Below are 240557 nucleotides of genomic sequence, written 5' to 3'. Positions count from 1 at the left end.
TAGCCCCATTCATTCCTTAGGATCCAAACAGGGATTCATTTAGAAGCACTTTAGAACACTTCCATATTTTCCCTATTTAAAGACTCTTACATGGTAGTTACACAAGTAAGCATGGTGGCACAAAATTATTTTTATCCGCTTAAATTTTTTTAAGCGGATAAAAATGAGAACTATATTGTATGGCGGAAGAGCACTTAGTTTGCAGCACTTCGACCTTTGTGCACAGTAACAATGCGCAGTACAAAGATTAAGTGCACGCATTGAAAGTAATGAAAAGTATTGAGGTAAGAACATAGTAAAATATTGAAAAATGGTGATTTAAAAGGACATAGCATTTTCTTAATTTGATGAAATTTGGTGCCACCTAGAGGACACACCAGGAAGTGCAAATAAATAAAATTTCATTGAACTGGATTTAAAGGGGACATACACCGTCAAAAATAAAGGTACAAAGCTGTCACTGGGGCAGTGCCCTTTAAAAGAAGGTCCTAATATATACCATTTGGGTACAAATATGTAATTTTGAACTGCCAATATGTACCTTTGAAGTACTAATATGCACTCTTTGGGTACAAAGGTGTACCTTTTTGAAAGGGTACTGTCCCAGTGACAACTTTTGTACCCCCATTTCTGAGAGTGTAACATGAAAATCTGACTTTTTCATGTTTAAGTGTTATAATTGGGTCCCCAGTGCGTCTATCAACCTAGAAAATGTGAAAAGATCAACCCAGTAACTTAGTTCTCTGCAAGCATGTGAAAAAATAGATAATTGAAATATGTTTCCCCCTTGTGATGTCAGAAGGGGATAATACCACCCCTTAATCTGCACTATCCAACCACGGCACTGCCATTTAGTGCAGAGATAAACTCATTTGCATTTTAAAGGACACACCCAAAACGGCACATTTTTGCTCACACTTACAAAGTGGCAATTTTAACATGTATAATAAATTATCTTTCGCGTATTTTGAGATAAAACTTCACATACATACTCTGGGGATACCAAAGATTTATTTGACATCTTAAAAAAGTCTTGTGAAATGTCCCCTTTAAAGTTTACTAATAAAAGAATAACAAATCAATAAATCCATTTTATTTCTGGGATTGATAGCTGGACAGTTTTAATATGACATAGCAGTTTCTTAATTTAATGGAATTTGGTTCCACCTAGAGGGCAAATGAGGAAGTGCAAATAATCAGATTAAAGTAACCTAATAAAATAGAAATAAATCGATACCCTTTTTGATAGCTGACAATTTTAATATGACAACATTTTCTTCACAGTGTATTATTGAAACAACAAATACTGAATATAGCACAAATAATAAAGAGACGAACGTGTCCGTATGTTTAATAACCTGTTTTAATGTTGTCCAGTTCAGATACACAACATACAGTGTGTAGTAGCCTGTATAGGAAATAGAAATATGAATTCTTTAGACCCGTCACGGTCGTACAGTCCCCTGACCTCAAGCCTTTAAACGTTGCTGAAATTCAACAAAATAAAACTCAACAGGTGCAAGTCTTTTTTGGCGACCAAGCATTAATACTGAACAGTTGTTTTTTTCTCTTTTTAAATCCTCTATAATACACAGGCAAACCAGACAAAAAATATCACCATATGCGTCTGGCGAAAATGTGCTTTATATGTCTGTTAGTTGCCAGTAGAATCCTCTCCTGTTATTTTGTAGAAAAATATGAACTGTTTAAATTCTCTACTTTGAAATATATGCAGCTCAAATTCACAACAAAGAGATAAACCAGAACTCCCACCCCGGCCAATCTCGAATGGTGCGGGTAACGCTAAATTTCTAAGAACTTAGAGAAACGACAACAATCCCACGGTGTCATCTCGTTCACTGAAGCGCTATAAAGAAAACCCAGGAGAGAAACGCCAACAGCAGGGCCCTCGAAAAAACCGTGCTGACTCGTTTTATATCTTAAAGCCTCTTATGAGGAAATCAAATCTTGTACATATACGTGTATAACCGATGATGGCTAGCTTTCAGCCAATATTGTCTTGTTTTGGCCCCGGTTCTTTCATCTAGCCTGACGTATCGTCCCTGGAGACTAAAGCACATCGGGTTTTGCAGCAAATTTCCAAATGCACCCATCAACCACGCTTATTCTTAAATATATATGTGTTTTATTCCCGATTCCCTCAACATTCACTACAACTGAATGTCATTTCAGTGCACACTCCCTAAAAGCATCTTTAAAATCAAGCAAACTGACATCTAATAAAGTTATTCAGGATTGTGAGTGAAGAAGAGTGGCGATTGGCTGAATGAGCTTGCACCTGTTTTTACAGTGGATACGATTGGCCCAACAAGAAACAAAATATTTACAAAGACCATCTCTTACATTTATAAAAAATGTACATTTTGCATCTTGTGTTTGTTTTTTTTCCGTCAAGATTGAGATTCGGGCGTGACAGAAAGTGTGTTCAGTGGTTTTCATCTTTCCGCTGACAGAAACAAGACGAAACAAATCAAACCAAACAGACGGTGAAAATGAGATCAATGTGCACAGTTGCTTTCACGTACGGATATTAAATGTATATTCAAGTGGCCCGAGGGAAGACACCTCTACCACCTGTGAGTTCATCCGTGTTATGCATGAACCGCTTCCAAAAGCTTTTCAGTACCCAGGCCTCTTCTCTGTCCCGTTTCAAGCACTCGGACTTCATCCGCTCGCCCGAGCACCATGAAAGAGAGACTTCCAGAGGTTGAATCAGGTCGAGTGAGTTCAAACTGGGACAATCGCTCAAAGGTTAGTGTCAAGGAATATTCTGGATAGGGCTCCGGATTAAAGATTCCAGCTGGTGCCGAGTCCGAGTTTTTACGGAGAGAGAGCGTAGCACAGTGACCGTTCCTTAAGTTATCGTGATGCAGAGAGAAACGTGGAGGTATACAGTAAAGAGGAGGGGAGAGGTGGATCTGCTTTGTGGTACGGCTTTCGTAATTATAAACGGAAAAAAAAGGGAACCATTTATCCCGTTTGCTATCGTCAAGAATCAGTTTTCATTTCCGGATATGATCACGTACCTACAGAGAGAAAAGAATCTCCAAATTAAGAGCTGATGTAAAAAAGAGATAGACGGAGAAAAAAGAAAGAAGAGTCTTGTGGAATAAACGCCGTTGTTCAGGTGTCCATTTTCTCCTCTTAAAAAATAAATCATGCAAATTTCCCAAAACGCGGTCAAGAGATAATACTTTTTTCAGTGATAGTGCAAAAAACAAAAAGCTAAAATAAACATAAAAGAACACAGAAAAGAAAAAAAAAACGAAATAAATTTGGCACTTTTCTCAATTCTGCAAATTCCTCGATTAGATCCAGTTCAGGCGATCCTTTCCGTGTCTGTCCACGAGCCTGCGTCTGATTGGACGACGGTCACAGTACTTGGCACAAGAATGCTGGTAAAAATTAGATAGTAGAATCGTATTTCATTCATAGCCTTATAATCAGTAATACATATTATACACGTATGCTTTCTTCATTTATAAAACAGTCCGAAGTAGGAAAAAATGTTCTTTTTTGGGGGGACTAGAAACGGCTACAGCAAAGAAGTTGGGAAGATGGCATGGAAAAACGGGGGAACAAAAATTAAGGAGCTCAGTGATGTTCTCCACTGCTCAATCCAAGAAAGACAACAGCACGAAAATAAGAAAGAGAGAGAGAGTGTGCTATAGGTAGGGATTCGAGTTAAAAAGGATGCCAGTGGTGCATTGGGACAGTATCCAATAAAGCACCACTTTTAGTACTCAAGGTCCTATGGTTGCTCATCTCAAACGGAGACCACTACTATACCCGTGTGGTGGAGTGTTGATGGGGCAGGGCGTTGTTGCTGTGCCCAGCACTCGGTGCAGGCGCGGGTGGATATGTGTTGAAGGCATGCAGTGGTTGCATGCCAGTAATGGTGCTAGGGATCATAGAAAGGGCATTAGCCGTCATGAGAGGCACATCCTCGGGCGCCCGTCTCAACGCCAGTGTGTAATCCGGCGGGCACACGGGCGGTCTCAGGGGCTCCAGGTCACCGTGTAGACCACGTGGGGTGCCGTGATCGAGCTCCACCCTCTGTTGCTTCATTTGCAAGGACATTAGTTCCTCCTCCTGGCTAAGTGCCAGGTCATTATGGGGCGGGGCTCCAACGATGCCCACGCCTGGCCCCGCCCCACGCTGGGGCGAGAGGCGCCGGTGACGGCGTTGAAGCAGCTCGTGGCGCTTGTCGCGTTTGTAGTACAAGGCGGCAAACGCCAGCACGTTGAGGAAGAGCAGAGACGCCCCGACCGCCACCGTCACGCTCAACTCGGTCGAATAGTCCCGTGTCTCTTCCGGGAAGGGCGAGAAGCGAGGGCGTTCAGAACCCTCCAGGTCAGAATTGGGAGGGTAGGTGGAGACCGTGGGGTGACGCGTGGAGCGCGTGCCAGGGCTCTGGGCCGGACCCTTCCAGCCAGGGCGTTCGCGTCCTCCGGGGGGCAGTCCTGTGGTTGAATATGTGATCGTTAGAGTGTGAAGATGAGGAACCAGTTCGAGCCAGAAAGCCACCTTGTTGGCACGGTAATTGTCACGGATGCGAGGCTTCAATCCGATGTGCAGGTACTGCTTGTCCTTAGGGCTGAACTTGGTCCAGATCACTTCCTCGAAGCGATTTGGCTTGGTGTGGATGAATTTTGTATCCTGCGGTACGGGAACGTTCGGATCACTAGAAATAAAAAAATTAAACAAAGTGAGACGATGTTTTTTCTTAAGTGCAAAATCGGTGGTGTTGCTTTTATTACGTGATGTGTAAGTTACTGTACCCCATCTTTAACTTTTCTCATATGACAAAAACAATCGGATATCTCTTATCGAAGAAAATGTGAGCGCAGCGTGGTTGCCAGGTCGTTGCTATGCGGTTTAGTGAGTGATTAAAGGTGCAGTGTGTAAATTTTAGCAGCATCTAGTGGTGAGGTTACGAATTGCAACCAACTGCTTAGTCCACTGCTCACCCCTCGCTTTTGAAATGCATAGAGAAGCTACAGTAGCCATCACCCAAAAAAACATGTAATTGTCGGAGACAACTTAGTAAAAAAGTTCGTCCATTAAGGGCTTTTGTAGAAACATGGCGGCACAAAATGGCGACTTACATGTAAAGGGACCTTCGTGTATAAAAATGAGATAAAAACGTCTCATTCTACGGTAATAAACACATAACGTTTATTATAAAAAGGTCTTTATACACCCATGATAATATAGTTTTGTATATTATTTTGCATTTATGTCAAGAGATCCTTTTAAAAACTACACACTGCACCTTTAAATGTGTCGCTGTGTGCTTCAGGTAGTGTATGAGACTTTTAAGTCTGTATGGCAGTTGTTTAGAAATAGTAAAAGGAAAGCTCTTCCAAACATGATTTAAGACTTATTTACAACTGTAGGATGAGTTACACGCCGAAGTGAGGTACTGAGGGCAAAGGGTTTAAAAACTATTTCTGTAAAGCTTTTAGCAAGCACCACAAATCAAGTAAAACAGTTTTAGATTTTCTTATTAGGACTGTCAGACTTAAATAACACGGAAAGCTAAAAAGGTCACTTTTACCCGCTCTTGGCGAAGTTTGTCCAGTATGTCATAACCACGGCACTGAGCATGACATCGTTCTTGGAAAAGTTGCAGGGAAACAGATCTGTGGCCCCCACCATGGGAACGCCGAATACGTATGGGATCTCATCGCCGTGCGCCGCATCTGCCCACTCGGGTCGTGCCTCCGTCTGGCAGTGGTGATGGAAGGTGTAAAAATAAACGGGTGACTGGAACTCAGCGTGCAGCTTCGCCGTGGCCACTGCCGGCGCCACCCACTGGTGGTCGGTAAAAAGCGCGAGGAGAGTTTTACGCCGCATGTCACCGTTATCACGGTCAGCCCAATCTGTGTACATAAACTTTATAGTCTCCCGAAGTATGTCTTTACCTTACAAAGGAGATAGAAAGAGATAGAGAGGGAGAGAGAAAATGAGAGGGATGTTTTAGATCTGGTTGTAACATTAAGCAGGACACCATGTCCCAATACAGGATAAGAAGGTGAGCACACAAGGTGAGGGGTAAAATTAGACCGATTACCTTGAACAACTGGTATAAAAGAATGTGGATGGGTATTTTGTGTGCCCCTGTCTATATCCCTAAACATAGGTTAACTCTTTTCCCACCAGCATTGACATTTTTTTATGATTTTCACAAAAGTTTAATATTTTCTTTAAAGGCGGGGTGTGTGATTTTCTAAAAACGCTTTGGGAAAGGGAGTTGGGCCAACTACCAAAACTCACTTGTAGCCAATCAGCAGTAAGGGGTGTGTCTATTAAACAACATTGTTGCCTGGGTTGTGTATGTGTGGGGCGGGTCTATCAACAGAAGGTCCAGATTCTATTGGGGTAGAGGCGTGTTTGTTTAGGTGATTTTAAATATCAACATTGGCTTTCAGAGATGATGCACCCCGCCTTTAAATATATAAACATCCACTATATCAAATGAAAAAACAAACCCTCTGCTTAAAAAAACATTTCATCCTATCTTCATTTCCCCTATAATCACCTCTTAAATATGGGTAGGTTTCTCTTAAAAAATACAAAATTTTTGAACAAAAATCTGAGATAATTGCATTTTTTGTACAATACTTTTGTTAGAGATCAGATTCAGAACGATGATCAAAACATACATGGCGTATTTACTGCTTCTGTAGATGATTTAGTGTTTAATAAGTTGGGTAAGAGTGCCACCTAGTGGATGATAGCGGAAATATGGATTGCCGTAAAAACTCGTATTTGGCAGGGAAGTTTTCTCTTAATTGACGAGATTACTCATCAATGGCTGGAAAAGAGTTAAACATCTCAAATTGGTCTTAACTTGATATGAACTTGGTAACAAGTTTAAATGTTTTACACTTTTATTGTTATTTGTTTAAAAACTAGCAGACTTAATCTAGATTAATCGCATACAAAATAAAAGTGAGTTTTTGCATAAAATATGTGTGTTTACTGTGTGTAATTATTATGTATATTTTAACACACATACATGTATACATTTCAGAATTTTTTTATTTATATATCAATTTTTATTTATATAAATAAATATATATACACTTGTAGATGGGTAACACTTTATTTTAAATGTTTTTTTAATATTTATTTAGTATACTTTATTTTAAAGTATTTTAAGGTGTCTTTGTTACACATGCTACATCTAATTATTATAGTAATAAGAAATTATTATGCATAATTGCATGCATCTAACCCTAAACCAAACCCTTAACCTAACCCCAACCCTATAGTAACTACATGTTGTTGGTTATTACTAAATACTTAAATGTATAATTACACTGTAACAGTGATAATCGTAAAATAAAGTGTGACCTGTAGATGTTTCTTGAATACATACATGAATAATTACACACAGCACACTCTCATATATTATACAAAAACTCACTTTTATTTTGTATGCATTTAATCTAGATTAATCTTTGCCCAGCACTAATTGAAACAAAAGCTTCTGAGTCTTTTTCAGTGATTCACTTTAAAGATCTGAAACATAAGAATCATTTGTTTTTAAATCACAAAGACCTAGAAAAAACTAGCCAATAACACATTCATCACATTCGATCCACACTGCAAGCTTATAACTTGCGTACACAATATTGTTTTTTCTGTTGGAGTGTGTATGTGTGTCTTGTAAACTCACCGACTGGATATTCGTATAGGTTGTCCACAAAGTTGGATATGGTGTAATCGAACGAGGCAGCAGAAATCCCATCCTCGCCCTCGCTGTCATCCACAAATTTCAGTCCTTCGCCCTGGTTCACCCCCAGCAGGATGTCGTAGTTTAGAAACTCCCCCTGCGGACATTACATAAATGTCACCCACGATATTCTCTCCCATTTATGAACTGTCATGATAGAGTCTAAAAGTTCAGAGTACCTCTGAACATTATAAATCAGGCTGTATGCAACATCTCACCTGCTGCATGAGAATCTCAGGGTCGTCGGGGACCACATCTCCATCCAGCACCGGTCCAAATGCAATGTGGTAGCGCGCAGGTTGGATGTCCTGTTCCACAAGCTCCCTGAAGCTCTTTCTCCTCAGACAGTCCACCAGATCGGCAGTGTCGCTGTAGCTGCAGCCCACCTTCTTGGCCAGGATCTTGGTGTACGTCAGCGGACGGTAGTTCACCGACCAGCTGGATATGGCTGTGCCGCTCTGAGCTATAGCCCTCTGGAACAGACCTAAAATCATACACAATAACTTTAAAAGTCATAGAGGATCTTTGGTTGGTAACAGTGTATCTATTCTGTGGCTACCTTATAATTTGAGGGAAATTGGAGGTTAATGATGAATCTCAGGATATGAGTGTATATATTATATTAACATATATAAATAGCAATTTCAGCTACAGTAGCTCGTCTGTTGGATTGCCACACGGGCCAGGATTCGCTCCCCACAAGCATCAATGAGCCTTGGCCGCCCATGAGCCTGTCGCCGGTTCACCGCTTTTCCACTTTTGATAGGTACTGACCACCGCAGACCAGGAACACCCCACAAGAGATCCAGATTTGGAGATGCTCTGACACAGTCGTCTAGCCATCCCAATTTGGCCCTTGCTCAGATCCTTACACGTGCCCATTTTTCCTGCTTTTAACAAATCAACTTTAAAGACAAGTGTAGTTGATGTGTTAGAAGCAGGAAAAATGGGCACACGTTCTCCTGAACTACAAACTGAATGTCAGAATGAGAAAAAAAGGTGATTTAAGCAATTTTGAGCGTGGGATGATTGTTGGTGCCAGACGGGCCGGTCTGAGTATTTCACAATCTGCTCAGTTATTGGGATTTTCACGCACAACCATTTCTAGGGTTTACAAAGAATGGTGTGAAAAGGGAAAAACATCCAGTATGCGGCAGTCATGTGGGCAAAAATGTCTTGTTGATGCTAGAGGTCAGAGGAGAATGGGCCGACTGATTCAAGCTGATAGAAGACTGAAAAAAAAAACACTTGTTACAACCGAGGTATGCAGCAAAGCATTTGTGAAGCCACAACACGCACAACCTTGAGGTGGATGGGCTACAACAGCAGAAGACCCCAACGGGTACCACTCATCTCCACTACAAATAGGTAAAAGAGGCTACAGTTTGCAAGAGCTCACCAAAATTGGACAGTTGAAGACTGAAAAAATGTTGCCTGGTCTGATGAGTCTCGCTTTCTGTTGAGACATTCAGATGGTAGACTCAGAATTTGGCATAAACAGAATGAGAACATGGATCTATCATTCCTTGTTACCACTGTGGTGGTGTAATGGTGTGGGGGATGTTTTCTTGGCACACTTTAGGCCCCTTAGTGCTAATTGGGCATCGTTTAAATGCCACAGCCTACCTGAGCATTGTTTCTGACCATGTCCATGACCATAATGCACCACAAAGCTCGAATCATTTCAATGAGTTCACTGTACTAAAATGGCCCCCACAGTCACCAGATCTCAACCCAATAGATCATCTTTGGGATGTGGTGGAACGGAAGCTTCGTGCCCTGGATGTGCATCCCACAAATCTCCATCAATTACAAGATGCTATCCTATCAATATGGGGTAACATTTCTAAATAATGCTTTCAGCACCTTGTTGAATCAATGCCACGTAGAGTTAAGCAGAATATTGTTGGCAGAACATGATAAATGGCAAGTCCTCTAAGTGGGTTTTGCATCATTTGTAAATAAAATCTCACATACGCTATTAATTATGCACATTTATATTGAATTTATGTGTTAGTATTAAACTGCACCTGTCGAGATGACTCGCAGTACCCAGACAATCATTCATTAGTTTTGAATAATTGACCTTGAAATGTTTATGCTGGTGTTCAGTAAGGTAACCCATACCAGGACGAGCCAGCAGTCAGACGCTTGGTTTAATAAGTGCAGTTAATAGGACAGGCAGGTTGAAACTCTAAAAAATCGGATTCATTACTTGAACAAAAGTGATTCAATGTTACCTCAGCCGTGCACAGACCCGCTCTCAATAACCGTGTGGAAACCATCTTGGCTTTCTGCGCCCTGCTGCACTGTTATGTAAAGTGTCCCACTATTTCATCTGCAAATTATTAATTATTAAAATGTTGCCCCCTTCTCTCAAGACGAGCGCACACACCACACAAACTCCCCAGCTTTAGTTCCCTATGAAATCAATTAAGAATCAGCTCCAGTTCAAAACTTCTGCATCACACGCTACCGTAGTGCTACATGTTGCTCATTACGAATTTGTCTCACATCCTTCTATTTTTATCCCACACTTCTCATTATAAACCAGCATTGTATGTGTGATCTTATGATAGCGGTGTAAGTCTGACACCCATTCACATAAACATGTGTGGTGCCAAAACTTTGCAAGGTAAAAATAAAACGTTGGTTTAGTTACCTATTCCTTTAAAGGGACATTCCACTTTTTCGAAAATATGCTCATTTTCCAGCCCCCCTAGAGTTAAAGGATTAGTCTATTTTCTTAAAAAAAAAATCAAAAAAATTTACTCACCACCATGTCATCCAAAATGTTGATGTCTTTCTTTGTTCAGTCGAGAAAAAAATATGTTTTTTGAGGAAAACAGTCCAGGATTTTTCTCATTTTAATGGACTTTAATGGACACCAACACGTAACAATTTTAATGCAGTTTAAAATTGCAGTTTCAAAAGGACTCTAAACAATACCAAACGAGGCATAAGGGTCTTATCTAGCTAAACGATTGTCATTTTTGAAAATAAAAATAAAAAATATGCACTTTTAAACCACAACTTCTCATCTATCTCCGGTCGTGTGACGCGCCAGTGCGACCTCACGTAATTGCTAAATGCTGTGGAAAGGTCACGTGTTACATATATGAAACGCACATTTGTGGATCATTTTAAACAATAAACTGACACAAAGACATTAATTAGTATCATTCCACATACAACAACGTCGGAACGGTCCTCTTTCTTCACACTTGGGGCGTAGTTTCGCATACGTCCTCCGTGACCTCTTGACGTGATGACATATTGCGTGAGGTTGTGGTGGTGCGTCACATGACCGGAGATAGACGAGAAGTTTAAAAGTGCATATGTTTTATTTTTCTTGTCAAAAATGACAATCGTTTCGCTAGAGAAGACTCTTATGCTTTGTTTGGGATCGTTTAGAGTCCTTTGAAACGGCAATTTTAAACTGCATTAAAACTGTTAAGTGTTGGGGTCCATTAAAATGAGAAAAATCCTGAAATGTTTTCCTCAAAAAACAATTTATTCTCATCTGAACAAAGACAGACATCATTTTGGATGACATTGTGGTGAGTAAATTATTTGGATTTTTTAAGAAAATGGAGGTAAACATTTAAATCTAACTATTTTGGAATCCATTCAGCTAATCTCCGGGTCTGCCGCTAGCACTTTTAGCATAGCTTAGCACAATCCATTGAATCTGATTAGACCATTAGCATCGCGCTAAAATAGTCCCGAAAATAGTCCCCTGTTATTGAAAGTAACCAAGGAGACTATTTTCGGGCAGTGCGTAATATCACTACGCCTGCTGCAGCCATTTTATAGCCGCAAATTCCTTGATTATTACGCCAGAATGAGAGCATAGTCCCAACTATATCTGCCTAGAAAATCGCAACTTTTAATTTCCGTCGGTACATGATGTAACTACAGAAGAGTCAAGTTTTAAATAGAAAAAATATCAAAACTCTTTGTTTATATTTTAGCGTGATGCTAATGGTCCAATCAGACTCAATGGATTGTGCTAAGCTATGCTAAAAGTGCTAGCGCCAGACCCGGAGATCAGCTGAATGGATTCCAAAACGGTAAGATTTAAATGTTTAAGCTGGAAAAAAGCATATTATTTCCAAAAATGTGGAATGTCCCTTTAAGTGATCCATTTTTAATGACAGTAATAATAATGACATCATAGGCTCAGACCTTCAGAGTGATGGGACAGGATGAGAAGGTTGACGCATGATGCTCCGGCCCCGGATCCAAATATGGTGATTCTCTCTGGGTCTCCTCCAAAGTGTCCGATGTTCTCATTAAGCCAGCGAAGAGCCTGAATCTGGTCCAACAGCCCATAATTCCCCTTCGCCGACTGATCTCCAGTGCTCAGAAAACCTGCAAAGAGCAAAAGAGTTAGACCGGAGATAAGATAACAGACAGTGTGGACCAAAGGTATAAAAAGACCGATCGATATGTTGACCAAGATGAAGCGCTCTCAGGCCGAGAAGAGCAAAGTACATTTGTAAAATGAAAGAAAGAAGTGAGGCAAAGGATTAATGCTTTAATTAGACATCTTACAGACTTCCTGTTCCTATTAGGATTGGCTCTTATTAAAGGTTTCAAACAAACGTTCTCATCTGATATCTAAAACAAATGATAAAATGTATACCTCCAAATCATTTCAAATAGATAAAAATGGCTATCATAGGTGACATACCACTCGTATTATTTGTGTTTAGTACAGTGCGTTTTTAGAAAAAGCTTTTGATACAATGAATAAATCCTTTGAGCTAATAGTACTGATCGTGACTCATATATCACTCACTTGTAAATTGATGTAGCCTACAGTAAGAGACACTGAATCATTCAAAAAGTGATGAATCAAAGTCCCCACTTTCATAAATCTATTCATAACAGCCCAAAAACATATGTGCCTTTAATAGCAGTACAATAAAAGCTTCAGTCCAACATATTTTGCTTCTGTAACACTCAACACTGTGAACCTCAGGGGTGTTGGGGTGAATGCATTAACTGTTATTATTGCTTGCTAGAGGGGCTTTGTTATCGTCTTGTCATCCTGTCTTAACATCGAGTTCAGGTGATAAGCTAGTTAAAGCCATTCTTCTCCAGGCAGCGAAAGCCAAGTTAAAAAAAAAAGTTCACCCAAAGATTCTGTCAAAGTAAAAGGTACTGTAGCAGTGGCAAGGCCAGACATTTTAAACTTGGTGGACCTCAAATTATTACATCATTTTACAATATAGTAATAGTTTTAAAGGTTTTTGTGTCATGGATTCGGGTAATTTTCAGATCAACAAAAAAGGGAAATAAGAAAAATACAATAAGAACAAATCAAGAAATTAAAAGGAAAGTTACAAAAAAGTATAGCATTTAGGAACAGAAATAGAATCAAATTAATAATACTGTCTTCTTCATTAAATATAATTAATCTTTTTAAAGCTACAGAAGTGATTTTCTTTTGTCTTCTGTTGTGTGATTAACATAATTACACAAACATAAGCAGATTTATTGAGGGTATCACAGAATAAGCACTGATCTATATAGTGACACACATCTGATTTCTTTCTGAACTGTTTGTGTTCACTTTACTGACTGAGTTAATGGGGATTCTTGGCAAGACTGTGGTATTTTGAGACAATTTTGTGTGTATGTGTCCTGTCAAGCGCATTGAGTTTCTGTGTTTGCATCTGTGTGTGTGTGCTTATGAGAGTGTGTCCATTTGAGTATGTATGTGCATCTGTGCGCTTTAACATCTAAATGCACTCAAATTGTTTAAAATGGGTTGAATGATAACATTTGCAAGGTTTAGAAACACATGCAAAAGATAAACGTTCTATATAAACAGTTATTTCTGAATGATGCGTACTTGAGAGATTATTATTATAATTTATGTGTGATTTCTGCTTTTCCACAAAAATATTTGGTAACACTTTACTTGAAGGGGTGTTCATAAGACTGACATGACACCTTCATAATCATGACATGACATTTAATTTAAAGATGACATTGTTTGAGATGTCTTTGTTATGACAACCTGACATTAACCAATAGATCGTAACTTGTCATGACAACTTGACATTACCAAGACAACATAACTGACCACTTTTTACCAGTGATACAAATCGAATATGTTATTAAAATGTCATTAAGTGTTAATACTCTGCCATATAGTTTTATAACAGTGTCATGAATATTTTTCTTGACCTCAACTAGAGTGGTACAAATATCATTTTTCATTTAAATGTCATTAAGAGTTAATACTCTGTCATAAAGTTTTATAACAGCGTCATGAATATTCTTCAGTTTATAATGTTTTAGGTGTGTTAGTGAAATAAAATCAATCATCCAATAATACTACTACTATTATAAAATGATATTTTATTGCATTTGAAGACCGTAATTTAAATGAAAAACAGTACAATACCCATTATTAAGTCATGCAGCGTTAGGTCCATATCGCTGCAAAAACAGTTAATTACTTTAAAATAATTAAATAAAATATTAGTTGTTAGTTGTCAGTTTTTTATGTATTGTGCACATACATAAAGTTAAGTATAATCTTTTGATTATACTTAAGTCTGTTGCATTTTGCTAAGGTATTTTTTTAATTATTTGACTTGATTTTTATTTGACAGTTTTAACACTTATTGACATTTTAATGACAAGTTCAATTCGTACCACTGTAGTTGAGGTCAAGAAAAATATTCATGATGCAGTTATAAAGCTATTTGACAGACTATTAACAATGACATTTAAATAACAGTTTAATGTAAAGCTAGGTAGTTTCTTAAGTTTGATCATTATTCTGCTATGTCATGTTTATAACAGATTTATAACAAGTTATGATGTATTGGTTTATGTCAAGTTGTCATAACAAAGAATCTCAAACAATGTCATCTTTGCATTAAAAATGACATAATTGAACAAATGACAATTAATGAGAGTTGTCATAAACGTGCATAAAATCTCCTTCATGTTCATTACACGTGTCATGTCATGATTATAAAAGTGTCATGTCAATCTTATGCACACCCCTTCAAGTAAAATGTTACCAAATATTTTGTGTCTCTTCTAACTGGGTGGGCCAGCCGTCAATCTAAGTGGGCCAGTTCCACCCTGGCCCTTATGTAGCCTCGCCACTGCTGTACAGTATACTCTCAGATAACATTACATTTTCCACTGACCACAAAACGTTAAGCATAAATTTCTCCCTGCTCTTCTATTACATGAAAAGTAAATGATGACCGGATGCTATCATGATTTACTTTCACTAAAGTAGAAGAAAAAAGCATTAAAGGTGCAGTGTGTGGATTTTTAGCGGCATTTAGCGGTAAGACAATAAGTCAATTGCAACCAAAAGTAACCACCACAAGAAAAACACATCATTGCGCGAGACAACGAAAGGACGAAATGCACTCTGTAAAACAGTTTGTCCATTTAAGGCTACTGTAAAACATGGCGGCGACTTCCATGTGAGGAAACCTACGGTGTATGTAGATAAAAACGGCTCATTTTAAGTTAATAAAAACAATACAGTTCATTATGTAAGGTCTTTATACACCCCTGATAATATAGTTATGTATATTATATTGCATTTCTGTCAAGTGACACTTGTAAAAGTTACACAATGCACCTTTAGCATAATGTAAATTATCTCCTTTTGTGTTTGACATGAAAAAAAAACACAGCTTTTGCAATGAGTACATTTTCATTTTTCGGTGAACTTGCACACACGCATTCTAAATTTTGAACCTATACACCATTACAGACCTGTATGAATAATATGTGGTAGTGCTCATTAAAACAGGGGGCGTATAAAGCTGTGGAGTTACAGTGTAAAGGATAACTAAAGAGCTTATGTAAGTCTATTTTACAATTCTTACTGATGGCTCAGCACAGAAAACATTCAAATGTAAAAGGAACTTTCAAACATATTTTGCATGTCTAAGTAGGCACTCTTAGGGCGGTGAAACATACAATACACTTCCTATTGAATATTAAAAGAAAATGAGGAAAAAGGTGACATTTATAAAAATAGACCCCATGTCCTCAGACCCGATATCTGAGCAGTATGTGTGTGCGTGTGTGTAGCAGAAAGAGGCCATGTCAAAGGAACTAAGAGGGATGAATCGAATAAAAGACAAACTGCCATGTTTTTTTCAGGAGTAAGGCCTGTGAGGCACTCGACAAGTGACAACATACAGCACATCATATTACAAACAACCCACAATACAAAAGAGATCAGGCACTCATCGCGTTACATGGAAAAGCCTCTCACTGTGTCATACACTGAAATAGAGTTCTTTAAATATGTTTGTTACAAATGTTAAAACAGGCATCTTTCACTTACACAGGCCGATAATGACATTATTTAAAGGGGCCATGGCATGAAAATCTGACTTTTTCCATGTTCCATAAGTGCTATAATTGGGTCCCCAGTGCTTCTATCAACCTAGAAAATGTGAGAAAGATCAACCCAGTAACTTAGTTTTGGTAAACCATTCTCTACAAGCACATGAAAAAATAGGTTGTTGAAATTTGGCTCTCCTTATGATGTCATAAGGAGCTCTTATTATAATAATACTACCCCTTAATCTGCACTATCCAACCACATCACTACCATTTAGTGCAGAGAGAAAGCACGATTGAGTTTTAATTGCAACAAACCAACATCATTGTGATCAGTGTTTGAATTTCATCAGCTCATTTGCATTTTAAAGGACACACCCAAAATGGCACATTTTTGCACACACCTACACAGTGGCAATTTTAAAATGCTATAATAAATTATTCATATGGTATTTTGAGCTAAAACTTCACATATGTACTCTGGGGACACCAAAGATTTATTTGACATCTTAAAAAAGTCTCGTGCCATGGCCCCTTTAAAGGGTATAGAGAAAGAGCTGCCTCTGCTTATTTATAATCTACGTAAAACAGAAACATATTTTCATAACTGAGGGCATCATAACTCCTCTGCTTCAAATGTAGACAGCATTTCAATGTATCTTCTAAAAGGTAGCTATTTTATTTATGCAAAATTTTATTATTATAGGATTGCTCGACCTGCTTAGCAACATGCTAACATTAAACCATTTAGGTCCCTTTAAGAAAGTCGCACCACTAGGCTGCCATGTTTGATCGCCTCTGGGTGGGTATTTCAGTCATGCAAGACTTAAGTCCTATCTATTTGAAAGGGGAAAGACAGATATCTCTATAATCGCATGATGAAATGAACATATTTTTGACCAATTATTAAACCTCACATCAACCGTACCATATCTTTTGTTTCTCAATGGCTCGTCACATGTTGGCCTGCGCCTTTTGCTACGTTCGTTGTATAGACCCCCTGCCCCAGAGAATCATCAGTCTTTATCAATTGCTGATTGGTTCTTTTATATGGAAGCCAGGACTTTTCAACAAAGCGGCCATATTGAGCATTGTATGTCTCCTGTTTATAGTAATAGTGCTCTATCTTGATATATCCAATATATTTGATTAAACTGTTAAAATGAAATACAAGTGGAGTCTCCTACTGTATATGCAGGAGTATTTGTGTGCCACAGGAAGTTGCTGACCATGCAGCCCCGTCTAAATAGGTCATTTATGAGGTGCCCAATATTTTTTGTGCGTATGAAAACTAAAATATGGTCAAACCCAAGCAATGAGTTTAAATCTACCTATGCTGGGCTGTTTCAACCTATGGTTGTGTCAAATATCCTAGGTAAAAAAAGTAGTATACTTTAGTGTATTAGAAATATGATTGAAGTACATAAAACAAGTATGCTTTGCTTCAACTTATTGTGCTTTATTTAAAGAGTATTTAATATGTACTTTTAAAAGTATACTTTTAGTATATGCACAAAATGTACTTAAACACAACTATAATTTGCAATGCCGTTTTAAGTGTATTTCCATTAAAATGGCGATACAATGCAATTATACTGTAAGGGTGCTAAATTGCTAATGAATTTTGATTTTCAGTAGTGCATTTTAGTGCACTTAAAGTTTAAAAAAAAGTTGTTCCATTTTAGTATATTATTTACAATTGAAGTTGAAGTAAATACATAATTGAATAGACTTAAAGGGACCATGGCACAAGACTTTTTTAAGATGTCAAATAAATCTTTGGTGTCCCCAGAGCACATATGTGAAGTTTTATCCCAAAATACCATATAAATAATTTATTACAGTATGTTAAAATTGCCACTTTGTAGTTGTGTGCAAAAATGTGCCATTTTGGGTGTATCCTTTAAAATGCAAATGAGCTGATGAAATTCAAACATTGATCACAATGATGGTGGTTTGTTGCAATTAAAACTCAATTGTGCTTTTCTCTCAATGTCAGTGCTGTGGTTGTATAGTGCAGATTAAGGGGTGGTATTATTATAATAAGAGCTCCTTATGACATCATAAAGAGAGCCAAATTTCAACTACCTATTTTTTCATGTGCTTGTAGAGAATGGTTTACCAAACCTAAGTTACTGGGTTGATCTTTTTCACATTTTCTAGATTGAAAGAAGCACTGGGGACCCAATCATAGCACTTAAACATGGAAAAAGTCAGATTTTCATGCCATGGCCCCTTTAACTATACTTGGATTTGACGAATATAGTACAAAATTTAGAAAATATACTTAGTACCCTCTTTTTAAAAGTATATTTTTAATAGAATTATTTTTCACCTGTGATGGATTAATTTAACAGTTAGGTTTGTCCATATTTTACCCAACCATGGTAAAACAAACTTATAAAAACGCTACATATTGCCTAAATGGAATGAACCAGGGCAGGTACTAATAATACGTGACAAGTCACATTGTAAGCTTGGGCTTTAGAAGTCAAGGACAACCCCTAGAAAACTACATACATTATATATTCATCAAAATGCTAGATCAGGCCACAGGCAAGTCCCCAAAGAGGAGTGAAGTCATTGAGTGAATTACAAATACAACTGTAGTGCAAATTAGCGGAGAAGTGTGGACGTGAGGTCTTTTTCTAATACTTTCATATCGGGTATATCCTCGAGAACCTTAAAACTATGGCCTGTTAAAAAAACAAGTAACCTATCGTGGTTTTCAAACTATTTTGCCATGCAGTTGGATAATAGGGGTGTAACAATACATTGATATGGGTCGATGCATTGATAAAATTTCTAACAATACAATGCATCAATGGCACACATAAAATGTCGATATGAGGTAGCTTTATTTTATCTTCATTAGCCTTGATGTAACGTTCATCTACGCATTTCGGCCAAAGCGGGCATTTTCAGTTATTTTCGCGTGCAAGTGTCAGCAAGTGAATGCAATGCAGTTGTAGCAGCGAAAACACAACAAAGGGGCAGAAGACATTGTGACTGCTATAGTACGCAAATCCTGCGTTTGGAAAAATTTTGTATTTGGAAAATGGATTGGACAAACAGATTGGGAGAAAACCTTTGGCAGCACCAGCTGAAACACTAAAGACTTTGACTGATGCCATCAAAAGCTTGATTTTATGTGACATTTGTCCCTCATTAGTTTTCTTCATTTAAAAAGTGTATTTTTTCTTGGTTTGTTGTTGTAAATGTCCCAATTGGAACAGAGATTGTGTCTTTTTTAAAGAGTTTAATTAAACGTTCATGCCGTATATTTTGGTTGCATTCGTGAGTCAAGATAATCTCACAAAGTTCTGTGGTATAGTCAGGGAATATTTTGCTCATTTATTCGTGTCATTGTTACGGATCTCCGCATTTTTCCACGTCCGTACCACAAACTTTTTTTTCCGTGTCAGTTTCAGGTATAGGTTACTCAATTTTTAAACCATTTTCGCGTGGGTTTACGCAATTCTTTTAGCCTTGCATACTGTTTCCCATACTGTTTTTAGAAAACAGTATCCAGTATCAAAAATCCAGTGAACTAAACGACTACTGCTGTCCTTTGCTGCATATTAGTTGAATGAAAGAGTGATTAATGTGAGAACAATGTTGAGGATTTGGTTGCAGTGACTGTGAGGGCAGGTCTGTGGATCTGACTGCTTTCATATTAACCTTCTTCTGTAGAGCTGTTTGCTGCTGTTGCCTGGCAACCAGCCATTTCTTCTTTCGGAGGGATGTGTTTTGCGACCGTAAAGACGCAACACCGAACGTTGTGAAAATGCAGTGATTATCTTAAACAACGGGTTGCGTCCGCATGTGCTGCGAAATATCATATTACAATTTAGGAAAATGATCAGTCAAATGTCGAAGCCTGTTCACTACTCAAATCCCCTCTCTGGGTTTCTCAGTGAGCTGTCTGCTAAGTTGAATCTCCTGCAGACTTTGGTGCTGAGACTAGCAGTTTGGGGCTGGACTCATGCATATGCACCACTTCAGCGAACGACAGAGAAAAAAAGAGAGTGAGAGAGATGCATGAAATTAAAAAAGGGTGGGATGCTGTAAGCCAGGGTTAGATCGATAGATAGACAGATTTATAGATCGATAGATAGATAGATAGATAGACAGACAGACACAAGGCAGACAGACAGACAGATAGATAACAGAGGTCAAACGTTTCCTGTAGTTTTTCACCAGGTTTGCACACACTGCAGGAGGGATTTTGGCCCACTCCTTCACACAGATCTTCTCTAGATCAGTCAGATTTCTGGCCTGTTGCTGAGAAACATGGAGCTCCCTACAAAGAATCTCTATTGGGTTTAGGTCAGGAGACTGGCTAGGCCATGCCAGAACCTTGATATGCTTCTTACAGAGCCACTCCTTGGTTATCCTGGCTGTGTGCTTCAGGTCATTGTCATGTCGCCTTGTCCCATGTGCAGAAAAACACCCCCAAAGCAAAATTTTTCTTCCCCCAAAGACGTTTAGTGGAATTATGACCAAAAAGTTTTATTTTGGTCTCATCTGACCACTTGACTTTCTCCCATGACTCCTCTGGATCATCCAAATGGTCATTGGCAAACTAAAGACGGGCCTGGACATGTGCTGGTTTAAGCAGGGGAACCTTCCGTGCCATGCATGATTTCAAACCATGATATCTTAGTGTATTACCAACAGTAACCTTGGAAACGGTGGTCCCAGCTCTTTTCAGGTCATTGACCAGCTCCTCCCATGTAGTTCTGGGCTGATTTCTCACCTTTCTTAGAATCATTAAGACCCCACGAGGTGAGATCTTGCTTGGAGCCCCAGTCCGAGGGAGATTGACAGTCATGTTTAGTTTCTTCCATTTTCTAATGATTGCTCCAACAGTGGACCTTTTTTCCACCAAGCTGCTTGGCAATTTCCCCGTAGCCCTTTCCAGCCTTGTGAAGGTGTATAATTTTGTCTCTACTGTCTTTGTACAGCTCTTTGGTCTTGGCCATGTTAGTAGTTGGATTCTTACTGATTGTATGGGGTGGACAGGTGTCTTTATGCAGCTAATGACCTCAAACAAGTGCATGTAATTAGGGATATTAAATGCAGTGGAGGTGGACATTTTAAAGGCAGACTAACAGGTCTTTGAGGGTCAGAATTCTAGCTGATAGACAGGTGTTCAAATACTTATTTGCAGCTGTATCATACAAATAAATAGTTACAAAAATATACATATATTGTGATTTCTGGATTTTTTTTAGATTATGTCTCTCACAGTGGACATGCACTACGATGACACTTTCAGACCCCTCCATGATTTCTAAGTGGGAGAACTTGCAAAATAGCAGGGTGTTCAAATACTTATTTTCCTCACTGTAGATAGATAGATAGATAGTCAGATAGCCAGATGGACGGATAAACGGATAGACAGATAGTGAGAGAGATGCATGAAATGAATAAGGGGTGGGATGCTAGCCTAGCTAGATGGATGGATGGATGGATGGATAGATAGTCCGATAGATAGTCCGATAGACAGACGGATCAATATAATTGGTGCTGTAAAGAATATATCATATAAACACTTTCACAACAGTCTTCAGATTTTTGGCCCCTACTGTATCAGTGTCAGAAATGACCCAGAAAGATTTTATTCAGGGCAATATTTGCCTCAGGGATTGAAATGATTGAATAAAATGAAAGAAAAAGATTTGATTAATTCACTCAGATGACCCCACTTGCTAAATATTTGGGGCATTGTGTCACTTTCTGTGGCATTTGCGCCAAGCCCTGGTTCATGTCTAATCCTGCACTGTGGATGGATTTAAGCAGAAGATGCAGATGAAGTAAAAAAGGGGCAAGAGATAGAGAGCGGGCAAGAGCGAGAGAAAGAGAGAGAGAGGAGGAAGAAAGGGAGAGAGAGAGAGAGTGCAAGAGAAGGCACATCCAGTAGTTTAATTGCCTACATGAATGCTTTATTCATGAGCCACAGATTTGAAAATAGATTTCAACAATATTTCCATGCTCCACTTATTAATGGAAAATAATAGTCTTGTGTGATCTAGATACGGACCATATAGAGAACTTCATCTCTCTGCATGGTCTCCTCTAAAGTCCTGTAAGCTCAGAGTGAAGCGTGGATCATTCATACCAGGGGCATAGCGGGGGTCTGAATTTACACTGCTATGCCTAGTGGCCATGACATAAAGGCACAAAAAGAATGATGGATAGAAAAATAACATCTGAACGGAAGACATTTTGAAATTAAAATCATTTTCATCACAATTAAGCTAACAAGCTAAAATTTTCAGGATGAATCAACTTATAATTAATATGGTTTAAGTGCCTGGCCAGAGCATACTTCTGAAAGTCTGGTGTATACTAAAGTTACCCTTTCAATGCACATTATGCTTTCCTTTCCCCCTTCTATCCATCACTGTTTTTCTGTCTTCATTTCATGGCCACTAGGCATAACAGTATAAATTCAGATACCCGCTATGCCTCCAGTATGAATGATCTACGCTCCACTGTGAGCTTACAGTACTTTTAGATGAACCAAGCAGAGAGATGAAACTGTCCTATGGTCTGTACTGTATGTCAGGCCTTGTGCTACCATAAAGAACCTTCACAGAACTTTTCACTAAACGCCATTGCTGTAAAGAACCCTTCGGAAACTTTATCTTTAAGGCCGAATACCTTTTAATAGAAATACTTCTTTAAATAAAACAAGGCATATTAATTTTTTAAAGTCAGGGAGTGCAAAAGGTACCGCATAACAGGAATAGCTGAGCTGCCAGCTATAGCTGCTTTCTGTCGGCACAGAGAGCAATGACCTCGCAGACCTACTTGTCCTTTCTGTTCTTTTAGAAGAGAGCGAGTGATTTCCTCACTAAAATTAATTGGCGTCTACAACCAAGTCTATTGGTTAAAGTAAAAAAGTTAATCAGCTGTGCAATACGGGTCCACGCTGTCGGGCTTCATCAATAATCCCCTTTTGTTTTATCGGAGGAAACACAAAGAGATGAAAAGAAAAATGGGGTAGAGGGGCCGTCTGTATGGCAGTGATGAATTTATAATTTTGTAAAAAAAACATGGCTGCCTGGCTTATGCATTGATTAACCATTTTGATCTGTCATGTTAAAATGTGAATTTACCTGTAGAGAACTAAAGATGGCACTCCAAACCCATTTGACTTTCTTTCAAACACAAAATGTTACCTGTGCTGGCAAAATAAGTCAGAATGACTCAAAAATGAGTTATTTATAGTTGACATTCTCTATAAAAAAACTTTAAAACAATGTATGATTTGTTTGAATCTGACAAAAAATGATGGCTACACCTGTTTAAAGTTGAACCGAATGCAAGTGCACAGCCAGGGTTGCCAGATTTGGGCATCAAAACCATTCCTATGTACATTCAAAACTAGCCCAAAAGCATCTCAATGAATATTTACAGCCCAAATAATAACTAATGAACGAATGAGTCATCAATATGATTACAAACGGATTATTTGGTTGCATGTAAACGTACCTATTAAGACAGACAGCTTTAAGATCTACTGTGATGCAAGGATCTAATATAACGCATCAGATATTTTTTCCAACAGTTAACCAAACATTCACTTAAAGGGATAGTTCACTTTAAAATGAAAATTCTGTCATCATTTACTCATCCTCATGTTGTTCTAAACCTGTGTGAATTTTTTTTCTCTGATGAACACAAAAGAAGATATTTTGAGAAATGATGGTACACACACAGCAGATAGTGACCATTGACCTCCATAATAGGAATAAAAATATGATGGAATTTAATGGGTATACCGTCAACTGTGTGCTTGTTTGGAAATATTTTGGAGGTATTGTGATAAATGATGAAGAAAATATTTTGATAAATGATGGAAAGCATACAGTTGACGGTACCCATTAAATTCCATCATATTTTTTTATTCCTACTATTGAAGTCAATGGACACCATCTGGTGTGTGTTTACCATCATCCGTCAGAATATCTTCTTTTGTGTTCATCAGAAACGAGAAATTCATACAGGTTTAAAACAACATGAGGATGAGTAAATGATGACAGAATTTAAATTTTTGGGTGACCTATCCCTTAACAGATTATATCTGCATGAATTGATATTTTGAAAACCTGTGTGCACGAGGATCTGTAAGTCAGTGCGAGGAAGATCGTTTTCATATCTTATGGCTCTTAATAACTCTTTAAACATCAAGCAAGTCCTGCACTTTATTTTTTTATTCCTGCATGTCTTAAAATCGAAACCAAAACGTCACGCGCGCCCATGTGGATGGACACGTATCTTTGAATAGGTTAAGCATTTAGGACAGTACACCTTTATACTGAGTATAATGAGAATTAGCCCTCAACATGTTGCCAATGAATATTAATTTGTTCACTGGACATGAATACTCAAGAAAGTTAAAAAATAAAACTTAATCTGTTAAATTGGGTGGACTGATGTCCCTAGTTGAGTAAACTCAGAAAGTTGTTGATTGACTAGTTATTTTAAGTTGGCTCAACTAATTTTTCGTTTTTATTGTATTGAAGTTGGCATAACTCACTTAATTAAGTTGGGTAAACAACTTGGCCCAAACATTTAGTAAACAAGAAAAAGCTAGGGAAAATTAGTACTAAGATTTTTTCATTGTGCTGACAGTGTAACAACATTAGGGTGACTAAATAATTTTTGGGGGTGAACTGTCCCTTTAAGCTGTAATTTTCCACCAAATAATGCCATCAACTGCCATCCACTCTTGCTGAGTGTAAACGTAATCTTTTTCTTAAATAGAAATAAACAGTTGATCACACTAAATCTCTGCAATGCCCTCCCTCATTTTGTGCTCTCCGTTGACATTTACATTTGCAAAGTAATCTTCACAGGTTCCAGCACTGCAAACATTTATTGTTACACCTTAAATTACAATTTATAATTAGCAATTATCGTCCACAAAATGTGAAGCGCATTTCGGAAACATAAATAGCTCAAAGCAAACAACCTTCAGAGGTGCACGGTGGCACGTGAATCATAATTCGGGGCTTCTGTGTAGTGAATGACTAAAAGTGCAAACCATTAAAATAAAGACGTGTGAAGTTAATAAGGAAAATCTGTTTATTCAAACAAGATACATTTCAATAAAGGGTTAGAAGATGCTGAATAGAACGAGCAAGCGATGGGAGAAGGTAACCAGACGGGAGAAACAGGAAGCGGATAGACTTGCTAAGGGAACCGTACTAACCCACGGGGTCTATATACAGTGCATTTTCCCCTCAGAGTTCATTCATTAGTTAATTAGTTAATTAGTCAGAGCAGATGGCTGTGGTTCACATATCAGGAGCTCTCAGGGGCAGCTGGGTGGAGGTAGAGATGAGGGAGGGTGTCAAAAACGCACACGTTAAGACCACAGCATGAGCACAACTAATGCTGCTCGACTGATGCCGTACACTGTACACATGAAAGCATTCACAGCTCACCAGGGCCCTTTCATCAGAATATGTGAAGAGTTTCAGATAGCCATCGGCAGGGCGTATGAATATACAGTACTGTACTGTAGATATCAATAGGGGATTACATAAACTGCTCCAGGATAATGATAACTACAACTGCAGGTCTAAGATCATTTTTCCAGCTCACAACTAAAACTTATTTACTAGCCACATAGAAAAAAAAGAGATCAGCAGATTTTTATACTAACTTTAAGATTTAATGCATGTTTGCACTGAATAAAGTCCTAAAATCACAATGTAAAACACAAATATTTTTGCTCTTACATTTTCAATTGAATCAACTAGGACTTTCAAGGACTTGTAGTTGTAAATCCAAGAAAAAGTAAAAAAAAAGTTTTTTTGACAGTGCATTTTACATTTTAAAAGTACTCATACGAAGGTGACTTTAGTTTGTTTGCATATTTATTAGTGGCGGCTCGTGACAGCTCATCTGAAGGGCGCAAATTCAAAATAAGTGTTCGGAGTGTCATGTGTGTTGCTTGCGTTTTCATAATATGTGTTTGTTGCGTCATGTGAACTTGTTTTGTCAAATAAAGTGCCTGCTGCACATGCGTCAAAACTGTTTATGATAAAAGAGACGCTCACGTTCAAAAAGTACAAGCAAGACAGCTTAACAGTAAACTTTGATTACGCATGAGATTATGCGAGTATCTGGCAAACGCGAGCGTCTCTTTTATCATGAACCCTTTGGACGCGTCTGCGGCGGGCACTTGTTTTGACAAGACAGTTGATGCACATAGGATCACTCGACATATTTTGAAATGAGGAACCACACACATGACAGGCTACATACATGTTGTGGCGAACTTCGCATCGAGCGCCATTTATTTATTAACACCATTCCACCCTTTATGACTATATTCATGGTGAGAAATGGGTTATCTGTACACAAATTGATCTATATACAAGTTGTGGAAGGACAATATAGCATCTCCAATTTACCTAACCTGCATGTTTTTGGACTGGGAGAAATCTAGTACGCAAACCGTAGACTCAGGAGGTGGACCTGCTTGCTAAGAGCCAACAGTGTTTGAAACCACTGAGCCACTTTGAAACCTGAAATGACTTTAGTATATCAATTTGTCATACATAAGTTTTTCTTTAGGTTACCATTTTACTTGACTTTTTCCAAACTTCCAAAAAATTATGAAAACCAAAATTACATTGTCATTGTCGGTAAAGACAATGCTTAAAGGTGCAGTGTGTAATGTTTAGAAGGATCTCTTGACAGAAATGCAAAATAATAAACAAAACTATATTATCAGAGGTGTATAAAGACCTTGTTATAATGAACTGTTATGTGTTTATTGCCTTAGAATGAGACGTTTTATCTAAATACACAGAGGGTCCGATTACATGGAAGCCACCATTTTGTGCAGCCATGTTTCTACAGAAGCCCCTAACGGACAAACTTTTTTACTAAGTTGTCTCCAACAATGACATGTTTGTCCGGTGGCGGCTACCGTAGCTTCTCTATGTGTTTCAAAAGCAAGAGGTGAGCAGTGGACTGAGCCGTTGGTTACAATTCACAACCTCACCACTAGATGCTGCTAAAATTTACACACTGCACCTTTAAATGCTACAATTTTGCTGCACTGAGTGTTTACTGGTAAGAGACCATCAGTGTAAAAAATAACACATTATTTAGTAGGAGGGTTTTACATGAAATGTGAATATTGTATAGTAAGATGTACAACCAGCAACTTGAAGATCTAGAATGTATAGCTCCAGATGGCACGAAATCTGTTTTAAATATGTGCTTTTTAACATTCATTTACTACCTTCATGTCATTCAAAACCTGTATGGCATCTTCAGATCACCAAAGAAATCATTGATACCCTATGACTTCAATTGTATAGATATAAAATCACTTTTTTAAGACATTCTCAAAATGTTCCACAGAAAAACATACAGGTTTTGAATGTCAATGAGGATGAAGAAATGTTATTCTGGGTAAACCATTGTTTAAAGGGGACATTTCACAAGACTTTTTTAGGATGTCAAATAAATCTTTGGTGTCCCCGGACAGGGTTCCCACACCTTAGTAAACTTCAAATTCAAGGACCTTTCAAGGACTTTCCAGGTCCAATACCCTCAAATTCAAGGACTAAATGTGGGGACACATATTTCAAGTAAGAGCAAGGTTACATTGTGTTACCTTTTAAGATACATTGTTACAGTTCCCTTTTGAGGGAACTCGCGTTGCGTCACTACGGTGACACTTTGGGGATGCAGGGGTAGGTTCGTCTGAATGTGTATATCAAATTCAACCAACAGTGAGGCTTAACGACAAAGACAGGGTGACGCGGGAGCCAGGAAGTATATCGCTATCTGAAATATTGCCAAAGACGGCGTTACAGGGACGCAAGAAGTATGGCAAAGACGACGCAGCGTCTTGTTCCCTTCTCAGGGGACAACAGTTACATACGTAACCCAAGACATTTTCATGTGTCAAACACAACTATGCAAAACAGCATTTTAGTATGAATTAACATTCGCATACAGAAGATATAAGCATTTAAAGCGAACAGTTTAGCACGTGTGCTTAAAATGCTAAATTTTTAAAAAATATTATCCTACACTATACTATACATGGAATAATATGGATTTTTTTTCCAGAAAACTACTTGCATTAAATAGATTCGAGTCATTCTATGAAACGGGTGCCATTTGGGTCCGCAACATTTGATGAGATGCATAAGGCACAAAAATGTCCTAAAATGTTCTAACAAAGCTTAAAGTTATTCATTCAAGGGTTCTTGTTAACATGATATATGATAAAAACACTATTGTTAAAGAATAACATACTATTTTTAATAATTTTGCATTAGTACATAGCCATTTTCACATGTCCGTGTTGACCAACATGACATTTGCATCCAAAATATCACCAAATAAGTCATGTATTTTTTAAAAAAATATATTGTTTTCATGATTATATTTGTGTCCCTTTTCACATAAGATACATTTTATTCAAAATAAACCTTATTTTTTTGTAAATATTTGATGATTTGTGTGCGTCCCTCAATTTGACTTACCACCCCGTCACACTAACTTGTTTTATCTATAAATAATGTACTGTTGCTTTAAATGACATCACAAAGCACAAGTGACATCATTGGAGCCTTGTTGCCACCAAGAACAAAAACAGGCAAGTACTTACATTCCTCTATATTCTTTATTTGTTGATTTTTTGTGTTAGACAGGCTCTGTCAAGCTCAAAGCAACCACCCCGTCACGCAATATAGAGAGGGAAAACTAATTTCGATATATTTTTTACATTATTAATGCAAATAAAATTATATTTCAGATAGATTGCATGTATGCTAGGTGAGGAACTTGACCACATGGGAGATCTGCGGCCATTTTGGGATGATATTTACCATCCCGTCACATACCACCCCGTCACAAGTTTTATTGTGACGTGGTGGTAAGGGATGTGGGGGGGTGGTTCTGGTATAGACTAATAAATTGTTTCTGTTAACTTAACATGGTTTGTTTATTCATTCACTCACTATGTCACTCAATCACTAGGTCACTCAATCACTATGTCACTCACTCACTATGTCACTCACTCACTATGTCACTCACTCACTATGTCACTCACTCACTATGTCACTCACTCACTATGTCACTCACTCACTATGTCACTCACTCACTATGTCACTCACTCACTATGTCACTCACTCACTATGTCACTCACTCACTATGTCACTCACTCACTATGTCACTCACTCATTCACTCACTCACTGTGCCACTAACTCACTGTGACACTCACTCACTGTGACACTCACTCACTGTGTCACTCACTGTGCCACTCACTCACTGTGTAACTCACTCACTCACTCACTCACTCACTCACTCACTCACTCACTCACTCACTCACTGTGTCACTGACTCACTCACTCACTCACTCAATCACTCACTCACTCTGTCACTCACTCACTGTGTCACTGACTCACTGTGTCACTGACTCACTCACTCACTCACTCACTCAATCATTCACTCTGTCACTCACTCACTGTGTCACTCACTCACTGTGTCACTCACTCACTGTGTCACTCACTCACTGTGTCACTCACTCACTGTGTCACTCACTCACTCACTCACTCACTCACTCAATCACTCACTCACTCACTCACTCACTCACTCTGTCACTCACTCACTGTGTCACTCAATCACTCACTCTGTCACTCACTCACTGTGTCACTCACTCACTGTGTCACTCACTCACTGTGTCACTCACTCACTGTGTCACTCACTCACTCACTCACTCACTGACTCACTCACTCACTCACTCACTCACTCTCTCACTCACTGACTCACTGACTCACTCACTCACTCACTCAATCACTCACTCACTCACTCACTCACTCACTGTGTCACTGACTCACTGTGTCACTGACTCACTCACTCACTCACTCACTCACTCAATCATTCACTCTGTCACTCACTCACTGTGTCACTCACTCACTGTGTCACTCACTCACTGTGTCACTCACTCACTGTGTCACTCACTCACTGTGTCACTCACTCACTCACTCACTCACTCACTCACTCACTCACTCACCCACTCACCCACTCACCCACTCACCCACTCAGTCACTCACTCACTGTGTCACTCACTCACTCACCCACTCAGTCACTCACTCACTGTGTCACTCACTCACTCACTCACTCACTGTGTCACTCACTCACTCACTCACTCACTGTGCCACTCACTCACTCACTCACTGTGTCACTCACTCACTGTGTCACTCACTCACTGTGTCACTCACTCACTGTGTCACTCACTCACTCTGTAACTCAATCACTGTGTCTGTCACTCACTATGTCACCCACTCACTGTGTCACTCACTCATTCACTCACTGTGTCACTCACTCACTCACTGTGTCACTCACTCACTCACTGTGTCACTCACTCACTCACTGTGTCACTCACTCACTCACTGTGTCACTCACTCACTCACTGTGTCACTCACTCACTCACTGTGTCACTCACTCACTCACTGTGTCACTCACTCACTCACTGTGTCACTCACTCACTCACTGTGTCACTCACTCACTCACTGTGTCACTCACTCACTCACTGTGTCACTCACTCACTCACTGTGTCACTCACTCACTCACTGTGTCACTCACTCACTCACTGTGTCACTCACTCACTCACTGTGTCACTCACTCACTCACTGTGTCACTCACTTACTCACTGTGTCACTCACTCACTCACTGTGTCACTCACTCACTCACTGTGTCACTCACTCACTCACTGTGCCACTCACTCACTCACTGTGCCACTCACTCACTCACTCACTCACTGTGCCACTCACTCACTGTGTCACTCACTCACTCACTGTGTCACTCACTCACTCACTCACTCACTCACTCACTCACTCACTCACTCACTCACTCACTCACTCACTCACTCACTCACTCACTCACTGTGTCACTCACTCACTCACCCACTCAGTCACTCACTCACTGTGTCACTCACTCACTCACTCACTCACTGTGCCACTCACTCACTCACTGTGCCACTCACTCACTCACTCACTGTGCCACTCACTCACTCACTCACTGTGCCACTCACTCACAGTGTCACTCACTCACTCACTCACTCACTCATTCACTGTGTCACTCACTCACTCACTCACTCACTCACTCACTCACTGTGTCACTCGCTCACTCACTCACTCACTCACTCACACACTCACTCACTGTAATGATGCTCTTATTTTAGTTTTTCACAGCATGACCAAAGTTTCCAATGTTAATGTTTCCCCTCCCCCAGTTTTATAAAGATTAAAACAAGCATACCATATATAGATACACACTTTGTCCATACCACCTTGTCACGGTGAACCTATCTGTGACATCAGTTACCACCCCGTCACGGGGTCATTTTGTTAAAAACTTATGTAATAGAAAATACATTTTAAATAAATTAATGTTGAATGATGTTCTTGTTGTGTGGACTAATCAAATAAATGTAAGTTTATTTGTATTTTTTAAGTGTATTCGTATGTTTTTGTTCAAACAATGAGGCCATTGAAATGTCGAATTCATATTTCAAGATTAAAAAACGAATAATAATTATTTAAATTAAATTATAGACTTTCTATTGATGGTTTCCAAGAAAGGGACATTTTACTATTAGGAAAACATTAGATTTTATAAATATATTTCTTGTTTTACTACACAGATGGCATACATATTGTCCGTGACGGGGTGGTAAAAGAAAGACTTCTGTGCCAGAATAAAACTGATAATATTATTAACAATTTTGTACCTGAGCTGGGAAAATATGTTTTTTGGGAGGATTAACAATATATTTAAAGTTGTAAGTAAAAAAAATAAAGTTTGTTCTTAATGAAAATTTGGAAAATTGCAAAGTGGAAATGGCACCCGTTTCGTAGAATGACTCATTCAAGCCCTTTCAATGACCTGTATCTATATAGTTTTAAAGTTTTAGCTCAAAATACCATATAAATAATTTATTATAGCATGTTAATATTGCCTTTGTAGGTGTGAGCAAAAAATGTGCCGTTTCTGGGTGTGTCCTTTTAAATGCAAATGAGCTAATCTCTGCATTAAATAGCAGTGCCGTGGTTTGCTAGTGCAGATTAAGGGGCGGTATTATCCCCTTCTGACATCACAGGGGGAGCCACATTTCAATGATCTATTTTCTCACATGCTTGCAGAGAATGGTTTACCAAAACTAAGTTACTGGGTTGATCTTTATCACATTTTTTAAGTTGATAGAAGCACTGAGGACCCAATTATAGCACTTAAACATGAAAAAAGTCAGATTTTCATGATATGTCCCCTTTAAGGCCCGTTCCCAAGGACATTTACAACTGTACAGCACAGTCCTTAAACTACAATGATAAAGATAAAGAAGAATGAAATCGATTAAAATAAATATTTTTCAGCTGGTGAACAATAAACATTAACCGTCAATCAAACTCCTTTCAAATGAGCACATTTAGTACAGTGCGTGAACTTTATGTGAATAATCATAAAGTAATCATCTGTTTGTCTGGATGCTAATAGAGTTATTGCTATAGTGCAGTTATCTTAAGCTACATTGGTGTGAACAGGCCTTCAGGCTTAACTCTGCAGTTAGCTCACCCTTATATACCCTCATATCCTTTATGCAGATATCCATCACCGACTGCCTTCAGATACACACACTAGAACCAGGGGGAACGCTGTATGTAATCCAGCATGGATTAGGATGCAAACCCAAATGGGGTATGACTGTGTATCTGAGCATTCTGCATTATCATTGGTTTGAATGAATTTCTCTGCTTCACTGCGGATTCAAAAAAGCACTTCTGATGGTTATTTTTAGCTTGTTCACATATCTCCCTTCTGTCTCCACACTAACTCATTCTCTCTCTCCCCCCTTTTTTCTTTGCCCGTTTTCTCTTTTATCAGTTTCTATTCTCTCTCTCTCTCTCTCCCTTTAAAGGTGCAGAGGCATATAGCTCACACAGTGAGCTGGTGTGTGTGACTGTGGCTACTGGATAAAGAGTCCGGTTTTGTGCTAAACCTGCTTTTTTGATGCAGAACACCTTTGTGCTATTTTGCTTCCTTTGTGCATTTTTTGCTTGTTTGAAAATGCTTCATCCAATCCAATCATGCAATGGGGCTGGAATGGCAAGACACAAATACATAATCCTCTTCACCGCTGTAGAAAAACCTCTTCAAAGCAGAATAGACACACACAGAGAGAGATTTGAGAGAGAGAGAGAGAGATGCACCAAAAAGTTGGCCTTGTTCGCCCATTTACCAAAACACCTCACCTGCTTCAGCATTCGTATTTTCTCTATGTTTTTGTACAGTATTTGTGTGTAGTTATGTTTCTGAAGTGTGATACAAAATGGACTGCACAACATAGGGTTTGATTTGAACTGAACACTAGTTTACTGCCATAATAATCCATGATACACATTGGAATCTCCCTATAATGTAAAGATTAGCTTTACCTTCATGCTAGCTTGCGCTGTCTCAAGTAAACCTGTTGTCATCTGTGCTTTGCTGTAAGTTCCCAAACTCATTTTAGCAATGAAAAACATCCACAGGGTGTGAATCAGGAACACCATAACATTTTTTACCAGACTTGCAGTTTGTGGCGGCACATTCGCGACGCGCACGTCTGCATATATGCTTCATGCAACTTAAATAAGAGCTCAGTCGTCCGACGCCACGGGTATTTGTACAGAAACTGTCATTTGAGACAAAGGTAGTGATTAATGCGATGTGCAAACATCTATTTGTGGGTCAATTTTAATTTTGTGGCAGACTGAGAAATAAATGAATGTATGGGAATGTACAACGATGCTGTCACATGTATGATGTCACAGCAGTAGGCAGCGCAAATATAACGACACGCCCATAATCCCTCCCACTTCGAAGTGTTTCTAAACTCAATGGAAAAGCTAACCAAGCCAAAGTGAGGTGAGCTGACCCAACCTGACCCAAACCAAACTGTGGGATACTATGCAATGGAAAAGCACCATTTGTTTACATGAGTAAATGCTTAAGTTAACATGCACTAACAATGAAAAATATAGTTTTTCAGCATTTACTAACCTTTGATAATGTTAGTAAATGCCTATACAATTATTCATGTTAGTTACATTTTTTTATTTGAATAATATATTAGTAAATGCTGAAAATAACATAAGATTAATGTTGTCGATGTATTGTTAGTTGTTAGTTAAGCAATATCGCTCAAGTAGGAGTGTGATATAGCTCTATATAATCACGGCTGTGATTAGGCCAGATGCACGGCCGCAGGCCGAGTGCCGTAGGCAATCACAGCCGTGATGATATAGAGCTATATCACACGACTCCGAGAGCGTTATTGCTTTTATACAACAGTTCGACGGCACACGTTTGAAAAACGAAAACTAGAAAACAACAACGGAGTAATTTTAAAAGCCTCTTTGTTTGAGAACTACTTCTTCCGCCACGGATTTGAGGGCGGCCAGAATGACAGGTAACACTTTCGGCTGCTTTGAATCTCATATTAACTCAATGGACGGATTCCCTGTGTTTAAATATTACAATTTCTTGGTCACAAAGTGTAGTTTTAAGATTAGTTCAGTCGAGAATATATATGTATTATATTTAAATCTACAGTCGATTAGTAAAGATAGCGCCTGTTTGAACGTTTTCTTAGTGAGATTCGGTACGTATAAGAACCAAAGCATGAGCGGACGTCAGTGTTCACTCGCCCCGCTGACCACCGCCCTTCTCTGGGCTATATCTCTGACAGGGATTCCCTGGCTCTCATGCTGGCCTGATGGTCAAAAATAAGATCAAATCAGCAGTATTTGGTGTCATGATGAAACTATTACTTGTTTTTTAATTCATATTTAGTGTCTTTTGTGTTGTTATTGTTTTGGCGCGAGGTAAAAGTTAATAAAACTATACTTATATAATGTTACTATTGGTTTACCATTTCATCTTAACGCGATACGAGCACTCGATTATTATTAGGCTTCGTTCTTGTCAGTACTATATAAAACAGTTGTTTATAAGTGTCAGAGAGATGTTTTTGCATGCTGCTTATAAATATACCAGTGGCGATATCTCATAACATGTTTTAATAGTCACGTCGCGATTAAATAAATGATCAATGTCCACATTTAAAAGCTGCGGTGCTTACCTGCAGTTCCACAGTGTTTTCGCATTCTGATAAGAGATATAGCTCCAGAAAAAAACGAGTGTTTACATTCCTCTTTCCAAGTGTTAATCGTCCACACGATGTGGCAAGACATAACTCCCATTAAGTTTAACGTAACATCCAAGAGCGCTGATCTTTGACGGAATAATAACTTCCTATTGGGGATTCACAGACTGATTTATGAGCTAGTGAACGAATGAGACACACGGAGAGTGTTTAAAAACAGGGCGTCTGTGTTTTTCCATTCAGAGATGAGCCTGTTTAGGACCTCCATTCACTAGGTGGCGGAATGATACGAAAGGTGAAGCGGTTACTGTGCCGTTATCAGTACAATATCGCATAGCTCTTAGCCAATCAGATTCGAGAATCAGAAAGAACTGTTGTATAATTCATGTTAGCTGATGCATTTACAGTACAACTGTGTACTAAGTGTTTTCATTTAAACATAATAACATTTGATTTGATTAGCGTGTTGAACAAGATTAAGGCATTTACTGTATATTTAGGTAAATGTAAAGTAATCTAGGTATTTTATTTACATTTGCATACTGTGCACTACATACTACTGTATGTACAGTAGCAATAGTAAGAGAGTCATGCTATTGCAAACATACTGTACACTGTAATGATGCTTTGAGCGTACCACCCCAGCGACAGAAAAGGTACAGTTTTGCATATATTTTTTTCTGACAGTGTGTTTCCAATGTGACAAATTAGCCAGAAGAAATGTTTGAACCAAACTGCAAAGCATTAAAGCATTTTTATACGAAAGTGGATTACATTTTAAAATAAGGCAGATGTATTCATTCACATCATCTTACAGTGCATTCAAGTTTTACATTTATCTGTGTGTGTGTGTGTGTGTGTGTGTGTGTGTGTGTGTATGTGTGTGTGTTGATTAAGAATAAAACTCATGATGACCTTGGCATTGCTAGCGCTCTGCTCTACAAGTTCAGCTACAAGAACGTCATTATTTTAAAGATGTATGCGTTAATCCAAAGTGACTTACAGGATATTCAAGATATACATTTTATAATTTTTGTATTCAGACACATGACATAGCTAGCCGTCGTAATTTTATTAACCATTTTAATTTCCGAGATGTCTAATTGAATTGATCGTCGTCTGTTTCATAAACTAGGTATGCCGTACTCAGTGTATTCTGCATAGTAGGCAGAAATCAGTACGCTGGTATTTTATATGAAACACTAATGCTCTGCTTAGCCTACTTGGTATGCAGACATCTAATAAAAGAGCTTTTGAGCAGTGTATTAAATAAAAACACAGCTGAGAACACACACAGTCCAAAACTACCCCACAACTGTGGCTGTGATCCACTCAGATCATCTCATCTCTACAGGGAAATGTTTCATTTACAATCTTACTCTGTTCAGATTTATATCCAATCTGCCACTTTAAACTCACCCTGCGCTTCTGCATAATCACACTTTCGTGTGAAGAAGATGTGGTTTCAATATGCCGGGAAACCCGTAATTGTGCTGATTCGCCCCGCACCCGGTTCACTCCACAGCATGTCTCCAAACTTTCATGTGACACCTAAACCGAGCTTAAAAACTTAAGCGAGCCTTAATATCATTACTAACAGCTTGGAAATGTATCCATAATTGGGTCTTTTTACATTTTAGAGCCTTGGAAAGCGTGAAGAAGGCTTTTACGTCTTTCTGATTGGGTTGCTGAAATTCTTATGTCCACGCTAAAATCACTTTTCGGTATCTTTAAATTGACGTACAGCGTAACACTTCTTCTAGAGTTTCGGCTGTGTCTGCTTCCTGATTGAATTACTGTAATTCTTCAGTCTTAGATGAGGGTCACTTACTAATGTGTTAAAGTTGAAATCGAAAAGAACGCCTCATTTTTGTGGTGCAATGGTTGTAAAATAGTCTCATGACTCAAAAATGTTGGGAATACAGAGCATTTCTCATAAGGTTCTCAGACAGGACCGTGTGTGTGGTGTTTTATAGCCAGAAGCATTGACTATCAATGTCACTGGGGCAGTACCCTGTTTAAAAGATTAAAAATTAACCGCATTAGGCTAAATTAAATTATTATGGAGTTAAATCATATTTTACATATTTTTTTAGCATTATAATTTAACCAAAAAATCTTATGAAGTCACATGATAGCTCTCAAATCTTATTGATGCTTCATGATTCATGCATAATTTCTAAAACAACATATGAAGAGGCATCACGCCAGGTTCGACATGCAAGAACTGATGATGTTTACTTTCAATGACGTCAAAACAGGTGCAGAGCTACAGTACTTGGCACAATTCTGTGATACTTGTTGTATGTTTATTTTTTGTCATTTCTGCAGCTTGACAGCATTCATCACAATTGACTTTCATGATATGAAAAATAGCAGTTTGGACTTTAAATCATGAAAATCAGACGTATTTCTATGTTTAAGTGCTATAATTGGGTCCCCAGTGCTTCTATCAACCTAGAAAATGTCATAAAGAACAACCCAGTAACTTAGTTTTGGTAAACCATTCTCTGCAAGCATGTGAAAAAATAGGTGATTGAAATTTGGCTCCCCATGTGATGTCAGAAGGGGATAATACCGTCCCTTAACCTGCACTATCTAACCATGGCACTGCCATTTAGTGTAGAGATCAACTCATTTGCATTTAAAAGGACACGCCCCCAAAAAAATAGCTTACACCTACAAAGTGGCAATTTTAACATGCTATAATAAATGATCTAGATGGTATTTTGAGCTAAAACTTCACATATGTACTCCAGGGACACCAAATATTTATTTTACATCTTTAAAAAACTCCCCCTTTAAACAAACAAACAAAAAATGTATACAAAAACTGTACAGGTAAAACCCACAAATGATGGCGTCTAATTTCAGATTATTTTTGGTAAACTGTATCTTTAAATAACAAATACAGAACAACACATAGCACAGGAGAACACCAAATGCTGAAAAAGTTTTCTTTTCACTAAACCAAATCTGATTTCATTTTTTATTTTCACCAGGGGTGCACTAAAGTGGTTAGACAGATGAAAAGGGCAATGAAAGACTATCATGTTGCACTTACCCAAAACTCCCAATCTGTAGTTCATAGTGACGACAATCACGTTTCCATAGGCGGCAAGAACGCTGGCGTCAAACATGTTTCCCGTTCCCTCCATGTATGAGCCTCCGTGGATAAACAACATCACAGGCTTCTTCCGACGATCTCTAATATCTGTGTGAAGCATGATGGGAAACAAACAAACAAACACAGCTGATAACATAATACGCAATGAATGATTCACTTTAAAATATACAAAAATAATTAGTTGTATATTTTGCTTAGTTAATACAATTTTATTTAAATTATCCTTTTTTATTACACTCGTTGGAATACTTGATTCTGATTGGCCAGTCGCAACATTTGCAGGTTTGTTATTCCCAGATAACAACCACTGAAAACTAACAACACACGGTAACCTGGATGCTGCAAACCATTTTGTCAGGTAAAGTTTAATATCACACAAAAATTAAATATAAATATGTCTGTTAATAACATATATGACATTATATTTAATCAAATAGTGTGTTCATGACATTTGAACGTCTTGTCTTAAATGAAAGTAAGCGCGTTTTCACTAATTAGCTAATAAAATATTTAAAACCAATATTTAATATTTCTTACCTTACTTAAGAGGTAAATAGCAGAATTTCTAACATTATAGATACACTCACCTAAAGGGTTATTAGGAACACTTGTTCAATTTCTCATTAATGCATTTATCTAATCAACCAATCACATGGCAGTTGCTTCAATGCTATTAAGGGTGTAGTCCTGATCTGCTGAACTCCAAACTGAGTGTCAGAATGGGAAAAAAAAGGTGATTTAAGCAATTTTGAGCGTGGCATGGTTGTTGGTTCCAGACGGGCCGGTCTGAGTATTTCAAAATCTGCTAAGTTACTGGGATTTTCGCACACAACCATTTCTAGGGTTTACAAAGAATGGCGTGAAAAGGGAAAAACATCCAGTATGCGCCAGCAACTTTGACTGAAATAACCACTTGTTACAACCGAGGTATGCAGCAAAGCATTTGTGAAGCCACAACACGCACAACCTTGAGGCGAATGGGCTACAACAGCAGAAGACTCCACCGTCATCTCCACTACAAATAGGGAAATGGTATTCCTAATAATCCTTTAGGTGAGTGTATTTTAACCAAATAGTGTGTTCATGACATTTTAATGTCTTATCTTAAAACTAAAAGTAAATGTGTTTTCCTTGCGGAAGGTCTGCATTCGCTAATAACATATTCAATATTTAATATTCCCATACCTTACTTATGAGGTAAATAGCAGGGTAATATGCGGGTTAATGTCTAACATTATAGACATCAGATTTTAGATATACATTTAACTTTGTTAAAATAGTTAAAATATATAAATACTCAGAATATTTTAGAGCAGTAATGATATAATGGATTTTTTGCCTTGTTCCAATATTTTGCGTATTAATGTCGCAGCTGCCCTGTGTATTAGAGCATATACAGTAGGTCATCTGTGAATTTGCATTTGCACAGTGGAGATATATAAATAGTATGTTAATTCAAATGTAGCCAGTGTTTCCATCTTTAATCCTCCTCTCACCCTCTGAAATCATTTGGGACGGTCTGCCCAGACTAGCTTTTCATTTCTGTCCTCTGCTGGCATGGTCTGACTATTCATCCTCCAATATTCTGTTGCATCTCTGTACCTGTGCTGCATAGTTTAGTTTCATACATAGCCCTTAAATTTAACAATTTCAACACCTCACTTCTAGGACCTCTCTAATTTTCATATCCCATTTGGCACTTCTCTGTCCTTCGACCTTTGATAAACCCCCCCTACTCCTCAGATTGGTACGTTCTGTCTCTTTTAGATTCACATCTATCTGTATGGTTTGTTGGTTCAGATTGTCCCTCTTTGCCCTCACTTGCAGTACAACCGTACAGGTATGTGTGTGTTTTGGCTACACATATACATACGTTTGACACTGTGTGTATGCGAGTTCAGTAGTGAAATGTCCAGTTAGCCAATGATTCTGTGGTGTGCAATCTCTGTAGATAATTCATATGAAAACCAGACCATGCAGAAACATAAATAACTACCACGACATCTGTTTACCACGAGAAAGGGGAGGGGGTGAGAGAAAATAAAAGGGTGAGTGTGACAGAATAAGAGACACCCAGAGAGAGAGAGAGAGAGAGAGAGAGAGAGAGAGAGAGAAAGATGGAGATGTGAAAAGGAAATGACACACAAAGAGAATAAAATACAAGTTATACAGACCAAGGTCCTTTCACGGACACACAAAATAACGTGAAATTGCACACACACTCTCGCTCTTTCTCTCTCTCACACACACATAGGCAGCTGTGATGCTGAGTCGCTATGGAAACTGCCTCATCTCGCTCTCTGTCTAATAGAAGCTCACCAGCACTGACTCACTCATGCCTGTTGCCACGGAAACAAATTCTACGCACGTATTTGCACGCCCGCCTGCATCACCACCTGAATCTCGGGTTACAAATGCATTACAGCGACTGCACAATCTCTCCCCTTTACACACACACTTCCTTTTCTTAATCTTTGCACTCACATAAGCATCTTTTAGGCGAACGCATCTTTTACCGACATGCACACAAACAACGCTACAACATCATCATCTGCTTAGACAGACCTGTGCGATCACCCTTGAACATGCTCACACGCAAGTCACAAACTGACAGCACTCTTTAGCAACACATTTATGAACACATAGGTTAGGTCTCTTTCTCACTTGAATACTGATTTCCCAGTGGAAATCTAAACAAGTTCAATTATCCCAGAGTACCGCTCAAACACACACACATACATGCACACACAGACACACACACATATTAGACTAATAATTAAATTTACTCTGCTTTGCGTTGTTTTTACTCTTAATGGAGTTTAATGTTAAAGAGTCACTCGCACCTTTAAAGCAATGACACCTCAGATTTTGGGATTTAGTGAGATTGGATTGGATGGATTAGATGCCCAATAGGTCAGCCAATCAGATGTCAAGAAATCTTTATTAGGAAAAATATATATATTTAATTATATCACATTTTATGAGATAACATGGATGAAAAAGTTCACAAATGAAAATTTATATCTCAGATATTTCTCCTAGATGGTAAAAAGACCAAATAGAGACAGAAATTTCTTTCCTGCTCTTCAAATATTTTTCCTATATTGCGGCATTAGTAACTTTTATACAAAATCTTAATGTCAGACTTACCAAAATGCTCCGATCAATTCTTCCAACATCACATAATCTGAGCTATGCTTTTACACACATTTTTATAGATTGTACACTGAAAGTATTTCAGCTACAGTTTCATCAGCTTTATCTTTTTTAAAAGATATTTTGGCAGCAAAGGAAAGCTGAAACAAGAATTACTGCAGTGTAAAAAATCTAACTTGTGTTTTTTAAAGAAACTCTTTATTTATAACTTTTTATTTCACTGAACTATAAGACAAGAAAAGTTGAGATAACTCCAAAAAAAGATTAAAGTGAAATTTAAAAACAATTAGTATGGCCAACTTAATATTTCAAGCTGAGAGAACTAAAAAGTGTGTTAAAGGCGGAATGCACAATGTTTAAAAGCCAATGTTGACATTTAAAATCACCTAAAAATACACACCCCTACCCCAATAGAATCTGGACCTTTTGATAGACCCGCCCCACACATACGCAACCCCAGCAAGGATGTCGGTTAGTAGTTTTGGTAGTCGGCCCGACTCCCTTTTCCGAAGCGTTTTTCAAACATTGTGCACTTCGCCTTTAAAGGTGCAGTGTGTAAATTTTAGCGGCATCTAGTGGTGAGGTTGCGAATTGCTCACCCCTCGCTTTTGAAATACATAGAGAAGCTACGGTAGCCGCCACTGAACAAACATGTCATCGTCGGAGACAACTTGGTAAAAAAAATTCCGTTAAGGGCTTCTGTAGAAAAATGGCGACCCTCTGTGTATGTAGATAAAAAGGTCTCGTTCTAAGTTAATAAACACATAACAATTCATTATGTAAGGTCTTTATACACCCCTGATCATATAGTTTTGTATATTATTTTGCATTTCTGTCAAGAGATCCTTCTAAAAATTACACACTGCACCTTTAATAAAATAGCGAGCACTGGATTATGAGCATGCTCAGTTTGAAGTTATTTAGTATGATGCCATTTTTTTGCATTTCTTCCACATTACACTAAAGGGTTGCCCTACTCTGGGATTGATTTTAATGGCTGGTTCTAACGTGTACATTTTACTAAATGCAATAGCTGAGAGGATTTTGTCTAAGTGGAATACAGGAAAATCATATTTCAAATTTAGTTATGTTTGCATTCTGCCCTGTCGCGATAATGATTATCTTGACTTGTCGCTTAAATACATATCGTTTGAAACATTAAATCCGACAGGAATTGGTTACAAAGCTAAAAAAAACTGCATCTCCGATGTGAATGAGATGTGAGGACAGGAAATAATGTAAACGAGCCGACATGTCTACTCCGTTTAAAACAGAAGCAATGAAATGAGCTATATAAATAAAACCTCATCTATATTAATCTATCTTCATCTGTATATTTTTTCCGACATTCCAATTATATATTAATATTTCATATTTTTTATTTTAATATTCTTAAGATGAAATATATATAACTCTTTTCCTGCCATTGACAAGTTATTTTGTCAATTAAGAGAAAACATTTGCATAAAAAAATGTGTTCCTCATCAGGTTTTATATTAATCTGTAATACCGCGATTATCCAGTAGACGGCGCATCTACCCAATTTCTAAAAAAACTAAAGCAAAAAATTATTTACTAATTTTAAACTCTGTGTATGTTTTGATAATCGTTCTGAATCTGATCTATAACAAATTTTCTTTTAAAAAATGCAAGCTTTTTTTGCTAATTTTCTTTTTTTTTAAGAAAAATACCCATATTTAAGAGTTTAATATATAGATATACAGAAAAATATATAGATCACTGTAAAAAAATTCAGTAGAAATTACAGTGTTACTTGCAGCTGGTTGCCGGTAAGTTACCGTAAATTTACATTTCTGTTATTACCTGGCAACATTTTGTTTAAAATTAAATGAACATTAAAGGAGCATTTCACCCTTAGAAACATTAATCTTTATTGAAAGTGCGTCATATTTATAGTCGAAATGTAACATACATTTCGAATTTGGTGCCTATTTGACCGAGAAAAGGGGTGTTTGTAGTCTCACCTCCTCAACAAAGATATTGGACTTCCTTCTTTCAATGATGCAAAATGATGATTTTTACACCATTGAAAGAAGGAAGTGCAACACTGAAATCTGTATATCTCCTGTCTCAGCGGAAACTGAGGAAATGATGCACGACCATTCAAAAACATGACTGGGGTTCTAACTATACAAAGCTTAGTGTCCCTTTAAACATTTACAAGTCTTTGGCTGAATCCCAAACCGCTTACTTCCATACTATATAGTACGCAAAGTAGCACTTTTTACATACTATATAGTATGGAAGTAGGCGGTTTGGGATTCAGCTTTTGTCTTTACAGAGTAAAACTAAAATAACAGCATCAAGCAAAGCATTCTGGGAAACAAAATCTAAAGCAAAAAGAGAAAAAGGTTGATGATGATTTCTGGTTCCCAGAATGCTTTGCATTAGGCTGTTATTGTATAGTTTTATCCTGTAAAGATAAAGACTTGTTAATATTTTTTAATTTATTTAACTTTGAACCAACTCTTGCCAGTAAATTACATAAATTTAAATCTACAATAAGTTATCGGCAACCAGCTGCAAGTAACACTGTAATTTCTACACTGTAATTTTTTTACAGTAGGATGAAACTTTTTAACCGTTTTGTTTGTTTGTTTGTTTGTTTGTTTGAAAGCAGAGGGTCTGTTCTTTCATTTGATATATTTATATATTTATATATTTTTAAAAGAAAATTTTCCTGAAAGGCATTTTGTGAAAATTAAAAAAAAGTGCTGGCGGGTAACTTTTCAAAAAATGTTCTTGCATTTTTATGCTATTGTCATATATAATCAGTGACACAAAATGGTTTTAAAAAGACAATATCGACTATCACCATTTTTTGGGGGGGCGTGACAGGCCTATTGGAATGCATTAATCAAAAGACTTAGTTAATGTAACTTTTTGACATACAAAATCCATACACATAATCTTTCAAGTTTACTGAACTTAAAAACGTAAGTTCAGAATGGGAATACCCATAATAATAATCCATTGTGTCTCAAAATGCAATTTTTTAAGCTCTTTTTAGCTTTACTGATGTTATTTTGTTGTAAATTATAGTTTTCTGTGAAATTACCATTTAGATAATCAGTGTTTGCTTTGGTGGACCATTTAAAGACATTGTATTTCTCTCCACAATAATGATGAAGATGCATGTCAGCAATGCAGTTTCATGTGTATTTTTGTGGAGAATCAAGTTTATTCAATGATTGTCAGAGTCGGTCATGAATTTATTGCATTTTCTGAGTTATAAAAGTATTTAATACGCTATATGAACACCAAAGTATTCATAAAGTAAATAATTCATAAGCACAACGTTAAGTGACTTTATTTTGTACAGTGTGGGTAGCAAAGCTGTGTTTACTAAAATGGCCCTCAAGAGTGCTATGCTTAATTGTCCTATGGGACAGTGACTCCTCACAGGACAGAACTGCTAAAACTGTGATCTCTTTTATTGCCTCAAAAACAAATGTATTGTGTCATCTGCTGAAAAAGCCTCTGCCGAAGATTATAAGGAGTCTTTATGAAAGGTTTTGAATGTTGAGTGAAATACCATTTACCACACTCCAAAAAAATAAATAAAAAGATGGATTGTTTTGAGTAAAAAATTGCTTATTTAAACTAATTTAATGGTGCTTCTCTCTTATTTAGAGTTTAAAGAGATGTAAAAATAAAAATTCTCTCATCATTTACTCACTCTAATGTTGTTACAAACCTGTATATATTTCTTTGTTCTGATGAACAAAAAGCAAAAATTTTAAGAAATGTTTGTACCCAAACCTGTTTTGAGCCCCATTCACTTTCTTAGTATTATTTTTTCCTACTGTGAAAGTGAATGGGGCTCATAATCAGTTTGGTTACAAACATTCCTTAAAATTCCCTGCTGAAAAAAACAGCATCAAACCAGCATGGAAATTATGCTGGTTTGATGCTGGTTTAGCTGGTGGTCACCAGCATACCAGCACCAAAACACAACATATGCTGGTCTTGCTGTTATGCCGTTTTTTTCAGCAGGGTTATTGCTTTGTGTTCATCAGAACAAAGAAATGTATACAGGTTTGTAACAACATGAGATGGAGTAAATAATGACAGAATTTTCATTTTTGGGTGAACTATCCCTTTAATAACTCCTGGTCTAGATCCACGTTAATAATGCAGAAAAGACCAACGATCTCCAAAACATCTGCTTTACTGCTCCCCAGAGGAAATTCATATAGATTTGACAAAAGGTTTAAAAGAGCTTTCATTCTGCATATTAACATTTTTAATGTATAATTTAAAAGACAATTAACCCTTTAATGCATAACAACAGTAAAACATTTTGATATCTCTAAAAACTGCAACATTGAGATCTTTTCTGTGTGTGATGCATTGAAGAAGCAAACAAACACCTTATCTGGGACAGCCCCGTTTATGAATCCATGAGTATAATCTTTGTGTGTATGAGTGAGAGAAATAATGGGGAGACACAAGGAGAGAGAGAGAGAGAATCACCAAGATCTTTTCAACAGAGGCCTTAGTATCCCATTCGCTTCAAAACATCCTCAAAACACAAGAACGCTATTCTATCTCCCAACTCTCTCCCATGTTGCACATCCCCCTATCCCTTTCTCTCTGATCTCCTGCTTTTCCTTCAATTCTCACTCTCTCCTCAACACTTTGCCTTCATCTCTGCCTCTCTCCTTTTTATGTTAGGGCACTTTTAGGCCTTTAATTCACAGGAATGAAATCAAGACACGATTCAAGCTGGATTCAGCCATCACGTTACATGTCGTAGGTAAATGCATACCTTTTGCGCTGCGTCTCAGACTATCCCTCCCTATTTGTTCTTGTTTTCCACCCCCGCGTCCTCTCTCACTCACTTTTTCAAAGCTCATTTCATCACATACAGTACTCGTCTTTATCACCACTGTTTTGGTATCAATCTCTCCCTCATCTATGCTCCCAAATTGGCGATCTGAGCTTTCCTCTTTCCTCCTCTCTTTCATGTCCGCTCTGTCATTCTCTTCCTCTCCTCTGTTGCTGCTCTCTCCTTCTTTCCCGCGTTCAGAGACGCAAAATTGGATTAGCTGGCAGTGTCTCTATTTAAACCTCTGCAATTAGAGACGCCTGCAATCCGAGAACTCAACGCGTCAAGCGTGTGTTAGTTCGAGCACTTGACACACATGCATGCATACACACGCACGATATATTTAATGGAAACTGTTCTGTGACAGACACCATGAGTATTGCAACATGCACACATACAGCACACACACACAAATGTACACATACAATATGCAATATGTATATGCAATATATTATGCATATACAAATTTAAGCAGATTTATTGCATCGCTACAGTATATAATTTTATTTGAGAATGTGGAGAAATTTGATAAAGTAAACTATTCTTCTTTAATCTTTTTTTTAAACTTTATTTAAACCTATACAATGTTTGATTGAGAATAAATTAATTTATGTATATTTTACAAGCAAATACATTTTTTATACACTACCTATTGTGGGAATATGGTTTATACACTGTCAGAAAAATATTCAAAAATCGTTCCTTCGCTTTTATTGGTGTGGTAACCTTTGATCCCCTTATATATGATCAAATTAGGACCTCGGAAGTACATATTTCTCATAAATAGTTCCTATAAGTATATCAAACTTAGATATTGGTACAAAACGTACACCGAAAAAAAAAAATGATTCATTCAATTTATTCAATTTTTTTAAGGTAAGTGGTTGCAATCAATTTATTTAAGCTACATTTAAAAAAAATAAATAGAAATGCAAAACAAAACAAAACAAAAAACTTTTGTATAAATGTAGCATAAATAAATTGATTGTGACCACTTACCTTGAAAAATTGAGTAAATTGAATGAATCATTTTTTTCAGTGTATACATATCTGTATCTTAAAGGTGTAGTGTGTAACTTTTATAAGGATCTCTTGACAGAATTGCAATATAAAATACATAACTATATTATCAGTGGTGTATAAAGACCTTTCATAATGAAGTGTTATATTTTATTACCTTAGAATGAGACGTTTTTATCTACATACACAGAGGGTCCCCTTACGTGGAAGTCGCTATTTTGTTTCTACAAAAGCTCTTAATGGACAAACTTCTTTTACTAAGTTGTCCTCAACAATGACATGGTTGTCCGGTGGCGGCTACCATAGCTTCTCTATGCGTTTTGATGAACGGTGGACTGAAACTTTTGTTGCAATTTGCAACCTCAGCACTAGATGTACTGAAATTTACACACTGCACCTTTAAAGGTACATATCAGGACCTTTATAAAGGGAACTGCCCCAGTGACAGCTTGGGACCATTTTTGACATTTTTTTCTGACAGTGTATATTTCCATTTAAATGTATTGTTGGCATTTTGGTTGTTGTTTGTTTTAAATATTTTAGTTGGGGTTCAGTTCAGAAAATTGAGGTTAAAACCAATAAACACACACAAAATGGTTTTCTCTGAAGCACCGGTTCAAAATATGGGCAATGTTAGTTTTATATAATTTTTATGCGTTTTTATTCAGCTTTTTTCACCAACATCTAGCATCCAGTACTTTTTACTGCATTACCTAACATTGTCAGCTGGATGCATACAGACCAATGATATTGCCCTAAATCACAGAGGGCTGATGGGATATGTGGTTTAATTTACTATTATTATTTTGATCCGAAAGGATTAAATGTAACCTTAATAACCATCAACATGAGATTATTCTAAAATGTTATAATGAGATGATGAAAGTATTAAAAATATATATATATATATACAGCACAAACACTTCAAGCATGTATAAATTTGAGTGTGTGTGTATGTTTAGGTAACGTGTTACGTGTGTATATGTGTGTGGCTAGTTCAGCTAAAAGCAAACTGCAAAAACATACAAGACAAAATAAGCAAGAGTAAATATTGCTCATATTATAACCACCCCCAAAAAAGAGTCTAAAAAACAAGACAAAAAGGGGAAAACATGCAAGAAAAATACCTTCGTCCCTCGGCCTGTTCATCGAAGACTCATCGTGTTTTTTTGTGAGCGGACCTGGGGTTAAGACAAAAAGGGGGGGAAAGAGAAAAGACAAAATTCAAAAAAGATTTCACTGCGCTTAAATAAAAAGAGCAAAAAACTCCAGCAAAACAAGAAAAATGACAAACTAGACCATGTGTCCCAATTTAAAAGAAGAATCAAAAACAGCAGCCAAAGCAAAAGAGCCAAACAGACAACAAACTCAGACAGAGACAAAGAGAGAGACTATGAGGGAGACACAGATAGAGATGAGACTGATGCTATAATGCTGTGACACTTAAATGATCAACCGACAATGTTGTTATCCTATTCACTCGCTGTATGACAAGCTTCCGATGATAAATGTCCGGCCATCTCGCTTTTGAGTTCAGGGAAAGAAAGTGATGAGGCGTGTGGAAACTGGGTAGCAAAGCTGTGTTTACTTAAACGGCCCTCAAGAGTGCTATGCTTTAATGTCCTATGGGACCGTGACTTCTCCTCACAGGACAGAAGTGCTGAAACTGTGATCTCTTTTATTGCCTCAAAAACAAATGTATTGTGTCATCTGCTCAAAAAGCATCTGCCGAAGACATAAATGCACAGGTTTTATCTATTCAAAATGCGCAGGGCAATGTCAGCATCTGAGGTCGAGATTAAATTTGCATGTAAAAAGACAAAAGCCTGACTTTTACTCAATTTACATCTATGTATGTTGCAGACGCTTTTATCCAAAGCGACTTACAGTGCATTACAAGGAATACATTTTTATCAGTATGTGTGTTCCCAACCCTTGACCATTACATTTTTATCAGTATGTGTGTTCCCAACCCTTGACCATTGCACTGTTGTATCTGTAAAAAATACCAACAGATTTTAACCAAAAACTGTACTTTATGCTACAGTATCATGGCAATACCATGGTATTCTTAAATATTCTTAATATGTAAATACCTTGGTACACCAATGTGGTAAACATTTATTATCATCTCCTAAAACTTTTAAATTTTTCCCGGCCATTGAGGAGTTAACTCGTCAATTACACTGAAAAAAAATGATTCATTCAATTTACTCAATTCTTTTAGGTACAATAAGTGGTTGCAATCAATTTATTTAAGCTACATTTAAACAAAAGTTTATTTATTTTTTTTTTTTTGTTATTTATTTTTTTTTATTTTACTAATATTTTTGTTTAAATGTAGCTTAAATAAATTGATTGCAACCACCTACCTTAAAAAAAGTAAATTGAATGAATAACTTTTTTCCGTGTATGAGAAAACGATTCCCTACCATTGACGAGTTTTTCCGGCTTTCCGCAATACCGCTAATATCCACTCTTCCGCAACTTATGCAACCTGGAAGTAACGCCTCACGTGAAAGAGTAAGAACTCCATGTATGTTTGAGGATCGCTCTGCATCTGGGGTCTCATTTATAAAGCATGCGTACGCACAGATTTGATCATAAAGTGTGCGTACGCAAAAATCCACGGCAAAGTACATATTTGACGTGGAAAAGTGCTTAGCACCACGCCAGGGTCTGAGCAGACGTACGCACATTTGCTTGTCTGATTGCTGCAGGTTTTTGGAAATATAAACCATTCTTGCTGTTTAAATTGGGTTTAAACATGGATAAGTGCACTTTAATATGTCTGACATTAATTATGCATCGTTTAAAGGCGGAGATTTGAAACTGCTCGGGTGCGCGCACAAGTTCAAGTTCATTTGCGATTTATAGATTTGAAAGGGGTATGGGCGTTTTCTGCGCCTACGTTCGGTTTATGAATCACACGTACGCATTTTTGATAAATGATCGTAAGATCAAATTTAGGATGTTTTTTATGCAGCATTTTATAAATGAGGCCCCTGATCTCTACACTGAAAAAAATTATTCATTCAATTTCCTCAATTTTTTTTAAGGTAAGTGGTCGCAATCAATTTATTTAAGCTACATTTAAACATACGTTTTTTGTTTTGTATTTCAATTTTTTTTTGTTTAAATGTAGCTTAAATAAATTGATTGCGACCACTTAAAAAAATTGAGTTAATTGAATGAATAAATTTTTTCAGTGTATCAAAAGTCCTTCACAAAAACGAAATTATCTCAGCTTTTTGCTCAAAATTTTGTGTTTTTAAAGAAACCTACACTGAAAAAATGTATTCATTCAATTTACTCAATTATTTTTAAGTGGTCGCAATCAATTTATTTAAGCTACATTTAAACAAAAATATTAGAAAAACAAAACAAAACACTTTTGTTAAATGTAGCTTAAAAAAAATTGATTGCAACCACTTACCTTAAAAAAAAAACAGTAAATTGAATATCTTTTTTTCAGTGTAACCGTATTTGAGAGGTGATTACAAGAGAACTAAATTATTATTTTTTTTAAATCATTGAGTCCGTTCTTTCATTTGATATATTAGTGTTAATATATTTAAAGAAGAATATTTTCTGGAAAGCATTAAACTTTTGTGAAAATCATGAAAAATGCTGGGGCTGGCAACTTTAAAAAAAAATGCTGGTGGGGAAAGAGTTAATTAAGTTATAGTCCATCTACATTTTGTAAGCATATGAAAGTACAATTTATAAATTGCATTTTATAAAATGTACACGGTTAAAAGACATGCTGATTAAAAATGTATACCTTGTAATTTCATTCTCATGCTTTCCTATGATAAATCACTTTGCTGTTTTTCTCATCTTTGTAAGCCGAGCGTCTGCTGAATGCCTAAATGTAAATGTAAAGCACTGTAGCTAAAAGCATCTTTTAAATGCTTAAATTGTATAATGTAAAAATAAATGAAGCTTTCTAGACCGTATTATCATCTGGTGTTAAAGTTTAATTCTACAGTGCAGCTCAGCTTAAGCAACTAGCAAACTTACCCCAAAGATTCTTGTTAAAATGTATTTGTGTATTTATTACTAAACACTGCAAACCAGAATCCTTTTGTCTCTGGGTCTTTCAGAACAGGAACTGAGAGCGCCCGGTGTAGCGAAACGCATTAGCATCTCTCGCTACCTCGGGTTAAATGCTAAATGTTTGTGTGGCGACAGCCATTAATGGGTATTATCAGTGTGACCCCCCTCCCCCTGGCGGTGGGCCTGTAAGAGACGAGATAGAAATCGTCTCCATTTATTTACCGTTTATCTGCTACATGGCCTCTCCACACCAGCAGACCACACATACACACACACCCCTATTTGTCATTGTTGTGTGTACAATTCTAGTCTGTGAGTATCTAACACAAGCAAAGTTACATAAACACATATACAACTATTTTTTAGGCCTTAAATACTTACAATGTCATTCACACACACATAACAAATACACTGAAAAAATGTTTTATTCAATTTACTCAATTTTTTTAAGGTAAGTGGTTGCAATCAATTTATCTACATTTATCTACAAGCTACATTTTAACAAAAAAATTAGAAGGGCAAAACAAAACAAAAAACTTTTGTTTAAATGTAGCTTAAATAAATTGATTGCAGCCACTTACCTTAAAAAATGTAGTAAATTTAATGAATAATTTTTTTCAGTGTACTTATGGCATGTAGTCAACATTTTTTGGCAAAGATTCATTAATAAATAAAACTGAAGTAGTCACCAATTGCGCTATTAAAGGTGCAACACCAAACCAATTTGGGCTGTCCATAAAGAACCTTCCCATCTGAAAAACGATTTATTTCGTTTCAATAAAGGTTCTTTAGGTTATAAAAAGGTAAGAAAGAAATAATTATTTTATGAAACTTTAGCTGAATGGCTCTTGGTGAAATGGCATCGCTTTGAAGAACCTTTTGTAGCACCTTTCTTTATTACTGTAAAAGGAATACGGCTGAAGTTAAGTTGTGGGATTGTGTAACCATTTTTGATGTGATGAACTAGTCAAGTTGCAAACACGCTACACTTTTAAAAAATAAAGACGCTTAAAAAGTGTCTTTTAATAACTTTAATTTCCCTCTCTGGAAAATTCACTCGTACTGTATGTTCGATGCCAAAAATCTTTTCTCCATGTGCCGACATGCACAAGCATTTAATACCACTTTCATGAGGACTATATATGCACTTATAGAAAAATATTGATAGATAAAACAATTCTGCAAAATACACTTCCATGGCTATCTATTGCGAATTAATTTTCGCAATTCACTCACTATTGGCACTAAGTTAATTTTGGGCCTTGGTATGAGTGTGTGTTGCTCTGAGCGGACTCTCTCGAGTTGTACTTAGGCTTGGAGACTCGATCAATGCTGACGTGATTTTCAGTTCAATTCACCATCTCAGGTCGGTTCTTCCAGTAAAGGCCGGAGACCATGAGACAGGTTGATAGGAGCCCGTGCGTGCGCATGTGATTAAGCCCCAGCCACATCAGCACTTTATCGACGCTTGAAAGCATTGCGAGATCAAGCTTTCACAATTTTACTGGTTGCCGCTTCCGTCTATACGGTCTACAGCCTCCATTAGGACTCAAGCACTTCCCAGAAACCTAATCCTGCTGCTCTTTGAGGATGATGCACTGGCTTTAAAACTAAGACCCAGAATGGAGAGACGGAGAGATATGCGGACAACTGGAACCATGATAATGAAGACTTAAAATGGAGGAAGGATCATTTACGTGGGAGAAGTTGGGGAGCGTCTGGTGACAACTAGAAACAGAAAACCTGGTTTTGTGAATGTGGCTTTACTCCCAGCCTGAAAGATGTTGCAGGCTTTGAGTTTTTGTGTGTGTGCTGAATGGTTTGTGCTGTAAACACTTTCTTTTTGAGGTGTGTGAGAGAGATTGTGTGCGTGTGCATTTGGTACGTTTTGACAGGGCGGCATGACAGGGAAACCGGCAATACGCCATCCCAGTGTAACCAGCAGGTTTGTCCTCTGTGACAGGCTTACCGTGTAGAGATGTCTTTAGGTTGCTTTTTCTCTCTCACTCTCTCCCTTTCTGCATTTTTACTGTACATCTCTCTGTCTCCTTATTATTTTTTGCAAAATACCTAGAAAAACACTACGCAAAAGCCTAGACAAATGTCTATATAATAGTTAGAAATAGAATAGATAGGAAAGAGAGGTAGGAAAGAGAGGTAGGAGAGAGAGGTAGGATAGAGAGGTAGGAAAGGGAGGTAGGATAGAGAGGTAGAAAAGAGAGGTAGGAAAGAGAGGTAGGATAGAGAGGTAGGAAAGAGAGGTAGGAAAGAGAGGTAGGAAAGAGAGGTAGCATAGATATATACTGTGGATGGATGGTTGGATGGATGGATAGATAGATACCGTAGACAGATGTAGATGGATAGATATGGTAAGTACGGTAGATAGATATGATAGAACGATAGAACAATAGAACGATAGACAATAGATAGATAGATGGATGGATACGACACATCTTAATACCAAGTGTAAACAGCCCCATAGATAGAGATAAGTACAATAGATAGATACGATAGATGGATAGATACAGTAGATGGAGGGATAGATAGATAGATAGACAGACAGACAGACAGACAGACAGACAGATAGATAGATACAGATAAGTACAATAGATAGATACGGTAGATGGATAGATACAGATAAGTACAATAGATAGATACGGTAGATAAATAGATACGATGGATGGATGGATAGATGGATAGAGAGATAGAGAGATAGAGAGATAAGTACGATAGATGGATAAATACGGTAGATGGATAGATACAGATAAGTACAATAGATAGATACGGTAGATAAATAGATACAATGGATGGATGGATGGATGAATTGATAGATAGATAGATAGATAGATAGATAGATAGATAGATAGATAGATAGATAGATAGATAGATAGATAGATAGATAGATAGATAGATAGATAGATAGATAGATAGATAGATAGATAGAGAGAGATAAGTACGATAGATAGATATGATAGATGGATAGATATGGTAGATGGATAAATGGATAGTAGATAGATACTGTAGATAGATAGATAGATAGATAGATAGATAGATAGATAGATAGATAGATAGATAGATAGATAGATAGATAGATAGATAGATAGATAGATAGATAGATAGATAGATAGATAGATAGATAGATAGATGGTTAGATAGATACCATAGATAGATACTGTAGATGGATAGATGGATGGATGGATGGATAGATAGTATAGATACCGTAGATAGATAATGTAGATAGATATGGTAAATACGGTAGATAGATAGATAGATAGATAGATAGATAGATAGATAGATAGATAGATAAGTACGGTAGCGAAGTACGGTAGATAGATGGATAGATACAGAAGATGGTTGGATAGATAGATAGATACAGTAGATAGATACTGTAGATAGATAATGTAGATAGATAGATATGGTAAATACGGTAGAGAGATATGATAGAACGATAGATAGATGAATAGATGGATAGATAGATACCTTAGATAGATACTGTAGATGGATAGATGGATGGATGAATGGATGAATGGATGAATGGATGGATGGATGGATAGATGATAGATAGATAGGATAGATACGTAGATAGAAACTGTAGATAGATAGATAGATAGATAGATAGATAGATAGATAGATAGATAGATAGATAGATAGATAGATAGATAGATAGATAGATAGATAGATAGATAGATATAGATAGATAGAAAGATAGATACTGTAGATTGATAGATAACTGTGCCCTGGGCGGGGCAACATAATATTAACCAGTAATTTAGTCCCTCACCTTTCAATAAATTCAATCAGGCCCCTACATTACTTTCCACCTATTCTGTTTGACTTAAAACTGGTGAGTTAAATGTCTTGCGAATGCCATTTCAGGTTATTTATAAAAGTCGCCCTATACAGAGGTAAACACAGCCTGGGGTGACATGATGTAATGGGCAGTTTTTCTGTGAAATTTCGGGAAGGGACGAATCACCGGTGTAATCGTTTCCGAGCGCTCTGAGTAAATGAGGTCATCTCGCACGCGCATGTGTGCGCGCCATTCTGCGCCCGTGGGCCGTGCGAGAGGAAGACTGTTCGTATCTCTGTGACATAAACCTTCAGTTACTGCTAGCAATCTTCCAGCTGCTCCCGCTCAAACGAGTGTCATCTTTCTCTCGTCCTCTCTCTCTCCTGTCGCATTCTATATATCTCTCTCTCTCTCTCTCTCTGCCAGGCTATCTATGTCCCCTGCATCGTGCTGCGCTATAAAATATAGCTTTTAATAAAGCACATGGATGCTAAACGCTTGTTGAACCAGTAATAAAAATGGAGGATTCTGGTGGCTTGGCGGAGGCAGAACTGTGGCAGAGGCTAGACAAGAACACAGCTGCCATCCCATACAGAGCACAGCTGGAGTTAAAAGATATGTGTTTGTGTGTTCATGTAGAGATGACACTAATAGACCTTTCATTGTGAAAGAGGGTCTGCTGTGTGTCAGTGATGCTTGCTACAGTAATCTCTATTACTATTGCACAAACTTATGGTTTGAGGTTTAAATATAGCGCAGTTTGTGTTATATAAATGATACTTTGATTCAGAGTTTTGTTGAGGAAACTTTACACATACAGACTTGGTGCTTTTGGGACGATAACTTACAGTATAAGAAAATCCCAGATGAGATCTTAGTTATTTCTTCTAGATATCAAAGGAGAGCAAATGGAAACTTTTGCTTAAAGGGATAGTTCAGTGAAAAAAAAAAATCTGTCATCCTTTACTCGCCCTCAATTTGTTACAGACCTGTATACATTTCTTTGTTCATCGGAATACAATTTATTTAAAAGATATTTTAAAGAATACCTGTAACCAAGCAGATCTGGGGCACTACTGACTTCCATAGTAGTAGAAAAAAATAATACTATGGAAGTGAACGGTGCCCCAGATCTGTTTGGTTTAGGGCTGTCAAAAGATTAATCGCGATTAATCACATACAAAATAAAAGTTTGTGTTTGCATAATATATGTGTGTGAGTACCATGTGTATATATTATGTATATATAATACACACATATATTTATGAATTTAAGAAAAAAATTTAATTAGGTGTATTTTTTATTTTTATTTATAATATAAATATACCAATATATATATATATATATATATATATATATATATATATATATATATATATATATATAAACATGTAATGTTTCTTAAATACTATGTAAATGTATTTATATAAATAATTACACAGTGCAAACACACAAATTATGCACAAAAAATATTTTGTATGCAAAATCGCAATTTATATTTTGGCAGCACGTTTGGTTATTAAACTTTTTTTTAAATATCTTCATTTGAAATTTATACAGGTCTGTAACAGCTTTAGGGTGAGTAAATGATGACAGAATTTTCATTTTTCGGTGAGCTATCCCCTTAAGTCTCCTGCGTCTTGGATATAAAGGAAAAAAGAAAATTCACAAATGTCTCCATTGGTGTTTCAGAAGAGATCTTAACAATGTCACAAACTGAGCTCAGATTTACCAAATCTGCAATCAAATTAAAGATTTCAAATAACTTCAAAACTTAACCAAATCTAGACTACTTATACAATCTAGATTTATTTTACAGCCCCATACTCTTAATGTATTTTTGTCTCTTTTGTTTGATTATTTTCTCCCAACTAGTTTTAGGTGAAACACCTGAGACTAAGTTAATTAACTTAAATGAAAGACAACTGAGTGATCTATCAAATCTCTTGAGCTATAAAAGAGCAACCACTAAGAAATAAGGGATGCACAGCAGGGTTTCACAAAATGAATTCCCCTGGGAAGCAAGTACCTTAAAGGGACACTCCACTTTTTTGAAAATAGGCGCATTTTTTCAGCTCCCACAAAGTTAAACATTTCCGTTTTATTGTTTTGGAATCCATTCAGCCAATCTCCAAGGCTGGCGGTACCACTTTTAGCATAGCTTAGCATCATTCATTGAATCTGATTAGACCATTAGCATTGCGCTAAAAATGACCAAATACCATTTTTCCTATTTAAAACTTGGCCCTTCTGTAGTTTCATGGTGTGCTCAGGCCAATGGAAAAATAAAAGTTGCGATTTTCTAGGCTAATATTTCTAGGAACTATACTCTCATCAGGCGAAATAATCAAGGTTCTTTGTACCATAGGTGCAGTAGGGGCAAAGATATTACGCAATGCTCGAAAATAGTCCCCAGCTAGCTAACTTTCAATGTGAACTGCACTAAGTTTGTGTAGTTGCAGAGTTGCAATCGGGACTATTTTGGGGCACTGCGTAATATCCTTGCGCATGCTGCACCCATGATACAGCAGCAAAGATCCTTGGTTATAACGCCAGGATGAGAGTATAGTTCCTAGCCATTTCAGCCTAGAAAATTGCAACTTTAAATTTTCCGTCCCTCTTATTACACAATGTAAATACAGCAATTTTGCATTTAAAAGACATTTAAAATCTGTCCAAACACAGTTTAGATGTCTAGGCTAAAACAACACTGTTAGACTTAACTGTAATTTTTACAGTTACTAACCACAAAATGCCCAGTAAAATACCATCATTTTCTTTTCCAATTAATTACTGTAATATGCATTGCATTATGGGTATTAACATTTAATTTACAGTGATTTACTGTATGTTTTGAATTTGCGGTAGACTGCTGTAAAACAACAGCAGTAGTGCTACTGTAGTTGAATAAAACAGTGTTATAAAAGCATATAAAATGGAAAAATAAAATAAGGATCCATGAAATGAAATACATTTTATTTGTTATGCTTTTAGCAGTGAAGCAAATTTCAAAATGTGAATTGTTTTTCAGCAGTGTAAATAATTTATTGAGAATTGTAGATAGAAACAAGAAAAGGATTATGGATAAATGATTGACCGTCATATTTGAATTTGACCTCAAGACTCCAAAACACCAAGATTTCGCTCCTCGGAGTGTCAGGAGAGTAAGTTTCATCAAGTGACTTTTTTAAACTAGGTTACAGTAAGGGTGTTATACTGTAAAAGGGAACTGCGGCAAAGGCATCATACTGTAAAAAAAATGTACAGTAATGGTACTGTAATGGGGCAGTGAGTTACCGCATATATACAATAAAAAGTCTAACAGTGAAGGCAAAATTTAGGCGGTCAGTAATAATCAAATAGACCAAACATAGCCAAAAAATTAATAAATAAAGCCAAACACTTTGTCATCACTATTGACTTTGCTTACATGATGGGATATTATACATCTCACAAGTTATTTTGGCAAAAACGATATATAACATATAACAATATATTCCATTTTATTTTGGCTAGCAGTGGGATACTCATAGTTGGACTATATCGAGTCTATAACCTAGAAGGTGGCTTGCTGGGTGCACAGCAATAGCCTGACAACCACCCAAAAGACCTCAGTAATGCTCACATTTTCTTCAGAAGTCAAGCTGTTTAAAGTGATCTGAATACAAGCCAACAAGACAAACTGTCCTATGCAGCTGAACTGTACTTCACAGATGTAATTTTAAGGGAAAGCAAAATATGGGAAAGAGAGAGAGTATAAAGTGAGATTTGCCTGCAGGGGCTTTTCATGATCCACAGCACTGGTTGCAACCCTTGGCGAAGGAAGAATCGCATGCATATCTCTCGACATGATATTAGGGTAATGAGGCTTTGGGTGAAACTATACAGTGGGATACGAAAGTCTTACATCACTAATGCTTTTTCTAATTTAATACATTTTGTTGTTTACAAATTAATTTAGATTTTTATAGATTTATCAAAGCCTTTAACAGCAGGCTTTTGGTTTGGACGATGCAAGTACGTGCAAAACCTGATGATTCATGTAATCCCAGCTCATGATTCGAGAACGTTCTTGTGTATTTCAATAAAAAGAAGGAAATTTGACTTTTAAAAAGAAGTTGACAAGATCACTATAACAAATGTACTTTTTGAAATAAATTCTTAAATTGTGAGATCAGATGTAAATATGAATGCCAGATTATCCCCACCATACACCTGTGATTGGATTTATATCATGTTTGCGCTGAGATGCAGATGTTTTCCTGATATGCACATAGCAGAGGTGGTTGTCCATCTGTCGTGCTCTGTGGTAAGCTGAATGGTGTCAGCGCTCAAAAACCACCACACACAACATGGCTGCGGCCAAACACATCAATATAACTGATATCTGATCTTCCTTGGGCTTGGGTTCAACTATTGCACTGACTAGACAAATACAAACATATTTGATCCTGTCACCTCTTTTAAGTACCCAGTCTACACACGCACACACTCACAGAAGCTGTATTGAATGATGCTCATTTTTGTGCTAAAAATGAATTAAAAGCAAATTATTCTGGTTTCTTACTTTGTCAATGCAGCGTTTTGGATTAAGATGCGTTCAGCAGTGTGCTCTGAACAGCTGTGCTATTGTGACACTGTATTTATTGGTGAACAGCATGTGAAGAGTTCACAGTTCATCACAGCGGTGATGCAGTCTGATCCACAGCTATCATAACATTCAAATGACATTTAAAGATCATTTAGAGTTTTGGGGCTTTTGCATACTATTCGCTTTGAGATCATGCATTAGTGCAAAAACGTTGACAGATGTTGACAAAAGTAACTTATTTGACATTCTCAAAAAAAATTCCCGGAAACAGATCGAACGCACTTGATGACGCATCGTGCACTTGTGGAATATTTGTCCAATCAAATGCTTCCTGGAATACAGATGGCCTCTCTCCTTAATACCACATGCAATTAACTAGCAATAACAAGTAGGACATCTACAGTAGGTTCAAAGCAGTGATGTAAACTACAAGTTGTTGTCTATTTAAAAAAGAGACAAGCACAATTTCCTGTTTTAATAGCAACATCAGGACGTGAAGGATCACTGTTTGTTTATTAATCTTTTCATAAGGTCCGTAATGAAAAGTTTTAAAACACATATCAGAGCATTTTTTTTGTTACTTTTTTAAGAAGTTGCTTTCTTATAGTTCAGGAGATTTAATGGAATTCCTAGTTCTTATTTAATAACTTTGTCTCATGTAAAATAAATTTTTCATTAAGCCATTGGGTCTTGTTCACTAATAATTCACATTTTATGCACACTTAAACTTCTCTAGAAAACTTTGTCATTAACTCTTTCCCTGCCATTGACAAGTTATCGCATCAATTAAGAGAAAACATTTGCATAAAAGTGTGTTCCTGATGAGTTTTTATGTTAATCTGTAATACCGCGATTATCCACTTATCCAATTAATAAAAAACTGAAGAAAAATTTTTTTACTACTTTTAAACTCTGTGTATGTTTTGATACTCGTTCTTAACTGATCTCTATCAAATTCCTTCACAAAATGCAATTATTTCAGCTTTTTACTAAAAAAAAATGTTTTTTTAAAGAAAAATACCCATATTTAAGAGTTTAAAAAGATATAGATATATGAAACGGATTTTGTCCCCCATTTTGTTTGTTTATTATTTGTTTAAAAGCAGAGGGTCTGTTCTTTCATTTGATATATTTTTATGTTTATATATTTTTAAAAGAAAATTTTCCTTGAAGGCATTTTGTGAAACTTTTGTGAAAATCACAAAAAATACTGGCAGGCAACTTTAAAAAAAAAATAAACGGCTGGCAGGGAATGAGTTAAATTGGCATTTTGGCATGAAGATTTGTCATTACGTGCATCTTCTTTTTATGTGTAGAAAAAATAAGTAGGCTATAATAATGTATAATACAATGTATATAATAATAATAATAATAATAATATAGATCATGTATAATAATATATAATACAGATAATATTACAATATAAAATATAATCATGTAACTTTTATATATCAACATTATTATAATCATAATTATAGCCTAGTATTTGATTATAGAGTACGTGATTATTGCGCATGAGTGGTTTTAGGTTTTCTTGAAGTTTTGCATACATTTAGAAGAAATTTTGATCCGAAAGTTTTTGTTGAATAACGATTTGTTCGTGAAAACATCCGTACGCAATGTTACCTTAACAAACAAACGTAGAAGTAAATGACACAGTTGTTGGGAGTATATAACATAAACATTTCAGTAAGCATATAAAACTATAATAAATGTGTACAGCATTTGCTAACATTGTTTTTATCACATGCGTTATCCTGGCAAATGTACTAAAGTCGAAACATTACTGATATCTCTGAAACAGAATACACATGAGACATACAGTACAGAGTTCCCACACCTTAGTTAACTTCAAATTTAAGGACCTTTCAAGGACTTTCCAGGTCCAATACTCTCAAATTCAAGGACTAAATGTGGAGACACATTTCAAGTGAGAGCAAGGTTACATTGTGTTACCTTTAAAGATACATTGTTACAGTTCCCTTTTGAGGGAACTTGCGCTGCGTCACTGCGGTGACACTTTGGGGACGTCTCCAGGGGTAAGTGCATCTGAATGTGTATATCAAATTCAACCAATGGTGAGGCTTAACGACAAAGACAGGGTGACACGGGAGCCAGGAAGTATATCGCTTTCTCAAATATTGCCAAAGACGGCGTTACAGGGATGCATGAAGTATGGCAAGGGAGATGCAGCGCCTCATACGTAACCCTAGACGTTTTCATGTGTCAAACACAACTATGCAAAAAAGCATTTTGGTATGAATCAACATTCACATACAGAAGATACTGTATAATCATTTAAAACTAACAGTTTAGCATGTATGCCTAAAAAGTCTATAGATTCAAGCACTTTCAATGACCTGTATCTATGTATGTTTATTTTCAAAAGCCTTTCAAGGATTTCAAGGACCTGTGGGTCTCCATTTGCTCTCAGTATAATCTCACAGATGTCCAGATTTTTATTTTTTATTTAAAGAGATCTTATTTGGGATTTTTCTGTAAAATAGGACATCATTGTACAAAAAATGCTATCTGCATGCTATCTTGCCACTTATTGCTTATATTTACTTGGAAATGTCTAGATGTGTTGGGCATTCTAAGCAAAAAACTATATTACAGAGCTGTAAATAACAATGAGGGGAGTGAGTAACATGATCGGTGTGAGTGAGTGTGTGTGTCATGGCCAGGTCATCAATCAGCAGGCCCATTGATTTAATATTGATCAGCGTGGGTCATAATTCAGTGTCTCTATCACACGCAGTCTTATCATCAGATCCACAACAACCGTAACCTCTGCTTTTAAATACAGAATAGATCTTCAGTATATCAGTATATATTACACTGCACGTGCCAATTAGACACCAACAAATAAGAGGGAACAGGCACAGAATGTATGATATAAACGCTCCCTTACTGTCTCTCGTTCTCCCAATGAATAATCCCAATCCAATTTTCACCCAATCAACTCTGATGGCAGGAATACCAGTGTTTGTTCTTTCACCGAAAGCGATACCATATTTCATTTGCAACTTCGACCAACTGGTTATTTATTTATTAACATTTGCATACGCTCCCCCGAACGCAACTTTCTTGCGCCACTAAACGAATCTACATTATATACTGGTGTCAGGCTTCAAATGACTATTGAACTGTTACCATCCTTTTGTTTTGCTGAGCACCTTATTGATCGTATTATAGGGATTTTAATTCACAGTACAGCCTTGAATAAAAAGAGAGCTACGCTCCAATCCGAACCCCCATGACGTGACCAAGAAATGGCCCCACCTTTGCATCTGAATGGATCATCAAGGTTATTTCAGAGTCGAACAACCTCATGGGAAAACCAGCAAATCCACGTCACACTTCTTATACACGCACAACTGCATTTGATAATGCAAATACAGATGGCATATGGCAGCAACAGAAGTGTGTTAAAGTTTAGGTAAGCTTGTGTAAATAAAACCGCATCACAGATCCTATAAAATTAGTCTTTGTCTATTAGCGAGACCATTTATATTCCAGTGTACTGCACAAAATAAATGGACCAAAATATGGATGACTCACGATGCACTACAATTTTTTTTTAGTATCAAATGCTCTCTAGAATGAGAATGTGCCGCCCCCTGCAAGCACCAAAGCACGGTTCATGGGTTTGACGTAAATAAAGCCTATTTTTTAAATTTTTTAAAGTTTAAGCGATATTAGTAGTGTTGTTCTGCGCACACACCGTAATATCTATTAAACAACTACTACTGCATATGCTGTGTGCATACTATAACATTGCCATTAGTATTCACACTCAGCATTGGCTAAAGTCACTTTGGCTGATTTGTTTAATTAATCCAATTTGAAATTCGTAGACAGATGGAGAACCTTTATGTACCAATACAGGGGATAATTAAAGGTGCAACTGATGCTTGTCAAAGGAAACCTTTCCGATTAGCTTCAATAACTTGGAGACAGCGAGCGAGCGAGACAGATAAGATAATTACACTTTCTTCCAATCCTTTGGCTCTAAACCACCTTTACACATCCTCAGACGTGTCCAAAAGTCCCACACTAAACACCCACCAAATGTTGCACTGAACTGTGGTAGAGGGGCCAAATCCCGATCCAATAAATCCCTCCCAACCTGTGAATGATTTTCATCGCTTCGGTTGGTGTTGGAATCCCCATCAGTGAGCGTGTGCTGGACGATGCTCTGATGAGATTCCCCGGCGACGCATCGGCACTTGGCACGCATTTACGCTGGAAGCGATGAGTGCGGGGAGCGTGTATACCTCCACAATGCTGTCGGATGCATTACTCACTGCATTGGAGACACTGTTTCCCTGGGTTGTTGTGGACAAATGGGATTTGTCTGTGATTTTTGTCATCTGGACCCGTCTTTAGAGCGCAAAGGCGGAACAGAAGTAGGATCTCAATCAGCATGATGCAAAAATGTGCGTTTAATGTGGCAGAAACAATCTGTTTACAGAGGAATCTGGTGATATCCAAAAGAATTCTCATTCATCTCAATAGAAATTGCTTGGTTGGCGTGTGATTCCTATAGGACAAATGTGTCCTGTCAGCTGTTTTTATATAATTTTTTGGCTTTTTTAAAGAGCACCTATTATCCAAATCACAATTTTACATTTATTTTGGTGTGTAAGTGTGTGTTAGTACATGTTAACAATGTGCGAAGTTACAAATCCCACAGTATATGATGATGTGAGTTATCGTCTCCAACTGAAATTTCTTTTCTTGGACTACACAAGGATTGTAGACAACAGTTTACTTCCTCAGCTTGTTGACATGGACACGATGGGCATTATCATAATTCCGCCCACTTCTGACTCACAGCCTGTGGTACATTCACACGGGGCGTAAGCGTTGACGCTTCCCATTCACTTTTAATGGGTGATGTAATGCGTTGTGGATCTGTCGGCGCATCACTGTCATTGCTCACGGCAGAACTTGAACATTTCTTAACTTTTCAAGCGTTCAACGTGTGCGTCAGCCAATCAGATCGCCTCATGCAAATAACCTAGGCAGAGCCAGCCAATTACGTTTAAGGAAGACCGGAGCATGTGTAGCGGCCACTGTGATTGGCTGTTGGCTTCAGACAAGCCTTCCGTCAAGCGTTAACGCTTCTGTCCTGTGTGAATGTACCGTTAAGTAGCCTCTGATTACATATTTAAAGAATTTAGTAACTATTTAAACTATGATTCAAACGTAAGTTTTGAGCAGTGTAGAGCAGTGTTGAGGGTAACGCATTACAAGTAACGGGCATTATGTAATATTATTACTTTTCTGAAGTAACGAGTAAAGTAACGCATTACTTTATGAATCTACACATTAATATTTGAGTTACTTTAAAAAAAAGTAATGCAAGTTACTTTTCAGTTTAATTAATTCAATTTAAAAATAAAATAATCTACTGAATTAAACTGAACATATTAACGTAGAATTAAGCACTCTGTGCACCTGAGCGGGAACAGTCTGAGTCAGAAACAGAGTATCAGGCCAGAGCTTGACATTTTTGCGATCATAAAAAACACCTGCAAGGCCTGAAAGAGATCAAGCCTCAGCCAGGTAAGAAAAAGTAACGCAAAAGTAACTTAAAGATAACGAAAGCATTACTTTCCATGAAAAGTAACTAAGTAACGCAATTAGTTACTTTTTTTGGGGAGTAACTAAATATTGTAGTGCATTACTTTTAAAAGTAACTTTCCCCAAAGTAGCGCTTGTTTATCATTTCTACGATCACAAATGCAAACGTGGTTTTATGTGTTAGTATCCTTACGTTATCAATCTGTCGTTTCCATTCTGCTCAAGCCACGCTGGCAGAGTTGATCAATCAGCTTGGTCATCTGCATTTTCTGGATCAGATTTAGGCTCATATTGATAATTAAAGACAATATAAACTCTTGTCAGTATTGCTTCGAGAGCTGATCTTCCAAAAATGGTAAGGAGCGTCACATTTCCGAGGTATTCAGGCCAATCACATCGTACAGGATAGCTGGCCAATCAAAGCACACCGTGCCTTTCGGAACAATGATTTCAAAATCAATCAGAGGCAGGGCACAGAGGAGCAACAATAATGTACGGTATGTGGAAAATAATTTGTTTTTGAACCATAAACCACGCAAACACATTACATTACACCAAATAAACAAAATGAACGTTATTTTAAGCAAAGTACTAGGAGCTCTTAAGCACCTTTATTCTTATTGTGCGTTCACACCAGACGCAGTAGAGGCTGCAAAAACGCGCCATTTGCACGTAATTGGACGCTTTAGCATTTTGAGTTTACTCACTTTATTTGCAGGTGGAAGCCGCGCTTGAAATTCTAGTCATTCACGCGGAAATTCGCGTCATGGGAGGGGCTTCTGCGACTCCGCTAACTTCCTGCAATCATGTCACTACTAGAGCAAGCTTCTGAAGTTCAGATTTTTCAACTCATGCCTTCCGCGCGTACCGCACCGCCGGATGCTTATTAGAATCTTCGCATTGACTTAACATCTAAATCACTCGCGCTTGACTTAACATCTAAATCACTCGCGCTTGCCGCCTCCGCGTCTGGTGTAAAGCACAGTTAAGAGTGTATTGTTGCAAGCAGACTGCGAATCCAGTGAATTTTTGTTGACAAAGGTGAATAAAAGATCCCACTGCACGTATACAACTCTATACACACAAAACACATGCACACATATACAGCCTTCTTGTGCATGCAACCCATTCTCTAAAATTACAAAAACATGTTCTCTTTATTTTCTTGGTGTCCCAGATTTGCTCATTATTTCCTATTAGGGCAAAAATGTAATTCTGCTTTCAGAATCTGAATCTCTCAAAGTTCGCATGATCACATCTAGATCTTTGAATATTTTTATGTGTTCGGAACTGCTTGTTAAAGCATGCAGGTGACAAAAAAAGAAAGTAATAAAAATGAGATCTTGTTTCTTCATCAGCAGATCATTCTCCTAAAAAATACTGAATAAAAAGTAACCTGAGATTTCTTAAAAGATTCCTGAGAAATGTCAGAGATTTCAATACAAACACTTCACAAAAAATCGGAGTAATCTAAGCTTTTGCTATCTACGTTACTGGTATATCTCCATAATACATAAACAATTTTCTCATCTATTTAAATTTCTCCCAAGGAAACATCAGAGACAAAGTTTATAATTTAATGAAGCATAACTGAGAACTCAGTTGTGCTGAGTGCTAAGCAATAAGAGAAAACACCAATGGATGTATCATCCCACTTCAATCTATAGCACTTAAGAAAGACTGATTTATTATCTCACTATAATGGACAAACAGACACATTAACACAGAACGAGCCACTATAATGCAAAATTGCTATTAGTATTAGGAGACCGACTGTGTATATGATTTCATCATTAAAGAGCTCTCATCTCTGGAACAAACACACTTATACACATTGCATGTCATCCTCCCCTGACTATAATAACCCATTCTGAGAGCTGGCACAGTGAGACATTACCCAGCAGTCTCTGCACAACCCATTTACAAACTGCAGTGAGCACCATCTATCAGAGACTTTAGCACATGCTCAGATTGTTGCCTGTGCAGTTTCAATAAGAATCACTGACTGTGGCGTGTTAAATATTTCTTGCGCTCACAGGGGGCTGTAGCGTGTTCCTTTTAGATGTTTTGTATGCACTAAACGTGCGTAATATACCCTAAACTGAAAAGCATATCACTATCAACAGATTATCTCCTTTATTAGAAGATAAAAAGAGAGAAGGATCCCAAGGTAAACCGGAGAACAGGTTACATAAAAAGAGCATCTTATTTGGTTGTACTGCACATTTACTTCATACTTTTAGCTTCATATGACCCTGCACAACTACGTAAGATAGATACAGGTGATTAATTTCAGTTAGCCAGGCTTAAGATACTTGGGGGAGCGCTAGTAAAGTATTTTGTTTTTGTGTACTTAAAAAATATGTTTAGTAAGTAAGGGAGGATGAAATGAATGAAACACAGATTTACAAAAAAAACTTACCGTCCTCTGTGGGGACGTAAATGTTGAGGTAAAGACAGTCTTCACTCTGGTTCTGCACATATGCTGCGGCTGCATCCAGGTTGTCCGTGAACCATACAGGAAGCATGATCTCAGGCAACACCCCATGGATATTCTGAGGGCACACTGGTGCAAACTGGGTAGCGTTACGAATCTCCTGCCAGGACCCTGGTGCCTCCGGAGGCTGGAAACGTCTTTCGCCTATTGGGGGAGTGGCGTAGGGGACGCCCAAGTACTGCTCGACCGGGCCTAGGATCTCGTTGTTCAACTCTTTGCGTATGCCTCGAAGTTTCCCGTAGCCCGTGGTGACCATGGGGTGCTTGGCGGCGGTGAGGTCTGCCCGTTGGCAGGAGGAGAGCGTCAGACGCAGCGCCAGTCCCAACAGCCACACTATGCAAGCGTCAGATACGCGGCGCGGGCAGGAGCGTCCCGACTCCCGACGCGATGGTGCCACGCCCACCAATGACATGATTCAACTGGGGTCAGTTACGCCCCAGCGATGGGTGTAAGATGCGAAACAGACGAGTGTGAGGAAGTTTTTAGGCCGCCCTGATGACAACAACGTTGGGGTGCAGTGTATGAAGAAGTGAAGGAGGGAGATGGTATCTCCTCAGTGGAGCGAACAAAAAGCCTGCTGACTCAGAAGGCTAAAGAACTTCATGGTGATGTTACTTCAACGCGCTTTCTGTCGCGACTTGCTTATTAGTTTCCTGCAGAGAGACAGAGACAGAGGCAGAAAGACAGATATCATTAAAACATGCATACCAGAACTATCAAACACAATGAAAGGTAATTACAGTATTGCCCAAGGTTTAAAAATCATATCAACCACAAACATGCGAAACACGAATCGAATTAAATATCATTTGTTTCTGCGTGCATATCATCTTTTTTAATGTTTGTTTAATATCTTTGCATTTCTTCTACCCCTGAAGTCTTTCTGGAGTATTCTCCAAGGCGTACAATTACAGATGCGTATCTGGACCATGGGCCGCGCTGTAATGTTGTAGCAAGGTGCGCCACAGCGACACGCGTTTACGCTCGGGCACCGGGAGTGTGAAACATTGAGCGAGCGTACTGCCTAATTGACTTCCTCCGAGGAGACGACTGTACCAAGCGTATTCATGCCGCTGGTCTAGATTCTTGGTTCCACTTGACTTATCTGTGCTAGTTTCGGTAGATGGAGACATTTGGGTGTAATAACTGTCTGCCGTAACAGTCTATGACACAAATACAGACGTCTACAGGCAGGAATTAACTACATGACAATGATCAATGAGACAACATTCAACTCAAGGGGCAGCGTTTACCTCCATTTTGGCACAAATGAAGACATTATGAATAAGGCATGGCGGCACAGACACAGGCAAATGTATAATCAATTTTATAACAAGATTCTTTTGTGTGTTCTTCCGCGGTCATGGAAAGGATGGGAATCAGTTATTCGGGAATATGGAAACTGTACTGGCACTTACTGACAAATAAAAAAGTACTGCATCCTTAAAGCTGTAATCCGTAACTTTTTTCTGGGTAAAAATACATGGAAATTAGTTATTGAGCAAGAATACAAAAAATAAGGTTCAAAACGCTGCCTTCTCACCTGATTTGCAATGGTAAGCATATAATAATGATTTATAATTTGACCCGTAGGGTACGATTTGGTGGGAAATCATCTTAACATCATTTGACTTCAACCCACGTAAAAATAAGTATGTAAAGCAACCAGAGATGGTGATATAGGGGCACAAGTTGCATATTTCAGCTTTAACTTGAAATGACTGCTAGAGGCAACTGTGAGGAACAGTGTGTCTAACCACAACATAAAAGATACACGATACATAAAACGTGTGACTGCAGAGAATTGCATGCAAACTGGTCCGTAAAGGAACAGACTGTATGCACTTACTGTAGGCTCATAAAAAGTAAGCTGGAACACTGAGTTTTCCTGTGTAGATTTTACACACTTGTTCATGTGCCAATTTTGGAAAAGTTTGAGGAATTCTGTGCCATGATATAAAGGGATAGTTCACCCAAAAATGATCATTTACTTTTGTTGTTTGTAAACTGTCTAAGTTTCTTCATTTTTATAAACACAAATGAAGATATTTTGATGAATGATTGTAACCACTGACTTCCATAGTAGGAAAAAAATACTATGGAAGTCAGTGGGTACAGTCAACTGCAAGCTTACCATCATTTATCAAAATATCTTTTTTTTTTGTGTTAATCAGAATTTTTGGATTAACTATCACTTTAACCCTTTGTGCATTGTTCAAATTTCCTACTCTTTCGTGTTGTTAGTGGACAAAAAAGTCGGTAACACTTTATTTCGTGGTGTCTTTGTTACACATTTTACATGTAATTATTATAGTAATAACAGTTAATTATGCATAATTACATGCAACTAATCCTAAACCAAACCTTATTCCTAACCCCAACCCTACAGTAAGTACATGTTGTTGATGATTATTACTTGGTACTTAAATATGTAATTACAATGTAACAGTGACGCCTTAAAATAAAGTGTAACCAAAAAGTCTCAATTAAAATCTAAATTAAAGGTATAGCGGACGATTTTCTTTTTCCGGGTGGATCATCAAGACTACTGGTCATCCCAGTTGTCAATGATTCTGGTGATATGTTGATGTAAGGCAGTCGTACGTGCTCGTCCCTAGGTTCACTTTCTGCACATGCGCACTTTGGTGTATATGCATGGTGGGCTACGGTTTCAACCATTCATTGAAGCTCGCGTTCTCATCATGTTTTTTTTCAAAATGTCTGAGGGTCGCAAGAGAAAAAGTGTCTATGCATTGTATGACAAGAAGAGAAAGGCATCTGAAGAAAGAAACAAGACCAGAGTGTTTTTGGGAGACTATTTCACACACTGGTATGCGCTAAAAGCACAGGTTGGGCTTCCCACGTGAAGTTTCTACTCGACAGGTAAAGTTTGGAGAAATCCATTGAAAATCACTGCTAGTAAAAGTTGATGTAAGTTATGATTAGCGATGCTAGCCCTGGCACAAGTCACGAACCGCACAGACACTGTAAACATGCCGACAGCAACTTGTAAACAGAATGAAGAGAAGAAGGCTCGTGCATGCTCTGTCTCGTGCACGCGTTTAATAGGCTTTCCATCTCAGGAGCAGGTAGAGTGTTGCGCATGTGCATTTTTTTTTAAAGTGGAGGGCGGTTCTTTTTAAAAAATCTGAAAAATCTTCCACTTTACTTTTAACACTAAATTAAACTAAATTAAACTGCTATAAAAATCTAAAAAAGACAGTGCAGTAGCAACTGGTGCATGAGGGCAGTGCTCTCTTCTTAATACTAACCATAACTCTACACACGTGCACTCTAATATGCTGCTATACTCCATATAACTCAATGTACAAGCCAGAAATTAAGTTTTTTGCACAGACCTACTAAAGGGTTAATGGTGCCACATGGTGATCAACCGTAAAAAGGACAAATATTACCTCTTTGCAAAAAGAAAACCACCAACAATAAAGAATACATGATAACAAGGTGTCATGGTTCTGCAATCAAAATTTGTTATAATGGAAGTCAATGGGGCAAAAACGTCCACGAACCATGAGGGAGAAAAAAATTAAATCGGATGCTGCACAAAAACTAGGGGCCCATCCCAATACCTCCCCTTCCCCTACATTTTGTCATAACCCTCGTTTTTGCACGTGCATGTGTAGGGGTAGGTCGTCCCATTACTTTAGGGAGCAAGACGGAGTGCTATTTTCCCCTTAGAATCAACCCTCAAAATGTAGCCAGGACCGATGCAGGCTTAAAACGAAGTGGGAGATGAAATTGAAAACCCAGAATAACTTGCGAGCTCAGCGAGCTGGTCAAACTTTTCAACCAAGATGGTGGACGCCGCTGGAAAAGAACAACTCTAGTTTCGCAAATAAGCATGTTAATATTTTGGAAATTGTTGGAATATGTTAGTTTGAACACAAGTTTTGTGTTTGTGAAGTTTTGAACACTAATGTTAGAAAATATTTCACGAAGCTATCTGACGATGTCTCCCAACTGAGTCTGTCCATCATATATTCATCTGATCTGAGTAGTTTGTCAATATTCAGGATGTTTGCTCCAACATGAACACATATAACCCCTGCTTATCGAGAGTTTGATCATATTAACTCTTTCGCCGCCATTGACGAGATATCTCGTCAATCAAGAGAAAACGCTTCCCTGCCAATGACAAGTATTTCCGGCTTTCTGCAATACCGCGACTATCCACCCTTCCGCAACTTTTTAAACCCTGAAGTATTGCCCTATGGCAAGCGGCTGCATGGGATCTCTATAAAAAGAGAAAATGGAATTATCTCTGCTTTTTGCTCAAAATGTGGTGTTTTTGCAGAAACCTATCCATATTCAAAAGCTGATTACAAAAGAACTACTGAAGGTAGGATGAAACAGGTTTTTTTTTGTTTGAAAGCAGAGGGTCTGTTCTTTCATTTGGTATATTGTATGTTTATATATTTAAAGAAGAACATTTTCTGGAAGGCATTAAACTTTTGTGAAAATCATGAAAAACGCTGGCGCTGGCTGGCAACTTTTTTTAAATACGCTGGCGGCGAAAGAGTTAATAATAATCACGCTGCACGTGATGTAGGTGAGCACGTTCGCTACGCTACTTTTCATATAGGGGTGTCCCATTTCATAGGGAAAGATTTGAACCCCCACTTCCCCCGTAGAGGGGACTTTATTGTTGAGGGCACTCCAAACCAAGTGGAAGTTTTAAGGGGGTAGAAATGGGAAGGGGCCTAAAAATGCATCAAAGCCAATGTTTTAACTAATCTTTGACAAGCCCAAGACTGTGAAAATGTGAAAAAAAACAGTCCACAATCACTTTTTATATTGAAAATCAGTCATTTTGTGTGTATTTTTCCCCAAATCAGTGTCATCACTTATGAACTTGGTGATTAAAGAGTTAAAATCATGGATTTTTTTGTAAACATTTGGTATTTTTAATCAGTACTGAGGTTGATTAACAGATTATGCAAAAAATATTTATCTGATACATTTTTAGAGCAGTTTAATTTAGTGGCCTTTTTTGTCCACTAACAACACGAAAGGGTAGTAAATTTGCCCATGGTATATTGTTGATTTGTTTTATTTCAAAGCATTTTCTTAAAATATTTGTAAATATAAGATTTGTTACCAAAAATCATTCCATTTGCTGAAACACAGAGAAAGTTTTGGCCAAATAAAGACTCCAAAAATGGCCAAAAATTTCCCCAACAACACATGGTAAAATGTGAGTGCTATGTGCTTAGTGATATTTAAATATATATTTAAAATACAAAACCAGCCTATTCATAGACACGTAAGGGGCTGGGTAGAAGTTGGTAAAAGATGTGTTCAAATTCTCCAAAAAAACCCCAAAAGTTTTTCAAAGTGGCTGTCAGATGAGGTTTAAAGGACCAGAATAAAGCAATCACCACCAACAGACACAAGTCAAGAAAACTTTCAAAAGATGTAGGCTGACTTCTCAAGAACAGAATGCCAGCGTGTGTGGGAGGTATTTGAGTGTAGTTTGGACACCACGAGGGCTGTAGAAGTGCTTTAAGCTGACAATCGTCTCACCAGCGATGATCAGAATCTACACTGACAATATCAAGACTGAGGCAAACCTCTGCTCACAGGCCCTGAGCAAACTGCTCTTTTCTGCAGATCAAAGCCTTGAGACTTTATTGAGGAGTAAATGTATGCTAAAGCAAATGTGTGCACAGCCGCAAAGAACTCTGATCGGGACAGCTGAAACAACATGTACAGTTGCGCGGGGAAAAGAAACCATCTTAGTGAAACATCTTGTCAGCATCCTCACAGGAGATGGAAGATTTTACAAAGAAATCAGGAGTCAAGAGCGAAGACAGAGTCATCTAGCGTGTGCTGTTCTTCGAGCACTCGGCATCTCTATGGCAACCAAAGCCTCAGCCAGTCGACACCAAACCTGCACGGACACACAACACCTGGAGTAGAAAAGCACCAGATGCGGAAGATGAATAAGGAAAATGTATGCAAGAAGATGAGAGAGAATATATACACAAATATGAAGCTCACAACCAAATGTTCCTACAGTATACCACTTAAGGCAGGCCAAAATGATTTAAATGGTCAATACCATTACACATCATCAAAATGATGCAACTTCCCAGAAAAAATTATGACATTACAGAATGATGACATCATCCAGGTGTACTGTACTTTATATAAATGGGGTATTACAAAATGATTACAAGATGAAACTGAGGAAACATTTTGAAAAATAAAGAAACACCTTAAACTTATATAACATAAACTTAAATTACCAATGCTTTAATTTATACCCCCCAACACCACCCACGTTTACTTGACTTCATACATTACAGGTACAGTAAACTTAAATAATTTAGTTTTTAAATAATAAATCATTTCATATATATATATATATATATATATATATATATATATATATATATATATATATATATATATATATATATATATACAAATTTACGTCCAGTATATTAGGAAATACACACTGGAGACATGAAAATGTACTGCCTAATACGAATGGCCCACTTAGACTCAATTGTTGAAGTAACTAACAGACATTTATTGAGGTGAATTAACACTGATGGCAATTTAATTGCTGGAGGTCACCATGTCGCTGCACTGTTGGTTGCTATCAGTCATTCCTACTCAACCGTAAGGAGACAAATCACATGATCTGTACCGTCTGCATTCCCACTGGCGACTGTAGCATAGCATCACTTGTCATTTGCATACAGTAGTTCGATTCCTGTTGCCTCAAATCGCCAACTCTCATTGTAAATGAATGAGTACCGGTTGCTTTGCTAGTGGAAATCGTCTGTCAGTGTAAATGTCCCTTCTCGGGAAATCTTTTACACTCCCCATAAAGCAATCTGGGATTGGGTGCCTTCCTCAAGGCCACAATGGTGATATCTCATGACTCATGTCATGAAGGAAAAGAACCAGGAACCTTCTGGTTACAAAGCCTCTGCTTCAATCACTGCATCATCAGTTGTGCCATATGGAAATTAAGCAACAAAAAAATGCTAAAAATAAGTTTCTGCTAAACTTAAATCCAAACTACAATGCACTAAATATATTTTTGTGAAAGAAAACAAAAGTTTTGAATAATTCAAACATAATCTCAATGTAATTGTATCATGACCCAGATATTGATATAATAGCGGGTTGCCAGGTCCCCACTGATTCCCAGCCCTATTTTGAATGCCAGAATATCCCAACATATCAATATTTATGAGACACAATTAGGGCCAAAGTTTCACCCTCTGCTAGCGGGACTTCATAAATATGCAGTTTTTAGCTGACCCCCCACCTTGATATACACAGGCGCACAAACCCGCATACAACCTGCTGAGGTGCCGTGTTACATCACCGCCAGCGTGTGGTCATAAATCAACAGCTTATAAAGAAAGCAGAAAAAGACAGCATGCTTTCTCAGCTCCCTGGGTAAAAGGTTTTCCAGCTCATCAGTATCAGGTCGTTGTTATGATATGTGCCCGGTAAGCTAGTGAAAATGTCTCCCAGTCATATGATCAAGACCTCTGAGATGATTAAATGCATTTTGTATCTTAAATGGTACATCAAATTCTGCACATAGGCAGCTGACTTCAAATGTCAAGCATTGACAGCAGCAAAACATGCTATACATTACCTATCTTTTTTTTTTTTTAAACAGAATGGTATACGATTTATATTGGCAGATGCTTTTAATCAAAGAGACTTACAATGCATTCAATCTAAATATTTTTATCTGTGTGTTTATAGGATTGAACCCCTCATCTTTGTGTTGAAGCACAGTTCTCTACCCATGGGCCATTGCTAAGTATTATTGAGAAGTGCTAAATCGATAGGGTGTTGCGCCAGGGAACGCACAAACTGATAAAACATATTAAAAGCACTGTAAGTTTGCATAAATGTATTTGTCACGCCTCATGATTATTTATGAAAATTACAAAAAGGTGATTAAAATTTTTTTTAAAGTAAGTATTACATGGAATTTTAAGCAATTTATGTAATTGCTTAAAAATGTAAAGAAAAAACAACTTAAAAAAGTGGATACAAAAATTATGCACTACAGACGGTTTCAGCAGTAACAACATAAACAAGCAGCTTTCGTGGTCAACACGTAACTTCCGTTAAACTCCGCTAAGAATAAATAACAACAAAGTACTTTAAACGTAATTTACTTATATAACAAGAAAATAAACAACACATAGATTACCTAGGAAACCAAAACATTTGTTATTTTCGACGAGGTATTTGTTCAAGAGTTCAGTTTAGCAACTAGTCATACCATTAAAAAAACTATAACCGGAAGTTCGGACCAGACGCGTATAATGTCACCACACGTGGGTCCCATAAAACTCATCTATATTTTTAAGTAAATCCAGCATATCATTTTTTTACAGTGTACAAAGTCAATGCAAAAACGCGAATAGATGCGAACTCATGTGGGGCATTGTGAATGACGCGAATTGGATGGTGCATATGCCGCAAAAACACATGCTTTCACCCCAAATGCGTTTTTGCGCAAGTTGATAATATTCAAAAATTTGCATGACACAAAGTTGAATCCCGCGAGTAACCTAGAGCGAGGAAAAGGATGCTTCGCGTTTGGTGTGTATGCAGCATAATTCTTATTTCTGAACAACTACAAGAAACAACCGATTTTCGTCAAACAAGTAGTATAATTAAAGCGCAAATTGAGGAGCTCAAATGCAAAAGCCGCTAAACACCAACTCAATCATAAATGAGATAATGATATTGACCGAATGCTCCCGGCATGTATTATATGTTCATCAAATAATTCAAATCCACTTAATCACAAACTCACACCATTCAGAAATATGGGTTTGTTGACAGAATCTGTTAAACACCACAGTCATTTTTCAGCAAAGTCCATTAAAAGATGAATTGGATGAATGATGATGTGTCCTTTCTGAGTACTTGGACCTGAGTACAACCCGAAACTTCATTTTTACATTCTGACTTTCATCATTTGCAGCGTTTCTAGTTGCATCTTTAGTGATCTTATAACCTTATTTAACCTTATCGATGTTTTAGAAAACTTTTTTGCCAATAAAGCTCACATGCACTTAAATTTTTTAAATAACAATGAAATGAAATTGCGAAAGTGACATTTGCAAAAATAAGGCATTTCAATTACTGACTAATAACCTTTTCATTGCCATTAAAGTGAAATTACTGAATCTATACATAACAGCCCAATAAAAAGTGCCCATTTACGAAAACATCAGACGCACTTAGAGGGTTTTGCATCCGAACTCCTCAGTTGTAACTGTGGCCTTTCTATCGCCATCTCTGTTTGAAACATAACATTGCAGATTACCTGTGAAGTTATTTTCTTACATAAACTTATATTAAATTAAGTCAAACAGAGATATATATATATATACAAAATTGTACCAGGTAGTTTAAAAACAATATCACTAAATCATTATTATATATTATCATTTTGAATCACGGTTTCAGAGTAAAGTAAGGAACATTTTTGAACACTGTTTTATATGTTATTGCTCAATAACTGACAATTGATTATTTTAAACCTAAAAAGGCCAGCATTTAAGTTGAAGGTAAACTAGGGTTGTCCGCATGGCGTCATTTTCGACATCAGGAGGGTCCGCATACGACAGCGCATGAAAATATTGAGACAGGACACTATAAAAAACCCACAAAGGCAATAACCAGCGTTTGCACACATACCATCGTCTTTTCTTTTGTTATTTTAACTTCTTTCAAGAACAGAAGAAGAAAACATTTGTATTGCGTACGTGTCGAACACGGCCATCCATGCGTAGCTGCGGTGAAGTCCAAGTGAGCATACTTTGAAAGCTATGCGGACGCGTGCGCGCGCAAGCTGAACACGGAAAAAGTATACCCGGTCCTTTATACAGTATTACTGTCAAATTTTAATCTAAAACACTAGCATAAAGTTATATTCATATTATTTTCCAACCCTCCCACAATATTCTTAGAATAAACACACCAGAGATGTTTTTATTATGGCGAAATCTCCAAACGAGAGGCTCGTAACTTTCTTTTTAGCAATCCCTAGGCAGACCTTAATGTGAACAGCTCTGTTCTGACGTTTCATTCATTGTTGCCCGGGCTTGCAAAACACAAAAGACTAAAACATCCTTGATCAATTGGCTAGGACGTGCACATATTTCATTTCCTGTAAGGACACTGGGGAGCTTCCTAATGCTATGGGGGCAGTATGCAATCAGCCATCCAAAACACACAGTTACACAGACAGTTTCTCTGAGGGAGAGCTTTATTGATAAATCTGAACATGGTCAGTTCATAAATCACTCAGACAATTTCTCAGTTCTTTTAAAAATATGTGTGTTTGTGTAGTAGCGTGTATGTGTGTAATGGCCCAGCTGAGTGCAAGAAGCCCACGCGAGGCTCTTGATGATTAGCTGCATGTGGGCTAGGTTGGGCCCTCGGGGGCCTCGGTATGTCTGTGAGTAAACAGCGCAAGGCCTTCATGTGTTTCTTGAAGATGGATGCTTCGCCGTTTTGAAGTACAACTGAGCGTCGGGTTCCAGAAGTAAAAATTTTCTCCGAGGGGAATTGATTTTTAGCGATAACATAAATGTTTAAAGACAAACCTACAGTACAGTGAGCTTAGAGTTTGTTAATTGGTGTTATATGGTTTAGTTTCTGCAGCAACAGCTTGCTTTAACAAAATGCTGCAAGGGACGAAATCTAGTCTCATAGTCTCTTAAACTATGTTGTATTTCTATACTCAATATAATCAGATTTATATAAACTGTGCTATAAAATTAAAGCTGCAATGTGGGACTTTTAGAACGATCTCTTGACAGAAATGCAATATAATATACATAACTATATTATCAGTGGTGTATGAAAACCTTATATAATGAAATGTATTGTTTTTATTACCTTAAAATGAGGCGTTTTTATCTACATACACTGCGGGTCTTCTTACAAGGACGTCTCCAACATGTTTCTACAGTAGCCCTAAATGAACAAACTGTTCTACAGAGTGTGTTTTATTCCTATGTTGTCTCAGATGACGACATGTTTGCCCTAGCTTTTTTTGCATTTCGAAATTGAGGTTGGTTGCACTTCGTAATCTCACGCCATAGACTGTAAAAAAAGATGGCCGATGCAATGTCGCCTCCCTCCATTGTAATGAATTGAAGCTAAAAATGTCAGACCGTGGTCGCCGCCATGTTGCGTAAAAACGTCAGTTTGGAGCCAAGGCATACGCAGAAGGAATCGTCCGTGGAGCCAGAGGCGGAGGCGCGGTATCAAACTTCTTCCCCAATGCTCACGCGCGATATCAAGGACCAAAACCATCTTTCGAAAACTTTTATTGGAAGAGTAAATATTGTTTTTATTTAGAGCAGAGTCCCATTCGTTTGAATGGAGAGGGCGGGGTTTATGACTTGTACTGCAGCCAGCCACCAGGGGGCGATCAAAGAGCCAGAGTCTACACTTTCCAAGACTTATGAAGCACACCCGTATTACACATTTTAGGGGCCATTCACATATTGCGTCTTTTGCGCGCTCAAGTTCGTTATTTCAAATGTAGGGGCGCGGTATGCGCGCTCATAATGGAACGCGCTAGTTCTTTCCCGCCGCGTCCACACCGCATTGAGTTAAAAACATCTCAACTTTTCAGAAAGCCGCAAGCGCACTGCAGGTCATGTGACAAGAACCGAAAACGTTTTCCGCGCATTTTAGGCGCAACATGTGAACGGCCCCTTAAGCAGTACTTTTTTAAAACGTTTTATGTAAGCAATAAGGTACGGAGGCTGTGCTGTATTGTGGAATATTATGCTAAGTAGAGTACCTGCAACCTCTTCAGCCTAATTCACGATACAGCACTAGTCTCGAATATCTTATTGCATGCATTTTTTAAACGGTTACCATACAATACAGAGATGAAAGAAAGAATATGCACGTTCAATCACTAAAAGCCTTTTTTTCCGCTGGGAAAAAAGTCTGAACAGCAACAGAATGCTTTACATATGTTTACGTGGCTATAAGTGGTTGGGTGCCGCACAGTAATACACAAAATCATTGTGTGCAGCAGTGATACCTGTGTTTTATCTTAAATAAAACACAGCTATTGACCAATCAAAATCAAGGACTGGAACTAACTGCTTTATAATTGCTTTTACCTCGGATCCATTTGGTTTGGTTCATGTCCTAGAACCCATTAATGAAGAATCTTTGTAAATCCCTATGAAAATAAAATGAAGAGGATTTTTTTGTTTTTGATAGTTTATATTTGACAGTACAATGTAGAGATGACATAAACTGATAAGAGGGAGTGGGAAGAGAGAGAGGCTGGGTACTTGAACTTGACCAAATCGCAACTGCGCCAGTCCACTGTGCTATTACAGACAATTACGTGTGTAGATGCGTCAATTTACACAATGCTGTTACTGAGTGAATTTGATGCACACTTCTCCTTTTCACTGGTTTATACTGGTTACGGCTTGGATCCATTTCAGTTGAACGGATTCTGGAGATTAATGCAACACTTGAGGTTAGTATAACAGAAACCTGTGAGGGCATGTACAGACAAATTTGAATTGCAAGCAGAATTTTAGCATTTGCTCAGTCGATATGAAAGTGACCCTAAACCAACTCAAAGGTCAAAGTCACTAATCCAACCCAATGAGAGAGAGATATTCATCTTTCTCTCTTCAAAACAACTCTTTCATAACATGTCGTTTTTCTAGTACTTGCCAAATATCAAAACTGAGCAAAAAGTCCACCCAAAATACCATAGCAACTGCCTAGAAACCACCACTCATGCAAACACAAATCTAACATGCGTCTCTTTTTTAGCATTGTACAGTAATCAGCATTCCCATTTCAATAGCCATTCATTCTTTTTAATCCCTTCTCAAAACATTACCCATTTACCAACGGTTAAAATCCAGATCGGCCCTGACCTCTGTCATTCGCACACAGTCTAAGATAACAACCGCTGTCTCAGTCTTGACAATTTAGCGACGCTTTGCTACGTGACGCCGAAACGGTTCCAACCTTCTCCATCAGTCTAAAGTCGTTACTATCACCTCCAGGTGTGACCGCCTGCCCCGAGCCATCAGCCGCCGCTGTACGTCATCTACAATTTCCCGCTGAGGATCCGACACCGCCTAAACCAAACAATACCCTGGGGGGAACAGCACGACATTGACAACCGCAGGGGTACAGTCAAGCACCAATTAGCTGCATGGGGTGAATATGGAAAGTGTTTTTTAGATACATGTAGAATTCTTAATAAAGGCTCCATTAGTTATTATGACACAAATCGATCAGGCAGCGCACCACGTCAAATACATTTATCACAAACTAAACAAGCTAATGGGCATTAATGAAGGTTGATAGGCTTAAAGTGGCTTATTAAAGAATGAGCAGAGATGTGGCTTTTGAAAGCCGGATTCATTTTGGCAAAAAAATTCATTTGGATGGTTTGTTTTAATGAAGCATTTAAAAGTTCATGTTGGATGTATGATAGATGTACTATGTGTGCTCCCAAATAAGAAGATAACATGATGGCATTAATATGTGTTCAACTGAAGAAAGGAAGTTAAATACATCTTGGATGATATCTCGGAAACCGGGAGTAAATTACTGGAGGATTTTCATATTTGGGTGAGCAAGTCCTTTAAGAGCCTACTCTTACCATGGGTTCACACCAGCGCGTTTAAGGCGTCAACATCGTGTGTACTAGTTTGCCGCTTGAACAGTTTAAGTTTACTTGCTTTATTCGCGCGTGAAAGCTGCGTGTGAAATTCTAGTCATCGAGACATTCACACGGAAATTCGTGTCATGGAAGGGGCTTCTGCTCGCTTTCTGTAATCACGTCACTACTAGAGCAAGCTCCTGATTGGTTAACGCGATGCGTTTTTCCGCCAAAGTTGACATTTTTCAACTCGTCATTCGCGCAAACTAGACACGCGAATGAGGCGGAACCGCGCCACACTAAACGCGTCATTCTAGCCGCAAGACCTCCAGACACGCATCAACGCGTCTTCACATTGACTTAACATTGACATCACTCGCGCTTGATGCCTCTATCGCGGCTGGGCTGAACACGTTTGATGCGTCAAATTCGTGTCTACCGTGCATAGTTGGACGCTTAAACATTTTGAGTGTACTCACTTCATTCTTGCGTAAAATTCTAGTCATCAAGACATTCTCGTGGAAATTCGTGTCATGGGAGGGGCTTCTGCGACTCCGCTCGCTTTCTGTAATCACGCCGCTACTAGAGCAAGCTCCAGATTGGTTAACGCGACGCGTTTTTCCCCCAAAGTTCAAATTTTTCAACTCGTGCGTTTGCCCCAGCAACGCTCAATTCGCGCAAACTAGACACACGAATGAGGCGGAACCGCGCTGCCCTAAATGTGTCATTCTAGCCGCGAGACCTCCAGACACACGTCAACGCGTCTTCACATTGACTTAACATTGAAATCACTCGCGCTTGACGTCTCTATCATGCCCAGGCTAAACGCAGCATTATGCTGGGTTCACACCAGATGCATCAAATTCGTGTCCATCACGCATAGTTGGACGCTGGAACATTTTGAGTGTACTCACTTGACAAATTCTAGTCATCGAGACATTCTGGCGGATATTCACGTCATGGGGGGCGGCTTCTGCGACTCCGCTTGCTTTCTTCAATCACGTCACTACTAGAGCAAGCTCCTGATTGGTTATGCGGCTGTTTTTCCGCTAAAGTTCCAAATTTTCAATGCTCAATTCGCACCATATGCGCGAATGAGACGGAATCAACGCGTCTTTACATTGACTTAATATTGAAATCACTACCGCGGTTGGTGTGAACGCAGCATTATAATACTCCCAGCTTAATATCCCATAAATGTAAACATCATAACACTACTAAAACCTTGCTCTGTTTGTTTGACCATCCTAATACACTGATTGCTCAACCGTTTAAAGCAAGACTTTGCTTGACCAACCATTGACTAACAGGGAGAAAATTTGTTTAATCTTTAAAAAATATTTTTACAATTTAATTTTGTAAAGACAGTTGCACAGTAAATTGATATTTTGTCTTCAAACATATCTTGAGTTTGAATTGTTTAGGGATAGTTTAGGGAAGTGGCATATAGAAACCAACCAACAAAGTCTCACTTTTAGTCAACTGATATCAAAATGTGAATCAGTTCAAACAAATCATTAAAAAAAAAAGAGTTCAAAACACGTGTTTTATGAATCGCTGACGTCTGAAGAATAATAAACTTAAAGTCCAAGTCATAAAACCGGAAACACAAGAGGGTTTGCACTCAAATGAGCATGAAATGGCCGCAGTGGAATTTCTAATAAAGACACGAAGCTATCAGTGGCCTGTGCATTAGTAGGCAGTAATGCAGCCTGGCTCCTGTCTGGTCTAAGTGGGGGTCTAAATGCCCTTTTGCACAGCACACGTGATCTCACACACATACAGAATGGTTTTTTAACAATGAGCCATTCCTTTCGCATGGCCGTCATATCTGGCATTAATTCATCTGTGCTGGGATTCTCGCTGTGCTGGGCAAAGTCCATCTGTGCCTACAGTGCCCACAGCCCTGTCTAACTTTGTGTCAGCACCGAATGCCCACAGCACCTTCTGTCCTGCTGTCACGGAAGAGGGAATGGTTGTTTGATGGAGCAGTGGGCCTCCGGACAGACGCGGGGGTTCATTCAGCCAGACGAATGGTCAGAGCCAAGTGTGAAAAGGCGCATAGGAGAGATGGCATTTGAACAAATGGGCCACCACGAGACTCCGGCGGGCCGGCGGTGGCTCTGTGGATGCGACTTCTGGCCGGGCTGTCGGACCCCGCCAGTGCATGAGGGTATGTCGGTGGTTAACTAAGCGTAGAACACAAGGAGACACATGGGATTATTTGTGAAATGTTAGCTGTCATGTCTACATGGGTTAAAATAACGGATCATAATGCAGCTCACGGTTCTGAAAAAGCATAAAACGTGACCCAGCCTATGAAACCCAGATAAAGTCAATTTTTGGTGATTTAGTGTTTATATAAAATAATAAAAAGATCATTTTGTGACAATATAACTTTGATATCTTTAATACTGACCATGTGAAAGATTGAATCAATGTGAAATCAATGATTAAAGTCAAACTTTGATGCTTCAAATCTCATAATTAGGTCATGAGACTTTAGCCTGGATTTTACAGACAGGGTCAAATATGTCTTAGCATAATTTACATAAATGGCAATCACAACACAAAAGTGTGCACATAGATACAGTAGGAACTAAATACAATACGTGCACATAATTGGGCCTGCATAAAAACAAAAATTTCGGTAGATTTATTGATTTGTTTGGAATAAAAGGTCAATTTGGTTTGTATTTTAAAATAGGGGGATTTAGTTGTTATTGTAATATGAAGATATAGACTATATAGAAAATATTTGAAATATAATAGAATTTTGAATGGCTCTGGGAAAAAAACAAGCTTTTGCTTCATCCCGCTCCTTTTCGGACACATGAAGTTAACTTTTTTGTTTTGTTTCATGTGGTAATACAATTATTGTATTTTCAATTATTGTATTTTCATATTCTATTTTAAATTTGTTTTTGTTTTTTTGTTGTTCGAAATAAAAATAAAGAAAGAAAGAAAGAAAAGAAAGAAAGAATACTTTATAAAATCCGACATCAGTTTATTAGATATTTAATTTCATTTGATTATGATTTCAGCTAGCAATATGATTGTAATAATCTAATCTCCAACTACCACATTTTACCATTTTGTAGAATTGCACAGCACAGAAAATGCAAAAGTACGCTGATTTCGTCTCAACCAAACATACACAAACACACAGAATTGACTTTACTTACATAAATATCTATCCCAGGATAATTCAACTTTATGATGCTCTTTATTAATCTATTCCTAGTTAATCCACTCCAAACTGTAATGCTCTAGTGAGGGAAGTCGAGAATGATTTGTGGTTAAATCTATTCTTAGCGGATCCGTTCTCGACAGCGCCATTGGAGCTGGAGGTTAAGCTGTCTGTGAGAACAATCATTTTAGAATGGGAGTTCATGTTTCTGTGTTCATTTCAGGGTGACCCCTTAATTACTCAGAGACATTGTACTGTCATCATCTATGAGTTCAGAGCCTCAGCCCACAATTTCGAAAGTAGTTTAGAAAAGTCTGTATGAGTATGTGTGTGTGAGATAACTTTTCATAAGGTTTAGCTGTGTCCAGCTTAACACTAAAGTGTTTTCCTAAACCTAAAATTACAAGAGAGAAAGTGTCTAGATAAGTAAAAATGGCTAAGACTACAGTATATTCTAACTTGCATACTGTACAACTCATACCAAGTTAACAGTACGCACTTCTCATTAAATTATTGCTTCCCTAAAATTATTTTCAAAGTCACTTTGGATAAAAGCATCTGGTAAATGCCTAAATGTAAATGTACACTAGGAGCATGCAAATATGAGTGTGACTACATTATTCAAAATGTGCAATATACAGCGCAATGCACATAATACCATATCCCACAAAGCATGCACCTGACTTGACATTTCCTTGATTGATCAGGCAGCAAAGTGTTAAGAAGTTTAAGCCTAAACCTTACCATTAATAGTATCAATTTCACAATTTTTTTATTGTAAATTGTATAAGTGATGTCACTGCAGTTTGTAACTCTGGCAACACTTTGATTTACCCTCAAGTCCCACTGTGGGGAAAATCGTGTTTTTATTGTTATTTATATGTCTATAAATAAGACAAGTCATATGCAACAAATGAGGACATAAATGAGGACCGATTACGAGACGTTAGAAGGCGTAAAGAGCTGCTTAACCAGTAGCCTGGTAAGTAATTGAATGTTTTGCTTTAAACAAATGCAAATATTGCATCTATTATTAACTCTTTCGCTGCCAGTATTTTTTTTTATTTGCCAGCCAGTGCTAGCATTTTTCATTTTTGACAAAAGTTTAATGCCTTCCAGAAAATGTTTTTCTTCAAATATATAAACAAACAATATATAAAATAAAAGAACAGACCCTCTGCTTTCAGACAAAAAAACAGTTTCATCCTACCTTCAGCAGTTCTTTTATAATCAGCTTTTGAATATGAGTAGGTTTCTGCAAAAACACCACATTTTGAGCAAAAAGCAGCGATAATTCAATTTTTGTGACAGACTTTTCATAGAGATCCCATTCAGAGCGATCTTTAAAACAGACACGGACATGCAGCAGCTTGCCATAGGGCAATACTTCCGGTTTTAAAAAGTTGCGGAATCCACCTAGTGGATAATAGCGGTATTGCGGGAAGACGAAAATACTCGTCATTGGCGGGGAAGCGTTTTCTCTTGATTGACGAGATATCTCGTCAATGGCAGGGAAAGAGTTAAAGGTGTATAGCGGAGGATTTTCTCAAATTTTAGAAAATAACTGCCTTCTCCACTTTTTAAAAAAATGCAATTGTGCAACACTCGTGATTGACAACTAGGATGACCAATAGTCTTGATGATCCACCCGGAAAAAGAAAATCCTCCGCAATACCTTTAAATGTTTAAAATACATTTTTTTTAAATGCTACCCCACTAATTTATTGTATATGATGACTTTGTACTTCTGGATATAGTGACTTGAAAACCTTTTTTTAAGAAAGGCTTTTAAAAACACTCAACTGTGTTGTATGAGTGCTGAAGGTTTTGGCTCTCCACACGTTTGTAAATTATTTATCTCCTGTTTGTTACAAATGAAGTCTTTTTGGAGTACAAATCTTTTCTTGCATATTTGTAAATTATTGTTGAGATTACACTGATCATGTAAGCTATCCTTCCATTTACAGCAATTAAAGCCTGCTAATTTTACTTCCATGACAATTCACAAGATTTTTTAAAGATGTAAATAAATCTTTGGTGTCTACAAAGTATGTATGTGAAGTTTTAGCTCAAAATACCCCATAGCATGTTAAAATTGCCACTTTGTAGGTGTGAGCAAAAATGTGCCATTTTTGGGTGTGTCCTTTTAAATGCAAATGAGCTGGTATCTGCACTAAATGGCAGTGCTGTGGTTAAGGAGCAGATTAAGGAGCAGTATTATCCCCTTTTGACATCACAAGGGGAGCCAAATTTCAATTACCTATTTTTTCACATGTTAGCAGAGAATGGTTTACCAAAACTAAGTTGCTGGGTTGATCTTTTTCACATTTTCTAGGTTGACAGAAGCACTGGGGACCCAATTATAGCAACTAAACATGAAAAAAGTCAGATTTTCATGATATGTCCCCTTTAAAGGTTTTAACAAATAAAAACAATGCAATTTTTTAACATAAATCTTAAACTGTGGGTCTTCTTCCTCCGCTTAGTTTTTCAGTTTACAAATTCTGCCATCTAAATAGGGAATCGGCATGGCGCCAGCACAACTGGCTTTTAAACGGGATGGGAGATGAAACTCTCATTGGTTTATTGCACGTTACGCCCAAAAGACACTGCAAAAAATGACTTTCTCACTTAGTATTTTTGTCTTGTTTTCAGTAGAAATATCTACAAATTCTTAAATTAAGATGCTTTTTCTTGATGAGCAAAATGACCTAAGTAAATAAGTCTAGTTTTAAGACAAATAATATACAATTTAAGTGAAATTGTCCTTAAAACAAGCAAAATTATCTGCCAATGGGGTGAGAAAAAAAATTGTGAAATAAGATTTCTTTTTTCTTAAACACTTAATTCAAGTAAAATTTTCTCACCCCATTGGCAGTTATTTTTGCTTGTTTTAAGCACAAATTCACTTAAATTGTATATTTTTTGTCTAAAAACTAGTATTATTTTCTTAGGTCATTTTGCTCATCAAGAAAATACATCTTGATTTAAGAATTTTTAGATATTTCTACTGAAAACAAGACACAAATACTAAGTAAGAAAGTCATTTTTTGCAGTGCAAACCCATTACTCATTACGACAATAGAAACAACCCTTTTAGACTCTGTGCTTGGCACACAAACCATTTCACGCCGTTAAATTAACAAAAGTGTAATGCAAAAATGTAGCATTTATATGAAGAGTTTGGTTCCAAAATGCAATAAATCCATTTTGACAAATTTCTGTAAAAACGTGTTTTCTATACCAAAAAATGTGACAAGATGAAAACCACTATTTTCAGTTACAAACTTTCACATAGCATCTTTAGGTTATAAAAACATAAAAAATTCAAATACATAACTTGATTTTCAAAAATGTATTATTAAAACGAATTATTTTTTCCACAAAATGCTATAAATCTATTAAATCAATGTATAAATGTGCATTCACCTTTGCCATGATATATTCATTTAGTTGAACAGTGGTATACACTGATTAAAAAAAACATTAAAAAACATTAATGGCATTAATCAAAACACTTACTTTGTTATATTAATGACACTGTCATTGCTGCGGTTATACTTGACGCCGTCGCTTAACATGTTTCAAAGCGATCCGCTGTAAAATGTTTTGGTCCTGCTTGATTTTCGTTGACTTTGAGTAAAATAATGGAAAGTTTTTCATAAGATCCCCTGGGGTCAATGTGTTAGAATCACATAAACTTCACAGATGCTGTCGAGAGAACAAGCACCCGTCTCCCGAGTGCCTTTCACGTAAGTTATTGGATGTTGATGATTTACAATCTTTCCCGTCAAAGAAAACAACCACAGGTTTATCAATGCCATTAAAGTATTATTTTGCTTTTGTTTGTTTGTTGATCACGAAGTACAAAGTAGATGAAGAAAACTTGGATTCCATGTACTCAACGCGCCGCCATTGCTTGTTTATATTGCATGGAATGGTGCGCTGTAATATGTGGAGCGGATTTATTGCGTTCTGTAGAAAAGGAGGAGTGGTGTATATCGCGTTTTGGGAAAAAAGGGAGAAAAGATGACAGAATAACACGGCGGACATTGGATTTTGCGTAAAATTAAGAATTTACTTTTAAATACCTGATTTTGACAGAAACTCATTTTTTTCAAAAATGGGGTTTATCACGTTTTGGAACCAAACTCTTCATATATATCTATGGTCCAAGGTGGAGCGAAAGAGTGGAGGCGGGGACGAATTTGCAAATTCAAATCTATGGTCCGAGCTGTGCAATTCCGACAGGTAAAACTTTTACTTAGGCTATTATGATGCTCAAAGATGAGTTCTTTAATTCAAAGTCTATAATTTTATAAACTTTGAGCTGATTTTTACTGTAAAAATATATGCAAAAAAATGATAACTGGATGCCGAATTCAACATGCGTGTAATTAAAATGAGGTTGTTGCATTGCTAGTTTCACTGTTAAAAACAACATTCAGTGTGTACTGCATCAAAACCAAGCTACTATTCTATTTTACATTTTGTCTGTTTGGTTTATTTCCCAAAATGCACCTCTCTAGGTCACAGCATGGGACAAAATAATTAACCAAAAAACCTCATGAATAATCAAATAAAAGTCATTAAAAAGACTAACAAAGTAAGGGGAAAAGCCATTGAAAATGAACCAATGAGACTCTGGACAGATCCCAGTAGAAATGGCACATACAAAAAAGACAAAAACACCCTTAAACCGGACAGACAATCAATATCTCACCAATGGAACCAGAATCCTTTATTCTGAGGATGACGTGCATAGATAAATATAAACCAATTTCATGTATGCTTTAAATTTCTATTATTTTAAGATAATTTGCTTAAAAAACAATGCCTCCGAATTTGCCAAATTCAGTAAGAGTTCAGCAAGGATGTGAAGTTGATAAAACTGTGTGTTTTCCATTAGTCAGTCTGGTCTGTAACGCCTACCCTACAGCTGACTGCTGTGACTCATGGCTTATTCACAGTCCTGCCTTATAGTTTATTAAGTCTTTTTTACACCAATTTGTTTCAATCCCACCTTACACCACATAAGGACAAACTGTCCTTTTCAGCTCTGTGGGTTGCGTGTGATCATGTGTGTGAGAGACAGAATAGATGTCTCTGTCATTCCCCTAAGCAGCCTTTGCTCCTATGGTAGTTTGCAAGTGTACCTTTCTCTCTCTCTCTCTCTCTCTCTCTCTCTCTCTCTCTCTCTGTCTATATATCAGTAATTGGTTATTTTTACATATATTCTCTGTTGTCTATTTCACACCTGTGTATCCAAGCAAGCAGAAGCTTTCTTACTGTATTTTCTTTCAACAAATCAATTATGGTTGCTACAGTAGTTAAATCTCATGCCACCTACTTAATATTCATGAGACATGCAAACATGATTTATAATGTGACCCCACCCCCAAACACACACACCCTTTTTACATTCATTCTACATGCTTTTACCCAACAATGTACTTGAACGATCAAATGCTATATCAGGCATATCTCAAGATTATAAATTTGATTCCAGAGAAACTCCTACAATGGTAAAATGCACTTTGAATGCACAGTAAGTATCTTGGGATACAAGCATCTGCCAAATGTATAAACGTAATTATTTAAAAGCAACCAACAAGGTAAATTTTATAATGCATGATAATGGCGGTTATAATGCATGCTGAAAATATAAAAAATATATAAACACAGTACCACTGGTATATAATGCATTACACAGAGAATTTAAATGGATGCTATTTGCATCAAAGCAGACTGTCTATGCAACCATTCTTTCTTTTTGTATCCAATTCTCTCCTTGGCATTATTAAATCCAGTCCCTGTAAAATCTAGGTCTGCCAAAGTACATGCAGACTGTCATGCCAAATTTCCCAGCAGACCACACACACATCCACAGCATAAAAAGCATCTCCTGTTCTAGCCAGCACCCCTCACCGATCCACCCACCCCAGCGCGTTAACCCGCACATGAAAGCGAGAGAGATGGGAAAGAAGAGCCAGCCTGCAGTCTCCCGAGGCCACTCTCTTCTGTTTAGAGGCACCCACAGCTTTCTGAGGGAGGGATTAAACCTTCACCGCTAGCCAAGCTAACTGGCCCTAACTGAGGAGCTCGGGGGAGACAGGAGACAGAGCTTCAGTTAAAAAGACCAATTTCCCCTGTGGCTCCTGCATGCATCTGTTTAGGCTTCGGTGTGAATACGTTTAACGCTTATATGCATTTTAAAAACTAAAAAGCATAGACAGAGTGGTTATGCTTGCAGGAGACAGTACCACTGTATTACGGTGTTTCTGCGACTCAACTGGTAGAGCAAAGCACTCATAATGCTAAATTCATGGATTCAAGAAATTCAAATTAAAAGTTTGGAAGCAAAACCCTCCAAGTGTGTCTGACATGTTTAGGTTCATTCATTTCACTTTAATGGCAATGAAAAGGTTATTAGTCAGTAATTAAAATGTCTTATTTGACTAATTTCACTTTAGTCATTTCATTGGTATTTAACAAATTTGACTATTTTCTCTGCAAAACCCTCTAAGTGCATGTAAGTTTTTTGGTTAATAACATTATCATTATCTCATACACTTTTTTGGCTTATGTATCTAAACTCTGTATTCAAGTAAAACGCTTGATTGCACCGCAAGTTACTTTGGATACAAGTGTCTGCCAAATGCATTCAGCTAATGTAAAAATACGCAAATGCTGAATCCTTTTTAATGGTATGGCACTTTTTGGACACAAATTATGATTTGATGTAGGGGAAAGTGGGATAAGCTGTGACAGATTTTACTTAAATGGACAGTAAGTAGGATTTTCCCCAATCTAGTGGTGAAATTGTATTTTGCATTTAAACGAATAGTGCTCTCTAGCGCCTCGCTTTTCCAAATGAGTGTTGCAACTACGGTAGCCGTTATGTAATCACTGATCTCCTTTTCAGCTGGTTCATGTTTTCTGAATGAAAAAGCGTTATGGAAATGCGTTACGGTAGGCTAGTGCTTTTTGTACCTCTCTGCTATTATAGTTTATGGTGGAATGACATGGAAGCCTTCTTGGACTCACCTGTTCTATGTAAATAAAGAGAAGAAATTTTAAGCTTACAAAGAAAAGTCAGATCATTGGCAAAGGTCATTTGACACCAATAAGGACAGATTTATGAATAAAGACATTGATTTTGACTAATAAAATACTTAAAAAACTACACATTGTCCGTTTAAGTTGTCTTTTGAACAATATTTTTTTTACTTTCAGAAGAAGGCAGGGCTCCAGACTGCCACCAAAATTTGAGAGTGTGCCACTGAATTTTACATCCAATCGCACATGTCCGAGCAGTAAATTTGACCTTTTTTTGTGATGTGACACTGAGATTGAAACAGCACATTGGACTTTCAGCATCTATCATCGAAGTATTTATTAGTAATACAGTGGAATTTAGTAGAAATATGATTATGTGATTAGCATGTTGATTTACGGTGTGTGCCCCTAAATTTCTGGTTGCACCCCTTAAAGGCGGAGTCCACGATGTTTGAAAGCCAATGTTGATATTTGAAATCACCCAAACAAACACGCCCCTACCCCAATAGAATCTGGACCTTCTGTTGATAGACCCGCCCCACACATACGCAACCCGGCATTTGATTTGATTGGCTATAAGTGTGTTTTGGTAGTCGGGCCGTCTCCTTTTCCAACGCGTTTTTCAAACATCGTGGACTCCGCCTTTAAATTTTTGTTGTGTGCTTCTTGTGAAAAAAGTTAGTCTGGAGCCCTGGAAGGCATCCAAAACTTAAGGCCATGTGGAAAAATGTGGTCCAGTTACACAAGTTGTCGCATGTTAGAGGTAATAATATGTTAAGCTGTAAAAGTTGAATCTTTTGGAAATGTGTACAAAATTTTGTGCTGAGCAAAGATTAAGCGATTAATCACATACAAAATAAAAGTGATTTTTTTTGCATAATATATGTGTGTGTATTGTGTGTAATTATTATGTATATTTAACCACACACACATAAATATATTCATTTCAGATTTTTTATTTATTTATCAATTTTTAAAATATATATATATATATATATATATATATATATATATATATATATATATATATATATATATATATATATATATATATATATATATATATATATATATATATATATATATATATATATATATATATATATATATATATGAAGAGTTTGGTTCCAAAACGCAATAAACGCCATTTTTGAAAAAAATGAGTTACTGCCAAAATCAGTATTATATCAGGTCAGTAGTTAAAAGTAAATTCTTAATTTTACGCAAAATCCAATATCCGCCGTGTTATTCTGTCATCTTTTCTCCCTTTTTTCCCAAAATGCGATAAACGCCACTGCTCCTTTTTTTACAGAACGCAATAAATCCATTTCTGATATTACAGCCCACCAGTCACGCAATGTAAACAAACAATGGCGGACGCGCTGAGTCCACGGAGTCCTAGTTTTCCTTATCTACTTTGTACTTCGTGATCAACAAACAAAACAAAATAATACTTTAATTGCATCGCTAAACCTGTGATGGTTTTCTGTGATGGGAAAGAAACGTAAGCCATCAGCATCTAATATTTTCCCTGAGAGGCACTCGGGAGACGGGTGCTTGTTCTCCCGACAGCATCAAGCTTCTCATGCTAACACATTGACCCCAGAGGATCTTATGAAAAACTTTCCATAATTTTACTCAAAGTCAACGAAAATCGAGCAGGACCAAAAACATTTTACAGCTGATCTCTGTGAAAGACGTTAAGCGAGGACGTCAAGTAACCGCAATGACAGTGATCTTAATATGACAAAGTAAGTGTTTTGATTAATGACATTAATGTTTATATTTTTAATTAGTGTGTACAACTAGTCAATTAAATGAATATAACATGGCAAAGATGAATGCACATTTATATAGGCTATTGATTCAATAGATTTATAGCATTTTGAATAAAAACTTGTCATGGATTTATTGCATTTTGTGGAAAAAAATATCCGTTTTTATAATAAATCTTTGAAAATCAACTTATGGATTTGAATTTTTTTATGTTTTTATAACCTAAAGATGCTATGTGAAAGTTTGTAACAGAAAATAGTTGTTTTCATCTTGTCACATTCTTGGTATAGAAAACACGTTTTTACCAAAATTTGTCAAAATGGATTTATTGCGTTTTGGAACCAAACTCTTCATATATACACACACAAATGTAAATGTTTCTTAAATACATACAGGAATGTGTGTGTATTTATATATACATAATATTCACACACTCATATATTATGCCAAAAATCACTTATATTTTGTATGCGATTAATCTTTGCCCAGCACTATGCAAAAAATATAAAAATAACTGATATGATATTTTATATTACTGGTATGTGTTGTATATTGGAAATGCAACACAGCTGACAATTATGTAAGTACCATTGTAAATGAATATGGTTGTCAAACACCACCACCACCCTATATATCAAAATAAATACTGTTAATTCCTTTAATGAATTTAAGTACTGCTACAGTACTCTTTTGTATAAGGGACATTGTATCACAAAACCATTATTGCACATGCAAGTTTGAGCTTGTCATGTCTGACAGAGGATTGCTAAATAAATCCTAAAAAATATGTCCCAGTTCTGCACCTACTTCACATTTTATTCAATTCTTCCTCTCGCTTGAGAAATGAAAATGACATGTGGCATTTAGTATTGTTAGACATATGTAAGGCACAAGAGGGGGCGTATGAGTGAGATCCAATAGAAACAGGTGAAAAACAGCGACACATATTCCTAAGACATTGGCCATTTCTGCCTATGTGTGCCCTGCGGAGGAGGGGTCTATGATTTAACTCCGGGTACAGCACAGCCTGGGTGGGTCTCATCCATCTTAGGAAGTAATTACGCATTGACGGTCCATATTGGGGGGGGCTCAGCATGGCTTTATAAATCACCACTTGCTACAGGTAGCAGACCAGAGGGAAAGAGATGAGAGCTTTAACTGTAAAATTGCAAAGAAAAAGCATTCTGCTGCCAGTGACATGCAGTAAAGAACATGTACCTACTTTGTTGCTTAAAGGGATAGTTTAACCAGAAATGATCATTTAATCACCCTCATGTTGTTTTAAACCTGTATGAGTTTCTTTATTCTGTTAAAAGAAGATATTTTGATAAGTGATGATAAGGCACACAGCTTATGGTACCCATTGACTTCCATAGTAGGAAAAGCAAATACCATGGAAGTCAGTGGGTACCCTCAACTGTGCACTTACCATCATGTATCAAAATATATTATTTTGTGTTTAACAGAATAAACTCATACAGGTTTAGAACAACATGAGGATAAGTCAATGAATACAGTGTGTAGTATTCCTTTAAAGGGATAGTTTACCCAAAAATGAAAATAATGTCATCAATGACTCGTTCCAAACTCGTAAGACCTCCGTTCATCTTCGGAACCCAGTTTAAGATGTTGTAGATTTAGTCCGAGAGCTTGTTGACCCTTCATTGAAAATCTACATGGTATACTGTCCATGTCTAGAAAGGTAATAAAAACATCATCAAAGTAGTCAATGTGACATCAGTGGGTCAGTTAGAATGTGTTGAAGCATCGAAAATACATTTTGGTCCAAAAATAACAAAAACTACAACTTTATTCAGCAATGTCTTCTCTTGGAGACTGCAGTGACGTGGATGACGTGTTATCTGGTGCGCCCCAGCTGGTTTTTTTATTGTTGTTTTTTGTGCGCCCGGGCTTCGTTTACAGTCAGAGGGAGACGTATGCTGTAAGTTTGAAAAAAAAAACTTTGCAAACATGTCTGAGGATAACGCTTAATCCGTGTCACTGCAGTCACGTGACTTTAGTCTCGCGCATGCGCTTCACAAAAGACGGTCAACAAGCTCTCGGGCTAAATATAAAGCATCTTGTGTTCCGAAGATGAATGGAGGTCTTACAAGTTTGGAATGACATGAGGGTGAGTTATTAATGACATTATTTAAATTTTTGGGGTAAACCATTCCTTTAACTTTATATATCCGTAGTTTATGGGTAAAAATGAAATGTTTTTCAAAACAGATGTTCACTTAAACATAAACACCATCGAATTAAATTTACTGTACAGAAGCATCAATTTCCCACTCAGTGGACTATGCCGCTGTACTTGTGTTTATAACATCACACGGTTGTCTTCAGGGAACGTCTAGCCATTTTCTCAACCATGTTGTCGTCTAAGACAGTAACTGCTAACACGGCGAGAGGCAAGTTCTTGGGCGTCCACGTCCCTCTTCAGACAGAGTGATTGGTGGCACTGGTCCCAGTTGGGCTGGCATATTGATTTGGGGTCATAAGGTTGGCCCAGCCCAATTTGTTTTCCTCAGAGACAGCGCTGTCAGTCAGGCATGCTGTATGCCCCATTTAATAGCAGTAGCTATGAGAGTGATGGAAGTACATGGGTGATCCCTCTGCTAACATAGTGATATGTTATCAGCCTTCTGGGACTACAGCTATTCAGTCGCTCTCTTTCAGAATAATGGGTAGCGAGAAAGGGAAGGAAAAAAGGCGAATCTTTTTTAGTAAAGGAAATTTCTGGCTTTTAAATCAGGAAATAGAGACATTATTTCTATATAAAAATAAGTCAGAATGTCAAAGCAGGACGCAAAATGATATATCTTACTTTGAAAAATCATTCCGATTTTTGGCTACGTCAATATTGAACTTTAAATGTGACTGGAAAGACAGATGACTATGTTGCTGTGGAGCAATCAAACGCAACATTGGCAGCTAGACAAACCAGGCAGCTTCAGTTCATTTCTGGTCGGCCCATCAACATGCCTGCCTGTAAATCTGTCGCTGTCCACCGGGCCGAGGTGCTGAAATGTCTACAACCTTACTGGTCAGCTGAAAGAGTTTCTTGCTTAGCAGAGCAGTAGTATTCAATATTGTACAAACTTTTTATTATTTCTGCCACCATATCACAATTCTACTACTTATCTATAGCAGATTATAATTTCCGCAACATTTAAATGCAAGACATAAACCGGCAATGCACGGTCAGGTAGCCGTTTTTCTCTTTGTCACTCACCCTAACCTTTCTCGCATTATGCAGTGGTGATTTTAATGATTCCTGCACACAACTGAATGATGTTGAGGTACTGGACAATTACACCCTGAATTTGAGCGACCTGATAAAAATAACTCAAAGTCTACGAGGCGCATTAACACTTTACTGAATACAAATTTATGGAGCCATTAGTTCTAGCCCAATTTAAAGGTCAAACAAGAAGTAATGCGGTTGGATTTCGAACTGCTCAGCATCAACACCCCAGCTTGTTTCGAGAGCTCTGCTGCAGACTGAATTTCTCTAATCAGTTTACAATTTCAGCATATAATATAATCTGAAAGAAAACAGAATTACACAACAGAACAAAAGTGCATTCATATCCGCTAGAGATTTTCAAAACCCTGTTAGTGCACACTGATGAGAATTCATTGATCGATCAGTTACAGACTAAGTATGAATGACTCAACCACCGAGCCAATCGATAGTTAGTATTCATGAATAATTCAGGTTCATAACGGCGCTATTCTTCATTCTCGCATTATTACGCAAGACGTGCCGTCTGGCGGCAGCCGTGATCAGAAGTAGCTGTTCGAGCGGAAATGAAATGCTATTAGTCACATATGTTTCTGCATGTCAACCAATGAGAAGTGACGAATGTGCTCAATTGTTACAAGCATTTAATCCCTGTTGCCATGGAGACGGTGGTAAACAGCTGCAAGTAGGATTCGCATTCAAGCTGCTACAGGATTTACATACACAGAAATGTTATTTTCACATTTGTTACAGTTTGCCTGTGCATACGTCCACATCTCCACCAATAAAAGCCTCTAATCTAAGTCAGATACCCGAAGTGTCTGGGAACTTCAGGTCATGATGGGGAAATAAGGGAACTTGATTGTCTTGCAGCGAGTGACTGGACCAAGACAATCAACATTCAGAATGAAGAGAGGAAGCGTGAGGTGGAATCTTGGGAAGGTATGTTGATGTGATTACACGGGGCGGTCCTCGACTATGTTTAACACTCAAGGGCGAGAGGGCAACACTAAAACTCCAGATCAATACGCAATTTTACAATCATCACCTCGTCCATAATTGGCTTGAAATGAACCTGCAGAATGTCAATATCAGTTGGAGAGTGTCACCATTCGCTCGGGTCTTCTCACACCAGCGTATGAGCCATAAAACACGCACCCTTGATAAACCTCTACCAGTCACCCATTTTTTCCTGTGCATTTTTCACTCTAGAAACACATTGCAACCCAGACAGATGCTCACCTTCAGGGCGATTTACTGTGCTGGAAAAAGACACGTTTTACATACGGTAATTAATTCGTGATGCTGGATTTATGCCATTAGAGTGAGATAATGAAAGGAAAAAAACACACTTAAAGGATTAGTCCATTTTCTTGAAAAAAAAAATCCAGATTTACTCACCACCATGTCATCCAAAATGTTAATGTCTTTCTTTGTTCAGTCAAGAAGAAATTGTGTTTTTTGAGGAAAACATAACAGGATTTTTCTCATTTTAATGGACTCTAATGGACCCCAAAACTTAACAATTTTAATGCAGTTAACAATTGCAGTTTCAAAGGACTCTAAACGATCTCAAACGAGGCATAAGGGTCTTATCTAGCAAAACGATTGTCATTTTTGGCAAGAAAAAAGCACTTTAAACCACAACTTCTCGTCTTCCTCCGGTCCTGTGACGCGCCAGCGCGACCTCGCGTAATACGTCATCATGTCAAGAGGTCACGAATTACATTTCGAAACTACTCCCCAGTGTTTATAAGTGTGCAGAAAGAGGACCGTTCAGACGTTGTTGTATGTTGAATGATACTAATTAAGGTCTTTGTGTAAGTTTATTGTTTAAAATGGTCCGCAAATGTGCATTTCATATATGTGACACGTGACCTTTCGACGTCATTACGCAATTACGTGAGGTCGCGCTGGCTCGTCACACAGCCGGAGGAAGAAGAGAAGTTGTGGGTTAAAAGTGCATATTTTTTATTTTTCTTGACAAAAATGACAATTGTTTCGCTAGATAAGACCCTTACGCCTCGTTTGGGGGAGTCCTTTGAAGCGGCGTTGAAACTGCAATTTTTAACTGCATTAAAACTGTTAAGTGCTGGGGTCCATTAAAGTCCATTAAAATTAGAAAAAAAAATTGTTTGCCTCAAAAAACATAATTTCTTCTCGACTGAACAACAAAAACATCAAAGTTTGGATGACATGCAAGGTGGTGAGTAAATTATCTGGATTTTTTTTTTAGAAAATAGACTAATCCTTTGAAGTGCATAGAAGTTTTACTATCCTTAAACTGCTCAATTCTGTCCAAAGCAGAGAATGCTGGGTAAAACTCAACCTGACTACATTAAGTTACATAATAAAGTGAATAGGGATGTGCATGTATGTCATTTTTTCATATGATTAATCTACAGGTCTGAAAAACGAGTACTCGATTAACTGGGGGCGGAGCAATAACAGGGTTGAGGCGTACGCTTCATGGTGAAAATTGAAATATTTTAATTAAAGGGGCTACATGTAGGTTATTACTTAAAAAAATCTTTAAGATAGAGTTTTCATTTGTATATTTATGAGCCAACCATAATGTAATAGAAAGAATGATACCTTGAGTGTCCTCCACGGTTGTCTCTATCAGCCTGTAGGCTCTTTTGTGTGTAGAGGAGTCGGGTCCGAATTGGCGCAAATTCAAAATGTGACGTCATGCGCGTGCTCGTCTACTTGGGCGTTCCATATAGACGCGTACGCCAGCCATTAGTAAACAGCGGCAATCGCTAGCATGTTTCAAATGGACGGAAAGAAGCGACCAACTTCCAGCACAATCCAGACACTCGCGGAAACTCCTCGTAAGTAAAAAAAAAATCCTTATCTAGTACGGCCAAAATAAAGCGTAACCGGCATCGGGGCAAAGACAAGAGTAAACATCGGATTGGAATTTGATTCTTGGAGGGAGCTCCGGTCAGCGCTGGGTATGAAAACAGACCTCGAGCTGGCTTTCTTTTTAATGCAAAAGTAAAACATAGTTACAGGGCATCTGTAATATATTATTTTATTGTTTTTTTATTGTTTTTGTGGTGTAATGCTAACGATAGCATTGTTTCTGTGGTGTAATGCTAACGATAGCATGTAGCACAGGACCGTTTCAAAAGTTACTTTCTTATATGAATTATCTTTATTCAGAGCACGAGTGCATTAAGATTGTGAGTGTCGGGATAACCTTACAGTACTGTAACTTTTCTTACATTTGTAAACAAGCCGGTGAATCTCAATGAGCTGTCTGTGGTTGCTACGGCAACTCTGGTTGTTGTGGTCGTGCTCGTACGAGTGTGCCCACCTAGAACGAGCATGAGACTGGCTGCAGTTTCTATAACGGCCACTGGTGTCAGTAACGGTTAGAAATTTCTGAACTTACGGAGAGCCCCTTTAAAAACACTAAAATAAAACTTGAACACATATTAGATTATTAATTAATTAAATATTTTTTAACAGAAACCTCTAACAGGAATTGCCGCATGATGAAGTGAACCTAAAGGGTTAACTTTAATAAACACAAACTGAAGTGCTTTCGATATAACGCACTCTACATAATATTAAGCCTTGATTCAACATAAATGTATTATACAACATCCATATATTTGCACAAAATGCAAGACTTAAACTAAGTACTGGACAGCTTTAAGTATACTACTATCATTTTAGCGATTAGCTGTCATGTCGTTCTCTCACCTGTTCTCAGTCAAGATCTAATGAAAATCACGCCATCCTTTTAAACCATAGTGCCTCAGTAATGTGAGGTGTGTCAGCTTCACGCCGTTGCACGGATCGGTGGGGTTGCAGTGGCACGTGTGCGTTTTGGGAGTGGACTTATCTGTTTATTTTTTAATTATGCATGATACTAATGTCATATGCCAGTCTGCGCAGTGCAACACATCGTCAAACACGCACCCAGTCTTTATTACCAAAGGCGCTTGTAAGGCGCTGAGGACTATTTACGTCGTAGACCACATTTAAAGTCGCCATGAAACGGAAGTAGCGATTGCCTTATTTTCCCCGTGGTGACGTATATCTGAATGAAACGGCTTTTGAGATGAAATAAGGCAGGGCTGGATTTAAATTTGTCCATTGAGATCTGATTGGATCGTTTGAAGTTGGGTCGTGTTGCTAATTGCTAATCGCTGCGATCTTCTCCCGGACCCCGCCCACCAGCCATACTTATGACCGGAAGTGAAGAGAGATTGTTTTGAGAAGGGCAGGAGATTTGCATTTTTGATTAAAGATTATGAGCACACACGAATTTAAAAAAAATAATGAAGCTCACAGATAAGTCATTTGTTAATAATACCACAATATTAAAAAAATATATATAGTTTTTCATTTCAATTTCATTGCGACTTTAAGTCCTCAGCTTGTGTATTATATTCTATTACACGACGTTCACGCGAAATCTGATGTAAACAACAAACTATATATTTCATGGATTATACGCATTTGTGGACAAAAATGGTCATTGGATGTATTCTATTAGACGGTTTTCATGGGTTATTTACACATCTAAAACAGACTGGATTCGACTCGCGATCGTTATATCAACACAGGTAAGAAGTCCTGTTTATATTTTGCATGTTGTCATCTGGACTTCTGTCACAAAATACTACATTTATGATACTAGAGCATCTGTATCTCAAAACAGAGACCATACACTGATGCTAAACCCGTAGACCTTTTAAACGATGTATAGTAATGTTAATATTATTAATGTTTGTAGACAGTAGGCTATATAGATATTGTTAGCAGCGTAAAAAAAATTCCGTCATCATGCCCACGAATTAGTGCGCGTCGAGAGGTTAAAAAAGAGAATGTTTCATTTGATTCAATTTTAGATGATGGAATATGCAGAAAGTATAGAATTAGGCTGAAAGCTCTGTTCTTTATAGCATATTCAGGTCGTGCATCATGTTTTTGAAAAGTAACTTAGTAAAGTAACTAGTAAAGTAACTAATTACTTTTGAAAATAAGTAATCAGTAAAGTAACTGGATTACTTTCTTGAAGAAGTAATCAGTAACTAATTACTATTTCCAAGTAACTTGACCAACACTGATGTCAACACAGTTGCTCACAAGTGCAATGTTAATGCTTTAACCTGTTAACATTGGCGCCGATAAAAATAAGCGCAACTCATGTATGCATTGTGAAACCAGTTGTGTCTGGAACTGCCGAATGTAGCATCTATGCACATATATAGCTATGGTCTTAAAGGAATAGTCTACTCATTTTCAATATTAAAATATGTTATTACCTTAACTAAGAATTGTTGATACATCCCTCTATCATCTGTGTGCGTGCACGTAAGCGCTGGAGTGCGCTGCGACGCTTCAATAGCATTTAGCTTAGCTCCATTCATTCAATGCTACCATTTAGAGATAAAGTTAGAAGTGACCAAACACATCAACGTTTTTCCTATTTAAGACGAGTAGTTATACGAGCAAGTTTGGTGGTACAAAATAAAACGTAGCGCTTTTCTAAGCGGATTTAAAAGAGGAACTATATTTTATGGCGTAATAGCACTTTTTGGAGTACTTCGACTCGCTTAATAAGTCCGCTCCCCTTCTCACTCTCATAATGAGAGAGGGAGGGTGTTACTGCGCCAAGTCGAAGTACTCCCAAAAGTGCTATTACGCCATAAAATATAGTTCCTCTTTTAAATCCGCTTAGAAAAGCGTTACGTTTTATTTTGTACCACCAAACTTGCTCGTATAACTACTCGTCTTAAATAGGGAAAATGTTGATGTGTTTGGTCACTTCTAACTTTATCTCTAAATGGTACCATTGAATGAATGGGGCTAGGCTTGGGCGGTATCCAAATTTTGATACCATCAAACCGCCTCCCTATTTTACCCCGGTATACGGTATTACCGTGAATAATTATAAAATTATGACGTAAGGCTCAGACAGCGTCACCATAATGTTGGCTTGTGGCTAAACCCTTCAGAAACTGAATACCAAACACTAATACTGAAAAAATAGCAAAATAACATGCACAACAATATTAACAACTTTTATTAGCAACAACCAGCAGTTTATAAAAAAGTTAAATACAAAGGTCAAACAGAATTAACCAGTTGCCGGTTAAAAAGTGATCTCTTAATTAGGCTATTATAGACAGTGGACTACACGCTAATACAGTTAGCCATCTCATTCCAATTTCCAGGATCTTTTTGTGTGAAGTGAACAAATCCCTCACACTCAATTTTTCCTAACTCGCCTGTTTGTACTTATAAACCAATAAAAATATTTGGCGCAAGGTCAGGGCATTTGGGTTCTGGCGCGAGGTCACGGCGTTTGGTTTTGTGCACTCACATTGCATCAAGCTAAAATGTTATCATAGCAAGACTTGAAGAAAATTGCTGAACATTTAAACCTATTTTCTGCACATTCCACCATATTTTAATGAAATAAAGAATGTCCTCCTTCTGTTAACTTATATTTCTGCATATTCCAGCATATAAAATAAAAATATTTATTTGTAAAATCCAGCAATAAAATAATTAAAACGAAAGTCTTTCCTGGTTGTATTCCAAATTATTAACATTTGCGTCTTTTAACAGTAAAGTGCAGATTAAGTTTTGTTTTTGTAAATCATTAGACATTTTTACCACTTAATTAGGTTTTGTTTTGTAGAAAGCCTTTCTTTAAAGTGAATTTCGTTTTGTATAAATTGTGTCTTAATTTTAATAAATGTTTCATCAACCAATTGCATGTATTTAATAAATAAAAAGCAAATATAGAGAATATAATAACCGTGACATGGAGGCGCCGGCACGGCGCGTTCGCTTGCTTTGCATTGTCAACTAGAACGCACGGATCTCACCATAAATTAATGAAACTCATACATTAGCATTAAATATCTTTGCTGCATTCTTTCTAAAGCAGACAAGGGCTTTCTTGCGGCTCGCATCAGCAGAGCATTGCATCGTCCATGTTTCACTTAACAGAAGTTGACACTTGTCTTTTTGAAAAATAAAAAAGTAATTATAATTATACAAAAGAGTTGTTCTAGTCGTTATTAGAAGGCACAGAGTGAGTTAGACCTGCCTTGGCGGTGCATCTTTTATGCATTCTGAAGGTGCCTGTTTTATCCATCGTGTTGCATTCTATTAGGCAACATTCCGCATAAGATGGGTTTAGATTTGGAAATGGATTACATCTACATTTCAGTGCTAACTGATAAGGTGATGATGATCATCATCTTTCTTTATTATTTTTAGCACTACCTCAAACTTAAGCGGCTTCTCTTCGAAGCTGTCATTTTCTTAAATAAGCCGCGGCAATGTTTCAAATGAGCTTTCTAATGAGACAAACGCCTTTATTTTCCACGCGATCACCTTACTCAAACCATTTTGAAACTAAGGAGTCATTTGTCCTCCGATTGCATAAGCAGCATACAAGCTCCGCGGCGACGCGTTTGCGGTAATGATGTTTCGGATGAGCCGGAGGCAGAGCAGCAGAGAGATGCGACAGAGTTGTGAAATTACAGGCGCGGCTCGAAATAGCTGTTATTTCAAACAGAGTAACATATTTTAAACTCTTTGGTTAATGGCTCGGTGGTAGGTAAAGAAAATTTTTAGATTTCGCCCTCCCTAATTTAATATTTAATCCTTGTCTGCTATATAAGTTCATTGTTTTTTTTTTAATGCCGGTATGGCGGTATAGAAACTGATACCTTTGCTATTTTTAGATCCCGCGGTATACCATATTACCGTATTACCGCCCAAGCCTAAATGGGGCTAAGCTAAATGCTATCGAAGCGTCGCAGCGCGCTCCAGCGCTTACGTGCACGCACACAGATGATAGAGGGATGTATCAACAATTCTTAGTTAAGGTAATAACATTTTAATATTGAAAATGAGTAGACTATTCCTTTAAATGCAATTCAGTGGATGCAGGGACTAATTCGTTAATTCATATGTATGGTCGAGTTGGTGCAAATGAGTGAAGGTAGGGATTCATTTTTCTTTTTCATATTTATGGCCCAAGCTGTGTGATTGAGTAGAGGCGGGGACTAATTAGCATATTCATGGCTTGGGGTATACTAAATGATGCAAGGGTGAGGAGTTACATTCAAGCTATTTTACAGGAAGAAATTACTGTTGCAGGAAAAAACTTTTACATATGTTTTTTTGACGCTCCAAGATGAGTTTCAAGAGATGAAATTATCAACTACAGGGGGACTTTAAATAGTATCTTTTTCTAAGAATTTATATTATATAATTTATTCTATTTATAATGTACCAAAAAAATACTTAGTTTAACAGTGTTTACTGTAGCTTTAGTGTCCATCTGCCTGCCTGTCTGTTTCTTGTCACCCGTGTGTTTGTTTGGACTTTTTCCAGGGCTAATGACCCTCTATCACTCTTGTAAAGCTGCGGCATAGCCCCAGCTGTGATCTGGGTTTCCAAACAAATGAATAATTAAATAAACAGCAGGATAAAAAACGCATTTTTCCCCAAGCAGTACGAACCACCTTTTCCACAGCAAAATGTTCTTTGAACATCTGATCTTAAATTGCAGTTGTTCTCCGAAAACCGCAGGAAGACCCACGGACCTCAGCCATAAGTCTTTCTTCGCCCTTTTCTCTCATCTTTTTCTCCCAGTTCCTTTCAGATTTAGGCTTGGCATTGAAGTGCAAGGGAGCGCCATGTTCTCGGGAACATTAAGGCTCAGCACCATCCCTTACTGAGGGATTACGAGGTTCATTCAGAACCGAGCAAAACTCTAGACGAGTGGACGCTCTGGCCCTTTCACAGCTATAAAAGATAGACCACAGAAGCTGTTTTGCACATCTATCTCCAGATTCCAGAATCGCAAAGAAAAGGAATTATTTCAGGAAGCTGCAGAATTACATTTCTCACGTCATACTTCTTTGATAAACGCCTCTGAATTCACTCAAATTGGACAGGCGTGAAACCTGACTCAGCAGATGGCACATATACGAGAACTGACGATGCACTACATGCCTCTTCTTTCTAGCTGGTATACTGTATATGTAAGAAGAGATTTTTATGACACACGAGTGTTATTAAGGACTGATTTTAGATGCTCAAAACAACGGTAGGCCTCCATTGAGCAAGCGTGGCGAGTGTGCCACGTATCACGTGCGGGGGCTGAAATATAGATCTGGACGAGAAGAGGCTGTCAGGTTCAACCGATGATTCATTGCTTGTGGCGATGCTGTCTACAATGAGTGGATCACGCCGCACATGCTGGGACAGCGATAATGGCGCACAGATGCCTGAGCACATCATGCCATACAATCCAATTTTACTACAACATCCCAGAGTCCAGCAAACGCGTAGTGCAACGCAGAAACTCAACCGTCACTAACTCTACAGTCATGGCTTGTTTTGAAAGATGCAACAGAAGGTTTGTGAGACACTGCGAGGAGAGAGATGGGTTATAAAGCCTGCTTATGTGAGGTGTAAACATTCGGTAATGCTGATCTGGGCAATTGCACGCTCAAATGCTGTGTCCTCGGATGAAGAGATAAAGTAGAAAGGCTATTTTAGAATGAGAGGTTACTTTACCAACATCACACTATGAAACCGGGTAGAGGTGTGTTTTGTCTGTGGAGGTCAAAGCTTTCGAATAAATTCTGCAAGAGCACAAACCTGGCTACTGCATCTTGCTGTGAGTTTGAAAAGAAAAGCTTTGACCTTGTGCATTTTTAAGAGGAAATGAATGGAAAACACAGTTAGCATTATCATGAATCGTGAATATAATTACCCCCGTGCAATTTGCTTTCAATAAAGCATCAGTAAAGACTCCATGCATGTTTTTTTATTACGGCTGTCCATCACGCACTACACAGCAGTGCAAGACAACACAATTTTTTCTGATTTATTTAGAAGCCCTTTTTAAAAAGCAGCCAACCTTTTCAGTTCTGCCCAGTGCTTTGAAAATTTTAAATTTTAATAAGGCTGCAGTCCATGTGAGCGCTTCCCTCGACCGCATACGCACCTAGTAACGACAGGCAGCATTAAAGGGTACATGCAAGGGGCTGGATAAAGCCAACGTTGCACTTTTATTCATTATTTACCCGTTTTGGGGCCTAACACACAAGCACATCACAAACGCACATTTCAACGGTTACATTGCGCTGCTCTGCTCATATTAACGAAGACCATTTGCTCTGACTCCAGGGCATTCCGGCTGCGTTTCATCCATCTATCAACATATTGTAAGACTCATTAAAGTCGGGTATCATATGGGCATTCAGTTGCAGCACTGCAGGAAAGAGGCTTTAGAAGGGTGATGGTTCATTTGCAGGAAATAGTGCGAACAATCCAAGACCCTGAAAGGCCAATGATCCGAAATTAATTTTAGCTCGACTAAAAAGATTCCACCGTGATTTCCATAGATTTGCCTTTTTTATCTCCTCTAAGATACATGTGCCATGATTTAGGCTAAATAAAGTCTATAGGCCATAAACTCACGCTTTGAAACCAACGCTCAAATCCATGTGAGGCACTGCAGCAGAACTGTAGTGAAGAATGGAAAGCTTTGAACAACATAAAAACTTACATCTAGTACAAAGACAGTAGATGTATTATATATGTATAAGCACTAAACAATCTATATAAGATTACAGATTGAAAAACCAACACTTTGAGCTCAGGAACAGGCATATCCTCAGCCTTCAGGGAAACAGAGGACTTCTTGTCTGTGCTGAATTCTGCCATTGACACAGCACTGCCCAACTACCCCAGCATATAAATGTGCCCCTCTCCTTTGATACGGAGACATAGATGTCTATGCGATGACTGTCTATGCACCTGATAGCCTACCTATGCGTGCATGGGCGTCGTGGGCGTGCGATTGGGTATGGTTGGCGTTATCCACTTTGCTCCACGCTATCTCGCACTTACGTAAATGCCATTAAACATTTAACGGGAGGCGATGGGAAGTCTGTGGGTTGCGGATGTTTGCCATTATTCAAGGCGCATTACCATTATCTATCAAGTGCAAAAATAAATCAATCCCCACCGTTGCCAGAGGGACGAGCAATGGATGCAATTAGAGGCGCAAATGGCCGGTAAAGACACAACCGGGCCAAGCGACACAGAGACGCGATCTCATTTGATCTACATCTGATGAACGCGTCGTGATTCCGCGTGCTCTGTTTGAAGCGGGCGAGACACGCCAGAATTAAATAGCAGGGTATGCGGATATTGGCTGACTGTAACAACAATACAATCTCTATCAACAGACCAGGTCTGTCATATGTTGCCCAAAGCGCACCTTTATTTAACATTTCCTCAGTGAATGTCTAATTAGACGTCTCGTTTCTCAGCGGTGCGCAAAAACCGATATAGAAGCATCACACGCGCGCGTCTCGTGCAAACACACGTATGCTGTTGGTACTAGCTACTATAATATTAGACATTGACGGCTTACCTCTCTTCAAGGTTCCGGAGATTTTCAGACGTTGGTCTTGAAGTCGGTGTTATGCCATTGGTGTCTTTTATTCACAGGTAATTCGTCATAAATGTGTCGCAGGCTCGCGCACATCAATTTACCTTCTTCGCGTCAGTCTCTTTCGCAAAACAGCCAAAGAAAGGAAAAGAAAGTAAAGAACGCATAAAAACGAAGGGGAGTAAAATAAAAAATAACAAAAAATAGGCAAAAAAACACCTCTGAACCCCCTCCTCTTTCTTTTTTTCTGACAACACCCTTGTCTCTCCCGACGGCGAGGTTAGCACATATCTTATCACAGTAACGGAGGTAGGGAAACGATAAAATAAAACAACAACAGAAACAAATGCGTATAACGCATTAGCGGCTAACTAAGCGCGGGAGACGCGGGTCCTCTATTGTCATGGCGACTCATTTTAAAGTCCTTTCCTCCAGACTGGCTAAAAATACGCAAAAAAAGATAAAACCATCCGTTGACACGACTTCTCATCAGCTCCCAGTCTCTCTCATTCACAGATGACTCCTCTTCGTTTATGCACAAAAGAGAAAACAATGTGAATTCGTCGTTTTCTTCTTGATATCTAACGATAACATTTATTGTTATTCCCACATGCGAACAATTATGATGCGATTTGGCTTTCAGATATCCATTCCTCACTTCACGCGCAAGCTGTCAAGATTCAGGAGTCCTGAATCGCAATGTACGACTCTCTTTTCCTCACATCTCTCTCTCTCCCCCTCTCTCACACACATACACAAGCACGCACACATTTAACAGCTACCGCAGATTGATTGCAATTCTCAGCACTACCTCCGGTGGCTGTAGCGTCCCTTACGTCCACGTTCTCACATACTGACGCTTTGTCTACGCTGAATTTACATTCCGCGCCGCCGCTTTGCGCGCTCTCATCCAGCCCTTATTAATTAATCAACGTGATTAAGACGTGAATCCGTTAAATGTGTCGCTATGGTAAAGCGTTTCCACCGTTGCGAGGATCTGCATCGGTGTGACGTCAGAAGAAAACGTCAAAGTGATGGTCTATTTAGATGTTCATCTTGCATTATGAGCTCACTGTGACGCGCCAGATGCGCTGTGACCACCTGTGGACTGATGCTAGATCAAACTACAGGTGTTAGAGACCGAATAAAGGAATTTACAACGAATTACCACAGTAATAATACAGTACTTTGATACACCATGTGGAACTAAAAGTTAACCGTATGCTTTTACACGCCCACAAAGATATTTATACAATATAAACTACAATGGAATAACTCTGCCTATTTACGCGACAACAGTTGTTTAGTTCACATTTATTTGATCATATCCTAACGTGGAGATATAATTTATGCCTTTGAAATTTATATTCTTCTGTCCCTTGTACTGTAAAAACCAGCAGGGTGCTTACAGAAATCTTTCATTGATTTATAGGCTTTGGTGAGCAAGCGTATAATAAACACCCAGATGAGCTAATTATAATGGCTGTTTTTCTTCAAGCACTTCACGCAAAACGTATAGAATATTAAAGAATTACATTTCCATTATGTACAGCAGTGGCCTAAAGTGATGTCCAACTTGACATATTCGCCCCTTGTTCGAGCATTTGTTTGTAAAAATGTATAACATATTTGTATGTGTGTTGTGCTTGGAGTGTAAAGTTCAGCTTTGAAAAGAATTTAAAGAGGCTTGGCAAAAATTACAACACAGAACTTACTGAGTTTAGGCCTAGAAGAATAGCTTTTTCCCAAAAAAAAGAAAAAAGAAAGAGATGATCAAATTGTGATCAATGTGCTTTATTTTCTGTGAGATTTTTGTTTTCAGACTCTTATTAAATGCTGTTTTGTTTAAACCCATAGTTGGGTCGAATACTGACATTTTCTAGGTTAACAGTCGGGATTGTCTGGGTAAAAACACAGTTTATTTAATTTTTGTGTATTCGAATATAACCTATATTTTTGATACACTGTTTGCCTTTTTTTAAGGCTGTCCAACAATTAATCGCGATTAATCGCATACAAAATAAAAGTTTATGTTTGCATAATATATGTGTGTGTCCTGTGTGTAATTTTTATGTATATATTATCAGTTTGTGTTGAAAAGTGGTGGGGACAAAAGATCAAATGAAAAACATTACAGCAGGACGGGAAAAATATTGAATTACAGCACATCAAAAATGGGCATAGCGTTATTACAATTAAATTCATTACATATGTAAAAGAAAACCCACCATAAGCACACAACGCAATATATGTGACCCTGGACCACAAAATTGTCTTGTTTTCAGTAGAAATATCTAAAAATTCTAAAATCAAGATTTTCTTGATCAGCAAAATGACGTTAGAAAATAAGTCTAGATTTTAGACAAAAAAATACAATTTAAGTGAAATTGGGCTTAACACTTATCTGCCAATGGGGTGAAAATTTTTTGCTTAAAGTAAGTGTTTAAGAAAAAATAAATCTTATTTTTAGATTTTTTTCTCACCCCATTAGCAGATATTTTTGCTTGTTTTAATCACAAATTCACTTAAATTGTATATTTTTTTTGTCTAAAAACTTGACTTATTTTCTTAGGTCATTTTGCTAATTAAGAAAATACATCTTAAATTAAGTATTTTTAGATATTTCTACTGAAAACAAGAGAAAAATACTAAGTAAGAAAGTCATTTTTGCAGTGTAAGTCGCACAGGTATTGTTTGATTTTTTAGAACATTTTAACCAAATGCTTTCAAAAAGTGGTGGTGACATGTCCCCAGTGTAAATGACACCTATGATATTATTTAAATAAACACGCATTTAAGAAACATTTACATGCGTGTGTGTGTATATATATATATATATATATATATAAATTTATATATTATATAAAAAAATTTAGATATAAATAATTTTTTTCTTAAATTTATGTGTTTATATATTTATACATAATTACACATAGGACACACACACACACACACACACACACACACACACACACACACACACACACACACACATATAAGGCAAACACGTACTTTTATTATGTATGCGATTATTCGCGATAAATCATTTGAAAGCACTACTTTTTTGCTAAATTATTTTGTCAAATAAATGCTTTAAAAGTTTCGTTTTCTGCATTTTGTACCACGCATCACATTTTGATAGTTTAATTAAACCTAAATTTGATGGTTTAATTGAACCTGATTAGTGCCATTAAAAGCAAATACTGTGCAAATATGCCCTTAAGACATCACTTTTGGCCACTACTGTAACTGCAAAGTGTTGAGTTTTCTGTGCTTGTGTCTAGCGTACATTACGAAATAGTTCAAGATGTTCTGAGACCCTATAACTACACAGCAGTTAAACATCGCCCTCTACTGTATGACAAGCAATCCAATCTCTTACTTTTTACTGTAACAAAAAGGTGGCACCAGACAGGTTTGAGCTAATTATGCATGACATTCTGGTTGCTCTTTTACATAAAATATATTTTTTTATTTTAATTTTTGGGGTGCATACTCCTTTTAACACTGCAGCCTGCAGCTTTTTCTCCTGGGGGTGGCGCTGTTTCACAGACCCTGTTTAGAGCTCCACTTCTCAAACATTTCCCTTCTCCTCACATTTTATTCCAATTCTCTTCTAATTCCTTTTTTCTATCAGTATGACTTGAATGATAATTGTAAGCCTCTTAGGATCTGTTTCTGCGAATGGTGTGGTTTCCTTCTCAAAAGGGAAGAAAGGGGCTTTACTCAGCATGAACATTTACCTCATTTCCCATTCCATCTATTCTTTTCTTCTCACTGTCACGCTTTCTCTCTCTCTCTCTTTCTCTCTTTTGCTCTCTTCTATCACTCTGCAGTATAACTGCCATAACAAAATGAAAGGGGATTTATCAGAGGATGTGACGGTCTGGGTCAGTAGATTCCCTGTAAAGGTGAATTGGATGAAATTGTGACACTGTAGTTATAACACACAAAGCAGGACATTAAACAACAAACATCAATCTAAAAAAAGTCTATAAATGATGCTAGATAATGTCACATAGGATTTCCGTGTATATATGTAGGCCTATATGTAAATTTAGGGTGTTCATTTTGTAATTTTTTATTTGAAAGGGTAGCTATGCCACCTTTTCAAGATACTTATTGATGGGAAGGCATTTGGGACAGGTCCAGATGTGTAAAAGCGAGTTTTATATATATTAGTAGTATATGATGATGATGGTGCTAGTGTAAAAAAAAAAGGTACAAAATTGTACCCTTTTTTGTCGCTGGGGTGGTACCCTAAGGTTCCGCTTGCACCTTTACAGGTACTTAACATAACACAATGTTGTACCTTTTTTGGGTATATTACTGTACCTATTGGGTTCCTTTAACTCTTTCCTCGCCATTGACAAGTTATCTCGTCAATTAAGAGAAAAAATTTTCCTGCCAATGACGCTTCCTGACGAGTTTTTACGGTAATCTGTAAATCCGCTATTATCCATTAGATGGCGCTCTTACTCAACTTATAAAAAACCTGAAGCAAAAACTAATTTAAAAACATTTAAAACTCTGTGTAGGTTTTGATCATCATTCTGAATCTAATTTTTTACTATTTTTAACACAATTGTTTTTGCTCAAAAATTTTTATTTTTAAAGAAACCTTTTTTCTCGTTTTGTTTGTTTAAAAGCAGAGGGTCAATCTTTCATTTGATATATTTGTATGTTTATTATAGAAGAAAATATTCCTTAAGGTACACAATAGGTCCTTAGGGTATAATACTGTACTCCAAAAGGTACAACATAAGGTCCGAAAAATAACATTTGAGGGTACCTACCAACCCAGTGATATAAAAGGTACAGTTTTGTACTTTTTTTGTGCTGTTTTTATTTACAGATGTTCCAATAATAAAACAGTATAAAACAGTATTCAGCAGTGTTTGTCATTTTAATTTATTTTAGAAGTCAATAAAATACACGAAGTCAATAAAACTCAATAAATCTCCTTTTTCTGCAATAAGAATTAATCTGTGAGAGGCAAACACATCTCAGAATCTACACATTAATGCATTATGAATGCTAATGCATAGATGCACAGACTCATACACGATCACAAACACTTCCTAAAACCAAAAATCTTGTTATAGGATTTTAATTTACACTGAAAAACCCTGTAGGGCTTCACCTTTTCCTGTCTTTCTCTTCACACTCCCTCTCTTTCACCCCCTTTCCTAAATGCACTTAAATGCAAAGCTTCACATATAAGTAGACAAGTCTTTACATTTTATTGAAGCTATATGTTAACAAGTCTAAGCAAATATTCTTGTCCTTAGAAACAGGACTCACCTTAGCTGCATTGCTTAGGTTGGCTATAAGTGCAGAATAGTCACCTTAAAATGACATGGTGCATTTTTTACTGGAGTCTTTAATACTTTTAGGTTTTGTTGTGCTGTTGTATTGTGCTTTCTAAACTGAGAAATACACAGTACAAGAGCTTTATCCTAATTTTTGAGGCTCGACTTGACAACCACATTTTCTAAACCAGAGTTAGTCTGGCACAAAGCGGCCAAATACTTCGCTATTTACTTCTTACTTGATTATGATTGTCATAAAAATATTGATTTGTTATTATTGTGTCTTAAAAACAACACAATTTCTCATAATTTTCACTACACTTTCATGTCCTAACCCATGTGCTTGTACGCTCTTAAGCCCTTTTCACACACAGATTACAGAAAACATGTCCGGGATTTGCCCGTGGATCTATTTTGGTTTATTCACACTGCCAATGATTTTCTGGAACCTCTGCATGCATTCACACACATTCAGTAAAGTGCTGTTCTATTATGCTGGTGAATGATCTCAGTTTCAGTGCAGAGAGAGACAAGCTCCTTTGTCTCTGTTTCACTACAGTTTGTAGACATTTATTCATGAATGTTGATCTGCATTGAAATCCCCTGTGTTAAAGAGCACACACATCCTCACTACGACGCACCCCTTACAGCATTTTGGCTGCCTTTTGTTCATGCGTTCCGGAAATGTTATAGCAATGTTAGGTCCCCTTTATAGGAGCGATCACAGAATCAATTATGGGACGTGTTTGCATTCACACAGAAAGCACACTGGCAGTTTTATGCGAATTTTTTATAATCAACCTGCCATGTAAAAGGGATTTTAGAAAAAAGGGTACAAAAGTTAAAAAGCCCTTAATAGCATTTACTGTAGAGAGTTGTTTGTTCAACTTAAAAAGTAGGCTACCTGGTTGCCTTAAAATGTTGAGTTTATTCAACTTAAATATATTGAAAAAGTTGTGTATAAATTGTTGTGTCAACAAACATTTTTAAGTTAAATCAACTTAACCTTATTTTAAGTTTCAAGGCAACCAGGTAACTTTACAGTGTACAGATTTGTACCGTTTCAGGTACTAATGGTGCTTTTCCATTGCATAGTACCCCACTGTTTGGTTTGGGTCAGGTCGGGTCAGCTCACCTCACTTTGGCATGGTTAGCTATTCCATCGAGTTTAGTAACACTTCGGAGTGGGAGTGATTATAGGCGTGTCGTTATATTTGCGCTGCCTACTGCTGTGACATCATACAAGTGAGAGCGTTGTTGTACATCCCCGTACCTTCATTTATTTCTCAGTTATTTCTTATTTATTTCTCGCAAACAAAATTAAAATTGACCGCTACAAATAGATGTTTGCACATCGCGTATATCACTACCTCTGTTTCACATGACCGTTTCTGTACAAACACCCGTGGCTTCAGTCGACACGTTCCGCTGAGCCTCATTTAAGTTGCATTTAAGCATATATGCGGATGTGCGCGTCGCGGATGTGCCGCCACAAACTGTAAGTCTGGAAAAATCCTGTTATGGTGTTCCTGATTCTCAACCTGTGGATGTTTTTCATCGCTGAAAGGGAGTTTGGGAACTTACAGCAGAGCACAGATGACAACAGGTTTACTCGAGAAATGAAGGTAAAGCTAATATTTTACATTAAAGCGATGACGCTGGTAGTGACGATTCTCTCAGACCAATCAGTGATCTACAGTGTTTTCGTGTCACGTTTTGGTATCAGCTCGGCTCGCTTGGAACCCCAGCTGAGGTGGTACTAAAAAAAGTATTGGGTACTACGTACTGCACACAGTGGGAAAGCCCCCAAATGTAAGCTGACCTGACCCAAATCAAACCAAACCAAACCAAACCGTGGTGTACTATGCAATGTAAAAGCGCCATAATATGCACTCTTTGTGTGTACTTTTTGAAAGGGTACTACCCTAGTGACAGCTTTTATATTTTTTCTGAGAGTGTAGGAAGGTTTTATTTGAGACATTTTGTAGTCACCTTGAATTAAAAAATTTAAGTCTGTACATAGCAGTTACCATGGCAACCAGCAATTGGTCCTCAGTGAACTACAGAGGACTGATGACCACAATTGACAAAACTTCAAACTCTCTTAGTTATTTGCTGTTTAGTTCCTACAATGCCACATCTGTATATCAGGTCCGCCATTGCCGTTCTCATTAAAAGTGAAATGTGGGTGACGTTGCATAGTTGTTGAGCTTTGATTATAGTCTAAAATATTCATCACAAAAAGAGCAAAAGACTTTCTTAATGGCCTGCACTCCTCCTCAAGTGTCACGTGTCAAAAAGTATCATTAAAATTTACAAGATGGCATTTTTACAGCATTATATCTCAATATTACCAGAAGACGTTTTTACGACATATCATTTTTATTAGGAAAAGATTTCTCTTTTATTACATAATCGGGTGAAAAAATAAGGGGCAGCTTTGGACTGAAGGAATACATTTAACTCAATGTGATGTTGGACAGACCGAGGACTCTTTCAATGGGCAGACAAGAGACTAAATGTTGTTTTAATATCAAGGGTTTCAATCAGTTGTCAAGAGAGACACTGCAGATTTTTTTGGGTGATTAATTATAACATTAAATTAGATTAGACAGATACCTCCTTCTAGCGAATCTCATTTACATACAGACGCAACTTCGTAATAACAGTCGGTAAAACACACACCCACACAAAGAAATTCACATAATCTTCAGTTAGCCAACTCTTTTCCCATCATTTCCTGATTAGTGTCCCCAAGGCTTCCCATTCACTCCCACCTGAGTGACGGGTGCTTAAAGCGAGGAAATATAATGCACGGGAGAAATCACAGAAATTTTCTAATTGCTGTACATCAGCGACGTCTTCCTGGGTAACATACCAGATGCCTGTCGCACCTGCATCCTGCCAAATCAACCAATCCGGAATCCATAGGAGTCTCTGTCGGCCCCCAGAGCCCTGCTGGTTAATCATTAAATATGAATCATCTAATCGAATAGAGATGCGCTGAATCGTCCATCTCTCTGATTTACGCAGCTGGTGAGCAGCTGTGGCGCAGTAGCGAGGGCCACCAGCAGAGGGAGGCAACAGCATGTCCCATTGCAGGGCGTCCTGGACGTCTGTCTCTGGTTTACTTCTCGCTTATTCTCTCTCTCCCACTGTCCTAATCCATTGGAAGCTCTGTTTGGGAGAGATAGTCACGCTTTGAGTAAAACTATCAGGAGAGTAGGGATGTGGAGGGGCGAGAGAGCGTGCAAGAGAGATTGTGGTTGGAGTTGCTCTCCTTAAGGACATGGCTGAGACGCTGTGGTCCTGCTGGCTCTAGATACTTTGATCTGGCTTTTCTATCCTGTCCTCTCTCTGTTTTTCTAATGGATGGATGTGGGATGTTATTTCACACAGTCAGCACAAACCCAGAGCTTGCTCACTTCACCTAAGGGTCCGATGCATGCCATTATGCACCTCCCGTCTTATTTCCACGACATTTCCTTACACATAGACATTATCTGATTAGGCTCTGTATACTTTTTGCAGATTTTTTAATTTGATCATATTATTGCGCATGACAACAACACGCATACATGAAGCAGAATATTCCCTGTGCATGTAAACAGTCGGAGATGATCTCTTTTTAGCAGCTCTGGAGGGGGCCAATGGCTTTGCAGCAGAGGGCACTAAACGCATTTCAGCATGAGACACAACTGGGGGTCAAATTTGAAAAACGATTAACAGCACGGCTAAATGATCCATTCAGAGCACACTGCAAACATTAAAGGTGTGAAACACAGGGAATAAAAGTGAGGAGTTTATGAAGTGATGGTCCACAAGTTGATATAGCTGGAGAGTGATTTACCATTAAGAAGATGAGAGAAATTATTTTAGGGAGGTTATTAAAACATGATTCACTCGAATACACACACATGTGCGCGCACACACACACATAAGCACATGGCACCAATCTGCTAAGGATAAGCAGATTAAGTACAGTTTTTAGTGGATTGTGCATGGGAGTGGTCCCTACTGACATCCTAGATCCACCAGTCTGTCCTGCTTATGTAACCAGCCAATATTTGTGTTACCCTGCTGTCAAAACACTGTCTCAAAAGTGTCACTATAGTCCCAAAACACAAGCTGAGTCAGTCAGTCAGTTAAGATGTATTAATTACATGTTTTATGTATAAATGATTTTAATTACATGGTTATTATGTTGCAATAACATAAGGGCACCTATTTCATTGCTAAAACAACGTTATTTTGATTATTTGGTATAATACAATGTGTTTGCGTGGTTTATGGTTCAAAAAATTATTTTCCATATACAGTACATTTTTGTAGCTCTAGATTTCACTCTCTTCCTAAAATGCCCACATGTGAAAAGCTCTGTTTCTCTGATTGGTCAGCTAATCTGTACGTTGTGATTGGCCTGAATACCTCTGATGTCAGTCGCTCCCTACCATGTTTGAAAGCTGGGGAGGCAGGGCATAGAGGTGCAACACTAATGTACGGTATGTGAAAAAGAATGTGTTTCTGAACCATAAACAATGCAAACACATTGTATTATACCAAAAACACAACATATTTTATATACCATACATAGAGCCCCTATTACATATTTTTGGTTTAGCAATGCGATCGCTGGTGATCCTGGTGTCCATTGCGGGCAACTGCTTCAACCCCACTCTCTTTGAAATCCCCCCATGATGTTCCCTCTTTAAAATAGCTTCTACATATTTGTTGCAGAGTGATAAAAAACCTACAGGGGATTCATAACAGCCATCAATCCTTAGAGACGGTAAGGAATAGACCCTCAAAACAGATAGTCTTTCAAAGCATCAAACCCACTTGATTTATGACTTGAATTTGTCTGACTTGGATAGATGTAATGCAAGGTAAGCTGCACTTTAGTTCATATATAAGCCACTGCTTTTGTAGACAAAACAAGTTTTCATCACTAATACTATTACTCAGAGTTAGAGGTTTGTTATAAACAGAGAATTATGTTGTAAAGAATTCAAATTTAATATTCTCATTTGGATACATCTGGGTGATTCTCATCAAATTCAGATTTAAAAGGTGTCCAGCATCAGAATTTTAAAAAGCTCTTGAAGCCAATTTTTTTGCACATATAAGATTAAGGTCTTAACTTACTATAACCAATATTTTTAGAAGATATAAAAAATATTTCCTATAGAATTATTTACATTTTTCAGATTATCATTTAATTATCAAAAATGATCATTACCGCAACATGATATTACATTAAATATATGCATTTACAAACGCATGTTTCGGTAATGAGAACTAAAAAGTTGTCTAGGTACTATGACAAACAAAATTTAAACTTTTATCTGGAGAGAATAAATAAGACCTGCTTACCTGCTAGACATTTTGAGTGTCACAGTCAATTATGTCCCTTCCAATAATTTTTTTTTTATGGAAACAATGGAAATTGTTGCGGAGGATGAGAAAATTGGACTTGGACACATTTAGATCCTTAATATTGTCTCTACATTTACCAATGATCACCAAATACCACATGTTTCTTTACTGTAAATGTTTATAATATAACATGCACTAAAACTTTTAAATTTTTTAGATTTTTTAATTATAAACTTTCCATGTCAAAGAACCCAAATCCAGTCATTGACAAGTTGCGGTAATGACAATTTCCCCCTTAAATGTGGAAAAAACAACAAAATTGGTTTATATAATGCCATCTGAAATCATGTGCAAAATAGTACATGAAAAGATGTTTGTAACTGTATGCTTCTTATTTTTATATAATTTAGTTTTATTATAAAAAATCATGACACCTCATAAGTCTAATTTCACGAGAATCACTCATCTGATAAAAATACATTTTACAGCAAGGCAAATCCTAGTCTCTCTCCATGCAGCAGCTGCTGGGATACGCAAGTATGACTCAGGTTCTCTTAGCAGGTGCATGAAGGGAACGGTTAGGAGGGAGGACACCTTGCTGGAGGGAGGGGGGTGTTCGCGGCATGTTTATCAAGGTGCGCTGCACCGAGCCAGCCAGTGTTTCCCCTTCTGCCTCTAATGTAATCCATCCATCTTTCAGTTCGCCCTTGTTTTCCGCTCACCCTAATATGCCCCCCTCTCTCTTTCTCTTTTTGTGAGTGTCATGCTCTCTCTCTCAATTGTTAGTGCATTCGTCTTCATTAACAAAGTTGAAGTATTAATAGATTCAGAGGCAACACATAAAGGGCGTTGCAGTTACTGTAGGTTTTAGAGGGGAATTTACTGAGCAAATAAATCGTTATAATGGAATGGGGTACTCGCGCCTGTGTTGTTTTCTGTCCCTCAGCTAGCGCCTGACGTGCGTCCGTTTAATTTCCCTCCACCGTGCTCTCGTTTCTCTAAAAGGGTTTGGCTTGAATTCAGAGAATTTAGCCCCTCTTTAATTGGCCTAAAAAAGTGAACTCTTATAATACCGTGACTTAAAGCTGGGCATAAGTGACAGCCGTACTGTATTCTCTTCCGTACTATCATATAAGCAGATGAGAGATGTTAATTAAAACGTACTTAAATGATATATTTCTCTCACATCCGAAGGAAACTCCGGGATATGCAGTAATTGGCCAGCCCTCTAAAGCTTTGAAGTGAAATTGCTCGGATGAAAAAGTGGATTATGATTCGTCAAAATAGTCCTTTTCTTTCCTTTTTTATTTTTTCTTCCCTCCTAAAAACGGTACTTGTCCCTCAATAACCCTCTCTCTTTCCTCTCTGTGCTTCCCAGCATGAGACACCACATCAAAATTTGCTACTCTTGCAGAAAAAAATCTATTTCCCGATTGCTCCCGTTCACTGGTCTCACCTCTGCCCGGCTCTGAGGCGTTGAGTTTGGCATGATGTGTTCTCCTCCGAGGCTACACTTGCTGCTCTGGTGAGAGATTTCACACAGCTGTGCCGCCGGGTGTAGATAAACGTAGCCAGCAGAGTTCGAGTATACAGCACTCTGTGGAAAGATAACAAAAGCATTCTCCATAACAACTGCTGAAGTGTGAAGTAGCTATATGTGAAAACAAAACTGGTAACAGTTTAATATAATATCAAGCATCATTATTGTGTATATAATGTGTAAAGGAATAAGACAAACAAATCATTAGATATTAAAATGCTGTCAGAACTTTTTATATGGGGTTCAATAACGTCTTGTGTGTCATGATGAAACACGCATATGACTACAGTAGTAATGAGACGTGCAAGAAACAACAAGAAGTTTCTGACGTCTTGTCATATTTTAATTTAACATGCTAATCTGTATAATAATGAGGTTATAGATCGTTTGCGCAAGCATCTTATTATGACGTACATTTACGTGTTACTGTGCGTTCACACCAGACGCGAAAGAGGTGGCAAAAACGTGCTATTTGCACGTAGCTGGACGCTTGAAAATTTTGAGTTTACTTCATTTGCGCGTGAAAGTCGGAAATGAAATTTAGTCATCGGAGACATTCACGCGTAAATTCGCGTCAAATTGAGTAAACTTACCAGATTGTTCGACCTCCTCACTCACTTTCTTCCAAACAAGATCCTTTTAATTCCTGTAAAAGTACGAAGATGTCTTGTGTAGCGATGATGATTGTCCTGCATTGTTGTTTTGTTTTTCTGCCTCCGCTTTCTCCCTGTAATCACATCACTGCTAGAGCAAGCTCCTGATTGGTTAACGCGGCCCAAAAATCTGCCAAAGTTCAGATTTTTCAACTCGCCCTGATCACGCGGCAACACTCAATTTGCGTGGAATGCGCCATCCGCACTTACCGCGCCGTAGGATGCCTATTCGCGTCTGTGCATTGACTAAACATGTAAATCACTCACGCCTGCTGCCCCTTCCGCGTCCGGCGCGAACGCACCAATAGGGATAAGCGCCCTCTAGCCAGCAGTAACAGTATTACAACCTGTGGTTACGTTTCAATGATGTTTGCCTTATGCGTCAGATTAGACACCTTCTATGTTCTGCATTTGTAAAATTAGAAATGGTTTTATAAATATTTATGGTTTAAAAGATATTTTAGAACCCTACACTAAACCCAAGCACATAAAACACGACACGTAAGAAAAAGTAAAGTCATGGGTATTTATTGCATAAATTGACCAATAAACAACAGTATAAAAGTATTATGCTGCGTTCACACCAGATGCGAAAGAAGCGTTAAGCGAGAGCGATTTGAGTGCGATAGACATCCTGCGGCGCAAATGACGGGGCCTGAATTTGACGCGCGCAAGGCGAAAAATCTGAACCTTGGCGGACATTCGCGCCGGGTAAGCAATCAGGAGCTTGCTAAAGTAGTGACAATTATGACGTAGCAAGCGGAGGCAGAAATATGAATAGCTGTAGGACACATTCTTTGTACATTTGTAGAACAACCTGATCTCACGAATTTTAGTGTTGTAGTGTTATAGTCACAGAATATTTTGCTCATTTATCCATGTTATTGTCACGGATCTCCGCATTTTTCTGTGTCCGTACCACTTTCTGTAACATAAAATGACATTCTAACCCAAACCCAACTCTAACCCTAACGTCAGGCGACAATTGTTTAAAAATCCGGAAAAAAGTATAAACCAATAATTCAAGTGACATCCTAACCCTAACCCCACACCCAATCCCAAACCCACACGAAAATGGTTTAAAAATAGAAAAAAACAATTGGGTAACCAATACGTGAAACTGACAAAATATTTGCAAAATATTTTGTGACTATACCAAGGAATTTTGTGAGATCATGTTGCTATAGAAGCAGGAATAAAAAGGATCTTGCTTGAAAGAAAGTGAGTGAGCAGGTCGGACAATCTGGTAAGTTGTAAAAACGCTCTTTATTCAATTTGAGCTATATATTTATACATACAAAGCCGTCAAATTGAGTGCATTCGCGATTTTCATGCGCGAATTATGCAAGTTAACTCAAAATGTTCAAGCATCCAACTACGCACGAATAGTGCGATTTATTCGGTTCATTTGCGTCTCCCATTGTAGTGTAAATTGTAAACTGGCAGTTTAAATTGTAAATCATATCCCAATACATGTCATCATTGCAAAATTATACCCCAATATATAATTTATCGCTAATTTGTCGCTAATTTGGTAAAAGTGGGTCATATTTGGAGAGTAGACAAATCCTGGGTTGGAGGATAGGTTGACCCCATTTAAGATCATAACAAGTCATTTTAATATAAAATTGTTTGTGTTCAGCTGAAGAAAGGTAGTCATATTTGGGTGAGCTATTCCTGACGGTATAATGTTGTCAGGCGATAATACCATGTTTGTTGGATAAAATACTACAGTACTAAAACCACAAATAATACGTATTACACACAGGCTATACAGTAGACCAGGGGTAGGCAATGTCAGTCCTGGAGTGCCGATGTCCTGCAGAGTTTAGCTCCAGCTCTAATCAAGCACACCAAACAACTAATCAAGGTCTAAAGTGTCACCTAAAAACTACAGATAGGCAAAGTTTTATCACAGTTGGAGCTAAAATCTGCAGGACATCCAGGACCGACGTTGCCTACCCCTGCAGTACACTATGAGGTGATGATGGGTGTTCTGAGGACACAGACAACATTGTGTCCTCAGTACATGTCCACGCCTGGCTTCAGATGTGAAGTGATGTAATGATTTCTACACACTTTGGCTGGAGGTGAGTGGATGAGACAGAAATGTGTGGGGGTGCTGACAGCTTGAATCACCTCATCATGTTTTTAAGGGCTTCATGCACAGGTAACAGGAAGTGGTTGAGACAGGAGGTGGATGGAGAATCATTTGATAAAAGCCCTTGAGAAAGTCTCGGTACCGCAGTGTGGCAGCTATCTCTCACCCACGCACTCTTGTGGAGCACCTAGCATCTGGGGGCTTATTTGCATTTTTACAATCAAATCTGAATATTATTATCCAGTATTAGAATCTGTATTCACAGGGCCCGGTGCTTCAGCTGTTTAGCGATGGCTGTCCTGGTGTGACGGACGGTTGTGCGCGCCTGTGTGTGTCCTTTCTTTAATAGGGAGTTAGGGCAGGAGTGTCGCAGAGGAGGCTGGGTTTTCTCTGATGGATCGGAAAGGTGATCAGATATCAGGCAGAACACATCAAGGGCAAAAGGAGCAGAAAGCAGGGATTTTCCACCTTCGTTTCATAATCCACATCCGTTGATGGGAATTTTACATATTTTTCCTACCACAAATTGGTTATGTCACAGGATTTCCATATTTCAAGTCACAATATTGGCATTGTTGACTTTTAAAATGGGAATCTGAGGCGTGACCTACAGAAGTACAAAGATGAGACTGTTGTGCAACGCAACAAGATTAATTTCTCAACTCAAAATCATTTAATAGCCTTTACGATGGTAGAGTAAATGCCAGTATTAAATTGCACAGTCTTGGCAGGCGTTTCCACGCTGGCTCTGTACGATCATGCCGACCTCACAGGAAACTCACTGTTCGGTTTTGTAACAAACTTGGACTCTGTTCATATTACATTTATGGCAGGTTATGTAATAACTCTTAACAAGGAGACCGAAGTGATATAGTTTAGAGAATGCAGGGCTTATTGCAAACGTTTAACCAACAGCTGTGATTACACTCGCACGCTCGACGCAAGCCACATGGTAGTCTGTCTGGAATTAATTTCACTCAGGATCAAAGGTAAATTATTACAACAATTGAGCCTCATAATCCAGTCAACACGGGCAACAGAATCCCACCAAAGCCCAGAGGCATCATGGGATGTTGTATTCATTTTATGTGTGATTTGCATTCCATGCATTGGTTTTTTTCAATTAGCCAAGAATACCCATGTTAAGGGGTAATTTACTTAATGTAATGATGCTACAAACTCAGCCACATTTTTAAAGTAGTTAAAAGTGACATTTTCAAAGGCATTATAGCAAAACGCTTATTCTGCACAAATGCTAATTACCAGTAAATGACCTTTTTCCCAACGTTCCCAACCTTAAAACTCCAAACAAATGGCTCTTTTTAATGAACGCTAATTTCCCTAAAACATTTCCAAAACACTCGAGAAAAGGTTGTCTATCATTTAGGAGTGTTGCATTTATTTTTCACCTTTGAGTTTCAGAGCGTCTACGGAGTGCTGCTGTGGGCGTCCAAGCATCATTGCGTGGGACGGCCAAGGAGAAGAGATCTGACGTTGAAGCTGTCGCAGTTTAAACAGACGTTCAAGTGAAGAATTGTTCATCCTACACTGACTCACCGATGACTGACACACTGGGACGAGATAAAGGGGGCGGGTACGACTGAATCACTCTACAGAAAGTGGTGCTAGAGAGTCAAGAGTCGTGGGTATGGAGGTAAAACTGCAGAGAAAAACATAAGAGTGATAATTGAGATGCCAGGTGAATTTGCCCAGTCATTTTGAATTATTCATGCGTAAGCCAGGAGAGAGAGAGAGATAGAGGGGCAGAGAGAGATAGAGAGAGACTGCAGAATTAAAAACAGAGCAAATAAATGAGTGCCAGAGAGAATAAATGTGTTGGGCTCTTTAACCTTACTTCAGTGATTCAGACCTGAGCCAACTGTGAATGTACAACACATTTTCATGGCAACTCGTAACTATTTTATACTTTATTTCATTTGTTTTAGTTTTAGTACAGTCTATTTTCACCACAGTGATATTGGGTTTGGGTTAAGGGTTGAGCTTCTTTCTTTTTTTAATAATTACACATCCACTTCATATCAATTCAAACAAATTAGCCACCTTGCAAAAAATACGAATTCCCATTACATCAGACTCAAATTTATACAGTGCTAGGCATTTACTCATAACATCAATTTCCCCATATCTTGTTGTGTGGAAAAGGTTTTTGGCTACTGTAGGTAGTCATTGGGTGGCTCGCCAATATATCAAAGTGCTTCTAATACAGAAAATAAGCAAGCAGGACCAAGTCCTTGTGGGGAAATCCTTTTTAATTTAGGTGGTTGTTTATCAGCATGGTCTTTCACGAGTGATGTTGTTGTGCCAACCTTCTACAATCTTAACCAGACCTTATAGCTGGTCTTCAAACAATACTATTTGGACCTCGTAATGAAAACATTAAGGCTCTTAAGTGGTATCGTTCTTCGCCAGAGGGCAAACCACCTTCAAAAACCATAAGGTACACCCCCTTTATTTTTGCAACGGCCACTGACCAATGGCACATCAAGGTTTTTTACTAGCCAGACCGAACTTTTCTGTAAGCTTTGCTCTGCACAGCTGTAAAGTAGTAGCAAACTTTGATTTGGTTTCATTTTAGCCAGATTTTGTTCAAAATGACGTCATAATGTTGCATTCTTCTGTTTCGCTTGAAGCATTTTGATGCCATTACAATAAACAGGATATAAGGGTCATCCAGTGTATCAATGGTATTAGTATGGGCCATTTGGTTTACACCTTTACAGACATAAATGTTGATTACCTCAGTTGCAGTGAAACTCATCTGACTACACCCAGGACATTTATAATCTTTCAAAGGCATATTTTTCTTTATTTAAATCGTATTTCCACAGAGTGTGATAACACAAAGCCTCTTTATTAGGAGGCTATCTAACAGACACCCCAAGTGCAGTCAGACATGTTTCCAAGCACCTGATCTTAAAACGCCCCATAAACGGCACACTTTCAACAAAGAGTTGCAATAAAGCAACTTCTTGTCAGCTAACTTCTTAAGTAACACGATTTGTAGCAAAAGCCAAAAATAATTTGAATATTATATAAAAAGTATGTTCCATGATGATATTTTGTACATTTCTGACCGTAAATATATTAAAACTTTTTCTGAATGGATGTAGTTGTTAAAGGCACTCTAAGCGAATCTGTGAGACGTCACTTTTTGTTTATGTTTGAAATGTTTTCAAACAAACGGAGCGTAGATAACTCCTCCCCCTCCCGTCCATGCTTTCATGAACCCGCCCAACCCCCACCCCCAAATCCTTCTTGTCGTTTATTAGCTGGAACACTTTGTTTTGTTTCGTGGTGGTAGGTTTGGCCACTGTGTTTTTATTGCAGTAGAGCCTGGGCTGTCTACAGAGTAGGGGTGGGCGGTATGAGCAAAAATTCATATCAAGGTATTTTTCACTCTTCAGCCGGTATAACGGTATTACGGTATGTTGCCATATGAGATAAAACATTTTGGAGTCACACTGTAGTAAACCTTAGTTGAATTACGGACAAAATTTGTATTTTTAACCTTATGTTACTAATAAGTGAGGGATTGGAGATAGACATGATTTTTTATGTTTTCCCATTTTTTCCTTTCAAAGCGCCATTGTGTGGATGGGTGGACACATCTTCTTATGCATATTGTCATTAATATGGGAAGTATGAAAATATGGAAATTAGTATGGTCATTTGCTGGTAGGCTATGTGCCTTATTACAATGTTTTACGCTACGCCCAACAACTTTAAAGCTGTGTGCTGTGTATATCTTGTGTGTGTTTGATTTATAAATATACAAAGAACAAGATTTTCTTTTTGTTGTTAATATGAACATCTGATGGGAGATGCCATCTCACTTTAAATTATTATTAATCTCTGAACGCATTAATGAATGCAGTTTATTAATACAAGTTAGTTATATTAATAAATGTATTTATTGCATTTAATTGCATTTAATTTAATTAACCAGCAGATTCACATTGCCAAAAACACGTCATACGTTTTTATGCGTAAATATGCACTATGTATTGTTTAATAGCCTCTCTAATTAATAAATCTGCATTAAGAAAACGAAATTTACCATTAAAGGCTGTTTTTAATGTGTTTGGTACGTTGCTTGCGTTATCTGCTAAAGCACTCTGAAAGCGCTCTTCATTTAACCGTAACTCCTCAACCATTTGCGCTATCAAAAAAAGGAATGGTTCCTAAAAGAAGATACTTTGCACTTTTTGGCAAATTATGGGTTATTACGGTAATTTCTTGCTTTCCGTCCTCGAGCGCGTGCAGGGCGCAGTAGAGAGAGCAGATCTGAGTAAAAAGGGAGTAACACCGTTAAACGACTTTAAAGCCGTGAGGTAAAAAAGCCTCCTAAATGTATAACACTGTTGACGCACTGTTAGTGTCTTGGAAATTGACCGCCCGACTGTTTAAGTTGATTTTAAATAAAGCAGTGTTGATTTTGTTCGCTTCTGGGTCCTGTTATGTTTCAGAACCTGGTAATGCTTAGGTAAGCCACGGGCTTGTTTCTCGCCAAACTCGCTGTATACAGATCACAACACCTGAAATATAGGCTTTGGCAGGATTTGCGTGCACTATTATGTGCATCCTCTTAAAAAAAATGATGATTAAAAATGGATTGAAGTGCGATCTGAGCTTTTCGTTTTGTGTTTCTGTGGACAGCGCATATCGGGAACGGAGGTATGACTTTTAAGACTTGGGTAAACTCTCGCGGGGTCTTACATTTAACTTTATGAATGTTTTTTAAGTCCTAGGATGAAGATCTGTGCGTTTTAAGGCCATAGATATAACTTTCTGAAGGTTAGTTTTTTGTAACACCCCGCGGGAACCCTGAGAAGTGCAAAAATAGAATTTAAAATATGTAACGCCGGTATCAACGGTTTTGCAAAATCCATATCATGGCGTGACACAATACCGGTAATTACTATCATACCGGTTTATTGCCCACCCCTACTACAGAGATCACGTTTTTTAACATTCAGGCGTTCAGGCAGCAAGCAGATAGTGAGGAGATGTTTGCTGTATGTAACAAAAAATGTTTTATGGTCTAAAACGTGTGAATTCGCTTAGAGCACCTTTAATGACTTTATTTGGACAATTTTAAAGGCGATTTTCTCAATATTTTGATATTTTTGCACCCTATATTCCACATTTTCAAACAGTTGCATCTCGGCCAAATATTGTCCTATCCTAACAAATCATATCAAAGGAAAGCTTATTTATTTAGCTTTGTATAAATCTCAATAAAAAACCTGACCCTTATAATGGTCCCATATAGACAATACATCTAAAGGGACACTCCACTTTTTTTGAAAATATGCTCATTTCCCAGCTCCCCTAGAGTTAAACATTTGATTTTTACCGTTTTGAAATCCATTCAGCCGATCTCCAGGTCCGGCGCCAGCACCCCTAGCACAGCTTAGCACAATCCATTGAATCTGACCAGACCATTAGCATCGCGCTCAAAAATAACCAAAGAGTTTGGATATTTTTCCTATTTAAATCTTGACTTTTCTGTAGTTACATTGTGTACTAAGACCGACAGAAAATTAAAAGTTGCGATTTTCTGGGCCGATATAGCTAAAAACTATACTCTCGTTCTGGCATAATAATCAAGGACTTTGCTGCCATAACATGGCTGCAGGAGGCGCAATGATTTTACGCAGTGCTTGAAAATAGTCCCCTGCTTTGGAAAGTTACCAAAGGGACTATTTTGAGGTGCTGCGTAATATCATTGCGCCTCCTGCAGCCATGTTATGAGAGCAAAGTCCTTGATTATTACACCAGAATGAGAGTATAGTTAGCCATATCTGCCTAGGAAATCGCAACTTTTAACTTTTGGTCTTAGTACACATTGTAACTAGAGAAGAGTCAAGTTATAAAACTCTTTGGTTATTTTTGAGTGCAATGCTAATAGTCTAATCAGATTCAAAAGATTGTTCTAAGCTATGCTAAAAGTGTTACCCCATAGATCGGCTGAATGGATTTCAAAACGGTAAAAATCAAATGTTTAACTCTAGGGGAGTTTCAGTTTCAGTTTTTTTTATTGTTTCAGTTGAGACCAAGACAAGACCATCAAAAAAGTTTTTCAGACAGGTTTTTTGCGAGTCTGATCTTTCCAAGCTTGATATCCTTAGTCCTCATTCACTAAGATTATATAAAAAAAGTTTGACTTGATAATCCACAAAAGAAAAATTAATACTGACAGTCAGAAGAGTAAATGATGTTAAATGAACTCCCTTGTATTAACTGAGCAGCACATGTACAGTTCTCAGTGTCAAAGTTTTGAAAAGAATAATTTTATGCTTTTTTCATTAAAACTGCCTGTCAGACCTCGCTTTATAAGGCTCTTCTCTCACACATCATTTGCTTCTAAAGCATTTCTCTTAAAATAGATTTGAGCCGTGTCAGCCAACCGCTAATGCCTTTACATAATGCCCTTCAAATATTTTAATTAAACCAAAAATAAAGCATAAACTGGGGGTGGCTGACATTCAGCGAATGGCAGATATAGTTTTAGACTGTTTGAGAACATCGTGAGTCTATTAATAGTGGACCGGCATGGCGATGTTTACAAGTGGCATTTAGTCATGCTTGTACTCGATTAGACAGATGTGAACTTCTCATCTAAACCCGCATTACCGCTAAAGCTCCACACAATCGCAACAAATTACATCCGCGCTTCCGTGAACGATCTAACTCGTTGTGCTATTGTGAGGATTAATCTCCCTTTGGTAATGCTGACCAGACATGCAACAGTCTGCCTTTCCTATTGCTTTCACACTCTTCAATCCTGCTTGTGTGTGCATGTCGTTAATGCCGCTAAACAAAGATCTGTCAGCCTTTTTATACTACAGTAAATGTCTTCTAGGTGTCTAACAAATATGTTTTGCTAAGTGCCTATTCCCATTTCTGCTAGTGCATTCACTTTAATTTCAAGGAGAACCTGGTGTCTCCAATTATGGATCCACTTACAAACCCACTTATTTTAAAGGACAAAATTAAACATTTATTAATCAGCATTTGTTTGCGGTTTTGCTTTCGTCATTGTCCTGTCAGGGTTGCCAGATCAATGTAACAAAACTAGCTCAATGGCTATTAAGAATTAACCCAAATACCAACTATTAATGAGCCAAATCCTTCCATCTCTAACCCGAAGTAAAACATCATTATCAATTTTCATTGATTTTATCAGTTAGTTGTTGCAGTCCTAAAAAACAACCTCCAAGGTTGATCTGATGGACACAACGCCACAACAGCATTTTTGTTGTCTTTACTCGATTGGCAGACGTAGCCTAGTGGTTGGAAATCCGAAGGTCAACCGTTCGAGTCTCAAGGCCTACAGGTTGCGACTGTGGTGCCCTTGAGCAAGGCACATCGTTGCTTCTAAATGTTTAGGTTAGGGTGCCTTAAATCAGGGTTCCCACACCTTAGTTAACTTCAAATTCAAGGACCTTTTAAGGACTTTCCAGATCCAATGCCCTCAAATTCAAAGACTAAATGTGGGGACACATTTCAAGTGAGAACAAGGTTACATCGAGTTACCTTTTAAGATACATTGTTACAGTTCCCTTTCGAGTGAACTCGCGCTGCGTCACTGCGGTGACACTTTGGGGACGCCTCCAGAGGTAAGTGCATCTGAATGTGTATAACAAATTCAACCAATGGTGAGGCTTAACGACAAAGACAGGAGCCGTTTCTCAATATGCGTTCTTGTCTATACTTGCGTTCTTGTGGACTTGTTCCAATTCAAAGTTCGTATCAAGCCCAAGTTCACATAAAATCCCCGGATGTGTTCTTGATCCGCCCATTTTATCGAGGTTGCATCAGTGGAGACTTGTGTGGACTTATGACAGCGAAGTTTCCCAGAATGTTTTTCGCGTCAGGAGTTCGTTCTTCCGAGTCTGAACTTGCAAGTTCGAACTACGAAGGACACAAGTCCGAGTTTGGCGTACTTGGTATTGAGAAATGGCTAGGGTGACGCGGGAGCCAGGAAGTATATCGCTATCTGAAATATTGCCAAAGACGGCGTTACAGGGACGAAGGAAGTATGGCAAGGGAGACGCAGCGTCTCGTTTCCTTCTCAGGGGAACAACAGTTACATACGTTACCAGAAACATTTTCATTTGTCAAACACAACTATGAAAAAAAGCACTTTGGTATGAATCAACATTTACATGCAGAAGATAAAAGCATTTAAAGCGAATAGTTTAGCATGTGTGCTTAAAAAGTCTAGAATTTTTATGATATTACCCTACACTACACAGGGAATAATATGAATTTTCTTTCCAGAAAACTTTCACTGTCAGTGAGATGTATGTATGTTTTCAAAAACTTCCCAGGGCCTTGAATTTTTCCCCCCGATTCACAAACTTTCAAGGATTTCAAGGACCCGTGGGAACCCTGTTGAATGTAAACTGTACCAATGAGCCTTATCGGACATAACTAAGGTAAGTGCACCAAAGTAAAGGAACGAGAAAATTTTGTGATTACGACAAACTTTCCCGAGACTGGGTTGTGCTAAAACACAGCATGTGCTGTACAGTGCAGTAGAGGTTTAATTTATACCCTTTTTTATTTTAATGATGTCTTTATATTAAATTTAAACCAACCCACTCATTCATCACAGCAGACTTTGAGTGAACAGAAGAGTTAGGGCAGAAGAACGACTTTAAAACCTTAAGCTCAGCTATTTCTGCCTAGGGACGAAACTGATTTATTGGACGTTTGATTGAACGTTTTCACAGAGGAGCAATAAATGCATCATAAGTAACAGATGTGTCATAATGGCCAATATAGCAAGCGTCTGTTTTGTCATCTGATGCTCTTTGATGACAAAGTACAGATATTTTTCAAAGACACTTTGATTCTGATGATGAATTATTGTGGAGGAAGAGGGCAATGCAGAAAATTTGTTACTAGCTTTCACCGGTTTAAATTGGTCTGTGATTACTTCACCGAGGTGTTGACAGGTTATGTATTATAAATGAAGAGTTTGGTTCCAAAACGCGATAAACGCCATTTTTGAAAAAAATGAGTTACTGCCAGAATCAGTATTATATCAGGTCAGTATTTAAAAGTAAATTCTTAATTTTACGCAAAATACAATATCTGCTGTGTTATTCTGTCATCTTTTCTCCCTTTTTTCCCAAAACGCAATAAACGCCACTCCTCTTTTTCTACAGAATGCAATAAATCTGCTCCACAAATTACAGCGCACCATTCCACGCAATGTAAACAAACAATGGCGGCGCGTTGAGTACACGGAGTCCTAGTTTTCCTCATCTACTTTGTGATCAACAAACAAAATAATACTTTAATGGCATTGATAAACCTGTGATGGTTTTCTGTGACGGGAAAGAAATGTAAGCCATCAACATCTAATAATTTACGCGAGAGGCACTCGGGAGACGGGTGCTTGTTCTCCCGACAGCATCAAGCTTCTGTCATGCTAACACATTGACCCCAGAAGATCTTATGAAAAACTTTCCATAATTTTACTCAAAGTCAACGAAAATCGAGCAGGAGCAAAACATTTTACAGCTGATTGATTGCTGTGAAAAATGTTAAGTGACGACGTCAAGTCTAACCGCAGCAATGACAGTGTTCTTAATATGACAAAGTAAGTGTTTTGATTAATCCAATTAATGTTTATTTTAATCATTGTGTACAACTGTTCAACTAAATGAATGTAAAATGGCAAAGATGAATGCACATTTATAGGCTATTGATTCAATAAATTTATAGCATTTTGAAAAAAAACTTTGTGGAAAAAATAATTCGTTTTTATAATAAATCTTTGAAAATCAAGTTATGGATTTGAATTTTTTATTTTTTTTATAACCTAAAGATGCTATGTGAAAGTTTGTAACAGAAAATAGTAGTTTTCATCTTGTCACTTTCTTGGTATAGAAAACACGTTTTTATAGAAATTTGTCAAAATGGATTTATTGTGTATATATATTTATGTTATAAGCTAGTCAAAGTATCAAAACCAACTGACGAACACAATCTGTCTTTTTTAATTAAATTAAATAAATTATTCAATATGGAGATCAATGGCAAAACACTTAGAACCAAAAAAAAATGCAAAATGTAAAAATAGATTTTTTTTTTTGGTTAATTTAAAGTCCCAATGAAATCAAAACTGAACATTCTTATTTTCTATGTAATATTGCAGTGTTTATTATAAAAATATTTATTCATGTACCCCCATAAACGTCAATCAAAATCTGAAAATGTACTTCCGCCCTCTTGTGGCGATCATTCTCTGATGACATCAGCAAGATGGCTTGGACAGGAGCATCCATTAACTCCGCCCCTCCAACAGTCAATCTGCTAACCGTTCAATTTACGAATGAAATGCCTACTTTTCAATATCCAATCAAAGCACAGTGGAAAACACAAGCCACGCCTACTATTTCCTCGCGTGACATTCCGTTTCACTCGGAAATACATCACGACACAGAATTTTGAGTTAATGGGTACTTTATTTAAGAATAAACTAATAATATTGTACGAAACCTGAAGCTCATACTATAAACCCAACTCACCCAGTCTTCTATTCATGGGCTGGTACAGGGTTCCCACACCTTAGTTAACTTTAAATTCAAGGACCTTTCAAGGACTTTCCAGGTCCAATACCGTCAAATTCAAGGACTAAATGTGGGGCAAGGTAAGAGCAAGGTTACATTGTTTTACCTTTAAAGATACATTGTTACAGTTCCCTTTTGAGGGAACTTGCGCTGTGTCACGGCAGTGACACTTTGGAGACGCCTCCAAGGTTAAGCGCGTCAGGATGTGTATATTAAATTCAACCAATGGTGAGGCTTAACAACAAAGACAGGGTGACGCGAGAGCCAGGAAGTATATCGCTATCTGAAATATTGCCAAAGACGCCGTTACAGGGACGCAGGAAGTATGGCAAGGGATGCAGCGTCTCGTTCCCTTCTCATACGTAACCTGAGACGTTTTCATTTGTCAAACACAACTATGCACAAAAGCATTTTGGTATGAATCAACATTCACATACAGAAGATATAAGAATTTAAAGTGAACAGTTCAGCATGTGTGCTTAAAAAGTCTAGAATTTGTATGATATTATCCTACACTACACAGGGAGTAATATGGATTTTTTCCCAGAAAACTTGCATAAAATAGATTCAAGCACTTTCAATGACCTGTACTGTATTTATGTATGTACATTTTCAAAAACTTGAACTTGGGCCTTGAATTTTTTCCCCCAGATTCACAAACTTTCAAGGATTTCAAGGACCCGTGGGAACCCTGCTGGTAGTATGTTTTAGGGTGTGCAGAATGGCTAATCCAACAGTTTTGTCTTTCATTCTCACTTCATGGTTCTTTATTATGTTTCTGTCTCAGAGCTGCCGCGATATCTCTTGATCTAAGTGTCTGCCTCAGATGTACTGCATTGGGTACCTTAGATAATGAAACATCACAGAAGTGCAGGGGTACAACACAGACACCGACGTCTGCCGTTTCTCTCTTCCACACACACACAAACACGCACATTTCCACCCACGGGGCTTAACTGGTTCTCTCGTCGATCTCCATCAGTTTTTTGCTGAGGCTGTTCAGAAGAAATAAAGACTTTTCTCTCCAGATTTACCCTGATAACAGAGACATCATGCATGCTAAAGTAAGCAAAGGCCTGGAAGATTTAGATTCAAATTAATCTTTCATATTTGCACTGCTTTTAAATTCCTCATAGGACATTTAAATAGGAGAAAAGATGAGAAGGATTAGGATGTGCAGATACTAAACCCTGAGGTGTCATATTCTCACAAACATTACCTCCTCCCTTGATGTCCGCCGTTTAATATCATTTTATCTGCTTTGAATCCCAGTTATTACAGTAACGCCATTGATATAGTAAATATGGATCTTTTCAACACTCCGTTTTCTACATTTATAGTATTTTTGCAGGTGATATGTTTATCATGGTAAATGATTGTAATGGACACTGTAAAACAAAGCTAGTGTCGTGTTATTGTGAATGAAATACAATTTTGCCCATTAATCAACCTTTAGTGACAGAAATGTGGATATTCATCATCAATCCTTCATCATTAGAGGCCTAGGTGACATTGGATGAGTGGAGCAACAGTATTTTGCCAGAGCTTAACTCATTTAAAGGGCACCTATTTTATTGTTAAAAAAACAATGTTATTTTGGGTATTTTGTACAAAACTCATTGACCTGAAAAGCGTCCCTGATTGGCCAGCTAATCTGTATGTTGTGATTGGCCTGAATACCTCTGACGTCAGCTGGAAATGTGACGCTCATGTTTGAAAGATTCGCTCACAATACAAATAGGAGTTAACTTACAGGCTGTGAGTCAAAGCGGAGGAATTATGATAATGTCAGCAAGGCTTTTAACCGGTTCACGGAATGAAAACGAAAGCCAGAAACTCTGGATGTTTTGTAAGGAACAGAAACGTAACCAGAAACTTCAACAGAATCGGAACAGAACCGTTTATTTAAAATAATGGTAACCAATTAATACCATTATTTTTTCATTCTTTAACAAGATTTCTGTGCAGTATGACTCAGTGAAGTTTACTTCCGGTCGTCGTTGACTCATCGGAAAAATGAGAAGCTTGCCACCAGTAAGTAGCCTACTCAAATGAAATGTTAACACTTAAGTGATTTTAAACAATTTAACCACAAAAAGGCGCTGAAGTGAGCAATTTTCTGTTCGCACAGACGCACATGCAGTTGCATGTGTCCGGTCCAACTCCAGTCAGACATGATCCTCACTATGCCCTTCAAAGATCAGAACCCTTGATGAATAAACTTGAGAGAGAGTTGCGCTACTGTGTCTCATACTATAGTCTATTAAAATACATTTGGCGAATAAATCACTGAAAAAAAAACGTAATTTTCACTTTATGTTGGGTGACTGTTTATGCTGCATCTTCTTCCCGAAAGGCTGTTTGAAATTTGTCCTCCGTCTGTGTGTGTACGCCTGTTTAATTGCACTCAAAAGTGCATACACGGAGAGACGCGTTTCAAAAAGCAAGCGAACAATCTTTCAGTTCTTGACAGGACACAAACAAACAAAATGGCCTCGAAATACCACAGTATTCTTTTTCTAATAAAAACATTTTTTGAATTGTTTGCCAATAAATGACATGACAGAAATTGTCCTTGTCTTAATTCATGAATAATGCTGAAATAAATGTAGGCATGTCAGAATTACAGTTATGCCGCTTACATAATGTAGCCTTTTTTAATGTTTGATGACAAAGATAGGGACTTAAGGAAAATTATGTAGACTAATAATTTAAGTTTAAAGCCTACTTATTTGTATGTCCCACAGCTGACATGAAACGATATTAACCGTTTCGGGAACTTTATTTTTTGTTCTAACAGGAACGTCAATTTTAGGGTTGAACCAAAAACGGAAACGTTAAAATACTGTTTCTATTCAGAACGAACCAATTGGGAAAAAATTTGCTTCAAAGCCCTGAATGACGGTCTTGTCCACATCAACAGGCCCAGGAAGTAAACTGTTGCCTACAATCCGTGTGTTTGTTGAAATCCAAGAAAAGAGAGTTACGTTGGAGACGATAAATCGCATCATTGTTACTTTGGGGTATGTATCTTTTGTTAACATGTATATATCGTTAACATGTACGAATACACACTTACATACCAAAGGAAATTTAAAATCGTGAATCGGACGATAGTTGCTCTTTAAAGTTCCCTATGGTGAAGTCCATTCAATAGAACGTAATAAAAAGTTCACATATTCTAAACTGAGATGCTAAAAAATGAGGTAAAGACTAAGAGTGATCAACGGAGACAGAAAAATTATATACAAACATACACATGGACACACATACAATGTAAAAAATGTTTTTGGGTGTGTCCTTTAAAATGCAAATGAGCTCATCTCTGCATTAAATGGCAGTGGCGTGGTTGGATAGTGCAGATTAAGGGGCGGTATTATCCCCATCTGACATCACAAGGGGAGCCAAATTTCAATGACCTGTTTTTTCACATGCTTGTGGAGAATGGTTTAGCAAAACGAAGTTGTTTTTCACGCATTTTCTAGGTTGAAAGAAGCACTGGGGACCCAATTATAGCACTTACACATGGAAAAAGACAGATTTTCATGACATGTCCCCTTTAAAATTTTGAGTTAAAGGCGGAGTCCATGATGTTTGAAAGCCAATGTTGATATTTGAAATCACCTAAACAAACACGCCCCTACCCCAATAGAATCTGGACCTTCGGTTGATAGACCCGCCCCACACATACGCAACCCGGCATTTGATTTGATTTGATTGGCTATAAGTGTGTTTTGGTAGTCGGCCCGTCTCCTTTTCCAAAGCGTTTTTCAAACATTGTGGACTCCGCCTTTAATTTACCTTAAAAATATTAGTTGACAACACATTTTTACAAATTTTGTGGTTGAATTAACTCAAAAATCTATGGCAGCATTAACACTTACTTTTTTAAGTTTTAAACTTTTTAACTAACAAATCTTTTTTTACAGTGAACACTAATCTGGTGGTGTCAGTGAATCACTGTAATCACTGTCTTGGTAAAAATTAGCAAATAAATCTCTATTAAGATGCTGACCCAAAGGTCGTCTAAATCATTTCCAAAACAAAAGTGGAAATACCACGCACACTTACATAATGGAGGGGATTACCGAAGAATACCTCCTGTCATCTGTTTAGCCAATGATGAATAGAGGAGAGAGAGAAAGAGAGATAAGAAAATGGGAGACAGAACTGGGCCAGCCGGGTCGGGCTGATCTGTGCCTACAAATGGGGAAACAGAAGAGGAGGGTTGTCCCGTGTTTGTCAGGGAGGTCAGCGAGACCTTTAAGGAAAGTAATTGCTTGGGAAAGCAGAGGAAGGTTAAACCACGTATACAGTAAATGTGCAAAACAAACTATTCTGGACTAATATGTCTAGGATAAAAATGTGAAAACTGCAGAATATTCCTTCTTATATCCACCGACAGACATAGAAAAGTGTTAAAAAGATGTTTTGTGAGATGATTTTGCGCTCAAAATAAAATATCAGAATACTTAGTTTTAGAAAATCAATTACAGTTTTACATTTATTCATTTAGCCAATGCTTTCATCCAAAGCCACTTACAAATGAGAGACCATTTAACATTTTGTCAGTAAGCCTAAGCGTTGTCAACTAAAACAGTGTACTACAATCACATTTATTACTGTAAAAACATGATATTTTATTATATGGATATAATAAATATGGAATCTAGCTGACACCAAGTTACCACAGTTTTACTATAGTGTTTATACATTAGTATAATAATATAAATAAATATAATATCTTTAATTTTGAATAGCAAGTCATATGGACAACAATGACCCAACAATGAGAAGAAGATTTTATGAATGATTGTATAATGTATAAAATAATCAGTTGGCCATTTTTGTCCAAGTGTAGGAATACAGTTGAAGTTTTCTATCTTCCCCTTCTAGCTTTCTAGACAATACTTATTAAATTATTGCCGTTTTGTCCCTCCTTCTTAGCGGCCAGTAACTTTAGCTGTCATCTGACAATCAGCATTTGACGGATTGTGACCTTGCTTGTTGAGGCGACGTCATTTCTAAACCCAAGCTAAATCAAGACGACACTTTCTTTGTGCTTTCACAGGAGGTCTCTGTAAAGGTGCCAAATAAAATTTAATTGAGTGACAGGCCATCTGAATAGTTGATTTATTGAAAATGCACTGTATAGTTGAATTTTTTTTCACGTCGTATAAGCATCTTGCTATCACCACAACGGTAAACAGCCAAGACAGATTCAATTACACCAGGCGCTTTTAAACTTCTTAGCATTGCATATCCATTTAATCAATGGCATTGCAAAGCAATTTGGCTGAGAGGTAATAGTTGAGTCCCAAGAGGTCTTTATACTGTATTTTTCTGTATGTTGTATATTTGTGTCAACTTTTTTTGTGGTATAATAACTGTCTTTGTGCCCCCCAGGCCACTATGATTTGGCCATGTAAGACTGAGATTACCATCTTGAGGGGATCTTGGAACAACATTCCTATCAAAGAAATACAATCCTGACCCTAAAAGCTTTCCCTAAAAATGCACAGTCCTACAAAACTTATCTAGTACCAACCAACACAGATGAAATCCAAAAACATCTTACTTCGCAAAATCATCCATGTGTGCATGAAAGACCATGTTTGCATGCTCCTGCATTTATTGCATTATTTTGTATTTGAGTATACAGCCGCGAAGACAGCTTGTCATAGCCGAGAGCACGGCATAAAGGAGACACTTTACCTGTCTCTAACTGTTTTGTCACTATTACAGAGAAACAGCCTCCCATCCTGTCGCACACGCTCGGTGCCTGTCTGTCTCTTTAAGCGAACCGCCCCTCAGGTCCCGTTCATTTCACATGCTGTATTTGCAGTGCCAAGAGACTGGAAAATACACCAAGATAAAGAGAAACTGCAGCGATGCCAGAAAGAAGAATGAGGAAGGGTGAATCAAGCAATGAAGTAAATGAGAAAAAAGAAAAAAGAAGAGAAAAAGGGGAGTGAGGTGTTGTTCCACATTTTAGCGAGCTGACTTAAAGGATTAGTCCATTTTTTTCCAAAAAAATCCAGATAATTTACTCACCACCATGTAATCCAAAATGTTGATGTCTTTCTTTGTACAGTATAGAAGAAATTATGTTTTTTGAGGAAAACATTCCAGGATTTTTTTCATTTTAATGGACTTTAATGGACCCCAACACTTAACAGTTTTAATGCAGTTTAAAATGGCAGTTTTAAGGGACTCTAAACAATCTCAAACAAGTCAACAATTTGTCATTTTTGGCAAGACAAATAAAAAATATGCACTTTTAAACCAAAACTTCTCGTCTTCCTCCGGCTGTGTGACGAGTCAACGCGACCTCACGTAATTGCGTAATGACGTCGGAAGGTCATGTGTTACATATATGAAACGCACATTTGCGGACCATTTTAAACAATAAACTGACACAAAGACATTAATTAGAATCATTTAACATACAACAACGTCGGAACGGTCCTCTTTCTCCACACTGGGGCGTAGTTTCGCATACGTCATCCATGACCTCTTGACGTGATGACGTATTACGCGAGGTCGCGCTGGCTCGTCACACAGCCAGAGGAAGACGAGAAGTTTAAAAGTGGTTTAAATGTGCATATTTGTCGCTAGATAAGACCCTTATGCCTCGTTTGTGTTCGTTTAGAGTCCTTCGAAACTGCAACCCTAAACTGCATTAAAACTGTTAAGTGTTGGGGTCCATTAAAATGAGAAAAATCCTGGATTTCTTTCCGCAAAAAACATAATTTCTTCTCGACTGAACAAAGAAAGACATCAACACCCTGGATGACATGGTGGTGAGCAAACTATCTGGATTTTTAAGAAAATGGACTAATCCTTTAATGTCTAGTGCATACATAGGGAACTGCCTTTAAATGCAGCATCCCTAAGTCACCAATTTGAAATCTTCTAGGCTACAACTATATAATTGTGTTAACTTACTATATTTTAGCTAGTTGCTACGCTATATATGCAAAATAAACTATTTCAATACATTTATATTCAACAGTTTTACAATTTTGTACTGTAGTTTTATTGAGCTAATTGCAGTGCATTCTGGGATTGCCTTATCGGCGATGAATATATGCAAAGCTGTCTTCTATTCCGGCTAAAACGAAGTATCTTAGGAGGCAGTGTAATTAAGATGTTTATCAGCCTTCGTATGGGAAAAGTCAATATTTTAAAATGTTCAGTTAGAGCAAAAGTGTCTGTTTGCGTTACTTTTATTCCCTCAGCAAATGTGAAACGCTCCCAGCGCAAAGACTGCATGGAACTAAACGCTAAACCAATAAAAGTGGTACAACCCTAATCCGGTAAAAGTGATTGTGTACACAAAGATGTGTGTAGACGGAGGATGAGTGCGTGCGTACTTGGCAGTGATAACCTGCTCCGAACGCATGACTGCGATGTTCTTCCGGTGACTGAAAACTGTCACCATTGGCAGCTCACACACTCTCTCTCTCTCTCACTCTCTCTCTTGCTCGCTCTCTCTCTCCTCCACACTACTCATCAAGGACAGTCATGTCGGGAGGGAGGAAAAGAATAGCGTTAACTCTCTCCTGTCTTTCTTTTCCTTCATCTCTCTCTCACTCTTTTCTCTCCTCCCTTGTTCTCATTCATCATTCTTGTTTCACTCCCTCTCTCTTTTCCTCCCGATCGCTCTCTCTCTCCCTCCCTTACTTGTTCTCTCATGAATGTCACCTTTACTGGTGGTAGCCGCTGGATTTGCGCACACACTCGCTGGCTTTGGGGTGGAGGGGGGGTAATGTAGGGCTGTGGGTAGAGATAGCGTGTGCCAGAAGAGGCAGACGGGAAATTTCTCTGAGTCCATTCTTCTTTTTGCCAGCTCTCGTTGTGCGACTCAAGGCTTTGTCCGTCCCAGCAGCCGAAGCAGAAGTGCCTTTGGACGTCGGAGCGGTGGATTACCAGTCTAAATGATTATTTTTTCAACACGAGTAAAGTTAGCCACAGGGACTGTAGGCTGACCATCTGCCTGGATCTGTTCCTGATCTGAATAATCCTGCTAGCGGTGAGGAACGAACTTTCTGGTCAGGACCAGCAAGGAAGCTCTACGTTTTTCTCCGAAACAGCGTGCTAAACTTCAGCTTTGTCAATGTTGTCGTCTTCACGAGAAAAGACATAAGGGGAGGGGAAGTGAGTGGAGCAGAGGGGGGGCAAATATGTCGGCGATGTCGCAACGATGACTTCGTCAGCCTCTTTCCGTGTCTTTTTGGGGAAATGTGACGGGGTCGATTTACGCTTTGCGGATTCGTTTCACTGTCGACATGCATTTTGCGAAACAAACATAATGAAGGGCAAACCATGGACAGGTTGTGAGTGGACCAGAACTTAACATCTTTCCGTTTTGGATTGGGACACACAGAGACAAGTGAGGAACCTACACTCATTCTCAGTCGCCAGTCAAGGTTTGACCCTTGACTTTTTTATCTTTGTGCTGCTGGTAAGAAAAGGTAAAAAGTGCGTCAAGAGAGGGTCTCCTAAGCAGACAGCGACCCCCCTCCCAAAGGTGAGAGGGGGGGGGAGAAGATGGCAGCTCTTGCCAGTTCTCTCATCAGACAAAAACGGGCAGTCAAGGACGACCAGGCCAACCGACCGATAGCGAACAAACGCAAGCCGTGCCCCAAGAGCAACAAGTCTCTTTGCCAGAAACAAATTCTCGTTCTTATATCAAAAGTACGGCTATGTGGCGGTCACAGAGGAAGAACAGACAAAAGACCGGGTAGGTAGTGTTTTATACCAGTAGACTGGTTAAACTAGTCACAAATGTAAAAAAGTTTTGATCTAATGCTACAAACTGATGTCATCCTTCATGGTAACTCCATTGACACTACAAACACTCAAGTTTTCTGGGGTACAGCATGAATGCAAGCATGCAATGCTCTGTCTCTTTAAAATAATATTTTTTAGGTCACCATAAAGAGAAATACTAAGCTCATTTAGATTTATTTTAACTTTTATAAGAAAAGACAGAACAGAGCCAGAAGAGGTGAGCCCTTAAGGTGTGATTTATAAGCGTCCCAGATGCATTCTGGTACACACCACACACACAGACACATCATCTCCACTATGTTCATGCACGAGCAAGCACATCAGCGTATTACTGCAATATCTCACTTAATTTCAATTGTTTTGAAAGAAAAATTGTTGCTCAGTTGTGACATTAGAAGTTGGACACCGGCCATGTTTTAGTGCCAGTCACCCTGCCACTGGTCAAACATAAAAAGACAGCATGCGCTCGGATTACAGCACTGATATTGAGACAAAAGCCCTGTGATTGTTGTGCCAACCTACAGGGCATCAACGCAAACACCAGTGACCACAAGTCTGCCCAGCGGTTCATGATTTATTGAAATGAAAACATGTTGGGTGTTATTGGCTTTGCTTTTGAATTTGTTGTGTCTTTGGATGGAAATGGGGACCGAAGTGCTTATGTAAATATAGAGTTTGACGATGAAATTGACTCCGCAGTCTGAGCCTGATTTATTGCACAGTGGATAAAAGAACTGTCAACGCAAAAACAAAACTGAAGAGGGGGATAAGGAGATAAAGCAGTGAGTGAGTGAGCGAGCGAGCGAAAGAGAGTGGGTGTTTTGTACGTAAATGAAAATGATTATAGTCAGGGATATTAATCTGTTTTTATCCGTCGCCCTCACTATTGAACGTGAAATGCACCACACTGCAATCATCATGAAAATAGGGGTAGAAACAGAAATGTAGGAGAGAACGAGAGACAGAATGAGGAAAAACTGAGAAAACAAGAAAGAGAGAGAAAGTATATTTGTATTTTTTATGGCTCTGCTAGCCCATCATGCTCCTGGGACTGTATTCTGTAATATTTACATTCCTTTGATATCTACCAAACACATTATCACATTACTCTAGCGCCGTAGGATAATGTGGTTGAAATGTATTTCCACACAAACAAGCGTATACAAAAACAGGCTCAGGCGACTCCATATATTTGTGGCATTATTATTAGCGTAGGCGAAATTCCTGCCACGGCTCCATCCTCATCCAAGAACTTCTGAGCACCTCAAGCAGTGACCTTTCAGAGTCATGCTTCAAAATCTCAACACACACCGCTCTGGGTGAACCGAAGCGGCCAAAATTGACAAATTGGTTGGCGACGTTAGGGCACAGCGGTGGAGTATCATGGTATCACTGCTGCATTGTCAGGTCAGTGATCTGTGGGCATCCATCACGACATTGCCAAGCCCATCTGTACCTTTCTCTGGTTTAGGACGGGTTTGCTAACGGTGCTAAGATGGCGGCATGGTCTCGTACCCTCTTGGGTCGGCGCTGAGTCTACTGGTCTCTCGATCGATGCAGCTCATTCTGTATACTGATTAATCAATGATTACGCTCTCCATTTGCCCTGTGCCCAATTTCACACAAGCTGGAGATGTAAATGTTAACCACACACACAATTCTCCTAATGGCATGGGCTGTTTTACACCTTTACATTTTTATGAAGCACTTGGCTTCATGTTTGGTTTAAATTCAATGACAAATCTGGTTAATATCAGTGATGGACTGCGTTCATACAGTCAATGTTTGGAAAGGACAACCGTGTTTGCTCACAGGTGTGACCCTATAGTGTCAAGCTCTAAAACAGGAATGACAACTGTAAATGTATCATGTCTCTGTAAAGGTCCAACGCTAAAAATGACTAACAAATCAGAAATATTGAAAAGAGAGAGAGAGGGGAGGTCTGCAGATGTGCAAGAACAAGAATAAAGCAGCTCTGCTCACTGGATTCAGACTAAAGGAGTTGCTTGGGACATGAGGACGTGGCGCTGGAGGAGGACAGCATTAAGCTGACCGTTGAAGATGTGCTCTGTCTTGCTTACTCAACAACACCTGATCACACCGCACAGTGTTAGGTAGCCTCTCGTCTGAGTACTCCGAGTGCCAGGGGTCAGAAAGAAAGAGTGAAAGAGAGAGAGAGGAAGAGATAGTGACAGGGAGAGGAAGGAAGCGAGGAGGAAGGTGGACGAAAGGAAAAGAAGAGATGGAAACGCAAAACACGAAGGCAAAAAAGTGAATCAATGAAGAAAACGGATGAGAAAGTGAAGAATTACAAGAAACAAAGCAACAAAGTTTGATTACTTTGATTTCTTTTTACAATAATAAAATATGAGAGAATGTTCCGACAAGTACCGTACACAGAAGTTATATCACCTTAATAAATGTTTAGGGTTTAAAATCTGTGTAAATCTGATATTAAACGTCTTCTCAGTTCGCCACTCAAACCACAGAAAAATGTGTTAGAAGCCACCAAGCCAAATCTGAATGATGTCACCACAGAAACCACGCCCACTCGCGGGAAAGCATCTTTCTCTTTGAACTTTTAAACACAGCTACAACTCGAGCAGATGTCACAATTGTGTTAGGGGCGGGGCCATGCTCTGTGGCTCCAGTGTGTCATCGAGCTACAGTTTTAGCCCCGCCCAAATAATCCTGAACACAGAAATGTGGAAAAACTGTTTAAAGATGTAAATCCACAATTCACTACATAGTTTACAGTCTTTGTAATGTGTTTCAGCAATACAGTTCTTACATTGTGTGTTTAAAAACAATTCTTATGATTTGACTTTACACAGAAGGTAACCCAGGGCTCCAGACTGCGTCTAAAATCGTTGCATTTGCGACTTAAAATAGTAATTTGCGAGTGATATTTTTGCAGAGGTTACTATTTAACAAACATGATTGCAATATTTTCATGTTCAACTTATTAGGAAAAGAAGAAAAAAAAATTAAATATTTAACGTTATCCTAATGTGGCACTTAAAAAAAAAATGGTAGCAAACATAAGTAAATGGATTATTTATATGACAATAAACAATATAGTTTTAGAACATTGATTCTTGTTAATGTTAATGGTGCGCTAACAGTTAAAACTCGATTTTATAAATGTATTAGTAAATGCTGAAATTAACATGAACTAAGATTAATAAGTTGAAGTATTGTTCATTGTTAGTTCATGCATAAACTAAATGTTAACAAATACAACCTGTATAGTGTAAATATTGTAAAGTGTTAAAAAATTATTTGATGCCTGTTTTTGCCTGATACTGTAGGAGGGTCAATGACGTAACGTTAAGTATGTTGAGTCTGTATGGTTCAATTAAATGGAAAAGGGTTAAAATTTTAAAATGAATTTGCAGATTACTTGCAAATATTCTCTTTTTTGAGGACCAAGTCTAAAAGTTCTGGTTTTATTTCATTTTGAATGAATATTTGGGGGATAATTGCAAAAATGTCAATGTGGTGTAACCGGTCTGTGTCAATTGGTGTAGCTAGTATTTTTTTAATGAAAATATAAATATATTCATAAAAAAGTGGAATAAAATATAATCATCTACTTTAGTGTATGATTTTTTTACATACATTTGTACATCAATTTTTCAAAGATTATTTAGAAAACAGAGCTGTTTTCAGCATATGTCAGGACAAATATGACAAAAACGCATTAAAATTTACATTTAGAAATAACGAATAAAATGATATTTTAAAAAGTTTTTTTATGATTAGGCTTACATGCCATCAAGGAGGATAAAATATTTAATATTTCTCATTCTTTGGCGCAATTGGCGGTTATACCATTTGACATTTTCAGGTCGATTCAGTCTTAAAGGACTTTTGTTTACAAAGACGTGAAACTCACAGAGTGGTCAGGGGTGTTCACTGATATGCTCACACAAAAATCGCTGCAAAAGATACTTTCCAACAGGTGTTTTAGCATTCATTGTAAACTTGTGGACCTATTTTCCCAAACACCTCACACCCGTATATTCTTCTGTTGAGAGCTATATAAACATAACTATATTATCATCCACACCAATTGAAAAAACAATAACATTATGTTAATTTTATGCTTGGGCACTTAAAATAACATGGATGTACACAACATCCTGCTGCTTTAGCTTTCAGAAAGACACAAAGGGAAAAACAAAAACTTTTGGGTACGTGAGACTTTTTAAGGACGACAGGAGTTGGGAGTAGCTGTCGCTCTGTTGTCATCTGTTGAAGATACATTTTATTCATATTTTTGTAGGCATCTACAGAAGGCATCTATCAGTTTTCAAGCATTCTGAACATCGTAAAAGAGGACATTAAAACAATATTCAGCAACCCGATGAGCACCAGGGACCATATGGCAGTCTTATATCATTCATCAGCAGAAACATTTCTCTGAAATTTACATGATGGACGCTTTTATCTAAAGCGACTTACTGTGCATTACAAGATCTAATTTGAGTTAAAATCAGTGTGAATGGCCCTTAATTCTCTTACTATATAAGAAAACACTTTTCCGCATTGTTACATTACACATTTTTTAAGGAATTACTTTAGCTTTTTGTTTAACACGAGGCACTTTAAGCTGCACGTTTCTGCTCTTAAACATTTTAGTCCTTTTGACTTTCACTGTCAGTATTTCCTATAATGAAATTTTCTTCATTCTCCATTCATAGTGCTGTGACTACTATAAACAGTATTGATTATCCGACCGCCAGTACAGTCAAGCTAACAGTATTTTGTTTGTGCTCTCTGAGCTATCACACCGAGTCCAAGTAATTAACACAGTTCATTCATTAGATTGTTAGTCCACAATTGGACTAAAGATTAACAGCTCTGCGGTCCCTCTGGATAATACTGGAGACAGAAGTGGATGGAGAAATTAGTTGAGAGGAGAAATACAAATGACAGAAATGAAAGACATTGAGGCATCAGGTTACTAAGCGGTTAACACTATCGATCTGCGTGTCAGGGCCGGGTTGGACTATGCGTGATTGACCATCCAAAAGAGTTTAATAATGTGTCAGGGAAAAGAACCCAGATCTGACTAATAGCTCCTACTGCACACATTTTATCTGTGTTAACATTAACTCATTCTGGCATTAACTCATAAGGCATTCTCTAAGCTAACTGCAATGCTTCGCAAGATGCCCTTCGAAATGAATCGAGAGGTTGGAGATACTTTAACTAACTCTATTAATTGAATAATTAGCTCGCTACTCATCTGTCAGGTTCCCATTCAGCGCTCCGAGTTAAAATCTTAGTGATCTACAACGTCTAAAATGTCTTCCATATCTGCAATAGTGGAAGTTTCGAGCCAGACAAATCTGAGATCATCCGGCAATCACTGCTCACCACCATCTGTACGAAACGAATATCCGATTAGTTTTGCTTTCGCAGCTGCAGCCAAATGAGTTTCCCAGTCTCTTTTCTTGATTATGAGGATGCCAAACATACAAACACCAGCTTATGCTGTTACACAACCAAAGATTAAGAAGGGTTCGATAATCTTTCAAAGATTTTGTATTCTAGATGGAAAAGATAATTAAAGCTGATGGGACTGATGATTTTGTTATGGTGGGTTATTTCCGTGCAGCATATATTCCTCCCCTCAGGGTATGAACGCTGGACTTTAGCGTGCATGCGGATGGAACGGATGGAAAGTTCCATTAGTTCTGAAAAGATCAGATTAGGACTAAATTTGTCTGAAGGATATGAGAGAATATGCAGTTTTTATATAAATGCCATATGCCTTTGATTAGAACTGTCAAGTAATGCTAGAGGAAAGACTCGCATGTATTCAATGATCTTTGACAAAAACATCTTATATGTGACAGAGCATAACATAATCACTATAAAAAGCAATGAGATACCAAAAATATAGGGAATGAAGTACAAATGCAATGATGGATTTGGTATTTGGGCAAACATCTAAAATTAGTTGGGGAAGCAAAGCTTAGTAATTGCAGAATAAAGAATGCTTTATCTATTTGGGGCTTTTTGGATATGCAAAAGTAAATGCATGACCACCAAACATAGAACGTTTGTAGGGGCATTATATAAATGTGTTTAAATAGATTGACTGTATATTTAGGAGAAAGGGCTGGGTTTTTATTACAACCCATGGTTGGGTAACAACATCGCAGCATTGTGTAATTTTTAACCCAACCAGGTGTCAAGAATTATAAAATTTAGTCTGATTTCTACTTTGCATGGTGAAATATTGGATTATGTGTGTATGATTCTAACCAGTCTCACAAAGTTTCGTGAAATAGTCACGTTTTTTAAAATTCTTTTTCGTGCTATTTTCACGGATTTTCACGTTTTTTCGTGATCGTATAACGAATTCCTGTTTTGGTGTGATTATCACGTATTGGTTACTCAACTGCTTTTTCCTATTTTTAAACCATTGTCGCTCCGGTTTAGGGTTAGATTTTGGTGCTTGCATTAGAATGTCACTTTATACATTGGTTTATACTATTTTTTTTATATGTCGCCTGGCGTTAGGGTTAGAGTTGGGTTTAGGTAGAGATGTCATTTTATGTAAATCTAACCCTAAACCGAAGTGACAATGGTAAGAAAATAGGACAAAACAGTTGAGTAACCAATACGTAATAATCACACAAAAACAGGAATTCGTTATACGATCACGAAAACCCCCGAAAATTCGTGATAATAGCACGAAAAAATAATAAAAAAATATGAGACTATATAACGAAATTTCTTGAGACTTGGCTGGTATGATTAGGCTATATGCATAAATTTCACCATTCGACAAAAGTCATACAATAATGTTAGAGAGACACAATTTAGAGCAGTGGATCTCAAACATTTTCCCTTCAGAAATTTGAGGACACAATTACAATTTGAATGAAACAAAACATAACATTTTACAATGTAGTGCTGTTGGTTACACTGTAATAAAAGATTTTGTGGCTTAGTAAATTTAACTAAATAAAATGAGTAAAGTTCTAAATGAACACATAATTTAGTAAATTCAACTAAAATTTATCATGTTAAATTTGTAAGAATAATTTTTGGTTGAAACTACATGAATTATTTTAGTAAATAAAACTAGCAGTAGACTAAAAATAATATAGGCTGTATTTACTTAAAAATATAGTGCATAATTTTGGTAGTAAATTTTACTTAAAAATGGGCAAATGCTTAAATTACACAGTTTGAGAAGCACTGATTTAGAGTGACAATAATCTTATTATCAATATATTGAACTGCACATGGAAACTAAAAAAAAAAATGCACAGCCATCAAACATCAAAGAAAAGCAAGGGTTTATGGGAATCCTACTTAACAGGGTCTGAAGATAACCAAAGCTTAATGTAATCTCGTGGAAGTTCTATTGAGTTTTTAAAACTCCTTATTGGATGTTTTCAAGCGCCAGAGTAATGCTTTCTGGACAGATAAACCATCTGTAAAATGTGAAATAAGAGTATTAGTTCATCCAAAAATTAAATATTTACTCAACCTCTTGGCATTTATAACCAGTTTGCTGTTTTTGAGCTTTGAGGAGTACAAAATGGGGAATTATTACTACAACAACAGTTTGTAGTGACGTGGGCCTGTTTAAAGGTATAGTTTCACCCAAAAATGAACATTTTGTTCAAAACCTGTATACATTTCTATGTTCTGCCGAATACAAAGGAAGTAATGTTTGTAATCAAGCAATTTTTGAGCACCACTGACTTCCGTAGTATGGAAAAAAATACCATGGAAGTCAATGGTGCTACAAAAACTTCTGTTGTGTTCATCAGAACAAAGAAGTCTTCACAGGTTTGGAGCAACTTGAAGGTAGGTAAATAATGACAACATTTTCATTTTGCGGAGAACTATCCCTTTAAGCCTTAAAAAGCACACACAAAAAGACAATTAAAAGTAAATTATACAATAAAATGTATGCATTTTTTAAATCCTGAATGTAAACTTGAACTTAAGATGCATGTATGCCTACATAATGAAAAACAGCATATAGGTTGGAAACAAAATATGAGTGAATATACCTTTAAGAGCTCAGTTGTTACTTTGCCATCAACAGTGTGCTTGTTAGCGCAGTTACAGATCACATCATACGGACCAAGGAATGAATTCTGGCACATTTGGTGACTAAACTGAGACCACTAGAGCTTTATTCACCCCTAAACGATGAGTAAACGCATCAGAAATGGAAACACCTTCCTGGCCTCTTTTCTCGCTCCCTAATGACATTGCGAATGACAAAGAATTCCTTAATAGCCTCTCTCACACAGCGGTTGAAATTGAATTTGTGGATACTTTGATTAAAGCTGACAAGGACAGATTGAGTTTGACCTCTAACAAGATGGACACACAAAGGAGGAGTGTGTTGGAGAGGGCAGAGGATAAGGAGGAGCAGACCGAAAAGGTAGACGTTTACCTCAGTCATTTCTGAGCGCTTAAGTGCCTGGTGTTGACGTCATCAGCGCGCAAGGCTCCATTAATGGTGGGCCGCCATCCCAGAGACTCAGATTGCTTTATAGTTACACAGAACACGTCCTACTTGCAAGTACCAAAACCTTTCCGGCATGTTAAATCACCTTTCATTCAAATTCTGAACATTCAGCAGGGTGCCATACAGTATTTCAATGCTTGCTAGTCAGCATTTATCCAATCTCTCTCTGTCTCATTTTGTCAATTCAAAACAAAGGAATGGGCCGTTGCTGTTGTCTCAGGGGACGGTCCATGAGGTCTCTAATTGACATTGACAAAGTCATGTCAGACACACAACCCAAGAATAACAGGTCTGATGGAGCATTGATCTCTTAAAGATTAATATTCATACACAAGAGGGGTATTATGGAAATGAAATGTTCCCTGATAGCATTGTTGATTTTCATATGCTGTTTGTGTTGTTGTTGATACACTACAGAAACTATGCAAATCATTTAATGGCACAAACACGCCTGATACTTTCTTTAAAATGCAGAAAGTGCACCTGTGAGCACCATGTGCATGGCATTATAATGCCTTTCTTCATCATTTGGTGAATTCAGCTGCCATCAATAGAAAATGTACCTTAAAATGTAAAAATATCTCAAATACCACCTGCTTATTTCATCTAATAGTTAGCTAAACTAGGCAAATATCACTATACTGTAATTTGCGAATCAGACACAATGCATAAAAGAAAACTTTTAAATACAGGGCTATTTTAGTGTATTTAATATCTGGTTGTATTGGATTGTCGATGAAAAGCAAAGTGTGCAAAAGCAATGCAATTTTAGTTAATTTGTCTCTTAATATCACTCAATAATATTCAGCTGGTTGTTTTGATAAAAATGGGCTTTGAAAAACTTGAGAGATGCATGTATGCTACAGCAGGTCACGTGGGCCTGGTTAACTTATACATTATTCCTGCTATATTAACTTTTGCTAATATTTCACACAGTGAACCTAACGCACAAATTAAAAAGTGTGGATGCGGGATGCGAAAAAGATAAGGAAGGGAGGTAAAGAAATAAAGAGGTAATTTTGTCTGAAGAAGGAAAGAATATATGAAAGGTCTTACGGTCAAGCAGGATGTGTTCCTGGACCAACATTCTCTATTGGCACTCCATGGATTGCTTATAATGTCACAGATGGTTGATTTTATTCATTTAGAAATTTATTCATTGAATATCTCATGTGTATAATACAATGCCTATTCTCTCAATGTCATGACTTCTTTTTGACGGCATGTCATGCAAGAGAATGTATAGTACACTCATATGATCTCTCTTCAAATAAGTTTGAATTTGGCACTACCTACACTGTAAAAATGATTCATTCAATTTACTAAATTTTTTAAGGTAAGTGGTCGCAATCAATTTATTTAGCTACATTTAAAAAAATAGAAATACAAAACAAAACACTTTTGTTTTAATGTAGCTTAAATAAATTGATTGCAACTTTCCTTAAAAAAATTTATTAAATTCAATGAATAATTTTTTTCAGTGTAATACATTGTATTATGTTTCTTTTGTGCCACCCAGTGACAGAAAAGATACAGTTTTTCTTAGGGCTGCACGATTAATCGTATTTTCATCATGATAGCGATATGTGAGCCCCACGATTAATTAACTGTTTCACCACCAGCGTTTTTTTAAAAAAGTTGCCAGCCAGCGCCAGCATTTTTAATGTTTTTACAAAAGTTTAATGCCTTACAGGAAATGTTCTTCTTTAAATTTATAAACATACAATATATCAAATGAAAGAACAGACCCTCACTGAAAAAAAATGATTCATTGGATTTAATACATTTTTTAAGGTAAGTGGTTGCAATCAATTTATTTAAGCTACATTTAAACACAAGTTTTATATTTTATTTTACGTTACTAATCTTTTTTGTTTAAATGTAGCTTAAATAAATTGATTGCAACCACTTACCTTAAAAAAATTGATTAAATTCAATGAATCCTTTTTTTCAGTGCTCTGTTTTAAAAAAAAAACGTTTCATCCTACCTTCATTAGTTCTCTTTTTATAACCTCTCAAATATGGGTAGGTTTCTTCAAAAACACAAATTTTTGAGCAAAAAGCTGAGATAATTCCATTTTTGGGAAGGACTTTTGATAGAGATCAGAGGCAGAGCAATCTTTAAAACATACAAGGAGTTCTTCTCTTTCTCGTGAGGCATTACTTCCGTGTTGTAAAAGTAATAATTGCGGTATTGCGGATTGCCAGCAACTCTCGTCATTGGCAGGGAGCGTTTTTTTCTTAATTGATGAGATAACTCGTCAATGATGGGGAAAGAGTTCATGGAAATCGTCGCGGTTAATGTGACCAAGACCAAGCACAAAACAGACGGTCTAGAATCAAGCAATGTGTTTGTTTGTTATGGGCAGAGTCAAAGTATATGGAATGGATGACGGACAGCATCTGGGGTGAAGTCTGAAATTGCAAGCGCAGTCTGTGTCAGAAGTATGTTGGCATCAGTCATTCACCTTGAACGAACATAATGCAGAGCAACAAAAAGAAAGTGCAGAAATACGTATGTTAGTTCCCAAAAAGGGTCATATACTTCATTGTTTGGATTTTTCTGAATTGAGGAAAGTGATGTTGATCAGGCAATCTACGAGTCTTGTGCAAACTGTGCTCCCGTTCAGTCCAAAAGTGCAATATCAAGAGTTTCCGAAGACACAAGCCGCAACCATAAAAATCCTTGACCATTCACAACACAGACAACAATAACGGACTGCATATCGTGTAAGTTAGCCAAGGATATGTGTCCAATAAGCACAGTGAGCAGCAAGGGTTTTAAACAAATGATTGTCACATAAAAGCATATTATAGGCTAGCAAAAAAAATTTTTTTATTCTAAAATGTTGTGTTTTTATTCCAGTTTTATTTAACACTTCCTCCTCCTGTTCCAGTTGCTCAACTGGCAGAGCACTGAAGTAACAACCAGTGGTGGCCGGTGATTTCTTTTTTCGAAGGCGCACATGCGAAGTTGGTCACATCATGTATGTAGCCGGTCATGTGTGTGGTTCGTAATTTAAAAATATGTGTTTGGCACATCGAGAGATCCTATGTGCATCACGTGTCTTATCAAAATAAGTGCCTGCTGCAGACGCGTCTTAAGGGTTTATGATAAGAGATGCTCGCGTTTGCCCGATACTCACATAATCTCATGCGTAATCAGAGTTTAGTGTTCAGGGAGTGTCTTGCGTTTATTTTGCGAATGTGAGCGCTTTTTTATCATAAACGGTTTTGGCGCGTGTGCAGCGGGCACTTGTTTTGACAAAACACGTGATGCACATGGTTCACATAACGCAACAATCACATATTTTGAAAACACAAGCAACACACATGATACTCCAAACACACATTTTGAATTTGCGCCCCTCGGAAGAGCAGTCACGAGCCGCCACTGGTAACAACATAAAGATCAGGGGTTCGATTCCATGGTAACACCTTCTGATTAAATGTATAGACTGAATGCGCTTAGGATAAAAGCGTCTGTCAAATGCATTAATGTAAAATGCTGGCAACAGCACTCACAATAGAGAGATCAAAAGAATGACAAGCAGGGTATGAGAAAGGAGAGAAAGAGAAAAGAATTGATGAAGAAGAGAAGAAATACAAAGAGGAGGAAAGATAATGGCCTGAGTGGGGAGAGATAAGAAAGGGAAAACTGCTGAGAGGTGCAAAGAGCAAGAGGCAGCAGGGAGAGAGAACCTGGTCGGGAGTCCTAATAAAGGTTGAGGGAAACCCTGGTAGTTTGGCCTTAGTCAGGAAGGGGAGTCACAGATGCCCTTGGCTGCTCGCTGGAGCAGCGCTTGTAATTACTCTGCTGCACTCTCTTATCATTATGGGGTAAGCCTGCATCTCACATCTATTAAGCAGCAGGCCACACCGTACTAGACATCTTTACACTCCGTTTCGAAAGCTTTCTTGTACACATCCACAGATAAACCACACACAACCCTATTCCAGCTACTGTAAGTTTGTAGCATAGTTATTAGCTGGAGCAATGGTAGACCTTCTTGGACCGATATGATATCCCTGCATAATCCTGATATATTACCAAAACTCAATATAACAGCCTTAGTTTGTGACTGGTAGCCTCTGTAACCAAACAGCAACCAATATCTTCCATAAAAATCATGATTAAATAGCTAATACATTTTGGGGTGGATTAATCCTCATGCAGGATTTTTCAATCAGCAAACGCTCACACAAAATGCATTCCATGCAAGCACACACATACACATAAGGCCACTGCACAGTTAACCTCTATCGATCTATCAGTCTCCATGCACCAGCTGAAAAATTAGGGTGCAACTTTTGGCTCTGCTTCAGCGCGGCTGATCAAACCACATACACATAATTGGACACACACTGAGATTTCATCTTGGTTATTGCAGTTGCTGACTTACTTTAAGGAACAGCATAGGCAGTGCCGCATTTTAAATAAACAGTCGCCATTTTCGATACAGAAAGGACTGGTCGGCGGTCCTTCTCGTAAGAAAGTGCATATTACAGTGTGCACGCTGATTTTGTAAGTGGCCAATACATACAAATCAAATACAAAAGTTGGAAGCACCAGCGAGAAAAGATTGATTATCGTAACATGCATTTGTATCATTTTAGCTAGTGCAGTGAATCCCGAGCATCAGTAATTCTACAAAACCAGCATTACTCAATTCTGCACCCAGGGGAACACAGAGAGAAGCATATGAGATTTTGTTGCATGTACCGTATGTACGTTAGCCGTTTAATTGCTTTACTATGGGGGTGACAGAAGCGAGCAAGAGAAACACAATGAAATAGTATGAGAATTCCTCATCCAATCATATTAATTAAAAGTCAGTGATGCGTGAGATTAAATTAGACAAAGCCAGGGGTGAAAGGGGATCATTGTAAAGTTGGGGGAAAAAAGATGGGGAGGGCAGTTTTTTCTGTAGGTAAAAATGGTCACAAACAATATGGAGAGTATGATATATGTAACAATACAGAGTATACACAAAGCCTGAAGAAAGTACTACTGATAAAAAAAGATTGGGAAAACGAAAGCGGAAAAGTGAAGTGACTCATGATTTACTGAACTGGATATCCATTAAATTAGGCTCTTTTGTGTTCCAAAGAAGAAAGAAAGTCATACGAGGCTGGAATAAAATGAGGGTGAGTAAATGATGCTAGAGTTTCTTTTATGGTTGTCCTATTACTTTAAAAAGCACCTATTGTCCGATTCACAATTTTACATTTCCTTTGGTGTGTATTAATCCTTTAACTATATGCAAAACATACCCCAAAGGAAACAATGACGCAAGTTATCGTCTCCAACGTAAATCTCTTCTCTTGGACTACAACAAACACACGGATTGTAGGCAACAGTTTACTTGGGATTGGTGATGTAGTGAAAACCGACATTATCATAATTCCTCCCGCTTCGGACTCAGACTGTAAGTTAACTCCTGTTAGCATTGAATTGTAAGCAAATCTTTCAAACATGGTAAGGAGCGTCACGTCAGAGACCACGTGTTTCAGGAAGATAGTAAAATTTGGTGGTATGTGGAAAATAATGTGTTTTTTTAACCATAAACCACACAAACACATTGTATTATACCAAATACACAAAATAACGTTGTTTTTTAGCAATGAAATGGGTGCACTTTATAGTTGTGTGCCGCTGCATTCAGGATTTACAGATCAATCTCAAATCAAAAGCTTTGAAATTTCTGGCAAAATTGTGACAAAACTCACTTTTATTCCTGTATATAAGGTGTGGTCAGACAGTGAACAACATCAAGGGACCACAGTGAGAAGTGATGCAAGAACAGAGCAAAAACAGATGGCATGTCCTCTGCTGAAAAAATGCTGTTTGCCAAACAGGCAAACAAACAGAGAAAGTTGAGCTGTCTACCGTAGATTAATCAGTCAAAAAAGTTAAACTAAGAAGTAAAAAGTTACATTAGCTTTTATACTTATGCAACCATTTACAGAAAGCATGCAATATTCATAAATCAAAGAGTGAAAGACTGACCCATGTGATTTCAAGTAATTGTCAGCATCCATTTCCAGTTCTTGTAATACATTAATGATAAAACTATCATGTTTTTGTCTTTTTATTTAAAACGGATGCCATTTTAACCTATATGTCTGTTGCACGCTGACATGGTGATGACCAGACCCGTCGCCAGACCTCAGTCTTAAGGGGGGCATATGAAATGCATGGGAGGGCACACTTATTATTAGCCTACAGTACGTATACTTATAATAATATATACTCTATTCGCGCAGCACGTAATCACCACGTTAAACAACCATCAGCAATATGGCCAGATAGCCTAATAGCCTACACACCACATTACATATAGAAACAATTTTATGAATATCCATAAATCTATACAACATATTACATGTAACACCAGAGACATCTCTCAAACATTGCATTTTAAAGCAGTCAACAAAGGGATATGCATTGCCATGAGACACGTACACACACACACATTCACACACACGCACGCAGACTTTGAACCTACGGTACTGTGGAGGCAAGCGCTGTCGTCTCACCCCTCCCTCCTGTCAGTACAGCGGCAGGCGGCGTTTCTCCGAGCAGAAGCTCCTCATTAATAAAGTGTCCACTCGGAATTAAACTTGTGAGTGAGGTCCTTTTCAGAAGCAAGCTGAATCACCGCAGTGAACAAGTCCATATCTTCTGAATGTAGTAGTATGTTAGGCCCGGGGTCGGGCTCCACGGTAGAGTTCTTCACGGGTCCACTTAGATCCGAAAACCCGAGGTCCGACTAAAAGTTTCACATGTGCCTCGGACACGGGTCGGGTACAACAATAGCGGCATCGGGTCTCGGGTAATTTAAAAATGAATGTGTTTTTTCTGAACGGACCCGAGAAGACCCGAACTCTCTCGCCTGTGTGCGTCAATGTCCTTTTCAAACCTCTCATCTGTTTGCCAAGAGCGCCTGCGACATTGTGTGGTTGTCGGAAGGTTCATTTTCGTTGAGACAAACATGTCAGTCAATTATAAATTTACATTTTAGCGGTTACGTTGGTGTCGTCGTCAGATAACAAAGTAAAACCAATGGAGCAGCTCGCCAAATTGGTTGCAAGGCCACCGGAGTTTCTTTCTGTCTGACTGCTGCGCGTCTTTTGGAGACTGTTGTTGGGCTTTTAACCATTTGCGGATAATATCCATCTTAAAGCAGTATAGCTAAGCGAAAACTCATCCAGTTTAAAAAAAAGTGCGGTAACTGTTGAGCGGCTACACTGACGTAGGCTACGTCACGTACGTGTCGTACGTAGCCTCGTGATAGGCTGTTGCAGTGTAGCTAGATTCCCATCAATCAAACAAAATCACACCATTGTTTTTTATATTTTTAATGTTTTAATTATAAAGAATACAACATTAATGCAACACAAAATTAGCAATATTAATAATTTAAAATGACAGTATTTTTTTAAATACTGGGGGGGGCACAAGCGTCCTTGAGGGCGGGCCCGGCCCCCTAAGGCCCGCCCATAGCGACGGGTGTGGTGATGACACATTAAACACAATGACATCATCCCATTATGTAATCCTTAATTGTGACGACTTTGGAAGCAGCATTTTCACAATAAGTACTAAATATTGTTTCTTTATTTTCGTTTATTTTCTGCAGAACGAAAAACATGTCTTTACAATGTAACGTTAACCATATGACTAAGCAAACGAATGAAACTCTCATTTACTAGATTTGTTTACAAATCGCCTTAAAACACGTGAATTGGTTGACGTGACAGCACCATGACACATGGTACGTTGTCCAAAACCTGATAATTACGTTAGATACTTCAAGTATTGTGTGTAGTTTCATTGTTTAACTTAACTTACCTGTAATTTTTACCTGTAATGAGTCGTTTACAGGCGTTGAACTTTCCTAATTTGCAAACAGACGATTGCAGATAGACACTTCCTCCAGTGTATTTTGTTGTAAAGTATCCGTTGCAGTTTGCAGAATGAGTTGCGATTGCGAAACATAAGTTACCCTCATTAGCCATGTTTCCATAACCATGACTTTATGCGCATTTTAAAGTATCAAAAACAAGTGATGGAAGCGCCAAATTTCGATTAAAAATCCCTTTATTAGCAAAAAAAGTTTTTACACTCGCTTGAGATGGTTTTTGACTTATGCGAAAAAGAATAAATGCAAATAATGGGAGATGAAAACGCATTTGATGAAAAACCGACGTAGCGAACAACTCCTCATGGGGCTGACCGTTTGTTTGTTTCCGCTGTCGTTGTCTTTGCCATATATGGGGCTCGACGTTGGCTTAATGCCCTTGCTAGTGCCTGCATCAAAAAATGCTATATTCATTCTTCTATGTACAACAGTTTGGCGGTGACAAGCTGCACTGCTAGTAAATTTAAAACTTGCACCATCGTGACTACACGCAGTTATGTTAACTTTTTTCCGCGTGACTTGTTTTGTTTACTGTTGGTTACTAGATTACCAAATACCGTAATTCGCTTGAACAACTTGATGGAAACGCACCGAATCAAGTTGTTTGAGCGAATGACGGTGTAACCTAGTAACAAATAGTAAACAAAACAATGTACGGGTGGAAAATGGAAACAGGACATGTAGTCACAATGGGGAAAGTTATAAATTTACTAGCAGCAGCTTTTAATTGTCAAACTGCTGTGCATAGAAAAAGGAATGCAGACTTTTTATGAAGTCACTAGCAGCAAGGACATTGCGACGACGTCGAGCCCATGGTAAAGACAACTCCAGCGGAAACAGACGGTCAGTCACGTGGGTTTGTCAGATTTAATTCAGCAAATCGCATCAAAAACGAGTGATGGAAATGCCAAATTTCGATGAAAAATCCCTTTATTCGCAAAAAAGTGTTTACGCTCGCTTGAGGTGTTTTTTTATTTATGCGAAAAAGAGTAAATGCGAATAATGGGAGATTATCGCATTTGTCGAATTCATTCTGATGTTTAAGCTGAAGTTGTCTTTAGCCTACCATATGAGGCTCGACGTCGTCGCAATGTCCTTGCTGATAGTGCCTTTATCAAAAAATGTTGCATTCCTTCTGCTGGTCACAGCATTCAGTTTGGCAATTACAAGCTGCACAAATTAATAACTTGCCCCATTGTGACTACAAGCAGTCCTGTCTTCCACGGGTACCTTGTTTTGTTTACTGTTGGTTACTAGGTTACCAATACCACCGTCATTCGCTCGAACAACTTGATGGAACGCACCTAATTCGCATTTATTTGTTTTTCTTCTTTTTTTTTGCTTATTTTGAAAAGATATGCTTCACGTTTGGATGGAAACCCAGCTACTTACCTAGCACACAGACTACGAGGCGTGAGTCAGGTTTAAAGTATTAAAGTATTTACATATTAGAATCAATTTATTGATTTGTTATTTAACTGGACTGGCCAATGTTGAGACTTTTTCATTTTAAACATGAATGATAACTAAAAAATGGTAATATATATACAAATAATTTATTTCCGAGGTTCGCAAATGTCACGTGATAACTAGCATGTTAGATAACGTGGTGTTCTGCCTCTTTTCTTTCTTCTTATAAATACTTTAAATATTATCGAAGTTAACTAACAGTTTTCTGTGTGTAAACTAAAAACTTTTGGTGACTAAAATTCACAAAGTTCTGTTATTTAAACATCTTGATTTTAGGATGTACTTGCTTCTTAAAGGCGGGGTGCTTTTTGAAAAACACTTTGGAAAAGGGAGTTTAGCCGACTACCAAAACACACTTGTAGCCAATCAGCAGTAAGGGGCGTGTCTACTAACAACACCGTAGCCTAGGTTGCGTATGTGTGGGGCGGGTCTATCATAAAAAGATCCAGATTCTATTGGGGTGGAGCGTGTTTGTTAAGGTGAATTCAAATGTCAACATTGGCTTTCAGAGAACATGCACCCTGCCTTTAATGCCCCACACAGAAATCTGCTATATATTAAAATACACACGTTGATATATGACATTACATCATATTTCTGTATGGGGCATAATGGTGAGTCATTGGGGATAGAATACTTATTAACATTTTACGCATCAGCCCACAATTTTGTCAAATATTTGGTAAACATCAACAGTACAAGAAGATCATAGCCAATCTCGAATACTGTATGCATGCATTTCTCATAATTTATTTGGAAAATCTGTTTAATATCTTACATACCTTGTGTAAGTGCCCCAGCACCAATGGTTTACCCCATATTTTAAATTTCTATTTAAAATGATCCATTCAGGCATAAAAAACAAGCAATCATTTGTCTGATAATGTGGTGGCAGTCAATATTTGATTGGTCTGTAATGTTTTTACACCAGAGCTTAGCGAAAGGTTCAGTTGAACTGAAGCTGAACTATCTATAGCATATTTTTCAGAAAGTTAAAGATCAATAAAAAGAGAGAGAGTGTTCTGCTGATGAGCACATGCTCTGTAATGTAATAGATTAACACAATGCATTATTTATAATAAATTAAACTAATAATACGAAATATAAATCGAAAGCTGCTATTTTAAGTTGAAGTCCAAGCAAACAGTATTTGATCCATTGCCTCTGAGAAAGGGAGAGAGAGATAATTTAAGCTAGTGACTGCCTGGTCCTGCACAGCACACTAGCCGTCACTTGCTGTATCTCCAGCGTTGGGTTGGCAGCAGCTCAGTGATTTCTGACAAAATTACCATCTGTAACAGACTGGAATTGGACTCAATACACTATTTCTCTCTTCACACACCTCACCTCTTCCGGAAAAACAGCACCCGGGGGGGAGCCAAGAGCGGTCACCCTCTCTTTCTCTTCACTTGCTTAATATCTCTCTCTCTCTCTCTCTCTCTCTCTCTCTCTCTCTCTCTCTCTCTCTCTCTCAAGATATTATACATAGATCTTTCATTCCTGTGCAGCTTTTTATCCGTTTTTCTGTAATAGATAATTTTCAGTTCTTCTTTATCCTGTTTTGTTCCATGTTATTTGAAATATATTATGGAAAAATGCAAACAATTTGTGTATGTATATCTGTTGGCAAACCAAGTTCATCCCAAAATCAATGGGTATATACAATTCTGGCTCATATTTTTGTCCGTCATACATGTACATGCCATCTAACTTCTCTTAAGCCACAGATAAATGAAGTCCAGATGCTAAATGGCTGAATCCACCCCAAAATCATGCATAGTACCAATTTCCTTCATATTAAATTTTTTTTAAATATAGACGGTTTCATCGGACGCACGTGATACACGTCTGGATCCGAACCTAACTTCGGTTTCGTTTTTTTAATGGTCTGACTAGTTGCTAAACTGGTCTCTTGAACAAATGTTACGTGCGGACCGCGACAGCCGCTTGTTTATGTTGTTACTGCTGAAACCGTCTATAGCAATCAACCTATTATTAGACACTTAAAATGCATTATTTAAGTTTCCAATGCAGAGATAAGTTTCATGAAATCCAACACTGCAAATGCACTTAAACACAGGTTGGCATTAGTGTGTGTGTGGTCAGTTGGTGTCATACTGGTTTGAATGCAGTGATGAAGAGATGTGGTATCACGCGGTTTAATAGTGGCCCGGGATGATGTTCAAAACCAGACGGTTACACTAATAATAACCTAAAGCAAATGATCAGCGTCACGGCTTCATTGCCAGACAGTTGAGAATCTCATTAACCCTGCTTATTATTTGCTTATTAAATAAAGGTGTAAGTGTACATTATGTCTGTCCAACACATTTTGGGACGGTTTCCCGGATAGGGCTTACCCTAGTCCCAGACTAAAATGCATATTTGAGCTGCCTTGATTTAAAATCACCTTGTACTGACATATCTTAACATATATCAGTACCATTGTTTGTCTCAATACGTACACCAGCACAGTTTTTGTAAGGTTTGTTAGTAAAACTGCTTTAATGTCCTAATATAACTAAGGCGTAGTCCTGGATTAATCTAAACCTTGTCCCGGAACCTTCCCATAGAGTTACATTCACTACATTCATTCATTTTTTATTTTTTTGTGGGTAATACATTAAATTGTGTCACATGGGTAATAATTAAAAAGTGCAAAAAATAATTTCCTGTTGCAAATGTTGTCCCTTCAAGATTTTTGAACAGAGACAGAACTACAGCTAACTAACAAAACTCATGCCCTGCTTTCGCAACTTCTTTATGTGGTTAGAAGATTTATCAGGATTTGTGGGGTGAGATTAATATAAGCTTTCAAAGGTCCTGGGAAAAGTTCAGCAGATTTCACAGTCTTCTGCACCACTAAAGACGTCGTGATAGCAAAGAGGAAAAAAGCCGCACACACAAATGTCTTTACACGTCATTTAGTAATAATTATCATTAAAACTACGTTACAGTGTCTTTGTTACAAGTTACATATAATTACTTTAGTAACAACCGTAAATTATGCGCTCTAAGCGAATCTGTGTGACGTCACTTTTTGTTGATGTTTGAACTGTTTTCAAACAAACGGAGCGTAGCTAACTCCTCCCCCTCCCTTCCGTGCTTTCATGAACGCACCCAACCCGCACCCCCAAATCCTTCTTGTTGTTTATTGGCTGGAACACTTTGTTATGGTTTCTGGTGGTAGGTTTGGCCACTTTGTTTTTATTGTAGTTTGTGGAGCCTGGGCTGTCTACAGAGATCGCATTTTTTTACAGTTTGATCAGCGGACAGGCAGCAAGCAGATAGTGAGGAGATGTTTGCTGTATGTAACAAAAACGTTTTGTGGTCTAAAATGCGTGAATTTGCTTTTATTGAGCACCTTTAACTACACTCTAAAAATGCGCAGCGTTGGGTCAAAAAAGGAAGAGCCTAGCCATTAGGTATTGTAATTTTAACCCGAAATGCCGGGTTGTTTTAACCCATTGTTGGGTCAAATATAATTTAACCCAATGGCTGGGCTTGACCCTTTTTGACCCCACGCTGGGTTTAAAATAACCCAGCATTTTTTTAGAGTGTACATGCACCCAAAACCAATCCCTAACCCCATAGTAAATACACAACCCTATATCACGCAATTGCGTGACTATTTCACGCATGGACCAGCATGAAAATGTCACGCTTTGCCGCGTTTGAGCGTGACCATGTCACGCTTTTCTGTTTGTGTCACTGTCACGTATTGGTTACTCAACTTTTTTGTCCTATTTTCAAACCATTGTCGCTTCGGTTTAGGGTTAGATTTGGTGCTTGTGTTATATGTCACTTTAAGTATTTGTCACTTTAAGTATTGGTTTATTTAAAAAATAGATACAATACTTATTCTTTTATATTTTCTAAACTTTAACCAATTGTCACCTGACGTTGGGGTTAGAGTTCGTTTAGGTAAGGATGTCATTTTATGTAAATCTAACCCTAAACCGAAGCGACAATGGTAAGAAATTAGGACAAAAAAGTTGAGTAACCAATACGTGACAGTGACACAAACAGAAAGCGTGACATGGTCACGCTCAAACGCGGCAAAGCGTGACATTTTCACGCTGGTCCATGCGTGAAATAGTCACGCAATTTCGTGATACTGGGTTGAAATACATGTTGTTAATTATTAATATAAATGTATAATTTTACAGTAGCAAGGAAGGACTCTGTAAAATAAAGTGTAACCAAATCAGAGGTGTATTTAACATCCGCAGTTAAAGTGAAACCAATGTGTGTTTCAAGTTCAAAAGTAACACAAACATTTAACTAATATTTTACAGTGAAAACTCATAATAAGCCATACACCACCGCTCCAAATAAGCACTTTAAGCCCTATCCGTAAGATATTAAACAGATTTTTCACCTTTTCCACAAGAGGTTTGTTTGTGCACCTCAGGAGGTCAAACAAAATATTAAATTTTTTAGACGTTTGCGATATTTGCGTCCCTGTTAACAAACTTTAGAACCTCAATACAGTTTCAAACCCTGATTTATTATTATTATTTTCTACCAATAAATATGAAATGGTAACATAGGCATATTAATTACATCCTACGGTAGGTTAAAGGTTAAAATAAAAAATAAAAATACACCAGAGTGGGTATCAAGTAAAACAGATATATTAAAAACCAGTGCAGCCCACATTTCAACAGAGCTTACAATTATATGATACAATTTACACAGCGGAAACTCATAAGAAGTCAGCCCACCCCTCTAGATAATCGCTTTTAAATTACCCCTCTAGCCTGAGAGCTTTATTTCATTCCTAACGGTGAGGGAACATTTCGGCTGATTGTACCTAAACGACAACAGCAAAAACATGTTTGGTTTTTTTTAAACTATGGTGTGTTGACACAGAAATGTAATGACACACTTTTGGGTGACAGCGGCGTAACTTATTTCAAAACCTGAGCACTGACAGAAAGCAACAAGCTACTTTCTTGGTTGTTTTTCAAATGAACACAAAGTAGGCCAGAGGGATTGTGCTAATAAAACATTCAGCCTCTGTTCTTCTCCAGTCTCATAAATAAATGTGCAATGCAAATAAATCTTTCATGGAGTAGGATGCACATTCTTGTACTTTCATCAGTGACCAAAGTTTCTCTAAAACGAAATACAAAGTCAATACTAAGGGTGTCACGATTTCGATTTTAAATCGAAATCGATCGAAATTAAGTCACAGCTTCGAACTTCGAATTAAAAAATGGGATCGTCGATGCTGCCACGCCCCCATTTCACGTCCGGTCGGCTTGCCAAGCGAGGAAAAAACTCTCAGAGATGCCTTTAAAAACATCTGTCCAGCGGAACGCGATCATATTTTAAACACGATGGATGCTACAACTCCTTGAAATGCATATCATAAACAGGATTACCAGTGATCTGACTTTGGACAGAGTGCAGCTCTCTGCACGTGCGCGATAGTGAGGGAGGCGCAAAGATGCAGCGGGTTATATTTTAAACAAAAGGATAGTTTGCCTCAGCTTGCATGAAACGCATAAAACTGAACAAATACATAAGGATTACTACTTTAGTTTATGTTCAGAGTTCGGACAGATGCGAGCACGTGCACGTGAGACAGAGAGAAGCGCAGCTGCTTATTATGCTGGATTTATTTCAGATGCTATGCGCATTAAGTCCATGTGGATTAAGTCTATGTTAGAGATGCGCGGATGGACTATTATTTCATCCGCAACCGCATAACAAAACTCATCATCCGTCCACCATCCATCCGCAACGTTTCTGACCAGTTTTAACCGCACCCGCCCGCCATCCGCTGACTGGGCGATGCAAGGCGCTGCTGATGACAGCCGCGAGACTAGAAAGCTCTCTAGAATATCAGCAGTGAACTCCGTCTCCGATTTACGCACAGGGACAAAAATAAATAAATAAATAGCCTAAATTAAACGGACAAATTACATAGCCTGCACTCCTGATTTAACACTTTGTAAAACTTATTCCAGGCAACCCTTTTCTGACCTTCTATTTCCTTTGTTTTTAATTCTCATTTTTTGAGTTTGTCACGTTCCTCCTTCGCCAGCGTTGATAAGAGCTGTGTCAAAATGCGTCCTCATTTCTCCGCGCTGTCCTCAGAAGGCTAGACCGTCTCATTTCAGTGCTTCTATACTCTTTGTTTCAGTTCTCTTCTTGAACTTCTGAGGCTGCCACTATGAAAGACAGATGTCGCATGCTTAGAAGGACAGAGCTAATAACAAGCAGTCGATCCGGCACCCGCCCGAATTTAATTAAAATATTATTTTTCGTCACGCCCGCCCGATCCATGTAACTGCCAACCGCGCATAGTCCATGTGCGTGCAAGAAGGAATCTCGACTCTCTACAAGCTCTCGCGTTAAGTGAAGCCCACAAACCCCCATGCGAGTTGTGCAATGTGCATGTTAATGTTAAAGTATTATAATAATAATAATAAATAATGGCATATCATTTTTGTCTAAATTATATGCCATATAAAAAATATGTAAAAATCGAGAATCGGATCGAATCGTGACCTTAGAATCGAAAATGTAATCGAATCGAGGATTTGGAGAATCGTGACACCCCTAGCCAATACGGTGCTCCTATAGCTTAATTATGTTAGTAATGCAGAGATCTTCAAGGGAACACACATATTGATAAAATGCATCTTTGGATAAAAGCATCTGACAAATGCATAAAGCCTGGAATAGATGGCCTAGTAGTCCAAGTGACCTATCAGGTCTATAATCTTTAGAGATCTCGAAGTGCATAAGAAACAGCTGTGTTCTGGATAGTGATGCTAAATTAGTCAATACCTCGAAAAGATCTAGTCAATGAGGACAACTGAGACTTGACCTGTTTATAACCATTTTTGTTCCAATTCGCTCTTTTCTATTTCATTCTTGACACGGCCTTATTCCTCAGTAATTGTTCTTTACATTATGTAGGATGATTTTAGGTAGAAAACAGTAAATCATCTCATTCATAAATGTGCACAACATGACAACTGTGTAAACTTTACCAATGTCACGCATGCAAACCAAAAGGCGTGATGTTATCTCCCCAGGCTAACAGCATGACATGTTTTTACTCTGCAGAGCCGCAGCTGAAAGGCATCGTCACCCGTCTGTACAGTCAGCACGGCTATTACCTGCAGATGCTGCCGGATGGCACCATGGACGGCATAAGGGACGAGAACAGCTGCTTCTGTAAGTGTGTGTGCGCACACATTCTTTTTCTGCTAGTTATTCACATGCCTGACGTGACCCCTGATTGGTCAGTTGCTAAAAAAACCTGCGTGTGGCCGTGACCGCTAGATGGACGTATAATAAACTTCTGCTGTCTGCATCACTCATTTTCTCTGTCTTTGAGTCTCCTCACGCACGTTTTCTATCTGTCCATTCTAATTAATTTGAGAGCTCGATGTTGGCACGTATCCGGTGTGTAAGGACTAAGGCCAGGTGTATAACACTTAGCCTGCGGTCACTGGTGCCAGCCTGAGGATTCATACTGAGTAATGTGATTGAAGATCGCACTGAGTGTGCTTTCCTTGCTGAAATGACAACGTTTGACGGTTTATTGCTTGGTTAGTAAGGGTTTAGTCATTGACCAGATGTTTTATCCAAAATGATGTACATATGAGATACTCTATTTTCCAAGTTATTTGTCACGCCACTGTGAGTGCCAAGATTTGGAAATAAACTTTATTCGTAGTTAATTTGTAAGAAATGCATTTGATTACGGTTGTCATTCAAGTTTTAACATTTGTGGAAGAGCATTCAAATTTTGATGGTGGTGGACCAGCACATCATGGCCTTTCTAGGGATGCAGGAAAAGAAGAAAATGTTTTTGATTGGCACAACCTACACAATATCACCTAAAGTTTGTAAACACCTAAAGACCACACCCAGATGTGTGTCAAACATTAAAGGGATAGTTCACTTCCAAATCTAAACTTTATCATTATTTACTCAGCCTCACCCCCAGTGTCTTCTGTTGTTCTTCCATGGGCGTCGGAACCATTATTATAACTATTCAGTCCCTCCAGAAAAACGCGATTGTGCGATCGCGCGATATATTGCATAATCAGCCAAAATCCGCATATTTATGCGGGGCTGCATTTTTTCCAAATACGACGCACTTTCGCCGCATTAATTACATATTTCCGCGCACAAAATAAGCGGGGCTTGCATGATTTCATAATCTCTGCATTTTCGTAGCAAAAAGTCACATATATATTAGCAGAAAGTTGAAAAATGTTGCATTTACTTCCCAAATGCGCAGCCGTGTCCTCTATTGCCATGGGAACGTTATGAAGTGACGTGATTATGTGACGTGAACATCAGTGCAGCTTTTGCAAGTTTCCGTAGTTTTTGCAAGTTCCGCAATTTTCGCAAATTCCCGCAATTCCATCGCATAAATTGCATAAATATCCCGCATATTCCATCGCATTTTTTAAGAAAACGTGCCGCAAAATCGCAACAATCACAAAAAAACTCCGCGTTTTTCTGGAAGGACTGACTATTTAAAGGAAAACACCACCAATTTCAATATTTTACTATGTTCTTACCTTAACTTAGACAAATTAATACATACCGATCTTTTTTCAATGCATGCACTTAATCTTTGTACAGCGCGTCGTGAATGTGTTAGCATTTAGCCTAGCCCCATTCATTCTTTAGGATCAAAACAGGGATAAATTTAGAAGCCACCAAACACTTCCATGTTTTCCCTATTTAAAGATTGTTACCTTATGATCCAAACGGGGATACATTTAGAATCCACCAAACACTTCCATGTTTTCCTTATTTAAAGACATGAGTAGTAACACGAGTAAGTATGGTGGCACAAAATAAAACGTGGCGATTTTTAAGCCGATAAAAAATGAGAACTATATTGTATGGCTGAAGAGCACTTAGTTTGTAGCACTCGACCTCGGGCGCAGTAATATTGAAGGAAGTTTGAGCAAGAGGGGGAGTAGTCAGGAGTTATGATGTTACTGCAAACTAAGTGCTCTTCCTCCATACAATATAGTTCTCATTTTTATCCACTTAAAAAATCACCACCATACTTACTCGTGTTACTACTCATGTCTTTAAATAAAGAAAACATGGAAGTGTTTGGTGGCTTCTAAATTCATCCCTGTTTGGATCCTAAGGAATGAATGGGGCTAGGCTAAATGCTAACACATTCACGACGCACTGTACAAAGATTAAGTGCACGTATTGAAAAAAGATAGGTATGCATTAATTCGTCTAAGTTGAGGTAAGAACATAGTAAAATATTGAAAAATGGTGGTGTTTTCCTTTAAGACCAGCGATATTGGACCCACTCAGTTTTTCTGTAATTTAGCGCATATGTCTGTTCACTTGATAAAGCGCCATCAGTTAAATCCATTTCCACTAGATGAATGCCTTTTTAAATTAAACTCTGTTCCGCATTTTAGCTACAGCCTTGACTTCCACACTGTTGCTTCCACTTGGCTTATTTAGAGTCCATATAATTTAAACTCCATTTTGTGTTTTTATTACTTTCGCATGCTGCATTCCCGCAACACAACAAGGTAAACAAAACACCAGAATACAAGAAAATGGCATCTATTCCAATAAATATTTTGGACCCACCCACATTTTTTGCTTCCAACACCGCTGTGTTCTTCTGAACCAAAACACAGATTCTTTTCAAGTGTTTGGGGTTTTGTGGTTAGTATGGTGACCGAGTTGGTGAACCAAAAGTGTTAAATAAATAAATCAACTCTACTTGTGTCATATATTTTAAGTTTCTTTGTGGATATTTCTGTAGTTACACATTATTTAAAAATTAACATATCCTTAAGCTGCCTAAACAGCAGTTTAGACAAAGAAATTTGCACTGACACTTTTTAAAAATCTGCATTTATGTTCTGAAGAACAAAGAAAGACACTGGGTGTTCAACTGACATAATGGTGAGTAAATAATGACCAAATTTCCATTTTTGTGTGAACTAACCCTTTAATGTGCTATGTGCATTATTGGGAGCTGGTCCTCACTTTGCTACTATAACATTTTCCTCGATTCTGCAAAGTCCCCCCCCCCCAGGTGTTGACAGATGTCTATAGGGATTTGTTGCCATTCAGATGCAAAAGCATCAGAATGTCACAAACTGGTGATGGGCAATGGGTTTCTGTCAGCATTCCAAATCATCCCAAAAGTGGGATTCAAAACTGGGCTTTGTGCAGGTATCCAGTGCATTCACACCAGAATCAGTAGATCATGCAGACTTCACTTTGTACACAGATACATTGACAAGCTGAATCAAACCAAGTCCCTCACATAACCGTTGCCACAAAGTTGGAGGCACACGGCTCTTTAGAATGTCACTGTAAAATGGTTGGATTAAGATTTACTGTTACTGAATAAGGGGGTCCAGCCAATCCCATTAATTAGATGGGGATGTCCACATATTTTGGCTGTGCTGTGTATTTTAATCAGGTGTCTGAAAATAATTCACTTATTGGTGGATATTTAACATAAAAGTTTAAGGTGGAAATAAAAAAAGATTTACAACCTGATACCCTAAGGGAACCTTTAAAAGTTACACAATAAATCTTTTATATTTGGGGAAGTCTTGTTTATACCAATGTCTTCTCTACAAGTTCAATTTCAGGTCTCGGTCCTTGACTAGTACAATAACGGTTATCATGTTTTTATGTTGAGTCACCAAAAAGTGCAAACACACCAATGAAAGCAGACATGGGATCTGTCTTTAGTTCTGCGTGTGCTTTTTGTGTGTGCATATAACAGTTTAGGAATCGTATTGGGTTGGCAGTTGTCATTGTAGTGTAGCACATTCCTGCGGACTAGCTTACATGTCACGTCTGTCTGTTGCAATGACTGTCGCACATGTTAAATAATCCCACAACTGCAGAGTCCTGTGAACATTGTGACAGGGCCTCTGACATGCGTCCAAAACACTTCATGCCCAATGGGGTGAATATAATGGTGCTAAATTCTGTCCGACACCAATTTGGTGCTGTCACATATCTGTCTGGCTCTCTGACAACCAATTGTAAAAATATTTATCTGCTGTTCCTCAGCTTCTCAGATTTATTTCCCATTATTCTCTCTCTCTGTATCTTACGCTACATTGGGCATTTTTCGTAAAGTCAAATGTCACAATATTCCTCATTTAGTAATTCCCACCCGTTACCATTTCTTCATTAGCGATCACATCTATGCCCTAATAATCCCTTTGATAACTTTATCATCCGCTGTGAAAAGTATTCTGTGTAATACATGGACATCGGATAGGTGTGTGAATATTATTTTTTAAATTGTTACAAAATAAAATATGGGTCTGGAGCATGAGGGTAAGTAAATGATGGCAGAATTGTAATTGTTGGGTGAACTGTCTCTTTAAATGTGCGATATGGTTGCTTGATAAATATCATAGATGATACATATCAAACAGAGTCCATTTTTATCAAGGACAAAAGACAGTGAATAGACGGTTTTACCTGGATCATCCTCCCTCACAACACGCTCATCCTGCCATTATCTTTGCCATCTCTGTCAGTACTCCATCCTCTGTGATCCCTTTTCATCCTGTGTCATGTTGCAGAGTCGCTGCAGCTTATTCACCTGGACAGGAGGAGGTCATTTGATTGACATGTAAAACAACCAACCACAATTTGTTTTGCTTATACATGCTTTTCAGGGGTGGGGTTATCTGAACTATTAATTGGCATAACAATTGACTTTGAAAGGAATAGTTTAACCAAATATGAAAATTCTCTCATAATTTATACAGATATCCACCTGTTTCTTCACGTAAATGTAGGCGCCGCCATCTTTGAGCTTTCCTGTTTATGACTTCCGGTGAGCCACTAAAGCTAATGGTAGTCTATTGCGAAGGACACAAGTGTGCCGTTTTGACTGGCTGACCGCTTAATGTTTATTATGAAATCCAGGAAGACATAATTTGTGCAGTTAGCGGTTGCCATAATAGCTAATACAAAAGCAGTAAATCTCTACAAAACATTTGTTTTAACCATAATCCATGCACGAGAACTGAATGTGTATGTGGCGCACATACACTCATGATCTGTATTTACCAATCCATCCAGTAAAACCTTTCATAGAAACTGCCAGTAAATAATAAATACAATAATTTTATTGTTAAAAACAACTAATATTATGCTGATAAAAATATGCTGATTTATTTATTCTGCTACTATATATTATTACAAAAATGTGATTACAGTACAGAATATATATGACATAATCTGCTTAGTTGATGTTTATAATAGTTTTTGCACGTACTTTTGTTATGTTTTAAATGAAAAAGCAAATACTTAATATGTTTATTATGGTTTGTTCAAATAACTTACAATGTGTTGAATGAGAAAAATATGTCTGACAGACTGTGTCGGACCACGTGAAGCTTGACGTGTCGCCAAAAACAAGTCCAATAAAAATTGCAGTTTAAAAAACCTCACACCAGAGGGACAGTTGTTAAAAACACAAAGTCTTGGTAAAATCCATGTACAAACACTCAACTGACTTTCCCATTGTAAAGATACTGGTATGTCTCTGGGCTTTAATACTTGCGCATTGCAGACCCGTCACCTCCTGTCAACAACACAAAATTATTGATTTTATCTTCATATATCAAGTCACTTCTTAATTTCATCCGCACACTGGTTCATAGATGGCAGGTGTAGTAACAATTAACTGTTTAAATTAGGGCTCCACGATTTGGGTAATTTTTCCCATTGCGGTTATTGATGCTAATATTGCGATGTGCGATTATACTGAATGGTATCATGAGTCAACTTGATGGGTTTTAAGAAAAATCCACACACAGTTTAGCTAAAATGTGTATTTGTAAAACTAGAAATGTTTTCGTATTGCCACGTGATGTAGCAACTGCTCAGTGTCAGTAATCCTAAATCCAAAATACTGCCATACAACAAACATAGAGTTTTTTTTAGCTACCAGATCACTGTCAACCTCCTCTGCATCTATCTTCGCTCTGGTATAAGTGACGACGCACACCACACACGTGCATGCCACACGTGCACTGCCTTTTTTGTTCGTTTTTCTTTCTTTTTTTAAACAGCAAGGAAAATCATCAAACTGTTATCAGAAACAAGTCCACACATTTATTCATTTAATATAATTGCAACATTTTGTTGTCATATAACCGCACAGACTGACATTGCGATTGCGATGCGATTAATTTAAATCATGTTTAATGCGTGCTCCCACTACACTGTTTTCTACCGGCTGGCTATTGAACTGGAAGTCTCGAACTGGAAAGGAAATACGTCACATCACTTACTTCCGCGTTCGAGAAAAAGGTGGATATGTATATGACACCAGTATATGAACTAATTTTTTTATATTAAAATGCCATCAAGTACTGTATGTGTTCAACATGGCGTAGTTCATAAATCCATCGTTAAAATGAATCAAATGACTCTACTGGGTTAATATCTTCTGAAGCAAAATAATATGTTTGGTAGAGACAATTATTCATAATTTGAGGTACTGATACGTCACATATCCACTAAATGAGATTATAGGCATCATCAATGTGCCGACTTTTTAGCATCAGTCATTCTCGAAAGTGCTCATTGTATTAACTCTGTAGCTTGTAAATGTAAAGTCTGAGTTATACCCCCTGACATTGATATATACATATATATATATATATATATATATATATATATATATATATATATATATATATATATATATATATATATATATATATATATATATATATATATATATATCAAGACTTGCACAGTATGAATGACCTTCAGTACTGTGCAAAAGTCTGTGCAAAAGTCTTAGGCCACCATCACCAGCTTTGTTGTTTTAGCAAAGTTTTAATGCCCATCCATATTTATTTTATTTGGCTCAAAACACATCTTGTGCTTTTTTGAGGAGACTAAAGACCTGAAGTCATTCGATTAGAATTAGAAATTAGGATTTAATTTAATTTAGGTTTAATATATATATTGTTCATCCAGTGTTTATATCGTTTTCTGAGCCCAGATCTCTCTTGATTGCCCCCCACAGCACAGTTCAACTTGATTCCTGTGGGTCTTCGGATAGTGGCGATCCAGGGAGCGAAGACTGGCTTCTACCTCGGTATGAACAGCGATGGGTACCTCTACACCTCCGTAAGTGGCTGAATGCTTTTTTGAAGACTGCGATGATTATGATAATGGAATAATTATAATGGTGCCCCCCTTGGTGTCTCCACAATAATGATTCACAGATAATTGAAAATGTGCAGCTCTTTAATGCAGTAAACAATAATGCAGAGATGGCAATTACTCTTCTCATAGTAAAGAGTTTGGGCAAACGAAAATGAATGTTGGGTAATAAGGAAGCCGTGGTTACTGTCCATGGTGCTGAAATCCTCAGGCTTCGTCTATGGTGCTAAATTTATTGGGATCTCTACCTAATACTCTTCAGGTCCTCTCCTTGGTGTCAAATTTTTGAGGTTGTTACAGTGATCTTGTTCTTTTATATATTCAAATCTGTAAAATTATCTGTAATTAAAAGCAACCCAAAATGGTTTAGAAGAAGCAATTCTTATGCTATAAAATATCTCCCTCCCTCCCTCTCTCTCTCTCTCTCTCTCTCTCTCTCTCTCTCTCTCTCTCTCTCTCTCTGAAACTCTAATTAGAAATCTCTTGTGGCTCTGTGACCATTCTAAACCCTATGTACAAGAGACCCTATGCTGTATTGAATGTTTGTTGTTACTGCTCCCAAAGGTCAAGCTTTCCCATATAAATAAATACACAATAACAAAGGATTAGCTAGTGCCGTGTGACCAATTACCCAAATTGTGTTTGATGTGGAGTAGAGTGGAAAGCAGGAGCATTAACAGGCAAGGTGGAGCAGATATTTAGGCTGTGTCACGTCTAAAGCAGGATAAAAGGAAGAGGAATGTGATGAGACAGCTCACGGAGTGAGTGAGAGAGAGAGATTGAATGTGTGTTTGTTAAGCTGCGTATATATGTGTGCGAGTGTGCATCTCAGCGCTGACGATTAAAACGCGGGGATGAGAGAGCTTTTGTCTACCGCCTCTCTCTGAACTGAGAAATGAGGGGATTTTCTTCTGAGAAGTGGTTCAAAGGGAACCGACTCTAAATCAGACCTTGGGTTGCTTACTGATGCACTTCGTTTGGGACGTCCTGTCCTGTTGTGCCACCCCCTTGGTTTGGTAACTTCCTGTCCTGCCTGTGTCATTTTTAGTATTCACTTTTCTTGTTTAGTTACATAACTGTCTTCTGTCATTTGTACTCACTGTTTGTGACTTTGGCTCTGGGACAAACATGCTTTTTGCTTTGCGGTGGTATCAGAGAAAATGGAGTTGGATATTAAATTGAATTCTGGGTAATATCTGGGTGTGTGACGGGCAGGTTTATTTTAATCAATGTCAGAAGGGTTATATAAGCAGATTAATTTGCGAACGATATCTTTGTTTAGAGTGTCGCTTATCTGACATCTGGGCGCAGTAAATCATTGAAACGATTTCTGGGCTTTGTTATATCACCAGGGTGACTGCTACCCGCATGCGCGCACTGGCATGTGCTAGCATACGAAACCACGTAAATGTGTTCAATAATGATCAGCTTAGTATCTCCAGAGAAAGTGTGTGTGTGTGTGTGTGTGTGTGCGTAGCTGAACAAACAAACGTGAGAGAGGGGACACAGCCAATGGGAAAACACCTCACTACCCGGAGAATCGTGCTTCTGCCCTCCCCTCTTCTCCTCACTGCAGTTAAAGAGAAGGTCATTCATAATATGCCACTATATTGTCAAGCCCTGTGAGTATCTCATTGTAATAAGCTCATGTAAATTAGAGGAGCTGCCTCAGGGATTGTGCTCTTCTGCCACATAATGGATTTCATACGTCCCCTCGGAGCAGACGTCTCTCGCGTCTTCATCTGCTGTTTGGTGCAAAGCCTATAATGACCATTAGGGTTTTAAATGTCCCGTCAAATCCGAAAGGGGCAATTCAGCAGCATTGATTAAAAAGGTTAAAATCCACTAAATTTCCAATTATGTCGATATCCCATTGCTATTCCATTTAGAAAGCAGCACATCTGTGAAAGAATAACATTGTTGTGGGTTCCCTTTTGCCGTTTAGGGTGTGACTGTACGATGCCAGCTTCAGACTAAATAATGCTGGGCTTTCAACCCAGCGTTGGGTCACAAAGGGACAAAGCCAACCAGTTGGGTTGTAAATTGGGTGGTTTTAAACCATTGGTGAGTCAAATATAAACATTTTCTGTGTTAGTTTAACCAAACGGCTGGGTTTGTCCCTTTTTGACCCAACACTGGGTTGAGAATAACCCAACATTTTTTGAAGTGTTCTTCAATGGAATCCGAAAAAAGATATTTTATAAAATCTCAGAGCTGCTCTTCTGTATTCAGTTGAAGTGGGTGATTTAACAGACATGCTCCAAAAAGCTCAAATTGTGGTTTGACAAGTTAAAAAGACTTAAAGAGTAACTAAACCCTAAACCAACTTTTTTTAACTAATGATCTGTAAGAATGGTGCTTGATTATGCTGTTCATTGATTTGAGTAACTTTTTTGACATTTGGGTATAAAGTGTTTCAACGCTACAATATATGGTGTAAAAACGTCTAAGTGCTGCCCTCTTCAGGTTGAACGGTGGCTAAAGCAGTTGAATTTTCCTATTGGATGTTGCAGTACCGTGTGACGTAAGACTACGATTCTACATAAGCAGGTTCAAGCTCACCACGCCCTTGTTACGATCTCACCACAACCTTGGTACGAGCTCGGTTCGTCCCCTCTATCTCTGTTGGGGTCTGCCAACTTCTTGTATTTTTCAAATATTGCCAGTGGGTGTAGTCAGGCTCTGACCAGGGGTTTAGTTACGCTTTAACATGGTGGATATTAAAACAGCTTCTTGCAATACTTTGAAGCCTATGTTTTTACTTTTAGAAATAGGCAATATAAATCACTGTCCACTTCCATTACACAGAAAACATCAGCTTTGAGTTTCAGTAAAATATTTATGTAACAAACATGTTAAAGGAAAACACCACAGTTTTTCAATATTTTACTATGTTCTTACCTCAACTTAGACGAATTAATACATACCGTTCTTTTTTCAATGCGTGCACTTAATCTTTGTACAGCGCATCGTGAATGTGTTAGCATTTAGCCTAGCCCCATTCATTCCTTAGGATCCAAACAGGGATTTAGAAGCCACAAAACACTTCCATGTTTTCCCTATCTAAAGACTGTTACTTGAGTAGTTACACGAGTAAGTATGGTGGCACAAAATAAAACGTGGCGGATAAAAATGAGAACTATATTTTATGGCGGAAGAGCACTTAGTTTGCAGCACTTCGACCTCGGGTGCAGTAATATTGACAGATGTTAGAGCAAGAGGGGGAGTAGTCAGGAGTGATGATGTTACTGCGTGCCGAGGACAAAGTGCTGCAAACTAAATGAAGAGCATTGCTTATTTTGCAAATCCCAAAAGCCAATTCATCAATGTAAACCGGATTCATTCGACTATGGCCTTGTTTAAACCTGGTATTAAAGGAAAACACCACCATTTTTCAATATTATTGTATTAGCATTTAGCTTAGCCCCATTCATTCGATATGGCGGAAGAGCACTTAGTTTGCAGCACTTCGTTATGTAACTACCTTTAAATAGGGAAAACATGGAAGTGTTTGGTGGCTTCTAAATTCAGCCCTGTTTGGATCCTAAGGAATGAATGGGGCTAGGCTAAATGCTAACACATTCACGATGCGCTGTACAAAGATTAAGTGCATGCAATGAAAAAAGATAGGTATGTATTAATTTGTCTAAGTTGAGGTAAGAACACAGTAAAATATTGAAAAATATTGGTGTTTTCCTTTAATAAGAAAAAAATAAGTACAACGGAACAACGAGCGTAAATGAAGATTTTAAGTTCAAACTCTAAAGAGATCAGGGCTTTACTGCCGAACTGAAAGTATTGCTCTACTTGTTTGACTATCCAGGCATCAGCCGTGTGTGTTCATTGGTGCTGCTGTAGCCCTCGAGAGTGATGGAGGATGGACTGCTAAAGGGAACCACCGAGTTATTGGACTGCGTTCGGGGAGTTGTGTGGGCATCGAGCTTTGTGTGAGACCTGTTGTGGAGATATGAAAATGGTTTTTGGTTATAAATAGAGCCCGGTCCCGTCCTGACCCATTTTGTAGACAGTGTGCTCTGGAAAAACCCTCCCGGGCTGAGCGCGAGAGGGTGAGAAAGAGAGCACGAGGAGAAAATGCAGAATGGGAGGCGTTGACACAGTTGTAAGATTCTTGACAGAAGTACTGATCAGCCATTATTAAGATGGTAAAGCCTTAGATATAGGACAGCTTGCTCGAAACAAAGTTTCGAACTTGATGATTGTGCACTCAGTAGGTGCATGCGTGTGTGTGTGTGTGCGTGCATAGCGTGTTTGTTGTGGTGCCTTTATCTCAGGTTTGATAAATGACTGCTCTCTGCACCACGGTTGATATTGAGATTCAGAAAGCTCCCATCATTGAGATGCAATCACACACTGCAGAACCTCGGAGTGATGTTGTTTGTAAAGGTAAATGGAAAGCGTAGTGATAACAATCCAAATTAAAACACAACTCATTCCCAGAATTCCCTCACAAACAGAGGAAGAAAAAGGGTGAGAGAGACACACACAGCATTAGAGATTTACTGCAGATTGTAGCTGTTCTTCCCTATATACCCTCTGCGGATTTTAAGCTGCGTCCATTTCCCGTAAGCCCGGTCATGAACCATGGTGTCCTTCATTTGAGATGCTTGTTATTTCCCAATGCTCTGTCGTTGCCATGTGTGTATTAGTGATGGGTTGAGGAGGCATGTGCAGGTCACTAAAGTTTAAGGGACCCGGTAAAACACTCCTCCTGATATACCAGCCCTTACGTAAAAACATGCATGCGCTATTTTTTCTCGTTAGGCTAAAATTGCAAGTAATTTGAGTAAATGGGTGATTCTCACGAAACCATTGAAACACCACGGCACTAATGATTTTAGCTTTAAAATGTGTAATATAGTAACATTAAAAAGCATCAGAATTAACACAATACTGTGTTCTACCTTGCACAATGTGTGATTTCAACATAAGAATTTATAATTGTAAATTTTATCTCATTTTCTGCTGAAATTCTCATTACCGCAATGTATCCGGCTGAGTTTGAACATGCGTTATGTTGTAATTTAAGCAAATTAACACAAAAATATTAAGAAAAAAAATAAATGGATGTTTTGCTAGACTACTTTAGATGACAGAAAAAATATTTACTGAATATTCATGTATAATAATAATGAAAAAAAATTAGGAAAATGATGTGTCCATGCCTGATGTTCTCATCCTCCGCAACACTTTTTGAGAACAGTTTAAGCACACATACAGGATTTTAATAAAGTTTGATTTTGAGTGACCAAGCACATGGACCAGTTACTTCAAGATGGCTACCAGGTAAGATCATTTTTTTTACAGTTAATTTGAAATATTGTCTTGTCAGAATGCTTACACAACATTTTGATTATCATTACCGCAACAGATTCTTATAAAATGTTAATTTAATTAATAGAAGCATAATACTTTGATTTTAAATGCATGTGCAGAATCTCCAAATGATGTTCTTTCAGGTTTGTCATGTCATTTTGAAAATATGTCAGTGTTGATGTTTTCTGACTGTTGCGGTAATGAGATTTTTTAGGACAAATTTTTTAAATTATGTTACAAAAAGTGTTAAATGATAAGTAAAAGTTTTTAAATTAATGATCCCATTTACTCCAGACTGGTGGGAAAAAAAGTAAATTTAAGCAATTTTTACATTTTCATGCTTGACATTTTAAAAACCAAGTTTTCGTGAGAATCACCCAAATGGTAACCAGGTCAGTGCCCAGTTGTTTGTAAAGCATTCCGTTAGCAGTGCAAAAGGTCACGGGTTCGATAGGAAACAGACATACTGATAAAATGGATTCCTTCTAATGCACTGTCACTTTGGATAAAGGCATCTGCCAAATGCATACTGTAAAATGCAAAGTCTGAGTAATTGAAATAAATGTAAATGATATCAAAAGCTTGATTAAATAAATGTATTTAATTTAAAAATCTATAAAATGAAATCAGGAGGACCTAATCACAGGCCTCTTTTTATCACAGGTCACCGAACATTCCATAACATGAATCTTATTGGCAGTGACTCTCCATGCATCACCCGAAACAAAGATGAATGAGATTAGTGATCAGCAATAACCCCACCCACGCTCACCAGCTCTGGCGGCACAACATAAATAGATTACGATTCTGCCTGCATTTGTTTCATCTATCCATTGATGTATCCTACTGTAGCCTTGCATTATAGACTTATATAATTTAGCTTGTCAATGATATAGCAATCTGTACTAAACTATACAACTATATCAGCAATTGTGTCTTTCTGGGTATAGTCCTACGCATACAGTAAGTGGCAAGGCACATTACTCGTATTTACACGTATGTACAGTATGCTAACATGTGCACTAAGGAACACGCACGCACGCACGCTTAAAGAGCTTTATGCAAAGATATGATCATGGAGAAGAGTGGACTCGCTTTGATTTAGATCACATCAGATCTGCTGCACAAACCAAGGTCAAGGTTTTAGTTTGTTAGTGTGGGCCAGTTAGCCCTTACTGACAGATGCTGTACTTAAAGGTGCAGTGTGTAATTTTTAGAAGGATCTCTTGAAAGAAATGCAAAATGATATACAAAACTATATTATCAGTTGTGTATAAAGACCTTTTAAAATGAATCGTTATGTTTTTATAACCTTAGAATGAGACGTTTTTATCTACATACACAGAGGGTCCCCTTACATGGAAGTCGCCATTTTGTGCCACCATTTTTCTACAGAAGCCCTTAACGTACAAACTTTTTTACTAAGTTGTCGCCGTCGATGACATGTTTGTCCGGTGGTGGCTATCGTAGATTCTTTATGTATTTCAAAAGCGAGGGTTGGGCAGTGGACTGAGCCGTTGGTTGCAATTTGCAAACTCACCACTAGATGCCACTAAAATTTACACACTACACCTTTAAGAGTTGAAGGGTCATGAAACCTCCTATCTTTCAGCTTCAGTCTGCATCGTTTTAAAATGACATCACTATCGTATATGTCTATGTGGTGTTAAGACAAGCTATGGGCAAATTTATCATTTAACACCATTGCTGAGTATTTTCTCCATAAAGTCAGAGACAGTATAATTCCTGCGGTTTAAAATTGCCTTGGTTTCCAACATCACAAACATGTAACCAATCATACCAACACAGTTGAATGCGTAGATCAGTAGATCAAGTCATAGATATTATGTTTGGATGCCTTATAGATCCCTGCGCTCAAATGATCGCAGCACAGCTCAAATATGCAGGGTGAGTGCTGTTACCTGTTAACATCAGCGCTTAAAGATTAGTGCTGTAATATTAATCCCTTAATAACAACATGTAATGAATAGTAAGATTTACTAAGACACGACACCATCAATACTGTTTTAAAAGTGTTTTTACAAATTATAGACAAAGGGTGGGTGCTTTAAAGGCAGGATCCATGATCTCTGAAAGCCAATGTTGACATTTGAAATCACCTAAACAAACACGACCTATCCTAATAGAATCTGGACCTTCTTTTGATAGACCCGCCCCACACATATGCAACTCAGGCAACGATGTCGGTTAGTAGACACACCCTTACTGCTGATTGGCTACAAGTGTGTTTTGGTAGTCGGCCCGACTCCCTTTTCCAAAGCGTTTTTTTAAGAAATTGTGCACCCCGCCTTTAAAGATGCTAAAATATTTCATTATATTAACCCTAAACTTTATGGGGTGGTTTTCCGGACAAGGATTAGCTTAAGCCAGGACTAGGCCTTAGTTTAATTAGGAAATAAAACTAGTTTTAACAAACATGCCTTACTAAAAACATACTGGTGTGCATTTTCAGGCAAAACAAAGGCACTGATGTATTTTATGATATGTCAGTGCAAGTTGTTTTTAGTTTGGACAGCAATTACATTTTTCTAGCCTACGACTAGTCTAATTCCTGTCCGGGAAACTGCCCTTATAACATTTTTATATAAAAAGTGTTGTATAAAACTTTTAAACGTGACATAATTATGCCAGTAAGTTTAAAGTTATATTTCCCATGATATCCAACCTTACCAAGCAAATTATAAATCATCATTATAAGCTTAACTTTGGGAATAGGGGTAGGGAGACATTGATTTTTTTTGTACATTTAGGTAACAACAGATTTTTGCTTATTTTTAACCCGATTGCAGCTTTAAATTGGTTTGCATTTACACAACACTAGAGCTCAGTTGTAGTATGATGTGGGTCATCTTGTTTGTTTATACCAAACCTCACTTCTAACAGTATTTATCTGAGCTGCTTTTGCTGGTAAGAGCCTCTCTGAGTCCTCTTCCCAGCATGCATTGCTTTACCTAGCTGCTGGCTATCAGCTTCCTCTTTTTCAATTTTCTTTCTCCGCTCTCTGCAAATTAGTGCCATAGGCCACAGCTCCATTCACAGGAAGTGTGGCACCCGCTTATATCCTGAATTGTAGTGTCAGAATCCCAGTTTTATTTTGTGCGTTTCACATGATCATACGATGAAGGGCACATTTTTCTGTCTACTTCCTGTCTCAGTATAAAATAATTGTGGAATTGAGAGTAATACAGCGTTTCACTGAATAATACATGTGTCTTTGAAATAGCATAATTGATATAAATTATTCAACCGTGTCTTTAGCATTGTGTTACATTCCAGAACAGGGAATAGAGGTCATGTTTGGTTCGTTCCAATAAAAAAAAAATCCCCCAAAAAATTTCAAAGTGGCTATGTTGCAGAACTTCAGTGAACTTAATCTTCTGTAACAAGCTCCAGGCTGTGTCTCATTATATGGTCTCTTGTGGACATTATAGAGGGTTTAAAAAATGCTGAATTGTGCGCTTTTCTTGTCTTAAGGATTGTAGCCGGCTTAACGTTGCCGTAAATCTTCCTTACTGTTTTTGTTATCGTCATGATGAGCGTTAAAGGTGCGACAGGCTTTATGAAACATTGCAGATTGTTCGTCACTTCAGTGGTTGCGTAAACTCCCCCTAAACCCCCCCCCCCCCAGGAAAATGTTTCTGAGTTTGCCATGTGGCAGTTACAAGGTCATTAACTCCATTTCAACGAGGGATAGAAACAGAGCAACATTCGGATCACACACCCTCCGTCTGTCAATTTCATGCTCTCTGAGCCAAAAGCTATAGGAAAAATTTTGCAAAATGTCCTGACGTTCGTGACGTCATAGCTCACACACCCTTAAGCCTGGAGTATAGTTTGTTTTTTTACGTGTACACGAGCGTATGCTCACATTCGAACACACAGCCTTGCAAAGCATAGTTTATTCATCCCAGTCTCACGGACTTGCGTATAAATAGCACGAAGTGTTAAAATCGTGCAATACATTGAAATTTGCCGTGCATATGATACGCCAGTCCTCCCCATTCACTTAAACAGCGCATCTTTTTTGTTGTTTTATTTATTGGTTTCTCAATTTTTTGCTATTTTTTACCATTGGCGCTTAGGTTTAGGGTTAGAACAACTTTTTGTTACATAAAAATGACATCCTAACCCAAACCCCAATTCTAACCCCAACTCCAAATATCCATGGCTTAAAAATAGACAAAAACACTGAGAAACCTGTATATTAAATTACCTCCTTAAGCAAATGTCTAACCCTAAACCCAAGCGAAAATGGTTTAAAAAACTGAAAAAAATGTAGAAACCAATAAATAAAATGACAAAAAAAGATGCACCATTTAAAGCAACACTATGTAGTTTTTTTACCTTTAAATAATGTCTCTAAAATTATTTCAGTGTTTTAACTGGACAAATTGTACTGTTGCTGCAACCTGAGCAGCCTCCTAGCTGCTACAAGCACACTCTGAAAGTGGCGGTGGAGGGTAGGAAACACAGCCCTGCCCCTCCCCCTGCCTGCATAAGAGTGTCTGATACCAGGCACTGTTGCGCTTTTCAACCACATGGGGGAGCTGTAAGCCATTTTTACATGGAAACTACATAGTGTTGCTTTAAAGGCAGGATAGGCAGGAATTTTCTAAAAAAATACGGACGAACATGCAGACACACACACAGTTCGTAAGCACTAAAGCCTGAAGTATAGTTCAGTTTTTACGCGTATACGTTGGTGTCCAACCTGATCTCACGAGAATTCATACATATTTTACGAGATGGCTAATTCGTATGAATTCATACGAAGTTAATCGTGCAAAAACGTACGATTCTCATTAAAACAACAACAACAAAACTGAACCCTTAAACCCACACCTAACACCAACGTCTCAGGGGTCAAAGCAAATTGTAGAAAAACGTACAAATGTGGTCGTATGAATTAATACGAATTAGCCAACCCGTAAAATATTTACAAATTCTCGTGAGATAGCGTTGGAGGGTCCTCAGTGCATGTTATGTAAATTTTGTCATAAGAAGAGTATGCGTGCACTGTACACGCACATGGATTTTTGTAAGTATGTAGTTTGGAGGCCAGGAGAAATATTGACTTTTTTGCAATGTGCATGCGTCGAACTACAAATAAACCTACAGTCTCAAGTAGATGCGTATAAATAGCACGGAGTGCTATATATTGTGAAATACATAAATTCCAGTTTGGCGTGCATATGATACCCCAGTCCTCCCCAGTCACTTAAAGGCAGGATAGGCATGAATTTTCTAAAAAACTTTTTTACAAATGTGTTTAAACTGTCTTTATATACCAATACATAAGTAAAATGTAAGTACTCTGAAAAAGAGAGTATAAAAACCTGTCTGTAGACCTCTCACGACTGTTTTAAACACAGCTCATTTTTCCATTCACTCCACCCCCTCCCTTCTGGGTTTCTTCTAAAGCCACGCCCCCAAAACACATGAACGTGCGATGCTGACCGGCTCTGCTGGGAGAAGCATTTACCTGTGACGAGCCGAGAGGAAGCAGCGCGGTGCATGTAGTAACATCATGTCACAATCACATGACATAATACACCTAACAAATACAATAGCTTTAAGTACTCACTATTAAGCTAGCATATGGATACAGGTAAAGTTTAAAATATTTTGTTTGATTCGGTAACAAACTAGCTAGTTATATTTATGAGACAAAGCTAAAAACAGATTGCATTGATGCAAGTTTATTTATTACCATCAGTTACACTGTGATGAAGGTGAATTTTGTGGAAGATTCACGGTGTTTTGCATGGAAGAGTTTCCGTGATGAAAGCATTGTTGACTCTGATGAGGACTACACTCCGGAGACAATACCGCTACCGCATCGTTGACTCGAGGAAAAGCCACACGATATTTACTCTCGTTTGATTTCTTCATTTCTTCGTTTATTTTTTTGCCTTGTTTGCCTTCGCTGACTGCATATGCAGGTACTGTGAGTTCTGAATGCTCTTTCTCTGCCGTACTTTTGCTCTTCCTAGAGTGCCTCGTGCATGTTCAAATCAATCAGTTGTGCACATGTGTGGGCAGATCCCATAGCAACAGGGGTGGTGCTATGGTCGCGAGAGACAGTGATAGTCGCGCAAGCCAATCATTTGTTTCGTCCCGAATGGAAATAATGAGCTGTGTTTAAGACAGTCGTGAGGGGTCTACAGACACTTGAGTTTTGTACTCTTTTTTTTCGGAGTGCTTACATTTTAATTATGTATTGGTATATAGAGACAGTTTGGACAAATTTGTAAAAAAGTGTTTTAGATAATTCCTGCCTATCCTGCCTTTAAGTGACTGGGGAGGACTGGGGTATCATATGCACGCCAAATTGGAATTTATGTATTTCACAATATATAGCACTCCGTGCTATTTATACGCATCTACTTGAGGTAGGTTTATTTTACTTGTACGTGTACACAGACGTTCAACGCATGCGCATTGCAAAAAATTCAATATTTCTCCTGGCCTCCAAACTACATACTGCTGCACGCGCGTTACAAAAATCCATGTGCGCGTACAGTGCATGCATACTCTTCTAATGACAAAATTTGCATAACATGCACTGAGGATCTTCCAACGCTATCTCACGAGAATTTGTACATATTTTACGAGTTGGCTAATTCTTATTAATTCATACGACCACATTTGTACGTTTTTCTACAATTTGCTTTGACCCCTGAGACGTTGGTGTTAGGTGTGGGTTTAAGGGTTCAGTTTTGTTGTTGTTGCTTTAATGAGAATCGTACGTTTTTGCACGATTAACTTCGTATGAATTCATACGAATTAGCCACTCGTAAAATATGTTTGAATTCTTGTGAGATCAGGCTGGACACCAACGTATACGCGTAAAAACTAAACTATACTTCAGGCTTTAGTGCTTACGAACTGTGTGTGGATCTGCGTGTTCGTCCGTATATGAGCATCACGCTTTACATACAATGATTAAGGAAAAATGGAAAAAAAAACAGCCATACACACTTATGTTATACAGTAGCAACAAAAGATTTAGTTGGAAAATGCATGAAATGCTATGACACCTATGTGGTACTTTTAAACAGCCTTTTATTTAGACATTTATGATGAATAGGTGTTTTGGCGACCAGGAAAAACCAATAACATCTGTGAAGGACATCAGAAGGTTAAAAGTTAGATATGGATGGTGTTGATGTACCATCCTGTGCTTTAAAAAACTTTAAATTTTAAACAGTTAAAGTAGACTTATGAGTGTGATACATTTCCTTAAAACACATTATGACCATTCAGATTTTGTAGAAGATTAATGTTACACTATTTAAAGGTTTAGCCTAAAGGAAAGTAAAAATGCAACAAAGGGACTGTACCAGAAAAATCGGGCTTAAAAAGCTTAGACATTTTTCCAAGCCAAAAGTGGATATAAACTTTATTATTATTTATAATTAATAGTCAGAGACCTGCGTTATTTGCTTAATGTATCCAATGCATAGACTGTAGTGATGTCACCCATAGGTTTCTGAAGATCGTTTTTGAAGCCAATAGTAGGCGGTGCCTGCCGTTGCCATTTTGGCCGCACGTCACCGCGCATCACTAACGGATATCTAAAAATGGGTAAAGAGGGGGGCGTGGGTGAAGCTGAGGTGGCTGATTGCTGAAACCACGCCTGCCTAGCTTGACTCTATAGTGACAGTAGTGGCTGTTCAACCGTCACTCAAGTGGCCACGCCCTTAATTATGCAGAATTTTAAGGTTTAATATAAACGGATGAGTCACAAAAACATTCACCCCCTCACAGTTGAAGGGCAAAAAAGCTATACAGAGCACGGCATGGAGGAGTTTTAGAAAGTTAGCTGATTTTTTTCTTGTTGGTGTTGCTAGAGGTTCATAAAGGGGCGTGTTTTATTACGACCAGGTGAAATCGGACATCATGCCCATGAATGGAGGAAAATAAAGGGAGGGATGTAGAGGGTGGTGAAGAGGAGGAGAGGGGGAGGAGCAAGGCAAAGTTCAGAGATCTGCTCTGCGTTATAAAGAGGCTGGAGTGACGGTCGGAATTCTCGGCACGCAGGCCGGATATTACCTCTTTCTTGACATGTCATTCCAGATCATTTCTCAACAACGCGCAAGCTGAACGAGTCTGTCTAACTCTCTCAAAAAGGATTAGCTTTATATTTTAACCCCTATAATTAAGATATTACTCAACGTGACCTATTAAAACGCACAGATAGGACCTGGACATCTAGACTGCCTGAAATCACATGTCATCTCCATCTGCAATGGAGTCAAAGTCCAACTCAAGCCTGAAAATAACAAGATATCAAGTTTGTTTGTTTTTTTTAGATTTGATTAAAAATAATGCCTGTTCACAACTTGTGCAATGCATATATATTTTGATGCACATAAAACAGCATTGTTTGCATGCTAAACTATAAATCCAAGGGTGCATACAAAGGTTCAAGATTGGAGTATCAAATGTAGAGGTATATCCTGCTTAGGTGCTGATCCAAATATCAGGGTTATATCTTAATGTCTGTAGTGCTTACTGTCCTTTTAAAACCTATACTGTCAGAAACTGGGGTGGAGGGGTCTTACCCTTTCAAAAAGTACACCTTTGTACATAAGGGTGCATATTAGTACCTCAAAGACACATCTTGGTACTTTAAAGATACATATTGGATACAATCTGTACCTATATGGTAGAACCTTTTGAAAGGTTACCCTGCAGTAACAGCTTCTGTACCTTATTTCTGACAGTGTTTGACATTTACTTTGCAGTACATCTGACTGAATCCAGATGATTAAACAGTTCATTACTGCACATTTGGGTTTTTGGATTGTATTCTGGGCAGCCGAATTATGATTTGGCGGCATTCGCTGGTTTTCACTCAAACTGAGCTGCTTCATACTGAGGAAGAGAACACTCTTAACCCTTCTGCACTTCTCCGCATGTCTCCTGTCTGTCCTTCGCTATCTCCATTCGATTCCCTCAATCTCCGTTTGGGTTGCGAAAGACCCCAGTCAGCCATTTCTGCTTGGTTACCCTCTCTAAATCAATCCTGCTGATTGGGTCTGCTCGTTGACAGGGCAAGGACCCTGACGAAGACTAAGAGAGATGTATACATGTCGCTCTTGGTTACACTCATCCAGATACAGTCGCTCGAATTGGCGGAAATGGCTATAAGCAGCGGCGGGGAGATGAATGGGAAACGCAAGGTTATCTTCGGAACCGACCAAATTAAAGTTTTAGCTTGAAAGTGGAGTGGATTTTTCTTCATCTCAGGATGTGACGTTTCGAGTATCTGGCAGATTTGTGGGTCGCGCTTTCGAGTTTACATTTACATTTTGCCGTGTGAGTATGTAGCAATCTCGGCTCTCAGTGTACCTTTGGGAAGAGTATTAAATTCATCAGTCATGCAAATGAATGCACAGTTACAGTATAATGTGGAGTATATTGCTTTCAAAGAAACGCCATCAAGAGATCTCGGTTAGATACATCCCAAATGTTCAACATCGTGTTATTTCATGCTAAGTTTATCTTTTATCTCTCATGTGTTTATGCACATGAATGTGCATGCAATTTAGATGAAAGCTCTCAGTGCTTATTAGCATATTTGTGTCTTTCATTCTTTGACAGGAGAACTTCAACCCCGAGTGTAAATTCAAAGAGAGCGTGTTTGAGAATTACTACGTGACGTACTCCTCCATGCTGTACCGCCAAAGCCAGTCAGGACGGTCGTGGTATATTGGCATCAACCGGGATGGCCAAGTGATGAAGGGCAACCGCGTGAAGAAGACCAAAGCGGCCGCACACTTCCTACCTAAAGTCATTGAAGGTCAGTTCAGATGGGCTTTAATTCAACTTTAAAATATTCAGATCAGATGGTTTCAGATTTGTCAGAGTTAAATTAACATTGTGGCATATTATATTGTTTATAACCATTGTTGAGGAAAGTTACTTTTAAAGGACAAGTTCGCTATTTTACACTTAAAGCCCTGTTTTCAGATTGTTTATGATGAAATAAAACGGTTTTGACTGAAATTTAGACATATGATGCTGGCCAAAGAATTTTCGGTTGCTGTTGTATCACCCACTACCTCTACAATGTTTGTATAGGTGCACTGGAACAATCCTTCCTAAAATGCATTCAACTTTCGTTTACAAAGACGTGAAACTCACCAAGTGGTCAGGGGTGTTCACTGATATGCTCACACAAAAATCGCTGCAAAAGATGCTTTCCAACAGGTGATTTACCATTCGTTGTAAACTTGTGGACCTATTTTTCCAAACGCCTCACACCTGTACATTCTTCCATTGAGAGCTTGAATAATAGACACTCCAGCCTAGTTGGTGGCGATAATCCACCTTTGCCAATTGCAAGAATACAAACAACGTTCCCGGCACAGAGTAATACCGTATCTCACAGCACATCTAATACACGTCAATGGAGTTGGACAAAAACTGTGATAAAACCTGTTGGAAAGCATCTTTTGCAGCGATCTGAAAACAGGGCTTTAAGTGTAAAATACCAAACTTGTTTTTTAAAAGTAATGCATTACAATATAAAGTTACTACCCCAAAAAGTACCCAATTGCATTACTTAGTTACTTTTATGGAAATTAATACTTACGTTACTTTTAAGTTACTTTTGCGTTACTTTTTCTTACTTGGCTGAGGCTTGATCTCTTTTAGGCCTTGCAGGTGTTTTTTTTCATGACGGAGAAGTTCTGCATTCAGAAATTGCATATTTCCATCGCGAAAATGCCGGTTCACGCTCAGGCGCGCACGCATGTAGTGCTTGATTCGACATGACTATGTTTAGTTCAATTAAGTACATTATTTTTTTTTCAAATTATTTAAACTAAAAACTCGCATTAGTTTTTTATAAAAGTAACTCAAATATTAATGTGTACATTTATAAAGTAATGCGTTACTTAATGCGTTAAGTAATAATATATACGTAATGCACATTACTTGTAATGCGTTACCCCTGACACTGTTTATAACTATAGACGGTTTCAGCAGTAGCAACATAAACAAGCGACTGTCGTGGTCTGCACGTAACTTCCGATAAACTCAGAGTAAATAACAAAGTTCTTTAAACGTAGTTTATTTATATAACAAGCAAAAAAACAACACATAGATTACCCAGGAAACCAAAACATTTGTTATATTCGACGAGGCATTTGCATCAGTTTAGCAACTGGTAAGACCATTAAAAAAACGAAACCGGAAGTAAAGTTCGGATTCAGACGTCTATCCCGTCAGCGCACGTGCGTCCGATGAAACCGTCTATACACTGTCAGAAAAAATGGTGACTGGGGCAGAACCCTTTAAAAAAATACACCTTTGCACCTAAAGAGTGCATATTAGTACCTCAGAGGTACATATCGGTACCAAATGTATACATTTCTGTAGCTGAATGGTACAAATTAGGAACTTTTTAAAGGGTAGTGCCCTAGTGACAGCTTGAGAACCTTTTAAAGGTGGAAACATTTCTCCTAATAATCAGATTAGTGGTCAACCAATATTGTTTATTCAATGTCTAATTATTTGGTAAATGTACACCCCCAAAATAGATCACCTAAAAATAAATGAATAAATAAATTCTGCAAACTTTTTTCACCATCTGACTTACTTTCTTTTACCATTTTTATTTTTTATAGACAATAAATTTACAATTACTTTTGTTAATGTAATAAAATTGAAAAGAAACTAACGCTGTCAATATATATAACGCTTTATGTAACAAAAAGACAATAATTCCTTATTTACTAAATAGTTTTTTTTTTTTACATCCGCTGTCATTTTCAAATCAAAATGGCACTATTAGATCTGCTGCATCAGGTTTAATGACATTTGGTTATGATGAGATGACAATGACAATAAGAATAAAATTTTATGGTGGATTTTTCTCATTTTGAAGCTTGACAGATTGACTTTTTTTAAAACACAAAAGAAAGTTATACAGCTTTGAAACAACACCAGGGTGAGTATACGACTTCAGAAGTTACAGTTTCGGGCAAATCATTCGATTGAACATTTGGTTGCATTTGGATTTGAATGGTTGCACTATTTATGAGACAGTAATTAATCTGAGGTCCTCTGTTTCTCAAAATAACATCAATCTCTCTTTATTCTCCTTCATTTCCTTCAGTGGCCATGTACAAGGAACCTTCGCTGCATGAGCTTGTTGCCGAGCAGAGTCCTCCGCGCAAAACCGTAAAGACTTCAGACTCCCCCTCCCAGAACGGCAGGAAAGACGCCCCCAGAGCCGATGCTTCATAGCACGGGGGCCACATACAGGGAGGGTGATGGACTACAGTGATATTGATAACTTTACTTCCCACAATGCAACGGGGCAGGAAGAGCTGTATGAGTGGGGCAAAATCAGCTCTCTACAGGGCGAGGGGACACCTATCTTTTTTTGGCGAACCAGACACCTGTTACTCCCCTGCAAAATCATGTTCCCCTTACAGGCCCCCTGCCTATAGCTGTAAAGGCAAATACAAGAATTATCCATTTGGGGTTTCCACTAAATATTGACTTTCTTTCCCTGTGGTTTCCTTTGTTTAGATGAAGTGTTTGGTGAGACTGAGCGTGAAAGCGAGAGAGAGAGGGAGATATTATTTTGAACATCGTAATTTCTATTCGACATATGAGACCCTTGCTGGTTCATTTTCCCCCTGCCATTAGGTTACGAACATCTGTGGCAGTCAGAGCCTTAAACAAAAGGAGGGAAATATTCTTGTTTATTGCACCCTTCAAGTAGGATCCATTTGTATTGGTCAGCAGGTGTAGATAACATTTTACATTACTTTTGTGCACTTGGCAGTGCATTCTGCATTCAAATTAAACATTTAATCAGTACACCGTCAGCAAAGGTGGTATATGTACCCTAGCTGTCACTGGGGCAGTACCCTTTCAAAAAGTACACCTTTGTACCTAACGATTTCATTTTAGTACCTCAGAGGTACATATTGCTACCAAATGTATACATATTAGGTACTGCCCAATTGACAGCTGGGGTTTATATTTTGGACCGTATGCTATCGAACCCATGACATCAGCGTTGCTAATGCAATGCCGCAACCAGTGGACCCAATGGTATAAGGAAAAATCCGTAATGTAGGACAGAACAAATATTTCACTGTAATCCAATCTCACTCTATAAACAAAAACAGCCATTACATGAAACCAAATGCAGTAGATTTACTTTCCTTATTCTAAACAACAACAGACTTAATGATCATGACAGCGATAATGAGTTAAGAGTGAATTCACAACCCCAAGCATCTGTCTTTGGCTTGAACACAGCATTCACCTGCAGGCAAAACAAAAGCCTCTTGTGACAACTCTATTCATGTTTAATGGCCAATGGGATTCAGCCGTATCATTGGCAGTCGAGCTGTTTGATGGATCTTTGATGGAATTCTTACAGGAATCCAGCCATGATTGCTTGAATTATTTACTTCTGTTCCCGTGAACGTTCGGCTCGTTCAACCAGCGCGGACAAGAGATTTTAATGTGCAGATTTAAATTGAGGAGAGCCGATCAAGTGTTTGAAAGCTTTAGTATGTGTCTTGGAGTGTGAAAAGGACAGAATGACGTGAAATTAACATTTGCTTCTGTTATTTATTTATTTGTGTGTGTTTGTGTGGTGTGGGCACACGTGTGTAAACACTTGGCTCGCAGACACAGTTGATCATTTTAATGGTTGAGTCAAGTCTGGGCATTTTAATTTGCTCTTTGTGATTCCACAGGCATCTTTCCTACTGCAAAAACCAGCATCGGTTTCCATTTTATCCATTCATGCTGCTTAAAAACACACAGGCATCTTATTCTGTTTTTTTTTACACACAAACCCATGCCTAAATCGTTTAATGGATGTTTGTCCATCTTTTCTGTCCCTAAGAAGGAAGAAAGGACTCTTGTCCTGCTTTGGTATTGCAGCAAGCACTGTGGTGTGTGTGGTGTGATCTGATTGGCTGCAGCTATTGTCAGTCAAGGTAAATGGCAAGACAACAGCGCAGAGACATAGAGGGCGTGTGAGGTTCATGTGTACGTGTTTGTGTGGCATAGTCACCTTGATGTCCTTGAGCTATGGCCTGATTATCTGTTCTGGACACCCAGACAGCAAAAAAAAAGGGATATATTTAGGGATGTGCAACAGAAAATCGGAAGAACGTTAAGGGAATGTTAATGGGGGTTTGTGCATGTTGCAGAATGTTTTCAGCATGTAGAGAAACGGTGTGCGTATGTCGCCAATTGTCTCAATAAGGTGTTAATAGAAATTGAAAATAGGGAATACTTGTGTGTAGCAGACATAATTGGATTAAAATGTTTGGTGTGATGAGTATTGGCACGTGGGTCTCCATGAAAGTTGTAAGTAGAACGTTGAAGGTAAGAGTATGTAGCGAAAGTAACTGGATAAAGATGTTTTTGAGACGTAAAGTTTCTTCAGGAATGTTTGAGGGTTAATCCTCAGAGGAAAATCTGTGATTGAACTTAAAGGACAAGTTCGGTTCGCACTTGGAGCCCGGTTTTCGGATTGTTTATGATGGGGTGGAACGGTTTTGACTGGAGTTTGAACATATGATGCTGTCCCGGGACAGCATCATGTGTCCAAATTTCAGTCAAAACCGTTCTATTTTATCATGAACAATCTGAAAACAGGGCTTTAAGTGTAAAATACCAAACTTGTCCTTTAATGAGAAAAGGTATGTAGTAAGACTTTTTAGATACATTTTAGAAAATGTTTGGAACGTGGGCGAATGTCTCGATGAAAGTCGTAAGCAGAAATGTAAAGGTACCGTAAGAGAATGCGGCGGGAATAACAGGATAAAGACTTTCCGGAATAAACTCTGGTAAATGTTCAGCTACGCGAGATTGGTTTTGGGATGTAGATGATTGTCTGCGTTCACGCTGCAGGAGTTTCTGAACGTCCTGAGGGTAAATCCGTGATTGAAGTTAGCTGTTGGAGAAGCTGACAGATTTAGAGGCGTTAGACTATATGAGGAGAAACCCGAAAGATCATTAAGTCGGATTCATGGAGTTGTTTTATGAATTAGAAACTGAACAAATTTGTTGCTGGTTGAGCAGACGAGGGTCCTTCGAGGTCGGGGCGAGGGCATTTGCGTGTGTGTGTGCGCGCGTGCTATCTACCTGGTCGACGGAGATGTTGAGAACACAAGGGCGAATGTGGCGCACACGTGCCCCCTCATGTGTGCTCCAAAGTCACGCTCCATTTCCTGAGCAATCTCCCCAAACCCTCTCCTGTGTGTCCTGTGGCTATTAACCTTCCCTTTAGCTCTCTCTCTCTCTGTGTGTGTGTGTGTGTGTGAAAGAGAGAGAGATAGAGCAAAGTAACGATCGATTGACTCAATAAAAGCCAAACTGGAGAGCAATAGCCCAGCGATGTGAGCAATAATTTCCCTGTGCAAGTGAGGAAACCGAGGACATTAGCAGACTATGAACAAGGAGTTTTTTTCTGGGATTTATGTGGTTGGAAGAAGAGAGTACACTAAGTCAATTCAGATCTTAAGCCTAACTTCAAATACTGTAGGACTGTCTGTCTCTCTCTCTCTCTCTCTCCCTCTCTCTCTCTCTCTCTCTCTCTCTCCAGACCTGGTTTTGCTGTGAAGTTAGTAGTAATATGGTCTTAGATCTCTCCTGACTCTCGCTTTCTCTTCAAAATCAGGTCAAGTTTTCAAGGACACAGAGTGTTTTCTGTTTCATTTGTCCTCGATTCGAGCATGCATAGAGAGTCATGCGACTGATGGACACTTATAAAATTGTAATGGCATATTTTTGTGATGAAATGAAAGAGTAAAAGATAAAAATATATGTTATATATATATATATAAAGAAGGATTAATGAGTCATATTAAATGCAATCATACAAAATTGTGACAATACTGTACTGTATGTGGCTGCTTTTGAGGGAAAAATGACTGGTTGGTCTTGCCAAACCTGCTATGAGCCATAAGGATGGTGGATATGTATAGATTTACATTTTTTGTTTTGTTTTTGTATTTATTTTTTAAATTGTCAATATTATTTTATTAAATTGTGAAATGAATTGCAACCGAAGGCCATTTTACGCGCAGTAATATCCAGGGAGTCACAAAAAATCATTTTAAAGAACTGATGGGTGCTTACTTGATCCGATAATTTATGAATAGATCGTTTTTATATACCGCAAGATGAAGCTTATGTTTTGATTGTGTTTCTTCTTCTGCAATATTTTTCTCAAATGTATTTCCCTTATGGCAACTTGGTTTTATATCCATTTCTCATGATAAACGAACTAAAGGTTTGACTTCTTCACCTTCACAGAACGAACAATTAAACTTGTGGGTGATTTCCAAAAACCTGCCCGACCTGAAGCCAATGCACCTCTCTTGATCAGGAATTATTGCAGGTGTCTTCCGAATAAAATGAAAAAGCCAATCTTCCCTATCATCTCGTCTTCCAAAACGCAAGAAGTCTTCCACAAGCCAGGACTTGCCTGAGTGTGGCAATAACTGCCAAGTGAAATGTGGCTTCCTGCCTAAGCCCCGCCCCCGGTCTTACCAGTGAATGCAGGTACGAGCTGATTTGCTCTTCAGAATGTGGAGCTGAATCCACCTGCCTTTACGAAACAGCGTGGGGACCTATAATGACACTCAAAGGACATACAAACTCTGACTATAGACTAACCAGCCAACTCGCAGGATCAACATGCACTCCTAACCAGCATGGCAGCGAGATGTGTCGCTCTGAATCCTGTGTGCCGACTCACCTGCGAGAGTAGACTCTTGTACTGCATGCATCCCTCATTGGACGTACTAGGAGAGGACACATCATTACAGAGCACAGGTTGCACCCTCTCCTAGCCTCCAAACTTGCCAACCTGTCATTTCTAGAGCAATTATACATCAATGGGCTGGGAGAAGGGTGGGTGGGCGTGTCTTATTATTATTATTATTATAACATATTATTAAATAAAACAGTTATATTTGTATGATTGTAAGAGGTCTGTGATTTACTGTATTGCCGAAGTTTGCATGTGAGAGCATTTCACAAAACAGATGGCACGGACAGCTGCAGATACTCACAGGTGAGCAAAGCGAGAGACAGGTGACAGACAACCTCTGCTCTCGTCACTTAGCATTGGCATGCTGCACATGAACGGCGCACAAGGATTTATTAAACGGCCTTATTTTATGTCATTAGAACTTGACTGATCCTTTCATTGGCCACCTACGAACAGCTGCATTATGTCACTGCATTACAGGAAGTCTTTCTAATCAGATGAGCGAGAGAATTTATACTGCAGGGTGGAATATAAACTAGCCCACAGAATGCCTAATACACAGCATGCGACTCATCATCATGCATTATATTCGGGACCCTTCAATCTCTTTCCTGTCATGCAGAGGTATAATGTGTAATTGCTTTAATACAAGCGTCTTCTGTATTTAAGGATTAACTGACTTTATGCATTTGGCAGATGTATCTGCATTCAGTATATACATTTGATCATGTCTGTTTCATGGGGGTCGAGCCCATACAATCGCAATGCTCTACAAATTGACCTACTGTATAGGAAGCTTTGTCTTTCTCTGGGTGAGTTGGAAGGGCATTGCATTAATAGTGCAAAGGTTATGGGTTTGATCCCCAGGGTACATACATACTAAAAAAGGTATACTGTAATGTAGGTTGAACGCACATAAGTCACTTCGCATAAAGGCATCTGCCATATGCATACATGTGAATGTAAAAGAAAAAATACAGTTGAATTTCAGAGTGGGTGAGCGTAATTCAAATCTCACTGCTGTTAACCAATGGTAATCATAAAAGCTAATTCTGTATCAGGACTCCTGCTATGAGAACTGTTCTACAAGCAAAATTGCTTATTTCAGATGGGAACATGAAAGAAAATGACAACAAATGCAGGGCATAAATCATCAAAGTTTGCAGTGCTGTAATTATTTCTCGCCAAACAAAAGCTTTCTGTAAGTTTTGCACTCTTGAAAATAAAGGTGCTACAAAAGGTTTGTCTCATCAGCGATGTCATAGAAGAACCATTTTTGGTTCCCCAAAGAACCATTCATTCAAAGGTTCACTGTGGAGCTTTTAGAAGGATCTCTTGGCAGAAATGCTATATATATATATATATATATATATATATATATATATATATATATATATATATATATATATATATATATATATATATATATATATATATTCAAATATAATTTTACAAATATTTTAAAATATACAAAATCACCAAAAAAAGATATTTGTGGAAATATATTTTAAAATATGTTTTCAAAAATTTATTTTTCACCAGTATATTTTTTGGACATTTTTTTATATTTCGAAAAATATTAATCGTTTTGCAACGAAACTCTTCATATATATATATATGTATATATATTTTTTTCACATTGAAATATATATATTTTTTGCCATATGGGCAGAGATGTAAAAAGCAGTCGACAGTATTAAGGGGCACCTATGGTCCGATTCACGATTTTACATTTTCTTTGCTGTGTAAGTGTGTATTAGTACATGTTAACGATATGCAAAAGGTACATACCGCAAAGTAATGACGCGAGTTCTCATTTCCAACGTAAATCACTTTTCTTGGACTACAACAAACACACGGATTGTAGGAAACAGGTTTCCTTCCTGGGATTGGTGATGAAATTATCATAATTCTTCCCTTTTCGGACTCAGCCTGTAAATTACCTCCTGCTAGCATTGCATTGTGAGCGAATCTTTCAAACATGGTAAGGAGGGTCACATTTCTGGCTGACGTCAGAGGTATTCAAGCCAATCACAACGTACAGCTGGCCAATCGGTGCGTTTCAGGAAGAGAGTGAAATCTGGAGCTACAAAAATTTACGGTGGGAAATAATGTTTTTTTTAACCAAAAACCACGCAAACACATTGTATTACACCAAATACACAAAATAACATTGTTTTTTAGCAATGAAATGTGCCCTTTTCATTACATTTCTTAATTTCCGTCGTCCATTGTGTTTACTGTGAAGTCAAATCATTTTTGTGGTTTCTCACATTTTTTAAATCTGCTAAGATCTTTTGGTGTGGCCCTAGCTTTAGTTTTCAGACGCAGCCGTGGACTGAGCTGTTGGTTGCAATTCACAATGTCACCGCTAGATGCCAGTAAAATAATAAATTATATCTTACCTTTTTATAGTCTAAAAAGTACCTTTTTACTACAATTTGAATCTTTTGTGGTTCTATGGAACCAGCAAGCAATAGCCATCATTTCATCAGCTAGGTTAACTATAGAGCCGATATAGTTTGGCTATGAGTAACCCACATCTAGCCAAAATAAACTTAAATGGTTACATTTTTTACCAAACTATATAATATTCCAGTAAGCAAAGTCAACAGTTATTATACAAAGTGTTTGGTTTTATTAATTTATTTTTAGGCTATGGTTAAATGTCCATTACATTTTCACTGACAGACCAAATTTGGCTTAGATGTAATTAGACTTCACTTAAATGCAAAATTGCTTGCTGGGTACAGCCAAAAAAGATTTAGGGGATCGTGTAGCACCTTTAGTTTTAAGAGTGTGATACATATGGCAAAACAAGAGATTTTACAGATTTTACTATATGTGCGTTTCACGAGTCCAGCAGCTTCATAACACCAAAACCGGTTATAAGTCCACAGGCAAAATGTGAAAGCATCGAGAATCTACGAGGTCAGTGTTATATCAAACTCTCACCTGCGGCAAAACCCTGCAACTCTTGATAAAGGTGAAGCACAACAGCAATGCACACATCTGTCATGGGTGATAAATGCTCAGTAGTTTTTGTTCTCATGGTTAAATTCTAACGGTAAGACTTCCAACTGACCACATAAAAGCAGATTGCTGGGTAGCCACTGCAATCACTCATAAGCTCTGGAGGAAATACAGCGAAATGTTAGAAGTAATAATTCATCCATGCATTATTCATAGATGTGTCCCCGGGGAGGAAGGGGAGAGAGAGGCGAGGGTGGCAGGGTCAGAAAAGCACCTCTGCATGCTGCTCCTCATTACATTTGCCATCTGGGCTGAGCCTACAAACCGGGACTTCCCTTGGTAATCTTAGTCCACACATATACACGCACACACAGGCTACAAGTATACACACAGAGAAACAGGGTTGTACATGCACACATTCACACATTAGTAAGCTCAGACACACACTTGTGTTTCCTATAAGCCTCTCTGATCTCTCAGATGATGATTTTGATCCAACATGGCACCTTCTCAAATCTATTTGCCCTGTATGCTGTGTGCATCTAAATCTGACATACAACACAGCATTTGAACTCTTCCCTGAGGCCTTTAGCTCTGCCCCGAGGCTTCTGGAGCGTATCTCACTTCTCGCCACTGAGCTTAAAGACTGTAACACTTAAACTAGCCATCGGGGGCTTCAACTCAAAGCACACATAAAAGTTCAAGACTTGTTTTACACTGCCATCCAGGGGATGCATGAGACACTGCTTCAACTATGCAAATATAACCTTAAGAGTCAGCAGATTCTAGTCGAAGGGGTCATGATGACACAAAAAGGTCTAGAAAAAAGGTTCCAAAAATGTACAAAACTGTACCTTCTCTGGCTGGGGTGGTAACCTCAAAGGTTCATTTTTGTACCTTTATACAACATGTTGAAATGTTGTAGCTTTTGGGGTACAATATTAAACCCTAATGATCTATTGTGTACCGTAAAGAACAATTTTGTACCAGTTAAATTTTAGACATACAAAACCGTATATCTCCACTTTTTTGAAAATAAAATATGCTAATTTTCCAGCTCCCCTAGAGATAAACCTTTGATTTTTTTTCCTTTTTGGAATCCATTTAGCCGATCTCCGGGTCTGGCGGTACCACTTTTGGCCTGGCTTGGCATAATCCATTGAATCTGATTGGATCATTGGCATCGCGCGAAAAAATAACCAAAGAGTTTGGTTATTTTTTTATATAAAACTTGACTCTTCTGTAGTTACATCGTGTACTAAGACCGATAGAAAATTATAAGTTACAATTTTCTAGGCAGATGGTGTGATTTTTCAGAACATTTTAACCAAATGCTTTCAAAAAGTATTGGGGACAAAATCAGCCATTTCAAAAAGTGGTGGGGACACCCCAGTGTAAATGACACCTATGCTATAGGCTAATAATGGAGAGGTCAAGGCAGTGGCACACAGACAAAAGGAAATTTAAAAATGATTAGCAAAATGATTTCGTTTTTACAACAGTTACCTTTAAAATAGTTAGTTAAAAGAGTAATGTTTGCTTATTAATTATTTAAATAAAATTATTAGGAAAAATTCAATTAGGAGAATCAGGGCAACTTTCATTTTAATATAACACAGCAACATTTACTTTCGGCCCACGGCCCTCAATCAGGTTTGATATTTGGCCCCTGGTAGGAAAAACTTTGGGCACCTCAGGTTTAAATAATACAATCAGAATATAGAATTTATATTATATAAGACTTATTTTGTCATTGCAAAGCTTTATAACAAACTTTTTAGCTCTCTCTCTGTTTTCAGTAGTACACACATACATTAAAGAACACAGCACAACAGTACAACAGATATGGACTTCACAAGTTTTATAATCTGATCCTAACTTGACTAATGCTTTAAATATTCTTGATTTTTGGGATCCAGAGATCTAAAGGTACAAAACAGAAATCATAACATCACCATTTTAAAATGTACATGCCTAACCCTATATTACAACAGAGGGTTCAAGCTTTACTAACATTCCACTATGATAGCGGAGATATTATGTAAAATATAAAATGACTATATGTAATATCTACATTGGGATCAATATTTTTGTTCAGATTAGGATTTATTTAACATATTTGTATACACGGTCAGTAAAAATAAAAAAGTGCACATAAAGAGTTCATATAGCACCTCAGAGGTACATATTGGTACCAAAGTGTGCATACTTATTGGTACCAAATAGGACCTTTTTAAAGGTTACTGCCTCAGTGACAAACCATCTTTTTCTGACGGTGTATAAAAAGGGGTCATTACTCGAAAACGTTAAAAGAATCCATTTGTAAGTTAGTGAACTAAGCTTTACTGCGGTGTTAAACAATAACGTGTATAATTGATTTTTAGTGCTGTACTTAAATCTGTGCAAACCCTTTCACACGTGTAGTCTGCAACACACACATATTTATCTTGAAGGTCCTCCTTTATCCTGCTGTGAGGCTCTGAAAACATCACCATTGATTTCACTTTTATCTCATTTCCACACACATGCTCCTCTGCTCTTTATTCGCACATTCTGTCCGTTTCACCTAACTCTCATTAGGCCGGACAGTAAATGGACATTATTGTTATCGGAACTGAAAAAGGAGAAGAACAAAGGAAGTGACTAACAGAAAGCGAGAGAGAGTCATTTAGACATTTCAGGGATGTTCGACATTCATTACACTGATAAGAGAGAGAAGTCTCTGTCATTTCCAATAGGGGGCAGTACTAGCTAGAAACTGTGGTGTGTTTTGTTTTTGTGCGAGACAGAGAGCAAGAGTTTCCATGAAACTTTGTCGTCATAGGAACCGTGAACAAGATTAAATGATAACAATGCCACCGGCTACAAATTATATATGTATGCAGACACCATAGAGCTAATTAATTGATATTACAAAAAGATGATTGATGGAAACCAAACTTTAACCACTGGATTTATAAGATCCTCAACTGATACTTGTCCCGTTCGCTTCCAGCTATGAGTCACCATCAGATGACAGTTTGAATTACATTACTTGGAACCGTAAACAATTATAGGGGTGTGTCTAATAAGATCCTGCTATATCCCTCTCCCCCCTCCCACCAAAACATAGAGGTGACACTCCAATCACTGCACAGAATAACACAGAGAGAATTAAAAAATATATTGTACTGCCATGATAAAGATATTTTAGAGGATAAAGATATTTATAGGAAGTGACTATCTTTCAGTGACTGATGAGGTGTGTGAAATGTCTCACTAGGGCATAAGAGTGAGTACGAGATAATATCTGATACAGATTGGTAGCTTGTAGATGAAAATAAAACCTCTTTCTCTCTCTATGTGTGTGTGTGTTTGTGTGGGGTTTGGATTACAGGAAATTCTCAGGGTTGGTGCTGCATTATGGTAAAACCTGTTTGGCCGCTACCGGTACACTAAACCCCTCCCCCATGAGGACTAGAACATATAATGCTTTTACTAAACAGTTTCACATACTTCCATGTTGTTTAGTTTTATATAAACACACTGAAAATACCACTAATCTAAATCAATGTCGTGTGTTCACACACACGTGTAGGTGTATGAATCATGCCCAATACCTTTCTATCTGACTGATACCTGTGACATCATGACTTGTAAGACACAACACTCCCTTTTCGAATGTTTGTTTTCAGGTGGCTTTAAAAATAGCTGTGATAGAATCCTTTAATTAAAAGTGAAACAAAAAATATGAGTGGGCATACAAGCTTTGAATTAAGAGATGAAACAATAATACAACTGAATTCATTCAAATTAATAAGCACTGTGAATTGTTTGGATAAAAGTGTATGCCAATGTGTAGATATAAATATTGTATTTGTACAAGTTACTAATATGTTCTTATATTTAAAGGATTAGTCAATTTTCTTAAAAAAAAAAATCCAGATTATTTGCTCACCATCATGTTATCCATAATGTTGATGTCTTTCTTTGTTCAGTCGAGAAGAAATTATGTTTTTTGAGGAAAACGTTCCAGGATTTTTCTCATTTTAATGGACTTTAATGGACCCCAACATGTAACAGTTTTAATGCAGTTTAAAATTGCAGTTTTAAAGGACTCTAAACGATCCCAAACGAGGCACAAGGGTCTTATCTAGCGAAACGTTGTCATTTTTGACAAGAAAAATAAAAAATATGCACTTTTAAACTACAACCTCTCGTCCATCTCCGCTCCTGCGACGCGCCAGCCCGACCCCACGCAATACGTCATCACGTCAAGAGGTCACAGAGGACGTATGCGAAACTACGCCCCAATGTTTACAAGTGTGGACAAAGATGACCGTTCCGACATTGTTGTATGTGAAATGATATTAATTATTGTCTTTGTGTCAGTTAATTGTTTAAAATTGTCCGCAAATGTGCGTTTCATATATGTAACACGTGACCTTTCTACGGCAACTCGCAATTACGTGAGGTCATGCTGGCGGCGCACAGGACCGGAGATAGAAGAGAAGTTGTGGTTTAAAAGTGCCTATTTTATTTTTCTTGTCAAAAATGACAATCGTTTCGCTAGATAAGACCCTTATGCCTCGTTTGGGATCGTTTAGAGTCCTTTGAAACTCTGTTGAAACTGCAATTTTAAATTGCATTAAAACTGTAACGTCTTGGTGTCCATTAAAGTCCATTAAAATTAGAAAAATCCTGGAATGTTTCCTCAAAAAACATAATTTCTTATCAACTGAACAAAGAAAGACTTCAACATTCTGGATGACATGGTGGTGAGTAAATTATCTGGATTTTTTTTAAGAAAATTGACTAATCCTTTAACACAAAACATAAAATACCGTAGAGGTGAGGTTTGTTTGTGTAAAGAGATAAACATACAGTGGTGAGCTTCATTTCACATTAAAGCAGTAGTCCACTTTAAAGATGGGGTCTATTGACTTTTCATAGTAGGACAAAAAATACTATGGTAAGTCAATGGGCCCCATCTTTAAAGTGAACCACTCCTTTAATTCTGGCCTGATTTCACAAGAATTTGTACATATTTTACGAGTTGGCAAATTCGTATAAATTCGTATGACGTTGATCATTGCCATCAGAATAGCATTGCGAATTCACAACAAAACATTTTCCTGTCTCACTTTTTGTATCTTTTCGTAATATACCACGACTAAGGTCTAAATCATTTTTTATTTACCCTGAGATTACCCTGTTGTACTTACTGTGTTTTAATTTTTCAAAACATATGACTCACACTGAATTTCAAATGCGCTCTGTGTTTATGTGTTAGGTATATTAAATTATTCTCAATATCCCATGCTTTTATTACAGTAGTAGTTTTTAGCATGGTTTCATTCAATGAATGATGCTGAAGACATTGTCAACTGTTAAAATGTATCTAAATTCCATTATGTAAATGTGTCATGTGAAACAGGAAGTAGATTTATGTGTAGTGTTGTTGTTCCTCACTTCACTTGTTATGTTTGTTTGTTCTTTAGCAAATGATGGATGGGCTGGGCCACTTTTGGTGATATTAAATAGCATTGAAGTTCTTTGAAATTGTGTGAAACACAGTATTTGCTTTATTTGGCTGTGAGTTCCTGTGTGCAGACACAATAGTGCATTTATTTATTTTACAGAATCCCAGGAACAGCAGTGGGAAGCACATGAAACAATCTGAAACAATTCACTACTCTTGCTTTATTATTTAAAAGAATAAATTTAAGATTTGAAAAATGATTACTATTAATAGTATAGTGTTGATGCTTCTTGAAACAGCACTTGTTTTCCATAAAAATACAAATTAGATCATTACAAGATTATCCCTAAATTGCTCTAGTACAACAACAATTATTTTAGGAAATTTAGGTTAAGAAACACAAGGCATACACATTTTGAGGGAGGTGTGCACAAGGCATCTTAAATATAATGTGACCTGTGAAATTCAGGCTTAAGTCTCTTAATCTGATTATAAGATTATAGTATCAAAGTTTGATTTGATTCACGGTCTACTCAGTTGATATTAAACCAATGTTAGATTTACACACACTATTCTTTACATTAAAATGTTCTTATGTAAAAACATAACGTTACTCATACTCCGAAACAATGTCGTCACGAAACCCCCTCACTACACCGGCAAATTGAAGTGTATCGACAAGGACGAAACCGAAATTGTCTCCGCCCATAAAGAGGACGAAACTCTTAAAGCGCAAATCAGCAGCTCATTTCATATTCAAGGTGCGCCTTCTCTCAACAGGTGTCCGACTTAACGTATCCGCGACGCTTTTAACCGGATTTCTTTTTAAGTTTTAAACAATTCGTGACTTTTTAAATAACTTTTAGCAATATTAAGTAACGCTTTTGGAACACATTTTGTGACATTCACCTGTTAAACGTCGGTGGATTACGGAAACCAACATTTATTGAAACTTCTCCTCGGTTAATTGTTTTGTTCGCACATCAAACAGATATCGTGATATAGTCGCTAGGTTTTGAAGAATATTCGGCGAAGATGGCAAATAAAGGACTTCAGATGTTCGGGTTTATCCTGGCGATCCTTGGTGTGATTGGGCTCATTGCTGGCACAATCTTGCCTCAATGGAAGATGTCTGCTTATGTTGGGGATAATATCATCACAGCTATCGCCATGTATTCAGGCTTATGGATGTCGTGCGCTTTTCAAAGCACGGGGCAAATGCAGTGCAAGGTGTATGACTCCATTCTTCAACTCGACAGTAAGTGCGAAATGGCTATAAAGTTTTGCAAACTGTAGTCTGTACCTGCAATACGGCTGATTGTACTTCTAAAACTTGGCCATTATGGTTTTAAAAACAAATAGTGGAAACTTGATGAACAAGTTAAAGCGGTTGCTTAGTAAAGCGGTGTATTGGGAGCGCGCAGCCGCGCATGCGCATACGATTATCTGCGGTTAATAAGTCATTTCTTCACACGGGGCTGATAATGATGAGAGAAATCCAGCTTTGTTCGGTGCCAGGCTACCGATATAATTTATTATTGTTGTTTTGTACACTTTTGTTGCCGAGTAAATATTTGTAAACTTAAAACTGTTGTGTTTTATCCAAAACTAATATTTTGAACCCGTTTAAAAAAATATATTTTGGAATAAATATATTCTGTATTACTTTTATATGTTCTAAGTCAAATTTTGGCGGTGAACTATTAAAGTAAATACATGTTTCAAACTAAGCCAACACACAAATTGTTCTTCCTTGCCACGCCCTATACTCACCCCACTTGTATCAGGTTACTTGGATTAAGGACGCGCACCTGTATTTCAACCATTTTAGTGGAGAAATAGTTTTTTGTCTTTTGAGATAAAAGGCTTAAAATGAGCTCCTTTTAAAAATCAAATAGAGGTGGTGTTTGTTGTCAAAATATTCAGGCAGAGCCCGGGGTTGTAAGGAGATTCTTTTGACCCCGGAACAAAAGAAATCATGAGCAGGTGAAAAGGAGAGCAGCCCTTAAAATAAATGTTTTCAAAGACACCTGCAGGATTATATTTATTTGAACACCTGAAAAGGTTATTTTTTTTACTTTGCAATGGGGATAAATGTTGAATGCTGAGTTTTTGGTGATACGCTTGGGTTAACCTTTTACTCAAAGTAACAATTAAACGAGCCCCTTCCTCCACGCGCGCAAACTCGACGCTTTTGTACCCGGGGGTCGATCAATGTCTTTGAATAACTCAAGTGTTTTGCCAACACTGTTGAAACACAAACAGAAGGGCACTCTCGAAACAGAGGCTTCATTGTTTGTTTGAAAAAGCAGGTGGACGGAAATATTGAAGATGTGTAAAACAAACATTGCAGTGTTGTGTACACTTTTGTTATCATAACCTAGTGATTTTTGCCATTGTGTTTATGGATGTGCCATAAAATGAAGCCATTTAATCACCTACCATATCAGTGTTCTTGATAAGACTTGTGTAAAACCAGACCTTATCAGTAAGTTTGTTAGCTACTTCATAGACGATTTTGATATTTAGCTGTAGTATTGTTAATGAGGATGCCATGGCTCAGAGCGATCACACAAGTATGGTGACGTGATGGCTCGCCGCCATTTTGTAGATTTGTTTGGTATGTAATTGACTTCAATTGCAAAGCTAGATTTGCCAATTTATGCACTACCTAAACAATTGAGTTGTTTTGACTGACACGAAGTATGAAGTGGTTTAGAAATGAAGCCGTGTCAAGACGGCCCACAGGCAAAATTTAAAAAGTTCCTACACTGAAACCGAAGTTGAACACTCCTCTCGTGGCTGGTCAAACCTGTTCCTTTTTTCTATACAGCTAAAGGGCGAACTGCTGCCCACATGTGTGCACAATCTTCCCCGCTCTCAAAGGAGGCTTCCGGTTCAAACCGGTCTCATGCACCTGACTGCAGGTGTAGAGGGGGAAGGGCTTTGTGAATCACAGAGCAAAACAACAAAAGCCTGTAGAGAATTGGGCCGTTTCTAAGCCCTTTATTCTGTCCTCAAACTTTGACCGCAGACATTGTTGAAGCCCATATTTTTTGTGCTGAAATGACTTTATCATTATACACCAGATTAAGTCAAGGGTGTAAACTTGTATATATTCCACAATTATCATGTTTTCATTTTTTTTTAATAAGTTGCAAAATTATCATGATGATTTACCCCCCTTCTTCTCTCCTTTCCCCTAAATTTCAGGTGCTCTGCAGGCAACTCGTGCTTTAATGGTGGTCGCAATTATTCTCAGTGTGATGGGACTGGGTGTGGCCAGCATGGGCATGAAATGCACAAACTGTGGTGGCGACGACAAGGCTAAAAAGGCGCGCATTGCCATGATCGGCGGTATAATCCTGGTAGTTGGAGGTAGGTTTGCTTTTATCTTTCTGTCTTAGAGTTTTGCATTCTCTAAACATGTTTTAAGCTTCCAAGGCATGCTGAGATCTCTAAAAATGTAACATTGAAATATTTTGCATACTTCCACCCCCAAACTACATAATGTAGGCCAGTTTTGTATCAAGCAGACGTTTTTCAGAAATTAACTTCTTTTTTTCTGTTGTTCCTCAGCTCTCTGTAGCATGATTGCCTGTGGCTGGTTTACAAATCAGATTGTCCGAGACTTCTACAACCCTTTCACACCCGTCAATACCAAGTAAGTTCATACATTACCGCAAAGCACAAACATAGTGTTTAATCTTTGTCCTTCTCCTTTCTGTAGTTCTCTTCCTCATATTGCAGAGAAGTCAATGCCAATTGCTTTCCACTAAATTATAATATCTGTTCAGGTACGAGTTCGGATCGGCCATTTTCATCGCCTGGGCAGGTGCCTTCCTGGACATAGTGGGTGGAGGCATGTTGGCGGCCTCCTGCCCAAGGGGTAAATCAACTCCCAGTTACCCAGTTAAATCCTCCAGAGCCCCAAGCAGCAGCAAGGAGTATGTTTGAGTCCAATCAGTCATTCACAAGCTGGAGAAGACCTTAAAGATTTGGAGAGTGCTGGTGGAAGTTTTCCTGGTCAGCTGATCTGAGAACTGTTTGTTTCTTTTAATTGTAATTGAAAGTAGGCTTAGCACAGAACAAACGGGTCCGTTCACTGTTCTGGGGCAACTTTTATTGATGCTCTAATACAGCAGCCCACCTTAGATAAAGAGGTCACTACTGTTTTTTTTATTTTATTTTGGCAAGCACCATTTTAGTTAGTTTTATCTATTATACATTTTCTGTTACTGTTGAGTTTGGAAGAAGGGTTCTTCTCCAATGTGTTCCTTGTTTCATAAACTGCCCCGTTTCGTGATCATGAACAAGGAAGACACGCTCAGGGAAAAAAAAACATCACTTATGCCCCTTAGTTACACAGCATCTCTAAAGCCATGCACCGATCCCCTCAGTTCACTTTTTGGGGGTTTTATTTGTGCCAGACACGGAGGTGCAAGAAAAATGCAAGTTATTTGAGATTAAGCATAGTTATATTCGATTTTGCTTTGTAATTTATATCTGGTCCCCATCCCATTAATATGTCAGTTCAAATTTTGCTCCTTTATAAACACATTAATATCCTCCAAGGGAAGCTCGGCTTATGATACCATTGATAACATGACTGAGAACATTTTTTTAAGCACAATGCAATCTTGTAATATAATAACATCATGAAGAAATAGCGAATTATATGGAAAGGCAACTACACTTCTATTTAAATATGTTTTACAGACATGCCAGTCTCTTTTACTGAGCAACTTGATCAACACTTATCTCTGAACTGTTTAAAAATGGCTCTTATGTTTAAAAGCTGAAACTTTTTGCCACATTTGACCTTGAGCTCTTCGATGTCATTCCTGTTACATGAGAAGGAAACAAGTTACATTTATAATGGTCAGGAGAAATAAAGCTGTAAATACTTGCTTTTTGTTACAAACCAGGAGTCATGTAGACGACTTTTGTTTCTTTTCCCTCACACCTGTACATTCAATACTGTAGGCCAATATGAAAGGAAAAACCAAACCTGTATGATCCTGGTGCTTTCTTTTTTTATAAGTGAAATATTTGCTTTGGTCTTTGTTTGGACCACTTGAGGTGGGTTGCTGTCACTGTACTTAGAATAGTTAACTGTTATATTTGTGATGTGCTCATGCGAATATTTAACTTGTTTTTGTCAAAGTTTGCAAATTAACATTTTATGTAAATAAACAATTTTTTTAAACGAGACTTTGTGGCTTCGTGTCTTCACTTTCTGTGAATTATTGCAAGTTTCGTCATGTCATTGATTTGCAAATACCTCAGCCACTAACGTAGTATGATCTCGTCGTCTTCCTGTTCCCGCTTAATTTGCATGTTCTGGTCATTTCTACAAACATCACCCGACGTAAAAAAAATCATGAAAATCATGTCGACGAAAGACTGTAAGTAAAGAGAAAATGGAGAGTTATTGTTCATGCGGAGTCTTTTGTGACTTTGGGTGTGGTGTGAGTAACTTATATGTAGGTTAAATAAGCGTACGTTGAGGGCATACTAAACATTTATTAGAGCCACCTACCTGTATGCGCGAATGATATATTGGGTTTTTTCCATGGGACTAGTTTAGTTTAAAAGTCGTGAAGCACTTTAGGCAGTTGTGTAAATTAACAAAACGTAAGGTACTTTCCTCAAATGCTGGTTCTGCGAGTGTGTTTGGCTCTCTGCTGCCATCTACTGGTCGTTTGCTGTTAGCGTATCTCCTCTGCAGTCAACCTTTATTAGTAGTAGTAGTAGTATGGCATTGCATTGGCCACTAATTAAGAGTAGGCTATACAAGGACGCAGAATCTAGTGAACTATGCCTCATTATTATCTTTAGATATAAAACTTAAAAAAAAAGTTAAGAGTCAAAATTAATATTCAATCAAATAAACCTCTAAAACTATGGCTCCAACGATTTTTAATCTGGACCACAAAAAAGTCATATGGTAATGGGTATATTTTAAGCAATAGCCAAAAAATACATTGTATGGGTCAAAATGATAGATTTTTTTATACCGAAATGAAGATATTTTGTAAATCTACTAGTCAACATTTGAAGTGGATCAAAAAGGTTCATCAAAGTTTGCCTAAGACAAGAATAGGTTTTGGGTATTGGTATAAACCACTTTTATGTAAGGTTTGATCCACTTCAAGTGTTTACTGTATATTGTATATATACATACATATACAAATACACACACACAGGTTTATTTTATTGAAACACACACACACACACACACATTCTGGTTTCCATGTTTTGTGGGGACATTCCATAGACGTAATGCATTTTATACTGTACAGACTGTATATTCTATTCCCCTTACCTACCCCATTCCCTAACCCCAACCATCACAGAAAACTTTCTTGTACCTTAGATTTTCAATAAACATCATTTTGTTCGATTTATAAGCTTGTTTCCTCATGGGGACATCAAAATGTCCCCACAAGTTGTTTGATTTATAAGCTTGTTTCCTCATGGGGACATCAAAATGTCCCCACAAGGTCACAAAAACACTGGTATTCCTATCTTTGTGGGGACAATTGGTCCCCACAACGTGATAATTACCAGGTACACACACACACACACACACACACACACACACACACAATATATAATTATTTTTCAGTCTCTTTAATAGAATACATCCAGAAAATACAGTAAATGTATATAGTATTAAAAACTGTATAAAAATGTAAACTGAAGTGTCAAGTTTTTAGGGTAAACTTCCCTTCCATTGAGCAATAGCAGGAAACTGCAGGATCTCTTAAACCTAAATAAAATTAATAATTTGAAAGAAATTAGTATTTTTACTTCATTCTGTTCAAAAACACTCAAGATTTGTTTAGTGCCAAGAGAGGTCACACTAAACACAGAAGATGCCTAAAGAAGACATTTAGTCCTGAAAATTTAACTTTTTTTACATATTTTGTGTATTTTCTGTTTGTATCTTAATAAAATAGATTGAAAAATAAATATGGATAAACATTAAAACTTCTAAAACAACAAGTCTGGTGGTGGTGGCCTAAGACTTTTGCACAGTACTGTATGTCAACGAATCATTAGCATACACCCCTCTGAATGAAAACGCTTTATGATCAAAATGACATATGATAAAATAATGTTTTATTTATTTTTAGAGACCATAGCAATATCATGCATGTGCATAGCAATTCTAATGATAACCACATAATTCAACATGCAATCTGTCATAAGGCAAAAGCGTGTAAACCCTCCACAGCTAGATTTACAGTAAGTTATGTCTTTAACTCTGAGACACGCAACACTGTATCCCTTACCTAAAACGTGAAAGAAAGCACTCATAATAGCATATATCACCTGACTATACAGAGTTGTCTACAGTTGCCGGTCTTTGCCTTTGGTCAGAAATGAATCAGCCTACATATCCACATTATTTCTCCCCCTGTGAGGGACAAATATAAAAGGCAGCTCTGATCTACCAAGAAGCTACAGTGCAACAAATCACTTGTGTGGCCTGTTGTAAGGCTGGCAGCTGCTGCCATGCACAGGGACTACAGTAAACTACAGCTGAAACGCATGCGCACGCCCGAGGGGTGTCTTTCCTCTCTCCTGCTTGAAAGTGTCCCGACTGACCCGTGGCAGATATCAAGAATGGCTGGTCCAAAATATAAAGACTATGCGGAGGCTCAGGATGGTGCATTGCTGAGAGGCACAGGTAGCGCCCCGTTGTTGTTCAGGACGTTGTCCAAATCTTCATCCTCTATAACCACTAAAAAGTAAAGTTCACAACTTACTTCATCAAGACATAAAATAATACATAAAAATACTGTAGTACATTAAAGTGTACTGAGGTAGTACTATTAGTAGTATTATGTACTATAGTATATTAATATGCTGTGGTAACTAGTATACTATTTCTTTATGTTTTTTTCTGTCCTAGTAAATACTGGGCAGTATTTTTTCATGTGGGGAGTTATAGTAATTACATCACAAAGTACACTTATGAACTAAAATGCTGCTATATTACTTTATAGGTTAATTACAGTAACAGATAATGTGTAACACATAGTAAAGTGTCACCAACAAGCACTACTCATGAAAGCTTAGTTGTTTAGAGTAATAAATCATACAAATTAACACCACACACCTCGTTTAGACCGTCCGATCTGTCCGAGTTTGGGGGCCCTCTGGCCTAACCTTTTCTGGGGGGAATCGTGGCTCAAGCGGACCTTGTTGAACTCTTCCTGTAGATCCTCCACATCACACACTGACCCGCGGGAGCTCTGTTCATGCTGTCCGGAGGGAGGCAGTAACTCGGGCATGTCCGCCGTCTCAAACATCCCTGCGGCCGGTGTGTCGGTCTCCGCTACCCCGCTGCTCATCAACGCCTCCTCCGCGCCCGCGTGCTCCTTCTCCCCCTTCTCTCTGCTACCGCAACAGTACAGCATCCAGAAGAAGTGCTGGATCACGATGAAAGCCACGAATATAACTGGTGTTTGCTGTCTATATGTGACTAGTTTGCGGAATAAATGTTTGCAGAGTAAACAAACATATAACGCGTTTAAAAAGCATCCCTCGGTAGCTAATGACCATCGTCGTGTCCTGTTTCTTCCAGTCAAAGGATGCGGTGTAGCGGATGGCGTACGCACACGCGGCTAAATGACAATGTTATCTTTATAACATCCTCACTGTAACACTTGTATCAGAATTAGGGAACAGCATATCGTGGTAACTTAGGGATATCCCAGCTATTTCCCCTTACGTCATGACCTGTGTCCCTACCAACTTCAATCCAAATTAATAATCCGCAAAATTGTAGCCCCCTGCTAATCTTAAAACACATCTGTCTCTAAACCACTGAGATTACTGAAAGAGACATAGCTCATCCGATTTAGTTAAAGGGGACATTTCACAAGACTTTTGTGAAAATGTTAAATAAATCTTTGGTGTCTCCAGAGTATGTGAAGTTTTAGCTCAAAAAATCATATAGATCATTTATTATAGCATGTTAAAATTGACACTTTGTAGGTGTGGGCAAAAATGTGCCGTTTGTGGGTGTGTCCTTTAAAATGCAAATCAGCTGATCTCTGCACTAAATGGCAGTGCCGTGGTTGGATAGTGCAGATTAACTCTTTCCCCGCCAGCGTTTTTTTAAAGTTGCCAGCCAGCGACAGCATTTTTCATGATTTTCACAAAAGTTTAATGCCTTTCAGAAAATGTTCTTCTTTAACCCTTGTGCATCCTTGAGGACATTTTTGTCTTTTTCAGTTTTGTTTTTTTGATAACTTTGCCTGCGTTAATGCTAACTGCATAAAATTTGCCACAGGTGTGCATTTTTATTGGAATTTAAATATTTCACCTTCATTTCCTTTAAAAAAATCTATTTTCTACTAGGTACACAAAATACTTCCTCTCAGGACCTTTTGGACAAAAATGTCCCCATTGAAACCCATCAAAACTGCAATTTTTAATCCCGGTGCCATTGAACTATAAAATTATGCAATCTTTGTTAACAGGCTTTCATTCTGTTGGCAAGGTTTCAAAATTTTAATTTTTTCTATTTTTTACCAGATGGTGCCATTTTTTTTAGGTTTGGCATATAAAGCAAATTGATCTTTTTCACATTTTATAGGTTAATAGATGCACTGAGGACCTATAGCACTTAAAGGCGCTCTAAGCGAATTCACACGTTTTAGGCCATAATTTTTTTTTTTGTTACATACAGTAAACATCTCCTTACTATCTGTTAGCTGTCTGTCCCCTGAACACATTGTAAAAAACACGGTCTCTGTAGACAACCCAGGCTTTGCCAACTGCAACAAAAACAGAGTGGTCAAACCTACCACCACGAAACATAACAAAGTGTTCTAGCCAATAAACGACCAGAAGGATTTGGGAGTGGGGGTTGGGCGCGTTCATGACTCATTTAGACAGCACGAAGGGAGGGGAAGGAGTTAGATACGCTCCGTTTAGTTTGACAACACTTTGAATGTCAACAGGAAGGGACGTCACACAGATTCGCTTGGAGCGCCTTTAAACATGGAAGTCATGGAAAAAAGTCAGAATTTCATGATATGTCCCCTTTAATGCTTTTTTGTAAATACATAATTCAAAACCACAGTTCAAAACTCTCATGGGTACGGTGTGTCAGAATGAGGTGATGAAAAAGCTGTATTTAAAGAGTTTGACAATTGTGGTTATAAACAAAAGATTTAAGTTTTGATAATGATGTTGACACTGATAATTATAGGCTACTGATAAATAATGGCTATTTCATTGTTTGAAAGTGCTTGTTTTAAGTGCTTTAAAATTCTTGGTATTTCCCTGGTAACCTTCTAGTCAGGATTTGCACTAGGAGATAGTCATTTACAGCCTACATTGTTTAACATTTATAAATACATTAAAGGGATAGTTCACCACAAGATAAACATTTTCACCCTTGTTTTAAAACCTGTATGGGACTCTTTTTTGTGAATATATTTTAAGAAATGTGCCCATACAAATCAAATCAATCAATAGTGGCCAGTGCTGTGGTTAGCAGCGTTCTTCAAAATACCTTCATACCGGTTTGGAATAATATGTAGGTGAGTAATTGATAAAAGAATTTTTGGGTGAACTCTTCCTTTGAAGGAAGTTACAATGAGTGCTATACAAGTTAAAATGACTTGACTTACTTGGTCTGTCATTAATACATTACACGTGCCATGAGTAAGAGGCACTTAATGTTTAATGGGTGCTGCTGCTAACAGGATTCTTCACCACAGCAGAGATCCATCAAGAATATTTTTTAATTGACTGAAGAGCAGTAAAGCCTGTGTGCTTTAAAGGGGACATATAATGAAAGTCTAAATGTTCCATGTTTAAGTGCTATAATTGGGTCCCCAGTGCTTCTATCAACCTAGAAAATGTGAAAAAGATCAACCCAGTAACTTAAATGTAAACCATTCTCTGCAAGCATGTGAAAAATTAGCTTATTGAAATTTGGCTCCCCTTGTGATGTCACAAGGGGATAATATCGCCCCTTAATCTGCACTATCCAAACACGGCACTGCTATTTAGTGCAGAGAGAAAGAGAGAAAAAATAATTGACAGCACAATTGAGCTTTAATTTCAACAAACCATCATTATTGGGATTAGTTTTTGCATGTCATCAGCTCATTTGCATATTAAAGGATACACACAAAAACGGCACATTTTTGCTTGCACCTACAAAATGGCAATTTTAACATGTTATAATAAACAATCTATATGGTATTTTTAACTAAAACTTCACATATGTACTCTGGGGACACCAAAGATTTATTTGACATCTTAAAAAAATTCTTGTGAAATGTTGCCTTTAATAAAAGCTCTGATGCTAAAATCATGTTTGAATTTGAATAAAAGTAAACTTAGTTGAGAATGATTTCTTTTCATTTAAGCATAAGTAAAGTATAAAGATGCTAGCTCTGTTTGTGATTTTCTTTAGTTGAATCTTTTTTCTTCAAAAGTCTAAGGTAGCTACTGAATTCACATGATTTTGTAATGTAGTCTTGTTTAATTTTTTATTCTCAAATGATATAATTAGAATAGGCTATTAATTTAAAATTTGGTGTGCTTTTTTGTTTTGATCTAATGACAGAATGAACATGGGCTGGTTTGCATAAGGTTTGCAGATTGCATAAGTTTGTGCAAAATCTTATGATCCATGTTATCCTGATTAAGGATATTTCCAAACATCTGCTTCAGTTGATGGAAGTTACATTGCTTACATAAATAGTGCACAATCTTCTATATTTCTTCACATTTTACCTTGTGTTTACTTTTAAAAGCAAAATTTCCAAATGCAGTCTCAAACATTATTGCACTGTTCCTGTTTGTACCTGCTCGAAACGTTTCCTTTATTGTAATCTTGTCTTAAATCTTCAGTCCTGCTCCTGGTGACCCACAGTCCTGCAGAGTTTAGCTCCAACCCTAATCAATCACACCTGAACCATCAAGTTCTTCAAGATCACTTGAAAATTACATGCAGGTGTGTTGAAGCAGGGTTGGGGCAAAACTTTGCAGGACAGTGTGTCCCAATGAGGAGGTTTGAAGACCTCTGTAACAGTATATGCATGAAATACTTTAAATACCTAAATAGGATATTTAGTAGGCCTTTCTAGGGTTCTTCGAAAGTGATGTAATCTCGGTCCACACCTCACTGGGAATGTTTGTACGTGATGCTTGAAGGACGCTGCTTTGTTCAAGTCTAACAGGTTAAAGAGGTTTCGAGCTTTTTGTGTCTAAAGGAAGATCATTTGTTTCTTTTTGTCATCATCTGCCACTCAGTATAAAAGCAAGATTGTGATCACAGGTTTACACACGGTTGATCCTTTACAGAGTTAAAACGTCTGGCTCGACAACACACAGGTAAGTGCACATCTCTACAGATATCCAAGATCAAAAGATCTACACTCTTGTTATCTGTTATTTTAGGACAATAGTGACCGCTTGTTTAACTATGAATATTTTTTTCCTTCCTTTTAAATGATATTATGCACATAATATAATTTCATTTTGCAATGTGTGTGTTTTTATTGTCTTAAGTTGAACAGATGTGTTAAGTGTAGTGATATCTTTCTTTGTTTAACCTTTTCAGCTGCCAACATGTCGAATTCAATGATAGTCACACAGCCACAACCTCTTATGATCTCCAGAGAATCGGATAAATGGGGATCAGGCGTCTGTGATTGCTGTGATGATGTGCCTGAATGTAAGTTAGTTAAAAAGTTAGTTAATAGCATGGCAGATATACAGTATAAACATTAAACGCACCACTTTCAAGCACGTGTCTGATTGTACCTCAATGGTCTTGCAAAATATTATAAATAACTATGGATCTAGATAATAATGATTGTAATTGTAACGATAGCACTCTCTGTTAACAGGCTGCTTTGGCTTCTGGTGTCACTGGTGTTTTGCCTGTGCGAAAACCAAACGCTTTGGCGAGTGTTTATGTCTCCCCCTGCTGGATTTATGTGGGATTGTTCCACCCATTACGCTGTCCATGAGAGTCTTGATGCGCAATCGTTACGGGATTAAGGTTTAAATCACTTTTCCAATGCGGATACAGTCAATTATATCTTCATAAGATTTTTAAATATTACAAATGACTTGTAAATAGCACTGTAATGGTCAGAAATTACATTTAGGCTGAATATAGGGCAACTTTGTCCAGCTTTGTCAGTCAAATATCAAATGCTTGTTTTCTGCAGAAGTGGATTTCATGTTATGGCAATTTTTAGGATTTTCAAAAATAAATGAATATTTATAAATGAATTCCAGTATCAAAACCGCTACCCTCTTTTTTCGTGATCGTATAACGAATTCCTGTTTTCGTGTGATTTAAAATAGGACAAAACAGTTGAGTAACCAATACGTCATAATCACACGAAAACAGGAATTCGTTATACGATCACGAAAAAAATAATAAAAAAATACGTGACTAGACGGTTTCAGCAGTAACAACATAAACAAGCGGCTGTCGCGGTCCGCACGTAACTTCCGGTAAACTCCGCTAATAATAAATAACAACAAAGATTACATAGATTACCTAGGAAACCAAAACATTTGATATTTTCGACGAGGCATTTGTTCAAGAAATCAGTTTAGCAACTAGTCAGACCATTAAAAAAAAGAAACCGGAAGTAGAGTTCGGATCCAGACGTGTATCACGTGCGTCCGATGAAACTGTCTATATCGAGAACATTGTAGCTTTAGTAAACTGTAAGACAATTCCTATACTATATTGTTTTTGAACCTGACTATAGTAAATATTAAAGTGTACAGTATTTATTTATTTGCCAGTTAATACAACTCGATATTACAGTAAACTGTTATATTATATTGATTACTTTAATAATATACTACAGTGTACTACAATTTACTGCAGTTTATATTAACTTTTACAAAATATTTCTGACTTGAAAAATACTTTTGGTAAAAGTTTTGATTAATATTTATATTTTATTAAAAGCAGGGTGCGATTTGCCGGGGGGGATGCGTGGGATTTCCCCCTTTCTGGTCAATGTATCCCTGACTCTGCTTAATTATTTTTATCCCCGGTGGGGATAATTTTATCCCCCCCTCAAAGTGATCAGTGCTACTACACTAGTGGCGAGACGGATCACAAAACTTATCACGGATCCGTGGTTTGATTAAAGTCAATTTTGTTTTAAAATGCGCTACTTTGGCTGGCTCTGATACAGCTGCCACGCAGCCTCTCTGTATTCACCACTCTGCAGACTTGCTCAATGTCCCGCCCACGGCGCTATCTGATTGGTTACACCTCACCTATCAACACTTGCGAGATGGTTATGGAGCTGTGTGTCGAAACGAAGAAATGCAGCACATTCAGACGCATATTAATAAAGCGGGAATAAACATAACAATCTGATTATCTGTTTATGATGACAAGCGGAGTTAGTGTCCCAGTCACACCACTGAGAATGGCTGAAGTTACACATGATACATGCCGATGAGGCGTTTAGCGAGGCGCGGGCGCGTCCAGTTTGCGCAAATGAGGCTAAGTGACTAACACATAATGCATCTGACTTTTCTATCATTTCACTGTAGCTCAGCATCGCGGTGTAAAGTTAATGTTATTACTTTAAAAGCAGCATTAAAACTGTTTCTACTGTAATGGTTTAACTTTGCAATCAATGCATTGTTCATATTTATGTTTAAGATGACACTATGTTGTGCCATATAGTTTTGCCATTCAAGATTTAATTCTTGCGTGTTTTTTCGTTGTGCATGATCAAAGTTCATATGTGTGGGGAAAGATAAGCTATTAGAGTAAAAATATTGTGTTAGGCTGCTTCATGAGTTCATAAGAAAAAAGATTTTACAATTCCTGCAAATGCAGTGATGAGTTCATGTTCTCATGATTTATTTTTATGAATTAAAATGTTTTGAAATGTGCTGTGGACAGAGACGCATTATGTCAAGAATGATAAAAAAATCGTCAATAAGCTCATAATTTGTGCTAAAATAGTATAAATGTTTAGTTTTAAAACCATTTTGAAAAGCTTGTTATATTTTTATGTTTCTGCGCAAGTTCAGCAGACAGTGAGGTTCGGGTTTGTTCCGATCAGAGCTCGTGAGTGGGGAGCGCATTTCTGAATATTAGAAATATTTTAATTAGAAATATATAAAAAAAAAAATAATATTATAATGGATTTTTGTTAGGTTGGACAATGGTTACCAAATTTCTCATATATTGCTCTTCATAACCACTGAAAACAGTCAAAAAAGTTAAAACTAATGGTGGGTACAAAATGACTCATGACGAAATATGGTGGGTACCCACCGTTGCCGAAATCGACGCCTATGAAAACATCCCCCCCTCTGTTTTTTTTACAAATCGCACCCTGATTAAAAGCATTTTTAACTTTATTTTTTAAAATCTCATACTAGGTGCACATTATCACATTTTTATTAGGCAGGTTGTCACTTATGATTATTGTTTATATAGATTGAAATTTTCATTTTATCTGGCCAAACATTGTGACATTACTTTTGTGGCACCATATGAAAGCACTGTGTGTGTGGTTCATGTAAAACCTACGGTTTGGGGACCAAGTGTCCCAACAAAGATAGTCATACCACTCTAAAAATACTGGGTTATTTTCAAATTTGTAATTTAACCCAAAATGCTGGGTTGTTTTAAACATAAACGTAATTATCCCAGCATTTTAAAGTGCAGTAACTTTTGACCTTGTGGGGACATTTTTTTGGTCCCCATTAGGATGTTTTTAAATGTAGAAATGCGGGAAGTTATCTTTTGAGTAAGTTTAAAGGTTTTGAGTTTAGTAAAAGTCATTGTATGCAAAGTCCCCCATAAAACATGGAAACACAACATCATCTGTGTGTGTTTTGTTGCAGGGCACCGTTTGTAATGACTGTCTGATGGCCACATTCTGCAGAGCCTGCGTTTGGTGTCAGATGTCACGTGAGATGAAGGATCGATCTATCCAGATCACACTTGTTGGTGCAAAGAATCTTTAATCTCTTATAAAGAGTTTACATATAGCATCAATTCTACAACAATCATCTATGAAGAGAAAAATGTCAACTGAAACCCTGAGACTCAAAGACTTTTATAATCAAATCTGAATGATGTTGTACTTTGTAAAACTTTTTTTGCATTTAATTTTATAAGTATAATCAATGTGCAAGTCATTTCAACTTGGATTTTTTTATCTCGACTAGTGAATTGCTGTAACTTATAAAGTTGAATTAGCTTGACATATTTCAACTTTATAAGTTACAGCAACTCACGAAGTTAAAATAATCAAAGGTGAAAATCCAAGTTGATTATAGTAATTAATTTAAGTGCAAAAAATTGTGTTGTAAAATACTTGTTTGAATAGTATGTCAATAATCTGTAAATCACTTTTGATATTTTTGGAGAGCCACATGAATATGCTATTTTCTACTGATGTTTTGTCTGTGTTTTAGTCCTGTGTGTTTAGTGATATTGTTAAAAAATAAATGAATGTACAGTACTGTTATTTGTTTTCCAACAGCATTATATCAGTTGATAAAGCTTATCAAACCCATCTGGAATAATTTTAATACGCTCTAATTAAAGATTCTTAAAGGGTTATAAATAGCAACGCCATTGATGGTTCCTCAAAGAACCACTAGTCAAAGGTACTTAGAAGAATAATTTCTTAATAATTTAAAGAAACTTTTCTCTACAAAGAACCTTGTGCAAAACAAAAAGGTTCTTTATCGAACCATTCAGCCGAAATGGTTCTCTGCATTGGGAAGCACCTGCATGTTTTAAGTGTGTATTTGATAGGTGCTTGAGAGTCTCAATGGTTGGGAGGTTGCTTATGTCAACATTAATTAAAGTAACACTTCCTTGGCCTTTAAATGCTTTCTTTTGTGCTGCAATGAAGGAAAACTGGTTTCTCTCAGGTGCCCAGAAGAATCGGCCCCACACATTCTACGCATTCTTTAAATTTCACTCGTGCTTTAAGGATTTGTATGTCTGTCTAGGATTTGTTGTCTGCTTATGTTTTTGTTTTTTCCTGACAAAATGATAAAACATAGATTTTGAAAACATATCAGAAAATTAGTTTGTGTTTTCATATGTGTCTGAGCTTGCTATGCATGTTGCCATTGTGCCATTTAGCAACTATCATCCTACAGTATAACTAACTATTTGGCAACTGCAAAATAGCCCAATCTGTAAATATACTTATTTGTAAGTAAGATAAGCTTCTTTTTCTATTAATTATTGACATCTGTGACATCTATTTGGCAGTTGTGGAAGTTGTATCCACTGACACTGCATGTAAATGAATAATAAATGAGTCATTTTATGATGCAGTCTGAAAATATGACAGTGCCATTTAAACTCTATATCTCACCCATTAGTTTTTGTTGAATGATAATATAAAACTCCTCTAGTTGTCATGGACTCAACTACACTCTTTATCCTCTCAAAATCATCATACTTAATTTTAACATTGGAGCTGAAAGTGTGTACTGTCTTTTTGTTGTCTTTAATTTAAAAACACCTTGTCCTGTTAATTTTTAACATATATCAGTGACATTTTTTTGTCTTAAGATGCACACCTGTAGTGTTTTTTTGTAAGGTATGTTTGTAAAAACTTCTTAAATGACCTATAAATAAGGCCTAATCCTGGATTAATTTAAACCCTGTCCGGGACTAGGCCCTATTTCTAATTATTTATTTTACTTCACCTTTATGGCGCTTTGGAAGGTTAGCTTTAAATCATTTTCATATATCAAGACGTATTTCGATAGGCACATCAACTGCATTGGGGAGCTGCACAGACTGACTAACAACTGGAATGTAAGTATTGTGACATCAGACTGCTTTCTAATGGTTCTAATGACGTCACTCGCCATTTAGTTTGTGCAGCGCCACATGAACTTAATACAAGGGGGCCCCCTAGTGGTGCAGGGCCCTACGCAGCTTGCGTACACTATGGCTGTGTCCGAAAAATCTAAATTGCTGCCGTGTGTGCGCATGGGGAATGTGATTGTTCGAGCCTGGTCGACTTTAAAAAAAAAAATGGCTGCCAAGAAAGCATCTGGAGCACAAATTTAGTGTAAATAAATGTATATTTTCACTTTTTATATCTTTAAAATGCATTTTTAGTGAGAAATTAGTATTGTTGTTTTTAAATATGTGATTAGTTATCAAAAACGGCGCGCTCTGTTTATATTTCAAACATGCTGCCTATGAAGTGTGTCCGAAAACGTTTCTTTGAGCTGCCTCATGCCTCCAAAGTCACTACAGCGAGGCCTAAGTTTTCGGACGCAGCCTATATGTATAGGGAGGATCGACTCTGAACCTACCAGACGTGTTTTGTCGTTTAGCAGCATATTTTCATTGATGACGTACAAATACAGGACATCTCCGTCAATCCTGAAAATTTTTTATTTTAACTTTCACTTTTAAAGAAACAGTAGTGGTTGTACTCTAGCAAAAAAAAGTAAGTTATTTCCCTTTATCATTTACACTTGAATGCAAATTTTTAGTGAATTTTATTTAGTAGGCTAAATGTATAACTTGTTAGCTTTGTTTGCAAAATAGAGTATTGATATATAATCAACTACTGATCTCAGTTTTTTTTATTGCTAACTTGCTGAATCATTTAAAGTGGTAAAAAACAATTCTATGCTGTAATTGTACAGTTATGGACTATACATAGATACATTTGAATGTTTTGATATACACTCAGTGAGGTTAAGTGCACACTAAATGTTACTTTACAATTTACAAAATAAAACATAAATCATATTATAAAACAGAAAATATTAAGTTATGTTGCTTAGTTTGTGCAACATGATCTCCCGTACACTGTACGTGTAACTTGAATATCAGACACAAACATCTGAAATGTGTGAACAGGAGCAATGAACTAGTAAACGTTCAGTATGGTTTTGATAAACCAATAATGTTACCATACCGGTTTACCTTCCTTAGATAATAATAAATAATTTGTTTAGCTAATGAACAATGGAGTTCAAACTGGTTAATATGAGTAAGAAGTTTTAATTACTTTAGGAATTACATTTTGTTATCCAGAAAGTAATTGAATATTGCATGAGGTTACGTATATATCAAAAGTTGCAGTGATAACCTTTATGCATTTTATGCATCAGACTTACAGTATATAAGCTGTACTTTTCAGGATGTGTGTTACTTGGGAATCGAACGCACAATGTTTTAACTGAACTCATTTATACAACTATGAAACACTACTTTTATGTGGAAAGCACAACACAATGTGTCAGTATCTGACAGAAGGCATTTATATTTCTTGTTACATCAGTCAGATCAAATAATGGCAGCTACAGTGGTTGTCCAGCAGCCTTATATAGCGCCAAATAGAAATGCATGGAGTTCAGGGCTGTGCGACTGTGGCCAGGACATGAAGTCTTGTAAGTACCCTCTTTACATTTTACTAAAAATGTACCTGTCCATTTATGTGCTTCATTAGAATATTCAATACATGCATTTATTGGGAAGTGAACCCATGACCTTGAGTTGCTCAAACACAATATCACTCCAAAGTCAAGAGGATAAGAATTAAAGACCACAACTAAAGGCATTATGTGCAATAAAATAATCTCATCTTGGTTTGCTCTTAGGCTGCTATGCATTTTGGTGCTGCCCTTGCTTTGCTTGTTCCACCACTGGGGAGTTTGGGGAGAGCACCTGCCTGCCTCTGTTAGACATGTTAGGCCCGGGTTTCATGGCTGCTTTCGGGGTCCCAGTATGTGTGCCACCGGTGACTCTGGGAATGCGGGTGGCAGTTCGCCACAAATATGAAATCCGGGTGAGTTGTACCTCCAAGGTAACATTTTGACATGCACATTTTTTTACAGTATATATATACATTTGTCAGGATTAACATGTGATGCTACGCAGTCAGAAAATGGCCCGGAGCTGTCACTGGGTTGGTACCCTTTTAAAAAGTACATCTCATAATAGTACCTCAAATGTACATATTGGTACCAAATGTATATCTGTACTCAAGTTTGGCCATTCTGAGTACTTCTAAAATGTTGCAGAGAGGGTAGCGAAAACAATGTCAGTTTGTGCATATATGTGTGTGTGTGTGTTGTAACAGGGCAGTATCTTCGAGGATATCCTGGTGTCCTGTTGTTGTATTTGGTGTTCCTGGTGTCAGATGAGCAGAGAAATCAAGGAGCGTAAAAAACCCATCACCATAATGACCACACAACCCATGGTACAGGCTGTTCCTAACATATCCACCACCACCACCACCACACATGTTGTGGGAGGGCAGGCATATATGCCACAAGCCCAGATGGGTTCACCTTATATCCAGACTTTTCCATATGGGGAAGCCCCAGCTGCCATTTATCCTAAATAGATTTCACTTACTTTAAAGATTCAATACATAAAGGCTGTTCCAAATTTGCCATGTTTATGTCTATACACTATGCGGGGCTTATCCCAGTACCAGAATAAGATGCATGTTTAAGCTCAATATTGTATGTCTTGCACTGACATATTTTAACATATATCATGCCATTGTTGTGTCTCAAGGTGCACACCAATATTGTTTTTGGTAAGGTTTGTAAAAACTACTATGGGGCAGTTTCCCGGACAGGGTTTAGATGAATCTCACAGAATGTCATGTTATAGTCACGCAAAATTTGATCAATTTGTTTGTGTCAATGGCACGAAATTCAGCTTTTTTCGTTTCATTTTATGTATTGTTTTCTCATTGTTTTTTCCCATTTTCTTAACATTGTCGCTTGGGGTTGTGGTTAGAATCACTTTCTGTTACATTTTTAGACATCCTAACCCCAAATCCAACCCCAACTCCAGGCGAGAATAGTTTTAAAGCGGAAGAAAAACATAGAAACCAATACATAAAAGTACATCCTAACCCAAACCCCAAATCTAACCCCAAGCGACAATGATTTAAAAATAGGGGGAAAAAACTAAAAAGAAGAAAACACTACATAAAATGACACAAAAAAGAAAGTCGTGCCACGGACACGAGAAACACTGTAAAAAATACTTTGCTGCCTTAAAATTTTTACAAGTCATTTCAACTTACTATTATTTATCTTGACTAGAGATAAGTTGTTATAACTACAGGTGAGTTGTTATAACTTATAAAATTAAATTGACTTTTCTCAACTATATTTTATAAGTTGTGACAACTCATCTCTGTTGACATGACTTGTAAATCTGAGTTGATTTGACAGGGGGTTTTAGGGTAGCAAAGTTTTTTTTACAGTGTATTTATAGAAATAAAGACATTTGTGCTCAAGACATGTGAGAAATCTGAATTTCGTGCCATGGACATGAATAAATTGATAACATTTTTGGTGAATATAACACGACTTTCCATGAGATCATGTTGGAGAACTGTGATCAATATGAGCAGTTTAATGCTGTATAACTCGCATGATTAATATTTTATTTTGGGGTTTGGGTAACTATTATTATAGAGTTATTCTCACATTCTGTTTTAAACTATGTTGTGTATGAAAGAGTAAAACATATAAACACACAATATTATTTTCAGTTTAGTTCAATAATAATAGCATTTTAGACGGTCTGAAAAACTTTTTTTTCTTAATGTGTTTGCATTCTTTGTAACTGTAAATGTCTATGTGAACAGACACAATAAAATATACAAATACACTTTGGAATTAGAATGGTGTTTGTTAAAACTGAAAGGACTGAATTTTAAATAATAATTGACTTACACAACAGTTTTTAAATCATATAAATGACATTTATTTGATAATGTAGTAATGCTGAAAGTTTTTTGTGTGTGTAAGGGCTTGGGTTAGGGGTTTACAATTTATAGTTTGTAGAGTATAAAAGTACTATGTAAAGTAAGGTGACCAGATGTCCCCATCTTCCGAGGACAGTCCCATTTTTTGGTGTTCGGTTCTCCATAAACCCACAACAATAAAAAGATGAAAACATTCAAAAGAGTTTTGTCCCTGATTGTAAATTCATAGGCAATAACAAATAAGTTTTTAAGGTTTTTTAATCATTGAACTAGGACATGTTCCTACATGTTATTTGAAAAATCTGGTCACCTTAATGTAAAGTTATTCATATTTATTAATAACGTTTGATCCAAATGCTTCATTTTGATTCAAATGCTTCATTTTTTTCGGCAAATACAAATTTTGCTTATGTTTTTTATATAAAAAAGTAATAGCATCACATATCCTTTTCACATCACCTAGCCCGTATCCTGTTCAGGCCTGACTGCATGGGTCTGTTAAAGAGAACCTACAGTACAGTACTGTTCAAAAGCTTTAGGCCATCATGGTAACACAGAATTTGTTGTTTTTGCAATGATATAATGACCATATATAATTGAAGAGCTCAGATGCAAAACCCTCTAAAGTTGAAAATGAAGTGAAAATTGAGCATTTTTAATACTCAAACCAAATAACAAAATTACAGATTTACTTAGATACTCGATACATATGTCCATCATCAAACACATTTGGACTTTCTTTAGTAAATGCCCTTCCTTGCTCTAGCAAGCGTTATAATGGTAGAAAACAGGGTTCAGAAAACAACTTCTGACTTTAAACTGACTTCTGACCACAACAAGTGCATTTGTCCTTCACTGACGTAATCCACACGGCACCAAGGGGTTAATTAAAGTCTTTTGCAGGTAATCGATGCGATTTTGTAAGAAAAAAATACACTGAAAAAAATGATTAATTCAATTTACATTCAAAACAAAAGTTTTTTGTTTTGTTTGTCTATTAATGTAGCTTAAATGAATTCATTGCGACCACTTACCTTAAAAAACGGAGTAAATTGAATGAATAATTTTTTCAGTGTATCCATATTTCAAACTTTATAAACTGTAAAAACTAGCTTTCGGTAACAGCGCCATATTGGAACTGTGTGAGTCCAAGATGGGGTCATTACCGAAAGCTAGTTATTATAGTTTTTAAAGTCTGGCACATGAAGACCAGTCTAAGCATGCTCCAGACAAAGCAATATTCTCAATTGAATTTGTCCGGTGCAATAAAGGCACATGACACCTGCACGCTAAGCCATGTATTCCTTTATACATGTCCATGTATTCCCACAGCTGTATGTAGTTGCAGTGGTGATATTCATGCATCTGCTATAGGGGTTGTCTACAAAAACTAAAAATACAGACAAACAAAGCAGCAAAAGACAGCAACAATAAAGTATAAAGGGAAAGCAGGAAGATCGTGAAAAAGACCATTAATATTCTGAAGGAGAGCAATATTTCGAAAGAAAGAAATAAAATTCAAAACTAAGAGCGAGGAAAAAATTCAGCGAATAGGAATCTGGAAAATGTGTTTTCTGAATCTCCTCTTTTTCACTATTCAGGGCCTGAGGATCCTTTTTATATCCTTATACAATCCAGTGTGGAAGAACTTGACTGTCTGCACAAAGCCCAGACTGTTCCCAGCCATAAAGGCTATGTTTACATTCATGCGTTTATCCTTTAAAACGTGTTACTTTTGGTACGTTTACGCCTTTCATTTACACAACACCACTGTTTTCGACCCTCATAAACGTATTCGTTCGCAAACACTGAAGACCCTGTTTTAGTTTGAGAACTGCACTGTAAAAAGAATACTGTGAAAAATACAGTAACTTGCTGGCAGCAATTAGCTAGTAAGTTGCTGTATTTCATTTCACAGTATTCTTACTGTAAATGTATCTGCAGTAAAATTAAAATTACTGTGAACTCTTTTACAGTAATAATCACAGTACTGTATTTCATAACTACTGTAATAGGGATTACTGCATTTATTTTGTGTACTGTAAAATGAAGACACTGTTTGTCACAAAAATGCCATTTATTTTCTCACTTTAAATTACAAAAATTCATAAATTCAAAATAGCATAGCATACATTTTTTGTGTTACATTTTTTCTGTGAACATCTCAAAACTTTTCTGAACATATACATTTTTTTTTAAATATGTTAACATTTTTCTGTGAATGTTTCATTTAATTTCAACACTTTTCTGAACATACAAAAACACTTTTTTCTGAACACACAAAACAATCAATATTTATTAAAAAGTTTCTGGTAAATTACAAATGCATAAAAGTTAAATGATTTACATTTACAGCAGGATTTCAAACCTGAATATTGTTTTTCTCCAAGACCTTTTTTTTCAGAAATTTATTATTCTTTTAAATCTGGACATGAACTAGTTGACTTCCTGGGCTGGACTCTACCCTGTAATGAAAGAAATTGACTATTAATGTAAAAGCAAGACAGACGGGTTGATGACATATACATAAAAGTTTACTTCGCAGTGATTTACTTTTAAATAAACAATTTTAATTTTTTTATATGCTCTGTTGGTGGTTTGTGGAGTTTACAGTTTACAGTTAGTGATACAACAGTGAAATTTATGGTAAATATCTGTTAATTTGTGAATGGAAAAGTATTGTTTCACTCGACGCGCCAAACACATATTTTGAAATGACGAACCACACACATGATGGGCTACATACATGTTGTGACAAACGCCCTCGAAAAAAGAAGTCACCGGCTGCCACTGTATTAGACTAGCTGTGCTGCTTTTCTACCTTTTGCATGGCGAGTTAAATTAAACGTTTGATATTTAACAATAGCACAACAGTTCATTTAAAAAAAAAAACACTTTAAGAAGTATTTTACTAATCGGGTAGTTGGTTAAAGAATGAGTACTCAAATATTTGTTCCCATTCTTAGTCAAAACTATATAAAAAAACAGTGCTTACCTCTGGATAAATCCCAATGTAGTGGCTGCCTCATACATAGTATGACGCAAAAAGGCTAGAGCAGAAGTGAAATCACAACCGTCACTCAATTGGAGGAGAACTCTGCCCTCGATGGAAAGCATCCATTTTTTGCCCTCAGATTGGACACTCCTAAAAAATATTAAATAAAAGTTGACATTGCACAGTATTCAATCTGATATGGTTTACTATTTTACATAAGCAAAATTAATTGAAAACACTAGCCCTACATAACTACCTCTTTCTTTCCTATTAGATCAATAACCACTAGAGAATTTTGGAATATACGTGCAAGATGACATAAAACTTTGTTCACACAGTGACTTGATACAAATACGCTTTATAGATGAAGTAACCCCTAAAATTGGCATCTATTATGTTGAGTGCTGGGATCATACCGAGCATGATGAGCCTTGGAGTGCTTAGCATGGAAATCTGGGCCTCAGCATCTGCTTACTGTAGGTGGAAGTTTCCTGTAACACAAAATAAACAAACAAAAAAATAACTTTTAGAAATCACAAGTACAATATTCATAAGAGTAAAAGTGTGTCAATACTGTACAAAAATAACTTGCATCAACCAAGAGAAAAACAGCTTCTTCCTGTTGCATGGTTTCTGTGCACTTTAACATGATTGATATATTAATTTATACAACAGTTCTTTCTGGTTCTCGAATCTGATTGGCTAAGAGCTATGCGATATTCTACTGATAACGGCACAGTAACCGCTTCACCTTTCGTATCATTCCGCCACCTAGTGAATGGAGGTCCTTTAAACAGCCTCATCTCTGAATGGAAAAACTGCACGCAAACACGGACAAACACAGACGCGCCGTCTCATTAGTTCACTAGCTCGTTAGGGTTGCTGCGGTGACAGAATTTTCCCACCGGTTAATCAGCACGTGACAAATCCGATGATACCGATATCACCGTGTGGGAGGGGCTTATAAATGCTCATGCAGACGTGCGCATTTTACTTTCACTTTTGAATCACGCAACTGTTTAAATGCAGCGCTTGCATACGCCCGGCCCAATAAATATTATGACAAAAACGAGTAAGACCATTCAGTTGTAAGTGTTTGCTCTCTCTAACGAAACTAAATGATTTAATTACAAGAAAAATATCAAAACGTTGGTGAAAGACGGTGTCGCGGTGGGCAAGTGATCTAAAGGGTGAGAGGCTGAAGCACCAGTAATCACCGTTTCACAGACTATCGCGACAAGCCTATAGCTCGTAAATCAGTCTGTGAATCCCAATCGGAAGCGACTATTCCGTCAAAGATCAGCGACTTCCATGTAATGGGACCCTCAGTGTATGTAGATAAAAAGTCTCGTTCTAAGTTAATAAACACATAACGGTTCATTATGAAAGGTCTTTATACACCCCTGATCATATAGTTTTGTATATTATTTTGCATTTCTGTCAAGAGATCCTTCTAAAAATTACACACTGCACCTTTAATGGAAGTTATGTCTTGTCACATCGTGTGGACTTGGAAAGAGGAATGTAAACTATTTTTTTCTGAAGCAATATCTCTTATCAGAACGCGAAAACACCGTGGAACTGCAGGTAAGCACCGCAGCTTTTAAATGTGGACATTGATCATTTATTTTATCGTGACGTGACTATTAAAACATGTTATGAGATATTGCCACTGATATATTTAAAAGCAGCATGCAAAAACATCTCTCTGACACTGATAAATAACCGTTTTATATAGTACTGACAAGAACAAGGTGTAATAATAATCGAGTGCTCGTATCGCGTTAAGAATAAATGGGAAAGCATAGTAACATTGTAAAATTATAGTTTTATTAACTTTCACCTCGCGCCAAAACAATAACAAACACAAAAGACACTAAATATGAATAAGAAAACGATTAATAGTTTCATTATGACACCAAATACTGCTGATTTGATCTCATTTTGACGATCATAAACAAACAAGGCCAACATGAGAGCCAGGGAATATCTGTCAGAAATGAAGCCCAGAGAGGGCGGTGGTCAGCGGGGCGAGTGAACACTGATGTCCGCTCATGCTTTGGTTCTCATTCGTACCGAATCTCACTAAGCAAACGTTCAAACAGGCGCTATCTTTACCAATCGACTGCAGATTTAAATATAATACATATACATTCTCGACTGAACTAGTCCTAAAACTACACTTTGTGACCAAGAAACGGTAAAACAATCGTGAAATTATGAAAAATGTGTGTTATGCTTTCTTTCGAATCGGCCCGCTCTGTTTCCTCAGGCAGCAACGTAAGCGAGCAAGACAAAAAAACGTGAGGTTTAAACGAATATCGCGCCAATAAATACAAAAATACACACGTTTAAATTAATTTTGGTTCACAATGCTAACGCTATAATTAAATTAAAGACTGGATAAGTCTTACCTCATATCTCCTCAGCTGCGTTTTCTTTCAGCTCGAGAGACTGGTTTCAGCCTGCGGAGGTCGCACTCGCATACGTCATCAACCCTGGTTTATTTAAGTTAACTGAGCATTAGATTCGCAAGTCATAAGCATATTAAACAATTTACTATTAACTAAGAATAACAGTCTACTATTATTATTAAATTATTATCCTTCTCTAAACTAATGACGTTATAAAATGTTGCCAAACTAGAAAATATATCGAAATCATGCAGAATTATATATTTGTGGTAATAAAATTACAAAATGCACACACAAGACGGTGTGTGCTGCTCATTCTCTCTCAGTGCACTCTTAAAGTTGAACAAACAGACTTTACAAGAGTAAACTTTGGAATTAAATTAGCAAATTTACCTTTCTGAAGTAAAAATTCAGATGAAAGTGTGGAATCTCGTAGCTTTCCTTGGCTGAAGAAAAAAATCCTTTAGAAATTGCTGTATTGTGATTCACAGGAAAAATATTTTTACTGTAGAATTTACCCGCCGTTGAAAAAAGACCATGATGCTTTGCAGATCTACAGCAACATGCTGTATACAAGTTCTACAGTAAGCATTTGCTCATTTTACAGTAATAATGCTGTGAAAACTACAGAAATTTGTTACAGTGTGCAGTGTAAATGAACGTAGACGGAGTCTTATGTAATCGAACAGCTGATGTTAAAGTGACAAGTCTCTTCCAAAAGATTGCTACATAGATGAAAACAAAAAGCTTTAAAAAGTTAAAGCAATAAAATGTGTTGACTGGAATTAATAGATCAACATACAATTAACTTTTGTATTAACACCATTCCAGCATCTATGGTTAAATTCATGGTTACAGAACTGGTTGATATACAAGTTAATCCACACAGGTTGATTTATACAAACACTAAGGAAAGGATAATTTGACATCTCCAATTTACCAAACCTGAATGTTTTGGACTGTGGGATGATAGCCTATCAGAGTAAACCCACACTGACACAGGGAAAATTACTGTAGTGATGGGTGCTTTGAAAGCACTGCTTCATGAAGCTTCAAAACATTTATTAATCATTTGTTTCAAATCAACTGTTTTGAAATTCGGATGGTTCACCACTAGGTGGAGGAGTTGATCACAAAGTAAACTTATGAACCAGTGTCTACTATGCAGGGGCGCCGCTAGCAAATTTGGGCCCTATGAAAGAATAGGAGGTCAGGCCCCACCATATTTCGCACCAAACATACAATCCAACCTACTGTAGCTATTCAAAATCTTTGTCTGTAATTTAATAATACAGAACTACTTATTTTGCTATTGTTTTGACCACAATTATCGAATGAGCAGGGAAATCAAGGAACATAAAAACCCCATCACCATAATGACCACACAACCCCTGGTACAAGTTGTTCCCAACATATCCACCACCACCACACATGTTGTGAGAGGGCAGCCATTTGGAATTATGTCACCAGTCCAGATGGGTCCACATCTTATCCTGACTTCTCCATAGAGGGAAGCCCCAGCTGCCATTCGTCCTAAATAGATTTTACTTACATAATGTTTTAAAGGCTGTTAAAACTATTCAATATATAGTGGTCATTCCCAATTTGCCATGTTGATGTACTTTGGGGTTACACAATTATTTACTGGCAACAGTTTGTTCAAAGATAAATGAACATTACACATCAGGCATGAGGGCGGCCCTCTTGGGAACAGGTGCAGGTATGGCGGCCATTTTAAAAACAGGTGTAGGCATAGGGTGGCCATTCGTGCCAGTTCTGCCGGACATGTCCCGAACATGTTTTCGGGTTCGTTCTCCGGAAGTCGCGTTGGTCGACCGCATACGTCATCAAGGTTTAATATTTCGGGTTTAATTTCAGAAAAGCAACCGTTACATTTCAAGGTAAGAATGAAACTACAATGATTGTATGTCTTAAAAGAAATAAATCTTAATTTTCTAATGTATTTTAACTGAAATGTGAGAACCTCGATGACGTATGGGATCGACCAACGTGACTTCCGGAGAACTAACCCGAAAACATGTTCAGTACGTTTCCGGCGGAACTGGCACAAATGGCCACCCTATGTAGGCATGGCGGCGCCCTGAAAATAACAAGATGTTATCTTTACAGAAAAAAAACTATAAAAAGTACAGAATTATGCAAAGCTTTTGGGAACCAAAATAAAAAAAGGTTGATAAGGATTTCTGGTTTAGGGAATGCTTTGCATGAGGCTGTTTCTTTATAATTTCATTCTGTAAAGACAAAGACTCTTTCTACAGTAAGTTACTGGCAAACTACAGCACATTTTTTACCGTGCATGTTTGAGCTCAAAGTGTCTTGCACTGACATTTTAACATATATCATGTGTGAAGATGCACACCAATATTTTTGGTAAGGTTTGTAAAAACATCTAAATGTAGACCTAGTCCTGGATTAATCTAAACCCTGCTCCTATATTTATTTATGGAGTATATGTAAATTGGTTTATATGAGAATACACAGTGACCTGTGATCTATACGAGCAGTTTAATGCTGTATAACTCGCATGATTAATATAAATGATGCTGAATGGGCATTCTGATATCACCATATTGTTTGGTGTTTTATTTTGGGGTTTGGGCAACCATTATTATAGAGTTATTCTCTTATTCAATTTTAAACTATGTTGTGTATGAAAGCGTAAAACATATAAACATACAATATTATTTTCAGTTCAATTTAGTTAGTAATAATAGCATTTTAGACAGCCTGAAAAACAGTTAAAATGACTTTTTTCCTTAACGTGTTTGCATTTTTTGTAACTGTAAATGTATAAGATGTGAACAGACACAATAAAACATACAAATACACTTTGGAATTAGAATGGTATTTGCTAACGGAAAGTACTTAATTTTAAATAAAAATTGACTTATAAAACAGTTTATACTAAACTACATTTATTTGATAATGTAATAATGCTGAAAGATTTTTATGTGGGTGGACTTGGGTTAGGGGATTAAAATATACAGTTTGTGTAGTATAATAAAAGTCTTATGAAAACTGTTTGTGTGTGTTCAATAAAAGCTTGTCTACATTAATATTTATTACTGATGTTTGATCCAAATGCTTAATTTTTGTTTGTCAAATACAAATTTTGCTTATGATTGTCTGTTAGACAGCCTTAGGCCATTGTGACAACACAGAATTTGTTGTTTTTGCAATGGTATAATGACCATATATAATTGAAAAGCTCAGATGCAAAACTCTCTAAGTGTGTGACTCTTAAAGGGATACTCATGACAAATATCAAAATTACCCCATGAATTACTCATCCTCAAGCAATTTGAGATTATTATGTCCATCATCTTTTGGACAAACACATATGGAGTTATTTTAGTAAATGTCCTTCCCTGTTCTTCCAAGCTTTATAATGGTAGAAAACAGGGATCAGGGAACAACTTCTAACTTTAAACCCCAAATTCTTCCTTCACAGCGGAAATCCACACAGCTCCAAGGGGTTAATAAAGACCTTCAATGTAATTTTTACAACTTTAAACCACGTTACCATGTAATCAATGCGATTTTGTAAAAAAAGCATCATTTTAAACTTTATAAACTGTAATAACTATAGCTTCCGGTAACAGCGCCATATTGGAATCGCGTGAGCTAGTTATTATAGTTTATAAAGTCCGGCCTACATGAAGACCAGTCTATGGATGCTCCAGACAAAGCAATATTCTCAATTGAAATTGTCTGGTGCAATAGAGGCACATGCCACCTGCACTTTGAGTCATCATGTATGTAAGCAATAAGGTACGAGAGGCTGTGCTGTATCGTGAATAAGCAACGGCTGAAGGGCGTTGTTAGGCACGACACGAAGCGGAGTGCCTGCAACCCCTTCAGCCGTTACTTATTCACGATACAGCACTTGCCTCGAGTACCTTATTGCTTTTATAAAACGGCTACCACACAATATTAAAGTAAAAAAAATATTAGTGCAACTTTCATGAAGTTAAATCAATAAAAGCATTCCTTCCACTGGAAAAAATAGTCCCTGACTGCGAACAACAACATGAAAGCTCAAATAAAAACAACAAACTGTTCTCAGACTTTGTCTCATTATATGTTTATGTGTTGCTAAGGGTGTTGCTAAGGGCGCAGAGATATTAAATAGAACCGTTGGGTGAAGCGGTCATAGCAGTGTTTTATCGTGAATAAAGCACACCTATTGACCAATCAGAATCAAGGATTGGAACTAACCGTTTTATAATTCTGTATACATGTCCATGTATTCCTACTGCTGTATGTAGTTGTAGTGGTGATATTCATGCATCTGCTGACTCTAGGGGTTGTCTAGGGGTATATTAGAACAAATTATCTTCTTACTTAAAAATTCATTATGACATCTGTCTTGTTAATTTCTATATAAAAGTTTAATTCTTGACAGACATAACTTAAAAGAGGGCCTATTTAGTTTAAAACAGAATGTGCAAAGGTCCTGTTGAATTTCTACAAATTAGGCCATAAAACATACTAAAATCATTCAAAAAAACTGATTAACCCTGAATAAAGCTTAAACACAGAATACACTTTTTTACTTTTACTACAGCCTAATGTTTTATCATTTATTTAGAAAAAACCTTTGCAGTTGTTTTGTAAAATATGTGCAAAATGACTGAGATTTGCTTTTACTGTGTTTTCACCAGCAGGTGTCACCACTGTTGAGTGTTTCGAACACTTCGAAAGAGTGAATCATTTTGTGAAGCAATTGGTTCAACTGATTTGAAGCTTCGAAGAGCTTAGCTTCTTCCATCACTAACTATCAGTGCAGGCGTGCCCAAACTCGTTCCTGGACGGCCGGTGTCCTGCAGAGTTGCCACAGCACACCTGCCTGGAAGTTTCTAGTATGCTTAGTAAGACCTTAATTGGTTTCAAGTGTGTTTGATTTTGGTTGGAGATAAACTCTGCAGGACACCGGCCCTACAGTACTGAGCTTGGGCACCACTGTATAATCAGTGCCTTTAGCCTTCCATGTTAATTGCCACTTACTGCTGCTCATTTGCTGAACATTCTGGATGGGGTGTAGAATTGTACACTCTAAAAAAACAAACGGTGTTATATAGCACCAAAACTGTTGATTTGAATCGTAACCATAGAAGAACCGTTTTTGGTGCCATGTGGCACCGGTGAGGCACCTGTGTAGAACCATATAGGGGCCATATAGCACCACCATAGCACCACATTTGGTTCTACATGGCACTATGTGGTTCTGCACAGGTGCTTCACCGGTGCTGTATGGCACTGGAAACGGTTCTTCTATGATTACGAGCAAAGAACCACTTTTTGTGCTATATAGCACCATTTGTTTTTATAGTGTAGGAAGGTTTAAAAGTATGCCAGTGCAGTGCCAGTGAAAGTTCTGTAGGTAAGCAGTAGTCACTTATACATGATAATGATACCTTTTTGGGCTCATGAGAGATGCATTCTGAACCAATTGGAGTGGTTTGATTGACTGCACAAGAAGGCCAGCAAAGAGAGCATTGCAATAGTCCAGCCTAAAGAGATTACAAGGGCCTGGATCAGTACAGTAGTTGTGCAGCATGCTCAGTAAGGTATGACCGTATCTTCCTGATACTGTATCACACAAATCGGAGTGACCGCACTATCTTTGCAATATAATCAGTAAAATACAGCTGATCATCAAAGACTACAACGAGGTTTCTAACAGTTTTGGATGTAGAAATGGTTGTGTTGTCAAGTTAAATAGAGAGGTTGTGCTGTATCTTGAGTTGTGCTGGAAATGCAAGCAGTGCCGCCTCAGCTAGATTCAACTGGAGGTGGTGTTTGTTCATCTAAGCCAAGATACCTTCTTAGCAGGCTGTCATGCATGCTGCTAGAGTGGGACCATCTGGGTGAAATGAGAAGTAGATCTGGGTGTCATCAGCGTAGCAGTGGTAGAAGAAGCCATGTGCCTGCAAGATAGGTCCTAAGGATGTTGTGTAGATGAAGAAAAGGAGTGGACCAAGTACTGATCCCTGAGGGACCCCAGTGAAAATCTGGTATACTCTGGACAGCAACCCTCCATGACATCCTGAAGGATCTATCTGAGAGGTAAGATTTGAACAATTGGAGTACCTGTGATTCCTAGCGATTATAGGGTGGCTAGTAGGATCTGATCGTTGACTGAAAGGCTGCTGACAAGTCTAGCAGAATCACGGCTGAGGATTTGGATTACAGATTAGCTAGCTGTTTCGGTGGAGTGGTTGCATTTGAAGCCAGTAGGTCATTCTGTGATAGAATGGAAGTTATCAGGTTGAAAACAGCTCCTTCAAGCGTTTTGGGAGGATTGAGACGGGTCTGTAACTGTTAGTAAGAGAAAGGTTCAGTGTGGGATTTTTATTGCAGTGGAAGTCACCAGGGCCTTCGATGGAAAGTGTGAGTTTGTCTGAAATGGCCTGTAAGAGAAGGGAGAGGATTGGGTTCAGGGGGCAGGTAAAAGGGGAGCAGAAGAAGAGAAGTTATAAAGTTCAGTGTCATTCAGTGGAGAAAAAGAGGAGAAATGGATGTCAGATTTGAGAGTAGTGTGTTGTGAGGTTTTTGTGCTAACAATTAGTTGCTGATAAATTATGTTTTGCTAATGAAAAAGTTTGCAAAGTCATCAGCTCACAATGAGGAACTGGGACGGAGGAGAGAGTTGAAAGTTTTGAACAGCTGCTTGGCAACTGTGTTGGGTGCATTGCTCACCTTTGTGGTAATGTATTTTGCCTTGTTTTCTTATTTTGGCTAACTTACAATAAATGATAAGTACAACTTCTAACATAATATTATAATAATACATTCCACCTAACACTTTGCAAAAGATGCATTATGAAAGCATTTTGTGGTTTAAAGTTGTAAAATACCACAAAAATGCTGGTCAACACTATGCAAAGAAAACCTGAAAGGCAACATAGATTTAAAGGAGCCAAGTCCAACATAAATACTGCCTAATAGATTGGAAAGAATACCTGAAATGCTACATAGTTTTAAATTAGTCAAGTCCAACAAAAATACTGACTAATATAGTGCAAAGAATACCTGAAAGGCAACATAATTTTAATGGAACAAATGCACTGCTCAACACTGTGCAAAAATACATGAAAGGCGACAGCTAGTTTTAGGGGCCGATCACACAGAATACGTTTATGGCAGGCGACTTTTTAAATTATTTTCTATGGGTAGTGAGCATTATGCACGCTGTTTATCCATGCGTTGCTACAGGAGTGCTCTGAGCGGAAAAGCACGCAATGTCATACATTTTTTCCATTGTCCAATCGAATGAGGGGAAAGGCGGGCATTTCATTGTGGTGACAGAAGTTTACAGTTGCTTGGTTTTATCTTACATCTCAGATGTATCCATTTATTGCTGCTTTGCTTTCAGCCTTGTGGTGGCGAGCTCAATTTTTTTAAATGTTCCACAAGGCACCTCGAAGCTGTCAATGCCTTGCTGATCTGGGGAGCCCTCAGAGCATGGTTGACAACTAACTGAAATGCATGACCAGCACACCTGAGAGAAGAGACGCCATGCGTTTCTTCCAAAATACGTAGAGCATCGACAACATTTGCAGCATTATTCTGGACAACAGCCATTACATTAATTATGGATATCTCAAACTTCTCAGCTCCTTTATCCACCCAGTTAGCAATATTTTCAGCTGTGTGCCGATTCTCAAGTTGCATTGTGGTCAGGTTGTATGGAGGAAGCCCCCAGTCTTCATTAATGAAGTGGCACGCGACACCTAAGTATGCCTTTGTGGCAATACTGGTCCATGGATCTGTGGTGAGAGTGATTTTAGTTTTGACATCTTTGAGTGATGCTTTCGCTCTTTCAAAATTCTCCTCATATTTCTTCTCCATCAGCTTTGTGAAATAAGACCTAA

At 37.7% G+C, this 240557-nt stretch overlaps 5 protein-coding genes and 2 long non-coding RNA genes across 15 annotated transcripts; 4 read left to right on the top strand and 3 right to left on the bottom strand.

The window, feature by feature from the left end:
• Nucleotides 1–1345: 1345 nt before the first annotated feature.
• Nucleotides 1346–172319, bottom strand: nlgn2b (neuroligin 2b). 7 transcript variants are annotated; one of them, XM_055208629.2, is made up of 11 exons: nucleotides 172200–172311; nucleotides 124809–125059; nucleotides 120562–120702; nucleotides 67920–68647; nucleotides 48593–48646; nucleotides 38375–38524; nucleotides 11954–12139; nucleotides 7984–8249; nucleotides 7709–7862; nucleotides 5582–5948; nucleotides 1346–4705 (listed from the first exon to the last, which is right to left on the bottom strand). In XM_055208629.2, the coding sequence occupies exons 4-11, from the start codon at nucleotides 68404–68406 to the stop codon at nucleotides 3805–3807; spliced, it is 2565 nt and encodes an 854-aa protein (XP_055064604.1). In that variant the 5' UTR covers nucleotides 68407–68647; nucleotides 120562–120702; nucleotides 124809–125059; nucleotides 172200–172311; the 3' UTR covers nucleotides 1346–3804. The 7 variants fall into 7 exon arrangements, with proteins under 7 accessions (XP_055064604.1, XP_055064603.1, XP_055064605.1 ...); XM_055208628.2 differs by lacking the exon at nucleotides 172200–172311 and adding an exon at nucleotides 134854–135029; XM_055208630.2 differs by lacking the exon at nucleotides 124809–125059 and having other exon boundaries at nucleotides 172200–172319.
• On the top strand, nucleotides 141534–194837 carry fgf11b (fibroblast growth factor 11b). 2 transcript variants are annotated; one of them, XM_055208634.2, is made up of 5 exons: nucleotides 141534–142755; nucleotides 167802–167912; nucleotides 174772–174875; nucleotides 189876–190074; nucleotides 192397–194837. In XM_055208634.2, the coding sequence occupies exons 1-5, from the start codon at nucleotides 142563–142565 to the stop codon at nucleotides 192525–192527; spliced, it is 738 nt and encodes a 245-aa protein (XP_055064609.1). In that variant the 5' UTR covers nucleotides 141534–142562; the 3' UTR covers nucleotides 192528–194837. The 2 variants fall into 2 exon arrangements, with proteins under 2 accessions (XP_055064609.1, XP_055064610.1); XM_055208635.2 differs by lacking the exon at nucleotides 141534–142755 and adding an exon at nucleotides 160640–160658.
• Nucleotides 194838–206218: 11381 nt separating this feature from the next.
• On the top strand, nucleotides 206219–210685 carry cldn7b (claudin 7b). The gene is made up of 4 exons (XM_055208636.2): nucleotides 206219–206729; nucleotides 208685–208849; nucleotides 209051–209135; nucleotides 209269–210685. The coding sequence occupies exons 1-4, from the start codon at nucleotides 206507–206509 to the stop codon at nucleotides 209426–209428; spliced, it is 633 nt and encodes a 210-aa protein (XP_055064611.2). The 5' UTR covers nucleotides 206219–206506; the 3' UTR covers nucleotides 209429–210685.
• On the bottom strand, nucleotides 209927–211149 carry LOC141369052 (uncharacterized). The gene is made up of 2 exons (XR_012372575.1): nucleotides 211014–211149; nucleotides 209927–210877 (listed from the first exon to the last, which is right to left on the bottom strand). It is a non-coding gene; the product is annotated as an uncharacterized lncRNA (long non-coding RNA).
• Nucleotides 211150–217464: 6315 nt separating this feature from the next.
• Nucleotides 217465–221991, top strand: ponzr2 (plac8 onzin related protein 2). 2 transcript variants are annotated; one of them, XM_055208885.2, is made up of 5 exons: nucleotides 217465–217692; nucleotides 217791–217846; nucleotides 218076–218189; nucleotides 218365–218519; nucleotides 221363–221991. In XM_055208885.2, the coding sequence occupies exons 3-5, from the start codon at nucleotides 218084–218086 to the stop codon at nucleotides 221483–221485; spliced, it is 384 nt and encodes a 127-aa protein (XP_055064860.1). In that variant the 5' UTR covers nucleotides 217465–217692; nucleotides 217791–217846; nucleotides 218076–218083; the 3' UTR covers nucleotides 221486–221991. The 2 variants fall into 2 exon arrangements, with proteins under 2 accessions (XP_055064860.1, XP_073730306.1); XM_073874205.1 differs by having other exon boundaries at nucleotides 217466–217846.
• Nucleotides 221992–223915: 1924 nt separating this feature from the next.
• On the top strand, nucleotides 223916–227214 carry LOC129446341 (placenta-specific gene 8 protein-like). The gene is made up of 4 exons (XM_073874742.1): nucleotides 223916–223953; nucleotides 224797–224905; nucleotides 225116–225303; nucleotides 225598–227214. The coding sequence occupies exons 2-4, from the start codon at nucleotides 224809–224811 to the stop codon at nucleotides 225862–225864; spliced, it is 552 nt and encodes a 183-aa protein (XP_073730843.1). The 5' UTR covers nucleotides 223916–223953; nucleotides 224797–224808; the 3' UTR covers nucleotides 225865–227214.
• A 2265-nt stretch (nucleotides 227215–229479) lies between these two features.
• LOC129455865 (uncharacterized) lies at nucleotides 229480–233291 on the bottom strand. Its single transcript, XR_012372574.1, has 5 exons — nucleotides 233053–233291; nucleotides 232660–232743; nucleotides 230662–230736; nucleotides 230246–230395; nucleotides 229480–229715 (listed from the first exon to the last, which is right to left on the bottom strand). It is a non-coding gene; the product is annotated as an uncharacterized lncRNA (long non-coding RNA).
• Between the last annotated feature and the right edge of the window lie 7266 nt (nucleotides 233292–240557).

Source organism: Misgurnus anguillicaudatus, chromosome 12 (assembly GCF_027580225.2).
Source record: "Misgurnus anguillicaudatus chromosome 12, ASM2758022v2, whole genome shotgun sequence".
Lineage (NCBI taxonomy): Eukaryota > Metazoa > Chordata > Actinopteri > Cypriniformes > Cobitidae > Misgurnus > Misgurnus anguillicaudatus.
The sequence above is the reverse complement of the archived record's forward strand: the minus strand, read 5'-3'. Positions and strand labels throughout refer to the sequence as shown.

Bases quoted from the DNA above. Each gene is read 5' to 3' on its own strand.
- nlgn2b (XM_055208630.2), bottom strand. From the start codon at position 68,406: ATGTCATTGGTGGGCGTGGCACCATCGCGTCGGGAGTCGGGACGCTCC. The intron at 7,863-7,983 runs GTGAGATGTTGC...TAATGTCCGCAG, and splicing joins CTGAGATTCTCATGCAGCAG to GGGGAGTTTCTAAACTACGA. The intron at 4,706-5,581 runs GTAAAAGTGACC...TTTTATTTCTAG, and splicing joins ACAAACTTCGCCAAGAGCGG to TGATCCGAACGTTCCCGTAC.
- fgf11b (XM_055208634.2), top strand. From the start codon at position 142,563: ATGGCAGCTCTTGCCAGTTCTCTCATCAGACAAAAACGGGCAGTCAAG. The intron at 142,756-167,801 runs GTAGGTAGTGTT...TTTACTCTGCAG, and splicing joins AAGAACAGACAAAAGACCGG to AGCCGCAGCTGAAAGGCATC. The intron at 174,876-189,875 runs GTAAGTGGCTGA...ATTCTTTGACAG, and splicing joins ATGGGTACCTCTACACCTCC to GAGAACTTCAACCCCGAGTG.
- cldn7b (XM_055208636.2), top strand. From the start codon at position 206,507: ATGGCAAATAAAGGACTTCAGATGTTCGGGTTTATCCTGGCGATCCTT. The intron at 206,730-208,684 runs GTAAGTGCGAAA...CCTAAATTTCAG, and splicing joins CTCCATTCTTCAACTCGACA to GTGCTCTGCAGGCAACTCGT. The intron at 209,136-209,268 runs GTAAGTTCATAC...ATATCTGTTCAG, and splicing joins TTCACACCCGTCAATACCAA to GTACGAGTTCGGATCGGCCA.
- ponzr2 (XM_055208885.2), top strand. From the start codon at position 218,084: ATGTCGAATTCAATGATAGTCACACAGCCACAACCTCTTATGATCTCC. The intron at 218,190-218,364 runs GTAAGTTAGTTA...CTCTGTTAACAG, and splicing joins CTGTGATGATGTGCCTGAAT to GCTGCTTTGGCTTCTGGTGT. The intron at 218,520-221,362 runs GTTTAAATCACT...GTTTTGTTGCAG, and splicing joins GCAATCGTTACGGGATTAAG to GGCACCGTTTGTAATGACTG.
- LOC129446341 (XM_073874742.1), top strand. From the start codon at position 224,809: ATGGCAGCTACAGTGGTTGTCCAGCAGCCTTATATAGCGCCAAATAGA. The intron at 224,906-225,115 runs GTAAGTACCCTC...GTTTGCTCTTAG, and splicing joins TGGCCAGGACATGAAGTCTT to GCTGCTATGCATTTTGGTGC. The intron at 225,304-225,597 runs GTGAGTTGTACC...GTGTTGTAACAG, and splicing joins GCCACAAATATGAAATCCGG to GGCAGTATCTTCGAGGATAT.